Source organism: Ictalurus punctatus, chromosome 10 (assembly GCF_001660625.3).
Source record: "Ictalurus punctatus breed USDA103 chromosome 10, Coco_2.0, whole genome shotgun sequence".
Taxonomy (NCBI): Eukaryota; Metazoa; Chordata; class Actinopteri; order Siluriformes; family Ictaluridae; genus Ictalurus; species Ictalurus punctatus.
In genome coordinates this window covers 24,820,016-25,082,500 of record NC_030425.2, presented here as the reverse complement: position 1 = coordinate 25,082,500, position 262,485 = coordinate 24,820,016, and the positions used below count along the sequence as shown (strand labels likewise).

At 39.7% G+C, this 262,485-nt stretch overlaps 7 protein-coding genes and 1 long non-coding RNA gene across 24 annotated transcripts in view; 4 read left to right on the top strand and 4 right to left on the bottom strand.

Annotated features, from left to right (window-relative positions):
• Positions 1-57,375, top strand: part of neo1a (neogenin 1a) — a 147,235-nt gene extending 89,860 nt beyond the window's left edge. The window contains exons 4-29 of one of the 8 annotated variants that reach the window (XM_017478191.3): positions 2,524-2,674; positions 14,612-14,748; positions 21,015-21,169; positions 21,304-21,424; positions 29,936-30,176; positions 30,427-30,581; positions 33,194-33,342; positions 33,618-33,756; positions 34,879-34,928; positions 35,948-36,092; positions 38,208-38,318; positions 38,408-38,602; positions 39,047-39,142; positions 44,180-44,355; positions 46,143-46,281; positions 46,449-46,556; positions 46,688-46,882; positions 47,827-47,859; positions 48,226-48,279; positions 49,241-49,376; positions 49,507-49,742; positions 50,099-50,191; positions 50,460-50,618; positions 51,731-51,982; positions 52,853-52,977; positions 54,975-57,375. In XM_017478191.3, coding sequence (XP_017333680.1) covers positions 2,524-2,674; positions 14,612-14,748; positions 21,015-21,169; positions 21,304-21,424; positions 29,936-30,176; positions 30,427-30,581; positions 33,194-33,342; positions 33,618-33,756; positions 34,879-34,928; positions 35,948-36,092; positions 38,208-38,318; positions 38,408-38,602; positions 39,047-39,142; positions 44,180-44,355; positions 46,143-46,281; positions 46,449-46,556; positions 46,688-46,882; positions 47,827-47,859; positions 48,226-48,279; positions 49,241-49,376; positions 49,507-49,742; positions 50,099-50,191; positions 50,460-50,618; positions 51,731-51,982; positions 52,853-52,977; positions 54,975-55,058 — 3,635 coding nt within the window. In that variant the 3' untranslated portion in view covers positions 55,059-57,375. Of the gene's footprint in view, positions 1-2,523; positions 2,675-14,611; positions 14,749-21,014; positions 21,170-21,303; positions 21,425-29,935; positions 30,177-30,426; positions 30,582-33,193; positions 33,343-33,617; positions 33,757-34,878; positions 34,929-35,947; positions 36,093-38,207; positions 38,319-38,407; positions 38,603-39,046; positions 39,143-44,122; positions 44,356-46,142; positions 46,282-46,448; positions 46,557-46,687; positions 46,883-47,826; positions 47,860-48,225; positions 48,280-49,240; positions 49,377-49,506; positions 49,743-50,098; positions 50,192-50,459; positions 50,619-51,730; positions 51,983-52,852; positions 52,978-54,812 lie in introns of all 8 variants that reach the window. The other 7 variants (XM_017478186.3, XM_017478185.3, XM_017478192.3 and 4 more) reach the window with 7 other exon arrangements.
• Positions 57,376-57,973: 598 nt separating this feature from the next.
• On the bottom strand, positions 57,974-63,448 carry rps17 (ribosomal protein S17). 2 transcript variants are annotated; one of them, XM_017478196.3, is made up of 5 exons: positions 63,360-63,448; positions 61,363-61,514; positions 59,878-59,983; positions 59,239-59,304; positions 57,974-58,095 (listed from the first exon to the last, which is right to left on the bottom strand). In XM_017478196.3, the coding sequence occupies exons 1-5, from the start codon at positions 63,360-63,362 to the stop codon at positions 58,021-58,023; spliced, it is 402 nt and encodes a 133-aa protein (XP_017333685.1). In that variant the 5' UTR covers positions 63,363-63,448; the 3' UTR covers positions 57,974-58,020. The 2 variants fall into 2 exon arrangements, with proteins under 2 accessions (XP_017333685.1, XP_017333684.1); XM_017478195.3 differs by lacking the exon at positions 63,360-63,448 and adding an exon at positions 61,625-61,752.
• A 1,327-nt stretch (positions 63,449-64,775) lies between these two features.
• csnk1g1 (casein kinase 1, gamma 1) lies at positions 64,776-107,811 on the bottom strand. 4 transcript variants are annotated; one of them, XM_047157947.2, is made up of 14 exons: positions 107,585-107,811; positions 100,333-100,662; positions 96,046-96,086; positions 95,247-95,316; positions 77,847-77,998; positions 75,464-75,698; positions 75,218-75,303; positions 75,042-75,126; positions 74,768-74,916; positions 73,895-74,002; positions 72,624-72,731; positions 71,323-71,429; positions 70,392-70,415; positions 64,776-69,668 (listed from the first exon to the last, which is right to left on the bottom strand). In XM_047157947.2, exons 2-14 carry the CDS (start codon positions 100,511-100,513, stop codon positions 69,614-69,616), a joined length of 1,401 nt encoding a protein of 466 aa, XP_047013903.1. In that variant the 5' UTR covers positions 100,514-100,662; positions 107,585-107,811; the 3' UTR covers positions 64,776-69,613. The 4 variants fall into 4 exon arrangements, with proteins under 4 accessions (XP_047013903.1, XP_017334065.1, XP_047013904.1 ...); XM_017478576.3 differs by lacking the exon at positions 70,392-70,415; XM_047157948.2 differs by lacking the exon at positions 72,624-72,731.
• A 3,518-nt stretch (positions 107,812-111,329) lies between these two features.
• On the top strand, positions 111,330-144,726 carry pacsin3 (protein kinase C and casein kinase substrate in neurons 3). 4 transcript variants are annotated; one of them, XM_017478262.3, is made up of 11 exons: positions 111,332-111,915; positions 121,253-121,319; positions 132,670-132,770; positions 133,423-133,579; positions 134,344-134,579; positions 134,670-134,825; positions 136,495-136,670; positions 137,447-137,567; positions 138,966-139,093; positions 140,798-140,976; positions 143,515-144,726. In XM_017478262.3, exons 3-11 carry the CDS (start codon positions 132,717-132,719, stop codon positions 143,628-143,630), a joined length of 1,323 nt encoding a protein of 440 aa, XP_017333751.1. In that variant the 5' UTR covers positions 111,332-111,915; positions 121,253-121,319; positions 132,670-132,716; the 3' UTR covers positions 143,631-144,726. The 4 variants fall into 4 exon arrangements, with proteins under 4 accessions (XP_053539130.1, XP_017333751.1, XP_017333752.1 ...); XM_053683155.1 differs by lacking the exon at positions 121,253-121,319 and having other exon boundaries at positions 111,330-111,915; positions 140,798-140,903; XM_017478263.3 differs by lacking the exon at positions 121,253-121,319.
• A 3,243-nt stretch (positions 144,727-147,969) lies between these two features.
• On the bottom strand, positions 147,970-150,801 carry fadd (Fas (tnfrsf6)-associated via death domain). The gene is given in 2 exon segments (NM_001200297.1): positions 147,970-148,250; positions 150,513-150,801. Coding segments are annotated over 2 exon segments (570 nt in total).
• Positions 150,802-154,517: 3,716 nt separating this feature from the next.
• On the bottom strand, positions 154,518-193,526 carry ano1a (anoctamin 1, calcium activated chloride channel a). Of its 3 annotated transcripts, none has more exons than XM_053683154.1 (25): positions 193,347-193,526; positions 186,654-186,826; positions 180,751-181,053; positions 178,268-178,366; positions 178,026-178,177; positions 176,852-176,906; positions 176,625-176,676; positions 175,836-175,891; positions 175,560-175,601; positions 173,612-173,676; positions 172,083-172,217; positions 167,384-167,544; positions 166,779-166,861; positions 166,012-166,092; positions 164,341-164,415; positions 162,995-163,196; positions 162,108-162,219; positions 160,679-160,736; positions 160,411-160,511; positions 159,183-159,325; positions 158,328-158,480; positions 157,840-157,892; positions 157,457-157,641; positions 155,741-155,846; positions 154,518-155,645 (listed from the first exon to the last, which is right to left on the bottom strand). In XM_053683154.1, the coding sequence occupies exons 2-25, from the start codon at positions 186,759-186,761 to the stop codon at positions 155,433-155,435; spliced, it is 2,793 nt and encodes a 930-aa protein (XP_053539129.1). In that variant the 5' UTR covers positions 186,762-186,826; positions 193,347-193,526; the 3' UTR covers positions 154,518-155,432. The 3 variants fall into 3 exon arrangements, with proteins under 3 accessions (XP_053539129.1, XP_053539128.1, XP_047013907.1); XM_053683153.1 differs by having other exon boundaries at positions 193,226-193,350; XM_047157951.2 differs by lacking the exon at positions 193,347-193,526 and adding an exon at positions 191,720-191,839.
• On the top strand, positions 166,062-171,916 carry LOC128633704 (uncharacterized). The gene is made up of 4 exons (XR_008397084.1): positions 166,062-166,199; positions 166,678-166,895; positions 167,376-167,583; positions 167,752-171,916. It is a non-coding gene; the product is annotated as an uncharacterized LOC128633704 (long non-coding RNA).
• An 11,474-nt stretch (positions 193,527-205,000) lies between the features above and the next one.
• zgc:153993 (Bcl-2_like domain-containing protein) lies at positions 205,001-220,672 on the top strand. The gene is made up of 6 exons (XM_017478049.3): positions 205,001-205,391; positions 210,349-210,397; positions 210,493-210,654; positions 215,364-215,496; positions 216,395-216,499; positions 219,614-220,672. Exons 1-6 carry the CDS (start codon positions 205,331-205,333, stop codon positions 219,710-219,712), a joined length of 609 nt encoding a protein of 202 aa, XP_017333538.1. The 5' UTR covers positions 205,001-205,330; the 3' UTR covers positions 219,713-220,672.
• Positions 220,673-262,485: the final 41,813 nt, after the last annotated feature.

Genomic DNA, 262,485 nt, shown 5'->3' with positions numbered 1-262,485 from the left:
GGTCTTTTCTTTTAGGGTTCAGGAGCCTTTTTGTGACCCAGGACTCCACGTCATCCGTCAAGACCAAAGCGTCTGAATTCTAACTACGGTTAAGTCTCAGCCCCGGTCTTAGATGCTCCTCCCACTTGATATCTTTTATACACCTCAGGACACAAGCTTCAAAATCTTTTTTTTTTTTCTTCCTTGTACTTTATTACACTGGTTTCTGACAAGATTTGTAAACATTGCGACTCAGAGAGCTTTTCAGAGCACTAGACACTAGATTGGAAAAAAAGATTGCGACAGAACTTCAGGTTATTCCCGAGTTTTTGTTTGAAACTGTTATTGCCGAGTGAACATGGATGGCCTCTTCCTATTAAAGTGCCATGTTTAGTGATGATGAAGTCTAGCTCATGAGATTCAAGAAGGGGTTCTCAAACTTTTTGTAGTGGAGGAAAAATTCAATGGATCTTCGTCTTCTTCTTCTTGTGTACTATCAAATGTGTACTGTCATATTCACTTATTTATTGGCGCTATGAGAGAAACCAAACCAATGACAGAATTTAAATGTAGATTCGAAACATTTTATATATTAGCTGCAGCTTTAAGTACTGTAGACTTTAATTACTGAAGCAGCTTTAATGAGCTGTAATGGCATGTTTTAAAAGAAATACAGACTCCCAGGCTGTGCATCATGAACCCAACTTGGGGAATCATTGGAGTTGAGGATCTCCTACACATCTACTACACACTAAGATGGGTACTGTAGAACTAAAAATGCATCTTCAGTTTATTTTTTATTTGTATAGCTCTTTTAACATCGGACTTTGTCACGAAGCAGCTTGATAGAAATCCAGATATTAAATTTATCCCTAATGAGCAAGTAACCTCAGGAAAAACTCCCTGAGGCGACAAGAGGAAGCAGCCTTGACAGGAATCAGACTCAAAAGGGATCCTCATCTGGGTGACACCGGATTCTGCGATTATGAGTCATTTTTCTTTTATAATTGTCGAGACCATAAAATCAAGCAGTGCTAGGTGTGTTAAAAGGAACGTGAGTATGAGCATCATTAGTGTTTTAAGTTTCTTGACTCAAACTGAAGTTCTCAACGGTTCAGTGATGGAGACTTGAGTGTAAACTGTTCTTAGTAAAAATCAACGTCCAAGAAAGAACGTCCTCAGCCATCTTTATGGTGTCTTTGTAATACCATGCACAGTAAGCCCATGGTGATCTGTAGGGTATCCGTGTGAGGAAAACTTCAGCAGAAAATATCTATAAATATAAGCGACACTGGGATGTGCAATAAAGCATCTTTCTTACGAACATTGACAAGCTGTGTTTTTTTTTTTTGGTCTTGTTACCTTCAAAAGAGAGAAAAACATTAAGAGGCTGGTGATGGAATGGATGGCGTAATGGCAACACAGTCAGGTCCATAAGTATTTGGACAGTGACGCAATTGTCATAACTTTCGCACACTACTGTAGTGGATTTGAAATGAAGCAATCAAGGTAGGATTGAAGTGTAGACTTTCAGCTTTAATTCAAGGGGTTTAATAAAAAAATATTGTATTAACCGTTTAGGAATTACAGCCATTTGTTTTTACAGAGTCCCTCCATTTTCACAGGGTCAAAAGTTATTGGACAACTGACTTGAGGCAAAAAAATTAAACGTTCTTAAATGTCCAACGACCTCAACCTAATTCAGCAGGCTTCCCACTTACTGAAGACAAAACTGAAGGCAGAAAGATCCACAAACAAGCAGCAACCGAAGGCAGCTGCAGTAAAGGCCTGGCAAAGCATCTCGAGGCAGGAAACTCTGCATTTGATGATGTCCATGGGTTCCAGATTTCAGGCAGTCATTGATTGCAAAGGATTTGCATCCAAGTATAAAAACAATCAGAATATATTATGATTTGTTAGTTTGTCCAATTACTTTTGAGCCTGTGAAACTGGAGGGACTCAATTGGATAAAAATGGCTGTAATTCCTAAACAATTAATGAAATATTTTTAAACCCCTTGAACTAAAGTTGAAAGTCTTCACTTCAATCCTGTCTTTATTGTTTAATTTTAAATCCATTGGGGTGGTGTAGAGGCAAAAAGGACGAAAATAGTGTTGCTGTCCAAATACTTATGGACCGGACTCTGACTTGTTTCATGGACACACCATAACATTAAATGTAGCTATAAACTGGTAAAAATGTATGATGTCATTCTTTAATAAAGCGAAAATTGTTGACAGATTGATCTGGTGTAAGAGCTCTGGTATACTTTGTTGGTTATTTTCCTATAACAGCATGTCCAGAAGTGTGTTATTATTTGTTAATATGCAAAAATGGTGGAACATTTTGAAAAAAAAAACCGCTGGAAAGGACATAAAGGTCATGGGTTCAGTGTGCATGCCCAACTTGTTTTTTTGTCTCAGGAACTTTTGGGAAATCGACTGAATATAGTAATGAGGCCAAAGCGTAAAAACGGTGTTGTTGTGAGCTAACTTTAACCTAGCGTTAACTGATCCTGCTCTGATTTTCTTCTGTCCCTCTCAGAAACATGGGAGGTGCGCAAGCTGGAGTTCCTCAGGCAGCCAGGCTCCGTGTCCAGGGTGGTGGGAGAGAGCGTATTGCTCCCCTGTGTGGTGAGCGGATTCCCTGCAGCCTACGTTCGCTGGATGCAAGACGATAGAGTCATCGATGACAGGTAGGCCCCAGAATGTGTTCACTTGGGTCCATGGTGTTTGGTGTGGGGAAAGATGACATGCAGAATATCTTTCATCTCTTCTAGTTAAGTGACAACTGGTGGTAGTGACAAAGCATCGATTTCTCAGTGTCTGACATGTTCTACACGAGCAGTAAGCTCATCATTCAGTAGCATGCGTTTGAGGATTTTGTGCGCGCGCGCGCGCGTGTGTGTGTGTGTGGTTGGCTGGCTGGCTGCTGTTGACTTGGCACATAGCTGCAGCCTGTCCCAGCTGCTAGAGTAAATAATTAGAGGGATGGCGCCTGCTCTGAGAGGTGTTAGTGCATTTCAGAATGTGTGCGTCACACACAGACACACACACACACGTGAGAACATGTACGTTTCACAGCTACAGTGTTAACCTGTTAACACCGGACAATCGCAGGTCATTAAGAAGTATAGAAGAGCGGAAGAAAATGAAAACCTTAAATGGCGTTTAAAAGTATCTGGAATATGATCCACAGAGGTCTTAAATATTTTCACGGTCTGTTTAATATTGAAACAGAAACACGTGGCTTCTATTGGGAAGTGATGTATCTGCGCAATAACAGTGTGTTTAATGGAACCGTATAATTCTCAGACGTTGACACTGACAGAGACTTTAAAACCCTGCTGGATTTAAGTGCTACCACACAAGAGGGGGGTTATATTGGATATGATGACAGTCGTGATTATCTTGGATGACCAAAAAAAAAATTGTACTGTTAAGATTTGATTGTTTATCAAATCGTTTTGTTCACGGCGGTACGGTGGATTAGTGGTTCGCACGTTTGCCTCGCACCTCAAGGGGTTGGGGGTTCGAATCCCGCCTCCGCCGTGTGTACACAGAGTTTGCATGTTCTCTCCCTGCTTTTTTTTTTTGGGGGGGGTGTTACTCCGGTTTACTCCAAAGACATACATTGTAGGCTGATTGCCATTCCCAAATTGTCCGTAGTGTGTGAATGTGTGTGTGCGATTGTGCCCTGCGATAGGTTGGTATGCCATCCAGGATGACCTTAGCCTTATGCCCCGAGTTCCCTGGGATAATCTCCAGGCTCCCCGCAACCCTGTGTAGGATAAGTGGGATGGAAAATGGATGGCTGTATCCACAAAATTAAATATTGTCAGTACCACATAAACAGAATACTGCAGTAATCATGTAAACAGAAACTTGTCATCATTACGTCAACAAATATCATCATAACCACCTGAACAGAATATAGACAGGATCACCATGACTACGTAAATATAATATCACTATAAGTACGTCAGCAGAACATTGCCATAACCATGTAAACATTATATAGACGATCACCACAATTCCATAAATATATCATCACTATAACTGCTTAAACAGAATATTGCCGTAATTACGTAGTCGTCATATAAACAGAATATCGCTATAAATATGTAAAACATCAATACGTGATCGTCAAATAATTGACTAGATATGCAAAACGTTGTACACCTGACGTATACCCAAAACATAAACCCTGGTACCTCTGTAAGGGGTTGCCAATTGATCCAAATCCAAAAATGTGCATCAATAAGACTAGAATCTCCTCCAACAGGAAAATCATTGGGCAGCTAAAATAAAATAATAAACTAAATATATATATCTCTCTATGCCAATGAAGAGCAGTGACATACAGCTGAAATAAATCTAGCTGAAGAGGAGCCAAGTATCGACGGGGCCTATAATCACTCTCTCAGCTTAAGCCTGAGAAAGTTAACATCCTTGTCCTCCTTGTGAAGAATTCACATTCAGCACGCTGGCCAAGGACAATGAAAAATACCTGGAGTTTGGAAATGTACCACATATCAAAGCTCAGACAATACGTTTATTAAATTTTTTTAACAAAAGGTCATTAACAACAAAAAAAAAAAACACCACCCCACACTGCTCACTGAAACTAAACGGTTGAAGATTGTTGATAATGTCTGTCTGGTCGTCTTGAGCTCAGGGTGTGTGAATGAGATGAGAAAAGCACATTTTTAGCTGAAAAATGGAAATATGGCTGTAAAAGCCGGCTAATTAACACGCATTAACCAAACAAAAACAAACAAGACCCCCATTAGAGGAAGGAGTAGGAAAATGCAAATTTGACAGGTATTCTTTCTGCTTTTATGCTATGTTTTTCTTATTTCCTGATAATAATGAGTCTTTATTGGTCACATATACATATGCACAGTGAAATTATTTTCTTCGCATACCCCAGAATATCTGGAAGCTGGGGTCAGAGCGCAGGGTCAGCACCCCTGGAGCAGAAAGGGTTAAGGGCCTTGCTCAAGGGCCCAACAGTGGCAGCTTGGCAGTGCTGGGGCTTGAACCCCCGACCTTCCGATCAGTAACCCAGAGCCTTAACCGCCACAGCACCATGGTGCTAACCCTAAGACTCAAATTGGCATTAACATGTCTCAGTGTGGCATTATAAAGCATTACATTGAATTGGCTGATACCTGCAGGTATATTGACTAGTCTTGGATAGTTACAGTTTTGAATCTGTATGACGAGTGGTGAAAGGCATCATAGAAACACAGCAGATCTTACAGCATCTACGACCACAAGTTTGCACACAGCACCAGCTCGGTTTCAGAGTCTTGACTGACAGGGTAGGGGATAAATAATAACTCTGCTATTAAGTGTGTCGTGAATAATACCGTAACATATAATTACAGTATTCATTGCCGTGATCATCAGTATCCCCAGGGTGTTTGCATCAACCAGCTTATTCATTAATTCCCAAATGTGCTTGTAGAACAGGAGGCACTGGAGCTAATTTCACCAGCAGACATGCCTGTGGCTTCGCAAAGTTGATTAGAGAAAAGTCTCCCTCGTCCATGCGTGAGGATTATAGAACAATCGAGGTAGGATTTGAAATCGGTGCGAATGGCTCGGGGTAACTGGCAAACGGTTGTTTTCTGATTAATTCCGTGGTATCACTGGTAACAGTTTTAAAAATATTTTTCATTTATTTTTTATATAACCATGACTGCATATTCTTTTATTATTGTGTACAGTATTACTGTGTTTGTTTATAGTACATTTACTAAAAAGTTTGAACTGGAACAACATTTTGGCTACCATGTTTCTCATGGAACTTTTTTCCCAGCAAAGGGAATACTTTTCCCAGTAGGACACATGCACTGATTCAAATTTGTCCAGATTAATGAGGCTGAAAAGACAGCCATGTTTATACTGTCTAACAAATAGGACAGACTTTGTCTTGGGAAAACAATGTTACATAAAAAAATGCTGCTTATTTAACAGGAATTGTTTAGAATCCTGAATTCACCATTGTGGTGATATCTAGGTGTCGCTACTGTAATCGTATTGATTGGACCCATTCACAATACTTTCTCATGAACTCTCATAGTCTGATGATCTCTGATGTGAAAATATTTAATGTAAGAAATACAGTGGATTTCACTTCCTGTATTTAAGCAGCGGTCACACTAGACTTTCAGCATGCAAAATTTCTTAGTGGACTGCTGCGAATCTGGGCAGCAAACGATATGACATCACACGCCGGTGTTAAAATATACCATCTTTTCCTGTATGCTGCGACGCCGCAATCCAAGCAAATTCTCTCATTTTTCTATAACTTCGTTTAATAATTCCATCCATCTTCTATACCGCTTATCCTTTTCAGGGTCACGGGGAACCTGGAGACTATCCCAGGGAGCATCGGGCACAAGGTGGGGTTCACCCTGGACAGGGTGCCAGTCCATTGCAGGGCACAATCACATACACACTCACGCACCCATTCATACACTACGGACACTTTGGACTCGCCAATCAACCTACCATGCATGTCTCTGCAGGGGTTTCCTCTGGGTACTCCGGTTTCCTCCCCCAGTCCAAAGACATGCGTGGTAGGTTGATTGGCGTGTCCAAAGTGTCCGTAGTGTATGAATGGGTGTGTGTATGTGATTGTGCCCTGCGATGGACTGGCACCCTGTCCAGGGTGTACCCCGCCTTATGCCCGATGCACCTTGGGATAGACTCCAGGTTTCCCCGTGACCCTGAAAAGGATAAGCGGTATAGAGGATGGATGGTATGGAAATATTTTTAAAGCAAAAATAACATGTATGTTAATGATACTTATATTTTGGTTATTATCACCTCAGAAATCCTGATGGGACTCGGAAGTGGCACAACTGCAAAGCATTTGCCTCATCATTGGGATGTTAACAGTTTGAATCCTTTCAATATCACTGCCATCTGCGGCCGTTATTCTAGAGAGCAAAATTAGCCATGCTATCTGGGTGGAGCGGGATGGCATGCACTGTCTCCCCTGTCGATCACAGCATCCCTAGCCAACTTCGGGTGTTTATGAGCTCATGAATGGAGAAGAGGGTAGATGGGATTGTCCTCCAAATGTGTTACACTGGACATGAGCAAAAGTTCAAAAAGATGCTGTTGGCTGGCGTAACGTCTCAGAGGAAGCCCGTGTCAGCCTTCACCCTCCCTGGTTGGTAGCTGTCGTACGATAGGGTAGAGTTAGCTAGTAGGTGGGACTTGCAAAAGGCCAAATTGGGGAGAAGATTGGAGGAAGAAAATCCTTGAGAGTTAACCAAAGAATTTTTCAACCCTGTTATGGACACATTGGGAAATCTGCATGCTTGGAATAACAAATCTCCACCAGCTACATTTGCAAAAATACACATTAATAGTCGCTACACTCGCACATGATGTAAGCTACATCAATGACTTTCGAGTAAGAATGCAAATTTGGGTTTCACCATCCTCTCGATGCACTCGGCAAGATAAAAGGGCGCGATGCCCTTCTTCAATAAACAGCATCCTGATGCTGAAACTTTCTGTTGACATTCTGTTTCTGCTTCACACTGATGACAGTCTGCGATTGTGGCAGCTCACGCTGATGTCTGCCTCCGCATCTTTGGAGACGGAAGTGTGATCGAATGTGTTACGGGGATTAGAGGTGCTAAACGGGGGAGTTGGATTCAGAGAGGCAGAGGAGGCAGATGAAAGTATAGGGGAGAAAGATGAAAGTGTACGCCTCCGTGTTGGCTGTAGGTGAGTGAGCGGATCTGAAAATTGCCTTCTGTCTAAAGTGTTACTCTGCCACTTCAGACAGGCTGTTGAGGGATCAGGAAAATGTGTCATCAAGTGCTTATCCTTTCTACTGAGAAAGAAGGGAGGCAGACTTGACATATCTGTTTTGAGTAGCATTTAGCTGCAATTGCAGTTTGTAATTTTCTTTTACCTGTGACTTGCAAGTCATGAGTGACCTGTACGGACATTTGGATACTACGCAATTCGTTTCAATTCAGTTTGAATTTGGTCGTAATTTGAACAACGGGCATGTCACAAAGCAGCTTCACAGAAATCTCGATATAGATTTAAATGAGCAAGACGGGGGCTACGCTGGTAAGGAAGGGAAAAACTCCCAAAGACGACATGAGGAAGAAACCTCGGGAGAAACCAGACTGAAAAGGGAACCCATCTTCTTCTGGGAGACCCTCATGAGTCTCATCTACAGCTGTATACTCTAGAGACATGCAGTGCTATGTGTGCTGAAAGGATCTTAAGTACGAGTATCGGCGTCTCATTTTTGAGATCATTACAGATTTAACTTGAAGTCTGTAGCATCATTTTACGCCCTTATCCAGGGCGACTTACATTTATCTCATCTATACATCTGAGCAGTTGAGGGTTAAGGGTCCAACAGTGGCAGCTTGGCGGTGCTGGGGTTTGAATTCAAGACCTTCCAATTGGTAGACCAACGTCTTAAACAGTCTTAACCATTGAGCTCCGTCTGCCACAAAGTATCAAAGTGAAGTCATCCACTGTTTAATGATGGGTACGTTTTAAGTTAGGCTATCCAAGAAAGAACATCCACAGCCATCTTTAGGGTATCCGTGTGCTACCATCCATAGCAATCTCACAGTGAGCAAGTGGTGCCATCCTCAGCAGTGATTTTCAGGTGATGGAGCCCCAAGCAGAAGTAGTGCATCAGATGGATCGAGCAAGTTTGGAGGGCAGGCATCTCATCAGGCAGCAGGAGTAAAATGTTAAGTTTGTAAAAACGGGGGCGGGGAGACAGATTAATCAGTCCATTAATTGTTTGCACAGAGTGCAAACGGGGACTCAGAGTGTAACTAAAAGAGAGAGCTAGAAGTTCATGCAGCCATGACGTCGTGCTGGGACATAAAGCAGCCAGCCACTCCACCATCAACAAACCTCTATGCCCATGAACCCCCTAGATCTGTACCCTTAGCTAAGAGAAAAGTTATTACCCAAAGGCAACACTCAAACAAATAGGTTTGCAGCCTAGACTTGAAGATTACGACTTGTGTTTGAGTTCTGAACACTAATTGAAACACTTTAAGTGAGCAGTATTTAAAAATAAAAATAAATAAATCGACTTGTACCGTCGCTGTACTAGCGCCTCTGTAAAACCTTCAAACCGACCTTAGATCCTGCTTCTAAATCTATTACCTGTAAACATTCCATGTTTTATTATACGGTGACTTTTAGCAAGAAAACTGAACACAAAATCTGGAAAGTTAAAAAATAAATAAATAAATAAATAAATCCATCTTTAAATTGTTTGGATTTTTTTTTCCCCCCGCAAAGAAAGGGCAAATTGTTCCGAAGTGGCCACTTTCTAAAGTTATTCTACTTGAAGCCTTGCTTGAAAGGGAAATCCTTTAAAGGATTTGTCCACGGGGAATAAAAGTTGAAGAACCATTTTGACGCGCTAGATGTAATGACCCCTGGTGGTGCGGGTAAATAAGAGCGCACGTTTTTCTACAGTACAGTAGAATCATCCTGTTGGTTTGAAGGTGAATGTGGCCTCCATTAACAGTTTATTATTTAGGCACTGCAAAAGAATAAAAAAAAAAAAGAGATTTGATTATGAAGCATTGCATTTCACAGACACTGGCTGCTAAAAGTCTGAGTCACTGATTCAGCCGCAAGGTAGAAAAGCATTTGACTGGGGTTGAATAGAATCATCTGCCTTCAATAAAGCGGATGAATAATGTATGCGCAACAGGGCTGACACTGCATGTAAATCATCCCTCACGCGTCCGATCGTCTTCCCTCTTTCTAGCCTGAGTCCCACGTTGAAACGTCATGATGTTCATTGTGTTGACACAGCTCAGCGAGGATGGTCAGAAGCAGGGCAGTGTTTGTGTAGTTGATGCAGCATAGCTGTGCTCCTTTACCAGTGAGATCTAAAAGACTGGTGTGAGGTTGTTTTTTTTTCTTCTCTCTCTCTCTGTCTTTTCTTTAGTCTTTGTGTTGCAGCGCAGACCTGGTGATGGTTTACGTGAGCTGGCTGTTTGAACCCCATGTCCGCGCACAACATCAGAATACCGATGGCTGCTATCCCTGTCTTTCACTCCATTTTTTTTCGTGACCGCCACTCTTCTCTGCTCGTTCTCTGGAACACCATTTAAAATCCAATTTGGGGTCAATCACCATACACTCGCCGCTGTCCTACACGAAGGAGGGGCCAAATGACTGCCAGAGTGGGATTGAGAGAACTGCTTATCAATGTTAATAGGCTATAATTTCTGCTGCTTTTTTTGTGCAGTGTCGGTATTATTAGAAGATTAACAGCGAGCGTCTGCTGTTCCCGGCTTCTTTCCTTCTGTGTGGATAATTTATGGCTCCGGTATTAGAGTGCAGTGCCTGAAAGTGGAGCCAGAGTGCCCTGCTCTTCTGTAGTGTGTGCTGGGGAAATTTCTATTTTCTAACCCAAACATGTTTTTATTGACCATGGAATCTCTCCAAATGTTCTGAATCCTTCACCATCAGGCAAGCTAAAATGAATTCCAGGGTGACTCTCTGGCTGATACACCACGGAAAATAATGGTAGGCTTGTATTAAATATAGACGGGGATAACTTGTTAGGGGTAAACTGGGATGGTTGGCATAGAACACTGGGTAAGTTTACTTTAATAAACAGGTGGCTGCTTTCTGTTAATGGATAATTCAGTAAATGCCAGTGCATCTCTGAACTTTAACCAAAAAAAAAAAAACATTGTTGAATCTGGCCCATGAGTAAGCAAGCAGATGATGTAAACTGTGTGTGGACCTTTTCTTTTTCTGCATTTTCCCCTTTCGTCCTTCGTATCATCCGGACGCTCGCTGGCCTCTCCATGCACTGAGCAGCTGGTCTACCTCCAGCCTTGTCTACCTCTTTGTCTTGGCTCTCTAATGTCTGGATATTACACAGGTTGTGGCTTTGGGCTGTATCATAATGATCGAATCAAAGTATCGCTTTGCCAGCAGAATTCCTGACAAAACAAATAGTGCGCGGTACACAAATCTACACCGTGCCTTACGGGAGTCATACAGTCAAGCAAAGCAAAAACAGTTACTCCCATTCTTAACATTGGACTTCTCCCTGTTGATTTTTCTACACCTCTCCTATTTCTTCCCAAGAATATATATTATATTATCAAAGGCACTATTTTGTGGGTCCTGCAGGATAAAACGTCGAACTTGACACCCAGAAAGTTGGTGGCCAACTGGCTGAAAATAACCAGTCAGTAACAGTTGCATTTATACAGTGCTTTTATAGACACTTAAAATGCTTTACATAGTATTGGGGGAGGGTCTCGGTCTCCGCAACCACCACTAGCGTGTAGCATCCACACGGATGATGCGACGGCAGCCATACTGCGCCAGAACGCCCACCACACACCAGCTATTAGTGGAGAGGAGAAGGATGTAGCCAATTCAGAGATGGGACTCTAATGGAAAACGGCCAATGGGGGATTTTTTGCCAGGACACCGGGGTATACTTCTTTTTTCTTTTGCAGTAAGTGTCCTGGGGTTTTTAATTACTACAGAGTCAGGACGTCAGGTTAACGTCTCATCCGAAAGACAGTGCTGTTTTTACAGTATTGTGTCTCCATCTCTATATTGGGGCATTAGGCACCACACAGACCACAGGGTGAGCACCTCTTGCTGGCCTCACTAATACCACTTCCAGCAGCAGCCTTAGTTTTCCCAGGAGGTCTCCCATCCAGGTACTGGCCAGGCTTAACCCTGCTTATCTTCAGGTGTGAACTGCAGGGAGATATGGCTCTGGCAACTATTACTTGATAGTGGCTCTTGTCTTTTCAGCTTGAGTTCTAAGGCTGCAATCACAGCTTGTCTCCTCCAGGGCCAGCTGGATCAATCCCAGTGGATATGATGGTATCTGGTAGTCTACTGTTCATCAGCAGCTCAACCATGTTTGTTCTGGATTATTTAAGGCTACTTGAGGTAAAGATGTTGGTAGTTCTCCAAGAACCAAGACCAAGATTTGACAGAAGAATAGCATTCTTACGAGTCCTCATTGTCTATAGAAGAATTTTATTTGTCATCAGTGTTAACTTATCACCAGAGCTCCCCTCGTCCCAAGCCTGTTACTGTGGCTGAGTGGGAGATAAGTGACGCTGAAAATTTGCAACTAATTAAAAGGTCTTTATCGGGGAACAAGCTTTGTGTAATGCATTTTTAATTGATTCATGTTCCCCTGCGTCAAACACCAACACTACCTCTGGTAAATGTGCCAGTACTTCATCTGATGATTACAATATCAACAATCTTTTGTTTGAACCAAACAGAATACAGTTTGAGTTTATACAGCGATAAATATCTCAAAACCATGGAGCCCCTCAGACTGTGTAGACAAACATAATTTTCATGAGCATTGTGCTGCATCTTGTGACTACAGAAACCTCATGCATGCAGGCTCTGATGCTCTGAGGCTTTTGCTTCTTTCTGTAAATAATTACATCACTTCCTAAAAAATTATGACCAGAGGATACAAAGGAATGTTCTGTGGTCTTGTGCTAGGCAGTATGGCTTGTGTGTTTGGTTTGGCCCAAACCAGGAGGACAAAGACCCCCTTTATGAGAGGCTCTCTCCTGTGGGTTTGTGAGTGCGTGCCAGAGCTGCCCAGTAGCTCTCTTGGGGAGGTAGTGTTTGAGCTGCTCTTTTCCTAAAGAACATAGTGCAGTGTTAGATATGTCAGAGCCAAACTTTACTATGCTTCAAGGCAGAATTTTGGAGTATGTCCCACACAGTCATTATTCTGGACATTTTGCCTCATGGTACCTCTTCCTGCTTTTTGAAAGAACTGCTAGGTGCTATCTGGAAGCATGTTGATGTCTTTAGCGACAGTCGATCAAGGAGGAGAACCTGGTGCACCGGTGTGTGTTCCTGTCTGTGTAATCAGAACCCCAGAGTGAGCATTGGATTCACAAACCCTGGACGCAGCAATTGATCCAGGTCAGAGCGAGATGTGTGGATGGTGAGGATGTGCTCTGTGCATACTAGGAGAATGGTAGTATTAGTGGCCTTGGGATTTGAATCAATAGCTGGTGGATCAGGTTAAGCAAAGGAACTGCTGGCTCTGCATCCCCATGCTAACACTGCAAGAGGCCAGCCTTCTCTCTCTCTCTCTCTCTCTCTCTCTCTCTTTCTATTTCTATTTGTGTCTGTCTCTTCCCGTTTCTTCCCTCCAGACTGTCTCTCACTGTTACTCTTTCCAGCTCATCCTGTCGCACACATTCTGGCTATCTCATCAGCTGTTCTCCTTCGGCCTATCGATTTCTTCTCCACCTCAGTGTGCTCTTCAGGCAGTGCATTCAACCCCCCCCTATGCAGAGGAGGCTAAAAGACAAAGCAAAGACGTGAAAGCGTCATTGGTGTACCAAAGCCTGGGCAGTGTTTCTAATGTAAATAACCGATGCTATGATCCTTTCACATCCTTTCCCAGTCTCCTGCATATCCATTTTCGGCCTCCAGTTTTGTTATGGACAACTTGTGGAGCTTTTCTTGCATAACAGGTCTCCCACTGTTCACTGTTCAATTCAACGCCATGCTCAGGACAAATACCTCCAAGGTAGAGCCGTGCTTGTAAAATCCTATGCTTCAACAGACACATTTGACCACACCTGCCTACTCCCGCAGGTTCTCTGACCGTGGACACTGATACTTTACCACACACACACACAGGTTCTCACTTCTACAGATATTTTGCCCACACCCTCCTGCTTCTGCAGTTGCTCTGACCACACCCACCCACTCCTGCTCCTCGCAGATTCTTTGACAGCACCCAACTATTTCCATGTCCACAGATACATTTGTATATATATGTATGTATGTATATGTGTATATATAATATTATGGTACAAACAGAAATAACTACTTGATCGGTTGGGCGTGGTTCATGTATCTGCAGGAGAGGTAGGGCGGGGTCAAAAATGTCTATCTATATATATATATATATATATATATATATATATATATATATATATATATATATATATATATATATATATATATATATAAAATACGCCAAATCTTGAGGGGGTGGGCTACAGTAACAGTAAATGAAACAAAGGCAATATTTGGTGTGATGAACCTTAAGAAAAATAAGTAGTGTCAGGTAGAATTAGTGCAGTTATATAAGGAAATGACCTGTAAGTTTTATTGAGCATCTTGCAGAACCAGCCACGGTTCTTCTGGAGACTTTTATTTAACAACCTCAGTCCCCAAAATGCAAAAAGTAAGTTTATTCCAACACTGTTTTTAAATGCTTTTAAGAGTGTTTTTCTTTTTAGCAAATGCAAGAAACAAATCAATCGATTTCCATTGCGACCTTTCGGCTACTCCGCCTGATTGGCCAGTAAAAATAGGGTATAGGGAGGCAGGAATGTAAAGAAAGAAATTTGCTTCTGGTAGCGTTCAATTTAGCATCATGCTAGGTTTGTCTATATTCATCCTGATGCACACCCCTGTGCTGTATTTAATAGCATTAACCTGAGTGAAGCTGGAGTGATAGGGTTAGGGTTCTTTTACTGTACCCAGCAAGCTCCTGTTGCTGTAATTGTTTCAGTAGGAGTATTGACCAGCTTCTTTCCTCTCTCGTTTCCTCTGTGCAGTGACGGCCGCTTTGAGCTGCTCGGCGGGGGCAGTCTACAGATCTTTAACCTGACGGAAGAGGATGGTGGGATATACAGTTGCCTGGCGGATAATGCAAACGACTCCATTGAAGCTCGGGCTGAGCTCACGATTCAAGGTAACACCAAAGCTGCATGTAGTCTAACCCTTAAATACTGCTGCGTGTAATGTAATGTAATGTACATGGTCATTAAAGTGCTAATCTGTTGATTGGTTGTTCAGCAGAGTCACACATGGTTTGAGGTGGTGACTCGAATGGATCGAGACAGATTAATTGCTCGGCTGCTCTGTCGCAGCACCGCTCCTTATATGATCCACATTGTATTGGCAAATGTCTCAGGGGATTCCCAAAAGCTACCTGCAAATGAGTATTGATGGCTTTTGGCTCTGTGCGTCTGCTGAAATGATGTCATCATTTTCTGATCATTTGAGTGTAGATGAGCTACATTTGTATGGATACTGATTTGCAATAATACTTTCCAGTTAACCTCATCATATCATACTTTAGTCCAAACAGAACCAAGTTATTACGCATTATCTATTCTCGTGGACATGATCGAAGCTATATGACGTACGCACGTAAATCAGCTTTAATTGTGCTTTCACATGGTAATGTAGTGTAACACTGGAACATTACAAAAGGTCGTAAACTGAATAGATTTTTGAATTGTTTAAAGGATAACCAGAGCATTAAATCATGCATGTGGTAATAAAACTGTCCCAAAGCCTGCAAATCCCCCATCAGAGATAATACTGCATATTCTGATCACCATTTAAAACTGGCAACCAACAACGCGAGATGAATTCTTTCCTGCTCATAACTTTATAAAGAATCAATACTGGCTATTAAGTTGAACGCAATTTAAGAAAATAAAAACGGTTGTCTTGTTGAGTGAACGGTTGTCTGCAGAGCGTTCAGCCGCTCTACCCTAAGCCCGTGTGTGCTTTCTAAATGACATTGTTCTGTAATTGGATTGTATGCTTGCAGCATGCTTTAGCCATGTTTACATAAACAGGTATAGAACCGAGATTAATAGCTTGAATCGCCATGACATGGGAATGAGAATGACACAAAGGAAGCCGTCTGTAAAGCCCACGAATACACTGTGTGAAGGATGAAGGGTGCACAAGGAAGCACAAGGCGAGTGTGAAATCGGGGAAATGGCGTAGGACCCAGATCTCCTTCCTGCGCTTCACACTTCACGCAAATACACAGTGCGATCCTGGGTGTGACGAGTGGATAAAAGAGATGGTGAGCTCAGGGGCTGTGTGGGTGGGAAAGTCATTGTGTGGATGCATCAGTGCAAGGGCCCTGCTCACAATTCCCAACATGGCAGACTGGTGCAGTGCCAAGGCTTCATCTTTTCTGTCCACCTTTCCTTTTTTTTTTTTTTTTTTTTTTTTTTTTAAGTCGCCATTTTACTTGGCGTTCCCTCTCCAGAGCCCCGGAGATGAGCTTTTCTCATGAGCTTTCTTTCAAAAGCGTTGGAACCAATGCAAGGTTCTTCCATCAGACCGAGCAGTCCCCCAAAAAAACGCCTTTGTGGTAATGAAGTCTTCTAGCCAGCTGCGTAGGGGGATTGACGGCATTCTGTGTGTCTTTACGGACGAAACAGAAAGGCGCTTTCAAAACAGCTTTTTCCCACATGATGTCCGGCTGATTTTCTTTGAGTGCGCTTTGGTGTGCTCCGTGCGCCTTGTTTCATTTCAGCGTTTGTGCTGTCACGAGGAATTTCCATTTCGATCAGTTAATTTACTTTACATGAGTTGAAAGCTGACCCTGTGGCTTTTGTTTTTTTTTTTTTTGTTTTTTTTTTAAAAGAAGTTTGTCCTATTGCCCCCCCAAAAAAAAAACACACACACACAAAAAAAAACTTTAATTGAAACAAATTGTAATTCTTACTAATTAGCTAAACCCAGCATATGTTTTTCCTTCTCTCCTAAAAAAACAAAAAAACAACAACAAACAAACAAAGAACAACAGAGTTGTTTTGGATCTTGCAGTTCGTGACAGCTGCCATATGTACAGTTTGTACGTAGAGCCGAAAATCTTCCTGGCTCGTTATTTAGTGGCTCGGAGAGTGTCTGATGGATGCTTTAATCATTAAGTGTATGCGTTTTCTTGCCAGCGCCGCTGAGGCCGAGGTTAAAGACGAGAGCAACAGCTTGAGGCCTCAGTGAAAGGGGAGAGAGCTCCAGTGTGACTGCACTGCCTCTCACTTTATTGGAGTTGGCAAGACAATAAATTGGGCCAGAGGACACAGTAGGTTTTAATTACGGAGCTGTATGATTGGTGCGCGGTGGAGCTTGGAGTCTTTTTATTTCCAAGCTCCGTGGTTGCACTAATGGGACTGTGTGTGTGTGACCTATAAGCAGTAATAAAGCCACATATGTTGGCCAGAATACGCTTGAGTGTGTTCTAACATGCGTGGGAATGCATGTAGGTGTTCGCATGCTATGTAATACGAGCGTGTGTGTGTGTTTTTCAGGGTTCATGTGTTACAAGTCTGGTGTCTTATTAAACTTTCATCACCTGCCTCCGAGTTAGCATGCTGCACATGATTGGTCGCTACCTCCAGTTCACTGTTTGATGTCGGCAGAGCTGATGTCAGGAGCTTGAGGTCCGGCACAAGCGATGAGGCTACAGGAATGGGAGCTTCTATGGCTATTTGAGACTGTTTGCTTTTTGTCACGTAGGAAATGAGGTACATGTGATTATGAAACAATTCCGCATTCATTTGGATTTTGCGTTCCTGTCGTCGGACCGGGTCACATCCCAATACGTTTTTCTGACATGTATATTATGCATTCATCTGTCTTGTCTCATCATGGGCTTTCGTCATTAATTTAACCGCGACCTGATGGTACGCTTGTGTCATGTGAACACAACCTGCTTTTTGTGTCTGAGAGTGTGTGCGTGCAGGAAGTGCTGAGCCTTTTTCGTCTGTATTTTTCCCACCCCCGTATTGCTGTGGATGAAGAAGCGTCAGATGTCAGAGATTTGAGTGGTGCTCATGTTAGACAGACCATCTGTCCGGCGGTAGCAGTATTGAACCAGCAGTGTGTGACAAGTGTTGTTCAGCAGGTTGGGTGTGCAGACCTCGTCAGCCTACGTGAGAGCTGTTCGTCAGTTTAGCCTGGTCATGTCGCCACTTCTCAGATTAGAAAATCTTCAGTGAAGGGACCAACAAGGGATTTGTTTGTGTCATGATGAGATCCTTACGAGACTTAGAGGTGCTAACATCTCTCGTAGCAAACCTAGCACGTGTTGGTGGACGAGATGGATGCGGTTTTATTTTGAATTCACTGATAAAACAATAAGGAAATGGTGAGGCAAAAAAAAAATCTGTTGTGACCACTATTTAGAGAGCTGCTTTAGCTGAAAAGGCAGGAAAGTGTCGGTTTCAGGTGTCTTCCGTTATTGACGTGCTATCTTAGCATGAATATGACCAACAAATTACATTTCACTGTAGTAGAGAGAATGGATAGAAAAGCAAATGACTGAATGGTATCGAAAAGATTTAGGACAAAGCCAGTCAAATTCATTCTTTAGCAAGAGGCTAATGAAGTTCTAATTAGCATACATGTTTCTTTTGTTCTGTTCCTTGACTACTCATACCAATCCAGTCAAACCTCCTTGTCTCTCTAACCCTGATTCATTCCATGTCATTTTTGCTCCAGTTCAGAGCGTTTATATAACGAGTATTTGAAAGAATGTGAAGTCGGGCCGTACCTGCCGATAACCGATTAATCAACCGATAGTTTCTCAAATTCATACAATTGATAAGGAAAACATAACATTCAAAGTAAAATATTGCTGAACTGTATTACAAAAATAAACAGTACTGACAGTACCCTGAAAATGTACTGCACTATTTAAAAGGAAAGAAATATCTTATATATAAATAACATTAATATATACATCCATCTTCAACCGCTTACTCCTTACTCCTTCAGGGTCGCAGGGGAACCTGGTGCCTATCCCAGGAGGCATCGGGCACAAGGTGGGGTACACCCTGGACAGGGTGCCAGTTAATATATACATATAAACTTTTAATAAATATTCAAATAAATAAAAGATATACATCCAAACTGAACCAAAAAGTAACACTCAGCTTAACAAATAAAAATAGAGACATTCAAAAATGAATAATAATAAAATAAAAAAAACACTTCGAATAACACAACAAAATTGGTCATTGATGGTTTTTATTTCGCCTCTAGAGGCCACTCTCGTACTGTATAATGACAACGGATACAACCGGGAAAACCGATCAATCGGTTGATCTCTAATTTTGCGTAGATTCATGTTCTATAATTGCAGTTAAGTCCATTTCAGTTCCAAGTTGTAACTTTGTAATGTGGAAAAGTTCAACGGGGGCGAATATTTATGCGTACCGCTGTATCAGAGGGGGTGTCCCACTGATGTAAATGAATTCCTTTGCTGCCACGTTTTTCCTTCATGATAAGTAGTGCGCGGTTATTAATCGCCGTATTTACGCTTTCCTCACACTGTGCTTACTGTCATTTAAGCTCACGGTGCTCGGTGTGGTCCGCTTGCTGCATTAGAGTTCAGACTCCTGCAGCAGTGTGAAGCTGCTCTCAGGCACAGTACGCAGTGTGTGTGTGTGTGTGTGTGTGTGTGTGTACACTCTATTCGGGCTAAATGGCGCGTGGCAGTGGAGGGAGTGCTGCAAGGATTACTCCCTCTAACAGATAACGAATGATGCAGGAACTCAGGCTCACTCAGCAGTCCCTCATCGCCACGCACACAGAGCCGCATCCCAGCTGTGGAAGCGAACTCGACTCCCTGTGCGTACAGTATACATCTTAAATCATCTTCAGCAGGGGTACCCGACAATATTTAGTTATTTTTCCTAATCGTATGTACACCTGAGCTAAATACATCGAACAACCCGTTATTATCATCAAAGTTGTTCTATTTATTATCACGTAATACTAATTATTACTCTTGAATTAAATTGTAGTCTAATAAACCTTCAACTACAGATAATGTGAAGTGAGCATCCTGGCTACGCGTAAACCCTTGAAACCCTGCTGTAAAAATAAAACAACAGCAATAGAAACCATCACAGAAATTATAATGGTTTCTACTACAAATACAGTTACAAAACATACGCTTACCATTATTGGTCCTTAATGGTATCCACTAATAGAAAGCAGATTACCAGTAGAGACCCACAGGGGCCATTACAGTTTCATTAAAACCAATGCGATTCCCATTATAACCATTAAAACCATCAAATTCTATGAAGGGTTTTTTTTTCAGCAGGGAAGGCTGCTAATGTTTTCTCATCGCTAAGTTATTAATGTTTACAATTTAAAAAAATGCACACAGAGCACATCAAATTGTTTCATGCATTGGTTAAATTTTTATATATATATATATCTCCATCCATCCATCCATCTTCGACTGCTTACTCCTTTTCAGGGTCACAGGGAACCTGGAGCCTATCCCAGGAAGCATCGGGCACAAGGCGGGGTACACCCTGGACAGGGTGCCAATCCATCGCAGGGCACAATCACACACACACTCACACACCCACACACCCATTCATACACTACGGACACTTTGGACATGCCAGTCAGCCTACCATGCATGTCTTTGGTCTGGGGGAGGAAACCGGAGTACCCGGAGGAAACCCCCGCAGCACGGGGAGAACATGCAAACTCCACACACACACACGGCCCTAGTGGGAATCGAACCCAGGACCCTGGAGGTGGAGGTTACAGTTGCTAGCGCAGTATTTTAACTGACGTATCACAAATCATTTAGCTCGCTTGCAATTAAGTAGGACATTAGAACGCCCAGAGGTACTCGAGGACCAAGGCTGGTAACCGATTAACTTCAGAATCCTCACCTCAACCAAATTATCAAGCAAAATTAGGGCTCTCTTCTGAGCTCGTGATGCAGTCATGGCAGATTTTGGTGGAAAACAGAGACGTAAGGGTGGCAGGCAGGTTGAGGTGAGCGAGGCTGATTTCAGAACAGCATCCACAATTACGATCTGTGTGGGGCAGCGCTCCACGACCCTGACTCGCAGTGCTCTGTATGACCTTTTAGCAGACAAGACATGAACGCTGCTATCTTTAGAGAGATCAGTCTTGGATATTGGATGTTTTTTCTCTTTCTTTGCCTATCAGGAGGTACTGAGCTGTAATCTCTCAAGCCAGACTTCTAGCTTTTGCTGGAGATTCAGATACTTTGCCACTACACGCATGTACAAGCACGTACTTTCACAGCAAGTTGCTGTTCGATGCGCAGACAACCAGCTGCGAATTTTTCCCGTAACGTCCCTGCAAGCGTCCGGGAGTTTCTCATTTACTAGCCAATGGTTCGCTAATAACGTTTTGTCTTTGCAGTTCCTCCACAGTTTCTGAAGAGACCGAGCAACACTTACGCTCACGAGGCTACGGACATATTGTTTGAATGCGAGGCGACTGGATCCCCTGCCCCCACCATCAAATGGGTTAAAAACGGGGACGCCGTGGTTCCCAGCGACTATTTCAGAATCCTGGTAAGTCTTCAGTTCCTTTCTGTTTGTGTCAGAGATTCCATAAAGGCATTAAAATGACAACTGTGCAGCTATCTCTGTGCCTGCGATGATTATAAATCAATGATTGCTGACGAGTTTGTGTTTTATGTGTGCAGAAAGAGCAGAATCTGCAGGTGCAGGGCCTGGTGAAGACCGATGAGGGGTTTTATCAATGTCTAGCCGAGAACGAAGTGGGCAACATACAGGCCAGCGCTCAACTCCTCATTCTAGACCAAGGTACGGATCTGTCATGTGTCCCATTTTGTAATGTCTCACCAGTAGCGTACCATCAAAATTTGTTCCGAGCGACAGATTTACGAAATTGACCAAGGATTCGTATTATTATTATTATTATTATTACGATTTTGACCTTGCATCCATAATTTGCATTATGTAATTTTGAACAAAAAAATGAACAACTTCATATAGCGTACATGGTTTTATATGTTGTGGATATGTAAATATCTGCCCTGTCTTATACGCTCTCTACCACATTTCTTTAGTAGGACAGATAAGTTATGAGTGGTTTGTGTTTTAGTCTGATAGAATTTTAGCTCCATGCCACGAGGAATAGAAATAATTCTTCACGTTACTAACTTTTATACTCCAATATATTATACGATAGTTTTCATCGGCTTTTACTGATTAACGCAGCTTTCACATTTGGAGTATTTTCCTCAAACGCCAGAACATGTTTTACATGTGATTCGTATGTAATTCCACATGTGATGTGGAGTAAGTGCAAGTCAAGAGGAATGTGGTTTAAAAAAACCAACAAAAAAACACAACATACAAAAGCGATGTCAAGCTTTTTTTTGTGTGCTTTAAAAAAAATAAAAAATAAATAAATAATTTTAAAAAAATCTCAGACCAATCCCACTTCAATACTGACATGCAGCCTGTTGCCATCTTCCACTGGGTTCTACGGCTTGTGTGATTGATATGTATTCATCATTGCATCATTGCAACATGTATCATTTCTCTCTATTGTACTTGAGCTTTAAGCTGCTTAGTGCAGTCTTGCGTATTGCTCCCCACAATGCACCGACAGCAGCTGCAGGCCAGAGATCACATGCTAATAAAACAGTATCAATCTAAGTCTCTTTAGAACGGCTGGGAATTAGGATTAGTGAATCAAGTCTTTCAGCACTGATGGTAATGGTGTAAATGAAGTGTACGGTGATATTTGCCTCTGCTCCCTTACTGTCAGAGTATTCACACCCGGTCGATGTGTTCATGCGCGCTTACATCTATGTCGTGGCTGAGAAACCTCACCCTCATGGCTGCCTTGGTTGGTCTTGGTGGTCATGTGTCATTCGCTAGTGGAGACAACATTATATTTCTGGAATATTCCCCTTGAAATGTGGCCATCTGGTAAAACTAGTTGTCAGATTTGTGCCCAATATTACGACGTCGCTTCTCAACCTTACGTGTTTTGCCTAGAAACCGCGCGTTTTAACGTCGGAATACGCTCGTACAGTGGTTCTCGAAGCGGGGTCCGTGAAGTACGGCTGGACGATGAACCGTGTTGAAATTGCGTTTTGAAAAGAGTGCAGTTTTCAGATCACAAGAGCTGTGATTTGAATTAGCCAATAGTGTCGTCATTATTGTTGAGTGTCCTCTTATATGGCCCGTAGATGTCCAGTCTTAAGCTGGCAATCATCATGAGTGCTGTGCGTGACAACAAAGCAGATCTATTAATTGAACACGCGCTGAATGTTCCTCTGAGCTAGTGAGTAAGCTCCAGGGTGAAGTGGACATGTTGGTACCCAAAAGAAACAGCACGCCACATGTGTCGGAGTATTTCGGTTTAAAAGAAAACCCCGAAACAGGTACTGTGCAAACATGTCGAGCACTGATACTAACTTATAAAGCTAAATCAGTATAAAAACATCTTGGCCGAAGTGTCACATCATATGACAGAAGCTTGCGAAGATACCGTGAGATAACCGAGGATGGTGAATGAATGTTGCAGCTGCTGTTGCTCTCTCCTGATTTTCCCCTTGAAAGCCCCTCGGTAAATTCATCCATCCTTTTATCCATCCTTCTATACTTCCTTCCTTCCTACTGCTTATGAGGCTCATGAGGCGGGGGACACTGTGGACGGGGTGCAAATCCATCGCATGGAACAATTGCACACACTACAGACAATATGGAAATCCCAATCAGCCTACGGTGCATGTCTTTTGGACTGAGGGAGGAAACCGGAGTACCTATCGGAAACCCCTGAAACACCGGGAGAGCACGCAAACTCCACACACCCGGGGGGGACACGGGATTCGAACCCCCAACCCTGGAGGTACGAGGCAAACGTGCTAACCAGTAGTACATGTTTGATTTAGCTAACGTTAAACAAGTAAGCCCAACAATTTCATCCACTGAATGAAGCAATAGGTGGATGAACAGTGTAAATGTAAGCTGTGTGGAGCCGTTTAACTGCTTCTACGAGGGACATTAGACGAGCGAGTTGTAAAATGACTATATCGGAAAAGGTAGTGTGTTGTGATGTGGGTCTTTTATTTTATTTTTATAAACACACTGTTTATTTATTTATTTTTTTACTCTTAACATCCTACCCCCTTTGGGACTACTGATTCATCATCAGGGTTAGCAGCTCTGCCTAAGCGGAAGATACGGAAGACGGGGAAGAAAAGAAAGGCACTAGTGCTTTAATAAGATTTTTTTTTTCTCAGAAGGCCCGTGATGTTCCCAGCATGCACTACACTAAATTGCCTGTAAATACTCCATTCTGCCAATACTATTCAGCTTGTTGCTATTAAAGCAGCTTGCCAGGTGTAGTGGAAGGCATTTGTTGAAGCCCTGGGCCTCACTACCATCTGGATTGGCACATGCTGAACTGGTAAGCTTGTTCATTAAAGCATGCATGTTTATTTAAATACGTTCTATCGCTCGCTCAGTAAGCACGGGGAAGAAATCGCTTTGTTGTTTGTTTTTCTCACTCAACGTTTTCTATCACTGGCCTATTTTTCTCCCATACACAGAGCCTTCAATTTTTTTTTTCCGCCCGAGTTGTTTTGTTTTTCTCTCATGCTCCGACAGGCTATTATTACCTTAAAGCTCAACTCTGCTATTGCTAAGGTTTGTGTTGATTTTTTTTCTCCCAGACAACAGAGGGATAGTTGTGTTTTTGTAAGACGAGGAAAAAAGAAACTAGAGGCAGTGAATAGAAATGTGGGCTAGGTTATCATTTTTTCCATATCTCATAATAAGTTTTTTAGCTCATTGGACTGGATTGGATTTCAGCTTTTGGATCGGGGATTAGTGTTTTCTCACGCAAGGTGTCTTTTAGCCATATTTTTACTCGTACAAATTGGTGTGGCACTGTTTGTCGGTGGACTCTTTGTCCTTTGGTTCAATCCTGTTTATTTGCCTCACTTGAATTCAAATGATTTCATATTTGCATTTGAATGCTTATTTTCCTTCACTCCGCTTTTAGTTGTGGCTCCTAGACGCTTCTTTATTTTGTCCCAATTTTTTTTTTTTTTTAATCATTTCCTTTTCACTTTATTTTCCTCCTTGAGGCCTCATATAACACCAGCATCCCATGAAAGCGATTTACCAGTGTTTGTTTGATCCTCCCATAGTGTTCTTTACTCAGACTTAATCTCCAGGTTTGTGGTGCTTGGGTGCGGTTGGTGGAGTGTGAGGAATTTTCCACATGGGGCGAGCCGAGCGATGTGTTGCTCTGCAACTCCCTGCTTGAAGGAGGAGAAAATAAAACCCACAAGATGCCTCTGACTCACAACAGCCTTTTTCAGCAGATCTGCCCATAATGGCTGCTTGTCTACTGCATGGAGAGCCTGGTCAGGCTACGTGGCGCAGGACGCACCCCCACACCATCGCACCCTGGTGCCCTTGTTTTCAAATCCCAGCAGATTTTCCCACGGTCGATCCCCTGACTTGCTCCAGTTGCAGCTCTACTGGTCGGGTATCTGTCTGTGGGATGCATCAGGGGTAAAATGGGGGGTGCCAAGGTACACCACGGCTGAATTGGACAGTACTGGTGATTATTTTGCTTGTTTCGTGTGATGCTCTAGGATTGCAAGGCTATAAAACATGAGCAGAATGCCTCCACAGAGAGGTCTTGGTTTTCCGTTGACACTTAAATTAGGCCTGTGTGGCGAACACCAACTAATAGAAGAGCACACATGTTTGTTATTTATAGCACCGCAAAAGCCCCCAGACTGACTTTTCACATTCTTTCGTTGTTTACAAGGCTTACTGGTTAATATCCAGGGGTCTAACATGGTTTTAGGACGGGAGCAGTGTAATGGAAGTGCTGTGATCAAATGAAGAAGAATAATACCAGCTGACCCCACACAATTGGTACCATAACACGAGATGCTCAGTTCAAACAAGATGTTGTGCTGTTTGCCTTGCCACATAAAAGCTTTTGTGAATGACTTTTTTTTTTTTTTTTTTGTGGAACTGCTTATTTTCTGCCTTTTATTGTGAAGCCATTTCTCCTCTGCTGGAAGCCACAGGAACCCCAGAAACAAAGTCTGCAATCGGATAGCGATGGACCGACTGTTTGCTAACATGTACGATAAAAACTGAAGCTCTGACAGCATGGATGGCAGAATCATAAAAAATCTTGCATCGTTGCATCCACTACCAGCAAATTAGGCAGTGTTTGAAGGTCACCATGTCTAGCAGTTGCAGAAAGCTCACTGGGCAACTGATCTAAGCCTGAGAGGAGAATCTCAGTGAAGCATTAAATGAGTGTCCTCAGCCATCAGCTCCAGGTGCCACCTTGCAGTGCTTTTTTTTGTTTTGTTTCAAAAAGCTCTTCGAAAGAGAGCCCAGCTGACTGTTGACACAAAGTGCCTCGGAAGGTGCCACCCTGCCCAAGTGCCCGTACCACTGACCACAAGCCAGCCTTTTACAAGTCTGTGTTAATGGACCTGCCTCCATTTCCCACTCCTTTGCATGCTAATATCGCTTCTCTACTGAACAGCATGGCTCGGAAACAATTGCCAGCCCCGGACTATCCGCATCCTGGCTGAGGCATTTTAGTTTCCCCATCACGACACCATGAAGGTAGAAGGAACTGTTTTTCGTTGTCGTTGTTGTTGTTGTTTTTTCCAAAATATTTTTTTTGAGAAAGAAATCAAGCTTCCTGTCACAGAGCAACAATACCATTCTCATTTTTTGGTTATACTTACATATACACACACACACATACATACATAGTGTAGAAAAGAACAACAAAATTAAAGAGTACAATCAACTAAACAACCCACCCCACCCCGGTTAACCAATATCTATATCTGGTTATGTTTATATTGTAAAATCCAACAACGGGCACAAAAATTCAAGTGGGAAGTGTCTGTAACTCCATAAAATATTAAATAAAGGGTTGCCATTTATTAAAAAACAAAAAAAACCCAACTTTTTTTTGTCAGGGGTTGTCAGTACAACCCCTCATCGTATGCTTTATTTTCTCGAATTTAAAAAAAAAAAAAACACCATCACGTCCTTTAGCCACTGGGAGATGGATGAATATTTAGCAGACTTCCAATGCAATGTAGAAGGAACTGTTATCCTGAAGGAAACGTAATTACCCTGTCTTCATTTCCATGTGAAAGACATTAAAGGTGAAGAAGGTAAGGGTACCACTACAGCAGCAATTAAAATACACTTCAGTATCCTTTCTCCTAAGAGTGTAGGTCTCTGAGCATCATGCAGAAGCTGAAATTAGACTGTGGAGCTCGATGGAACCGATGTCTGGATCTGGACCATGATGGGAGTCCATGCCTCCTTCCACCTCGTCTGGATGGGAGTCCTTCCACCTCGTCTGAAACCCGGTTGTTACCCGCAAGGACTATGCAGAGATCCGTAATCCAACACTCTTGTGCTAGGCAGTGTATCCTGCTCTGTAAAGCAACAGCCTTGGCAGATACTCCTCACTGAACCCACTTTTATCTCCTGGATATATCTCAGGAAGGTGGCGAAGTCTGAGAGGAGGCTAAGTCATTCCCCATCGCCTGAGAGAGTAGCTTTAATGCATTTAATCTCAATAAGGGTGTCTTGCTTTAATCCATCATCCTCCCATTTTCTTGACATTCTCTGTGCTGCTTTGGCAGAGTGCTGACACTGCAGCGTTTTGTGCAGACTCTGAGGCGAATGCGAAACCAAACCACTGCAAGACCGATCAAGTTTCATTTATAAGATGTCACGCTGACCAGGCAACGCTTTCTAGTGCAAATTGCGCAATTCTTTATCTTGAAGATGCGGCTTATAAATTTGTTGTATAACGGTGTTTTGCGACTCGAGGTGGAATGTAGTAATGTGTCGCCGGGATTCATCCCCCTGCGGTCAGGAAGATTTGTTCAGGAGCCTGGCCTGAACAAGTAAAACAAACAACAAATAAAAGATGTATGATTTTGATTTTCTTAACTTCCTTCCTAAAAGCATTGTCCCCTTGTGTATCAAGCATTTAGCCTTTGTCTGCAGATCAGCAGCTCACCCACATGTCACCAGCTGTCAGAATGGGTCTTGCCTGCTGTTATCATTAGAGACTCTGAGAAAGAACGTGGAGCGTACAGAGAAAGAATAAGGCCTTGAACATGTGCCATAATATTAAGAATCAATATTTTTAAGCTTGACCTGTAGATATCAATAATGCCCTGGTGAATGTAAACCCATCACACTTGCATCTGGTTCAGGAGGATTACATGAATGAAACAGCCATTACATCCATTGGGTCATACTTGGTCCTCTGTATTTTCGAAGCTCAAATCAATATCTGTGTAATTAGTCATTAGCAATGTGCTGTATCTCAAGCACATTGGCTCACATTGCTAATAGTTGAAGGCTTGGAGTCGGTTTTTGCACATCGTTATCGCTTGAAACTTCTCTTGTTGCAGGTGGTTAACTGGCTCTCTTCTGTTTGTTTCTATGGAGAGAAATGGTCCGAAAGTCCTTGCAACTTTCCTCCTAATAGTTTTCTTTTTCATACGGCCCGGTGACCTTTTCCACCAAGCCGTAATGTCTGCCATTAATAAGGCACTGTTGCCATCTGTTCCGACGACACCAGCAATTGCTCTTTGCTATGAATAGAACAAACACGAGTCTTTCGCTGTTAGCCACCGTGTGTTGCTGCGAGTGCGCTTGTTGGGTTTTGGACAGAAAATGAGAGGGATCGAAAACACAGCGGAGGCAGATGGATAGTTAAACCTGCACATGGCTTCAGTGCGATTTTCACTCAGTACAATCACCCTTCCCTTCACCTTTTCCCGGCCTCCGACCCTGATTCATCTGAAGTCAAGCCTTTGCTGTTTACCGAAGCTCAGCCTCGAAACGAGGTCAATCCTGGAGCAGATTTCTGAAAGCTTATTTTGGCACAGTGTGTACGAGCAAGACCGAGGCGATTCAACTGCTAGCACATGGACAACGAAGATGCAGAGCTGAAACACACACACTTGTAGACAAAACAAAAGCTAAATGCAGAACATGAAACTTGTTGGCTGAACGTTCATGGCTCCTTGTTTCTCTTTTTGGATCCGATAATTGTTGCAGCTAATGTTTAATTTGCTCTCTAGCTAATGGGTCATATCCTTTGACTAATGCTATAGACTAATGGGTCTTACCATTAATGAGTGTTTTACAGATGGGTGTCATTAGCCTCTGTAGTTTTCTGAATGGAGCATTATGGGTCAGCTGCAGATAGAGCTTTAGTGTGTACAAAAATGGATTTGCAGCAGAGAAGCAGCAATGGTAGTGTAATTATGGCCAATGTTGTGCCTGGAAAACCGCTCGTATTTCTCCGAATAAAATGATCGATCATCATAACGATCGAATGATAATGGAGTGCCAGCTTTAATTGCAATGAATAAAACCACACTCTGGCCACGTTATGTACCTGGAATGTTTGTTTTCATGTTCGCTTCACCATGCTAATACAGCATTGCTTTCAGAGAGGTTTCAAATAATATTTCAGTTTCTTGGCTGGTACATGGGTTCAGGCGAATATCGGCGCCCGTCTTCGTATTTTCGGATTAAATTAACCTCACCGTAGACCTACGTTTATGACCGTGATTGATTTTTACTGTCAGGCAGAGAAAGGGGTTATGATTGTGTTCATATTGTGCATACTTGGAATAGTTCAGTTTAGAGAGGATATAATTCGCAAGAACAATAGGCGATGGCTTTTTAAAGAAAATATTTTCTCAAGTTTCACCCTGTCAGTGGAAAACAAGAGTAAGATATGCTGAAGGCCAACCACAGTTTGTTCCAGTGGTCTGGATTTGAAATATTTCACATATCTGTGTGAAGAATGTCAAAGCCATAGTGGGAGGCTGTGCCAGCTTTGTAAAATGTGCTAGTTATTAAGATGGATGGGTCTCAGGGTCTCTCCAGGGTCTTTAGCTGAAACTGATCTCAGTTCAGTGCTGTAGTGCATTCCTGGCATTGAGTCTTTATCATTTCTTTGCATTTCACCCCTCCTTCTGATTTTTTTTTTTTGTCTGTTTGGGCCTTCTTTTTTGCTCCAGCATTTTGCTCATTGTTTTTTTGCGTTTGTGATTATTCCACTGTAATTCCATTGTTTTTATTAGTCTTCTGTAGAACTCCATCATGGATGCCTTTTTTGTTATGTTTTTCCCTCCCTCCCTGTCCTTTTCATTTGCTGTTTCCTTTCCTTCTTGCACCCTTCATTTTCAACACTTCAATCTCACCTCACTCTCACTTCACTCATCCACAACGTGCTTCCAATCAATGATGTAGCCACCCCCTCTCCCTCACCCACACTGATCCGTGCCACTGCTGACCGTGTAACACCAGGCTCAGGAGGAAGCTCCGGCTCCGACCCCGCTCCCGTCCCTGGTCCCGTGCCCTCGGCCCCCCGTGACGTAGTGGCGTCCCTGGTGTCCACCCGCTTCATCAAGCTGACCTGGCGCCTGCCGCTCGAGCCACACGGCGACGACATCACTTACTCCGTCTACTACGGTCTGGAGAGCACCAAAAGGTAGGACGTAAACTTTAACTCGGCTCCACACGGATTAGTATCTGAAAATTTCCGCATTGTGTTTTGGCATGCCTTTGTCGGGTTTTGAATATGTGGTTCCTCCCAACGGTATTAAGCGCCATGACAAAGCGACAGCACTTGAATAGACGTCTTGGCAGTCACGCAGGTTGTTTTTTTTTTAATTATTAAAGGCGTTGAGTCGGCGCTGAGCTCGTGTTACAGTCTGATCGTATCGTCTCTCATTCTACAGGGAGAGGACGGTGAACACCAGCCGGCCGGGCGAAATGCAGGTCACCATTCAGAACCTCAAGCCAGACACCAAGTACACCTTTCGAGTGGTGGCGTACAATAAGCACGGCCGTGGAGAGAGCTCAGTGCCCCTGAAGGTCGCCACCCAGCCAGAAGGTAGGAGCTTAAAAAGAAAGATAATGTCACAGAGATTTGCTCTTTTGTTTTTTTGTTTTGTTTTGTTTTTTTTTAAAGAGCCCAGCACCTCTCAGTACTTTTGGGAAACGGCCCATGTGGCAGGAAGAATTACTATCACATGTTCCTCCAGGGCTGTTGTTCCTCCTACACTTCTCTCCGAAGCACCTTGTTAACGTTGCAAAATCACAAACGCAAACACGTGCACTAGGAAAACACTGGAACGTTCTGCTCCTGAAGGCTGATCTCACGTTTGTTTGAAACTTTATCAGCTCATGCACAGCCTAGGAGAGAGAGCGAGAGCGAGAGAGAGAGAGAGAGAGAGAGAGAGAGAGAGAGAGCAGCTTTCTGGGTCGGCGCTGACCCTGTGTGTCCTTGGCGCAGGTTGGCATAAGCACTTCATAATGAGTGCTAGTGGGATCCTGGCACCCTGCGGAGGCTGCGCTAGCCAATCAGCCTCCACTTCATGTTATGAATGAGGTCTCAACTGTTGACCTGCTTCCAGAGGCAGGACCTCCAACAGAGTCTGTCGCTTTTCCCGTGTGTATGCAGCACACACACATCACACACAGACGTACTCGGTGAACTGCATAATCTGCGTCTTGTATTCCAGACAGTCCTCTGGGATAACCCGGGGAAGCGCACGTAAGCACACGTAACTAATATAAGAACGAGCCTGTATAACCGAGATAAACGACTCTGATTCTTCACTCAATCCTTTAAATTTGCTGATCAAAGTTTTCTTAATGGATCACGTGTAATAGTTAGATCCCAGACCTTCTCGCACGACAGATGTGATCAGTGGGTAATGATCTCTGAATCACGGTTATGAAGCATAACATCTTATATTACATGGATTTATTAAAGACCAGATGGGCGAATCTATATTTACACTCTAATCGTGTGATGGTTTCTTTAGATTTAAAAGCCTCAAATGCATTACGCTCAGCTGTCAGAGCCGTTCATTGTGATCTTTTCGGAATCTTTCATGACAGCGATGAGTAGATGCTAAACGGCCCGGATCGCTGTTTTCGTTCTCTTACCTCCGCTAAACTAACACGATTAAATAAACATCACAGAAAGGGCTGGCGCTGTTCGACTCCGTAGCGCAGGAGCTGATGGAGTCACTTGTCGTCCCGTCACTGTCATATTCCGAGCTGAGGGGAACGCTTTTACTGAGTGGCTTTGTCAGGATTTCTGTTTGAAGTGCATGCGCGAGTTGGAACATTCTGACATTAAAGGCATATTCACAGCGAACATGTGACGACCGTGCGAATATATTTAAACAAGTGTGTTTTTTGTCACGTTGCTTTTTTTCCCCTTTTCACTTTCACCTAATATGGAGGGGATTGTTGATGTGTTTGTCTTCCTTCTCCTAGGTCGGAAAGTAAATATGGAAATACTAGATTCATTAGATAATGAGAATGTACGTAACGAGTCAGGACGGCGTCGAGTCGTGTCCGGATCGAATGTTTGTACAGAATGCTGCCTTCTGAGATTCTCTAATGTGCCTGATTTATTGACAAAAAAAAAAAATTTCAAGGCAGCTTCTATCCATCCATCACTGTCCAGATATCCCACAATCCTCATTGTGTCAACTAAGGTGCAGGAGACAGTCTTCAAACAACTAACGTAGAAGAACCGTGCACGGTGGAACGAGAGCAGTTTGTGTAAGATTTCATGTCTGTTGATAAGTAGCCGGTGTAGTCATGGAATATTCGTTAATGGTTTCCCAGAGGTATTATTATTCAGTCTAGTCTAACAGAATTCTTAGCGTATGTTGGCCATGTTGTGATGCATTGCTGCCTTCAAAGGGTGTCGCAAAACACTTCGTTACAGAGAACTTTGATATTGAGGCACTGTATCAAACTGTTAGGGTTACATTTACATTTATGGCATTTGGCAGACGCTCTTATCCATTTATCTCATTTATACAACCGGGCAATTGAGGGTTAAGAGCCCAACAGTGGAAGCTTGGCAGTGCTGGGACTTGAACTCCTGACCTTCTGATCAGTAACCCTTTAACCTCTGAGCCTCCACTGCCCCAGCTAGGATTCAGCTAGGCTTAACTGAAGCATTGACGAACCCTAAACCTGTTTGAAATGATGAGAATCCGTAACATAAAACACATTCAAAAAAAAAAAAAAGAAGAAGAAATTGTTAATTTTTTTTACAACAAGCAAAAAGTGCTGCTATTGAAAGATTTATCTGATTGGTTGAGCATTTTTCTGTTCTGATTGGTCAGAAGTGGGCCTTCATGAACAGTTGCACAGTTTGCTTGGCTGATGCAGACATAGTTTTAAAAAAAAAACAAACACAAATTCGTGGATTGATTTGTACAGTCTGTGTGAGAAATGTTTCCGAAATCCACATTTCATACACACACACCGTGTCGCGTAGATGAATCCCAGGTTTTGCGTGTTCCAAAATTATGTGTGAGCTAATTTTTTTTATTTTTTTTATTGAGAAGCAAATTCTTTGTGAGTACTATTTGTATTTGTGGAACAAAAACACCCCCATAAACAGTAGGTGGAAACCTGCGACATGAAACGTCGTTTAACTCGGTGTTCTTTGCTGTTTCCCTCGTCTCTCAGTTCAAGTACCAGGACCCGCTCCCAACTTCCAAGCCGTGGTCCAGACCTCCTCTTCAGTCAGCCTGAGCTGGGACAAACCACTGACTGGCAACGGCGACATCCAGAACTATAAAGTATACTACATGGAGAAAAGCCTGGGCAATGAGAAGGTAGTTCTTCACAGAGATTGCGGTCACTGAATGTCTCTCTTTAAATCTGTAAATGGAGTGTTATAGTGGATGGAGAGTCTTCCAGGACTGCAGTTTAACATCTCTGCTTTTCCTGCCTCCTCGGATATCTCTGATTGAGATATATATATATATATATATATATATATATCTCTGATTGAGATATATATATATATATATATATATATATACACATATATACACATATATATGCATGCTGTGATATGATATCATGTGTCTCTACTGCTCTCCTCTAGGACATTGAGGTTAGTGGACTGTCCTACACCATGTCTGGGCTGAAGAAGTTCACAGAGTACAACTTCCGAGTCGTGGCCCACAACAAGCACGGACCTGGAGTCTCTACAGAAGATGTGTCAGTGCGGACTTACTCAGATGGTAAGAAGAACTTTTTTTTTTCTTCGTTAAACGGTTTATGTAGCCATAAAACAAGTTGACAATGCTCGCAGCTTGATTAATCCAGGTCATATTTAGAAGCATAATCAAATAGAAATAAGAAAAATAAAAAAGCGAGTGTGGTTTATCCGAGTACAGCTTTATATAATTTATTGTATTTGCATCCCTTAATAATACTTAATGCAAGATGTAGGGAATGTATTTGTGACATTAGCTGGCTAGCTAATTTATTCATTTAGTAAGGGATAATCCACGGCTAGGTGTGCATGATACGATCGTAATGCACGGCGTGGAGGAAGAGAACTTCCGGTTGCCTCCGTGGAGTCTAGTGAGATAGATTGTGCATGTGGGAATTACCTGCGTCTGTGCCGCATCTCTTACTAATAATGAAGCTGTGAGTTTAACTGTACGTTACTATGGTTACCAGTGTTTATAGGCAGTGCATTAATTTAGGATAAAGGATAAAAATAACAAAGGTCTGGGGTAACCGCAACGTAATTATTAGAAATAAGAGACCACAATCCACACTCCTGTTTACTGTTGTCTCACAAGTCCGTGATTGCTCAGCTCACCTAGATGAACTCTGCGCGAAGCAAAATGAAACGTTTCTAGAAGCGAATGCGTCTTTCTGGCTTTTTTCATCAGACATCATGCCACTGGATGGCCTTTTTCTTGGTTTTTTTTGCTGTTACAGGAAATGAATTAAGGGCGAGGTGGTGCGATGCTAAAGGGTTTTTTTTTTTCTTCATGGCTTTGTTTACACTTCTCGTGTGTTAAATACTCTAATACGTCACTGCACATTTTTTTTGAAGCCATAGATACAGATCTGGCCTAGAATACACTAAATTGACTTGCTTTCATTTATTTTTGCAGTCCATGTAGACCACAAGTTTCCACCCCTGAGTGTTACAACCTTTTAAAGATCATACCTCCAGTTCTGGACAGATTTTACCGTTTGAGAAACATTACAAAACTACTCTTTCATGTATTTATTGTAAAACTCATGCTCATCCCTGCTACACTGACATGTTGCTTGATATAGACTTTCAAATCTATGCGTTTGTTGGAAATTTAACCCCCTACCCTTTTTTGTTTTCCTTCCAGTCCCCAGTGCAGCACCCCAGAACATGACTGTGGAGGTGCTAAACTCAAAGGTAAGCAGGTCCCAGCTGGCTAAAAATCGTGAGCTGAATAACGCCTCGCGGGCTAAACATGCGCTGGGTGAAGCGCACACTGCGTCCGTTCCTGCCTCTCATCTGTTAGTGCGTTCTAACTGCATCGAGCAGCACATCTGCGCTCGACTACAGGGCTGTCACAACGCCTTAGTCTCTCAATCACTCTTCCTCCGTTCTCCGCTCCTCCTCCCCGCAAGCTGTTTATACGGACAATTGATATTTTCTTAGCGTGCATGGAGAATCGGTCCCTTCCTGTCCCTTCCGGAGTAGTTTAAAAGTCTGTTTGAGATTCGGCTTGCGTACGGACGAGTCGCCGGAGTATCTCTCCAAGCCATGAAGTCTGTTCACTTATTTGAAGTCTGTTTGCGGACACATGCATTCGCATGGGTGAGGAAGTAACGCTGCGTTTTTCACCGCAAACGCCCAGTGAAGCACCGCTCTCTGCTCTTCCCTCTGCTACTTTACAAGTTAATTAATTCAAACTAGTTTTGTAGAGCGAAAAAGGAAGAAGAAAAAATGCAGTGAGTTAAATTGAAACATGTAGAAAATGAGAATAAGGTAATTGCACGCTTAGTGGAAATTTAATTTGGATTATTCCTCCGGACTGTGAACACAAGGCCGTGGGCGCGTACCATTAATTAACTCCCCTCCCATGCTGGGTTTCCCATCTTCCCTACCTCGAGTTTACCCAGCATGCAATGCTGGAAGCAGCCTGTCTCCATCACCGGGCAGCAGAGCTCTCTTCTCTCTGTTGCCTGCTCCTCCTGGCTCTGTATATTATTCATGGACTCGGTGTGAGCCAGCCTCCACTTCCCCTCTAATGCCCTTTGTGATGAAACTTTCAGGAAATAAACATGCAGAGAAAGTGCACACTGTTTAACGGCCACCTCAGGGGCATACTGGCTTAGGTATTAGCTCACGCTCAGAGTATAATATACAGTGATATACTGGAGATTTATGTGATGATTTTTTTTTAAAAAACGAATGTGAATGTGCAGAGCCTCATGGTGCGATGGCAGCCCCCTCCAGCTGACGCTCAGAACGGAGAGATCATAGACTACAAGATTCGCTACAAGAAAGGCACGAGGAAGAGTGAACCTTTGGAGATCACCACAGGAAACCAGCTCAGCAAGCTCATAGATGGTAAACGCTTTCACTCATGCCGTGTCCCGGTCTTTTGATTTTGATCACCAGTGCGTTTGATCTCCTTGGTTTGGTTCGTCTAAGGCAGTCTTTGTCTGCCATCCCTTGTGAGAACACATTTCCAGCCTGATTCAGTTCAACTGCGCGAGGTGAATCAAACATGGAAGCTAAGCTGACACGAGTGATGCCGAAACGAGTCCCACGGGAGAACGTTTGCAGTCAGAAACGCAAAAACGTCCTAAAAATGGACACGGTGTCCTAAAACTATCGAATTCTTCATTCCGATTGGTCAGAAAGTGCGATTATGACAGGAGTCCAGCTGTAATTTAAAGCACAGGTGTTTATATTAATGTACTTTACTGTTCAATTCAATTCAGATGTATTTGTATAGCGCTTTTAACAGTGGACATTATAACAAAGCCACACTGCAGTTGTATATCTGTAATATTCTGTGTCTCAGATGTTAACGCCCATACTCTCTAGGAGTTCTACTTTTGCTAATTGAATCCTGCTGATTGTCCCTAATTGATAATCTACTAAGAAAAGGGTGAATGTTTGTTGCGATGTGAGCACTGAAGGAGTCATCGTGCTGAAACGTCTGCTCGTGCTGGTCTTTGCACCATGTAGTTTATAAAATAAATACAATTTTTGCTAGACTTTTTAATTTTATTTATTTATTTATTTTTAAAGTCTTCTCACTGAGACCACTGTACATAAGTGTGCGAGATAACTCTTAAAGCTCCGCTTCTGCCCTTGCGTTTGAGTGGAGGTAGATTCTACTTCGGGAATCCTCCTTGGGGCAGGAAATTTAAATACAAGCACATACATGTGATAATAATAATGTTTCAAACAAACAAACGATGGCATTAAATTCATACGCATGCATATGTTTACGCATCATGCAGCGACCGGCAACAAGCAAAATATACGCTTACCGTGCATTCCCGATCATGTTCGGGCCAAAGATGATGGCATGTTTGTCAGTTCAAAGCGAGCCGCAGAGCCTCAGGTGGAGGACGTTCTCCTTCAGCGGCTGCCGGAAGTGCTCCGGGGAGAGCAACAGCTCTTCGGCATTTAGTGTTCAAACGCTGCCGAAGCAGACGCTTATTAACATTTAAAAGCAATTACAAGCGCTACGCGTTATTTAAAGACCGCATGCGGGCCGCCGTGCCTTTTTAATTCCAAAACAGACCCAAGGCACAAACCAGATTGCTGATATTTCTGAGATTATAGACAGCTGAAGTGCTTTTCCTCTTTACGTCGCTGTTCGAGTGATATGTGTAGGCAGTATAACCTGCCAAGTTGTGTTTCTGTGCAGCACAGCGCCAGCTGAGGATTAGATTTATCCATATTTTTAAGGGACATTGAGCCTCATTTATCAACCTATATATGAACAAATGTATTCGTAAGTACTTTACAGGAGCGTTAGCATAATTAGCCAAATGTTCCATAATTCCACAAGTAAGTCTAGCCGATCAATTCAGACAAAAGTAATGGCGGTCTATAAAAGGAGGACGTGTCAGACGAGCTGCAGTGGCTGAGTGCGTTAGTGGAGGATTTAGTACACTCCTTATTACTTTCATGATTGACTCGTTGCTTTGAATAACTCGTTATGAGTTGTGCCTTTTATGGAGTTTTGTGGGCATCACTAAATGTCCATTCGCTGTGCCGTAAACACGCTCGGTAATTTACCGATTGTAGGCATTGATCAACATCCACACGTGAATACGTAAAACGTCAGTGTTGGAGAAACTACAGTTTTGCCTGCGAAAACCTTTATGGACAAAATAAACTGATAAATCAGCTCCATTGAGAATATCAGGATGCTCTTAGCAGGTGGACGTATTGATCTTGTCTAGGTTAATATTGTCCAGGTGAAGTATGGAGGTGATTTTGGTTGTTTTACCCAGAGGCTTGTGCCCTAAATTATTTCAGGAATAACAGCCTAGGCTCATTCATCTTAGCCCTCAGACAACATGCCTGAAGGGTTTTCCCCTCCCTTTTTATAAACCCCCAAAAGGCAATCTGTGCTTTTGTTTCCTGGCTTGATTTACAGCCGTAACTTCAGCTCAGACATGCTACAGTATACGTGATCATTTTTCCGGTGCTTTTCAGGGTTGCAGCGTGGCACAGAGTACTCTGTGCGCGTGTCAGCCATAACTGTGAACGGCTCAGGCCCCGCGACAGACTGGACCACCGCTGAGACCTTCGAGAGCGATTTGGACGGTAAAAACTGTAACTACACTGTTGCCATGCTCTTGCTACCAAAAACTCAAGCGTTTCATTTCTTAATGCGCTCCATGTGTGATATTTAGAGACCCGGGTCCCCGATGTGCCTGGTTCTTTACATGTCCGGCCGCTGGTGAACAGCATCGTGGTGAGCTGGTCTCCACCAGAGAACCAGGACATTGTGGTTAGAGGTTACATCATAGGCTATGGAATCGGGAACCCTCATAGCCAAACGATCAAAGTTGACTACAAACAAAGATATTACAACATCGAGAACCTTGGTGAGCCAATATTCTAGTCATTATTATGTTCAAATTATTTTGTGTTCCTTTCCTGCAGAAACACATTAAAGTATGTTTATTTTGCCCATTATTCTCATTAACATGAGCAACTAAGTGACTGATTACATCTGAAAGCGTGTTACAGTCAATGTAATTTATGCTAGAAGCAGAGAAACATGGGACGGATGTTGGGAAGTGGGAGATCTCCCAGTAACCGAGGCCGTGCCTCGCTGTAATTAAATTTACTGGGGGGGAAGAAGAAAAAAAATCACACAAAGAAATTATGCATAATTGAAGCTCTCATAATTCACCTAATTACATGAGAAAGGGAATCAATAATAGTGTTTAAATATGCGCCCCCGCTACTTTGATGAATATGAGCGAGGGTCCCAGAGGAGCCGCTGGCTTGATTAGCTAAATGATTTCTCTCTCTGTGTTCGCCAGATCCCAGCTCGCACTACGTGATCACGCTGAAGGCTTACAACAACGTAGGTGAGGGCATCCCGGTGTACGAGAGTGCCCTCACGCGACCCCAGACAGGTAGACCAACACCAGCACCATCACTCTGACTCACATTGCTAATGTAGCTCTGAGCACACACATTTCAGTCCTGGTGCTGCTCCATGACTGATTTATTGCCTGATAATAGTGTTTTTGTTTTGTTGTTGATTTGTGGCAGTATGATTTATCATGTGATGACTGCAAAGCCAAACTAAGATGGACGCATCTCCACTATCTTTTAAAGTGTTTTTCTATCTAATTTATAACCACAGACAAGAATTTCAAGGTTTCCATGTACTGAGAGAAAAACAAGCCCTACAAAACACTACTATATAATACAAATTCAAAAGTACAGCTGTCTAACAATATGGCGTTGACATGAGATGGATATTTAAAAAAAAAAAAAAAAACACAAAAAAAACAACAACATTTGATGAAGTTTTATTCAGCATCACAATACTGAAATGATACAGTTTAAAAAAAAAAAAAAAAAAAAAAGTAACTAGAGTTGCATTTCTTGGAGTGGGCACTGAGTAGTTGCAATCGCCTGAAATAAAAAAAGAAAAGGAAAAAAAGAAAAGGAAATGCAAAGGACAGATAGGGGGAAACAGGAAGGGGAATGTAAAGAGGAAGATTGAAAGGAAATATAAGGAGGAAGAGGAAATGGGAATGTAAGGATGAAGCGAGAAAGTAAATCTAGGTAAGGAGGAAATGAAAGGGAGAGCAGTAAAGGAAGTGTAGAGCGAAAGAGGGAGAGGAAATGTAAGGATGGAGAGAGTAAGGAAATGAAAGGGAGAAGCAGGAAAGGAAATGTATGGAGAAAGATTGAAAAGAAATGTAAGGATGGAGAGAGAAAGGAAATGTAGAGAAGAAGATGGAAAGGAAATGTAAGGATGGAGAGAGAAAGGAAATGTAAGGATGATGAGGGAAAGGATAAGTAGGCAGAAAGAAAAGGAGAAAGAGGAAACTAGGAACAAGTGTAAACAGGGAGGGGAATTACTAAAAGGGAAGAAAAGAAAATGCACAAAGTAAGAAAAAGAAAGACAAATATTCCCTAAATCTTGCCGAAAAAACCTTCAAAGCAGAGTTTAAATAGTGTCTGCACATTAAGCTCCTGAATTAATTCTAGAAACGTGTTAGGGGAATAAAACATAGAAGGAAAAGACATCTAAAGAATAACAGTAGTTGCCTTGAAAACACTAATTCTGTTAATTATTAATAATTATAATAATAATAATTCTTCAACGTTTTGTGGCGTCGGTGCACCATAAGGCAGAAACTAAGAGATGTCCGTGTATACTCCGAGCGATGTCCGTGTATACTCCGAGCGATGTCCGTGTATACTCCGAGCGATGTCCGTGTATACTCCGAGCGATGTCCGTGTATACTCCGAGCGATGTCCGTGTATACTCCGAGCGATGTCCGTGTATACTCCGAGCGATGTCCGTGTATACTCCGAGCGATGTCCGAGTATATTCCGAGCGATGTCCGTGTATACTCCGAGCGATGTCCGTGTATACTCCGAGCGATGTCCGTGTATACTCCGAGCGATGTCCGTGTATACGCCGAGCGATGTCCGTGTATACTCCGAGCGATGTCCGAGTATACTCCGAGCGATGTGGGCCACTGGCTACACTTTGGGTAAAAAGTAGTGCTTCATTTACAAGGACCTTTAACTAATAAATTAATGGAAGTGTTTTTAAAAAAAAAATGTATTTCATATAAATATTTATCGAGTTCAACAGAAGTAAACCGGTTTCCCATTTCTTGTGCATAGAAACGTCATAATTCTGGTCACATACGCAACAGATGTGGGGAAAGCCGCTTAAGTATTTCTTTTAAAAAGGCTTTACTCTCACTGGCGTCTCATTAAAAAGCAGTAAAAGGATGAATTCAAAACATCAGCTCGATCATAATTCTTTTAACGTTTCTGCTACTTGCCAGCGTTCTCATTCTGACAATCCCGTGATTATGAGCTGCCAACCAAACCATTAGCACTTCAGGGACGGCTTTAAGCAGCTCTGTGTAATAAGAGTGTGTGCGCGAGGCAGAGGCAGAGCTTTGATTAACCACTTACTAATCCAATATGCAAGCTAGTCATAACTTTGTTGATTATTCATGATAGCAATATGCTTTGCGAGTAAAGGATGGCCGGGAAATGAGTAGCTGTTGTTCTGTCAGTGCTTCTGTTTTAGTATCGTGTGGGTCTGAGAAAAAGGTTCTTTTATTTTATTTCAGCAGTGTCTAGACAGGATTTACAGGACAGCGGGAAGCATTTCAGATTAAGAGGCAAGGTTTTTATCTCTGAGCACAGTGTCTGGATATGTCCTCGTGCTAAATATGTAAATGGCAGATATATTTAGCGAGCATTCAGACCCAAAACAAGAAAGGAAAACAGATTGGACGGCTGAGATTGAGAAGACACCCATGGTTTTCGCTCCCGGTCCACGCCTCTTCTTTCCCAGCATGCCGTGCTGTGCTGGGTCTGAGTCATGCCTTCGTTTCTCACTGAAACACGACGAGTTGCAGGGCGCTTCCAGGACCACCCGCTGTTCCCACTCTCACAGTCTTTCTTATCAGATACGATTTCTCTTCATGTTTTAGCGTCTGGGGATAGTTCAGATTTGAAGAGCAGCGTATGGAGATAATGAATCAGGCACAAGTTAAATGCACTAAGTAGCATTTATTTATTCATTTATTCATTTTAAAGGACCCCAGAATTAAAAGAAATAGATTTAAATAGCTCTCTAGCATCTATTGGGTGGCTGATTTTGACTATATACATTGTTTGGGTCAGATTTATGAACCCACTGGAAAAGTGACTTTTTATTTCATTGTTTTTATTATTTATGTTGAGACATTCAGAACGTGAGCTAAAATGTGCTAAAATAGCTTATTGGCTGAACCTGGCATGATACAGTATGCAAGATGATGGTACAGTATGGTACCTGGAAACTTTAAGACAAGCCTTGAACCTGTGTATCAGACTAGCTAGATAATGTTAGCTGTTTTGGTAGCACTCAAATCCCTTCGAGTATGATGCTGACTGTAATCCTGTGTGCCCTTCTGCACTGTTGGAATATTCACGATGAAATATTCTTTTTCTTTTTTTCACATCTTATATTAGTTTTCTAACCAGACTTTCACAGACATCTTTAGTTTTTCTCATTTGCTCCCCCGTCTCAGCTTGTCTTTTGATTAGGGTTAGCTAACCGTCTTGCTAACTTGGCTAGTGGTAGTGATAAACTACATTGTGATTGTTATGATCCATGTTGTTAAATAATATAAGTATGACAAATGTGAGCTGGATATTAGCTGGATAGGTACTTTGTTAATGAAAATGATGATTAAAAACAAGCAGAAATTGTGCTTGCAAGCTTTAAATTGATTCTACATCCTTGTTTTTATTATTATTATTATTATTGTTATTATTATTATTATTATTATTATTATTATTATTATTATTATTCAGATTTCTCAACAGTATATTTTTGCTAGGGTTTTAAAGCAACAACAAAACAGTGCCAAAAATGCTGACTCATCTGCTAACTGAAAAACTTTAGCAAGCTGTTTTCTAAGGTGTATAAAACTTAACAAAGCTAACTTGGCTAAAGTTGGTGATAAAACAGAGTCTTACAATTGTTAAGTTTTATATTTCTAACAGCAGTTTTGGCTGAGAGATCATGATAGACTCTAATACAAAACCCCCACTGTAACAAATTAAAGCTAGTTTACTAGCACTTAACTAGCTGGCTAGCTGATTTAGCGATTGGTATTGATTCTATCGTTAAACCGAAATTGCATATTTATAGAGCCTGGTGTTTATAGAGATGGCTGTAAGCTGTTTTAGTCGTTTTTAAGCATTAATCATTGATTATTTGTGGTTTAAAATGACATCATCTGGGGTACTCGTACAATTCCTGTCAGGTAGCTACCTCCTGCTAACACAGTGAGCTTTACAAATTAGTGTGCTCCATTACTGCAGAACTGTGTAAAGCAGCTCCACTGTTTTTCTCTCTGAGAATATTTATGCCATGAAGGACTCGAGCCAGCGACTTGTTTTTGTTTTTCCCTATCTTCATCGGGCAGCAATGTTTCCCCCCCTCCTACTAACCCAAGGAATGTTTGGCACCTGTGCTTTGGAAAACAGGTGGTTTACAGTGCGTTTTATTGTCAGGTGAGCGGCCACTGATTTAATAGCGTCAGATTTTTAACACGATCGTATTGTCCTGCTGTTGTTCGACCCTGTGTGTCTGTGACCTAGCAACAAGATTTGGAAAGATATAGTTAGATATATGGCGTGTGTGTATACGTATTACACTCCAGTGTGCTTGTTCCAGCTCTCAAGAGGCCTCTAAACTGCGTGTGCGTCACTGTGTGTGCTCCGTTTTCCTCCGTGGAAAAAGGTTCTTTATTGTGCAGTTGCACAATAAAGTGAAACCTTGAGCAGGACAAGGCCAGTGTTTTCATAGTTTAGGAGGATGTTGAGATACAGTGGTGTGATGTTTCTTATGTCTGTACAATATGAACGACATGTCAGCTCAGATTGCTTTGACTGAATGAAGAATGATTTTTTTTTTAAAAATGGCTGTGAATGGTGGTTATTGAATATCTAGCACTGCATTTGCTCATACATGTCTTTCTAAAGAGCGTTTTAAGAGTCATCCTGATGGTTCTCCTTCTACTTTTATTAATATAACTGCTAGTGAACTAAACTATTCTCCTCAACAGACCAGACCTTGGTCTTATAGAAATAGATGTACCCTTATGATTTGTGACGTCTCTCCTGATATCCTGTTCTAACAGAATGTTCTCTCTCTTTCTCCCTCCCAATCCTGCCTCCATGTTGGCTTCCCACACCCCCATTTTAACTCATTAACATGGTCCTGCCCCTTCATTGTGAACCCCTTCATTTGCCCCAATCTCCACTTTTCTTCTGTTCTTATTGTTCTTGGATTTCATTTTTATCCCTCCTATTTTTTTTTTTTTGCCATGGGACATTGTGTTAACGGCTTGCAGACCCCATAGACCCTGATGTTGATTTGTACGAACTTTTCCATCCTCCATACACTCCAGTACCAGACCCCATTCCCATGATGCCTCCCGTGGGTGTTCAGGCTTCGGTTCTGAGCCACGACACCATCAAAGTCACGTGGGCTGACAACTCGCTGCCCAAGAATCAGAAAATCACAGATGCACGCTACTACACAGTGCGCTGGAAGACCAACATACCAGCAAACACCAAGTTTAAGGTACAGTCCATCTAAATCAAAGGGTTTTGTGTAAGACTGCCAAAAATCTTTGTTTGAAAATGACCTAAACTGACAGTATAAAAGGCTTGGTTTTCGGTTTTGAATTTTAGTTTTGGCCAAGAATAGTCATGTGGAAAAAAATAAGTACACCCCATGGAATTATTTATTTATTTATTTTTATTTATTTATTTTTACATATTTGGACATGCTAACGTTTGATCCTCTGTGAAACAGTGCCTATTAATCAAGTTGATATGCTATAAAATGACAAAATTTACATTTTGTAGTAATTTTCACAATTTAAATTAACACACACAAAAAAAAACCCAGATAAGTCACATGGAAAAAGTAAGTACACCCCTACATTTATCACACCTTCAAATCCATAAAATTTGAATCAAGTGTTGAAGAATGGGTGTCAGGGATTAGAACCTGTTTAGGGAGTGAAGGTGGAACCGGTCTTATTATACCCCTCTCATATCTAGTGTCTGGTGATTCCTTTGTTATTGAGGTGTGTGGTGTCGTCAGGCCAAGAGTTCTGAAGAGTTAGTTCAGAAAAAAAGGTTGTGGATGTCTATGAGTCTGTCAAGGGATTTAAAAAGATCTCCAAATTATTTGAAATACATCATTCCACTGTACGGAAAATAATCTGAAAATGTAGCAGATTTCAAACGACTGGCAGTTTGTCCAGGACTGGCCGTCCCGGCAAATTCAGCCCAAGTGCAAACCGTCTGATGCAAAAAGAAGTCTCCAAGAATCACAAAATTTCATCACAGGATCACAGTGTCAAAGTGCATGCTTCTACAATCAGATAGAGATTGCACAAATTTGACCTGCATGGGAGGCGTGCAAGGAAAAAGCCTTTGCAAGATTACAGTTTGTCAATGAGCGCATAGGCAAAGACAAGGCCTTTTGGAATAATGCGTTCTGGACAGAAGAATCAAAGATAGAGTTGTTTGGCCACAGTAACAACAGACATGTTTGGTGCAGACCACTGACGGCTTTTCAGGAGAAGCACCTCATACCAACTGTGAAGCACGTGGGGGAAATGTTATGTTTGGGGTTGCTTCACTGTCTCAGGGACTGGACATCTTGCATTCATTGATTCAACTATGAATTCTGCATCGTATCAAAGAGTGCTTGATAATGTGAGGCCATCTGTCTGAAAGTTGAAGTTGAACCGAAATGTAACCTTTTATCTTTTGCATCTTAAGCACACGAGCAAATCCACTAAGGAATGGCTCAAAAATAAGAAATGGAGGGTTATGGAATGGCCTAGTCATAGCCCGGATTTAAATCCCATTGAAATGTTGTGGGGGGATTTGAAACTGGCAGAACATGGAAGAAAACCCTCAAACATCTTGCAGCTGAAAAAATATTGCATGGAAGAGCGGCCAAAAATTCCAGCAAGCCGATGACCGAGACCGGTGGACAATTATGCAAAACGCCTACAGGAAGTTATTTGTACTAAAGGGGGTAATACTAGCTTCTGAGGCCAAGGGTGTACTTACATCACATCTATTTGATATTTCTGTTGAATAAATGATTGAAAAAGCCAATGTTTCCTTGTGGTTTTGTTGAAGTATATCAACTTTATTAATAGGCCCTGTTTTAAATATGATACAAAGATGTCAAAAAAGCATGTGGTGTGCTTATTATTATTATTATTATTATTATTATTATTATTATTATTTTGTATTTGCTTTTAGGTAAAGTGACTGCAAAATTTCAGAATTCTTTTTTTTTCCTCTCTGGCATCTTTACTCATCTCTTGGACTTGTTTTTAGACGGCCAACACTACCAACCTGAGTCACATGGTGACGGGTCTGAAGCCCAACACTCTGTACGAGTTCTCCGTCATGGTCACTAAAGGCAGGAAAACTAGCACGTGGAGCATGACGGCTCATGGGACGACGTTAGAAGCCAGTAAGCCAGTCAGGCACATGCACGTTTCATCCATTTACCACCGATGTTAACTGCACAAATGACTCTCAGATTAGCACTAGATCTCTACATGCGATGGAACGCTGTTTGAACTCTTATTTTCATTCACTCTTGATTCAGAATCATTGATTATAATATTTTCCCCTCAGCGCCGAGTTCTGCCCCCAAAGACGTGACTGTGGTGAGTAAGGAGGGTCGTCCACGCACCATCATAGTCAACTGGCAGCCTCCTTCCGAAGCCAACGGCAAAATTACAGGTGCTAAAGCAAACCAATAATAACAGACCTCTCTCTTCATGCAACTAATCTGTAATCAGCGTAATCTGTAAACACGCCTCTCTGTTTCATTTCTATTTTTTCCCCCGCCTCTTTTACATTATCTACGATAGGCTACATCATCTACTACAGCACTGACGTCAATGCTGAGGTACACGACTGGGTGATTGAGCCGGTGGTGGGGAACCGACTCACCCATCAGATCCAGGAGTTGACCCTTGACACAACATACTACTTTAAAATCCAGGCTCGCAACTCCAAGGGCATGGGGCCCATGTCCGACGCAGTCCAGTTCCGCACGCTTAAAGGTATACGTATGAAGAAGAATGCCTTTAGAAGCAGACATAGTGTATTTACACATCATCGTACAGGACATACTATGAACAGTAGCAAGAATTCTTTAGAGATGTAGAAGAATTCATTGAACAAATGAAATACAAATAAGCATAAATAAATATATTCTCCTTTGTTCCATATGAAGCTATTTTAAACAGACACGAAAATCCAAATTGAAATGTAAATAATTAGCATAATTCATTCTTTGTAAAAAGCATCAGCTATTTTTGCATACTATTTAGAACAGTAGTATGCAAATGTCAGACAGTCCTAGTGGAACAAAACATCATTTTGAATTTCATATATATCGATATGAGGTGCCAACATTTACGCTTTAGCCGTAGCGTTTACGATCGTTTAACCTCTTGGAAAGTAATAACTTTGACTTCAGACGGTTAAAACACCTCGGGTATAAAAGTTTTATCTAAGTTTAGACATTTTTCTTGAAAGTAGACGCACAAAAGCCCTTCATACACTTCTAGATCTTCCAGATCTGGATCTGAGAGTATGTTCACAGGTGGGAATGTAAAATCAAACACAACTGTTTTAAATATAAATGTGAGAACGTACTAAAATAATCACCTCAAATTCATTAATTCTTAATGACATGAATGGAAAAAGTGTTTTTTTTTTTTTTTTTTTTTTTTTTAAAGCTTTATTTGGACCTGAATTAGAGCACAATGGTTTTCGGACTTCTTCGATTTTGATTAAAAAGCATGAATGCTGGATTATTAACCGATCGAACAGATAATTGCTTTTGGGCAGCATTTTTTTCCCCCTCTTATCTACAACTTCTCTTTGCTTGTCTCTCTTCCTCTGTGATAACGCACGCACACACACGGCCCGGCCCGTCTCTTATTTCACGGCACTTCCTCTAACCTTTCTGCTCTGTGTTCTCTCTCCTCTGGCCTGCTAGCTGAATCATCTGACAAAATGGCTAATGACCAAGGTAATTGCTCTTTCCTTCCTTATCTCTCCAACCGCTCGTTGATTCAGCCCTTTGTTTCTCCTCTCACGAGCTTTAAGGCATAGAATCAGATGCTGATGCTTATGTAGAAACCGGCCGATTAGCTCACCTAACGACCCTTAAAGTTTTCCTTCGCTGGTTTTATCCGGCAAGTGACACACATGCAAAGAACTCGATTTTTTTTCCGATCTTGTACAGATTTATGTGATTTGAGACGTGGAAAGGAAATGAGAGTTGTGGGGACTGAGAAGGATATCATGAGCTGGTCATGCTGATTAGTAGCTAGAGATTTGTTGGAAACCATGTGTGGAAACTTCTCACCTGTTTTTCCTCCGGTTTTTCGTTCAGCTTCTGGGATCCCCGGGAAACCAGGCCGAACAGCTACACTAGACCCTGGTATTGGTAAAGTCTCTTTATTTCCTTTTTAATCTGAGAGAAAGTATATGGTAGCCAATGATGCGGTTCATTATGAAGTGATAGACCTGTGCAAGGTAATATTAAAGGGGAAACACCACACTAAAGGGGTAGCCATTTGTATTGTCTAAGGCACAGAATCCTGGTCCAGGAGAACCCCTGGGTAACGATGGGCAAGGAGGAGGCGGGAACCGGCTGAACATAAATGTAAAGTTTAACAATAAACAGAACGTAAACTTAACACAAACGTAACTCGACAAAGCACGCATGCGGGCCTCTCTCTCTCTCCCGCTGATTAGACACCTCTGCGCCAGGCGTGCATCCACCCACCCACCCACCTACGTGGCCCCTCCCTCCTCCTCATCACACCCTGTCTTGCACATTTTAATGTTTTCCCTGGTCTAACACAGGTGTGTGAGGAGAGGGGAAAACCTAAAATATGCAGGACAGGGGGTTCTCCAGGACCAGGCATGAGAACCTGTGTAGGCATTATTGCAGGAACCAACTGTTTCTCCCAAGATTCTTTGTGCTGGTTTTCCTCTGGGGAAAAAAACAGCAGTGACGGTGATCTGTCTGGTGTAGGTTCCATTCTTTTATTGTGTATTCGTATGCTAGGACGGGAAAATCTGTGGAAGATCTCTAATGACACTCCGCTGATTTAAGCTGTTCTTTAGCCGATTTTCAACTGAAGCCTAGCTTCAGGTTTGAAACATGATGTGAAATTCCGCTCCAAACGGCTCTTACTTTACACCCCTACACTGTAAATGGTGTACTCTTCCGAGGCAATAGGGCAGTTATGTTCACGTCAGAGTGGACCGTATCCGCAGCCATAACTCAAGAAATGAATTCTTTTGTTTTCTTTCTAGTTTTTTTTAGTACACATGTTGATGTATAAAGTCTATATGAAAGATTACAGTGTGTTAACAGCAGTACTTGCGATGTATTTAAGGGAAATCAGGGATGCCTGGTAGCGAAAACCACATCCTGGTGATCGTCATCATCGTGTCCGTGGGAGGCTTCATCATCATCGCGTTGGTCGTGGGAGCCTTACTGTGCTCGCGCCGCTCCAACTCCCAGCAGAAAAAGTAAGTACAAGACTCATGGCAATCTGCAAGGGTGTATGTTAGGTCCTGGTTCATTCCACAGCTCCACAGTCTGGGCTGCAGGAAGCACATTTCATGCCCTTGACCGCTAAACGTTTTATTTCCGCTTCAGGAAACGGGCAGCCTGCAAGTCCACCAACGGCTCACACAAGTACAAAGGCAACTCTAAAGACCTCAAACCACCTGATCTTTGGATCCACCACGAACGCTTGGAGCTCAAACCTATCGATAAGTCACCTGAGCCCAATCCGGTCATGACGGACACCCCGATCCCACGTTCCTCCCAGGACATCACTCCTGTAGATACCACCATGGACCCGATCCTCCAGAGACGGAATTCGTACCGTGGTGAGACCTTCGTTCTGGCCCGTCTCCAGCCATGTGATGCTGCTTCATTCACTGCTTCTATCATTTTGGTTTTCTATCTCTGAAAACCTGCCTAAATGTGCTTAATAGCTTTTTATGTGTTGCCAGTGAGTTCTTTTTTGTTTTGTATCTTTTGATTTTTTTTTTCTTTCCCTGCAAAAATGCCCTTCGGCCAGTTTCAGGGTCTACCTTTAAAGTTCTTCTGTAAATGGTAATGTAGTGCCCCCTAGTGGAGGAAAGCAGCTTGCTTAAGCTGGGGAATTAGCAAACAGGCTGTGGTGATGCCTGGACAAGCCTGGCTCTCTGTCTCAAAGGCTTGGTCACTCTCTGGTTTGCAGGCCATGAGTCAGAGGACAGCATGTCTACACTGGCAGGTCGTCGGGGAATGAGGCCTAAAATGATGATGCCCTTTGATGCTCAGCCCCCTCAGCGTAAGTGCTCCTGGTCCTTCCTCCTTGGGACCCCTTTTTAAAATGTAGTTTTAGTTTTTAATCACACTATATTTCGAAGGGCTTTCGATTATGTACAATCGTCCTCATCTTGATTTTGCATAAGCTAAAACGTGTCTTTTTTTTGGTCAGTGTGGTTCTGTTTGCATGTGCTGTGTATCATTTATAAATAGTGCCACCCATGCTTTCATGGCTGTGTGTGTGTCAGTGTAAAAAACGTGGCCTCTCTGTTATTTGTGTCCATCCGCAGCCGTGATTAGTGCTCACCCCATCCATTCCCTTGATAACCATCACCACCATTATCACCTGGGCAGCCTGGCCTCCCCGACCCACAACTATCTGCAACACGCGAGCAGCCCGCGACCCCTCACCACCTCCATCTCTTATCTAGACAGGGCCGAGTCGCCAGGTGAGCCAGCAGCCCCCCCAGAGCGTATAGAAAAGACGCTACATCCACGAAGGAGCAGCTTGTGACGTCTTTTCTTACACTCTGGTGCTTTCGACTGGGTTCAGGAGAAAAAAAAAAGTAGGAGATCTCAATGCAGTTATGCTGTATATGTTTGGCGGGTGAGACGCACTGAGCTTTAAGGCCGGGCAAAATGACTATATGATATTGATTACGTGACAAATCATGTCACAGTACGACTTTCTGTGATCTCGTACATATTGTGACATCTTTTATAACTTTTTTTTTTATAACAAATGCAAACAAACTGGAATCAGTTGAATTGATGTTAAAATTATTTGTTTTACAAAATGTTAAATATATATATATATATATCTCCATTTAAAAAACGCTTTCTCTTTTTAAATAGTGAATAATTTATTTTGGTATACATTAAATGAAAGCAGATTTTGTATTACTAAAAATGTAACCTTGCTGGTCGTTTCTTATATTGTAATATATATTATATTCTGTAGAAAAGTCTTCAAGTACCGCCATATTTGTGTCATTTTGCCCACTTGTTAAAAGCCATATTTTCATACCGGTTGTATTATTTGACGTTGTAGTTTCATGAATGCTGAACAAGAATCTCTGAACTCATACTGGCCCTTGTTGGCACTTCATTAGCAAAACCTGTGCACAATTCTACCTTGTACTGTGGAGATGTTTTGTGGAATTGTGATGTGATATATCTTTGCCATATCTCCCATGCCTAATGCTTACACGTCCGGAATTGCATTTAAACACTAAATATTAGCATCACGGATATTGGTAAAGGAAATGGGTTGGTCATCCATTTGTAGAAGCAAAGCAGCAACTTTTGCCTGCACAGCTCTGCTTTGGTTAGATGTGTACTGAATTTGATTTGCAGTGTCACTGCGTTAAGAGCATTTTTTTTTTCCCTTGAACCCTGAGTATATCTTGCTTTCTTATAGACTCTTGCTCCATTCCATATATGGCAACATTTCTGTCAAATTCCATCCGTGTTGTCACATATAATAACAGGCTCTTTCCTAGCAGATGTACAGTGTGTATTAAGGGTGAGTGTGTGTGGTGTGATGTGATTGTGATTACAGAATCGGTGAGAAACACTCCCACTACAGACCTGCTGCCTGCTTCAGCTCAGCCCTCCTGCTCCATCGATCACTCGGAGACCGACGTCAGTTATCACGGCTCGGCTACCGAGGACGAGCCCAGCTACAACCCCCCAACAGCACACGTACGCCCCACACACCCTCTCAAGAGCTTCGCCGTGCCCTCGGTGCCCGCCCACGGCTCCGCCTACGAGGGAGTTGCTCTGCCCAGCACACCCCTGCTCTCTCAGACAGGTATGAGTGATTCTTCGGGATTAATGATGCCGAACGAAGCGACGTTCTCATCAAGTGGAACAAGATTCTGGGTTATATAAGTCCAAAAAATTATTTTTAAAAAATAGAGCACAGCCACCACGATCCTGATTTAGAGCAAATCATTGGAATGAAATACAGTCGGGTCCGAAAGTATTTGGACAGCGGCACGGTATCTGTAATTTTTGCCTTTGTACACCACCACAATGGATTTGAAATGAAGCAGTCAAGATGTGATTGAAGTGTAGACTTTCCGCTTAAGTTCAAAGGGTTTGACAAAAATATTGCATTAACCGTTAAGGAATTATATTAATTTATTACAGAGTTCCTCCATTTTCACAGGCTCAAAAGTAATTGGACAATTGACTGATGAGCAGTTTCGTGGCCAGGTGTGGAGATGGCCAGGAGATAAGAGTATGGAGAAGGAAAGGAAGGGCTCATCATCCAAAGCATGCCACATCATCTGTCAGACATGGTGGAGGGAGTGTTATGGCATGGGCATGTACGGCTGAAAATGGAACTGGGTCACTGGTGTTTATTGATGTGACCGCTGATAGACATAGCAGGATGAATTCTGAAGTGCGTAGAGCAGTTTATAATATCTGCTCAGATTCAGTCAAATGCTGCAAAACAGATAGGACGGCGCCTTGTAGATTTGAAAATGGTAGTCATGATATTGGACTTGAAAAGTGAAAGTTTGAGTCTGATTGGCCATTTTGGATGATTTTGTTGAATATCTGGCAACTCTGATGAACCGATAGGTGTCGTAACTGTCATATAACAAAAGTCAGCTTGTCATCATACCATGAAGGTTCAAGACCTTCACTGGAACATATCTGGTGATGTTTTCAGGTCCTCACTCGGTCAAGACCGCTTCCATCGGGACGCTGGGTAGGACGAGGACGCCGATGCCAGTAATCGTACCCAACGCACCGGACGTCCCAGACAGCAGCAGAATGCTGGAGGAATGCGAGAGCGTGAGTATCACTGCCTGTCTCACACACCCTCTATATCAGCTCGGTAAACATGAGTTTGATGTTTAGATTCTACCATCTGCAACCCAGATTAAATATTGCAACAAGATGAAAAGTTTTAAAAGAACCAAAAGCAAGATTTGGTCTCCAGATGTTGGATGTTGGTCTCTAGACCTGATATGAAAGAAGAGTTCGAACAGAGATGTTCGAGACTTAAGGAATTCATAAAGGAATTTGCAGAAAAACTATTCGTTTTTTTTTTTTTTTTTTTTTTTTTTTTTTTATCACAACACTGTGGAATTCTCGCATCTCCGGAGCGGTTTTAACACGTTAGCGCTTTTATAGTAACAGCTCATTCGTAGAGACTTGTATAGCAGACGCTCCATATAATCGAAAAAGTTTAGGTCTGTGCTTTGTTCCGAAACGGGGACTTAAATTGATACAATGTTGCACTTTCTCTTTGGTTCGGTTCGCTTTCACATGGCAGTGCTTCAGTGAGTGCCAAAATTTGTTTATGCAAGTCACGTGTGAGTAAACTGTCCTCTCATTGGTCGGAGCACGTCTGTCTATGCTCCGGGGTTCCGCTCATAGCGTTCGTCCATCAAGATGGACATACAGCCGCTCAGCAAGCTTTTCTTTTCTTTTTTTTTTAGCTGTAGTTATTATACTTTATCTAATTTATATCTTCCACAGAGCGATTATAGGTCATCTCCTTGAGACGCTCGCCAAAACACCTTGTAAACCTCCGAGTTTTTGAAAATTGTTCAGAAATATTGGGGCAGTGGTGGCTTGGTGGTTAAGGCTCTGGGTTACTGATCGAAAGTTCGGGGTTCAAGCCCCAGAACTGCCAAGCTGCCACTGTTGGGCCCTTGAGCAAGGCCCTTAACCCTCTCTACTCCAGGGGCGCTGTATCATGGCTCACCCTGCGCTCTGACCCCAGCTTCCTGACAGGCTGGGGTATGCGAAGAAAACAATTTCACTGTGCTGTAATGTATATGTGATATGTTATCATATGTTCGTCAGACCAAATTTCAGCGAGGCGTTTTACATCATCTTCGGTCCAAGTTAAACCATGAATCATGTTGCGAGCCGTTAGCTAAACAAACACGCTTTTTACATAACGCAGTTCGCATCATGTCTTGCTACACAGGTTGGTTCGTCGGGTCGCTTTCTCACCACGAGCGAACCGCTCCAGAGTTCATCTGCAATCAGAGCGGATTGTTTTGGTGCGGATCCGAGCATGATCTGAGCATGTTTTGAGCCAGGTGTGAAAATGCCCCGAGTCTAATAATAATAATCAGATTTTTATTTTATTTATTTATTTTTTAAAACGTGTTATTTACCGTATAATAGTCGATGTGGTGAAGTTTCTATAAGGACACCTATTTAACTTTCACTGAAGGAGTCTCCAGTGTTAGCGCTTTGTGACAGTCAGTCATTTTGTTATTGGTGATGACGAAGGAAGGTCTGTGAAACCTAACTCACCGAAGGCTTCCTAAAAGACATTTGACCGAAGGTTTATTTGATCTAAACGTTTTCACTGTGCTGTAGCTAGATACGGAAATGTTTTAGCGTTTAAAATGGAATTTTAATCTGCTCGATCTTTTCTCTCTCACGTCTCTGCTCTCTGCCCTCCCTTTTAACTACGAAACTTTCTTTTTTTGGCTGCTTGTTAAATTGACCTTATTGCATCCTTTTACAATTTGATTTGAAACCTGTTCCGTTTGTCTCTGTTTGCACCGCATCCATGACCAAATCAAATCCTGTTTATGTTCGCGAATGCTCGTGCTTGTGAACGTTTTATCTTTGTATCTTTGGGTGATGCTTCTGTTCTACAGCTCCACTGCCTGTCTCCTTTATAACTCTCAAATTTCCCAAAATTCCATTCCTAAGCTTCCCCTCCCCTCCTACCCCCACCCCCACAAAACAAAAAACATTAACCTCCTCAAAGCCCGTTCTCTTTCCCTCCCTCCTGCATTAACCCTCTCCCTCTTTCTCAGAAGTACGAGACGGACGAGCTGTCGGAGGAGATGGCCCACCTGGAGGGCTTAATGAAGGACCTAAACGCCATCACGACGGCCTGAGCACAATGCCTACACCCTAACACACACACACACACAATCATATATACACACACACACACACGCACGCACGCACTCTCTTACAAACACACGCTTACTTTTATCCACAGCCTGCCACGGCATGGACACGAGTCCTCAGTCCTTTACAGAACCGAATGAGAGAAATTGAACATTTTGGCTTGCCTTGCTAACTCTCAGGAAGGAAATGGCCGTCGGTTAAAGGAGTGAAAGACATTTTAGGTACCGATTCCTTCAGGAACGTTTCGCGTTTTTTTTGTGCTTCGGAGACGCTGTTTGTTACGAATTTAAAAAAAAAGAAAAGGAAAAAAAAACAAAACAAAGGAAGATTACAATATGCTGGTGTTCGTGCTGGTGCTCAAGGCACAATTTACAGTGTTTCATTTGTGCGTTTTTGTATCTCTCGATCTCCCTCTGTCTCTCTCTCTCTCTATCTATATATATTTCCAGCCGTTCCAGTGAGGTGAATATTGGACACTGTTCCTTTTATTTTCATAAGAAGTCATTTTTGTATTACGCGTTTTGATTGAATGACATTGTTCCTTTTTGTACGTCATCTATCGTGCCATGTCGTTATTATTTCCTGTTTTTTTTTTTGTATTATTTTATATACATATACGCTTATAGATATGTATATAAAGTCAAAACTGCCTCATACTACTTTTCAAAAAATAGCAATGTTTTCAGAGGAGAGTGCGTCAGCCTTACGGGTCTCCTGTCACCGAGACCCGGCGCTCGGTTTCCTCTGGAGGTCGGACGGCGTGACGTCGGATTGTCCTCGGTACGAAACGATTTTTCCGAAATGGGAGCTCCTTTCAGAATATTGCCTTACACTTCTGTCTGCACGGACACTCATGCTTCAAGGAGGGAAGCGAAAATCCACCGCTTGTGTGTCACCGGTCACTGTGATATACAGACTTGCTTTTGTTTGGAGCTGCGAGATCATGGGTGCGCTGGCTGCTAGACTACGGCTTACATCCTGTTTACTGTCAGGTGCTCTACAGTTTTTTTTTTTTTTAAGCATTAACTCGACTTCATACGGACTGAAACTTTGAAACGGATGTTACACAGGAAAATGCAGTATACACGTTCTCAGTATAAGTCCAGGACTGTTTGAATTTTATGAATTCTCTGTAGAAACATACACGGCACTTCGGGATGTCACGTGCAAACCTTCCGAACAGGACTCCCAACAGTCGTTCTTTTTTTTTTTTTTTTCTTTTCTTTTCCTTTTTGTTCCTCTCATGTAGTCATTTTATATGAAGAATTTCAATGTGAATGAAAAATGTGGTGGTCTGGGAAAACCCGTAGAATGTCGGTGTGGCTGAAATTCTAGCAAAGAAACAAAATCTGGAATTTTGTGGGGAGAAAAATCTCATTTTATCCTGGCTAAAACACGTGCCGACACCTCAGTTTTAAGAAACCATGAATATATTTCAACAAAAAAAAAAATGTCGGAATGATTATTATTTACGTTTGAACCCTACACAGATTGTTTGCGTCTGTCGAAAGATGTCGAAAACCTCGCTAGCTAGCTAAGTGCGATTTTTCTCACATAGACTTTGATTGAGTTCCTGGACATCGAAATGGACATTAGACGATTCAGATATCGTCTCTCTAAATGCAAATTTCTCCCTTTTCACTTCTAAAGAGATCCCCAAAAAAATACCAGAGGTTAAGATACACGCAAGAGAGAAAACTATAGTAGATAAATATTACAATTTCACCATCTGAAGGGTTTTCCAGGCCGCCCAACGCGAGTGTTCTCCTGCTGGAAATCATTTTCCTTCTCCCCTTCCCTTTTACCCAAAGAACAGCATCACTGCAATCGTATCATTCGCTCGACTTTGATTACTCTAGTGTCATATCTTCCATCCTCTTGAATGACGGTATGCCTGTAAGGAATCGCCGGGTTACAGGAACACGTCCAGTTCGAAGAGACAATTTATTTGGGATAAAATATGTTGTTAGACAGTAAACCTTTTTTGCACTTTTTTCAACAGGTTCTGAAAAAAAAAAAAAAAACATTTCTTACATATCCTGTGTTTTCAATATAAAGCTATATTTGTGTAATGTAGTGTCATAGCTTAGCAGTAGGCAGCTGGTCTTGTTCATATTTTTTTTTTTTTTTGCATCTTAAATGGTATTTGAGCGACAGGTTTTACTGTGTTGCAAATGAGGAATTTTATTGTTGCTTATTTCTGTACAAAGATCTTTTTGCTGTCTGTAGAATAATCTGTGGCTTTTTAAAAAAAAACAAAAAAAACAAACAAACAAAAAAAAAACAAGTTCTAAAATATGATCGCGGATGATGTCTTATTTTCCAACACGATTTTTTTTTCTTCTAGGTCTTCGAACAAATATTTGTATATCGTGTAATTTGAATCATTACTATGCGCTGATCGAAATGTCACCATGTGACCAAGTATCAAGTACATGGAGAGTGACCTCACTGTCTTGGTCCTGACTACTTAAACTTGTGGAAATATACATATATAAGTAGACGTCTCATCAGGTAAGTAACTCTATTGTCAGAACCGTCATGCTTTTATTTTGGGTCATTTGTTGTAAAAATGTTGCCTCACAGCTGCAGCATCCAGGGGTCAGTCCTTAGCTCAGGTTATTGTCCTACTCTACGCTAAACTACCCGTAGATGTGGAGGAGATCTCCTCCGCTGCTCAGTTCTGTGCTCTGAATGCATGTGGAAGTGCTTTTTTAACAATAAACAAGCACCACACAAAGTTAATTACTTTATGGTTAGTGTTGGAGTCGGTATAGCTTCAGCACCGTGTTAAACCGGCAGACTGAAGTCAGGAGCGATGATCATCACCATGGACAGTTCTCAACCAGACAGAGGGTGAGCTATTTAAAAGAAATTAATAAAAACAAATCACTGCATGTGTTTTGAAAATTCACTTGTCTTTATTTCTTCGTTAGCTGGATGTAATTAGACTCTGGGGGTTCTGAAGTTCATTCCAACGGCTGGCTGAGTAACCTGCAGTGTGGAGAGGCCACCAAAGTCCTGTCGAATAAAACACAAGTTATCAGTTCCCTGTTTCCACAGATGTTAATCAAGTGATCTTACGCCAGTGTAAAACACAAAGGAAATGGTTATTGTTGCCATTAGAACCAAAAAAAAGTTAAAAATGTGATGCTTCTATTTTTAAATATGATTGTAATGATGATGTCACAGGTTTCCCTGTAACCCTGATATGAATAAAGCGGTATAGAAGATGGATGGATTTAGTTCAGTTGGAGAACGTTCAGCAGACGCTATGAACTGAAACAGTCTGCTCCATTCAGCGTGAGCTGCAGAGTCATAACAATAATAAACCCACTTTTCAAGATTGCGAATATGGTAAATTTAGTCCTGTTGCCTAAGTGACATGCAAACGTGACGAGCTGGAGACGCATGTTGTTGAGAGAGAGGGGGAGGATGTTACAGTAAGTAATATACAGTGGGTGTCACTACATTTGTGGATGTAAAAACTGTCATTTTTTTAAAATTTCATAATGTTCAAATTTTCTTTTAAAGGTTCTTTGGAGTCATCTCTACAACAAAATGGGAACTTTTAGTGGAATTATTTCTATAAATGCAAAAAAATAATACACAGTCTGTTTACAATGTCTACTAGGGTGATAAGAATGTGTAGTTAAATTAGCTCTTTGGTGGTTTATCCCCCACCTTTTTTTATTTTAGCCCCTAAGAGAATCTCTGCACATTCCTGTACCCTATAAAAATAATCCAGGAAGTAACGGGACAGAAGCCAGTCAAACGACACACAAACTAAGCTTACGTTAAGCCTTTAGACTTAGAAGCTAGTTAGTTAGTCACATTTCCGATATCATGTGAAGTGGACGTCTAAATTGCGAGTAAAAAAAAAAATAAAGTAAGAATTGCGGAGATGTAAACTCATAACTACAAGAAATGAACTCGGTTCTGAAGAACTGCGACTTTAAATCTCAGTCGCAATTACCTTTTATTATTATGATTATTTATTTATTTTTCTCTATGGCAGAAACGGGCTTCCATAAAATGTCCTCAAAACTACTAAAATGCTTGCTATGTATGTGAATTGGACAGAGTCTCTCCCCATCAGTGTTCCTGCTTGATAGAGAATCACAGCGAAAAACGCTGCGACATCTATTATCTGTAATGACTTACCAGCATCTTCAGCATGTCTCTGGTGTCAGGATCGACCTCAATGACCTCCTGATCCAGAGCAGAGACCTGAAAAAGCCAGCAGGACGTCATTTCATAAACGCGGTTCGACCTTTCACGAAAATTCATCAGCAGTTAATATGGAGGAAATAAACCGTAACTGCAGTGTGATGCAATGCAATATTCTAAAAATAAAAACATAATCCATTAAAAAGCATCATGACGGAAATAATTACATTCTGGAAATGAAACCAAAAGTCTTAAGTACAACACTGTTTTGAGCTCTCTATCGACCTATCGGTCCGCTCGGATAGTCCACATGGACGACGGATACTTTCTGGATTGTATTCTACTTTACCTGACTGATTTAAGATGCACAAATTTAAGAAGGGGGAGGGGGGAATGTTGGTAGGATGGTAGATGTTTCGTTAAAATACTTTTCACAGATACAAAGGAGGATATTAAGAGACGCTGGCTGAAGGCTTATGCTCCTGAACATCTCGATGGATGCGGGTTGTTTTACTCTGCGCTCACCGGCCTAAATGAACCGCACCAGGGATTGGCCGAGATGGGACTAAATGCTGTGTATGTGAAAGTATCCTAACAGCAAGTGCCTTACTAATCCAGCTGCAATCCACTGACCTCAGGGACGTAGTTGTCTCTCCTTTCTCTCTCCTCTTCCTGGAGTTTGAGCGAGATGCCTCTGACTGGACCCCTCTGGATCCTCTTCATCAAACGTGTCACATATCTGTACACAGACCAATAAAGGCGAGTCAATAATTGAAATATTAATATATTAATTTGCAATTTTCCACAAACGCATCTAATCATGCTGTACTGCATGAATGATTACATTTACCTCAAAAAATGTTTTCATGGATCTTTATTACTTGAATTCGTAAGTTGTAGCCAAACTTGTGGCCATATGGCAATGCCATGCAGTAAAGGCTTAAGATTTAATTTGGAACCATGAGGTTAACAAGTAATGGAAATCTATCAAATAGACAATCTTTTATTAATATATGCCCATCTTTAAAGAAATGATTTATACCACAACACGATTGATTGTTTGGTTAGAAGCTATCGAGTAATTTTCCATAACAATAATTCTGGCTGAAATTAAAGTCACAGGTTTACAGGTTTATTAATGCGCTCATTCGAATACATTATCGTTCCTATAGTAACGGCTGACGTGCTGTTGTATGGCGGACGCTCCACATAAACTGATTGAGTTTTAAGTTTCTCCAGTGTCAGCACTGGGTAACAGTTAGAAGTAATGCTGTTCCTCAATGTTTTCCATACCGTGACAATCTGGGGGGGGGGGGGTGTTTTCTTTTTTTTGGTTTGTCTTAATCACACGAGGGAGAAAGAGAGAGGTTGGTGAGTGATCGCCGATTTATAACTGCTATAATGTAAGTAACTTGTCTCGTGGATGTTTCACAACTTTAAATGTAACTATAAACGGATATAAAATATGTCTTCTTCATTCAATAAATCAAAAACTGGTAGTGTTGCCATATGGTTAGCGGTTGTGTAAAAGGAATAAAAGAATAAAACACTGAAGGTCATTCTCTGAGTGGAAAACAATAAACTTAGGGACGGTAACCTTAACTTCATATTAAGCCCTGTTGTCGATTATTATGCTTCAGGAGCTTACATAATTAATATTTAACCATAATACTTAGTTACATTTCACCTCATCTTAATATCATTGCCAATTCTTTTATGTTAGTGTATTGAGAAAGTTCCTGTCGATTAAGAGGAGTAATGTCCTAAAGGAACAAGTGACATTGGTTGTCCAAAATGGCTGCCTGATAACGTTCTAGTCTTTAGCTGCATGGTGAAGTTTGGTTCATGTTTATAGATGACAGTAAGTCTCTGTGACACAACTGGGGAAACAAACAGTTACAAATGTTTATGGGGAAAAAGAACTGGGTGAGATAGACTTCCCAAAACTAATGTTAGACACCAGCCTGTCTGACTGATGCCTACTACTTTAACAGCTAATCCCCTTCCTGTGCAAACAGGTGACGGTAAACAGGGTTCGACTCTAGCGCCATAAATCTATCTGACTGATAACAGTGCCTTTAAAGTTCTAATTACTGTAAACATGAGTTCTGTGCTCACCCTGCTATTTTGTTGCGTAGAGGCTTGCTGGGGATGATGGCGATCTCTTCACACACCTTCTTGTTGACATGGAAGTCGTTGCCCAGTCGGGTGTAGTACTTCTCAATGATGAGTCGAGAAGCCTTCTTCACTGTCTTTGTCCTTACACGGCCCTGAATGGTTAAAAAAAATAAATAAAATGAATAAATCCCACAGAGCCTCATTAATACAATTACTGGTTATGCAATGGGCCACACAGTGGGTTAGTGGTTAGCACGTTCACCTCACACATCCAGGGTTAGGGGTTCGATTCCCTGGACGGAGTTTGCATATTCTCCCCGTGCTGCAAGGTTCCTCCGGGTACTCGGGTTTGGTCCCCAAGTCCAAAGACATACATGGTAGGCTGATTGGCATGTCCAAAGTGTCTGTAGTGTGTGAATGTGTATGTGATTGTGCCCTGCGATGGATTGGCGCCACACCTTGTGCCCGATGCGCCCTGGGATAGGCTCCAGGTTCCCCGTGACTCTGTATGATAAGCGGTACAGAAAATGGATGTAGGGATGTGTAAGAAATGTCGTGTCAATATCCGAAAAGTGACGACATAAAACGTGTTATTCATGAGTTCCCTTTTATATTTTCAATTAACAAGATTTATCTTCAGGGTCACGATGGATCCGGATGCCTATCCTGGTGTGAATACAAGCCAGACAGGACGCCAGTCCATCGCAGAGCATCATGCACACTCATTTACACATAGGGTCAGTTTAGCCTGGTCAATCAACCTAGCGGCATGTTCATGAGAGGTGGGAGGAAACCGAAGAACCCGAAGGAAACCCATACGGACACAAGAACATGCAAAACTCTACACACAGTAACCTGAGCTCAGGACCTTGGAGTCAACATATGCACTCATAACTTTATAAATAATTCTGTATGGCCCCAAAGAAATTGTTACTATAATTAATAACATAACATACCTAGGGGCAGTCTCCCTAACCAGTCGAGCTATTTGGTTGAGTTTTACCTTGCTTCTTTTCAGCCAGGGTTACTCTAGCAATCTAATCTTAATGGCGACATATCTAACTGAGCAGAGTGTAAAATTAACATTGAGACGGATGGATGGACACCTTAACGAGATCGATCTCAGGCAAACACTCATCTATTGATTCATATGTGGTTCTTGCTAACATAATTCATCACTGTAGCGTTAAATCTCTTCTGTATTAATAACTATACTATATATTAATACAGCATTACCATGACGTAGCTGGAAAAATAAGATATTCTGTTCTTAACATGTCCTATAATTAATTATTTGGTACAACCCTAAAGGGTGGTCTTGCCCATCCTTCGCCATCCCATGTCTAAAGACCTGGACACGCCCCTGATGAGAAATGCAGCCAATTCATCTAACATATTTGATTGTAATTATTTACCGGGTTTTTTATTTTATTTTATTTAAATAAATAAATAAATAAATAAACAGTGACTGTACTAATTTTTGGCGGTATTTCGGCATAGAAAAGTGAAGAGCAACTCATAAATGTACTCCAAAAAGGTTTAGTTACAAGTTAGAAACCAGCTTGTGTATCTGCAGGGCGTTAGTCAAGGTTTCTGTAAGCTAAGCTAGCTGGGTTGACGCAGCTCGCGCTAAAGTCTACGCGCTAGTTTGTATGATTGTAGCCTAGCAACGGGTACTACGGTACTTTGTGTTTATTACCGCGATCAAAAAACTAGATTTTCTGACTAAATTAACATTTAGTCATCTTCCAGCAATATATTTTGAACTAAATTAGCTTCGTAAACGTTTGCTGTTAACTTTAGGCATTTTTTAAAAGGTAAATCCGCTCATCCATCTTTAAAAAAAAAAAAAAAAAATTTTAAAAGTGAAACACGACGCCATTCACACTGCTTATCTTCCCTAATCATGTTAAGAAATGATATTTGGTGATTCAGACACTGAAAATCAGGGAAACTACAAAGATTACAACGGATTCTGTCGAACGTAACCAACCCACCATATTGACTCGGGTCTCTGAAAAGGACCTAACTAAGAGCAGGGCGGAAGTTTATAGCTTGTAGCGGAAGTATAATAAAAGTCCCAAAGAAGCCGAATCCTAAATGACTAAATTTATTATAATGGAGACGCGACGATTCAGACAATTTAATAATAATAATTATAATTAATAAAACCATTAATACTAAATGACAGTGCAAGTACACTATAGTATTGTATTTCTTTCTGTTTCATTTCTCTTGCCGAGTTTGCCCACTCCAAGCTACTGCACTGTACTTGGTCAAACCCTGTAAGGTTTCAATAAGAATCATTTCTTTTTTCCGTGTATGCTGAAATAATTTATTACGTAAGATAGTTCACTAAGTTCTGGAAATATGGAACTTCTTCCATATGACAGTCATCCTTCAGCATCGTGATCTTAAGTGCAGGAGAATAAAATTTGTTAACAACAAACCAATCATATCTACACTTGACTACAGAATTACTAAATCATGAAAATGAACACCGATCTCGGTGTGGATAATATCACACCGATCTCGGTGTGGCCACGTAGTGGATAATATTTCGAGTCGGGGTGCTGCATTATATATATATACACACACACACATATATACACATACACATATATACACACAGACACAGACACAGACACACACACACATAATATATAAATTATATATATATATATATATATATATATATATATATATATATATATATATATATATATATATATATATATATATATATATATATATATATATATATATATATATATATATATATATACACACACACACACATATACACATATACATATACACATATACATATACACATATATATACACATATATATATACATATATATACATACATATATACACATATACATATATATACATATACATACACACACACACACATATATATTTTTTTTTATATGAATTGTTCTTGGACTGGAGGTAGCTCAACCATCTTTGACGGAAACAAAATGATTCAATAAATGTAAACGGAGCAGCACCTCGTTGACACTGAAGACTCATTCAATATAAACACTAAATAAACCTCTCCTCAGAGAACTTCGCCATATCACCACTTCTTAAATCCATTTATATGGAGCTGCCTGTGAATTAGCTGTTAATATAGAAACAATAACATTAAAAAGATAAAGAAAGCTAATCAATAGCTTCCGACCAATCAGAATCTATTGTTTTTCGGTGTAAAGGTAAATTGACTCAATTAAGATCTAAAAATGGTAACAAAATACTGTTAACGCTCTAAAAACATTTTTTAAAAAATTATAAATAATCTGGGTAATAATAATATAAAAATTTAAAAACCTCATCTGATGAGATGGAATCCTAAAAGACGTAACAAAACGGAGCAAACGCCTGAAGGGGACACGGACACACAAGTTGAGACAATTTCCTTTATTTTACATAAAAAAGGGTGCAAACTTGAGTTTCCCTTTAAGAGTGGAGGGAATAAAAATTGTATTTGAAAGGTTAAATGTGGTACTTCATATGACTCCTCAGGAAAAAAAAAAAAAGCCTTTAAGACGTTTATCTTTCTGCAAAAAAGAAAAGGAAACACACAACTGGAAAAACAAGGATGGGTCCCTTCCAATCGAAAGCCCTTGACTAAACGAAACCATTCAAATGCATTAACATTCAGATTTCAGCACAGACTTATGACTTCAGAGTCAATGCATGAGAGGAATTCTTTTTTGTGTGTTTTTTTTGTTTTGTTTTGTTTTTTTTAATATGACCAGAACCAGAAAGGGAATTACAGTACTGTACAAGTCAATTTTTCATCACTTGGAAAGAAAAAGAAAATCATCGTGGTGCACAGAATTTTTTACGAAACACTGAGAGGAAAAAATATAATAAAAGTAGTGATAAAATATGGACGATAACTGGAATATCGTAGCGCTGTTCAATCTGAACTTTGTTAAACGATGTGCCGTTGAGTCAAGCAGATCGATGAATGTGTTCACATTACATTTTCACACTGATTTAAACCAATGATGACTGATAGCAATGGTAATAGAAAAGAAAAGGACGCCGAGCTAGAAAATACTTGCTGAGCTTAGATGTTAAAAACTGAAAGCCGCATTTACAGAAGCTGTACGATTGCGACTGAACACAAAGTGTAGAAAGATCATGCCCAGACTGTACATCAAATAAAGTTCCATCTTGATGTATTTCCCATTGCGGTCTTATTCGTAAGCCATGCGTTGTATAAACTGCAGAAACCCTTTACCTAATGATGCTACTTTACGTCTTTAAAATCTGTCGTTTGAACCTTTTAAGAGATGTTTCCTCTACAGTGATGAAAACGGAACGGTTATTAAGACGTCCGTTGAGCATGGGGTATTTGACTATTCTGAGGAGAAATGAATTTTATTCACCACCTTATCTTGGAGAGAATGATAAATATGAAAACAGGCTGCTTTACAAACTTGAAAAAGACGATGTTTTGAAATCGACTAGTGGTTTCTTACGCCGGCGTCAACTAAGAGTCCAGTAAAAAGGAACAAAAAAAAAAGTCAATAACACACAAAATGTCAAGGAGTTCAGTGTTTAAAGAAAGAGTGATCCCTTTTTAGTGAAACTGGTCAGTAGATGGCTCCCTTTGCCTACTCCAAAACATTTTCCAAGCGGCCCTGCCTCGATTCCAACCATCTTGATTTTTTTTTTTTGGGGGGGGTGTCAACCAACAACAACAACAAAAAAAAGATCACTTCAGAAACTAAGCTTAAAATTTGCTCATCTGGATCTTTTACCCAAATCTGAACCTTAAATTTAATAACACTGATCCCGAAATCTGAGCAGAACTAGTGATGATCTGCAGCATACAGACGTGTTACTACCTTAAACTCTGACACCTGGCAAAGGGGAATGGAAGAGCGTGGGATAGAAGGAGAATAACTGTACAGACTTGTCTTCTCATACAAGTTGTTGGTTCTCCCTTAAGCGAGTGCACAGGCACACCCGAAAGCAGCAAGCAGCACCCGTCCAAAAAATACTAAACTCCCACCAAACAGTTGTGTGGAGGCACATAATATGCAAATCCCCAAAAAAAAAGAAGAAGAAAAAAAGGAACCAACAGTCTAACGTTTAAAAAAAAAAAAAAAAAAAAAAAAGAAGAAGAAAATGCTAGAAAGAAGCCTCTCCTTAGACACCACTGGGACAGGAGAGATTCAGCAACTGGAGTTCCAACAGCGTGAGAAGGATTCAAGTACTTTCCACAGAATAATTTACGACGAGAGGGACGAGTGCGAGATAAAAAAAAAAAAATAAAAAAAAAAATAAAAATAAAAAAACCCTCTAGATAAGCAAAGCATCTGAAATATTGCTCACAATGCATGTTGCATACACACTGGTTCACCGGCAAGCCGCCCGTCCTTGATACTCTGCTCCCACAAACACCGAGTGACATCCGTTTCTCAGCTGCAAGGACGTCGGCTTCGTCCAGCAGTTATTTCACTCAGAAAGTGTTATTCAAGAAACTAGAAGACAATGAATGCTTTTGTATTAATGATTTCTGAAATATGGATAAATCATGAGACGTCAAATCGGACAATCTAGTTCAAGATCACCCGTGTTCTTTTGGTCCAATCTGTACGTTTGGCTCTTTTAAAAAATAAAAAAAGAAAGATTCACACAAGTTCAGTTTCACTTATAGTTCACTTATAGGCTTCTCTGTATTTCTGGTGAATTATTATTCTGCTACTTGACCAGAACTTTCTAGAAATATAAGTAGTCAGATCGAAGCTCATAACTCACACCCCCCCCCCCACAATTTCTCATGCTGGCTAAACAGAAAGACATTAAAACGGCAACAGTTTTACAGAAGAGGACACACGACTGAAGGTAGTGAAGGTGTAGTGCAGTCAAAATTTTCCATGCTCTCTCCATCTCTCTCCGAATTCCATATGGCCAGGTAGTGAAAAAACAAAAACAAAAAATATAGACGTTATATAATTTCTTATACTTTTCAATTCACATTTACTATACATTTAAAAATCACAAATCCAGGGAATTATCCTGTTGGGGGGGGGGGGGGGGGGGGATAATGAAGGAACTGTAATTTCTTGAAAGCCACTTTCTGGGGGGAACCCCCCCCCCCCAAAAAAAACAACCACACCATAGGTACATTTAATCAATGAAAGGATTGTCTAACTCCATTTCTGGAGCACCACACTGTTTTACAAGCCTGATTCGGATTAAAAAAACGACAAACTTTTCACTTGTTCAAATCAGGTGTGTTAAAGTTCTCCAGAACTGAAGCTAGATACTAAAATCATGATTTTTTTTAATGGATGGACCTCGTGGGCTCTAACGGTGGCCTCATCCTATATCCAAGAGATCACGGGCCTACCTGTGACGGAGCCACTTAGGACTGCTTCATGAGCAAACGAGACGCAGGAGACGTGACACCGAGCAGTTTACAGTAGGCTCTAAATAAAATATCGATCGGGTTCTGTTTTGGAGTCGGTTTAATTCAGATCTGGCTGTTTAGGGATCATTATTGAAAAAAGACAGAGTTCTACAGTAACAAAAGGCAAGAGAAACATTTCTGTAGTGTCGTAACGCAGAACCACGTGAAACGGTCCTGCTGTGTAGTGTTAGTTAAGGCATTAAGATGAGATATTTAGCAGTGGCAGTTTGAGAGTCTCTCTAAAACAGCACTTGAGTTACTGTCATCCGTTTGCATGTTCCCTTCAAAGGAAGAAGAGAGAGGGGGATAAAAAAAAAAGAAAAGAAAAATCCGGATCGGACACTGATCACGAATACCCACTGAAACGGCTACGAGGCAAGGAAACACTTCATAAACAGCCATTATTACACGTTACGAATGTTAGCAAGCTTTCCTATTAACCGTTACACCGTTCTGACGCTCTGTTCATATAGACTTATAAAAACACGCGGTGTGAAGAAAATACATATTATAGGGACGTCAAAGAATGTTCAGTCACCCACAGACTGACTGGATTCCACCCTGGCACATTAAATAATCATTCTCTTCGGCAAGTGTTTCCATTTATATGGCATAATAATAATAATAATAATAATAATAATAATAATAATAGTAAAAAAAACAAAAACAAAAAAAACCATACAAGAAACGCCACATTCAAACCAGGGACTGGGTTCTGAAAAATAAGATGATTACGAGCGGGGAAGAAAAAAAAAAAAAGAAATGCAGTGAAAATGTTTGATACAAAGAGAACCACGGAGTGTCTTACTGGCGAGTTCAGCTCTGAATCCCAGACTAATAGAAAAGTCAGTTTCACGTTAAAGCGATACTATATCACAAGAGGAGAAAGCAGCATGGCTGGCTGGCAGGTCGGAGTGGGTGGAGTGCTTTAGAACAAGCAGCTTAAATAGCATTCAGTAGAACTGGGGAATGTGCTGAGGCTCTCGATCGTGGACCGAGCATCGGATCTCGACGCTCTACTCGTCCCTCCAGAGCCGGGCGGCGTATCGCGTCAGCACGAGGATCGAAGGCCATGAATACAACGCTGTCACTTTACACTTGGCTGCTTATTTCACACATTTACAGAGTCCACAAGGAAAAGCCTGTTAGCTTCGTTACGTTAAGACAGTTAGCTTGGTTTTTTTTTTTTTTTTTTGTTCTTTTTTGTGTGTGTGTTTTGTTTTTACGCTGACTCGGTCCAATAGATACACGAACTCTGCTAGCGAAACTTCTAAGGCTCTGAGGAGGAGCAGAAAACACAAAGGACAGAAGAGAAAGCTAGCAGGCGGTGCAAAGGATCAATATATGAACTCCAGTGTGGATGAAGCTCCTCTGTTTGAGTGAAACTCCCTCCAAAACCCCGTCTCGAGCTGCTGGGTCTGTCACAAAGGCAGAACACACAGGAGGGCTCCCTCACAGAGCCGTCTCTCTCACCACAGACGAATGGAGAGGGAGGAAAAAACAAAACAAAACAACAAAACAAAAAACAAGAAGCATGAAGGAGTGCAATGCTGTTCCAGTGCTTAGAGATCCAAATGAGTGTGTGTGTGTGTGTGTGTGTGTGTAAGAGAGTGTGTGTGTGTGTATATTCCGATACAAGTAAACCGTCCATGAGCCCTGCATCCCCGCTGCACGATATGTGCATGTCTCCATTCTCTCTCACAGGCAGGTCCCTTTGAGGCAATTCATTTTGAGGGCATTGTTGTCTTCTTTTGAATAAAATTTCTTTATTGAACGTTCTTAAAACGGGCTGGGTGGAGCGGGTGACGGATCATTTGTGCCGAGCGGTGTTCTTTTTCCTCTTCCTTTTGAAGAAGCAGCAGCACCTGAGGACACAGAGATAGATTACAGTCAGGACGACCCCTCCCGCCGTCTGATCGATGCAAATGAAGCAAAATTTAGGCATCGCGGACTGGGAACGTTAAAATCGGTATGTACGGCAGCAGGCTTTAATGCAAAACACCTTCTGTTACTCTACACAAATCTCTTCAAGCTGGTGGATTACGTTGTTTTTAAAAAGATAAAGAAAGCACACGGCCAGCATTATTCACAAAAATACGTGTAAACACAAACACAGACACGCTTATGCTTAGTGTTGTTAGGAGAGCTGAGACAGCAACGACACGACAGGATGAACCCATGGGAATGACTGGAGGAGCATGCAGAGGAAAGAGAACAGCTCCAGACTGACACATAGAAAAGTGATGCAGTTCACTACAGCCGTAGTGGCGTCCCTGCATGGCCCATCCGCTTTCAAATCTGCCATTATGAGGTATTAGGTATAAACTACTCGGTAATCCCAAATGCAATTTTCTTTTCAAATCTGTACAACTTTTCAGGCCATGTCAAATCCTTCCCACAATTTAAACCCCATAATGGTGAGTAAGAGGCCTCCCTCGGTTAAACTGTGACTAATCATCGAATAGTTCCAGAAAGCCTGCAACTGTTTCGGGCTTTGCATTTTTCATGTAATCTAGGCCTATTCGCCCACAGTCTAGGCTGGTCCACTCCCCTTGGGTTTTCGATGTGGACTGGAGAGAGGGACTCACCACAAGTTGAGCATTTTCACGCAGCTACAAAAAAAAAAACAAAAAAAAAAACAAAAAACAAAAAAAAGAGTGTGAAAAGAGAAAAGACAGAGAGATTATTACACAGCGGTGAGACGATGAGACAAACCTCATGCCAGGCACATAAGAGGAACAAGGGGACACAGAGGACAAAAAAAAAATTAACAAAATAAATAATAAAAAGGCTCAGAGAAGGAGAAAGAGACTCAGGAGGGGGTCGGGGTGGGGTGGGGTAGTCAGAATATCGATCTGAACATATCTGCTGTGATCAGGTGTCCCGTTTAAACAAGGAGAAAACAGAGGACGTGGGTCACTAGTCGGGTTCCACTGCTTTTGTAAAAAGGGAGCGTGCAAAACAGGGAAGTAATCGTTCGATGGATAATGTGGAGTGAGAATTTAAAAAAGAAAAAAAGAAAAAAAAAAAAACAAGAAAAAAAGAAAAAAGGAAGATAAGCGTAAAGTTAAGATCCAATAAATTAAAGGGAAGGAAAGTGAGAGGTTCAAAGAGAATGGCTCACAGGAAAAGGGTTTTAATGAGGCTAAATACTGTGACAACCATTGAAACCCTGGCATGTTTATTTCAGGCTTTTAATTGGACACAGCCTGCGTTGTTGCTTACTTTCAAGTCTGCATCAGTAATCAAAGATGGGCATCTATTTAAGACATCAAAGCACTGACAGAAAAGAAAAGTGTCCATATTTATATCACAGGAAAAGACTCTAATTCTACACACAGACCTAAACAAAGCCCGATTTAAGGGTGCATTCAAATAATACTGATAAACTTCATTCATAATTGACTCGGAGCAATAGTTAGCTTCGTCCAACCCATCTTGTACAATGAAAGACAAACCTGTCTTAACTACTAAGCTAATACACAGAGGAACACTGTAAAACCCTGCTCGGTCACGTACTTGGCCTCGTCCACCACTTCCACCTCCGCCTGCACTGTGATTGGAGCGTTGGAGTGGGCCGCCAGCGGGTCGTCTGTGTTCAGTTCGCCGTTAGTTGAGCTGACCACCTGTAGCACAAGGGTCGAAGAGTCAGAATGTAAGCTATGTTCATCATTCAGGCTGCCACGTAAATGAATACTCAAGCATTTCTAAAAGCTAAACCTTAATATCTATCCCTTCTGCTTGTGAAAAGAATAGACAAGTTTCCCTGTACAGAGAGCGTTTAAAAAAAAAAAAAAATAAAAATAAAATTTCACTTACAAAGGTCTACAACCAGTTTGTTGAGGCAGTCAATCATTTTTGCAGAAAATCTATGATGAATTCTTCAAAAGTTATATAAATCTGTAGACTTCATGTCAGAGGTCGTTTCTATTAATTTGTGAAGTCTAATGGCGATTAGTTGCACCAAAACAAATTTAGCTCCACAGAATCAGTTGCACATCTTTTGCGTTTTTCTCCCCACCCCCCGAGATTTGTAAATAATTTTGCAAACTACACTCATGTCTCCCTAAACTTCGACATTTGTGTAGATAATCCCAATTAAGTCTATTTCTGTTCCACCAAAGCTTGGGGACTAGTAACCAGAAAACTTTATTCTATCAATGCTGAAAAATCAGCTCGTACAGCTCAACTTTCAGATGAAAATCTTAACTGCTTAAACAAATCACAAGTGCCAATTCTTCTGCTTCTTCCTTCCGGGTTGGAGCTCACTACATATGCAGGTTCCACTACTCACTTTTTGAAGTAGTCCTCGCTACAGAACCAAAACTCCAGGGAGCGGAGCTAGAACACTAACCTTTAACTCTAACCCATGGTCTAATGACCTGATCTAACAACACTTATCTAGCCTGAAACACACCAACATATCTCCACCCCCTGGACTTTTGGTTCCACTCCACCCAGATAGGAGGAACTGGATCAGTTCAAACTACACCCCGTGGACTTTTGGTTCTGTAGCATGGGGTACTTGCTGTTTTTCGACATCAAAAGCCAGGTGTTAATACTACGCAATTCAGAGCCCTAAAGACTCATCATCTCACTACACTGCTCTCTAACTGCAGACCTCTCTTCCTTTCCAATGCAGAGAAAGGGGAATACATGATGAAAGCAGGTAACCCTGGACCCTTTTACCAGCTTGGGGATCCTGATGAAGAACAGTTTCCTGCTGGTCCACGTTGAAAGATCACGCTGGTTTGGCACAAAATGATTACAAAGGGAGAGTGGGACTGGGAAATTGAGGGATGGAGGAGGTGGAGCGATACCTGCACTGAGCCTCCATGCCTGTCCGACGCCAGGTGGGAGGTCAGGTAGGAGTTGGCCTGCCGGTTGGGCTGCACCTCCCATGCTCCTCTGCGGTCGGAGGAGGCCGTCTGGTCGGCCCGGAGGAGGCGCAGGAGCGAGGGGAAGAGGCGTGGAGGAGGCGAGCGAGCGTGAGCAGGTTGCATGCAGGGCAATGGAAACCAACGGGGAACCAAAATAAAAAAAAAAGAGCCAAGGCAAAGCCACAAATCAGCGTTAGATACAAAAGTGTGCATTCAGTTTGCCCAACACAGGCAAAAAATAAATATATCCCCTTATGTGTGGATATTTCTGCGAGCAGGGAGTCATGTTATTCTTGAAAATTAAGATTTACTTGTTAAATAACCCCAGCTTTCTCTCTCACTTTACTCAAGCTGTACTTCGTCATAGTCTGCACATGATAAATAAAAAGACTGATGACTAGCTACTGATAAATTAATGAGAAACAAACATCGTTGGCAAATTTAAAAAAAAAAAAAAAAAAAAAAAAAAAAGACTAACAAATGAAAAAGTATAAACAGAAATAAAATACAGACAAATGTTTAAAAAAAGAAAAAGAAAATCAGTTTAAGATTCATGTGCGATGCCTGATCAGAAGTTAATAAAACACTAACTGATAACAGAGTAATGACAAAGCATGTGTATAAAAGTGCTGAGGGAAGTGACATCATCTTTGGTTATGAGTCTTCTAGGATTAAACTCTAAATAAATAAATAAATAAATAAATAAATAAATAAATAAATAAATAAATAAATAAATAAGGGTGATTTTATCTGGTGTCCCATCTGTGAGACAAAACGAAATATGGCCTTGTTGGGTCAGAACAAGCAAAGCTGCTTTATACTTAAAAACAGAGCAACCGAAATGGGCAAAAAAAAAAAAAAAGCTAATAAATTATGTATGCGTATAACAAGCATACTTAACTCGTCTATGCCCCGCATGCATTCTAAAGCATAGGATGTGCTCTGAGTGTGCTCTGCATCTCGCTGAACCACTTCAGCTCTGGTACGCAGTGTGCTGAGCGGTTTCAGAGTGGGGGAGTCCACATTCGGTTTCAACTCTCTACATTACATTAATCATGCATAATTACTATTGGTGGATTGCGCCAACTTTTGCACACACCCAGGCTGAGCTCATTGTGGTTTGGGGAAAATGCTCAAGTCTTCACTGGAATGCGGAGCTGTGCCAAAGCTGCAAGCTGATCTCCGTTTAGTGAAGCAAGGGCAAATCTTACCTGGTTCCTTAGAGGTTGGTGCTGAGATGGTCGGTCTCTGTGTGTGTGGCTCTCACGTGTCACGGCTGACGCTCCGGAGTCCACGTGCACGGACCCGACCGGTGTGGGCTTCGCAAGCAACGCGGTGAAAAACAAAAAAAAACCCCCCGAAAAAAACCCAACAAAACAATGCATCATTTTAGAACAATGCATAATTCTAATGTTAGGAATAAAACATGACAGGGTGTAATGCGGTTATAGGAAAATAAACAACAACAAAGCTGATTATTTTCCTCTGGGTTCACCTTGTACCTGTTATACCACAGCAATATTGTAAAGGTACGATATTGTACCTTTAAACATCTCTAGTTGCATTTAAAGTTGGAGAACGTCCATTAAACAAGTTAGTTGCTGTTGTCACTTATGATAAACGAGCTATTAATAGTCATCCCTTCAATTTTTCCCCCCTCTATCGAAGGTACTAAAACAATAAATAAATAAATAAATAAATAAATAAATAAATAAATGCAGCTTGGCATGTTTCTAAGTAATGGCAGCATACAAAGCGGTCCGTTCTGAACAATGTCCATGGTGGAAAACTTACTGACTGTTTACATGCGCTGACACTGGAGACTCCTTCCATAAATATTAAGTAAACATCTCCTTACAGAAAGTTTCACCACATCAGTAATTCTATGTGGTTCCTTGTTAAAGAAAACATTTCACCTGTTTATGATCAGTCTTAAGACTATGTAACACGTCCTCCATACAACAAGCGCGTTAATACAATCCTGTGATTTGCCTTGGAGCCCACACTACTATCAGTTCAACAGTGCCGTGCTACAAAACATTGTGTGTGTGTTACAGGACAAATATTAGATAGATATGACTTACGATTTGCCTGCCGACCCAGTCGTATGTGTAATCAAACGTGTATCCCTTGCGTTCAAAGAGCTCAGTGAACAAGGTCCTCAAGTACTCATAGTCAGGCTTTTCGAAGAAATCCAACCGCCGAACGTAGCGCAGATACGTAGCCATCTCCTCTGGAAGAGCGGCGCACAAGAGCAAAGTTAAATGCTTCATTGTGACCCTTTAATCCGAGCGATATCAAATTCTATGAAACAATCGTTTGATTGGGAGTGCAATAAAGGAAATAACAACAACTTGCCTGGAAAGTTCTCACAGAGAACTTCAATAGGAGTGTTCCGTTTTGTGTCTCCGATTTTTTGATATCTCTCTTTTAATGTGTCAGCCTGAAAAGTGAATTCAAACAGTATTGTGTTCGTGGAGCAGAATAAATATTTTAACACTCTGCCGAAATGAAGCACGGTTTGAGTGACGCACCTTTAGTCCCTGCCATGGAAGGCTGCCTCGGAGGAAGTACATGAACATGTGACCTAAGGCTTCGAGGTCATCTCGTCGACTTTGCTCTGCAACAAACACGACAACTTGTAGAACCCGAATATGCAGAGCCAACAAGGTCCAACCAATAACACACCACGGCCAATTAAATACTGTATTTTCCAGCTTATTGACTGTATGTGCAACACTGATTAAAGGTGTAGAAATGAAGGATCACTGTGATCTCACCCTTCCCCAAGTGCGTATTTATGGACATGTATCGTGCTGTGCCAGTGAGGCTCTTGTGCTCCCGGTAAGGAATGTGTTTTTTGGTTTCAGGATCGATGTATTCTTTGGCTAAGCCAAAGTCTATGATGTGAATGATGTGTTCCTTTTTGTTCCCTTGCCGTCCGATGAGAAAGTTCTCTGGCTTCACATCCCTGTAGATGAGGTTCTTGGAGTGCACGTACTCCATGCGGGAGATCTGCCCAAAAAAAAAAAGAAAAAAAAAAAAAAAAAAAGAATGTGGCACAGGACTTGATCAACAATAAAGACAAATCATGCACTGATGCCAAAAAACCCTTCAGGAAAAGTAAAAGTAACTGGTGTAGCCTTTTACAGCATGTAGAGTTCAAAAGCCAGATAAAATAACTTCGAACAACTTCAATAAGACTCTCCAGTCGGTCTCATCCTGAAACTTTTAATGTCAGAGGGTATTGATTGTAGTTTTGAAGTTGCGTTATACACTGGTATATTTAAAAACATATTCCAACTGAATTTAGTTTGACAGGAATCTTTCAGTAAACAGTAGTGTTGCATTAAAAAAAAAAAACCCTGTGAAAACCGACATTAATCATGGTTTTATTTAACGGCAACAAAATAAATGAAAACACAGGTAGATCTTGCTTACGATGAATACTTAAGATAGAAATGCGGTAGATAGATATTAGCTATAAACATGTTCAAATGTTCTTTTAAGTTCCTATGCTTTGCTGATGCATTTTAATACTGTGAAATATTCATGCTCACAATAGTGTTTTTAGTGCCATTAAAAAAGACAAAAGGAACCCCCCCCATGTTTTATTGTGTCCTCTATAAGGCCATTAAGTTCCACACAGAAGTTAGGTAGCTGAAAGGGTTGTAACAATACACTGTGATGAAAAAAAAAAAAATCACTTGTATTGTGGAAACATGGGATTCAAATTGTGGAAATCAGCATTCTATTCATTCTGCATCGAATCTGCACAACCCACAGAGTTCAAATGTATAGTGTGCATGCTGGTCACATGATCGCATCCTTTTGTGGAGTTAAAACAGTGCCAATTCCGGAAATCATCTGCACTTGTGAAGTGACCGCTAGCTCTAGAACGCAGCAACCGACACGTATTACAGGTTGTACGATTACAGATTCATGTTGTAACATTTAAAAGGAGTTCTTCAGTAGCTTTCGAACGACACCAGCCCCGTGTTGCTGTGATCTACAGTACCTGAGAACAAGGCCAGGGAAGTCGGGCGTTTTAGCCGACTTTGGAGCTCTGTTTCAGGTTAAAATGGTGCTTTAGGCACTGCTACAGAGCTTATGATGTTCCAATCAATCATTATCCCTGGGGCAGAGACTTTTATTTTTTGTTTATTCAATCAATTTCTGGGGGGAGAAATTATACATGTACAATGTATTTATTTTTAAGATATGGTGAACATGTCTCATTTTGTCTACGATATTAAACCTCATGTTCATAGCAATTTTTTATTTATTTAGTTTTGTACAGAAAAAAGCACATTGATTTGCATTGTTTATGATTCAGAAGAAAAAAAAAAAAAAAGGAGGAGTCTTTTCCATAATCATTTTACTTAATTCAAATTTTGTTCAAAATATTCTGAGAATCGAACTGAATTTGAATCGTGAAGTCGATATGGAGAATTGAACCCTGACCGGAGTGTATTGTTACACCCTCTTGTAGCGGATGTAAGCAGGCAGCCTTGTGTGCACATAGCCCTGTCGACAGGGAAGAAGAGAATATGAGCCACTGCAGACAAAGATTTTAACAGACGCCCAGCAAAGCAATGTGTACACGGTTCTTCCTACAGCATGTAATTTATTCTCAGACTGATCTGAGGCAGACGCATCCCTCCAACAAAGCTTGCTAATGCAAAGTAAACAAAGCATGGGCACGATGAAAAGCTTCTTTTTCTTTTCATCATCTTATTAAATGCTGTCTTGCTAAATCTTGTAAGTAAATTAACTTGGAACTGTGTTACGAGACAAGACATCGCGTATAACATTTGATCATTCTGGTTATATTTGTGATGATTAGTTCACTTTAGTACTATTCTTACTCTGCATCAACATGGGATTTTATTCATTACAAATATCTTTGTTTACTGAGATGGTGTGAAAAATACAGCACAATTTTTTTCTACAGAATAGTTCTTACTTTTTCATGACTGGCAGCTTAAAAAAAAAAAAATCATTACTCAATGTTTTGCAAAGAGTGGCTCAACACTGGTATTACATGACACAAAAGCAAGGCTAAATTATTATTAGAAAACCCACAAGCAACAAACTGTCTCTCAAAAGTCCTCTACATAAAGGGTGTATTGAAACGAGGCCACGGCAACGAAGTGAACTCACCAGCTGAATGGCAATCATTAAGACTGTCTTGAGGGAGAAGGTGCGGTCACAGAGGTCAAAGAGGTCCTCCAGACTGGGGCCGAGCAGCTCCAGCACCATGGCATTGTATTTCCCGCATGGCCCAAAATAGTACACCTGGGGCAGGCCTTCCGCTGTAGGGAAGCACGAAAACATTTAATAACACAAAGCAGCGCTGCCTTAATCACACACACATACACACACACACACACACACACACACACACACACACACACACATTCTGCACATACATGGCGTTTTTAAATAAAAGCTTTCATAAATATTCATAATTTCAATGGATGAAAAGGTATTTCAAAGTTTTAGAGCAATTCAAATGAGTGGTCATATATTTAAAAGCAAAACACTAAAATGCTGTAAAAGGCTCTCTCATGAAATTCTAATATTTATCCTTCAGAAGATTTCAAAATTCAGTCGATTTTCGCAGCAATATTATTGAACATGCAACTAAGCAACCAAGTCTCAGTCAACCCAAGCAATTTAAAACTAGAAATATATATAATGTATTCTCCTTTCAATATACATGTTTACGAATAGCAGCAATGTTATCTGTATTTTTTCCCCCCTAGGGTGAGGTCAGGAAAATGTGGATGGGTGGGTCTATAAAGAGGAAAAATGTTCTTTGGATGTGGGTCTTTTTTTATCAATAAAATGACAAATCTGAACAGGGTGAAATTTCAGCATTTAAAGTGTAAGCAGCATTATATTTTTAATCACAAGAAACCCACTGGCAGAACTGCTCCACAGTTGTGGTGCTTAACAAAAAGCGTTCCATTAAGATTGTACGGTATACAGTGCTGTGAAAAAGTATTTGCCGCATCCTAATTTCTGTTTTTGTGTATCTCTCAATAGTTTTAGATCTTCAAACGAAATACAACATAAAACAAAGGCGACCTGAGTAAACACACAATACAGGTTTTTTTTTTAATGAAGCAAAAAAAGTTATCAAACACCTATCACCAATGTGAAAAACTAACTGCCCCCTTAAAACTTAAAATCTGGTTGTGCCACCTTAAGCAGCAATAACCGCAACCACATACTTCTGATAACTGGAGATCAGTCTTTCACTTATTTCTAGCACTAGGATTTACTCCTATGCTTTGGATTATTGTCTTGCTGCATAATCCAGTTGAGTTCAACTAACAGACTGAAGACTGGACATTCTCAGCATTTGCTGGTAGAGAGCAGAATTCATGTTTCCCCTCAATTACTGTAAGTTGCACAGGCCCTGAAGCAGTAAAGCATCCCCACACCGTCACACTACCACCACCATACTTGACCATAGGCATGATGTCCTTTTTGTCGGAATTCTGTGTTTGGTTTACCCCAGAAGTAACGGGACATCTGTCTTCCAAACAGTTTAACTTTCGACTCATTCCACAGAACATTCTCTCAAAAGGTTTGAGGATCATCAAGGTGTGTTTTGGCAAAATTCAGACGAGCGTTAATGTTCTTCGGGGCTAGCAGTGGCTTTCACCTTGCCACTCTTCCATGCATGCCATTTGTGCCCAGTGTCTTTCTGATAGAGGAGTCATTAACAGTGACCTTTATTGATGTAAGAGAAGCCTGTATGTCCTTTGATGTTGTCCTCTGCTCTTTTGTGACATCCTGGACGTGCTGTGCTTGTGGAGGAATTTTGGCAGGTCGGCCACTTCCGACAAGGTTCACTGCAGTGCTGAGTTTTTCCATTGGAGTCCCAGAGCCTTTGAAATAGCTTTCCAACACTTCCCAGACTGATGTATTTCGATCACCTTCTTTCTCATCATTTATGGAATTTCTTTCAACTTTGGCATAGTGTGTTATCAGGTAAGACCTTTTAACCAACTTCATGCTGTTGAAAAAGTTCTATTTAAGTTTTTAATTGATTGAACAGGGTTTGCAGTAATCAGGCCTGGTTGCGTCTAGTCCAGCTGAACCCCATTATGAATGCAGTTTCATAGATTTGGGGAATTAATAACTATGGGGCAAATACATTTTTCACACAGGCCCAGTTGGTATTCGCTAACATTTTTGCTTCAATAAGTTACCTCATTAAAAAACTATATTTTGTGTTTACTCAGGTTGCCTTTGTATTATCTTATCTTAGATTTTATTTTAATTTCTGAAACAATTTCGTATGAGATATACACAAAAACAGAAGAAATCAGGATGCGGGCAAATACTTATATATACACAAATATATATATATATATATATATATATATATATATATATATATATATATATATATATATATATATATATACACACACACATACGGCACCGTACACAGCATTTTTTTATTTGGCAAAGGTACGTTGAACAACGTGGCTTTACATGTCATTCTAACTGACCTCACTCACACCTGCAAAAACGATGACTCAGCATTGTAATGTCTTTTCCTACAAAGGCACAACAAAATCCAACCACCACAAAATCACTACACACACCAACATGCTTTTTACCTGCCAAACATTAAAAAAAAAAATGTTTGGGCCACAAAATAAATAAAAGATTCACCCTACGACTCCACAAAATAGACATTAGGACTTATTAGCTAGCTGCGAACAAACCAAGAACTTTTGGTGCCACTTTCTCTAATAGCCAGTGCAAGAAAACATTGACATTGTAGTTTCTCCACATTTGCATTTTGCTTATTTGGCTGATACTTCCATCCAAATCAACTTACAACTGAGCATTTGTGAATAAACGGTCTTTGTCAAGAATGCAACAGTGACAGCTGAGATTTGAACTCACAACCTTCTAACCAGTAGCTCAAATCCTTAACCAGTTAGCCCCCACTTCCCCCCGGTTCTCAAAACTGGGTTGTATTGGTAGATGTAAAGATATTTTGTGACTCAATACAATGCGATACAAAAAATGTGACTGTGCATCGTGGAAATTTGCGATTCACATCGTACTGTGTATTGCAACAAGCATTCCGTATTATATGTTATACAGTTACACACCATGTTATAAAGGTTAAAAAGCACTCTTCAGTAGCTTTCAAACAACATTAAAGGCCGTGGAAATCGGCATTTTAGACGACTTTGGAGCTCTATTTCTGCTACAGAATGTTTCTTCATTCAAATTTTGTTCTGAGAATATTCTGAGAATCGAATTGAAATTGTTAAACCAGCATCATGAATAGAATCGAATAATGATTGGACTGTATTAATACACCCAACAAGTCTGGTCCTTATTATTACTCATTTGCATGCCTTAAAATATACTTCAAACAGGAAGGAAGCTATTGAAGAAAAAACATTTCATACAATCGACCTTGCTGTGACCTTGAGTGGAGCAAATCTAAAATCTAATTAGCTCATCTGCTGGTCACAATGATAATTCCATATAAATCCTACAAATGTTCAGCACTTGTTCTTGACATATCAAACTATTGATTATCTTTGATGGCCAGACGGCACAAATCGTGGACAGAAAATGGGCTTCAAGTTTGTGAATATGAAAACCACATAGAGGTGGAGGAAATCAAACGAGCATGTTGCACCTATTTTGGCATGGCTACTGGCTACGGCGTCAATCAGAATAGCTTTTATTTTTCATTGTTGTAGACCACGGTTTCTCCATCTTGGTCCTGGAGTACCACCGTCCTACACATCCTTCACACTCACCTGATTCAGTCAAATAAAATAGCGAAAGGGAAACCTCAGGAAGAGGGAGAGTGGAAAGATTGAGAAACACTGTTCTTACTGGTGTAGATCAAGAAAGAACATTGATATATCCTAAAAGCTTTCAATACATGCTTTCGACACTGCCAGCATTGTCATTACAGACAAAAATAGCAGTGCTGTAAAGCTACTCAGTACTACTCATCACTGATGGAAAACAAACAAGGTTATAAAAGCTGTGAATTCTTGCGCTCCAGTCAAAGCCAACCAATTAACTATTCATCTCGCTACTAGGTGACAGAACAGCGAGGAAGCCGCTCGGGAGGTCGGGAAGGCTACTTTAAAAAAAGTGTATTCTGTTACAGTTACAAATTACTTCATAAAAAATGTCATCAGTAACGTAATCCAAGTATCACAATATGAAAGAAATGTAATCTGATTGTTTTTGGATTACTTCAAGGTCGCATATGTAAATAAAGTCAAGAGAAAAGCAATATGATATAAAATACTTTTATTTAGGGCTTATTTGTTGTTTGCTGCTGTATTTAGAAACAAAAGCAATTGTGTTTCTTATGAGAGCGGTCACTGGAATGGGGTTATAACATGTAACTGTATATAAATGTAAGAAGTGTCATACATTACAGAATAAAGTCACGTTACTTTGTTCAGATGAGAGAATGTGTGTGTTACTGCAGAACATTCAACTTCTTACACCAGTTAACACTTAGTTTGCGTTTGTTTTTCTTTTTTAGCATTTTTAATATAGTGATTTAACGTCTTTAAAGCTTGTGGACAATCAGTTTAGTTTTTTTTGTTTTCAAAATATAATGTTTATATATATATATATATATATATATATATATATATATATATATATATTTTAATCCTTTGCACAGTGTATAATATAGCCCACACAGATACATATAATAACTTTTTCATAGCCTTTAATTTGCACAATGTTTGAAGGACGACATCGGACATGTTTGGTTTTAAAAAATACAGAAAATAAAAACTGGTCTTTTAATCCAACTAATCGAATAATCGAAATAATTGACGGATTAAGCGATTATCTAAATAATCATTAGTTGCAGCCCTAAAATGAATAAATAAAAAGATCACTGTCCCTGATGCGGGTAACATTACATCACAAAAATCAAGGTGACCATATTGAGGTTTTCCAAAAAGTGCATTAAAAATATTTTCAGGTGTACTTTGTTGTCTGTCCACTCCAGAGCAAGAAAATGCAAATATTGTCCTTTTTGTGTGTTTATTTATTGAGAACTAGAAGAGCGAATCTCGAATCTGCGACTGTCCAATATAAAACCAATTTTACCTCGGTGTAATTTTGCCTTTATTCTTAAAATATTATAACTTTCTTCTCCTAATTTTGACTTTATTCTCAAAGTATTTAGACTTTATTTGCGTAATCTTAATTTATCTGAGTCTCAGCAACATGTGTATAATACCACCTAAAGTGACATTCAGCCTGGAAGTGGCAGTGGGACATCAAGAACCATCATGAACAAAGGGCTACGTGACCGTAATTAGCATTCAGAAAGACATTTGTCTCGATCATCACCTCACCATTTGGGGTCACACCTGTAACAACATCCGTACTGTGAGAACGGAAAGTGATCGCATCAAATGCTATCCTTAATTCACATTTAGAATGAAACCTCATTTACATTACATACAGAAAACCTGGTTTGAAGCACAGTATAAAATGTCTGTGCTGATCTTGTTCGGGGTTCACCCAAAGTGCTTCATGTACTTTGTCACTACCATGCTGTAATAAAGTTATTCTTCTTCGCGATCCTCGACTGCTCTTCATTTTTTCTTACAACAGTGTTACTGTGAATGGGGATTTTAAGACCCTGAAAGAGACACACTATTAGTGCCGAGAGTAGGCTAACGTTTGAGAGGCAGGAATTTGGCCAATAGTTGCTGCAAGCCTTTTATAATCGACGAACTGGTGTGTGAGAAGGCGGGAATTACAGAGAGGGGTTAAAGCAGTGCGAACATGCACACACGATGCAGTATCAGACCATAAGCACATCATAATGAAACTACAGCCGAATCCAGGACATTTTCTCAAAATTAGAAATCCCGTCCGGACGCTTTTTTAATGCCTGGAAAAGAGGAAGTACGGTCACCCTAACAAAAGCATTTCAGAGAACAATGTGTGTTCATTTCTACTAGTTTAACTTTGTGCTAAATTTGTTTGCACATGCACCAGGAGGTTGCTCACTGGCACAAGAGAACCGGAACTATACTCAAGCAGCTGTCTATTTTGTGTTATGTCAAAAGATTCATTTCTTTGATTTTAAATGAAAAATATGTCATCCTGATAGTATTCCCATTTTTTTACAAAATGCACCTGACTACGTAACGCCGTTCCATGTATTCCGTTACTGCACAAGCCTGGAGAAAGCGTGCGCGCACACACACACACACACACACACACACACACACACCCACCCTGGTACGATCCGAGCTGCTACGCCATGCTACCAGCACCTGCTACTTTGTGCATGACTATACCTGTGAGAATCGCACACACAACGCCATGCCTCCGTCTCCATTTTTAAAATATAACGAGCGTCACACACGAGGGCGTCACTGCAGGTATTTCATACATCTCTATATTGCATGAAACCCATCACCGAGCTAGCGCTGAAGCTGGGATCGTATAATTATCATCGTCTCAGTGAATCGAGCAAGGCTGCAGTGGGTAGCTGTGGCATGGGCCTACTCAGAGCATTGTGTGGTTATGTTTGTAACACCCCTGAGAATGGAGCGCACGCTGGCCTGACGATGACTCATCCGTGTTCAGGCTGCACATAGCACGTTCTCAGCAGAGTGTCTCCACGGTGATTAACACTTTCGCTAGCTGCTCTCTGATTACACCCGCTGGTACATGCTGAACCGACACGCTAGAGGAATAGAAACGTAGCAGAAAAGAAAAAAAACACGCCAGATTAAAACCGCTCTGAAAATGGATGCCGTCCGTTCACCAATGACCGAGACATACAGAAGATTCCTTATGACCCTCTAGATTAGAATTTACTTTTAAAAACGATGAGATTACTAAAGTCTTTTTGACAACAGTGCTGTTGCATAAATAAAAATAAAAAAGAGTCTTTTTTTCCCCCATTATACTTTGGTATATGTTAAGTGTCTGTCACATTTCAGGAATATCATCATTGATCCTAACAAATGGAGTTATGATGAGAGGATCCCACCACATCTTATTTTGCACACGTACAGTTTTGCCAATTATTTTTGTATAATTAAATAAAATATCAATTTCAATTCTACTTTCTATTCAATTTAGTAAATAATTGTAATTATTTTTCTTACAGTAATTGTAATTTTCAGGGATGCACCAAAATGGGCATTTTCGGTCTTTGGCCAAAAGAGAAAAAAAGCCGAAAATATATGCCGCCACGGCTCGCCCCTCAATACTCAGATTTCACTCTCGATCTAGCCAATGGTTATCGCTGTATTGCAACATTACTAGAGCCGTGATTTAAAGAACATGGAGAAAAAGCAGCGTGCACGGGAAATGAAACAGGCGGAGCTGGAGGTGAGGAATGCATTTTCGGTTTCGGCCCAGAATTTTCCTTTCGGTGAATCACTAGTAATTTTACCATATTATAATTATCATTTGTTTTACGTTCTAAATTGTACATTTTTCTATTCATATACTGTAGTTTTATTCTCCATTTTACTATAGTCTTTATTATATTTTTATCGTTACTATATTTTATTCTACTCTCTTTTATATATCTGTGTGGTCGTAAAAAGCATTTCACTGTGTGACATACTATGTATGTGACAAATAATTCGATTTGATTTTTACATAAATTTGTGTAATTACGGTGTAATACATGTTTCACTGGACTACTTAAAAAAACAAAAACAAAAAAAAACAAACAAAAAAAAAAACCCACAACACTGCAAATAACCACCGCACAAAATGCAGTCAACAGTGTAGCATCTGTTTAAAATGTAAAGTCTCTGAAAAATACCGTTCCTTAAAATTATGCTAGACAGTAACTTTTGGTATAATTAAATAACCAATTCAAATAACATAAGATGAAATGAAAACAAACTAATAAAAACCTGCTGTTTGTATTTTATGATTTTTTCCCAGCTCATTAAAAAAAAAAATAAAGAAAAAATTACTAAATTTGCCATGTTGAGTCACTTTTAATCCATCTAAAGTACTCAAAGTTATATTCTATAGTTAAAAGCAGCTAGACATATAAAGAGTTGTCGGTATTTGCATTACAAAGCTGAAGTAACATTATTTATAAGTTTATTTGAATATCGGCGGTACAAAAAACATGAGCCCAGCCAAAAGCTGGAAAATATGTATTTCGCATAGAGAGTAAAGCATGAGCTAATTTGCATCTCGACTATGACCATAAACTGTAATGTGATGTCGCAATTCATAAGCAGTGAATTCATATAATGTACATGTTCAGAAACAAGACCCCTGGTCTGTACGTCCCACTTCCAGTCAGCTCCACTCAGCCTCTCTGCTCCAACAATGCACCAACTGCTAGCAGGCCCGATACAGGCCACCCACCTACGCCTGCTGAATCAGAGATACATGACTGGAACACAGCACCATGTGATCCTCGATCCTCTAGTTTATATACAGCACATCAGACTACCCTGAGTCCACACCATCATACCAACACACACGCGCACACACACACACACTCACAAATCTTAAAGAACGGCTAGGCCTTGGCTGCTCTGGTGTGTGAAGATGGTTGATCGGTGGCCAAGCTAAAGCCCGGCCAGAAGCACTCTGTAAAGTCCCAATGCCAGCGCTTCTAGCCAGGAGGAGTATCAGAGTTCAGCACAATACTAGCTACACATTAACCAGAAACAAAAGAAGAACTGTACTGGGCCTCGGGGATGGGCTTTCTTCCTGGAGGAGTAGGCACGGTGCGAGTGGGGGATTTTCACATGGCTGGGCTTCAGCATGCACTAAGCACTTGGCCAGAACGACACATGGATTGGATATGTCGGTTGGATAGGTGGCTAATTATCGCCTCAATAGAAATGTAATGATTGCTTATTCATGAAGTAAAGTAAACCAGTCACATGTCCCATCGGAGACAGTTGGACGGTATAACTACATTCTTATATAATAATAATAATAATAATAATAATAATAATAATACGATTACTTTCCTAAATATTGCATCATGGTGTTCACATTGTAAATCTACAGTGATCTTAAAAAAAAAAAAATGACATCCAACCAACTATAAAAACGAATTACTGGAGTCTTACAAACTTAAACACATACTGAATTTTGTAATGAAACTAACCAAAAAAACAAAAATTATCTATACTGCTTTGCCACCGTCCAAATCCTATTTTTAGTTAATGTTAATAATGTACCACTTCTGCAGTTTTGTAGACTTCAAATCAGTGGCCATGATAATCACCATGTGCCTTAAAACCAGCTTCAGTTTTTAACCGTTACTGTTTGCACAAGGATAAAAAATAAATTACAATCCTAAGATGCTTGATGAATACAGACCTTGACCGGATGGTTACTGGAATGCTGACGCTACATGGACAGTGTCATAAATAAACATGGCCTCGCTCCCAGAGAACAGGCAACGTCAGCAAGCGACAGAAATACTGTGCTATGTACCCAAGTGAAGCCAGGCCCTCTCAAAACTTTTCCAAACAAATTCTGGTCAAAAACCTAGACCGTGGTGTGTATGGTACTGATTAGTGATCAAAAGCGAGACAGACAGACAGACGATGAACGCTGGTTGCATAAGCACTGAGAGACTGAGAAAACAGCCACCTCCCACCAGCTACCCATGGCTTTACTGAGTAACAGTTGCACTCCTACGCTGCAAACTCCATGGTCAGAGCAGTGGGATTATCTAGCTGCCCACTTCACTGGGAGTAGCGATATCAGGCTACTGTGGATTGGAGTCACGTGAGACCTCCAGACCAATGCTAAGCAAACAAAAGAAGGCAAGGGAAGGAGTGGAGGGAGAAAGTTCCTGCTGGTGAACAGACGCAGTCAGTCAATTTCCATTATTGGTGGATTAGCTGTGTGAGTGTGTTGTCCATACTGAACTCCCTACTAAGAGGACCAACAGTTTCTATTCGATCACTCAACTAGTGATGTAACCAAATGCATTATTCAGAAAAAACAGATACGTAAAAAAAGACAAAAAAAAAAGCTTGCCACGGTTCACAGGGGCATTTGGTTGAGACTAGGGGAGTGCATCAAAGCTGGGATCCTGTGAGACGCAAAAAAAAAAAAAAAAAAAAAAAAAAGACTCACAAGCAGGAGGCCTGGGGTGCAGTCAACCTTCCGGTTCATCCCAAAGGTGTTCGGCAGGGTTGAGGTCAGGGCTCTGTGCAGGACACTCGAGTTCTCCTTGACAAACCATGTCTTCACAGAGCTCACTTTGTGCAGAGGCACTGTCATGCTGGAACAGGTTTGGGTCCCTTACTTCCAGTGAAAGGAAAATTGTAACGCTACAGCACACAAAAGACATCCAATACAATTGTGTGCTTCCAACTTTGTGGAAACAGTTTGGGGAAGGACGACATAGGAGGGTGACGGTCAAATGTCCACATACTTTTGTCATATAGTGTAGACAGGGACTGTGTGTTACACCCTTACACACTAATCTGGTTTAATCTCTCTCTCTCTCTCTCTCTCTCTCTCTCTCTCCCTCCCTCCCTCCCTCCCCCCTCCATCTTGTATTCTAAACGGGGAAATTCCGAACCATGACATTCAACTGGTCTCTTTACGTCTTTATTTTTTTAAAGTGTAAATATTGCAAAAACACGTGATCATAACAATGGTTTAATCTGGGTCAGCATGTGGAGTTTCCATTACACGAGTAGCTTGTCCCTCCCCTTGTGTTGATAAGAGCAAGCGTGTACTGAGAGAGAGAGAGAGAGAGAGAGAGAGAGAGAGAGAGAGAGAGAGAGAGAGAGAGAGAGAGAGAGAGAGGAAAAATAGTGATCACACCATCTCCCTACAGTGAGTGGTTGCAGGGGAAGATGACTAATCATCAATAACAGGCCTGCTCGTAGGCCGTCCTGCGTGCTTACATTAGCGCACAGCAGATAACAGCTTCCACTTTACCTTAATATGAAAGGGATGTTTTCTGAAAGCTCCATCAGACCTTTAAAAGCTATATGTATAGTACAGGCTGGACGTTTTCTTTTCACATTCCCTCCTCGCAAGGCTGATAAAAGGCTATTTTCTATCTCCAAACACAGGACAATGCAGTCCCACACAATGTCTCCTAAACAGACCGCGATCTTCTACAGCAGATTTATGCTACAGCCATGAAGAGAAGTGAACGAAGCCGCAGAGAGAAAGCTGTGCTCGTGTCTGGACATGTTAGCTCGCTAGTGTTCAGCAAAGCCATTACCACACTCAGGCAAACCCCAGGAAAGCATCTAGGGATTAGGACTGAAATTAGAAACACGGTCCACACTTTGGCTATTGGGAAGTGATCCCGAGTAAGAGCTTGCTCAGTTGAAGAATGAGGACGTGCTTCTATTCAAATACGTTGCAAATGTAAGGGAATGAAGAAAAAAAAAAAATTATGCGAATAAATTTGTTTCCATGAACAGCGCTTAGGTTGGTGTCCTGAAACATGTCTAACAACTGGCAATTAAAGGAGTGCTACACAGTTTACACCCAAAAGAGCATGCTAGCAAACAGCAGACTCATGTTGATACCACGATGAATTTACATTTACACTTACGGCATTTGGCAGATGATATTATCCAGAAGCGACTCCATTAAAAACATCCCCATGTTTGTACATGTGGTCTATAAAGCTTAAAAAAATAAAAATAAATAAATAAATAATTTTTAAAAAACCCAACTGTTATCCCTAACAGACTTGGTACAGTTCGATTCGAGTTTTTCTTTAATAACCCAAACTCGATACTATATTTAATAATTTTTTTATCAGTAAGTTGAACCCATGCATTGATAATTCCTTGGTTGTTCAATTCAATTTTATTTGTATAGCGCTTTTTACAATAGACATTGTCTCAAAGCAGCTTTACAGAAATATCAACACGGTATACAGATATTAAAAGGTGTGAATTTATCCCAACTGAGCAAGCCACTGAGTGGCGACGGTGGCAAGGAAAAACTCCCTAAGATGTTTTAAGAGGAAGAAACCTTGAGAGGAACCAGACTCAGAAGGGAACCAGTCCTCATCTGGGTAACAACAGATAATCTGAAAGGTTATGATATGAAAGGTTTTGCAGTCTATTCGAACCCACTGCTAGAATTTTACATAGAGGAAGTACCAATATAACGCTTATAGCTGGCAGTAAGTGCAAAGGGGGAGTAAATTTGGGAAGCACCAAAAAAAAAAAAAAAAAAAAAAGAGAACACTTGTGCAATTATGAAATGTAAACAAATAAATCTTGATCATGATTAAAATCCCCATGAATTGTGCAGCCCTACTGAAATGCATACTCCAGCAAAAAAAAAAAAAACTTTTCCATCTTTTCTTTATTAACAAGACAACTTATGTTGAATTAGTTTTGCAAAGCCAGACTTCAAGCATTCACTAGAGTGAAGAATGTTTTGTTAATAAACCTGGCCAATAACAGAGTGACATGACATATGACCACCAACCACAAACGCTTTCTCCTAGCCATTCGTCAAATGTGCAAGCTTAGCTCTTTTACATTAATGGCTTGAATAACCTTTTAGTCCAAGGACTATATCTCGCTCTGAAGTTCTCGATGTGTCCGGGTGATCAATAAGTCTGTTTTTACTGCTGGAAACAGGTCAGATGGTCTGCAAACTTGAAGATCACGACGTTTGTGACCAGAAAAGTGTTCAAAAGATCCCAGACAATCTGTGGCCTGAGAGGAGAGTGTCTGGGGCCGTGACACATCCCTTGTGGTCACTAGTGGTCTAGTAAGAGATGTTACAACTCTTATTTGAGGAGCAGAACTTTGTGATGTTGTGATGCATTAAATCTAGGTATATAAACTCAACACCGCAAGAAATCTGAACAACACGGAGAACCGAAAACCTTCACAGACACAACGGCCAACTACACAGCAGATGTTGTGATCCGTCAAACTTTTTGTTCTACAAGTGCTGAGTAATGAAGAAAACATGGGGAAGTCCACAGAGATGGGGATCAAGCTTTCCTTGACCCATCCCCCATCTTCATCCATAACGCATGAGCAGGGAGTCCCAGTGGCAGCCCCAGAAAAAGCCTTCAACAAATTCTCACAGCAGTGATCCAACCTCCCTTCACACACATTGTGTCCTTCTGGGCAGAACCCCTGAACTTCCAACTTCTGCATTATCAACTAGATCCAACTTTTCGAGGCGCAGTCTGTAGGATCCATGTGAAACTGCTCAAATTTCCACGCTCAGCTCAGCAGAGGATGACAAAAAGAAGGAGCACTTCCTTTAGCTGGGTTTAACACCAGAAGTCCAGTCTGGGGGAAGGGTGGACTCGAGGATCAGCGCTACAGCTGGAGACGACGTCACGGGAAGTACATCCTGTGGACCCCAGGATCACAATCGCATCTCCTACACCTGTCCCAGAGCTACTCTTCCTCGACTGCAAGATGGCTTTGGGTGGACGGGGAGCGCTACAGTTTTCATCAAAAACAATGACTTCACAGGGCTGGTTTATACTTCTGTGTGAGACGGAATATAATCGGTTCTTGAAGTGCAACAGTAAGCAAACATACTTCAGGGGTCTTCAAGTACTGTTCAGTAATCTGAAGCTGCTGTTTAAACACCAGGCAATGTTTTTCAAATCTTCAAATGTCCAGTTTATGTGAACCAATGCGGACTGTAGTCTTGGATTCCCGTTCTTGGCTGACAGGAGTGCAACCTGATATGGTATTTGACAAGAAAATTACTATAGCCTTCCTGTTAGCTTGAACCAGTCTATTCTCCTCTGACCACTCTCACCAACAAGGCGTTTCTGTCTGGATGTTTTTTGTGTTTCGCACCATTCTTTGTAAACTCTAGCGCCCTGTTCCTGGAGACAGCTTTACATAAAAATCCCAGGAATTCAGCAGTTTCTAAAACAGTCAAATCTAGAGATCCAATAATTACATTACCCCAACTCCCCACGTGAAACTAACTCGATCTGGATAGACCTTTAGCTGTGTTTTAGATTAAGTCACTACTCATCTAGATCATGAAGTGTTTTTTATTCTTAAATAATGAAAAACTGCACGCTTGCCATCTCGCACACCAAAGATGTGCTTGTAGACTGTAAAGACTGCTCTTCCTTCCGATATACTTGTTTAATATGACTGCAAAACAGGTGCTATAAAGGGCACAAAGCATCTGCAGAACAGCTCTGATAAGAGGTGAAAAAAATCAGTCTAATTATAGATGTCGATTCCTTTGAACTTCTAACAGTGTTTTGATAGAGAAGCACTTCCGACACTTACCTTAGGTTTTCCAATTATACATTTGGTGTGTGACTTGTGTGTTTATATCACTAGAAGTTTACATGGAATTCACAAATGGATTATTTATAGGACTTTTAAAGGAGATTTAATTACACAGTGGCAGAATGGTCGTTCCAAAGTCCATACATCCATTTTCCATACCGCTTATCCTAAACAGAGTCACGGGGAGCCTGGAGCCTACCCCAGGGAACTCCGAGCACAAGTTGGGGGACACCCTGAACAGGGGGGCAGCCCATTGCAGGGCACAATCTCGCACACACATTCACACGCTACAGCCTACAACGCATGTCTTTGGACTGGGGGAGGAAACCGGAGTACCCCCCCATCAACCCTGGAGGTGCAAGGCAAACACGCTGACTGCTAAATAATCAGCATTTTCCTCGTGCCTTCAGTCAATCCACAGTCACAACATGATCAAGAGAATGAATATTAAGCTTAATCTTACAGTGGCAAGGCTTAGGGAGCAGACAGACTGCTGCTCTGTCCTGCCTGCAACATGATGAATTCAGCAGTAATCTAATTCGTATTTATGATCTCAGCTTATCTGTTAAAGCTTTCATCCTGTTCCCAGGCTATGGAAATGAGAAAAGGACGTCTAATGATGTCTAATGAGCTAACAAACGTAGTTTGTTCTCTTAACGGAAGTAACAAAGGCGTGATAAAATGTACACTTCCAACTAATCAGAATAAAAATACAGGGAACCCTATGATTTTTCTTCTCTCTCTTTTTTTTTTGCCTCTACATGAAACAGATTTGTGAGACCTTACTGCATGCCCTTTTTTTCATCATGCAGAACAATTGCAGTTCTCAAAAGTTATTACATTTTTTTATATGATAAACCAGATGACCTCAAACATAATAATAATAATAATAATAATAATAATAATAATAATAATAGTAATAAAAACTTTAGGCAGTTTGTCAGCAGCAGTGCTGCTGAATTCTCAAAAAAATTAAATAAAAAATAGGTCAGAAAGTATTCATTAATAAAGTGTTCAAAAATAGACAACTTATACAGGTACTTGTATAAGCCTTCAGCATTTCTGGAAGGAGTCTCCAGTGTCAATGTTTTGTAAAACAAAATCACAAATAATAATAGCACCCTGCACCACTGCTCTGATATGGCATTACTTCATTTGAGCCTCGTGGCCGGGAAGAACACGTCACTTTGTGATAGTAATCAACTTTGCTCCCTAGCCCCTCCTACTGCGATCTAGAAAAGCACCGAGAGGCAGGAGTCGGTTGCATCCCGTCTAGGATTATATCACCTTTCGCAGTGGTGGTGTTCTCATCTCTATAGCGTTTTCACTCGTGTTAAGATATCAAGCCATCCTGATACAATCGGATAGTCCGCTATACACGTGGTGAGGGTGTTGTCAGCGTTTCTTACTTACTTCCATCATTAAGCACTCAATAAGAGATTTACAGTCTAAGCAAGGGCAAAAATAAAAGACCGTAATGCAAGATTGGCATGAAAACAAGAATTCAAAACCAAAAGGAGTTGTTACAAAGGAAATAAGCCTCAACAGAATAACAAAACCGTCCGAATAGCACACACCCATAAAACGTATTATTTTTTTAAAACATTTCCAAGCTCTAGTTTAGTGAATTGATTCTTTCCCATGACTACAGTTCTGAGCGGGCATCCAGGAATCGCTCTTGGCAAGAATGCCACCTTTCCAGAAGTGCTGATTCATCACGAACACAGATCCTCTGGCCGGGCTTAAAAGGCCCGCTGTAAGGCAGCCATGCAGAAATGCGAACAAGATAACGCGCATCACCACAAGGGAACAAATTCAGGCATGAATTGGATTTCATGTGTTTCAACAGCCTGGAAACCTGCATACTGCTAGAAAATAGACACCTAAATTTTATTTTTATATATATATATATATATATATATATATATATATATATATATATATATATATATATATATATATATATATATACACACACACACACACATATACATACACACACGCTACAAATAACTTCACATTTGCAGTTTTCGTACAATATAAAATGTAACGCTGTATTTGGGCCAGAATCTTAAAAGGCTGGCTGAGTGAACCAACGACAGACTTCAGGGTGGTGCATAAACAGTGCTCTGTGCTCTGAATTATTGATGAGATGCTGCTCAGATTGATGCTGCTACCCTGTAGCTCTGTACTCTCCCCTAAAGAAGCCAGCAATGCCTGCCCTAGGTGTTATCTACATTCCAAACCGCACCGTATGTCTAACATGCTCATTTCTGACATTTTAACCTCCCATGGGAGCGCCGTTCTGCAACGAGTACCAGTGAGAAAAGGAAGTCGAGACAAACTAAAACACGTCACATCCCTTTTCCCTTTCCTGGATTTATTTAAAAAAAAAAAAAAAAAAAACGGCAAAATTCTATACTATTGCACAATAGTGTAAACTCAAGGGGGCAGTACAGTGAACGCGCTCAAACCGTAGCGCTCCAAAAGTAGCGAGAGCATTTGCATCACGTCACCATGGAAACAGTGTCACCGAGTTGAGCTGTGACGCCCGAGCTGCTTCTTCCTGGATTAGAGTACGGCGTGAAAGGATCGAGCCTGGCTGAAGTTCGCAGAGAAAACAAAAGGCCCATCCGTCACACGACGGCCACTTATCAGGCTTGACAACGCACTGAGAAAATCCCATCAGAGCTAGTGCAGGAGGCCAATCTGGCCATCTTATCAGCGCTCTCAGGAAGGAAATGCATCACTGCACCTGCCTCCAAATTGGGTGAGAAATCACAGGAGTGGCTGACAGCATCCCAGCAAACCCCCCACATATCCCCACACCGTTTTATGGCCTACTGTTCTTACCGCAGTGCAGCACATGACCTAACGCCCGTGTTCGCTGATGACTAAGGCATCTGAATATTTCTCAGATCCTCCTCGTGTCGTCGGTGTGTTTGTGGATTTCGTCTCTGCCCATCTTTTTGTTCGTTCTCAAACAACTAGCAGGTCAGCGCAACAGAAACCAGTTGAGCCAGTTCAAACCACAAAACTAACAATACTGTAGTATTCTTTAGTGCTTTGCTGAACCCATGACCCAAGCAAATCCTACTACGTGTATTGGCCTATAGATTTAAAAAAACCCACCCTGTGACAAAACGAAGCCAAACAGTCTAAAACGGTCCCCCTTTCACCTAAACTAAAGGACGCGACGGGCGTCCGCCAAAACACCGAATGCCTACCGGACACGTGACGAGGAATCAGAGGAAATGAAAAAGCATTAAAACCTTACCTGTGCTCCCTAATGTTTTGTAAAACCGGTATTCCAAATGGAGCTGTGGGGCTCTGGATTTCACAGGTTCCTTTACGGGTGGAGATGGAAAAATGATTAGAAGGTGTTCATACAGTCCTAATTCAGCAGTTACAACCACACCATAGAGATTTCCTTACTGGGAATTTAGTCGGCCAAGGTCAGGGTTGGCACATTCATGCCAGCATTTCCACCAGCTATTGTTTAACTTCGAGGATTTTATCCTTGCATTCACAAACGCCTAACATAATTCACTACTTTAATATTACTATATGTGAACTATCATCATGACCGTCTCTGACTTTCTTTCATTATTACGGCATGCATATATATATATATATAATTTTTGTGTGTGTGTGTGTGTGTGTGTGTGTGTGTGTGTGTGTGTGTGTGTGCACGTATATATTCAATCATAAACAAATCATCCAATCATCCCAGCATTACAGTTACTGTGTACTCGTAAAAGAAGTATTCATTTCTGGCGTGAGTTAGAATATAAAAATGTAGTGCTGCAGTAGTGGATTTTGTGAGCCAGAAGCAGAGTTCACCACCGTGCCCTGGATTTTGGCTGGAAACAGAAGGAAACAGCATCCAGTGGTTTAATTCGACACAGCTGGGCAGAGCTTTCTACGCTTTGTTCTCAGAAACGACTTGCTTGTTCTCATGGCCACACAGTCACACCGTACATACTTCAGCTCAATTTATCAAAAGCACCTTCTTTTTTCTCTTTTTTGAGAACTTCGATTCAACATGGGGAAGTTAGGAATTGAAATATACGTACCAATTTGATAGCAACATACTCGTTTGTGTAGAGGTTCTTTCCTGAAACATAAAAAGAAAGAAAAACCCTGTTACGATATTGTTATTGTGGGTACTGTAATACCATCACCAGTGCTGGATTGCAGGGAAACACTGGTACACCAAAAGCCTGTTTCATAAGGAAGGGAACATAAGAACTGGTACGATATTTGCTGTTCTGACATGAGGTCATATTTGTGTGTCAAAAGGTGAAAAATGGATTTGCTGAATTCCCAAATCTGACTGGTCCAAAGGTGTTGATTATCTGTTGTTATTGACAGTAGTTCTGACAGGACATCCTGTATCAACGGTTTTATTACTACAGTATATATATTCTCTCAGATGTTTAACATTTTTGGAAGGAGTCTCCAGTGTCAACGCTTAGTAACATCAAGTTTTCCACCACGGGAAAGTCATCAGGACCAAATGTTTTGTCTTATTAACATCAAGAAAAAGGAAACATGAGGCTGCTGAGGGAGCAACTGTGAACAGTTCCCATAAACATAAATGCAACTAGAAATGGTTAAAAAGTACACATGCCTAGTAGTAAGCATCCGATCGGGGTTTTTTCCACCACTTTACAGTTAAAAATGCTCAACCAAAACACGTTTGCTTTAAACCGGACCTGTATGACGTCGAGCTAACTTGGGACAAAATGTCCAAATGTCAAAAACACACACGAAAAAATATTTACCCTGAGAAAGCACCCTGACACTGATGTAATCCATACAGACATTTAGGCAGCGGCTGGGACTCTGTTATCCTCCATAATAGTAATAATCACCAAGCTATGAAACCCTGTTAATGGCCCTTTACTCCAGCTGAACAATTTCCATGTCGAATAATATATTCGTCTCCGATTCCCAATTCCTCCATTGTATCTCACTTCCATTTAACTTGTGCCAGAGTTCCATTATACATGACTACATGGACGCAGCATCATCTCCGATTTTCAACGGAGCATCTTAGCTTCACGACTACAGAGTCATTTGAACTGTTTAACTAAACTATAAATGATGAATGCAATGACAGGAACAAACACTAGAAGAAATTGTTTTTGTGCTCCAGAGAATGCTGGACTGAATTCTTCAATATGTTTCGTGTTACTTTTCCATTAAAGTAATCAAACCAGCAGGCAGTTTATAACTGTCCAAAAGTGCAGACTATGAAATGCACCTAATGTTTTACACCATATAAAACACTATCAGAGAGAAAATAAAATAAATAATGCAAATTAAAAAACAACAGATGAACGATTTTGCACAGAGGACCTTCATAATCGTCTCTATTATGTTCTCATGGTAACAGTTTTCATTGCTCATCCCATCCCCCCCAAAGCAAATACTGCGTCGCTTTAAATTCTCTAATGCATCGGAAATGTTTCAGCAGAGTTTCTGTGTCTCGATAAATGCTGGAATGAATAAACGAAACATTGAAGTTACAGGAAATGGTAACAGTGTGTGAAATTTTTTGGAGCGACTTCATTTGTGTAGAAAATCTGGAAAATGTATAGTAGTATCTCTGTTGTTTATGTACATACTGCGACAATTGCACTGTTCAGAAGTCATATTTACTACGTTTACATGGAGAACAGTAATCTAATTATTGACCTTATTCTGAATAAGACAATATTGTGATTAAGGCGTTTACATGAGTGGCTTTTAGAATATTCCTTTCATGTTCCTGTTTTACATGTCATAGAACATAGATCGATTAATGGCACACGTCATTACATCCCCACGCCACGCCGTCCGACGTTCCCCTCCAGAATTTCACGTATCAACATACAGTTCGTGTTCGTTATGGAACCGTGTACAGTTTTGGGTGTTTCATTTTTAATTTTACGAAAGCTTCAAGTGCAGTTAGTTATTTGTCATGCTGTACGTGCAAATGGACAACTGCTTGAAGTCATGGGTCGCGTCCCAAACCACGTACTTACCTAGTATATAGAGAGACGTGTATTTCTCCTACTATATTGTAGGTAAGTACGCGGTTTTGGATGCAGCAGTGCTCTCTTGTTTGCCGTGAAACGGTTGAGCACTGCCGTGTGTGTACGTGTCATGTTGCTAAATGAGGTGAAAACTCTCACACGACGTTAATAGTGTGATTAAGGTGTGTACATGTCTATAATAGACTTCCATAATGCGACTAAAACATGAATCCTCCACACATCTTAATTCGATTTGTGCTTACTTCGAGTATGACTTTAGTCGGGTTAAGGTCATCAGAAATCACTGTTTACATACTAGTTTCTTAATCAGAGTATCGTCTTAATATCAGATTATTGCTGTCCATGTAAACGTACCAATTGTTGCTAAAAAGAAAAGGGCGGTGTAACACATTCAGAGGAAAGCTCTCACCGCCTCCCCCCACATGCATTATTAACTCACAGATGCCCATGACACGTTAGTGTAGCTGTGATTGACACGAGAGGGAGTACACCAGCCGTCCCACCCAGAGAGCATGGCCAATTTTGCTCTCTTGAACTCTCGGCCATGGATAGCTGTGGGATCATCAGAATTTGAATTTGCAATCTCCGGACGCTATAAGGGCGAGAGAACGTTTCTGTTTCTGTTTCTGTCACTCGGGAGCTCCGCAACAGCAAACTTTTACTACAGCATGACTGCCTGTAATCACCTGCATTTCAATTGATAAGGAAACTAGCCTGGGTTTCCTAAAGCATACCTTTCCGCAGATTACGCTTAAATGTCAATTTTCAGGTATCTCTCATATTGCCGTAGAAGGCGGGTCAGAAATTTTAAATGCTACAGCTAATTCGGAAATAATGGCACCTCTGGTTTACACCACTCTGTTGTGCAAGTCCACAACATTTGAGTTTTGTCTGAAATTACAGACTCCTGATTAGTGGTGGGGAATACGACCAATATATCATACTGATGACACATCAATGATACACAATATATACCAGGATACATTAACTTCTGCATTTAAAAAAAAAAAAAAAAAAAAAAACACATGGAAAAACTGGGCACAAACAATAAATCTAGTGATAATAACGTATACTAGTAATAATCAATAAAAACATTTACATATTAAGAATTTAAAATGATTATTTTTTGACATGAAAATGGCATCATAGTACCTGCGATATCTCAGCAAAGTGTATCGTTATATTATATTTCACGACATCGATACCATCAGCTGTTCAGAAGTAATCTGATCAGATTTCGGCCATCGGATTGGATCTAGTCTGGAAAGCGCTTGTTCAAAAGGGAAAAAAAGGATTCTGAAATCAGATTTGATCATGTAATCCAAATCTTGCTTTTTGATCTGGATCAAACTTTCGGTATGTGTTGTTCAAAACGTTTTAGTAGGATTTGGATACCCTGTTACATAAAAAAAAAAAAAAATTCTGGATTATCCTGATCCCAGCAGAAGGGTGGATTCAGGGAGGATTTCAGGAACTAAAAGTAATAAAACTTTACAACCGGTCAAATAATACACCGCTTGTATCGTGTAGTATATACATTTATTTATATTCTGAACTTGATTTGTTTAACTGTTACAGTGAGAAAGGAGATAAAGTATACATAAGGCTACCAATTAAGCCTTTCAGTACAGTAAAGTAAAAAAAGAAAAAAAAAAAGATTTGGGCCGAGACGTGTCATGTAACGTCTTCGCAACGTGCATTCAGCCAAAGCCCTCTTCGAGTCACTTGCGGCAAACAGGACCACTGCTAAAAGGTCTCATTTACCAACAAATATCCCTGCGAAAGACCGTGCAAAACAATTTCACCAATTCAAGTCGTTTTCCGCATTTAAAACCACAAAAAACTCTTTTGCAGCAAATTCATGCATTTTTGGCCACAACAATAACAAAAAGCTCACAAAATCCTGCAGGGAGTGAATCTTAAATGAGATGAGCGTGGATAAGAATGACTGCATCGCCCTACACAGTACATGTTCGGATTAGACAAGGGCCATTGCTTTTTCCTGATCAGCTGACCCACATCCTACACATTTCATTCAATGTAAGTGTGTAAATATGGTAGCCTAATAATGTTTGTTTCTATAATTTACTGAAATCAGAGAATTTTGTTTTTAAAGTCAGCACCTTCCGAAAAAAGTAAAAAGTAAAGTATGTGTGTAAACACAAAACTGAACAGAAAAGGCTAAAATAATGGAAGCTATTTAGACATAGCAACATGGCGGCTACAATTCAAGAATGCTTGATTAAAGTGTCAATCAGCAAAAGAATGCACTCTGGGTAATTTCCCAAGTCAGATCGTTTCGCTGTTCCACCCTCTTACCGAGTTTTAGCTCCCCGAAATTTCCACAGCCGATCTTCTTGCCCACGCGGAAGTTCGGCCCCACCATGAGGACACCGGAGGACGCTGAGGAGCTGGAAGGCCGCGAGTGTCCGCTGCGTCCCTGGGCCACTTTGCTGCTCCTCGCCGGCCTCTCGCCTTCTTTATCTCTGGGGTGATCCATCACTGCAGTGCTGAACACACACTGATCCAGAGAAAAACAGGCCTGGGCCCACAGCGCTCACGTCAGGCTGACACAAAGCTCATGGGACGACTGCCCCCGTGCCCGTCACTACTACCAGGCTGAAAAGAAGGCACCTGTAGACAACCACACTTAAAAAACAAAAAAAACAAAAAGAAAAGAAAACAAAAAAACACACACACACACACACACACACACACACACACACACACACACACACACACACACACAAAGAAATACGGTAAAAACCTAGTGGAGTCATTTCAGTTCAAAATGTAAGCCGTTATCTAATTATTGACATAAGAACAAACAAATCAAGAAGAAAGAGTAATGTATATAAAATAATAATAATAAATCTTCATTCTGTGATTAACTGTCTGAGCAGCCATGCAATGCGAGTGATATGATGATAGTGAAGGCTACATGGTGAAGACACTAAATTCCATCGCTTGCACAAATCTCTGCATCAGACAGTCTGTTACTCTGGAGGGCAGCGTTACGGATTAGCTCTGGCTAAATAAAACCCGATGCGTAGGTAGGGATGTCACGATACCAAAAATCTAGCAGTCGGTACCGACAGCACCAAAAGTACACGATACTCGATACCAAAGTCAATACCACAGTGTGGTTTAAAAATCAAATAAAAAATTCTCTTGGAGGACATCCTCCTCTGGCTGATACTGGCAAACAGAGAGAGAGAGAGAGAGAGAGAGAGAGGGGGGGAGGGATATTTGTTATCAAACACTGTCTGACAATGACTAATAAAACAGTGGAGGCTACAAGTGCTAAGGTGCACTCCTAAACGCACGCCCATCAGTTCTGGAAGAATTACACCCTCAGTACCTTCATTACCAACGGTACCTACACTACTGCAGAAAAACAAGTGCGGTCGCGTTTTAAGGATGTCACGAGAACCGATACGTCAGGACCAAGTTGGTACCACCATTCTGGTGCTGGAGTTTGTCCGGAGAACCAGCACTATCGTTTACATTTACAGTAGCACGAAAGCTTGTATACGACCGTTTTCTAAAAGTACGGCATGAGGGAAAACAACAAGCGCAGAACCATTAACCTAGTGTGTGTGTTTTAGGGCTGCAACTAAGGTTTATTTGCATAATCGATTAGTTGTCTGATTATTTTTTCGATTAATCGGACGGGGGCGAGGCAAACTTTCAGTACACTTTTTTTTGGTTGATTTACAATAATATCCACAAACTGAGCGTTACAAATATAAACTTCAGACTAAAACTTTACACAACTGTTTGTCCAAAACAGAAAAGAACCCAATACACACACCAGAATATATATTATTAATTTAGGACTGTAGCTTAATTTGGTGCTTTTTGTTCATCCATAAAAAGTAATGCATAAATACTTATGTACAATATAAACTAGAATAAATGAATATTTTATATATATATATATGTTACTCGCTACCTTTAGACATTATTTTACTTGTGTTTACTTTTGATCATAATGTTTTAATTAGACATTACAGATCACTTCCGTTATAATAAACGACAGAATTTACACCGCAAGCGTGCAAATACAGCATATAATCACAATAAACTTAAATTAAACTTAAGCAGCTCGCACCAGTTTCCCCTGCCCCTTACACACAGTGGAGCATTTTGGATATAAACATAAGTTTGTGCTCATGCAGCACTATTTGATCTCTGCTGTGTTTAATATAAAATGCTCCCTGCCTTAGAGGAACTTCTTACTCAGTCACGTGATGATTTCTCCTCCGTCTGATGGAGACTGAGGTTATGTTGGGAATAAAAGTTAACACTGACAGAAATAAACTGAAGAAAGCCATTGTCCATGAATCTAGGTGTCTGCTAATGCTAGTGTGCGTATGATGTCACGCGCCGTCGCCTGGAAGCGGATTATACTTCTGGTTAGTAAAAGAAAACCGCTAGTGATATATTTGAGATGATATTACCTTTCTAAATACCACACACTAGACAGTAGAGTACACAGTGCATAGTGTAAGTGTACAGTACTTCATTTGGGACACAACTTGAGCACACCGTCACAAAACTCCTCCTCCTCCCTTGCGCAAGGAGTTGTGGGTAATAATCGCTGAAAAACCGTCCACGGGTCCACAGGTCACAAATCTACCGGAAATAGCAGGCCATCCGGGCACCTTTGGGACACTTGTTTCAGCGTACTACGATTCGGGGTACGCTAATCCTAATCTCGGATACTATTTAAGATGGACAGGAGGCGAGCTGGGAGGCAGGAAGTTTTACAGTTACAATATAGATCAAATTTAGTTTCCTGGTACTGGGAGTGAAACGATGATTCGTTCTCTGACGATGTCAACATTTAAATTTTTTTTAAAAATCCAGTCCCATTTGCATTTTAAGCAAAACTTAAATCGTTTGATTTACTGGCATAGTGATCACGACACCGCCCGCAAGCACGAAACGTTTCTTGTTTCTAGAGGAGTCCGATTTTGCTGGTGGAACCGAGCCGATTTTCCAGCTCTACCGGGTCAGAACGGCTACAGAATTCCTGGCGCAAATAAGATTAAAAATCCTGTTTAAAAGCTTAACAGTGTTGGCTTGTCCGTTCTGAGATTTTAACCGGTTTGACATACAGCCAATGAAACAAAAGAAGCTACTAACATTCAAACGAGTCACGTGGCACGTTGTCCGATAAAAAAAAATCAAATGCCGGTATATACAAAATAAACTCGTTTGTTTACTGTTGATGCTGCGAGCAGCCATTTTGGTTCAACGTCACTTGCTGAACTCATGGTAGAGACGGTCCTGAGAGCTGGAAAACTCCACGCACTATGGAGAAACAGTAACGCTGACTAGCATTAACAAAGTCGTAAACAAAGACGAACTGTATTGTAAAAGCGGTTCCCGTTAATTAAATTAAACGTGTTGCCCATTTTTAGACTTCTAATTAAAAGGCAACAATAATGGTCTTAAAGCCAGTGCGCGAAGCTTGCATTGCTAAAATGCCAAACTTAAATTGAACTAATACAGTCGTCAACTTGCTTGCACTTTGCATCAGCAGGAAACTTAAAATTTTGCAGAATTTAATGCAGACATTAAAATATGAGCTACCATTAACATTCAAGACATGCATTCACCGCATAAGGGTGTGTGTGTGTTGGGGGGGGGGGGGGGGGGGGGGATGTGACTCGGCTGTTCGTTAGAAGTGTAATTAGATAGGGAATAAATAAAACACGACGTGCCGTTATAACAATATAATCAACGGTGTGACACAGCCAGACATGACGCAAAGAGTTCATTCTTTTCATATAAACAACAGGTTATAGTGTATAGTGCTTTATTACTTTTACACTACAGCAACTTGCAACAGATAGACAGATATATATATATTCAAACGCATCATACTTTTTTTTTATGCATTTCATTTTGTGGAACCTCCACAAAGCAAGACAAACCACAAAATCTCTGTCCTGAAGACTTTCCTGTGTCTTCCTCAAAGATACAAATCGCTGACGCTGGAGACTCCTTCCGTAAATGTCAAACAAACATCTCTTTACAGAAAACTTCACCACATCAGTGATTTAACATTCGTTAAACAACTAAGGGTGCATCTCAATCAGCTCCCTAGTTCACTAGCCAGGGCAGTGACCAGGAAGTCGGCCATTTTAAGGGATGTCTCAATCACACAATCCTTCCAGCAAACTGGAACGTTCGCTCCCTAAAACATCCCACAATGCACCGCAAAATCCAGGCAGCATGAGCACACGCTATGTTCCCTTACTGGAAACGACGTCACGTTTTCTGAGGCCTCTCAGTTCGAAAACGGCGAACGAATTCTCAGCCGACTTCGTCGACAAATGTACGCAGCTTGTTATCGTTGTTGTGGCTCAAATTATTACTTACATTACCGATTTTTAACTTTATTTGACGTTCTGTATATACGCTTTGTTTGAGTCTGACGATGTTTAAAGTGCACCTATTACAGTTTTTCAGATATTACCTTTCATGTAGTGTGTTACATATGTCACTGTTTGTCAATGTAAAAAGTCTGCAAAGTTTAAAAAATGAAAGCGCATGACAAACGGAGTTAACTAAAAGCCCCACCTCTGGTCTTCATCGGCTGCTCGCTGACAGACGGAGCTGAAACTCGTTATGATAGCGGGTGTTTCCTTTTCCGACACACACAGACAGCGGTAGACCAATCACAACAGACTGGGACATCTGACCAATCTGAGCAGAGTATGCTCTCTGAAAGGAGGAGTTTAGAATGAATCATTTAGAACGGATCACTGAACGAGTCGTTTGTGACACTGGGGGGAAAAAAGATAATGCTGCAGTTTAAAATATGAGCACGTTGAAGGGTTTTTTGACCTTGGATGCATGTAAATCTATTGTATGAGACCTTTAAAACAAAATTTGGCACGTTTCAAAACCATAATAGGTGCACTTTAAAGCACATTAGTAACAAAAGTGACCCATGCAAAGCAATAAATGAGATGACAAGAAAATGACGGATGATTTGACCACTGCGCTGTTTAATTCACGATTCTGACCATTTATATTAATGTGCACAGTGTAATACATTATCATTTCTATAGTAGCAGCAAGTTTTATAGGGACTTGTATGGTGGACACTCGTTGTAATTTATGACTAATAACGAGTGGATTGTTAGGGTGTGTCTCAATCAGCTCCCTAGGTGGTGAATCAGTGTATACACACACACGAGTTTGGGCACTGGTACGGACCCTGACTCACTATACGTTGGGACACTGACGACTCAATTTTCCCATGATATGGAATTGTAAAACATCACCACTGCCATTTATCAACAACAGGCAAGACTGAGATCTTTCTGACAATTATAGGTCATATAAATTTGTTGGCTTAATCACAGGCGTTTCTGTCATGGTACTTCAGCAGGATCACAAGATAACTAGTGGATTTTTAAAAAAAAAAGAAAAAAAAAAAGAGATCACTTAAAGTGCACCTATTATAGTTTTGAAACATGCCTAACTTTGTTTTAAAGGTCTCATACAATAGATTTACATGCAGACAAGGTCAAAAAACACTTTAACGTGCTCATAATTTAAACTGCAGCATTATCCTTTTTCCTCCCCAGTGTGACAAACGACTCGTTCAATGATCCGTTCTAAATGATTCATTCTAAATTCCTCCTTTCAGAGAGCATACTCTGCTCTGATAGGTCAGTTCTCCCAGTCTGTTGTGATCGGTCTACCGTTGTCAGTGTGTGTCGTAAAGGAAACGCCCACTACCATAACGGGTTTCAGCTCCGTCTGTCAGCGAGCAGCCGATGAAGACCAGAGGCGGGGCTTTTTGTTACAAACCTACATAGGTTAGTACAGGAAGTAAAGTCTGGAATCACTAATGACTCGTTTCAGCTGTTCAGAATCGATTCCTTCTTTTGGACGTCAATAACTCCATTTGTCGTGCACTTTGATTTTTGAAACTTTGCACACTTTTTTACATTCACAAACAGTGACATATAACACACTACATGAAAGGTAGTATTTAAAAAACCATAATATATGCACTTTAAAAGCATGACTCTTATTTAAATTCCAATGTGCTGATCTTCTACAGGAGAATCTTTTGTACTGATCATTAAAACAAATTCATTTCAATCCTGAGTTTTTCCTATCGCTGGAGGATATCCGAATGCCCAAGCCATTATTGGGTGGAACGTTCAGAAGAAAAAATAACCCACAGTTGCTGGCCCGGTGCTTCTCTACGTGCCTTCTGATGATGAAAACAACAAGAAGCAGAGTTTGTCTGGTTGGTTAATTGGTTACTATATAAAACCTCGACTTCATACGAGACGTCACACATCATCACTGTATCACTAGCAGTGAAGAACAGCTCCAGCACGAGTACGTCATTAATACCAAATGTGCTGACTCATGAAATCTGAGAGCCGGTTTGGGCAAGAGTGCCTTTTCCCACGTTTACTGAGCAAACATCTCAGAAGAAGCAATAAACAGGTTTTACCGATCACAGAAGATATCTGTAACTGACAAGGGATAATGATGACAGAACGAGGGAAGGATTCTAGAATGCCAAAAAAAACAAAAAAAAAACACCAGACTTCCTGATCCATGTGAGAGAAATTCCTGAGCTCCTCGCCGCAGTCGTTAAAATGCTGACCTGAAGCCATTAACCTTTACAAGAGAGATTATCTCAGGAGGAAGCCCGGCATCACGGATGGATTCCTACAGAGACCCCCTCTGCAAGGAAGATCTGCCATGATGAAGGCTGATTTAACATTTAACACACCTCAAATTATATTCACATCAAGGCCTGATGATAAAGATGATGATGATGGCTTGCAGCCTGTCAAATTCACTCATCACTTGCCTTCTATAGAAACTCATTAATAGCCATGTAATCAGATAACAAGGTGTTAAACTGACAATATCTCACTATCATGATCGAGTGAGCTAACGTTAGCAACCTCTGGGTCTTTTTTTTTTCTTTCTCCCAGTGAGGACAAAAGCCCTTATGAATGGCGATACGAGCTGTTGTACGAGCAGCTCACAGGCCGAATCCCGAACCGCTACGTGCTGAAGACAGAGTGCACTACATAGGGCGTACAATCCATTATCCTACACTCTTTGTAGTGCACTTGTGTAGGGAGCAATGGTGCAATTTGGAACTCTATACGGTTTGTACAAGCGGAAAGAAACGCACTAGCCGGGAGATATTTATCTTTCCACCAATATTACTTGGATAAAGACAAGTCACAATAATAATAATAATAATAAATTATTAAGACTATATACTTCAACAAAAATAAATTAGCTTCCTGCTAACAAGCTACCGAAGTGTAACGAAACGTATCAGCGGAAACGTTAACGTTAGCTGACATCTTATTTGTCCCGTCAGGTCCAGTACAGAAGCTAACGAGCAGCTAGCTAGCAGATGATTCACACTTCTTCCCCGCTGATAAATACAAGCTTGTCACTCAGGAGATGTTTAGCTAGCTAACCAGTGCTAGCCGACTAACAGACCCCATTATTAGCTTGCTAGCTAGCAACGTCAGTTAGCGGCGCTCTAATGACTTACTTCCACGGCCGCTGTATTAGAGCTGTTGATGTCGGACGGATAAACTTGCTGTTTTAACTGCCTTCTTGGGTTTCGGCGTTTTATTGACGTGGAATATCCGTAATTAAAAAAAAAAACAAAAACAAACAACAACCCGTGTCCTCCTAGGTAGCAGCTGCTTTTCCTCTTTTTCTTTAGTGTTCTTCCAAGTAACGTGAACCAGCGCTAACCAGACCGACTTCCGGTCAGCGAGCCTCACCGGAATTCAAAATAAAAGTCTCAAGCGGTAATAATACGAACGCTTATATAATAATATAACGTGCTTCATCTTTAGCGACTGAAATATTCATTTATAACGACATAATTTACATCAGATAAATAATTAAGTATATAGCAAGGCTCTAACTGCGTATGCTAATTGCATATATGCTGTTGCTGACAACAACAATAACGACAATAATAAAATAATAGTTTATTCATAATTATCATCATCCATAATAATAATAATCATAATGTTAAAAGATAAAGATAAACTTTATTGATCCCACACTGGGGAAATTCCCTCGTTACAGCAGCTCAATTACACACAACAGATAAGAAAATAGATATTAAATAGGAATAGAATATATATATATATATATATATATATATATATATATATATATATATATATATATATATATATATATATATATATATATATATATACACACATACATATAATAGGAATAAAAATAAGAATAAGTAATAATAGTATCTCATTATATGTACAGATGAATAAGAATATGAATATATACAGATGTTACTATTAATTATATTTTAATTACTAGTATTATTTTATTCATTATATTTTCATCACTGTCATTATTCTTATTATTATTATTATCAACAACAACAACAATAATAATTTACTCACTTTCTATTTAGTTTTTTTATAACCAAAATATATAACTATTAATTATAGAACTATTCATTTTTTCTATATACTGACTTTTTTAATGACTGTTTTGTTTAAGTGTTTTTTTTTTTTATCAGCAGCGCCCTCTGCTGGAGTCAACATGTCAATCCTCTGGCGTGTGTATAATTTTTTCTCCGTGACATATTACGAAATTTGAATATTCAAATCTTAAGCTAAATATATTATATTAATTTCTGAGTAGGGTGCTGGAGTAAACAGTGCACCTTGTTTGTCTTTATTACACCAGTTACTGTCCAGTTTAATTGAGTCTGTGCTCATGATAGCCTCAGATTCCTGTTATGGACTGACGGGAGTGGAAACTGATGTGGTCTTCAGCTGCTGTGGCTCATCCACCTCAAGCTCTGATGTATGTTGTGCTTTCTGAGATGCTTTTCTGCTCACCATGGTTGTATAGAGTGATTATACAAGTTACTATATCCTTCCTGGCAGCTTAAAACAATCTGGGCATTTTCCTCAGACCTCTGACAAGGCTTTTCCACCCACAGAACTATCACTCAGTCAGTGTTTGTGTGTGTATGTGTGTGTGTTTCACACATTTCTGTGTAAACTCCAGAGACCGTTCTGTGTGAAAATCCCACTCGATCAGCAGTTTCTGAAATATTCAATCCGGTCCAACTGACACCACCAACCATGCCACGGTTAAAGTCACAGAGATCAAACTTTTCCCCCATTCTGATGTTTGATGTGAACATGTGACCTGAAGCTCTTGACCTGTATTTGCATGATTTTATTCATTGTGCTCCTGTCACATGATTGAAATGATTGATTAGATCAGTGGTTCAAAACAAAGGGGGAGGGAGGTGTTGGGGAGATCAGAAGGAGGGTGCAAATTTTTTTCAAGAAGAAGAAAAAACACAGATAGGGCATCATTTGGGTGCACTGTGTATTTTATTTCTTTTCAAATAGAGTGTGCATTAAAGAAAAACCCCACGTTCCCACTACTTCTGTATTTTCTCTTTGCTGGGGAGAGGTGAAGCTTAGTCTGCCTTTTATCTAGCTGTCAATGCGGACCAGTGTTGCCAGCTTAGCAACTTTTCGACCCCTTTATCAACCTTTTTTTGGGGAAAAAAAGCACCTAGAAACAAATCTAAGGACTTTTTGGACAAACCTTAGCAACTTTCCAAATGTGGCCAGTACTGTCCTGCAAGTGCGAGGTCTTGCTTTCCCGCTGCACTCTCACCTATCTCTGCGTCTGCTCTGTTCAGTGAGAGGCTGAGAGCCGGAGATTTAACAGTGTCATGGATAACGAGACATGCCCTTCGTCCCAATTTACATCATTCGTGTGTGAATGTTTTTAGAATGCAAGACGAATGTAATGCAACATGTTTTACTTGTAAAATAGTCCACGTTATTACAGCCTAGTTCTCTTGTTCAAAGTAGTTATAGTGTTCAGAAACATTTTATATCGTTTATGTTCCATACCTGTCCATTATATAGTTATAATTATATAGTTATAATATAGTTATATATATATAAAAGTCATAAAAGTTATTTTTAAAAAAGTTATGAAAAGTAATTAAAGAAAAGTACAAAAACACAAAAGCAAAAAAAAAAAATCTATCTATCTATCAAAAACAGATTATAGATTAAGTTATATATAGATAGACTTTATGTAGAATAGATCTTCATTATACCTGGCCTCCTCCAATATGGGGGGGGGGGGTACATGATAGGGGAGGCTTGGGGGGCTTTAGTTACAAAAGGTTGAGATGCTCTGGATTAGATAACTAGATGTTCCTATTAAAGTGGACGGTGAGAGTAAGTACAAAACAAACATTAAGGAGATGAAAAGTACACAAATATGTATATTTTGAAAAAAAATTAAATGAAATATATAAAATTGTTTAAATAAAAAAAATACAAATAATTTTACAATATTAAAGCGCACCTATTATGGTTTTGAAACGTGCCAAATTTTGTTTTAAAGGTCTCATACGATAGCTTTACACGGATCCAAGGTCAAAAAACACTTTAACGTGCTCATAATTTAAACTGCAGCATTATCTTTTTTCCCCCAGTGTCACAAACGACTCGTTCAATGATCCGTTCTAAATGATTCATTCTAAACTCCTCCTTTCAGAGAGCATACTCTGCTCTAATTGGTCAGATGTCCCAGTCTTTTGTGATTGGTCTACCGCTGTCGGCGTGTGTCGGGAAAAGGAAACACCCACTACCATAACGAGTTTCAGCTCCCGAGCAGCCGATGAGAACCAGAGGCGGGGCTTTTTGTTACAAACCTAAGTAGGTTAGTACAGGAAGTAAAGTCTGGAATCACTAACGACTCGTTTCAGCTGTTCAGAATCGATTCCTTCTTTTGGGAGTCGATAACCCCGTTTGTCGTGCACTTTGATGTTTGAAACTTTGCAGACTTTTTTACATTCACAAACAGCGACATATATAACACACTACATGAAAGGTCATATTTGAAGAAGAAAAAAAAAAACATAAAAGAAAAATAAAGCAAAACAATTAGGACCAAAATACAGGAAGTCTTAAATGTCAAAATTATGATTATTATTTTAAGTATAACGGCGTGATTTTAGATTAAAGGATTCCAAAGTCGCGTGACACGAAACGGAAGAATCGAATCAGTGAATCGAGTCATGACTTCAAACATCCCAGTGTGCGCACGCGGTTCTTTGTTTATTTTCCCCCACCACCACCACCGTTGACCTCCAGAGGACGCTGTTTACACTTTAATGCTGTTGGAGGGGGGTTGCCTGTTGCTAATGAGCAGTCCGGAATATTCTGTATTTTGATTGTTTGTCTAAGATCTGTAACTCCTCCTGCTGATTCACTCCTGGCTTGCTGATAGTGGAGAGGGAAAACAAAGCTCGCGCCTGACCGGATAGCTGCAGCACCGTATCTCGGCTTGTTTTATTTCCACATAAAAAAACAAAACAAACAAACTCCCAGTGGTTAATTCCTGTAATTGGATCAATGGGCATAATGCTGAGCCACGTCGTCTAATTACATCGCAGTCGAGACCGCTATGGTGAAGGCTGCCCGTCAGGTCTGATCAACCTCTACACGTTTCTTTCTTTTTGCGTCTCGCGCGTCTAAATTGCAGGTCTGGATGATCCTGTCTCCTGCTTGCTGTGATCCTGGATATCATTTCCCGTTTAGTTTCGTTACCATGGCAGAAAGGCAAGGCCCCTGAACGCTTTAATAACCCGCATTGGGGATTTTTCCCACCTCGTTTGAAGATTGTGATCTTTGTTTTTACTTCTAAACGGATTGATATTTTTGTATCGCTTTGCTACAGACTGTCATCATAATAAACCTCCCCACCCCTCCAAATCCGCGTTTTCCTCCCATCCTGCTCCATTTCACAACTCGTGGAGCTCAGCGTTTCCCGGCTGGGAACTTACAAGTAAGTCTGTTTGAATTCAAATTCCATACTGGAGTCCCAGACATTAGATCAGTGATTGTTTATAGAATAACTGCAGGTTTATCCCCATAATCTGATCTGCAATGTCGCAGTTTCATGCACACTTCACGTTAATGGCGCAGCTTATGTTTGCACCAGAATGGAGATCTCTCTCTCTCTCTCTCTCTCTCTCTCTCTCTCTCTCTCTCGTGTTATATTTCCTGATATATTCTGCATTTTCAATTCCTCATGAACCAGGCTACACGTGTTAACCCTTATCCATTGCTGCATAAAGAGATAAAGAGTAACCTCGTTTAAAGGGTTGCGCAACCTAGCGTCTGATAACCGATATTGCGATACTGACCTTTTGAAAATTGAAAACCGATATCGCACAATGCTGCACTGCCCAAACGCCTGCTACACAAATCACCAAACATTTATCTGTGTACTGCAACCATGCTGAACAATCCTATCCTGTGCAGATGTGTGCATTTGGGTGTTAAATTAAAAAAAAAAAAAAAATAATGTTGTTGAAATTACAGGGTGTTTCAAAAGTCTCCATACGTAGGGGATTATGTACAGTTTGCCAGCACCATGTGGTTCGTGCCTTCATCAGTGGATGTCAGCGGACGTCCGCTTCTCGGTTGGTCTGCGAAACTTCCAGTCTTTTTGAATTTGTTAATTTCTTAAAGGCTATCTGAAGGAATAGATCCATTTATAAAACATTTTGGTAAAAAGTAAAATTTTCCCCTACTTTATGTTTGGAGACTTTTGGGACACCCTGTATTGAAGCATGATGCTTCAATGTGCAAATACGAGCGCTGTGGTAATATGAAGCAATGCATGTGCAATATGATATACCCGTTGTGCAATGCTATTCTAGTCTTATTTGATCTGGCGGGGGTGGAGATGCAATAACTCAGATTCTTGAGTCGATATTTATCTCGACGTCGTACAAATTCTGACCCGGTTTTGCTGTCGCAGACAAAAGGCACACACTGTAAAATTGAATTCATTGGTCACAGATTCATTGGGAAGTTGTGGCTCAGCGGTTAAGACGTTGGACTTCTGATTGGAAGGTTGTAAGCTGCCACTGTTGGGCCCTTGGACAAGGCCCTTAGCCCTCAATTGCTCACTTATATAAATGAGATAATTGTAAGCCGCTCTGGATAAGGGCGTCTGCCGAATGCTGTAATGTAATGTCATGAGTTGAGGTTGGGGGGGATTGGGGGATGGGAGGGACATCGTCAGTGTGACCAAAGCTACTTATTACATGGCCTACGACTAAGTTCTGGCAGTGTCAGAAATTTGTTAGCGCTGCTACGATTCGTGTCTAAAATCCACCAATAGGATGGCAGGAAACAGCTACAAATACAGTAGTTGTAGTGGCGCAACCTAAATGAAACATGCTAATTGAGAGAAAAAAAATATCCTGACATCATCTCAAGCTCACTCAGTGTTTTTGTTTTATGCATGGGGCTGGTTCACGCTGATTGAGGACTCTAATTTCAGGTCCGTCATTATATAATCATATAATATGATCTGGAGAACATGCAGTATAGAATTCAGTCAATATTTTCTAGAGATCATTTAGTACAGTGGGCCTCATTTATCAGTCCCTCCAGGATTGCTGCAATATTCCTAGGAGCTTGCAATTTTTCAAAATTACCGCAGATTTTCCACAGATTTCGCATCACGTGACATCATCAAAACGCGCGTTCAACTAAAGCCTTCTTCGATTCACGTGTCAAACGTGAGTACAGCTAAAAGGGCTCGTTTACCAACAAATATCGCTGAGAAAGACCGTGCAAAACAATTTCGCGCAGTTGCACAAAAAACTCCGCAAGATGCATCACATATTTTGAAAAAAGGCGCAACGAGATCAAGCATTCTTGGCCGCGACAATCACGAGAAAAAGAAACTTTGCAAAACCCTGTATGGACTGATTTATCAATCTTTTAGTAAATTTCTATGTAAATGTTTCCTTAAACCAAACCGAACTAAAGTTTTCTTCTGGATTTCCAAAAGATTTGGGAAACGCTGCGTATTCTTTCTACATGCGTACGTATGTTGTTAAAGCACAAAGTGTTTTCCCGACAGTGCCCAGACAGCTGGGAGCACGAAATCGGTATAAAGCCTGAAAAACAGAAGTAGGCGTTATTTTGTCTCGAGATGAATGATGAGGACTGAAGTGGGTGTTATTTTGACTCACTTCTATGCCAATCAAAATATTTAATAATATGTAAAAAGAGGAAGAAGACGCACGCACAGTTTCCGTCTTATGTACTTTCTTTATACGAAAGCGTCTCTTTTGTTTGTCTTAATTCATGGGTTTGTGTTGGCTCGCTTTCTTTTAAGTTTTACATTCTTTAATTCATTCCAAGAATAGAAAATTTCTACCCAAAATGTTTTCGATGGTACTCATAGTCTCTGTCCTCGTGAACTAGCATGAGGAAGTGTTTTTGATAGAGACCCCAAAGCAATTCTCTAAGTCTCACTGGATAAGGACGTCTGCCAAATGCTGTAAACATAATACAAATAAGCAATTTAAAACTCGGCAGTATGTTCCGTGTATAAAAGTGTAGTAATCCACGGAGTACGAGTAGTATACGAACGTTTTTCCGACTTTACAGGATTTTCATGAATACAGAGTTTCTCGTTTAAACGCTCATATGAGTGATTTTATGAATAAATCCCTTTATATTCAGCTTGTTAAATGAGGCCCGGTGTAACAAGCAATGCATCATACAGTGGCCATTATTCAGTTCCCGTTTCACCAAGGTTTGAAAATGAGATAAACAGGTAACTGAGGCAAGAACACACCTAAACCTGCGTTTAGGTCTTACGTTCTCATACGTTATATACCTTGGCGCTGTTGAATTCTTGATCCTGATAGATCAAGCTGTTGGACAAATCACAGACTTGTTGAACTTGTCCTAACACCTTCTTGTTTCTATCGTAATGGCTAATTCACAGGTCCGATGCTCCACATAATCTAAAACGTGATGATGTTTAACAATGAAAAAATAATATAATCATTGATATGGTGAAGCTTTCTGTATGGAGATGTTTATTTATGGAAGGAGTCTCCAGTGTCAACACTTTGTAACAGGATTAAGATGTTCCTCCATGGGAAAGTCTTCAAGATGGACGACTTCTCAGTAACGAGTCATATTAGCTTCAACAGAAATCGAAGGGAATGACTACTTAACTCTGCTGTAACGTAAGTGAGAGCAGGAACTTGTTTCATGAATGTTCCACAACATTAAATATAACTATAAATGGATTAAAAAGTATGACATGGTGTTCTTTAGTCAATGAAAAAATTGCAATCATTGTCAAATTGTTGTTTATAAATGGAATCGAACACTTTGGGATGTGCTATTATAGGACAGTAATCAATTTCAGGGTGATTATTTTCCTATAACGGCACTCCCTTTCAGGTTTTTATTCGTTACTTAGGATCCAAGTGCCGTTGTTGTTGTCATGCCTCAGACTCATTTGTTCAAAACTCGTCTTCCATGGAAACAGGTTCTTTTCAAAACATGTACAGGGAAATCCGTCACAATCGCCTGAGTAATCCAAACCTCCTGAGGTAAAAGAAGTTTATTGAAACCCTGAAAACTGTTCGAAGTATCATTGAAACTGGATAATCTAGTTGAATAGGACCCAAATGAAACATTTAGTTATACGTACCATAGACGTCTTTGATATCAGCTTTTTCTATATGGACTTTATTGAAGGGACTGACTGGTGGAATCTTTGCTCCCAGGAGTCTGTGGTGTTATAATGTGGGTGGAACCTGGTGATTTTCTGGTTTCACCTGTAAAGTAGGTTGAGTTCAAGTACAATTCTTTCTTAATGACCGATACATTCAATAATAATAGGTTGAATCGAGTAACAGGAAATTCCACTCAGCTTTTCTAGCTTGTATTTGGCTCCTTTTAATGTAGCAAGCACAACACATCCAACATTTACTGAAGCACAAGCATGCACATCATAAGATTATGCTGTAGACTGAAGTCATTTGGGTTTGAGATCAAAAGATAAATATGAGAAGAGAGTTTCAAATTTCAGCTTTTATTTCCTGGTGTTTATAAGCGACAGAGAACATGGCTCAATTTGTATCAGACTATCCAATCCAGCAAGACAATGACCCCCCCAAAAAAATAACACACTGCCAACTCAATCAGGCGAGGAAAAAGTGGAAGGTTTTAGACTGGCCAAGTCAATTACCAGAACTTAACCCAATTGAGCAGCAGTTCACCTCCTGAAGAGGAGACTGAAGGGGGAAACCCCCCGAAACAAAAAAAAAAAACTGAGAGAGGCGTCAGTAAAAGCCTGGAAAAACATCACAAAAGAAAAAACCAACACTTTGGTGATGTCAGTGAATCACAGGCTTGATGCAGTTATTGCATGCAAAGAATAAGTACCCAAATATTAAGTTTTTATTTACTTCAATGTACTTCAAATCTTATCTGTTCCTATACTTTTGCTTGCCTAAAAATGGAGTGCCCCGATAGAAATTTTTGTATGTTTTATGTTGTTTAACACATCTAGATGTAAATATCAGGAAATAAAAGCTGAAATCCTAAACTCTCGTCTCATATCCATGTTTTGATCTCAAACCCAAATGTCTTTGGTGTATAGCACAACCAAATGAATTGGCCTTGCCGTCGGTCCAATAGTTTCGGAGGGGACTGTATGTCTATGTATGTGAAAATAAAGTGGTGATCTGGAATTCTTAAGCATTTAAGAATGAAGTTCAGGTTTATTACACTTTTTTTTCTAGTGTAACCTTTCTTCAAGGCAAAACAAACCCTGACCTTGGGCTGTACCTCGCTCCTTACTACTGTTGTTCTTCTGGTTGATGCATTCCATGTATGCTTTAAGTTGTTTCCTAGAACAGCAATTTAAGAAATTCTTAAGAGTTTTATTATCGTAATATAGATTAAGACGTAACCTTATAAGTGTCCTCCGTCAGCCCATATATCAGGTTTGTTGGTCATGTTCTTTACATCAGGACATTTCTTTTGTTATAAAATTATAGCAGCTATCAATCTTCCAGTAGACTTTAAAAGGTTAGGTTTTCTATTATAGCTCACGTCAACATTTGTCCAGGAATGCGAAGGGTGTGGAACTGATTCGGATTATTCAGTGTAGAGCTAAAGCATTCAGGTACAAGATGACTGACATGGAGCAGATAATGTTCCACTAAATAGAGATGAAGATTTGCACAAAGTGAAGCAATAATTCTCAGAAGACCATGTAAACCTGTGGGACAACTTTTTGTTTAATTCAAGTTAATCGTAGCTGCTTATGGGTTGGGCGATATGACAGAAATGTCATATGTATGTATATGTGTGAATATATATGAATATATATATATATATATATATATATATATATATATATATATATATATATATATATATATATATATATATATGTATGTGTGAGAACTGAAGACATTTCTGTGAGACATGAGATGGATCAAAATATTTAGCCAGCAAACAGTGGTGTTGCATTTGAAGGAAAAAAAAAAAACTTTAATTATTACTTTATTTAATAATAATCTGCACAAGTAAGTTTTATAAAACAGTTTCGGTTCTAAAAGCTGAGCCATGTTCAAAGCCGTTGTAAAATCTTCACTATAAGCACACCTGTGAGCGCATCTACATTGCAAATATTACTGATAATAATATTCATTTATTTCCTGAATACTAGATTTTATAAAATTGTTTTTATTTATGCCAATTCTGTAAAACTGCCACGCCTAACGACACCGTCACCCTTCATAAAAATCTCTCTAACACGCCCACTTGGTTTTATTTTAACATTGAAAAGGAGGGAAAAGTTTAGAAAATATCTCTGCAAGATTACAATATTTGATCATTTTAAAGATCAAAATCCTAACATCAAGTCTGCTGCTTTCATTCAGACTTTAATATGAAAAAACAGAATTTATCAATATTATATCAGTATATTGCCCAACCCTTGCTGCTCTTCCCTAAAGTATTCGATGTGCATTCCATGGAGTGACTGTGACTCATCTGTTGTGCAACTCGTAGACATTAGAGTTTGCTCCTGCATTCTCCATACCCACTATTTTTTCAGTATCTACTGGTTGTCCATGGAGCAGCCACAGATGTCAAAGAGCTCAGTGTTTGGCCTCTGGAACCGCTTGGTATACCCTTCTCTCGAAAGCTCAGTGGCCTTTGAGTCCCCTTTTAGGCATGTCAAAAACAAAGGGGCTTTTGTTCCACGCCCAGTATCCTGCCATCAGCGCAGTGTACACCAGAGACACGAGCATGAGCGCTCTGGGTTCTGCTAAAAAAACTGCTATGAAATGGAGATATGACCACATAACATCAGTATCCTGATAAATGACATCACAATACACATTTCTGAGAATCAAAAAGTAGTAGCTGATTGAATGTCAAAATATGAGTTCTCGATTCTGATTGGTCAGACGGTGAATAATGTTTTTTTTTTTATACCAGCAGTTCTGACAGTAGTTCGAACTACAAGGCAAATCACAGGTTTATATTAATGCTCTTGTTATATTGCTATCGTTGCTATAGTAACATTTCATTGACAATGACGCGTATGGCTTAGATTATTCATATAATCTAAGCCTAATCATAATCTGATATAAAAACACATTGGTATTTAACAAAAAAAAACAAAAACAACATATTTTGTGAAGCTTCCTGTAAGGAGATGTTTATACCATTTATGGAAGGAGTCTCCAGTGTCCGTGCATTGTAAAAGTCAAGAGGTAGTGCTGTGACTGAGTTTTCTTCTGTGGTAGTCTTCAGGATGGAGGACTTTATTATGAAGGAAGAGGAAAAAACAGCGACTGGTGAGGGAATGACTGTTTATAGCTGTTGTAATGTAAATGGACAACATTAAATGTAACTATAAATGGATCAAAAGTATGACGTGTCAGCCTTTAATAAGTAAAAGATTGCAATCATTGCTGTTGTATAACAGGAAGAAAACACTACAGGGTGTGCTGTTAGTGTTATCAGAAAATAAAACAACTTTGGGGTGGTAACAGTAACTCTGCTTAGCCTCAGGCCACGTCACACCACTCCGTTGTTATTTTCATATAACAGGATGACTAAATGCATCTGCCAGGGAAAAGAACCAACAGCTGATGACAGAAACATTGCGAGAGCTGTGAAGAAAAACCCAAAAACGACAGTCAGTGACATCACCAACAACCTCCACAGAGCAGGGTTGAAGGTATCACAATCCACTGCTCGAAGAAGACTTTGAGAGCAGAAATATAGAGGCCACACCACACGATGCAAACCACTCATCAACGGTAAGAATCGGAAAGCCAGATTGGAATTCGCAAAGAAATACAGAGATGAGCCACAAACATTCTCATCAAGATGAACCTCTACCAAAGTGATGGAAAGGCCAAAGTGTGAGGAAGAAAGGATCTGCTCATGATCCAAAACATACAAGCTTATCTGTGATGGTGGAGGTGGTGTTATGGCTTGGGCTTGCATGGCTGCTTCTGGAACATTCTCACTAATCTTTATTGATAATAGAACTCATGATGGTAGCAGCAGAATGAATGCAGACATTTACACAGAAATGCCAATTTACAGAAAAATGCATCCAAATGAATTGATTCAGGAGGGGGGGGGGTGAAAGGTTTTAGACTGGCCAATCAATCACCCGACCTTAACCCAATTGAGCAGCATTTCACCTCTTGAAGAGAAGACTGAAGGGAGAATTCAGCTTTTGATCTCAATCCCAAATGTCTATAGTGTACAAATGAATCGGCCTTGTCGTTCCAATAGTTTCGGAGTGGACTGTATCTACTCAACCACTACACGTACACTACTCGTGCAAGCGAATAATCGTACAAACTATATTCTAAATTCAAATCCGCTAAGGAGAAACAAGCTGCTGCTCTGACAAACTGAGGGCCTATGTGCTCTGAGACTAATGAGAGACGCATGTTTGAACCTGACAGACCAGGAATGTGGGAAATGCCGTGAATGATGTCACATGACCTAGTGTTCAATGGGTGTTAAAAGTGTTTTATGTTGCTCTTAAAGTTTGAGAGCATTTTCCTTTTCGTCTGTTTTTATATATGTATATATTTAATGCCATCATAATATTGAGACAGTGCATATATATGTTATAACCCTTACAAATAGTAGTTACAAAGCTGTTGTTTTGATGATAGGGCGTTGTCTAATTTTGTTTTGTTTTGTTTCTAATATACTTCCTTGTATAATATTTGCATTCAGCAGTTCTTTAAGCGGGTTGGTAGTACTATGATGTCTATGTTTTGCTTTTTTTTAAGTACCTTTGCATAAGATCTTTGCATAAACTTTACCATGTGTAACACTATCAGATCAACTCTCTTGCTGCTGCTGATGTTGATGATGATAATGATGATGGGGGGGGGACAAATAGTGCAGTGTAACACAAGACCTCGCATTGTACACACCTTTATCAGTGCTGCAACGAATGTTAGTAAAAACTAGTTATTTTAAACATTTGAATCATTGCTACATTACCCGTGTTAACCTAGTTTCAGAAACCAGCCGGGTGTAGGGCTGGGCAATATGAGGGTTATAATGTAGCTATCATGATAAATTATGTCACAGTCCACTTTTCTGAGATAACGAGTAGCTGAATCGATGTTAAAATCTTGTATTTAATATTTAAATCAAATTTGAAAAGAATTTCTGTTTTAAATGAAAAACATCATCAAAGCCTTTTATTCATTTAATTATTTTTATGTAAAAACAAACAAACTGGCATTGCCTTAGAATGAGAGTCAAACACTCAGACTGGTTGTACTTTAATGAAAAATGATTTGATATTTTAATAACTGTTTATTGTAAATGTTAATGTGCGTTTTATTCATTCTGTTTCCTTTAGTACATTAATATACAACATGTTCTAAACATCAGTAGTTTAGTTATAGTGTAATGATGGTCTTGTTAAGTCTTAAATTCTCATTTATTGCTACAAAATGACCTAATGGGTCTCCAAAAACATGCTAAAATGAGGAGTACCAGCACTTATTTTCCACTTCAAGCCGTGTCATGGCATTAACCTTAAGCGTAATATTGAATGGGTCTAGCAGAGTAGTAAGTGTGTGTTATGGTGTGTAGTTTTCCACTGCGCTATGATTGCTTCTCTAACCTTTCTATGTGCGGCATTTGACTCTCCGACTTGGAATGTGCCACCTTTGGGTGTCAGGACTTATATTAACTTGCGACCTCATTTAACGCAGCATGACGAGCTCCTGCCTCTCCTGTTCGCTCTCTCTAACACCTCACTCGTTTCCCGTCTCTTGCAGGGCCACTGTACAGGCAGCATACCTGGACAGAGGCATTACTAACCGCTAACATTTCATCACATATTGGGTAAGTTTCTAATGCTTGGTGAGTGATGATTTGCAGTGCTCTAATATTCTCTGTATAGCTTCACGTCTCTTGATTAAGGAGCTGACGAATCACACAAGCTGGACACTTCTGGTATTGATTTTGTAGTTTGTCTTTTTTCCAGCTGACATTTTGTGTGCTGTGCTGTGCAGGATCAGGCTTCTGTATTGCAGCTGTTGCAGACTGTTGAAGGCAGGGTGTTAATATTCAGCAGTTGTCTGAGATAGGTGGCTACGGTCATAAACGGGAATGCATCAGTACCAATACTGGTATCGGGTATCCTTATGATATCGTGCTCATTTTACCCGTTCTCATAATAAATGATCCGATATCAACATCCGATAGAAATCGAAGCAAAGCAGGCTGCAAACTGTGCTCTGTGAAAATATCAAGAGGATATTTCCTCTCTACAGCAATTTCCGACAATATAAGTAACCTGATTAAACATCTAACACGTAAAACTCAGCACAATGAGTTCCTTGCTTTCAGAAAATGCTGGCTAGGTAAGGGAAAAATGTCTCAAGAATGCTAGGCGAGTGAAAATAACAGCTCTTACCCAGTATGTTCTTGACAATCGGCTGTTCTCAGTGATCCACAGCGAGGGTTTCTAACACTACAAAAACAATACAACGTACTTTTTATTTATTGCTGTTCAGAAATGCTTTTCTTAACTGAAATAAAACCCATTCTTCTCTGTAGAATTAAATTTATGCCAAAAGTATTGAACGTAACTTTTCAAGAAATGAACAAATGTATACAGCGAGAGAAGAAAAGCTCACTGAAAACAGTGAACTCGGGGGCAAAAATTTAACCTGGTCTTCAAATAAAAAGCATTCTTTGTTAACAGTTTTCTAAGCTTGGTTTATGAATGCGCTGCCAGAGTTTTAGTTTACGCTCCACAAGTTTACGTTCGCCATTCTGGCACAAACCTCTCCTGTGGGCGGGGCTTAAAAGCGATTTACTCTCATTGGCTAGTGAGATTTGGATCGACAGCTCGAGTGTCCACCTGAGCAGGACGACGATGCTGCTCTGTGCCGCTCCCGAGAGCTCATCTAAAAAAATAAATAAATAAAGACTACTGTCTGAGACTACCCAGACCTCAAATAATAGCTACAAACTAATATACTGACTAAATAATTAAGTAATTTCTATTACAAAGTACAAACACTGTAATTACACAGAGAACCGCATCCAGAACGCTCTCCAAAATTTGTGACACTGAAAGTCTCTACTCCCTGGTCAGGGAGCAGTCGATCCAAGTCTCACTATAGCTGCGTTTACATGGACAACAACGATCCACTCTTAACCCGATTAAGACCATACTTTGATTTAAGAAACTACCACGTAAACAGCAATTTTTACTTACCTTTATCTAATTAAGGTCATACTCGAATTAAGCTCTAATCGAATTAAGACAGGTGGAGTACTCCAGTTTTAGTCGCATTATGGACGTGTATTACAGACATGTAAACACCTTCATCACATTATGAACGTCGTGTGAGAGTTTACACCGCATTTTGCGACAGGACACGTACACACACGGCAGTTCTCAACATTTTACGGCGAACAAGAGAGCAGGCTGCGTCCCAAACCGCGTACTTGCCTACTATAGGCCTGTAGTGGGGAAAAATACATGTATCTCGGCTACTATATAGACTGTAAGTACGCGGTTTGAGACGCAGCCCACGGCTTCAAGCAGTTGTCTATTAGCACGTACAGCATTACAAATAATTAACTGCACTTAAAGTGTTCGTAAAAAAATTAAATAAAAACACCCAAAACTGTATACGGTACCATAACGAAGACGAACTGTATGTTGACACGTGAAATTCTGGAGGGACGGCGTGACACGGTGACGTAATGACGCGGGCTGTTAATCTAATTATGTTCTATAACATGTAAAACGGGAACATGACAGGAGTATTCTAAAAGCGACTCATGTAAACACCTTAATCACAATATTGTCTTAATCAGAGTAAGCTCAATAATTAGATTACTGCTCTCCATGTAAACGTAGTGTATGTGTGAACACTCTGGCAGCGCATTCATATAACACGATTAGCGAAAAACCAAGCTTAGAAAACTGTTAACAAAGAATGCAAAGAGTTTTTCTTCGTTCTCATCGTATATATTTTTGTTCGTTCAATACTTTTGGCACAAATTTAATTCCATACTAATCTGCTGCAACTACTTGATCCAAAGTAACTAACATCCCACTAATGTTGTAAAAACTGAGCCCATTAATGTAAGTATGTGGACATCCACAACGTCCCAGATTGATTAATACCGAGTTACTCATTTTGGTATTTGTATTGATGGATAGTATTGATGCATCCCTAGTCCTAAACAAGCTTGTGTACAGATTTAGAGTGCAGATTTGACCATTATTGTACTTGTATATCTGTGAAAAGGCATTGCTAGGTATTGGATGGATAAGTTTAATCAGTAGGTTCATATCTTCTTGTTTATTTCCACAAGTGGAAAAAAAAAAAAAAGATGGAAAGCCGCTCGTTGAAAAGTTCCCGTGTTTTATTAATGGCAGGCTTTCGTAACAATAACCGCTGCAGCACTCCGTCACCTTGTATACATTAATCAGATTAATGACTACAAGTTTCCAGCAGGGCTTATGTGAATATTTCACCCCTCCCTCCCTGTGGCCTCGTTATGTTGAAATGGAAGCCATTGTTCTCATTGTTTGGCGAATGCATGGACAAGAGTACTTCCGTGTGTGAGTGTTACGGATATACTGTGTTATTCTACGCACTGGGATTAAAGTTTGCTTCATGTATACTGAAGTTCAATCAGGATTTAATCAGTACATTTGTCCGTGTTTGAGGATGAGAGTGTATGTGTGTATGAAAGAGAGAGAGAGAGAAAGGGCCATGCAAACAAGTACCACATGCCACAAGTCATGTACTCAAAGCCACATCTGACAACTAGGCTAATGGGTTCTGAATGTGCTGCCATTAGATATCCAGTTTCATCCAGGCACCTACTGCACACCTTTCCTGTGCTTTTAAAATGAGCTCTCTCTCTCTCGAGAAAGTAATGCTGTACAAAGTTAGATAGGAGATATATATATTAGCTTGTAACGTTCACTTTCTATACACACGATTCTTTTAATTTTTACTTTTTTTTTTTCTTTTGCCAAGGAAAAAAACAAAAACGCCAGCAAATGCTCCTCTGATATAACCAGACAGCTTTGTGTACTGATTTGGCATGAAGGCCCGAACAGAGTCAATGACCAGTGCAGTGTAAACATCCTCCAGCAGCAGGGATGTGGCCCCCGGTTCGCTTCTAGGAGGCCCTTTTAACAACGCGTGTTGCAGATTGTGGAAGTTATGGGAGTGTTTGGTATCTCTTAAGGTCACAGTGCTGATGCCTTGACTGTAAGTTGAAATGAATTGTGAAATGAATCCAGGACAATGAAACCAGATGATTTGAAATGAAGGCAGGGACAGCTCTTAGGAAAAACCTAATGTTCTCTACAAAGCAAACGTGCAAACTTTTACAATTGAACTTTTTGGGGTTTTTTTTTGCACAAGAACTCAGCATTTTAACCCCCCCCCCCCCCCCCCCCCCCCAATTTAATGGAATTTCCGATATAAATTGACACCCTCAAAGCCCCGCCTCTTTCCGTCTCGTACAATGAACACTTGTCTCCTCTCGATTTTCTTGAAAGGTGTGCAGACGCTGCATCCTCGTTTCTGTCAAGGTAAATGGAGACTGTTTTGACTTTATTAATGTAAAATGTGATCCATCATTATATGTTCAAATTAGCTAACATTAGGCAAGTATATTGTTAAAATCGGTTAGCTATATTTATTATTGGATGCCACCGAAAATGACATTAAAATAAATAAATAAATTTAAAAAAGTACTTTTTTCCCCGTCCAGTATTTTCAACGGAAATTGATATTTAACAATGTATTAATCCTTTTCAGGGTTATCATGTCTGTTCGTGGAATCCAAGATTTATTTTGTAATTCAATTCTGAATATTTTTTTCATTGACATCTTGGACTATTTTTGATTTCTTTGGCCGTGTTGGTTAATGCTTTCCTACATTACCCACAGTACTGTTCAACTGCCAGCTACTAGTGGTGCCAGCTGGCCTTAACCCTCTACTTAACGAGAGCGAAGCAGCGGCGCTTTAATCCTTTAGTCTGTCCAGATCTCTCATTTCCGCATCAGTACACTCTGCTCAAACAGATCAGCATTCTAATACAACTCTCAACACTCTTCAGATGCAATCTGCTTTGAGTCCAACATATGGAAATAAACATCTCTACTACTTCTACCCAGGTTTTCGTAAATATATTCTGTTGAACGTTGCTGAGTGAGAAAACAAGCTATTTTATCTTCATTTTTAATAGCTAATATCCCACATGATTGAGACTGTTAAGGCTTTTTAAGTTTTCTTCCCCTAAACACTACTGTAACTTTTCTAGCAATAACAACGTCCCTGGTGATGTCAGCACGGCACACAACCACTAACATGTCACTGGAATAACGTAATACAGCACCAACCAACAAATTGGCACTAGAATCCCTAAGTACACCATCAATTCATCCATTTTCTGTACCGCTTATTCTACACAAGGTTGTGGGGAGCCTGGAGTCTATCCCGGGAAACGGGGGACAAGGGACACCCTGTATGGGGTGCCAACCCATTGTAGGGCACAATCGCACACACACTCGCACACTATGGACCATTTGGAAATGCATGTCTTTGGACTGGGGGAAGAAACTGGAGTACCTGGAGGAAACCCCTGAAGCACAGGGAGAACAGCCAAACTTCGTGCACATAAGGCAGAGGCGGAAATCTAATCCCCAACCCTGGAGCTGCGAGGCAAACATGCGTCATTTAATGTGTCATTTAAAACATTTAATGTGTTCCAGGCTGGAGTTTGCTGGAGATTATTGTTCTTCAGGTCCCTGTTTCCAGTAGCTTAACGCAAATTCCAAGCAGCCGTGTTTTTAAGCATTTTTCAACACAACCTTTACGCTTCCACAATTCACACTGACTCCATCAGATGCACGCATACGCGACTCAACACATCCTGTCTCTCTCTCTCTCTTTTTTTTTTTTTTTTTAAACTTGCATGCTTAAATTGAAGCACAAATTAAAATGTCAAACCTCTACGTTCTACACACTGTCCATTTCTGCAACGTCGTGAAGTTTACGTAACCTGTAGTCACGTATAAAGTGTTTGTACAGTTATGGATAACCAGAAAAAAAACGTACAATGTTTGTTTACTGTCTTGCTGTCTGTCACATTTTCATTAACTTGCGTTATGTAATTACAGCTGACCCAGCCTCGTCTGTCCCCATCCCCCATGTTTCATTGACACTGTTGTATATAATGTATATAATATAATATATACAAAAATGAAGCGTACCGTATATAATACAGCATGTCTGGTGTAGATTTGGGGTTACTGCCAATGAGAGTGTGTGTTTCTGGTCATGTGACCTTTCAGGGCAGTGCAGTTCAACAGAAGTAAGATACACTTGTATGTATTACCTGCAGAAAACATTCAAATGGAAGCTAAAGCAAAAGGGTTCTTAGTTATTAGTTTTTAGCTTCTAGTTTGGAATCTATATAGCACAACCAAGATACAGTGTCCTCCACTAATATTGGCACCCTTGGTAAATATGAGCAAAGAAGGCTGTGAAAAATTGCCTTTATTGTTTAACCTTTTGATTTATTTATTTATTTTCAAAAATTCACAAAAATACTCCGCTCTCATGGATATCAGACAATTGCAATCAAAACACAGGTTTATCAAAAAAAAAAAGAAGCTTTGTTAAATATAGGTGTGCAACAATTATTGGCATCCTTTTAGTCAATACTTTGTGCTCACTTTGCCAAGATAACAGCTCTGAGTCTTCTCCTATAATGCTTGATGAGGTTGGAGAATACATGGTAATGGATCTGAGACCGTTCCTTCATACAGAATCTCTCCAGATCCTTCAAAATTTGAGGTCCAATTCTCCAGCTATGATCCTTGGTGATTTTTTAGCCACTCGAACCATCCTCTTCACAGTACGTTGAGATAATATAGACACGAGTCCAATTCCAGGTTGATTCATAACATTTCCAGTTGACTGGAACTTATTTATTGTCCTGATGGTGGAAATGGGCATTTTCAGTGCTTGTGCTATTTTCTTATAGCCACTTCCCATTTTGTGAAGCTCAACAACCTTTTGCTGCACATCATAGTTATATTCATTGGTCTTGCCCATTGTTATGAATGCCTAAAGGAATTTGGCCTATGTGTTACCTCATATTTATACCCATGTGAAACAGGAAGTCATGGTTGAACAATTTCCTGTTCCTAGTCACCCAGGTGTACTAAAAATATCAATGGGAATATACTTCAAATATATTTTTCTCATAGGAATGCCAATAAATGTGGCACAAAAATGATTCTTTTTTTGATAATCCTGTGTTGTGTTTGCAATTGTTTGATATCCATGAGAGCAGAGTATTTTTGTGATTTTTTTTTTTTTAACAAAATATCAAACGGTTAAAAAATAAAAAAGATTAGTGTACTTAATGGTTGTACCATTGTCCCATATAACATATTGTGATTTAACAGCAATACAAATGTCACCCATTTTATCTTTTATCACCATTATAGACAACATACACAGTACAATCTATATATTGATGGAAATGTTTAGGGCTCACCCTTGGTGTTCTTTTCTTTAGTCATTTAGTCCTAAAATATTGCTCAGTTTTTAGTAAGATATTGGAGTATTATTATATAAATATAGACTTAAGAGACAGTTTTTCCCATGCTGATAGTTTTTTTCTATGGTAAACCTGACATTTGCATGGAATTGCCCAGTTGCATTAATCAAAAGTAGTGTAACCTTCACCCAACATTTGAGATAGACCTCACAGTACATTAACCAGCTGATGGATTAAGCCAATATATTGGATTTCACCAATGATGACGGTTAATTATGGGGCCAGTCTTATGGATACATATTTGGACTGATGTTATTTACGCCTATATGCTAGCATAGTTGATCTAGCTATTAGTTTTAGTGGTTTTAGAGTATGGTTGGTATCTCCCTAGTGTCTGCTGAGAATGTTGTAAGAAAACCAAAACTTTTAAACCAACTAATCTGATTACCTACCTCAAAACTTGACATGGCAAGGAATATGAAAAGTTTGTTAAAGGTAAAGCAGAGGCTGCTTCAGCTAAAATGGGACAATCTTCATCAGCAAAGGCTTTAAACAAAGGCTAAACCCGGGTGCACACCGTGCGATTTTTAATAGCTCTTTGCGACTGTTGCTTGTCAGACTGTACGAACATGATCCCCGCTGTAAGCCATGATCACACTGTAGGATCTCGGTTATCATTAATGTCAGACTGTACGACAGTCAAGACGTGAAAAACGGACGCACGCAAGAAGACTCGTACGGAGCAGGAGAAGCCACACTACAGGACTGTCCCTCAAATCTTCTGACACTGCCAGAATTTAATCAGAGGAAAAATTTGATCGCCACGGACGTTAATCGGCTGTCGGAGAACACGTCAAACTAGCTATCAAAGACTACAGATTTTGGCCTGGGATTATAGGAATTGTTTAGGATTCTCAAATGGAAAACATGTAGATAAAGAGAGAATAAAGTTATTTACATTTCTTTCAAAGTTGTGTAATTTAATGATCAGTCATTTGAAACCATCATCGGTATTGGCAGATGTCATTCTTAAATAATCGGCTATCGGTATCAGCACAGAAAAATGTGTGTTGGTGTATCCCTAGTAAAATCTTAATCTGTAAGTCACTGGGTTGACGGACGTATACTGTACATGGGACGTGTTTTCTGAACTAAATGTAGGTTTTATATTTTTAGTGTTCTCATTTTTTACAATTCAGTACAGGCTAAATATTGGAAAATCCTCAAACACCTATTTCGATCAAGTCACAAATTTTAATGTGTGAATTTTATGTAGCTGTTGCCTATATGTCCTTCAAGCTTTGATAGCATGTGACGTACACACAGAATACAGATTACGTTCCTAATGTGCTGCATCTGAGATGAAGGACTGTTGCTAAAATGTCTTCATTGTTTTTAAATGTTCTTCAGCAATTAATTACAATAGCCTGCGGAAGACGTTTAGCAAAGCATTGAGATAACGCCTTCTACTGTCAGCTTGTAAGTAGGAATTCGACAGTTAACATGCGGTTTAATTTAGAGTCGAGTCTAAAATGCCTATAACCTTTTGTTTTGTTTGGTGTCTATGCTTTCATTTGGTCAGAAGGCTGCATGAAAGCTCTTGCACAGCCATGTAATTACTGACCTTTCCCCTAGACATTTTATCGTGTCGAGATCAATTGGAAGAAGGCCGTGATGTGTGAAATACATCAATGCTTCCTTCTTAGATTTCGTTTTACTCATCTTGAATTTCCACATTCATGCCCATCAGGTCACCTTAGGACTGCATGATAGGACTCACATTTTTTGCTCCGAATTGAGTCAAGGATTCTCTCATTCAGTTGCTTGACCAATTTTCTAAGCAATAATATGTATATTCATTACACTCCTACGTTACTCTATCAGAGTGTGGTGTCTCCATTTTCCTAAAGGATTGTTTGAGAATGACGGCCTGTCTGCATTTTCAATTACTGCCGGAGATGTAAATCCTGAGCAAAAATAACTGTTATTTAGTACACACTGTTAATCGTGTCAGGGTGCCAAGAGTGCTGCATGTCCTCTCAAAGTTAAAAGGAAAGCAGCAATATTAATGGTTCGATAATCTGCGTTTGTGTTTTTTCTGTTTTTCTGCCAAGATCCACTCATAACCCACTCATGGGTGAAAACCGTTCTTGATAAACATGCTCTATGCATGATGTGTCATTGATGAGATTTGAGCGAGATGGCACATAAAGCCATGATTCACTCGCTCCATTCATTCATTTAGTCATCGTTTGTTCAGTAATTAGGAATTTATCATTCAGGATATAATATTAAACATTTGTCGAGGACCAATTTTTAACCCTCTCAGTTTAGGTCAATTTAAAATTCACTCGGATTATCTGACGTTGATTCTCCCATTTTTCTTCTGTAGATTTACTGTACTGTATGACTTTTTTTGTGTGTGTGTAACCTTGTCACCTGGTCGGTTGCCAAATCCTCTGCTTTTAGAAAGAACCCATCAGTATCCTTGCAGATCTGTTATTCCCTAGGATTACCATGAGAACCAGAGATTTATGTCTCTGTACCCCTCTGGACTTTGTTCAGCATGTCTCTCAAAGAAGTCATTCAATGCTTCTACATACAATGGTGTATTTTCCTGATACGTATATAGAATAACTCTCAAAATTTTTTTTTTGTATTCCAGAGCACCACATACATTAAGGTTTTTCCATCGAGTTCATTGAGGTTCTTCACTTGCACCCATCTGCACGCAGCTGTTTAAATCAGTTGCAAATATCTAAAGGAGATTAAGCTGATAATGGTGTGTGCTGTACTCTCTTGCCAGTTCTGCTGGATCTCAGGGGCTTCGGTTATTTCCGGAGTCCAGCATGACACAGCTGCTGCCCTCAGTATTCACAGCCTGTTAGAGATGCTCCATGTGCGTGGGTGGGACCATTTCGTCCAAGTCCCTGAAAATGGAGGCACTCTTTCATAACCTGTGCCGCATAGATGTTGTGTGTTTTCGAACCAGTGGTCCTTCTTGGTGTTCACCATCCTCAAGCCTGGTTTGCAGCACGGTCAACCTTGTGATATTTAAGTTTTCAATTATCATGCATGGCTCAAGTGAGACTCTCATGCATGCTCCTTTTTCAGCATGTCTGTGGGAAATGCCTCCATTAGGAGTGGCCTTTCCATTGCTCCCCCCCCAGTACTGCCCTCGTGTGCGCAGGACGTTTCTGGGAAGTAATCTGAACTCCTTTTCTCCTTAAGAAAACAACCTGCAGTTTTCTTGCTCCATCACACATTATCAGTAATGTTATCCTCCTCGGAGGACTCGGACTGAGATCGTTTTCAGAGGTGCAAAAAAACCAAACAGGTGTGGTGGTATTGGGCTGCAGCTTGTAATGTCTGTTGCAGGAGGTCATGTCTTTTTCAAGAAACCTTTCAGAATCGTTCATTAGTTACGTCTTAATGAAGGCAGCTCGTTTAGCTTTCAAGTTTATGGATGTGTGTGACTGGTTTGGAATAAGAAATGACAAAAGTTTGGTAGTGTATCTGTATTATGCAAGTTTGACAGAGAACTGCTTCTTGCAATTCCACAGCAAACTCTTTTAAAGACTCTTGGTTAGGTCACTGAACCCCTCGAGGGTACAAATTTTCCATTAGCACTGTTTGTGTTTGGCACTGATTGGAAGCAGATGCTCTTAATGAATCTTTGCCCTTTTTTTTCTTGCTTGCTGTGTCTGTCTAAGGAAGCAAGCCAGAATGACCTTGGCTTTAACAATAGGAACAGCTAGCGATCCCAGGCCTGGCCCTGCGCTACTGTAAATACAAGGATTTACCGGAAAGAGTCATCGGGTTTAACTTTTCTGTTCTGTTTTCGGAAGCAAACCTCAGTTTGCTCACAACCCAGAACTATTTTATTGACAAATGGAGTCTGAGGCGCTCTTGCCAACAGTTGGTGTTTTAATAATAACACAGGTTATTTCAGGCGCATGAGTGATGTTACAGACGGGAGTTTCCTTTGGCTTCATGAGTGATGGGAGTATGTCAGATGAGGATATGAACTGGTATTACAGTTCGCATGACTGCAGTGTTGAGCAGTAGAACTTGCGGGGTGGGGGTGGGGGGGACCAACTGGTAGAAAGGGTACCGTTATCTTTAGCCACACTGTCGCGCCCAAGCTGAGGTAGAGCTTCGTTCACATTAGGACAAGACAAAGTTCTGCTTATTGGTGAGTCTACTCTATTATCTATTCTCTGTTTTTCTTTATTGCAAATCTTGCTACGTTGTCAGTTCCTTAAAGTGACCTATGGAGTATTAAGTCATGAATGATGGTAGGATTGGGGAAATGTTGGCGTAATTTAGACGCGTTTAATAATCCATTGGTTGGAATAAAAACCTCGCATCCACGCTGGACTTTTGCGTTTGGAAGATTGGGAAACTCTGGCGTAATACATCACGATTGTAGAGACCACTGAACCTTCTGTCTGTGCTGTTGCAAGTGGTGTGGGGCAGTGTGCCAAGGCAGTCGCTGGTTGAACTAGTTTTTGCGGCAAAATAAACATTATTTTAAACTTCACTTCATCTGCCTTCCTCGTGTTTAGCAGGTGTGGCATGTGATATTATTGCTGCTGTGTTATAGTTTCATGCTTCGCTATCTCTCCTCAGTTTGACAGAAAGCTGCAATCATTCCGTGCTGCAAGGGTGACCCTAAAATGTCTTCCAACGGGGACCTGCAAGACGTTGGGAGCTATGATAGCTTTTGGGAGGTGAGAAGTTCCAGATCTCTCTCTCTCTCTCACACACACACACACACACACACACACACACACACACACATATATACCAGAGAAAGAAGTGGATTTAGAGCTAACATACTGCACTGAGGGTTTCCTGTCTGTTTTGACAGTTTGATGGGTGGGACTGTGAGAGACTCGAAAATGTAATTCATGGCCTCCCTAAGAGGTGATCTGCTTCCCTGCCCCTCCTCCACCTCCTGTGTAAGAACACTCCAAACAAGTGGAGTCAAGTCTGCACTAGCCTGGAAGAGAGTTAGCAACTGCCATCGAGGCTTAGCTCTGTAAAGCGAATGCATAGCAGAGGTGGCTGCTGCCAAGTGCTTGTGGGGATGGGAATGAAAAACAATTCTGTATCTTGTTGGGAAACCCATCAAAATAATGGATCGAGGAGATTTTATATGAGGAATAAGGAGCTTAGTTACTGTCAGTATAACTGTCTGCACAAGTTGTTTGGCTTGGCTCAGTGCAAAAAGATCCACTATCAAGTTGGTCAATAGTGACAAACACTGCTAATATAACTCTGAGAAGTTTAGAATTAGCCTTGCTACTATAAATTATAAAGTGTGAATCCTCAGTATCCCAATACTGTGTAAACCTGTCTTATCTCGTATCTGTTGCTCAGCCGGGGAACTACAAGAGGACAGTGAAGCGGGTCGATGACGGCTACAAACTCTGCAATGAGCTGGTCAGCTGCTTCCAGGAGCGTGCCAAGATCGAGAAGGCCTATTCCCAGCAGCTGAATGACTGGGCCAAAAAATGGAGGGGTGTTGTGGAGAAAGGTGATCAGGACGTTGTGATTTATTCAGAGGCCACAGGGGCTCTCCCTGCCCTCTTAAAATAACCTGTTACCCAAACAGATTTCTGTTGGTTGTCTGTTTCACTTGTTGATTACCAGATTTAGTTACCAAGCATGCAGATGCATCATGCAAGTCTTTCTTTAGCAATGTTAAGAATTTCATAATTACGTTAATGTGGCATTTATAGTGGCATTTAGTTTGTGCAGTGCATTAAGGGTGCTATTGTGGAGGTGAGAGAGAGAGAGAGAGAGAGCGTAAGACAGGATTTACCTGCCTGTGCAGGCCTCAGCACACTAATTTCGCCCATGTGGCCTATTTAAAGGAGCAAGGAACCATATCTAGAACTCTCATCTAGGACCATACCCATACTGCTCCAATTCTGGAGCGCTTCTCTGACTCATATTCGTTTTTTAAATGGATAATGCCACATTCTAGACACATTTGGCTTGAGATTTGAATGTAGTGTTGGAGGAGTGCGCAGTACTTAAGAGAACTTTGCATGCTATAAGATGTACTACTATGTTCTGCAAGTACTTTAATTAAACACCACAAATCGTATCATGGTGGAATTATGGAGCCGTCTCTTCTAGATCTTCTCACTGAATTGATATGTACAGAAATTGTTATTCAGAATCAGATAACGGTTTCAGATAGCCATCATCGGGGGACTGGCTCTTTTTTTTTTTCTTCCAATGTTTTAGTAAAAAAAAAAAAGAAAAAAAAAGAACAAGAATTTCCTCTTCTAGGCCCACAGTATGGCACCCTGGAGAAGGCTTGGCATGCGTTTATGAATGCAGCAGACAAGCTGAGTGAGATCCACATGGAGCTGAAGGAAAAGCTGGTTACGCAGGACAGTGAGAAGATCCGCATGTGGCAGAAGGACGCTTATCACAAGCAGATGATTGGAGGCTTCAAGGAGACCAAAGATGCGGATGAGGGATTCCGAAAGGCCCAAAAACCCTGGACCCGCAAACTTAAGGACGTGAGTTATAGCTTCTTAAATCGCAGCTCAGAAACGGTTTACAGCTCAGAGATTAAATGAGCTGATGAGTGTTCTGCTACATTTTGGTAGGTAGAGGCCACTAAAAAGAGTTACCACCAGGCCCGTAAGGAGGAGCGCACAGCAATGACGCGTGAGACACACGCCAGGGCGGACACCACCAAGTCCCCGGAGGAGGTGCGCAAGTTCACGGATCGGGTGGAGAAATGCACCCAGGAGGCAGAGAAGGTAACAGAACCAAGCTCCTTAATTTCTATGTTTATCTATGACTCCTATAGGGATCACAAAAGCTCTTGAGAGCTCATCACACTCATGCCACCGCATGAAATCAATTTAGAGTTTAGACTATTCATTCTTACTGTTCATGCTGCTTCCAGTATGATAACGCTATAATTGGATGAAGTGAAGAATGCTCCGTCGCGGTAGTCATAGTGTATCTTTATGGTGTGATGAATGACTGTGTTCTTGGGAACCGCAATGGGTGGAGATCAAAATGCCAGTTTCTGTTTAGCTGAAACAAGACAGGCGTGTTTAGGTGCCATTTTCAGTAACTGCACTGTACATTTATGGACACGAGTCCGGTAATAACGTGTCCGTGCTTTTCATTTTGGATAAACAGACAATGTGTAGGATGTCTTTACAAGCTTTTTAAGAGGACTTCTCACACTCCTTTTACATATGCTCGTGCTTCACTTGAATTCCTTGCTCTTATGTGTTTCAGTCAAACGATCATTATTATAGGTTAAGACAGAAATGTCCAGCCACTCGGCATGTTTTGTAAGTAAAATATATTTCAACCATTTATTCTAAGGGACATGGTTGGAGTTAGAGGAAGCTAAATTATAGCCCATTTTGGGGGAATTGTGGAGTTGTATTAAAGCTACATTATTGCTTACACACAACGTAAGACCATTCCATTTTCAATGCGGTATATTAAAAATAGCTGTTCGAATCAAGAGTCAGCTTATTTTAGGCAGCAAGTGGAACTGCCCTATGATGCTGCAATCTCCCAGCACACAAACAAATCAAACCAGAACTCAAACCAACACCCTCGTATTTCCTGGAAGCAAAGACACACCTGTAAAGAGACATGACATCATTAATGCTCTCTTATGCAGAGGTTCTAAACCCCATTCATGAAGTCCAGTTTATCCCTTCACTGAAACATATCACAGGCCTCAGTACTTGGTGAGAGTTTGTTCACGTGCTAGCGTGAAATTCAGCAAGAAACACTCTGTTCTTGGACCCAAGCCAAGCAGAATCCAGATTCTTAAAAGGGAAAGAAAATTAAGTCTTGACAAAACAACAAACGGCAGCTGCTGGCGGAGTAATAAGTTCTCAGAAATTCAGTGCCAACTATAAAAAAAAAAAAAAAAAAAAAAAAAAACATTTTTTTCTCATAGGATATTAGTACATTCCTGAAAGCATATATTAACATGCATACCTTTAGCAAAAGGAGAACTAACTTCTTCAGAACTTCAGAAACCGTACCCCCCCACCCCCCGCAAAGCAAAATCGTAAACATCTGGTTTTTCAGAAATGTATAATATGTACCTTTTTGTTATATCTTTCTCATGGATGGGACCTCATGAGAGATATGAGCTCTAGGCAGGTTTCCTGCTTTGTTTTTTTGTGCAGCAGCCAAACCTTTGAGGCTGTTATGGAAATGTTGACAAGACCTAACTTCACAAAACAGAACATCCACAAACAAATGTTTATATTCATGTCATCACTCTGACATGTTGAAAACACAAGTCTTCGTTTACTTTGCTTCAGTACAATTATATTTAAAGGTGAGCATAAGCTATGCTTTTTGTTTTTGTCACATGGTCCTGAGAATGGAAGAATGTTTTTTTTTTTTTTTTAATTAAAGGCTGCTTTGTGTGTCATGCCTCAGGCAAAGGAGCGCTATGAGAAAGCTCTGGATGAACTGAACCGCTGTAACCCACGGTACATGGAAGATATGGAGCAGATGTTCGAGATAACCCAAGATGCTGAGAAGAAGCGGCTGTGCTTCTTTAAGGAGGTGATGCTGGACATTCATCAGCATTTGGACCTCTCCAGCAGTGAAGGGTGAGTGTGTGCGGTGTTGCTGAAAGTTAAAAGTCATTTGTGGTTAAAGTTTAGTTCATTTAGGATTCTGGAGATTTGTGTTCAATATTTAACCACGTTACCTAGAAGGATGGAATATCCCTGCACTAAGAGCCATAAAAATTCACACCCGCCTTTCGCAATGCTGACTTGTTTAGTCAGGGTTTAGAACGCTCAAGGCTGTTTAATGGTTCAGTCATGTATTTGCAAATGCATCAAAATGTTAAGTATTAGTTCTAGTTTTCTTTGACTATGAACTCCGTTATCGCTGTTTACCCTAGAAAGAATGTTCAACATCGTGTTGTCCATTAACCAGAGTCTTTCCGAACAAAGGTTGAGGCAAGGCTAACATTTGAAACTCTGCTTGCTTTTAGCTGTTATTTGCCTGTGTTGTATTGCATCGTTCCTGAAGGTTGTTAGAGACAAAAACGTCCACAAATCCTGCCGTTGCTTTTTAAAACAATGGCATTGTTTTCCCTCATGTTCCCCCTGTAATTATCTGGCTGCTCCCAAGATGTTAGTCCTGTGTAATTTGTGTGCAGGAATCTCCACTCTGATCCAGGGTGTTTGGTTAAGGTGTGTTGGCTTCACTCCACCAAATTTACATGCCGTCTCAGGCACCATGTATGCATATGCCCTAATAATAAACTCCTAGGAATGAGGGATAAAGCTAGTGTATATATATTGCCTGTTCGTTGTTTTAACTGATTGGTTTGTTTAAAAAAAAAAAAATAATACTGTGGAAATTATTCACTCAGGTTTAAGGCCTTGTTCCGAGACCTGAGCCAGACCATTAATGCAGCCAGTGACACGGAGGACCTGCGGTGGTGGAGGAACACGCATGGACCTGGAATGAGCATGAACTGGCCACAGTTTGAGGTAAAGTATCGAACTGACCCAAGGTTGCATTAAACGAACCACATTTTGAAATACAGTATTAAGCTGGCCCCAGTTAGAGGTACAACAGTCAACTTGTCCCAGTCTGAGGTACAGTTTTGAACCGGCCTCAGCCTGAGGTACAACAGTGAATTTGGCCAATTTTGAGGTACAACAATCAACTGGCCACAGATTTAAGTACAAAGGTGAATTGGCCTCAGTCTGAGGTACAGTTTTGAACTGGCCCCAATCTGAGGTATAACAATTATCCCCAGTTTGAGGTATAGTGTTGACGTGGCCCCAGTTGGAAGTACAACGTTCAACTGGCCCCAGTTTGAAGTACGGTTTTGAAGTGGGCCTAGTTTGAGGTACAACAGTCAACTACCTCAAGTTGACATACAGTATAGAAATAGTTTGATATAAATGGTGAACCTGGCACCAGTTTTACAATACAGTATGGAAATAACCCCAGTTTGATGTCAGTTCTGCAGTGTCTCCAGTCTGATGTACAAGACTGAACTCTTCCCACAATTTTACGTATACTAATGAACCGGCACCAGTTTGAGAAAGAGTGGCAACTGGAACCAGTTGGAGTTACAATAATGAACCAACTTTAGTTTAGAGTCTCCACTCTGTAAAGGACATTTGATTTTATCCTGTTTATCGACTATCAATGTCAGCACACTATTTTTTTCAGCTACAAACTAAAGAATTCTAACATTTGCTTAGCCAAGAGATATGACGTTTCCAGTAGAAGCTCAAACACTGCATCTGTATGCTGAAGTTGTCATTCGTTTAGCCATCCTAACCATGAGCTCTAGGCTTACTGAATCCTAATGGGCTAATGGTGAATGCTCTGTTGTTTCCATGGCCCACGGATGGCTTGTGGAATGTGGGATCCTTCTCTCTGTGCCAGAACTCCCTTTTCTATGCTCCATTCCAACTTTAATTTCTCCTCAGATCCCCCCCCAGCATATATTTATCCTTCCATCAACACCACAGTTTAAGGTATATTTTTGTACAACTGAAGTTAGACTTAAATATTATCATTTGCCTAATGCTTAATCCAGCATTCTGGGCTTTTTTTTTTTTTAACAGACAGCAAGCATAGGGCAACCTCCAGGTTAAGTTACGTAGACTCTCACTTCATCCTCATTTCTTTCCCTGAACACTGAAGCTCTTTGTGCAGCTCCAGAGTGGCCTAGCATGTGCCACACCAGGAAGTCAGACATATTGTTTGCCATGTATCATGTTAGGATTGATTCTACTTTCATGCTTTTGTGTTGGTTTAATGGACTGAAACCGTCTGGACCTGGTGTTTATGTTTGTGGAATTATGAATGTTTGGGGGCTGAAATATTCACAGTTATTCTTTTTGTGTGTTTTGCACGCACTTTATCAGGAATGGTCTCCAGAAGCCAACCGCACCATCAGCCGCAAAGAGAGGAACAGCCGAATTGATGATGTCACTTTGACCAACATTGTCTCTGCTGCTGATGAAGCGCATCAGACTCCGCAAGATACCATCCGGTAACACGCGCACACCTACACGCAATTTCTACTTTGTTTGTCTTGATACAACCCTTTTCCTGGAAGATCATCTCAGAAGGTTTTACTACGTATTTGGTAATAGGAATGCTTGTTCGGAGAGCTCTGGGATTACAGATAGAAAGAAAATATGGCTTGTTATTTGAGCTGCTTGTTCTCATGGGAAAATAGATGCTTGTATCAAATGTTCCTCATTTTCCTCTATTAATTTACTGCAGGTTTTGAGAGACACAAAATCGACCTGTTGTACTCATGAAAGTTTTTTTTCATGTCCTAGAGCTCTTTACTATGAACTAACCTTTCAACTAGAGTGGCGTTGGCTCTTTTTGCTATCCGTTTTCTTATCTTTGTAGCAGTGGTTTCCTCTGGAGGCTTTCTCCTGCTGGTAGTTGTATGCAAGATAATTACTGCTCTAGCATTATGGGCTTGTTCAGCACAATATCTGGGTGATATATTGATTCAGTCCAAAGCTGACATACAAGGAATGAACTATTCTCTGTATGAAGTCGAGCTGGTTGTAAATATCTGTAGCACTACAAGCATCAGAGTCCAACATATATCAGCATGTCCTTGTTGCCCATCTGTTTATCTGGGGGCAACAGAACAGATGCCTTTGCAACAGCATTTAACACTGCACATTCTAGTACTTGATGTAATGGCATTAAAACATCAGTTACATTCTACAACTGGCTTTTACCAAAGGGAAACATATGTGCTATAATACTCAATTATTTAGCATCTAGTTATTATCGAAAAGCTTTAGAAGAATGTGACCGCGTTATAAGTAAGGAATGAGATGCTTTGGAACATGGTGTTATTGGTAAATGATCAACTATGGGCTGGTGTGGTGGTGTTACTTTCCTAAAGTTCATTATTTTTCTAGAGCAGCACATCACAAAGTGTTGTACTTTTTATCCATTTATAGTTACATTTAATGTTGTGGAACAGCCAGGAAACAAGTTAATTCCTGATATCACTTCCATTGTAACAGCTTTAAACGGTCATTCTGCTTTTTTCTTTCGTCTTCTGAAGTTAAATAGACAAAAAGTGCTCTGTTCTGAGGACTCTCCAATGGTGGAAAACTCATTGACACTGGATACTCTTTCCATAAATGTTAAATAAATATCTCCTTGCAAAAAGTTTAACCATATCGCTAATTATACGTTTTTCTTTATTAAATAAAAACACAATTTTGAACCTCTTTTATTACTTGGCTTATCCACCACATGTCTCCCTGTGAATGTGTTGTTACTATAGAAATGAGAACGTATTAGGATGATCATATTAATATTAACCTTTGATCTGCCTCATAGCAGGCACTATTGTCAGAACTGCTGTTGTAGAAAAGTAATCAGCAGCTTCTAACCAATCAGAATGGAGATTTCAACAGTGCTGGGGTGAAAATATCATAACTATTCCGAGATTAGCCTTCTGTCCTCCTAAAGCTTATCTACTGTGATAGTTTTCTGCTGCTCCACAAACTCTTCTTGATCTTTGACTCTGTTAGTTTCTAGTTTGAAAAATCAATATGTTGATCACTGATCCCTTGAACACGTTTCTTCTTTGGTTTTGTTTTTCTATCTTATCTTTGTTATTTAAAAAAAACGTCCAATAATCACCATTTAGTCTTTTGTTTGATATTAAAGTCACATCTGTAACCGCTGTTTTGTCACCTGGCTAACACAGAGCTGCCAAAGACTACTCCTCGGATTGGTCTGATGAAGAGAGCCCTAAGAAGTACATCGCAGCGAATGGAGTTGAGCTTGAACAGGAGGAGGAGGAAGAGGAGAAGGTAGTGGGTGTGCGCGTTAGAGCACTGTATGATTACACTGGCCAAGAATCTGATGAGCTGAGCTTTAAAGCAGGTATTAATCCCTACTAATGCTTAATAATGGCACACACATGTACAAACACACATACACCATGTTGGCCCGTAGTACACTGTGTTTGAGCATGATTATGGCGTGTGGAGTGGTGAGATTCGTCTAAAAGCTTTGCCTTCACGTTAGTCCTTCTCTCAGACCAGACGATCGACAGTGAACAATAAACAGCTACTGTTTGTAATCAGTTGATCGTTCTGACTGATGACCGACACGTTGAACAGAGCCGGACAAATCTGAGCATGACTGCTTTGTTGTGATTCTAGACCTAAATGATCTAAAAGGATATTTCATTCAGGTTTTTCCTACGGCTAATCAATCTCCAAGCATCTGTGATTGGTCAGATTCCCAAGATTGATAAAACCAGGAAATGCTTGTGTGTCCTTTTATTGTCTCACCATTGGCTGATCACACTGATACACAGCACAACTCTGTTTTTATGCATGGTTTCATTTTGAATGTATTGGTTTTCATAATGGATTGACGACTACCAATGAAAGTAGCATGTCAAATTTCTCACACTAGCTCATACAACCCATTATGTATTGGGGCTTCATATTTAATGTGGTACTTGGTTTACAAATTTGGGAATGTAAACTTTTAAGCCTGGTGTACAGTAAATAGGATGTGTTTATCAGAGATGACGTATGACGAACAAACCTGAAACACTGGTTACCTTTTGATTTTAGATAGATAAGTAAGGCTTTACAGTATCGTTATGACGGTCAACAAGAGAAAGGTTTCCTGTTATATTTTTCCAGAAAGTACACCGCTTTCACGTGTAACATTACAGCTTGCAGGGAAAATGGAACGTTATGAAATCTTTATCTGGTCTATTGACTAGATTAATGGAGGATGAAACAGTTGTATACTATCAATCTGGTTTATAATATATTATCATGGTTCATCTTTTGATAATGGGGACCATAACAGGGACTTCCTAAGCTTTTAACATATTTTGATTGGCTTGAAGTGTCATTCATATTCTACAGAGGATCCGGTGTAGTCATGACCCCTTTTAGCCACGTCATTGCAGTGTCATGATTCACAATATAATTAACAAGCAAGCACCTCTATTCTGAAGTCATCTCTGCCATCTGCTGGTGGCTTTACAGTCTTACTGGATTCCACCCAGCTAGTATTCAAATAATAATACCTGGTTCATTACAAAGATTAATATCTAGAGCCTGTTCAACCTTGCAGTAGCAGCTCAGATGTTAAGTACTAGTGTTCAAATCCTGGTATTTCCAAAGAGCCATTACGAGGCTCTAAACTCTCAACTGCTCAGCTATGTTTGTAAACCCACTCCTGTACGCTTCCATGGAAAGTTTGTCCAATCCAGCCCACTACCACAGTATTTTTGTTTGTACCAGTCTATTATTCCAATGAACTCAATTCGTTCCCTTTCCCAAAGTATACACCACAATTACCCTGAACAGGATTAAACAGTTACTCTAGAGCAGTGGTCACGAACCCTCTTCCATGAGATCTCCCTTCCTGCAGGTTTCATCTCCAACCAGAATCTAACATACCTGTTTGAGTTGATCAAGAACTTGTTAATGCAATGATCTGATGCTTAGGTGGGCATGATTATGGTTGGAGAAAAAGTCTTCAGGAAGGTAGATTTCCAGGAACAGGGTTGGTGACCACTGCTCTAGAGGAACGAATATGCATATTAAACTCATCCAACACACTCCAATATTTCTCAACATGGCCTGTCTGCTTCTGCAACCTTTTTGTTGGGTCCTAGTGTGTGGGATTCTGGTATTCCAGTCGCAGTGAACCTCTAGTTAACAATTTCAGTTGTTGGGATCCACTGCCTTGTCTCCCAACACACTGGCTGTGGTCCACTCTGAGGCTCTCTGAACACAAAACCCGTTAGTATGAACCACTGCAAACCTTCTGCCGGTCAGAAGTGGGCCACATCGGTAAAAAGTTTGAACCTGTTAGCCTTACAGAGTGTTGTAACAGGGATGAAAATAACTAGCATTTGGAATACACTGCAGTGTTATTTTTCCAAGCCACAGTTGGTATTGGAAACTTTTGGAAAAAGGAACTAATATCAATTGAATACTGAACAGATGGCCTAAGCAGTGAAAAGTCCCCTACTCTGCCATAAAATTCATTTCATAGCACTTAATCTATCTTAATAGCACTTAATCACGCTGTTTGCTTAATGTCATTTTGTAAATTTGCTGACGCAAACAAATATAAATGCATATACAGAAGCTCTGCACAAGTTCCCAATGGTGCAACAGTAAAGTGCTCGGCCTATGGCCTGGAGATTGTGAGTTCATATCCAGACGATGTCACAGCCATCTGTGGCCAGTGGTCCAAGAGAGCCAAATTGGAGGTGTGAACTAGTATGTAACAAACTTTAGTTGAATACCACTTAAAGTGGACCTGGATAAACTTTGGGTCTGTCAGCTTTTCCATGGCATCCAGGTTGAGTAGTCTAGAGTAGGTCTAATAGTTTCAATGTTAAAACTAATGCAGGAGCTTAATGCAGTCTGTGATTGGCAGGTGAAGAGTTGATGAAGTTGGGAGAGGAGGACGAGCAGGGCTGGTGCAAAGGGCAGCTGGACAGCGGTGAAGTGGGCCTCTACCCTGCTAACTACGTCCAGGCCATTGGCTCCTGATGTCCCACCAAGACCCATCACCTTCCTCGAGAAGGCCATACCATCACTGAACTGATCACACTGAACTGTGCCAGCGGGGCCCGCCCGACGCTCTAGAGGCCCTGCCAGCCATCGCTACATTTACACAGGAACCACCGAAAAAAGCTCACATCTTGTATACTTGGGTTGACAGACTAGAGGATTTAGGATCATGATGCCATGGCCTTAACTCATGGCTTTGTGAGAGACTTTACAGGTACAGTGCCTTTTCTGGAAGATTCAAGGAACAGAATAAGCAGAGCTGAAGAGTTACAGTACCGCCACCATACTCGCCATGCTCATTACAGACTTTCCGCATTTCTAAAGGGATAAATATATTTACTTTTCCGAGGTATCGTGGGGCTGCATCTACATTATGGGAAGTTGCGGGAGATCGGTTTACTCTGACACGTCTGTCCTGCACTTGTGAAATTCAGATATATGAGAAATCAATTCAAGTATTTATTTCAACCAGATCAAGCTGACTTTTTCTCACAAATGTATGTTGCCGTGTACATGTATTATATATGTTTTCTTTAACAGGTTTAGTACTTGAGGTCAACTGGGCTGAACTCTTGCTGCACATAGCTATAAATGGCTGTAAGATTCCTGAAAGCATTGGCAGTTTACTAATCTTTCTTTTAAGCATGAATGCTTAGTTTTGCTTAGTTTTGTAGAATAATCTGGATTTGTACCATGTAAGAAATTTAAGGGTCAAAATGGGCTCTATAAGACCAGTTTAATTCTGACATGTCCTAAAGGAATTTATATTTTGGAAGCGGAGGATGCTTAAATCGAATAGTGCTTTTAGTTATGTTTTTAATTTTCTTTTCCGTTTTTAATTAAAAGCGACATTAAAGACTCAGACCAATGACTTCGATGAGGTTATCTGAGCAGCGCATGTGTTTGTGTGTGCATATTTGTTTGCTTGTCTGTACAGACCGTGTGAGTGTCAGAAGATATAAGACTTATTCTGGTTTCCACATCCATGACTGACACAACTGTAAATCTTCAACTACTGTATCAACCTTTACTAATCAGTGTAACAAAATCCAAATAAACACAGATGAGCTGGTTATTCAGGTTGTGTGTGTATTTATATTGTCGCTGTGCATGGTTTCATTTCGTTCCCACCACTAGATATTTTTATGCTATTTGGACCCAAAGCTTTCTCCATTCAAGGTGCATTCATATTGGTGATGGATTTATAGGTCAGTAGGATGCATCACTAGATATTATCATTATTATTATTATTAAATACATACTGTTTAGCCTCAACATAATATTCCCTATCTATATAGCTACCTACCTACAAGCATTAATAAAGCCACTGCATGTGGGTACAATTGTTAATTAAGTTATAAACCACTTGGGGGAGTGCTGTTAGAGGAAAATAATCAACAATGGGATGGGGTGATGTGGCCCAACGTGACTCAGAGTAACTGTTACCATCCCAGAATTGATTATTTTCCTATAACAGCATTTCCTGAAATGATTTATTCCTCTTATACCACAGCAATTTGCCAACGATTACAATTTTTAATTTATTAATGAACAATGCATACTGTTTATAGTTGCATTTAATGCTGTGGCATGTCTGTGAGGCGAGCTAATTCCTGTTATCACTTATTTTATGTTATAGTGTAGCAGCTGTAAGCACTCATTCCCTCACTAGCCTCTCTTTTTTCTCTCTTGGAATAAGAGAGGGGGAAAAACAGCTAGTCATGTTACTGATAAATTGCAAAATGTAAAGTTCTCTGTCCTGAAGACTTCCTGTGTCTGAAAAAAACTTGCTGACTTTGACAAATCTTTGACACTGGAGACTCCTTCCATAAATGTTAAATAATGGTATCCATGCATCACCATATCGACACTTCTATGTTTTTATTTGAATGAGTGCATTAATATAGTCCTGTGATTTGCCTTGTAGCTGGAACTCCTGTCTGAGCTGCTGTTACAAAAGATTAAGCAACACATTCTGACGAATCAGAATCAAGAATTCAACAGTGTAACAGTATAAGGAAAACTTAATACACTGCTCCAGCCACATATCTGTTCATGAAATTCTGATTGGGTAAATTTTAGAAATCAGAACCTTCCGACATTATTGTATGACTTCTTGGCTTGTCGATCTCCCTACTTAGATGAACCATGAACTACACTATAGTAGTAGGCCAATAGTTTTTGGACACCTGACCTTCACACCCATATGTGGTTCTTCCCCAAACTGTTGCCACAAAGTATTGCTACAAAAACTTGTAATGAATGAACAGAAATCCCCACAGCCACGCTCCAAAATCTAGTGGAAAGCCTTCCCAGAATAATGGAGGTTATTATAACTGCAAAGGGGAACAAATGCTCAAGAAGCACATATGGGTGTGAGGGTCAGGTGTCCACAAACTTTTGGACGTATAGCTTTTATACCGTCTTACTGGTGATAAAACACCAGAATTTTTTTTTTTACCTGATATTTGTTAAAACTCGAATGGAAGCAACTAAACGCAGTTTATTACCTTGTTGAATTACCAACCTCACTCCAGTGTTTACTTCGTGAAACGCGCTGTTCAATGTTGTGGTAACCTGAGGACATGAATTAGTTGTTCGTGTTTTTCCTGCATGATCCTTCAGAGATTCCGTAGATCTCGCAGGTGAAGTACTTCGCCCCCTAGTGTCGGTGAAACAAAGTGCAATTCGACGACAACTTTCAGTCCAACAAATTGTACTTGAATTCAATTTAGCCTTGTTTTACTATTTGTAGGTTTTGTGCTATATATTAAAATGTCAATGTTGTAATCATATTTATAATTAATGTATTAATAATAAAGTTGCTGTTAACTCAAATGGATCAGTCAAAAACACTAATGCTATATTGACTAAAATCATATTAACTGTACGTTAGCATACCTTCAGTTCCTTTTAATGGCCATAATAGAGAGAGAGAGAGAAATATGATTGTTTAATTTTATTTCCAGAAAATAAGTTTTACTGAAATATTCAAAGTATACAGACTCACTCATAGTTAGAGATCAGTGGCTGATTTATCCGTCCATCCATTTTCCGTGCCGCTATCGCAGTGGACTCATGGCACACGGTGAGGGACACCCTGCATGGGGTGCCAACCCCAATTGTACTGACAATTTGGAAACGCCAATAAACCTACAATGCATGACTTTGGACTGGGGGAGGAAACCGGAATACCCGGAGGAAACCCCTGGAGCACGGGGAGAGCAGGGGAGCGCCACTCTCTTAGAGCCGAGGCGGGATTCAAACCCCCAACCTCGGATGTGTGAGGCAAACGTGCTAACCACTACGTGCAGAATGTAACTAATGTTCAGACTGAAATTGCCACCCAAGTGCATAAAAATCCTAAATTTGCTTGGAATTTCACCTATACAGGTAGGCAAAATGTTTACCAAGAAGTTCCTTATAAAGTAAAGGTAAAAGTGAACGTTTTAGTTGATGACAGATGCTTTATTCTGGTCAGAGTTGAGGTGGCTCCCAGGAACACATGAAGTGGGAATAAACCCTGGATGGGACTCCAGTCCATCACAGGACACTATGCACAAGTACATTCACATTTACAGTAGCCAATCCATCTACCTGTATGTTTTTTGGAGGTAGGAGGAAACCTGAGAACCCTTTCTAAAACCACACAGGGGGTATAGATCAAACCGGAAATCCCGGAAGTTTAAATATGCAAAAATTTTAGAGAAACAAACCTTACTTTCATTTCATTTGTGTTTTCCATAAGGTGATAACCATTCTAGAAATTCCCAAATTTTCCAGGATGCACGGACCAGAGTATTATTGTCCCAGGCTTCAGACAACGGCTAATGAAAATATTCCCTTTATTTACATCCAAATGCAATACATAAAAATAATTTCAATTCTTTTGGAACAATGGATATTGATTCTAAAATAACAGCAATCAAAAGTTCCATGTCATAGAGTGAGGCTTTTTTAACATTTAGAAATGATTCATCTTTGGAGTGTTTGATTATATTATAATTATATACTACATTTGAATCTCCGCATACTTTATAATATTCCAGTGGGAAAAAAAAGTACCTTTTTTAAAAAAAAAAAAAAAAAAAAAAAAAACAGCACGGATTCACATTTTACCCTCCAGCAAAAGAAAGCTTCAAGACTGTAATCCCAAAGAATAGCAAAAGTATATATATATGAAGCACCTTAAATGTAAATTTAAGGTTAACGTCCTTTTAGCATTATATTTGGCACAAAGACCTGCAAGACAAATGCAATAAAATCTCGCTAACACATGTACAGCAGCTATGAATGAGAAAAAAGATGGAATGCATTTTCAAGATACATTAGCCTTCTGGAGATTCATCTGCACAACATCAGCCGTGTAGTTCAGGTCGCAGTCGCGTAGTGCCCTGATGAGCTCGTCCACTTTGGCCTCCGCTTTGTGCATCTTCATCCACTCTTTGAACAATTCCCTCACTTGTTCCTCCAGATTGCGAGGGTGTTTCTCTTGTATGCCTTCGAGCTTGGTCTCAGCGATTTTCAGTTTCCGTCCATATTTAATCCACTTCCTTCCCAGTTGCTCACTGATCACTTCTATTGCACAGTTGATTTTTTCTGGAACAAAGACATATAATCCATAAAAGTGTGAGAAACAGAATTAAATGACATTATCTTGATGTAAGCAAAACCACACACCACCAATTCACACACCACAGACAATTTGGAAATGCCAATCAGCCTACAACGCATGTCTTTGGACTGGGGGAGGAAACTGGAGTACCTGAAGGAAACCCCCAAAGGACAGGGAGAACATGCAGGCTCCGTCACACGGGGCAGAAGTGGGATTTGAACCCCCAACCCTGGAGGTGAGTTTTGTGTTGGGTTAAGTCATGATCCAGACAACGGAAATACAAATCCACCCTGAATGATTTGCATATCATTATTTATAATCAATATGTGATTCTTTCATCAACGGTTTCCTACATTACCCACAATGCCCTTGGACTACCCTGATTAGAGTGGCACCACTGAGAATACATACCTACCCAAAAGAGACAGTGACATCACAGTGCTTTAGTCCTTTAGTCTCTGTTGAGCTTTGTTACCTCCTCATCTATACACTCTACTCAAACAGATCAGCTTCCAAAGCTTCAACTGTCATGCTAATACCTGCGTCAACGTAATTGGGCTCGCCACCTCATAAATTGCTAACTAGATACGCTGAGTCTCTGCTGTAACTCAGTGCAATCGTGCTGTGTAGCTGCCTCCCATTCTGGAACTTTGAGCACAGAAAAGGACAGAAGAGTTACACTTTCCAGTTTCTCAGTACATTGGCAGGCTGCATTTTTTTTTGAGAGAGAGATAACTTAAGTTAGTATTTAATATTAACTTAATATTAAAAACTTAATAAGTTTGGCAGCAGTGTGGTGTGTGATGTGCCTGCCATGTTTCCTGTTAAAGTTCATCGCAACTTTGCTACAGCATCCCGATCCAGCCATGAGAATGACACCAAAATATTCTTCTTGTCATTTTTAAAGGCTATTAGAATTTTTAAAAATTATATATATATATATATATATATATATATATATATATATATATATATATATAAATAAACCTTTAATATGTGTGACGTGTCATTCATTAATAAATTAAACATCACAATCATTGGCAAATCATTGTGGTATAAGTGGAATAACACACTCCAGACAGTGCTGTTAGATGAAAATAATAAGCACACGCACTGTTGTGTGTTATTCCTTACTTGTAGCTAGCGATGTCCCACGCTGATGTCAGTGCAGCATGCAACCATCACTTCTCACAGAAGTGACAGAAAAACAACACCAGTCAACAAATTAGCACCAGAATTGCTAAAGCCATCAAAAATATTTCAGTATAGATATATTTTATGTGTTTCAGGGTGGAGTTTTCCTTTAAGTTCTGATCTGTGGACTTTTTCTTTAGAAGAAGAAGCCTTTGTCACATATACATTATAGTACAGCTTGTTAGGAAGCTGGGGTCAGAGCGCAAGATCAGCCATGATACAGTGCCTCTGGAGAACAAAGGGTCAAGGGCCTTGCTCAAGGGCCCAACATATGGTGGTGCTGGGGCTTGAACTCCCAACCTTCTGATCAGTGATTAAAAGCTTTAAAGTCCCAGTGAAGTGCTTTGAAATGCACAGTGTTATTTGATGTGTTGATGTAATTTCCACTGAAACAGGAAGTCAGACGGGACATATTGAGTGTCTCCTCCCCCTTTTTAAATAGCCGATAGCGTTTCGCTTACTTCACAACCTCGGCCGTACTAAGCCGTACTTGACAGTTAGTACCCTGGATATTTAGTGTTGGGGGACACTTCATATACTAGAGAGCATTTGATTGGACAGAAAACTCTGATGAGTCTCTGAAGTGCAGAATGATGTCATCAAAATTGCTGATCCGTATCGGTGGTAGACAGAGACTTTAATGCCTTTGGAATGCATATGTCTTCTAAATGCAAATTTTGTCATTGTCTTGGAGCAAACTAGCTTATAGATAACCATAAGGCTAACAGTCAGAATTCATAAAAACCACAAAACAAAAATGTCGATTTCATGTGGACTTGTGATCCTTGGGCATTTTTCGTCGCCTTCCTGTTTTACAATCACAGGAAAAGGAAAAAACAAAAACAAAAACAAAACAGATTTACTTTCAGGACAAGGAGAAAGTAAGTAATTACACACAGCACATTACACATGTTATGACCTGAATTAAGTGAATCCACTCGAAATAAACCTCAGGTCTGTGGGCTGTTCTGATCTGATAGTGGTGCTGCTATGAAAGAATGGTGTTCCCCAGAAAAGGCACCGTGTAGCTATAAAGTGGCGAGTCTACAAACCTAGTTCCGTTTCATTCGGCAAATCGGTGGGGATCGGTTGTTCTTGTTCGTAGTTGTCGATTAATTGCAGTAAAGCTTCTTGTTCACTGAGAAGCTTCCGTAAATATGCTGTATCATAAGGCCCGATCAGTGCTCTCTCGATCAGATACTCAAACAGCTGAATGCCGCTGGTGATCTCTTCCCTTTTCTTCTTTCCAATATCCTCCCCACACAGAAATTTCATCGTCGATAAGTTTTCAGAGCTCAGCTGTTTAGATATTTCCAACAGCATAAATTTGAATCTATCCATGTTTTTGTGTCGGCAGTTTAAGATGATAATGCAACTTCTTACAGACACACACCAGACATTTCCGGTTTCGTTTTAAGAGCTAGTGGACTGGGCTGGTCAAACCATGAGTTAGGACGGCAAACTCCTTTCTTCTTCTTCTTTTTTTGAAGCTTAGTAAGGACAATGTTGATAGTTTATCTTGTTTGGTAGTGTCCAAACCTCGTCGACTGACTAAAAAGTCCTCAGGTTGCCAAACCTACGCTAGAGGGCAAGGGTAAGTTTCCGGTTCGGTGCTCCACCTCACTTCAGGAGAACCTTAAAGAGACAGGCTTCATTGTTGTTCATTTTATTTTTATACAAAACAGTTGCTAGGAAAGTGGCTCAGTGTTTTTAAACAGCACACAAATCTAGAATAGAAATTCTCAAGCTTTGGGCAGGTGTTTAAACTGTGAAGTAAACTCTATGAGCCACCTCAGCACCAGTGCTACCCACTTTTTTAAGTTGAATGTAGCTAATTTACTGTATGCTCCTGAAGTCATTGCCGGATGACGTCATGTGTAATTTGCATATTCATAGCTGAACATGATTTTTATATATATATATATATATATATATATATATATATATATATATATATATATAAATTAATTCAAAAAGTGGAACTTTCATATATTCTAGATTCATTACACATAAAGTGAAATATTTCAAGCCTTTTTTGTTTTAATCTTGATGATTATGGCTTACAGCTCATGGAAATTTAAAAAATCCAGTATCTCAAAATATTAGAATAAAGAATATATAATACAGAAATGTCGAGCTAATTAACTCAAAACACCTGCAAAGGTTTCCTGAGCCTTTAATCTCTCAGTCTGGTTCATTTCAGACAACCACAATCACGGGGAAGATGAAAGTAAATGTTGCATTTCATTTGGAAATCAAGGTCCCAGAGTCTGGAGGAAGAGTGGAGAGGAACAGAATCCAAGTTGCCTGAAGTCCAGTGTGAAGTTTCCGCAGTCAGTGATGATTTGGGTTGCCAAGTCATCTGCCAGTGTTGGTCCACTGTGTTTTCTCAAATGGAGAGTCGATGCTGCGTCTACCAGGAGATTTTAGAGAACTTCATGCTTCCGTCTGCTGACGAGCTTTATGGAGATGCTGATTTCCTTTTCCAGCAGGACTCTACACCTGCCCACAGTGCCAAAACTACTAGTAACTGGGTTGCTGACCATGGTATTACTGTGCTTGATTGTCCAGCCAACTCATCTGACCTGAACCCCATAGACCTGGGGTGGGAAAGTCATTTGGGGTACGGGGCCACATTGGCTAAAATATCACCGTAGACAGGCTGAGAACCATCAGAACAGTTACAATTGAACTTGACCCTTATTTATCACCCAAAATGGAATTCTGAGGTAAATTTTCATATAACAGCCATAATAGGCAGGATTAGGCTAACACACAACATGAAGGATACAACTGATATAAGACCAGACCTATAATTTCACCACTTTACACTGAATTTTTAAAAAAATTATTTCACAAAAGAAATATTCTGTTGTCCATTTTTCTTGGCATCTACGGTATTCAGAATCTACCTTTCGTTTCTTTGAAAGAGACATTTTTTACATACTGACGTTTTCACGTTACATTGGAAATACCCAAATATTACAAGTAACCATTAGCAACAGTAAACATGTATAGCCTAAGGACGCCGACAGGAGGACCTCTAGTGGATATATAAGTAAATACATATGTGTGTGGATAATTCTTCACATTTCCGTTACATAGCGTTACTTGGCCTACTACCTCATCAGGCTATGTATGCTTTTAGACAAAAAATAATGCACCCCTTTTGACTAATCATATTTGAGAATTTAACTGTTCTGTGGTAAGGAATAAGTAAGGAATAAACCAACAAAAAAAACCCTGCTGTTATAGGCATACAAAAATAATCCACGCTGGGAAGGTGTGATATGGGCCCAAGTGAAGTGGATTATTTTTGTATAATGGCACGGCCCGAAGCGTGTTATTCCACAGCAATTTGCCAATTATCCATCCATCTTCTATACCGCTTATCCTTTTCAGGGTCACAGGGAACCTGGAGCCTATCCCAGGGAGCAATTTGCCAATTATAATTTTTTTTTAATTTAATTAACGAACGAACAAAAAATGCTCTATTTAACTAGTCATGTTAGGGAATATCCACATGACTAGTTAATTCCTTTTAGTTCATATTGTCATGTTATTTAGAAATCAGATAATGTAAACTCCTCTATCCTGAAATCAGATAATGTAAACTCCTCCACCCTGAAGACTCTCTCATTTTATGAAACGTACTGATTGTTACAACGTGCTGACACTGGAGATTGCTTCCTAAAGTCTCCTAACAGAAACTTCACCACATCAATGATCACATGTTTTTCTTTGTGACACAAAACACATATTTTGAAATCCAATCATTAGACATCGATTATGTGGATCGTCCACCATACAAGTCCCTGTTTAAGTTGTTACTATAGAAATGATCACATGTTCGAGCAAGCACATTAATATAAACCTGTTCTTTATGTTTTAGCTGGATCTACTGTAAGAGCTGAACTCTTACAAGTAATACATTAATAATCTTCTGAGTTAAGAGTTCAATAGAGTGGTACAATAGAGTAAATTATGATTTATTTCTAATAGGAAGGAATCGTCTTTAGTGAAGTAATTCTGTTTTGTTGCCATTTTATTTTGTAAGAGATTAATTACCAAATGCAGACCAGGGTCACGTCATAACCTTTTTTATTTTTTGAGCAAAATTCAAAAACACAAAATACAATTCCGAGTGCTTATAGCAAGTTTATTTGAAAGTTGACAGATTTGCACTGTTGCCTCGATCATTTTTGAAGAAGCCAAGTTCTAAATATTAAATGAGTTTTATAGACATCAATAAGTCCTTTCTTTGTAAAGTAACAGTCCTTAAAATGTTATATAGTTTATATATTTTGTCAGTCAATGAGAAACCCAGGAGAAATTAAAAAAAAAAAGATGTGTTGAGCAAGAGTTCAGCCTTTTGGAGTAATTCATTATTGTTCTTTCAATTTTGAGAAGAATTAGAATATGCTAATTTTATTGACAGAAAAATGTATACAAGTGTATTTCTGCAAGTTTTACAAGACATAGTAATGTACATGCAGTATTAACAGTCAAGACAGGAGATGAGACTAAACAGATATATATATATATCTATATATATCTATCTATCTATATCTATCTATCTATCTATCTATCTATCTATCTATCTATCTATATATATATATATATATATATATATATATATATATATATATACACACACATACATACACACACATATATACACACATATATACACACACACACATATATATATATATATATATATATATATATATATATATATATATATAGTGTGTGTGTGCGTGTGTGTGTGTGTGTGTGTTTAAATATATATTTATAAAATAAAATAAAATATACACACCTACATACCTCTGAATCAAACCACTTATGATTTGATCCCACCCAGACAGACAAATGAAGTAAAAATTGGAATAATTATAAAGCAACATACATTTCGCATTGTTAAGGCCTCTTGAGCTGCAGTTATTGTGTCCACTATGTTCTAACACAAAAAAATGTCATAGTTATACATAATATATGTATTAAAAGACAGCAGACATATTTTCAGAAGTACAAAAAACATTCATGCACGTAAAGAAAGCACCTAATTATTTGTTTTAATGCCATCTAGTCTATTATACCCTTTGAATGAGATTACAGATGCTTCTACTGAAATGTATTTAAAAAAAAAAAGACCAAGAAGAAAATATACATTTTCTCTTACTTTACTAACTATTAATGCACTGCAGCCATTTATATTATATTTCAAGTTTGCTATCAAAAGAATCTATTCCTGTTAGTCAGAATCAGTCAGTTATGTTAAGGGGCCAGAATTCTTTATTTCTTAGCATTATACAATAACACTATAATTTGCTAGCAAAAAGAAAAAAAGCTGCAGGTTTACTTACCATTCAATTTACAGACCTGTGGCTTTATGAGGCATGACCTTGCACATAATGGTGTTAGATTTTATGACACATTTATTACGGACAACTTTGAATGGCATAATTAGGACATGCGATTTTAAAAACAAACACAAAAAAACCCCCCAAAACGACAACTTGGATATTTGTTGAGGTATGGTTTAAATAAAATCGATATAAAAGCGAGTGAGCTTTTCTACAACTGAGACAAACAAACAATGACTACATAGAAAACTTTCATATGACACACAAACAGTAAATACGTAAAAACCTTAATTTGCATATTGATTAAAAATAACAAACAACAACAAATGTCTGTGCATTTCGTTTACATGTTTACAAAGTAACCTAGACAAAAAGAAAAGCTAAGCTGCAAGGTATATGGTAGTCTTGGGACATCTCTTGTGATCACAACCAGACAGTCTCAGTGCCTGCGTCTGCCTCCAGTCAGCGAGCTGCACTTCCAATGTAACATTTCACCTTAAACCATTGTAACCTTCACACTTTCAGACAAGCCGGCTCATCTCGTTTCGTACAAACTTCTGATGTGCTTTAAGGATAGATGTATTCTTCCCACCTTGGGCACACGGACTAGTGGTTGTTGATTTGCACATGCAATGGCGTTCGAGAGCGTGACTGCGGACTGGGGTTGCTCTTTCGCTTGCTCATTTGCCTCTTTCCCTGTTCCTCCTTCATAAAGAGCTCCACGACCAGGTTCTTCTCCTTGTGCATTTGCAAACTGATATCTTTGGGGATGTCTGGGATTAGCCAGTCCACAAAGTCACTCATTAGCATCACCATGTTCTGCAAAGACAACGAGTTCAGAAATCAGCTGCTGATGAAAAGCACGTTATTGACATTTTCTTTGGAACAAGTCGAGTCGAACCCTTTTCAGTCACCTGAAAGACGATGACAAACGCCAGCCGTGCTGCCAGAATATTCCAGAATTCTCTCGACAGTTCATATGGGGTATCCGACCATGGGGAATCTCTGTAATCCTTAAACCTAAGGACAGTATTTGCATTATTACGAACAGAATAAACTTTGCCGTGTGTCAGCAATTAGATTATATAATACTCTATATTGCGAATGCCCGTCATTATGCTCTCAGACTGTACAGATGGCCGCACAGCTGCTGTGTAATATGATGTGCATGGAGTGCCGTCATGGGCAATGGCCTTGCGCCTGCACTGCCCATTTGCCCCAGGAATAAAGCCAATGAGGTAAGCCAGCACAGGTCCCAAGAGCGTCACTGATTTTTGGTGACCCATTTTGGTGTAGTACTGTTGTAGTGGTCACTCTTTACTGAAGGATCCTTGAGGACCCCATCTGTGTTAACGGCATCGAGATAGCCAGCTATCATGGTTATGCAAGTAATGGTATCTATATGCATACCACTAGCTTACCTTAAGTAATAACAGTTGTGGCCATAAGTTTACATACGCCTTACAGAATCTGCAACATGTTAATAATAAATAAATAAATAAATTTTTAAAAGTGGGATCATAAAAATTGCATTTTGTTTTTTTATTTAGTACTGCCCCGAATAAGCTATTTCACATAACAGATGTTTACACCGATCATCCTGTTCAAAAGTTTACACCCCCCTGGGTCTTCTTGAGCATCAGTGAACGGTTGCACCTTTTGTAATAGTTGTGTACGAGTTCCTCAGTGGTCCTGAGGAAAAGATGGATCTCAAGATCATATAGCCGCTGTTGGAAAGGGGTCAAATATGTAGAAGATGCTGGAAAAGTAAAGAATGTGCCGGACCTGGAGGATTTTTATGAAGCACAGTGGGCAGTCTAACTGCTCAGGACAATCAAGAGACTCATGAAGAACCATCACAAAACATAAACACAGTCGCTGATCGTCCTGGTAACGACACACAGTGTTAAGAATCAAGTAAATTTTTGAACGGGTTCATTTGTGTAAATTCAGTTATTGTTATTGCGTCTTGTGGACTAGATATAAACATCTGCTATGTGAAAAACCTTATTCAGGGCATTACTAAATAAAAAACAATGCAATTTTTATGATCCTCATTTAAAAAAAAAAAGACATTTTGCAGATTCTGCAAGGCATAAACTTATGACCTTATGTACTTATGTTAACTTATGACCTTGACTGTACTTGATTCAATTTAAAAATTTTGTTCATTTTTTAAATTTAGATTGACAGTAGCAAACTACCAAGCTACTCGTCAAAACTTTCTCAACTATTTGAAACATGGCACAATATTACTGAATATTAATATTCACCATTTCCACAACTATCCATTTATTTTTGTTAAATAAAAGCACTTTGTATATTAAAATTTAAGCCTAATAAAAAATGGTATTTAGAGAGTCGGTCATACAAGTCCCTGTGTTCTTGTATGTAATGAAACAGCATAAACACATATCTAATATATAGCTGTGATTTGAATAACAGCCAGAAGTATTGTCAGAGCTGCTGTTATAGGAAATAAATCAACACCTTCTGACCAATCAGAATCATGAACTCATTAGCAGTGTAGTATAAATAAGAATATCATGAACTGTTATTGTGGTAGAAAAATGGTCATAAACACAGCAACAAAGGTTGTCCTTGTTGGACTAAATGATTTCTGTCAGCACCTGCAAACTTCCACTTTGTAGCCCAGGAACATCGGCTCGACCGGGTCTGTGTTCGGCTGAAAGTCCGTGACGTTGAAATAGGAGAGGGAGTGGTTGACGAAGCCGTGCAACGTTCCGTCAGGACTGTACACGTACTGATAAACCAGTCGGGGGATGAAATCAGATGTGAAGGAGATCACAAACGCCTGAGGAGAAACAAACCATTATGAAAAACAACAACATTTTGTGATATTTTCAGTTTCAGTCCTGATTAGAAACCACAGAGATTTGGCAACTGGCCAAATTTAGCAACCGCTAGATTTGACACTTTAATAACAGAAACTTGTTTTTGAATCGAAGATCGTGAGAGTTTAGTAACAGAAAATCCAACCTTAAGAACTTACGTTCACTATGACTGCCACTTTGCTCAGTCCTCTCAGAAGGGTGTACCAGATGCCTAGACAAGAGAGTGGTGTAACATAAGGTGGCTTGCAGCAAAAATTCTGAAGAGATCATTCATTTCATTTTAGCTATTTAGTACACATTACAAATGTCACATTACTATCAAAGTATCACCACAAGGTGGCGTTCAATTATAGCCACGGATGTTTCGAGAATGTACAGATTTTCAAACTCGAAACACAAGTCGGTTTGCATTATATGATTTATGATACATCACTATGGACAGACAAGTTAAGGCTTTATCTTAGACCCAGAATAAAGACTATCGTGCAACAATCATGCACCATGCTCTTCCATCTGTGACATTTCACCCACCATCTTATGTTGATACTCTTAACTATATTCTTCAGCCCATATTTACAGTAATTAAATCCTACCTCTGCTGTAAAAGAAAGGACAAACGGAGCAATGGCAGCATACAGATACTAACCGATATCTTTAGCCTTAGCAGCAATGGGCCGTCTGTACTCCGAGACAAATTTCTTGGCGTCGAGGCGGATCTCAATAACGTTGTTCAGGAGCGCAAACAGAGGAGCCAGAGGGAAGGAGGCTACAAACAAGGTCACCATTCCAAACTGGATCACTAGGATGATGAGGACAAAACATTTTGTGTTATGAAGCTTTATAAAGAACTTCCAGTGAATAAAAAGCTCACAAAAATAGCTTGGGGATCCAATCCAGAATATACGCTACATCAAGTGCAGTTCATCAGAAGATTGGGGCAAGAGCTCAAAATGGTACAAGGTCAGGTCAACAGATTCCCACAACATTTCTGAAATCTGCTGGAAGCAACATTCTTTTAGCTCGCCTGAGTGGTTTCTACAACTAAAGCTTGCAACCTCACACTGCTCTCCAGGACCCACAATGCCACTCTCTTAGCAGAAGGCCAGCCCACGCTGCAGCAGAGAGAGATGAGCGAGAAAGCTGCTCGGATTTTTACAACCTCGCTTTTACAGAGCTAGTAGTAAGCAGACGGCATTTTCTGTCTGGGTTAGATAACATCATCCAAATCCACTCAAATGTAAAGGACAACTGAGGACAGACTGAACAGATAAAATGTACTGTATAGTCACTGACTGATTCATTACAGCCTGTGTTTACTAATAATAATCAATATAAAAATCCACACGGAAACGTTTTACACCGATAACCAAGGCAGATCTGATCTGAGAAGGAAGGAAGGAACAATGAGGTTTTAGGAAAATCTCTAGAAATGCAGTTGTCCATATTGCAGTTGTTTCTTGTCTCTGCATACATATGTGTGTGTGGGTGTGTAGTGACTCACTCATCTCCATATACTCTGGATTAAGGCCAACATAGGGGTCGAGGAAGTGGTCTTTCTCATGTCGGGCCAGGGTTTTGAAAAACTCCTCTTCTTGTTTAGCGTCTCTCTTTGACTTACGACGGCGAAGAAGTTTCTTTATTTTACTGCAACATGGGAATATGGTTAGTCTAAATGGTTATATACATTTCCACTTCATTTTGTAAGGAATAAAAAAACAAACAAAAAAAACATGGAGTGCTCCATCCATCCATTCATCTTCTATACCACTTATCCTTTTCAGGGTCACGGGGAACCTGGAGCCTATCCCAGGGGGCACAAGGCGGGGTACATCCTGGACAGGGTTCCAGTCCAGCAGGGCACAATCACATACACATTCACACACTACGGACACTTTGGACATGCCAATCAGCCTACCATGCATGTCTTTGGACTGGGGGAGGAAACCAGAGTACTCAGAGGAAACCCCCGCAGCACGGGGAGAACATGCAAACTCCGCACACACAGGGCCACGGTGGGAATCAAACCCCCGACCCTGGAGGTGTGAGGCGAATGTGCTAACACTAAGCCACCGTGCGACCCAACATGGAGTGCTGTTATGGAAAAATAATAAGCGAATGGGGTAGTGATTATTTTCCTGTAACTGCAAGTCCCAAATGGTTTTATTCCTTGTGTGACACAGCAACTTATCAATGATTACAATTTTGAAATTTTTTAACGAACGACACGTCATACTTTTAATCACTTACACTTAATGTTGCGCGATGCCCCCGACAAAATTTAGTTCCTGTTATCGCGTACGTTATAGCAGCTATAAACAGTTGCTTGCTCACTAACCTCTTTTTTTCTCTCTGTCTTGGTCATCTTACTGAAATACTGAAAAGCCGGCCGTGAACACTCTCCCGAGGTATGATAAATAAATTTTCACTACATCAACGATTATACATTTTTCTTTGTTTAATAACAACACTTGATTATGTGGAGTGTCCACCATAGATGTGTCCGTCATGAGTTTTTACTATAAATATGAAAACATATTGGAACGATTTGTCTTGCTACCAAAACCACCAACACAGCTACCGATATAGAAAATGAGTACATTTTAATCAATTTTCAATTCAATTCACTCACTCGCTTTCCATTCACTATTCTCAAGGCATACTGACTAATGCGAAATGAACACTGTGGTGGTGGGCTGAGAGCGTACATGCACATGGGTGTGTATACTCACGGAATGCCAAGCTCAAACAGATTGTTCTGGATAAGCTGCTTGCCAAGCATGGTGATGCACAGCTGAATACACAGCTCCATCAGGCAGCCAGCGTGAGCACACTACAGCAGGTACAAAACAGACAAACCACAGTCGCTTATGTAACACTACCACTATACTTATTTTAAAAGCTTCGATATGAAATTACGCCCGTGTTCCGGTGCATTTTTCTGCTACAAATGCCAAAAGCTTGTAATAGTTGAATGAATAAGCTTAAATATAGACCCACCTCCTCCATTCGGTAATTCCCGACAACGTACAAATAGTTGCCTGGCCGGCCAATGAGCCTGAAGGTATTGCACACAAAGTTAATGTAAGAAATGTTTACCAGCCATGACACTAATGCAGGCCCACCAACTTCGAAGAGGAATAATGCGTAGTCCTGCTGTACGTTTTCGATATTGTCCTTCCACAAACCACTTGTATAAAGTAGACTCCGGCATGTACGTATATACGAGGGTTTTGTCCGTAACCACCAGGCGCTTGTGTGTGTGGGGGGACGACGACGACGACAAAAGCTGTCGCTCATGTGTTTTAGCTAAGATGAAGAAACGTGAAAAGGAAAGTGTGCATGTAGACTTTTCTTTTGTCTACATCTTAAATAAAACAGCTATTTTATTATTTTTTTAATTTTAAAATTATGGCTGTTAGTGAAAAACCATGTTTAATCGCATATTAATTTCTATAGTGATGGTCTATACAGTCCTCTTTTTTGTTCAGTCAGTATCTTAGACTCTCCATCCATCCATCTTCTATACTACTTATCCTTTTCAGGGTCGCGGGGAAACCTGGAGCCTATCCCAGGCTGCATCGGGCACAAGGCGGGGTACACCCTGGACAGGGTGCCAATCCATCGCAGGGCACAATCACACACACACTCATTTTGGACATGCCAGTCAGCCTAGCATGCATGTCTTTGGACTGGGGGTGGAAACCGGAGTACCCGGAGGAAACCCCCGCAGCATGGGGAGAACATGCAAACTCCACACACACACAGGGCCACGGTGGGACTCGAACCCCCGAACCTGGAGGTGTGAGATGAACATGCTAACCACTAAGCCACTGTGCGATCTTAGACTCTGTTAGCAAAAAACTGTTAACTGATGTTAGCTATAGAAGCTACTTTGTCTAAATGTTAACTAACATTAGCGAACGTACACCGATAGATTTGCTTTCACAATAACGAGGTAAAATCATTCTGCATTTACCTGGACAGAAAGAAAGGGAACAACTTTCAAGTGAGAAAATCGAGTTGAGATGAAAAGAACCAGCCAAAACATGTTCAGGCATTCTGAGGTCGTTCAAAGTGCCTACACAGTCGGCATTCGTTCCATATTCGTGCGTGATTGGCTCATCTATCGTTTTTATTTGGGGGAAAAACAAAAGACTCAAAGTCAAAGGCATAGTTTTAGAGATAATTCATAGCGACGTACACTGACGTTAAAATGCAGCAGATTGACGCAAAATGCATGAAGGTTGGCAGGTCTGCACATATATACACACACAAACCTACTGTATATGGTTGTACAGCTTAACAGCACAATGTATGGAGGCTATATGGAGAAAAACATGTTCTTGTAATTAGTTTTCTCAAGACCCGTACTTCTGGTTATAACTATGTGTTGGGCTACCAGAAAAATATAAGGGAATACTCTGACCTGCCTCTGAAGAAAGCCAGGTAGACGATTGGAGTGAAGGCGTTGGCAAACTTCAGGATGAAAGTCTTGAAAATCAGCCTCTCCTCAAAGCTTTTGTCTGTTTTTGGCACCTCTGATGAATTTCAAATGAGAGAAAATGTCAAGAATGACTTCAAACAGAAGCCAAAGTCATCCTCACTTTCAAGTCATGTCTAAATCTCAAAAGTTCAAGTCATCTTCCTAGTCATTAAAACGGTGACTTAAAATGTATACTCAGCAAGTTTGGTGGAAGTTAACCAAAGCTATAGTCTCACAAGCCAAACTTCTAGCTGTAGCTTGTGAGTCTGGTCCTTTTATAGTTTTTTTTTTTACCCGATATAACTTTGAAAGATTTAAAAAAAAAAAAAAAAAGATTGAACTTTTTTTTTCCATCCAGTAATTAACCTGCGATAGATATAAAAAAGTCAACACACTCCTGTTAAAATGGCAGGTTTTTGTGAAGTAAAAAATGAAACAAAAACAAACAAACAAACAAAATAGACCGAAACCTCTCATTGTGACATTACAATGTATATTATAACAACATTATTATATTGTACTAAGAGAAAATCAGAAACATTTTTTAGGAAAATAAAAAAAGTTACAATAACTTGGTTGCATAAGTTTGCACTATTATTTAGTACATTTAATAATTTCTAGGTTTCTACTTAAAGTTGAGAGAAGGATTTGAAGCTTCTACTAGATTTATTTAGGTGAGTAACTGAGCTTTTACTTGAGTGAAGAATTTGCTTTTAATGCCATGCTACAGAGACTGGAGGGTTTGTTTTTTTTTTCCTGGATGAAATTTGAGAATCTAGTACTCGAGTACTATATCACTGCAGCTCCCAAAGAAGACACCTCAAACTCACCCAGAGAAGTGAGCCAACGTGCCACCATTCCATAGATCTCGTCCATGATGATGATGATGATGAGGTTGATGACAGCTGCCGTGGTTTTCACCGTGGCCCGAATGTTTGAACGAAAGGGGGAGGAGGAGCTCATGTGTAGAGCTGTCTTGATAGAAATCCTGTAGAGGATCACTCCAAACACGATGGTGAAGGTCACGCAAACCTGTACAGAGCACCAAATCGATGGATATAAAATCACCACTTATATATATACTGGATATATTATATAAATATATTATATATATATATATATATATATATATATATATATTATATATTATATATTTTATATATATATATATATATATATATATATATATATATATATATATATATATATATATTATATAATATTATATATATTATATTATATATATAATATATTTATATAATATATTTAAGTTATAACTATTGAAAAGCATCACAGCATAAAGATTACTGTTAAATTATAGATTTTGGGTCAAACTATTTAAATAAATCAATAATAATTATAACATTTTATATTGTATATTTATATTATATTGTACATTATATATATATATAAATATAATTATAATTATTGAAAAGTATCGCAGCATAAAGATCACTGTTAAATAATACATTTTGTCTCAAAATATTTAAATAAATCAATAATAAAAAAATATTTTTTTATATTGTAAATTATATTTATAGTATATTATACGGCACTGTACATTGTACAGTACACTGTACAAAATTTAACAATTATTGAAAAGCACTGCAGCATAAAGATCATCATCAAAGCTGTGCAAACATCAGAACTCTCTCTGTCTCTCTCTCTTTCTCACGCTGTCTGTCTCTCTCTTTCTCTGTCTCACTCTCTCTCTTTCTTAGTCTGTCTCTCTCTCCCTCTCTCTCCCTCCCCCTCTCTCTCTCTCGCTCTGTCTCTCTCCCTCTCTCTCTGTCTCTCTCTCTCTCTCCCTCTTGCTCTGTCTCTCTCCCTCTCTCTCTGTCTCGCTCTCTCCCTTGCTTGCTCTCTCTGTCTCACTCGCTTTAAAAATGAAAAACTCGTGTTAAAAATGAACTGTCTTTATGAATACAGATATGAAAAAGTGATTTTGTTTGCCATCACATTCCCTTCATCTCTATTCACACTCCCATCTGTGTACTAACACCAACCAGGGAAAATCACAACCAGGTGGAGGCCTTTTGTGTGTCTGTTTTTAAAAACAAATTATATTGTTTTCAACTGAGATGAATGAGATACATACATTGCAATGTTCAGTGCTAATTACAGAACAGAATATAAGGTTTAAGCACGTTTAGACCGACAGGAAGGGTTAACATACCAAGAAGAGCATCATGATAAGGATGGTCATGTAAGCTGGCAGCCTGTCTTTGCATGTCAGCTTGTGTTTTCCATGCTAGAACAAAACAAAAAAAAGTGTGAGCTATCATCAGTTATAGTAAGCTCTCAAGCTCGCTCTCTCTCTCTCTCTCTCTCTCTCACACACACACACACACACACACACACACACACACACACACACACACACACACACACACACACACACACACACACACACACACACACAGTTCACTAGACTAAGTGAACTCTGTCCTGTCCGGCAGATCAAACAGAAGCTTTCCGGATGTGACTCATCACACAGCCACATCTCATTTCAGCATAAAAACAAGTAAGGTCAACATTATCTGAGTGCACATGACACAATGAAACAGCAGTCTTTCTGACCACAAAAGAGTGGTCAGTCAATAAAAAGTGAGGGATGTGCTATTGGATATGCCAATCAGTTTATCATATGGTTCAATGTGAAGATAATGGATGCAGAGAGGGAGAAGGTAAGCCAAAGCTCATAAAAAATTTTGGACACAATGATGATTCAGTGACCAATGAACTCTGCACTAACAGATGAAAGGATGTCATTTAAAATCCAAGCACTGTCAGGGAACCACTGTTGGGCCGTTAAGTCAAGCCCTTATTCTTCACATGCTCTAGAGTCAGTTAACCTTGTGTTTTCACCAGGGGAGGAAGAGCTCAACTTTTTTTTTTAATGGATGCCAACACAATACAGTTTAATTGATATGGTATAATATTTATTTTTCAGTCCGAAGGGCTTAATTCAGAATTCCTCAGTTGGTTTTGGCATCAAAAGCCCTTAGATACATGATAGAGTTAATCCTTAGAAACAGCGAAATGAACGCATTTTGCTTTAAATAGTTAAATGTATTTACACAGGTGCCTTGGTGAAAGAAAAATTTCACACATTTGACATAAAAATATTTCTCTATAAAACAATGTGAAACTTTATTACTATTATTGTTGTTGTTGTTATTATTTAATACAGCCTGACACTGTGTAAAATTGTTTGATCAATAAACAAACAAACAGCAACAACAAGGCCAGCACCTTTGGTTTCCATATAAAATAATAAATAAATTGCTTTTTTATATGTAAATATATAAATATCATTTATTATCATAATACATAATAAAAATGCAGTTTTGCACTGTTTTGAAGTCATATAAAATACATTATTATTATTATTATTATTATTTCCTGTAACATTCTAACATTGTTTTATAGAGAAATAAACAAATAAATACATACATAAACAAACAACATCCACATGGCCAGCATACGGGATGTCCAGCACCTTTGGTATATATATATATATATATATATATATATATATATATATATATATATATATATATATATATATATATATATATATAAATAATAAATAATTAGCTATTTTATATATAAATATACAAATAAATTATTTTATAATAAATGAATTAAAATGTAGTTTTGCACTGTTTTGAATATATAAGCACATACAATATATTTTACATGCTTATATATTTATTAATATAATAATTATCATTCTTATAATTCTTCTTCCTCTTATTATTATTATTATTATTAACCACCATTCACAAAGGTGCTAGAGCTCCACCAAGTTTCCAATACCCACCGTACATTTGTGAAAGCTCACCTTTAGACCTTCATCGCTACTTTTCTCTTTCTTCAGCCTCTTCTGCCTGACATGGAACTCATACTCTGGTCGCGGTTGGCTCTGGAGACGACAGCACAATTCAGAACGTGCATGAGGCTTTGACGCCCAGCTCATCCAAAGGAGTGATTGGTGAAAGAGTCAAGTGCATGATGACAAAGTTGAAGGAGGTATTCTGCCAAAAGCGTCGTGTTAGCATTTAGTGAGCATGACACTAACATTAATGCATCCACTATACACATTCAGTGCAGTTATTCTGGGTGGCATTCTCTGTGTGTTTTAAACGGTAATGGTGCAGTGCTCTCAGTGACAGATGATGGTAAGTGAGCAGCTTTTGACCACGGCCCCAGGACAATAGGAGCTTCCAAACCGCCACACAGTGATTTGGATTAGGAGTGTGAGGGTTTTGTGCAACCTATTCCCTGAACAAATGAACGTTAAAGGCCACAGCAAAAAGTAAAAATAAAATAAATAAATAAAAATGACAATATGGTGACTGGACGTGAAAACACAAGAGAGTAAGTGTCCGAGCTACTATGCAATGGCTAAGAGCGGTGTTAGAATTCAATATCATCAATCCAAACCTTATTTTCTTCCTGCATAAGACACAAACAAAATTAAGCATTATCAGATGCTTTCATTCCTCAGACAAGACATCACTTCAGGATTCAATCAAATGACTGGCGAAAAACACGGAATTGATTCTCCGATCGGGATTTTGAATTTCCGTGTCAGAATGCACAACAAACCTCCTCCTCGTCAAAGCCCGTCATGTCCCAGATGTAATTAAGCCTCATCTGTCTCCTCTTCCAATGCTCCATGAACATTGTGGCTGCAGAACACAAAGACGCCAAATTCAATTTGAGGTACTGTCCAATCTAGTCCTTTTAGCGCATTTTAATATTGATCTCAACACAAAGTAGATGTTTATGGATCATTAACATGATTAATATGCTACAAATGAATGCAAAAATTGCACAGTGTGTCTAGATGGTATTAAAGTCTGACTACTGGGGGCATTAGCAAAACCAGGGAAATAGCTGCATTTGTCTTTTATAGCATGGAGCTAGAGATGAAAACAAAGTAGCCACTTTTCAAGCTTCTGACAAGTGACATTTTTGTGGGGTGGAAAAAAGAATAGAAAAATCTCCAAGGAAGCGTTAAGCCATGGATTTGACAGTAAAAAAGTCTGAGATATTTTAAAGTCAAAGAGACTTCAAAAACATGATCGAGCGAGAGACAGACTATTGATAAGAAAGTAAAAGAAGTGACAGACTGCACAACTAAGATGCTTTCAAAATACTCCATAACCATTAAAACTGTAAATAATGTCAAATCTGAAAAAGGCACCTACCCCAGAGCGCCATAAAGATGGAGAAGAAGACGGTGGCCATGTTGTCGAACAGGTGGCTGGCCCTGGCAGTGCCGCAAGCCTCGACGAGCTTCCAGTAGCTGCATGCGCGATCGCACAGCGGACACATGGTGATGTTGTTCCTTTCATCACAGATCTCCATACTGAAGCATGTAGGAAATGGGACAGGAGATCAGCAGCATGTAATATCTTTCCTGAAAACTACTATTCCATTAGCTATTGGTTTAAATAGGGAAAACATACATAAAATAGCAGGTGCATTTCAACAGATTTACACTGTGATTTATTTTAAGACATGCAATATAATCATCATGGACATTTCATCTATCCATCCTGCTTATCCTACACAGGGTTGCGGGGAGCCTGGAGCCTATTCCATGTAACTCGGGGCACGAGGTGGGGGACACCGTGGACGGGGTGCCAGCCCATCACAGGGCACAATCGCACACCCATTCACACACTATGGACAATTTGGAAATGCCAAGCAGCCTCCAACACATGTCTTTGGACTGGGGGAGGAAACCAGAGTACCTTGAGGAAACCCCTCAAACACGGGGGAGAACATGCAAACTCAGTGCACACCGGACAGGGACTGGAATCAAACCCCCAACCCTGGAGGTGTGAAGCAAACTTGCTAACCACTAAGCCACCGTGGCCCCCTGGACATTTTGTTAGTTTGAAATAACAAGAACAGCCACACACAGCCAGCACAATTTGTTCATTTTATTTAAAGTTGTTACTTTTATCCTAACTAGGCATACACTAAGTAGAGTTCTTGAATATAAGAATTGTTTGCAGTATTCAATATTAAAAACAGACACAGCAGAGCATACATATAGCACTTGACATTGCATCAGCATTCACAAAGGATTAACGCACAGCATGCTGCTCGAAATACAAAATGCCAATTGTTAAAATGTCAAAAGATGTTGGCTGTAGGCCTAGGATTGTAGGTGGGATTGAGCTTTCTTTAAAATGTCACTGTAGACCTCTTTCCACTCATCGTCAAAGAAAAGACCTACTTGTTAATATGTCAAGTTTTAATACCTTTCTCAACTCAATCATTTGACTAGACATTTTTATTTCAAATCTATTAATACATAATTAAGACTGCAAGCTCTTCTTCAGCATTTCAACATTTCAAGCTTTTAGTCATAAACGCAAGATTCATATTGTTAGCTGTGGTGAGAACACTGTTATATAATTTCTATGGAAACCACTGCAGTTCATAGTATTGTTATATACAATCCCAATTCCAAAATAAATTGGGATGCTGTGTGAAATGCAAATAAATGTAAATAAAAACAGAATGCAATGATTTGCAAATCTCATAAAACCATGTGTTATTCACAATAGAACATATTAAATGTTTAAACTGAGTAAATATACCATTTTAAGAAAAAAATTAGGTCATTTTGAATTTGATGGTTGCAACACGTCTAAAAAAAAAAAAAAGTTGGGACGGGGTAGCAAAAGGCTGGGAATGTAAGTGTTTCTAAAAAGAAACAGCTGAAGGTTAATTGGCAACAGGTCAGTAAGATGATTGGGAATAAAAAAGAGTATCTTAGAGAGGCAGAGTCCTTCAGAAGTCAATATGGGCAGAGGTTCACCAATCTGTGAAAAACTGAGTCTAGAATTTGTAGAACAATTTCAGAATAATGTTCCTCAATGTAAAATTGCGAAGACTATGAATTTCTCATCATCTAAAGTACATAAGAGAATCTGGAGAGATCTCTGTGCACAAGGGACAAGGGTGAAAATCAATATCACATGCCTGTGATCTTCGGGCCCTCAGGCAGCGCTGCGTTATAAACAGGCATGATTCTGTAAAGGAAATCACTGCATGGGCTCAGAAACACAGTTCACCGTGCCATCCACAAATGCTGGTTAAAGCTCTATTATGCAAAGAAGAAACCATATGTGAACATGATACAGAAACGCCGCCATCTTCTCCGGGTCAAAGCTCATTTAAAATGGACTGAGGCAAAATGGAAAACTGTTCTGTGGTCAGACGAATCAAAATTTGAAATTCTTTTTGGAAACCATGGACGCCGCATCCTCTAAACTAAAGAGGACTAAAGAGGAGAGGGACCATCCAGCTTTTTCATACGGCTCAGTTCAAAAGCCTGCATCTCTGATGGTATGGGAGCGCATTAGTGACTATGGAAAGGCAGCATCAATGCTGAAAAGTATATACAGGTTTTACAGCAACATATGCGTTTATCCAGATTCCAAACCCATCTTTAATTCTGAAAGACTCTGCCTCTCTAAGATACTCTTTTTTAAATACCCAATCATGTTACTCACCTGTTGCCAATTAACCTAATTGGTTGCAAAATGTTCCTCCAGCTGTTTCTTTTTAGTAACACTTATTTTTACAGCCCTTTTGTTGCCCCTGTCCCAACGTTTTTGAAACCATGAAATTCAAAATCACCTTATTTTTTTCCTTACAATTTCCTCAGTTTAAACATTTGATATGTTTTCTAATGCTCTATTGTGAATAACATATGGGTTTATGAGATATGCAAATCACTGCATTCGGTTTTTATTTACATTGGACATTTTTTGGAATTGGGCTTGTACTGTAGGTGAGGTCATTTTAATAATGCGTTCATCCTATTCATCATGCGAGGATAAATCGTGTGAGTGTGTTGTACATTTTGGATATAGTTAGGAGCATTTTAGTTACTTTTTCTAAACTTCTGTAATTAAGGATATCCGTTTTTCTATTTTTGGGGACTTCAACCTTCCTACAGTATGAAAACAGTTTTGCTCTACAAAGCCACTGAGGTGACATGGTGATTATTTTAAATACAGTGTGGATATTGTGGCCATGAGTTAATATTTCGAAGCTACACATCAGGTCTCTAATAGCCATGAATTATGCCGTGGCCATGAGATACCAAAGTCGAGACGACAAAGTTGATATAAATGGCCATGAATTGTGTATCTTGAGGCCACAACTTAATATGTAATGGGAACGCCATATTTAACATGTGGTCTCCTCACTTAAGGTGAAGAGTTTTCCATGGCCACACATTGTTTAGTTCAACTGATTTCTCTGTGTATTAGTGTTTCTCACCACAATTGAACTTTTTATGGCCACAAAAGTAGATTTTGAGAAAATCTGTAACGGCTCAGGAATATCCCCAACACTTCTCTACACTTTTTGTTTTTTTGCGCTTAATTATTGCTTCGAGTTACATTTGAATAGCACTGTAATACTTTACTACACATGACAGTCACAAAACTCACATTCTTTTCCTGAATGTAGATTCGAAGTCCTAATTCGAATAAATCAAGGTATATCTTTAATATATTCTTCAGTTTTGAGTCAAAATGTAGTTGTGAACTACCTAGATCAAGTCTGACAATTTACTGTGTCTACACAGCCTTCCACAGAGCATAAAAAATGCAAAGAAGAAACAAATGCAAGAGAAAAACAATGACCCGAGTCCAATGTTATGAAGTTTTCCCTTATAAGGAAATGTACTGATATACTGCAAAATACTATGTATTATATTTATTAATATATGTATTTTTTGATATATTATGATATATCTAATAAGGCCACATTTTGCCTCCAGGCTTGTCTTTGATAATCAACATGCATGTGTGTAAGATGAATATAAAATCCTGCATAATCAGGGGCATACAGTCATTTCATACAGTGTTTTATATATAGAGATGTTATACAATTATACCTTATGTATCACACAATATATGTGAAATGTGTTAACCTTCTCCTCACTAGGATTGATATGTTTCTCCATATAGCTTATGAAGATTTGTAATAATCTTTATATAGCGTGTTAAATTACATTTATATTTTGCTGTCTTAGGGTCCGTTACTATGCTTTTCTGTTCCCATTGCCACGTTCCTTTTATTGGCCGAAGAACAAAACAGAAAGAAAGGCCTGATAGAAAACAATTAATCACATAAGATGTTAGTGCAGTAGGTCTCAGTATTCTCCAGAGCTACTCAATATTCCTGCACAATAACGCATTACTGTTACAGTAAAAAGTATTCAGAGCAGCTGTGAAAGCTTCAGACGATAAAAGGATGCCAGCAGTCGGCATCCATTCACATGTAGTTAATCTGTGCCTTAAGTGCAGCTCAAGAGTGCTGTGAATTCAGCGCGTATGCTTAAGAACTGTCATTACAGACTACATTAGCGCCCATTATGACTGCAGACAACTGTATAACAACTTTTCTCCATCTAATTACGACGTGTTTGGAAATCCATCAGGAGGCAAGCTGAGTAACCGACTGTTAGAAAAGTTTTACCTGCATAACTGCTTCCTTAATTACTTTTATTTTCGAGTTCTCCACTTGCTTTATCCGAGTAAGCCTTAGGGCACTTGGCAGTTCTGTAGTAAACGTTACTGGGCATGGTTTCTTACTGACTCAGACATGTACTCAGCCATCAACGCTCAGGTGAGTCCGTGTCTCCGCATCGTGTGAGAACACAGACACAACCTGTTCAGCTGGATCATTAAAATGGTATCAACCAAATACTAGCGCCTGCCTTATCATGCTGCTCTATAGGCGTGACACAGGAGTGTAAGTTGAGCGCAATTCTGAGAAATCCTTAATAATAACAATGTGGCATTGTGGTGACAAGTATGTAAGTTCCCTCAGATGAACTCATGTGACAGGTTTCTGGCTGAAACAACTGACCTGGGAATGTCAGAATCCACAGTGATACAGCCATACAAGAAGACAATGACACCGATGACTGAGGCTGGGATCAGCATTTGAGTGTACACACCTAACCAGGCAAAGTACAAGCCGATTTTTTCTCCAAAATACTTCCTGTTTGAGTAGAAAGAGAGAGAGAGAGAGAGAGAGAGAGAGAGAGAGAGAGAGAGAGAGAGAGAGAGAGAGAGAGAGTGAGTGAGGCATATAGTAGGCATACACCTACAAGGGTGAGTATTCTTAATTACAGTATTCATTGCACAATCGAAACAGCTAATCCGTCCTCCACCTTTGGCTTATTTTTTTTTCCTGTAGACCTTTTGTACATAAATTATTTGAAATTAGAAAAAAAAAAAAATGGCATGAAAATTTAAATATATTTTGACTTTAAAAAAAATCCCCCCACAAACACTTTTATTAAAACCTGAAGTAATCAACCATCAAAGAAATTAGAAAAATGTAGAAAATGTTACTGATACCGACAGGTGACGTGAATAACATTGATTATCTCATCACAATGGGACTTGTCAATGGGTGAGATATATTAGTCAGCAAGTGAACAGTCAGTTCCCGAGGTCAATGTGTTGGAAGAAAAACGGACACGCATAAGCGTAAGTTATATATATATTAATCAAATGTAGTAATTATGCAGTTTAGTTCTTAAAATGTATAACAATTATATAATAGCATTTTTGTGTGTGTAGATCAAGATTATATTATTGGTGTGTCAATAAACACCATCATATTCTCAGTGATTCGTTTAATAATTGGCAAGCCTGACAAAAAAAAAGAAGTAATTATGACATCATTATCCTCTGATTATTTGCATATAAAATGGAATAGGATATCATTATTTTGTGGCAACTTGAGCATGTTTCCTGAATCAATTTATTTGAACAAAAATCTGAAAATGTCTCTTTTAAATAATAATAATAATAATAATAATAATAATAATAATAATAATAATAATAATAATAATAAAGGTTATAAATTGGGATGGAAATACAATTTCTATCAGTTTTTATTTATTTATTTATTTTTTAAAAAGAGTTACCCAGTTAAAGTTTGGATCCTGACTGTCCTATAGCCTGTAATCAGAAAACTACAGATTACAGATGACTATCCCTATCTTTAAGTCCTAGAGCACATTAATTAGCACTACTGTCTGGCAGGGAGAGCTTGCATTACTCACTCCCCTGTCAACTGTGGGCATCTATGAGCTCATTTTTGCGGAGGAGCACAGTTAGTGCTTTCTTCTGGAGTGTTCGATTATCCTGTGACGTAGCATGAGCAGCAGTTCGAAGAAGAAAAAAAAGAAGATACAGTGGTTTCACTTGTCTCAGAGGATGCATTTCTTCGTAGCCTTCATTCTCTCTGAGTGGTATCTTGAGAGCTAGCTTTTGGGTGATTATTAGGCAATGGCCAACTTAGGGGGGAAAAAACAGGGACTTTCTGGTTTGTCCAGGAAGAAAGCGAATGAAACACCTGTCTCTGTTTCGAATAGCTCTTACCTGATCAGTCCGGTGGGCTGGTACATATAGAAGAGGCTGAATCTCGCCCACTGCTCGTATAACACCTGCAGAGAAAGTGAATGGATTTCAGTGGGCTTATGATCAATCAAGTGCAATTATGCCACTTGTCAGGAAAGTAGGCGTGCAGTGATTAAACTCCCCCACATAATGGGAATTGGGAAACGAAAACTAAATTAACAGTAATGGATTCATAACAACAACAACAGAAAAACATTTCATGCGGAATTTAGTCTCTAATTGGCGCCACGCTCTGAGCCTCTACATCATGATGTATAGAATGAAATAAACAAGGAAGGTTCATTGTGGAGCCACTCAGCTGTGATGAGAGTGCAGTGTTTCACGCACACAGAGTCACATAAGTGTATCAACAACCCATTTAGATGCAAGTCTCGGGCAAAACCCGAGCCAAAAAAACAAAAAAAACAAAACAAGGAAATGACATAGTAGAGAGCAACATAAATCTCTATGAGTTTGTCTGTATTGCATGTCCCTCTGAGCATGTTTACAGGATTTACTCTTGGCAATATATTGCCTCACCGCCAACACGCCTGTTGACGCACAGCTCACAGATGGTGAAGTGGGAAATTATACTGTTGCCATGGTGACACGCACACACTGATAATTATGCCTTGTTGAAGGCAGAGATCTCGTCCAACGGCACACTGGGATACCCCTGACAAGGCCTTGGGCTTCGCACGATCACGTTTATATTTTGGTCAGTATAAATTAAATTAAAATCATCGGCAGGTCAGAGTAGTTTAACAGCTCTTGTTATACTCAATATGTTAACAGATATACTAATTTAACACACCTCATAATAAGTATTTAACATTTATCATCTTTGAAAATCTTAAGTGGGTAAATGGAAGAACATTGGACTTGGATTGGTCAGGATTTATCTAGATGGAAGAACTTTGGATTTTTTTTTTTTTTTTTTTAAACAATGAACTAAATAAACGCTTTACCATTCACACCTTCAAAGTCAATAACATCACGCCCATTTTTGGGCGTGGTTTCCATCTCATGAGCAATTATTTCAAACACTGCTCAGTTTCAGGAGCAAATCAATGAAACTATTAATATCAAGCAAATCACCAATTTCCCTGTCCATCCACTGAATATATTCGCTGCTGTTAGTGTCCTCTGTTGTTTTGCCATGCTACATCGCCACCAAATGACGATGACGACATTTGTGATATGCGCATTATAGTGTGTTGGGAAAATGCCACACAAATTCCGATCTGCCCTCAGTGATTCATGTCTCATGACCACATGATGGATATGTACTTTATCTGGTCTAGGACCATATATGAAAGTGGCCCAGGTCTGATTTGAAAAGATCTCATTTTCACTAGTGGTCTCAGACCCCACTTTTGCACCCCACAGTATGTCACATTGTGTCACTTCAAGCTGTTATGTGAACATAGCCCAAAGATGTTGAAAACCTTGCTAGTTAAGTGGGATTTCCTCTCACAGCGAGCACGTTTTGAGCAAGTTCTTGGCTATTTTGCAGGTCGATTTTAAAATGCTAGAACTTTAATTGTGGTTGAGATACGTGCAAAAATAAACAAACACTTACATTACATTTAAAAGCATTTGGCAGACACCCTTATCCAGAGTGACTTACGTTTTATCCAATTTATACAACTGAGCAGTTGAAGGTTTAGGGCCTTGCTCAGGGGCCCAACAGTGGCAGGTAGGCAGTGTTGGAATTTGACCTTCCGATCAGCTATGCGTTGCCTTAACTACTGAGCTACCACTGCTCAGACCCCACCTGAAGGCATTCCTGAACTAAAATAAACACATTTCAGTTCAGGAATGCCTGTAGTTTTTAGATGGATATATAAATAAAAGTATATAACTCTAGTAATAAGTGCCACACATATTACTAGAGTTACATTCAGATATTGTAATTCAATTTCCTTACCTTTCTATCGTTTGGTTCAGCATCAACTCCCTCAATGTCTCCCTGTAATAGGGATAGTATATTAATACAAATATATTCACTCAAATATTGTCATCATTCATATACATAGGTGTACAGTATAATAAAATGTTGTTTAGCTAGTCTCAGGTGTAAACATATAGTAAGTGTTAGTGCAAATAACATGACACACGAGACAAAGGACATTAAGTGAGTAGCAGCATTAGTAAATATTTTGTAACATTTTGAATATATATATATATTTTTGCCATTACTTACATCATGTAGAGTGTAGGCTGATGTGTAAACTCCATGAGCAATGAGCGTGTTAATGCCTACAGACATGACATTTCAATAACACACACCGAATTCTTACTACAAATACAATAAAAAAAAAAAATAAATCTTACAGAACAAAATGTTATTGGCCTTTTGTTTTTATTAAAAGATTGCAATGGCGTAGATGGCTGTATTTGATATTAGATGGAAAGTTGAAACTTTGGAAGCTGGTCCATTTGAGCAGAGGGTACAGATGAGGAGGTTATACTGTAGAGCTGGACAGAATAAAGAACTAAAGCTGCTGCTGTGACACTGAATTTAGCGGAGAATCCCACTGCTTCGCTATTATAGCAGGTAGTCAAACGGCATTGTGGCTAACATAGGAACACTTTAATAAACGTACAAATAAAGCAAAATATCAATGAAAGAATAAAAACCCTCAGCGTTTATTTAGAAAATAAATCATGGATGCTATTGAAAAACATGTTAATTATAAAGTATGCAAGTCGTTTGGGGTGGATGTTTCCTTTAAGGTTTAGCACACGCTATATGGGCTTTGGTGCTTTGTAGCATCAGTAAGTGCACAAGCAGAGGATTTTAGGAAGTGTCTATGACTTTACGTCATTTTTTTGGCTCCCATATTGCCTTGATTCTCGCTCTTGTGCTATTAATCAGTCAGTGAGGTGATAGAATAGTACTCTTAGCAGACTGTGCTGTCTCCTGAAACTTTACTTCTGAAATGGGTAGGAGATGGATATTTGCTTTTCAAAATGAGGTTATAGCACTTACCCATGATATCCTTCACTCCTATGCACTTTATTCGTTTTATGATCTCGCATACCTGAAACGGGAGAATGTGCACAAGAGACAGAAAGAACCGTCAGTACACTCCTCAAATAATTCTGTCCAACGCTCGTATTGGATTTTTTCGTACAGTGTGTGTGGTACAGTCATGATGCTGTTCTTTTAATGGCACTCCAGTAAGAAGGCACAGAAATGGTTGGACTGATACTCACGATTGAGGCACGAATTTTACTGTCGAAGAAGGAATCTCTATCTGAAAGATCAAACCTGTTAAGAGAGATGGAATATTAATGGAAACGCTTTATTCAGATTGCAATCTTGCATTTCATGTTAAACCAATTAAAGGCAGATTACTATAATTGCATCATTCTACATCTGCAACGAAGACCATCTAAGGCAGCAGCGGATCTTGACCATAGTTTTTGGTGAGGCAGGAGGACATTAATAATGACATAGCCTCAAACAAAACAAAGTCATACAACACACCACAGACTAGCAGCTCGTTTTAAGCGTACATTTGATCACTTGTGTTAAATACAATAGGTGTGTTTCCTGAAGAGCTAATATTATCAACTGGAGTTAAAAGTTTCCAGCCGAACTACATCCCAAAAAGCAAATAAAAGACCTGAGATAAGCCCAAAATTTTGGCCACTGAAGTACATTTTTGCCCCTCAGCCTTTGTGTAGGGAAACAAGGTCACCGTGGTGCGTACGCATTTCTGATGTACAGACATTATCCACACCATAATCCTCCTTTCACTCTCCTAATCTTTCAATATATCTTACTAAGGAAATTGACATCATACATAGACATGCTGTCTGCAATTACACTTTACTTTGTTTGTGTATAAAATTTCATTCTGATTATTTGATAGTAATCAAGGTCTTTAGGGCCACTGAGTATTTTTAAAACCAGCCCAATGTGGTATTAAAAAAATATGACTCTGGCAACTTGAAATTGTTTATTGAGCGAGCATGGGGCAGCATGATTCCTGCCCCAGTGGGTGTCTATTAGAAACTTGTTGCAGTTCCCGTTGTGACCACTAGGTGAAATAATACCTCTATGAAGCTAAATTGACAGTTTCCCCCAGGACTTTGCAACATGTGAACAAATCAATGGAACACTGGCATATATCTGTCAAAAGAGATAATTAGTATTTAAACAGAATTGAAAATGTATGGAGTTGTGAATGAGGACTAATTCTAAAGATTAATATTTGTTGAAAAGCTCATATATTTGGTGTGGCTCTGCTCCACCTGCCCCTATGGATGAGCATCCACAGCTTTGAGAGAATAATTTACATTTTGATTGCTCAGCAAGTTAGAAATCTTACTTGGCTACAAACTCACTGCCTCATCATCATTTGAGTTATAGTGGTTTACTCACAAGTGCTGTTTTTCCCTGGAGAATGGATAACATATGTGCTTCTCACTCTGGGGGGACTTCTCCTCGACTTTGGGAGTCAGTGGTGCAGACAGTCTTTGGATAAATGCGTTCACTGCTCGTATACCATTACTTCCTTGACTGACCTGATATTTCTAAAAAAAATAGCAGAAAAGGACGTTGGTTGGAATATGCTGTGTAACCATTGCTGTCTAATTCTTGTCAATGGGGGAAAATGCGCATACTTTTTTGGTGGGCATCTTGAGCTTCATGAACTCTGCTTCTCGACAGAGAACGTGCCAAGGTGCATGGATCTTCAGGAAGCCCACTTCTGGAATTTTAGCCTGAAAGAACAACACAGCAAAAACAAAGTGGACCTTTGCGTTATTTCTATTGCCCTCCTGTGGCCTGTGTGGGAGAACAATTAGGACAATAGCCTTAAACGCGAGATTGGTTCATTTGTGTCTGATGATCTATCAGCACAAGGAAAAAAAGCAAACGAGGACAACTTCTGCAGTGTGTATGAAGGAGAATGGGTTTAGTTATCATTTAGTTATCTCCTGCTGGAGGGTGTGTTATGTAAGATTATCTTCATGCCCCAGTCTTGTTATAACTGCCAGCCCACACATCATGTCTGACCCTGTCTGTACAAACGCAACACTGCATTCTGGCATCTAAAGCATGAGTACCCAACATTTTTGCAGCCAGGAATCCTTAACTGTAAATAAATTTCACACACACACACACACACACACACACACACACACACACCCTTCTGAATATAATTCAATTATTGGAATATTATTCAAAATTCAAGATTTTTCATTTGTCACCTACACATGTATGTACAGTATATAACTTCCAGTGAATTGAAAACCTGGCCTACTCCTCTTTAGACTTTTAAATACATTTAAATACTAAATTAGAAAATAAATGAATAAGAAATAAATATACATTAGGCTCATTATTTACGTGTGTAAAATAATATTATGGATATTTTTTTGTTCTAACCATGAAAGTGTTTTATACCTGAAATTTCAGCTGACAGAACACCTTTGGTGCAAGTTAACATTATTTATAACATGTTGTACACGTTGCACTTTTGATCCATTCATAGATACATTTAATATGGTGGAATGTCGGCAAAACAAGTTAGCACGTATAAACAGAGGTTCTCTCTTTAGGTTAACAAGCACAGCTTCTCATGTTACTGAGGATCCACAAAGTGCTCCAGACCCACACTGAGAACCAACAGTATAAGACAGTATTCTTACCGACCTGCAGTTAATTAATTTAAATAATCTGAACTGTTTTTATTTACAATAATCCTGAAACGAATTCCCTTTTCAGATATAGATAACAACAGACATGAAAGAATAGAGAGAGAGAGAGAGAGAGAGAGAGAGAGAGAGAGAGAGAGAGAGAGAGAGAGAGAGAGAGAGAGAGAAGCAGTATTATAATCATTCTGCATATCAAGTTTGGGCATTAGCTTCAACGTGTACTTAGTCTACAAACTAATCATGTTACATAGTCAATTATATTGTACGTTAACTGTTCACAATTTATCCGGCGCTGTCATTCCTGGATAATTGCTAGCATTAATGGAGGCTAATTTAGTGTCATCTGAAGCTTGTTTGTGCTGTATAAACAAGCATGACATATCAAGTAAAAATACAGGCAATGGTAATAAAGCTCAAGTGAAACGCAAATCTGAATTCTTTTCGAAAGGTCACCTTAGTGGTTAAGAAAATAAGATGAGCAAGTTTGACTGGAAAGAGGCATAATGTACTAATTTAATGAACTTTAGAGCGATCATCTGTGGCAGTTGGATTTATAGCCTTTGCTACACAGTATCCTGCATGAGAGGCTACTGTGAGAGAAACTAGTGGAAACTAATATTACACTCTTAGAAACAATAAGATTCTTCAAGGGCTTTTAGCTGCCAGGAAAACACTCCTGTGGTGTCCCACATGTCACAACCTTTAAAGTTTCCCCCAGAAGGGCAAGCCAATAAACCTTGCAGTTACAGGAAAATAATCAATGACAGCATCATGTGACATCATATTTTTTATCCAAAAACAAGACATCCCGAAAGTGTTTTGTACCTCATTTCTTGCAGCGCGCATTTAAATTTATTATTATTATTTTTTTAAAGAATCACACTTTTTATCCATATATTTCCATCTGATGTTGTGGATTGTTAGTGAAACGTGACAGTTTTTTAAGACAAAGAGAATGGAGAAATCATATATTGTAAAAAAAATCATGAAGAGTCTCCATTCAGGAGATTTTTATATGCTTGAAAACTTGATATTACAGCTTCATCTCCAACGTTTACAAAGCTCTGACACTGGAGAGTCCTTCAAAAAGGGTAAATAATCATCTCATGGTAGAAAACGTCACTATATCAACAATTACACATTTTAAAATCGTTTTTATGTAGAGCATCGACCATACAAGTCATCGTGCAAGATGCTATTATAGAAGTGATACTTCATTAGAATATGTACATTAATATAAACCTTGGAGCCGGACCTACTACCAGAACTGCTGTTATAGAAAATTCATCAACAGCCTCTAGCTAATCAGAACTGAGCATTCAACAGTGCTGTGATATTAGAGGAACAATGTTAAACAATGAATACTTTCTACCATAGCATCATGTCTAAATAGTAGGAGTTCCAAGTTAAGGGGAAAAAATCTTGAGCAGAATATAACGTATACTCACATCTTCCTCCTTCTCCAGCTCAAGTCCCATGTCCATAAGCTTCTGTTCAAACTCCTCTCTGTGGATGTGCGCATTACTGGCGCTCTCGAGGTCGTGCTTGATGGATTCGGCCCTTTTCTGTTTCCCCATGCAGCACAGGCCATTTTTCAAGCCCTTGAAGGTGCTAGAGGAGTGGTGGCGGGTGCGCTGGAAGCTTTCTGCATTGTAGGTTAGGATGTAATCGATGCGCCTCTGGCCGTCCTGGAAATACGGCCCTAGGTTGGAGTGCTGAGGCACCTTGTTCGAACTTTGACTGTTCAGAAGCTGTGGGCAGAAAGAAAGAAAACGAGGCTGGGTGAGGGAGCACGCGTCAGATATTTTCCAATATGGACATGCCCTGGTCAAATTAAAAGGAGTCGTTTGTGATATTCACAAATGCAATGAAAACATTGGCAAAACTTTACCTTTCCCAAACTTACCCCTCCCATTCTGTTAAATCTACTGTATGTGTACCTTTTGAGGTTGCTTTTTAAGGAAAAGTGGCAAAACTAAACAGCTCCCTTCCAAATGGGTGCGAAAGTCATTTCTGAGCTGTGAAAATAGGAACAGAAGCCTGAAATGCGAATAAACCACTAGTTAACGTTCACCACTACATGACGAAAAAAAACAATAAATGTCATGAATGAGAGCTAACAACTTGGGTTACTTTCACATGCTTCCTCCAAGACACGTGAAGACAACCGTTACATCTTTTCGAACTGCTGCTCATGCTACATCAGGGGGCAGCTTAACACACTCAGAGAAATGCGCTATCAGCCATCTTCTGCATACATGAGCTGACAGACACACACAGTTGGCTAGTGTCACTGTGATTCAATACGTTTACATGGACAACAATAATCCAATATTAAACCGATTAAGACGATACTCTGATTAAGAAACTAGCATGTAAACAGCGCTTATTGATGACCTTAATCCGACTAAAGTCATACTCGAAGTAAACACAAATCGAATTAAGACACGTGGAGTATTCCTGTTTTAGTCGCATTATCGACGTGCATTATAAACATTTAAACAGCTTAATCACACTATTAACGTCGTGTGGGAGTTTTCATTTAGCGACAAGACACGTACACACACGGCAGTGCTCGTCCGTTTGACGGCAAACAAGAGCACGGCTGCGTCCCAAACCATGTACTTACCTACTATATAGTAGTACAAATACACGTATTTTCTTAAATATGCGGTTTGGAACACAGCCCATGGCTTCAAGCAGTCATCTATTAGCACATATAGCATGACAAACAATTAACTGCACTTGAAACTTTCGTAAAATTAAAAATGAAAACACCCAGAACTGTATACGATTCCATAACGAAGACGAACTGTATGTCGATACGTGAAATTCTGGATGGAACGTCGGACGGCGTGGCGTGGGGACGTAATGACGATCTATGTTCTATAACATGTAAAACGGGAACATGAAAGGAATATTCTAAAAGCCACTCATGTAAACACCTTAATCACAATATTGTCTTATTCAGAATAAGGTCAATAATTAGATTACTGCTGTCCATGTAAACGTAGTCATTGACAGGAGAGAGAGTAACACCATCCCTTCCTGACAGAGCGCATGGGCAAGATTATTCTCTTGGACTCCTGGCCATAAAACCATAATCTGGGATTTGTCCCTGCTACTTCTTTTAGCAAATGTTCATTTAAAGTATATATTTATATGTAAATATTTGATCTTCAAACAAGATAACGCCCTGACTAGAAGTAAACCTATAAAACTCGCGGTCACAGCCAAACACACATTTGAATATGAAACGCTTGACTTGGCCTGTAGCTTCAAAAACAATAAAGCTTTTTTTACATTGCATTCACTTCATATACTGTATTTACTTCTCTCAATAAAGAGTTTGTTTTTTGTCTCAATGATGTGTTCCATGAAGAGTATATGAGCAAACACTGCTCCAGGCTTGTTGGTTTAAGAGATAAAGACTCCATAGAACAAACCAGACGTTTACTTTCTAAATTGACTGTTTGTTCATCAGGGCTTATTATGGCTCTCATTCATTTAACCACAAACATACAAACCTACAGCGGATCTAAAAATTCTACACACCCTTGTTAAAATGCCAGGTTTTTGTGAAGTAAAAGAATGAAAATAAGAAAAAAATTATAGCTCATCACCTTTAATGTGAAATTGCAGAATACACAAAGTGAAAAACAATAAAAAAAAATAAATAAAAAACTTACAATTACCTAGTCGCATAAGTATGCACACTAGAGATGCACCGATGTATCGTCCAATAAACGGTATTGGCCGATAAAGGCGATTTTTGTTTAAAAACATCCGATGATCAGGGCCGATTATATCCTTTCAGTAAAAAGAGGGCGGGAAAACACATCGATGTTGTGCTAAAGAAAATGTCTCTTGTGTAAAAAGTGAGTTTGTAAGCTCTGTACTGCTACAATTTTACACCGGAAGTGAGTGGCAGTGAAGCGGGAGTTTTCGTGTCTAATTTTATTTTTGCTGAGCTGCTCGAGTTGCTCGCGCTGAATTAAAGGGCCAGTACACTGATGAAAGATTTAATTGAAGAGGGGTTGACAAAAAAGTAGTATATATATATATTGCACAGAAAAATATATTTGTAGAGTAGTAAATTTCATATCCAGTTAATGTTAATATATAAAAAGTGTATATTATATATGACCAGTGTGATGTTCAGTGATGAAGTAGAAATGCTTGTGTTTGTGGAGAGTGAATGTGAGACTAACAGGAGGGTTTTTATAATTCAGTCAATGTTAATATGAATGAATAACATTCAATAAGTTAATAATCTTACTTTAATCTTCAGAATTGAGTTCATGTGTTCATGTTCATTAGAGTAATGTGTGTTCTGTTGATGAGACCAGTTACTGTCAAACAACTTGTTGAAATGGAGAGAATAAAGTTTTTATTTGCATTTCTTTCAGAATTGTGATATTAATTATTATTCATTTAAAAGAGGGCATAAAAGGCAGAACTATCGGTATCGGTGCATCTCTAATGCACACCCCTAAACTAATACTTTGTTGAAACACCTTTTGATTTTATTACACCACTCAGTGTTTTTGGGTAAGGTTCTATCAGCTTAGCACATCTAGACTTGGCAATATTTTCCCACTCTTTCATGCAAAAACATTCTAGATCTGTTCTAGATCTAGACCACAAATTGATTGTGTGCACCACCCACTTCAGGTCACCCCACAGGTTTTTAGTTGGATTCAGGTCTGGAGTCTGACTAGGTCCTTCAAAAATTGCTCTTCTTTTGGTTAAGCCATTCCTTTGTTGATTTGGTTGTATGCTTTGGGTCATTGTCGTGCTGAAAGGTGAAATTCCTTTTCATCTTCAGCTTACTAGGAGACACCTAAGTTTTTGCACTAAAATCGACTGGTATTTGTAGCAATTCATGGTTCCTTCTACCTTGATAAAAGCCCCAGTGCACTTTTTTTCTCCACTTGTTGATGAGGGCCTTCATGCTGTTCCGTGGTTTATCCAATGTTTTGGAAATTCTTCTATACTACTCTCCTGCTCGATACCGTACATGCTTTGTAAGCTCTCTGCGGACCATGGCTTCGGCAGTCGGATAAAACCAAGAAGATGTGAAGAAAATCCTACAGAAACAGCTGGTCTTTATTTGGGGTTAATCAGAATCATTTCATTGACGACAGCTGTATGCTAATTACTTTCGAACATGAGATTGAATGCGATTGGCTCATTCCGAACACAGCCACACACCCAATTATAAAAGGGTGCACACACTTAATGCAACCAGGTTATTGTAACTTTTTCCCCCTAAAATATTCCTGATTGTGTTTCAGGTAATTTTTATATGTTGTAATTTCACATTGAGGGTGGAAAAGGTTCGGACATGATTTATCCTGGGTGAATTTTTTTTGCGTGCCACAAAAACCTGCCATTTTAACAAGGGTGTGTAAACATTTATATCCACTGTATGTAAAAAGGGATAAGGAATATCTTGAATCTACAATAGTTATTTTACAAAAGAGAACCTGTGCACACACAAACCTGTCATTAAAAAAATAATAGGTGTATGCTGATGGGTACACGTCCAAGTCAATATTTGTCTCTAACTAGAACGTTGTCTCACGACAGCCGAGATCTGTGAAAATGTCACCACATCCAACGGAAGAGAGCTACTCAATGTCCTCTCTCTTCTCCAGATCAGAAGTGTTAGAAAGAAATCACACCACATTATGCGGCAGGTGGAAAAAAAAAAGCATACGTGGGCAGGAATATAATCAATTGTGGTGTTTAAAAGGCACTTTTTTGCACACGTGCTTTACTTCGACTCCAAACACATTACAGGAAATTGAATTGTATGATTCATCGATGTGCCGTGTTTGTAGGAAGTGTAGAAAGAAGGTGTTAAAAATGCACAAGGTGGCTTGATTTCAGGATTTCAGTAGCTAAAAATCAAGAAATACAAATCTATTCTGGCAAATCTTTCGGGGAGACAAATATTCAATATCTTAAAAGTGTGAATTGTAAAATATAGATGAAAAACAAAAGCTTTCAAATGAAAATTCGTTTCAAATGAAATATTTAGTCAGTGTGTTTAAAATCCTTTACTTATAGGGAACATGTGGAGATGCATCACCACTCCAGTGATTTAAAAAATAATAATAATAAATTTGCACAAACATGTGCTTTTTCACATTTGCATACATATCTTTTCACTTTTTCATAATAACTTTGCACACTCAGAGGCTGCGCTCCAAACCAACAAACTTTTACCCATCATACTGCACTGCACTGAAGATAATAAGTCAAGTAACAGTAATAATTACTTTCAGAATGTAAAATCATCTAAAAAAAAAAATACATAAAAATACACCTGTCGTATATAATTTAATTTTGAACTTCAGCCTAAAATTTAATTCTGGTTTATAGTAACCTACTTCAGCAAAGGAAAGTGGCCAGGTCAACAGAGAGCGATACAAAACAAAACAAAACAAAACAAAATTCGAATGCAAATCCAAAAGGTGTGCCAACTAATATGCAAAAGATGGTGGAAAAAAGAAAATACAAAATGGTGCAACCGAGGACATGTTTGCATACATTACATTACCCAATGAACATGATAGTGCTGCAAAGATTAAACCTACTGACCAGGTGAACCTCTTAAACCTCTTCTTTATGAGCCTTATATCTCCCTTCAGGCAGGACTAGGACGACCAGGTTAAAAAACAGCTTCTTTCCAGAAGCTGTTAGACTATTAAACTCTGCCACACACCAGAACTGATAAACTGAACGTTTGTTTTCATGTCTTTTCCTATACTGCTAATTTCTCAGGTTTTAATGTATATATATGTGTGTATGATTGGGGATTTGTGTTTATTTATTTATGAGTTAGCTAGCCGTTATTACTTGTGAGTTGTTTTAGCCGGACCTTTGGTACTTAATTTCGTTCCAGCTCATGTACATGTGTTGGAATGACAATAAAAATCCTTGAATCCTTATATCAAAGACAAAACATTTGTTCTTTCATCGTCATTAATGGAGCCTATAATGGAATACTGGACGTGAGGTTTGAATACACCTTGTATCACTCAATCACACCTAGGGGCAATTTATCATAGCAAGTCCACCTACTAGCATGTTTTAGGGAGGTGGGAGGAAACCGGAGACCCTGAAGGAAACCCACGCGGACGGAACATGCACAGAATCTCTATAGACAGCTCAAAGCTGGCAGCAGAACTTATGAAAATCCAAAGAAATAAATAATCGTTCTGCATTAGTTTGCATTGCAAATGGATTGGACGTTCAGCATTCAAAGCAGTGGCCGCACTAAAAAAATGGCAGTTTTCAAAACGAGCAGAGAGCGATTTTACCACCACGAGATTTCACTTACTATAGAATCATCTTCAGCATATCCAATGTCCCCGGTGCTTTTGGAACCCCGTACATTGAATTCTTTGTCCTTCGACGCGACAGAATCGTACGTGTCGTTCCGCCACATTTCGGCCTCCTCTCCCAGCTCAGAGAGCTGTTCCTCTGTGCTGCTCTGAACCAAGCACGTTTCACCTGACAAGAGAAGAAGCGAACACACTAATTAATTAACTAGTATGAGATGTTCCACTAAACCGACATGAAGAGTGCTAATCAGAGACACTGCTGAAGTCATACCAACCTACCAGGCAACGCTTCAATAGAGAAATTGCATGTTCATAGACATTACACTGTGTTGAGACACAAATAATACGTCTTCTCTATATTTATGGCAAACATGAGACGACACAAGACCTGAACGTGAATTTCAGAGATTATTTACGAAAGACAAGTTTAAGATGATTGATCACATGCACATGAAAGGATAATAAGTTTTAAAAAAAACAAACAACATTTGGTACATACTGACTTTGACCTTTTTTGTGTAAAGTTATTGTCAAACTGTAGTTCTGCAGGACATGTAAAATTATATACTACATTCTTACTAACGTCTAAGGCTACAAATTACACAATCTCTGCACATATACTTATTCTAAACCGAACTGATAATGGTTTTCTTGCGAGGATTTGCATTTATACCTCAAACCAAGGCTTAATTGGAAATAATGAGCCTGAATGCTTATTGTTTATTATTTAATTACTATTATTAAGTAAAGAATGCAACTCTTTGTGGTGTGCTGTTATATGAAGATGTCCCAAAGCATTTTACTCCCCTTTTACCACAGCAATTTGCCAGTGATTAGTTATATTTTTTTTACATTTAATAAACAATACGTCATAGTTTTTATCCATTTATACTTACATTTAACCCTTGTGTGTCAATTAAAAAAAAGTTACACATAGGTCCATAGAGGACAAAAATGTCCATGTCCAAAAACTGTCATAATAATATTATATATTAAAAAAAATTTCCACTTTCACTGACTTTTTGATTTATTTATTTATTTATTTATTTTTTAATTTTTAAATTTTTTTACCAGCATCAACATTCCTTCATTTTCTGAATTGTAACCCTTTAAATGCTGGTTTGTTTACATAGTGCCACAGATGTTTGGGTTTGTTTTTTTTAATGAAAAAAGAAAAATAGTAATTATTTCCATATACTAAATGCTAAGCAGAATTTTTTTTCTTTGATCATTACAGTCTTTGATATGTCAGTGATTAACAACAACAGTAATTTTGATGCGTTCGTATTTTTTATGTAGTGTCAGATGAAAAAAACCAAAAAAACAAACTACCACTCAGGTCGATAAACGACAAAAATGTCCATGTAACAACAACAAAAAAAAAGTGTCATAAAAAACCTTTTTTTTTTTTTTTTTACCAGCATCAGTTCTGATCATAATTACCAAGCATTCATTCATTTTCAGAATTTTAACCCTTTAAACACCGGTTTCTTTACATAATGCAAAAATCTTCAAAGCTCGGTGACCTTCTTTGACTCGTATACATGGGGAGAGATTTGCGATTTCCATTACGATATCATTTCTTTCTTTCAAACTGTTCACGCACATAAAATGTCCAGTAAACTCATACAAACCACAACTCTGACATCCATACAAAACACACCCACACAGTTATAGCTGCATCATTTATTCAGTCGGTCTGCAGTGCTCTATAATACAGCAGAATCAAAAAAAGGAAAAACATGAGAAATGAGAAGAAAAAAAAATGCAATGTTTTGAAACCTTGTCAACAATATAAAAGCCTGTTAACACAGAATGCATGATTTTATGCTTAAACATCATGGGGATTAAATATTGCAGATTGAATGGGTTTCATTGGGGACATTTTTGGCAAGGTCTTGAGTGTAACTATTTTGTGTATCTAGTTTAAAATAGATTTATGAACACAAATGAGGGTGAAATATTAAAATTCCAATAAAAATAAACACCTTTAGCAAAATTGATGCTGTTTGCATTAACGCAGACAAAATTATTAAAAAAATAATAATAATAATAATGAAAAAGACAAAAATTTCCATGAGGATGCACAAGGGTTAATATTGTAGAATGTCCATGAAACAAGTTAACTCCTAACTGCTATAAAACCATTATTCCACCACTAGCCTCTCCTTTTCTCTCTCTTGAAGTTAATAAGATGCAAAACGTAGCAGCAGTCTATCATCTAAGCTACTGAAGGTAATGCTGCCGAGATCAGTAAAGAACTAGAACATAGCACATACTTATTACAAACAAACACAGTATACAATTACTGATTATTCATACGTTTATTCATTCATTCATCTTCAGTAAGCGCTTTATCCTGGTCCTGATCCTGAATTTCTCCCGGGAGCACAGAGTGTGAGGCAGGAATACATCCTAAACGGGTTGCCAGTCCATCTCAGAGGCACCATGCACACACACACACATTCACACACTTCTTCTTATTTACCGTAGCCAGTCCACCTACCAGCTTGTTTTATAAGGTGGAGGAAACTGGAGAACCTGTAAAAACCCCACATGGACACTGGGAGAACATGAGAAACTAATGTACAGTGCACAGACTGTAATCCAAGCTCAGGATCAAACCAAGCCACTATGCCGGGAACACTACCTGCTGCACCACTGCCTCCACGGTTCTGATGAATCCTTTTTAAAAGGATGCGAGTGGCTTAAATTACTAAGAGGGTTTCTTTAAAATTATGATGTTGTCGTCTTAACGTTTCCAAATGTGATCCGAGTGGACTTCTAATCTCCAGTAATGTGCCAGAGTTAAAAGCGCTGCCTTTGGCTAGATCAATGTAAACTAGTAATTCACTCTACTCTCTCAAATTTACAGCTGGAATTAGAAAATCCATTTACAATTGATTTTTGTACTTTGAAATGTGTTTCAATGCTATAGTCATTCTTCAGTGCCACAGTACAGTTTTACTTTCTGAAGGAACAAAAGAGCAACCAACAACCAAGCTCTGTCAAATGTCAAGCCAAGCCAAGCCAAGTCAAGTGGGTTTTTATTATGTCATGGAGAGAGTAAATAATACTATAGACACCTTAGTATAGAGAAATGATTGACCACTGGATGATCCAGCCATGGCAAAGCAATGATTCAGCTCAGTTTGATGGAATGTATTGTTTTGATCTTACTACATATGGCTACAAATTTGATTCACTATTACTGTGGAAGGCCCATGTCAAACAAATATGATATATTTACCCAGGACAATGATCTAGCAACAATAAACAGAAATATAAAAACACACACAAAATGCTTGTAGACTTATTAAAGCTGATGTTTGTAGTTTGGAACCTAAAGGTCCACACCAATGGGAAATATAAACAAATGTGTGTGTGTGTGTGTGTGTGTGTGTGTGTGTGTGTGTGTGTGTGTGTGTGTGTGTGTGTGTGTGGTTTATTTAGTAGGTAAATCAAATAACGGGCACAATTAACACAATTAATACGAAAGCAAAACTTAATCTGAAAAAAAGCCCTAAGGTCTATTAATGTATTATTCATTATTGAATTACTATTATTATGTAAGAAATAAAACACGACTGGGTGTGCCGTTATAGGAAATTTAACAACAATGACATGGTGTGATCCATCCTGATGTCTAATGTGTTTTACTCACATAATACCACAGCAATTTGTCAATTACTTTTTTTTAAATTGATTGATGAATAACACCTGGTACACTTTAACAATTTATAATTACATTTAATATTATGGAATGTTATAGCTTCACCTGCCTCTGTGTTTTCTCTCTTGAATTTAATAAGACAAAAACAACAACAACAACAACAACAACAACAACAAAAACAACAACAACACAGCTTGTCATGAAGTCTTTTTGCATGGCAGAAAAATGTTACTGTCTGTTACAACGTAACACTGGAGTGATATTGGAGACTCCTTCCATGAATGCTAAACAAATATCTAAAAATATTTTACTTCAAAATAAAGCATCTAAAACAATGACTCCAAGAGTATATTTGTTTTTGTTATTATTATTTTCTTCTATATTAAATTCTAGGGGTTTTAGGCCACTGTGTAATAATTTCAATGAGGTACACCACTTCAGACCATTAACCAGCAACAGGGGATCAGATGGGCTTTTCATTTCTTCACTATTTGATCTGGATATCCCTGTAATGATTACCATTCAGGGTTGAAGTGGAGAACCCAACAGCGCTCGGAGCGCACATAAAGCACAGTACGCCTATGATGGGAAAGGTTGCCAGATTATCTGATTTTAAACCATTTCGACCTCCACTGTAACTAGTACAACCGAGGACTTGTCTTTTAAACGTCTATTTTTTGAAGGTTTGAAGCTTACATACAAAGTATTATTATTTATTATTAGGCCTGTTTTACAAAACTAAGCCTATTACTCCTACCCTGCCCTGGTCAGAAAAGGTAGCCTACAAACACGCTTAAAAATTAAAAAAGGTTCCAATTATATCTAAAAAATCCAATCTGGCAACACTGGTAACGAGGGAATCCCTCAAACTACTGTCAATCGCCTACGCAAACACTGTGAGGATTTGTGCGCTCTTTGCAGTCACGCGTTGTTCTTTACGCATAGTCCGTGACTCGACCAAAAATGCGCCTTTAAATAAAACTAACAAAAGACCCTGAGCTAATCTCATAACAGTGCTCTGAATGATTATGGCAGCAGCTGATTACACTATCAAGACATTATCACGCACTTACTGAACGTACACGCAACAAAAAGCCCCAGTGTTGAATGAATGCTTGGAATGATGAACTAAGACTTGTTTACGCACGAGCACTGTTGGAGAAACTACACCGTAGTTCAACGCTGTGTATGCACACAATTCAGCATTCCTGTCCATGCTTCAGAAAGCGCTGAAAGCCAACATGAATGCATGCACAGATTGCTTAGGTCATGTGCCCTGGGGCGACAACTTCAAACGTGGGTAGGTTATATCCTCCAAAAAAAAACAAAACAAAAGAAAAAAAAAATACAAATGAAGAGCAGAAACGGCGTGCACTGCGTTGAACTCACCCGAGTGAGCATCTCCACTCTCTCTGGCAGAATTTGCATCACCTTCAGCCTCCATCCAAGCGCACTAGTCAAATATTTCTATTAAAATGAATACAGCGCGTGCTTTTTCGGACTTAACGGAGAGAGCGAGTGAGTGCTTGAGTGAGTGTGTGCCCAATCCTTTGCCAGTCTGCACCATCTGCCACTATCTGAGTGTCACAGGATGCTCACACACGCGTCTCACACACACCGAGGCGGTGGGGAATGGGAATGGATGAGCAAAGCATTGGTCGAGTCTATCCACCCACTAGTGTGGTTTTACACAACAGAAAAACATCACTTTGGACCACAATGAGCACTCACGAGCGTGAGGATGAAAAGAAAAATCAATACAAAGCACCTCTCTCTCTCTCTCTCTCTCTCACACACACACACACATACACACACACACACACACAACTCGACCTGAAGTAAATCCTACAGCAAGATCTTTCTTTTCTTTTGTGTGGAGATTATTGCTCGCTCGGTTGCATTGAGCCTGTCACAAAGCATCAATCCGAATCTGAAATCTGCAAAACAATGCATGCAATAAATATACGCATCCTATATTCAGAAATGACCGACACTCCATTGATGCACAGACATCTAAACCACAAATGCGTCTGCGTATGGTCAAACACCAATAATCTGTGATTCTTTCAAATGGTTATGTAAGCTGCTTAGTCAGACTGTGTAGTGTGTTGTGTAATGTCTTGGTTTTTTTTTTTTTCTTTTTTTTTTTTTTTTGCACTGTGCATTGCATTGCACATCTTATGCACATCTACGATTTGCATTCTGCATTTGTTGTATCGTGCACGCTCAACGTTGCAGCTTTGGATCCCAAATTTCTCCTTGGATCTCAAGTTCAAGCAAGGTATGTTTGAGTTTATTAATATAATTGGCCATAATTTATATAGGCTACATTTTTTTTTTTGCATTGTTGCATGTTTGTTTCACCCAAATTTCCCAAAGGGAGCCTCTCTGAGCTTCTTTCTAAAGCAGTGTCTTGTACATTTCAAACATTTTTACACATATTTCAATGCATTATATATATATATATATATATATATATATATATATATATATATATATATATATATATATATATATATATATATTCATGCATCTCAGAAATGCCACATTCCACAAGAGGGAGCTGTACACGAAATTACCCTTGCTTTTTAAATGCCCCAAACTGGAGAGGTATTTCACCGTCATTTCATTTCAACACCTTTGCTTTTATGTGCAGTTAAATCCCATTTACGTGTTGATTGCTTTGCAGCTCGTGCCATTACAGTTCTGAGCACTCCAGTATTAAACCTGGGCTACACCATCACACTGTAACTCTTTACAGTTAGTCTATAGCATACTTGTCTGGTCAAATACACACCTGCGTAAACCTGATGATGAATTAAATGTACAGAATGTCAGAAAAAAGCATACATGAGCAAGAAAAAGTGTAATGCAGAATAAGGGGATTTTTCTTACGTGGAGGTTAAAAGGAGGAAAAGGAAGTTTTCGACAGGAATCTCCTGGTGTATCCGCGTCGTGTGTCGTGTAACTCTTGAGTATCAGGTGTGTGGGGAAAAAAGAAAAAGAGAAAGCCTACCTGTTGTACAGGTCGCTTAAAACACGCCCTCCTGTTTATTAACGGAAATGCAAAACTGCACCCTGACACCAAACAAGGCTGAATTGTGCACCAGATGTTCAAACGCGCCAGATGTAATGGCTACTTTTGCTTAAAAAAAAAAAATGACTCAACGTGAACACACGAAATGAAACCCGAAAAGAAACACCAGACATACTTTACAACTTTCAAATCATGTAGAGACTCGTTTAGCCTGCTTAGTGCATACCTCTGGCAGGCTGTGGCTGTGAAGTCCTATCCCTGTTTTAGCAACGTGAAAACCTATGAAAAGATCATGCTGATCCAGACTGAGCATAGAAGCAAGCACAGAAAATGGGTTTGAATTATACATTATTATTATTATTATTATTATTATTATTATTATTATTATTATTATTATTATATCTCTCCACCTCCAATTGATTCGAAAGAATATTTTAAAAATATGACCATATTGGTTGAATGTATTGGGATCATGGTTCTAGTTGATTTAAAAAATAGTTTTAAATAATTGTAATCAAATATTTGCAGGGATGGAAATAAGCCTCATAATCATTTCCTTAATAAATAGTCTGCATATGGTAGAACTATTCGGTACAAATTTCCCCATAGTCCACCAAAAATGCAGGTTCACTTGGAATGTGAATCTCCCTACAATAATTTCATCATCCAGCTATAAACAAAAAAAAAAAAAATATTATTATTACTTTTTTAAAAAGAGTGTTGGTGACGGACAAAGTAATAATAATTTCCAGGATATATAACTTATGTAGGATAGGAATGTTGCGTAATTTAAGAAATAAAAAGAGTTTGATTTGTAACAATTTTCTATGTATCTGCATGAATATGACCAAAAACAGTCCTAAAAGTCCTAGAAGATGGTAGAGAAAATGGTTGTCTCTAATTTTCCGAAAAGTTAAACACAGCTAAGTTATATCATCGAGTACTTGCATCAGTTTGAGGATGACAAAAAACACAGTGACACTTCTTCAAATCCCACCAGAGATTTTCTGTGGGGTTCCACTCGGGTGACTGTGATGGCCCTGTAGAATCTTCCAGGAATTCTTCTGCAACCAAGCCTTGGTGGAATTTGAGGTATACTTGGAATCATTGTCCTGTTGGAACGTCCAGTGATTCCCAAGCTCCAGCTTCCTCACAGACAGCATGACGTTTTCTCCTAGGATTTCATGATACTTCAATGAGTCCATCTTGCCTTCCACACGCTGCAGGTTTCCAGTGCCAGAGGATGCAAAGCAGCCCCAGAACATCACCGAGCCGCCACCATGCTTAACTATGGACATACCGCTGAGTCATCGTGCCGAAAAGTTCCAGTTTTGTTTCATCGCTCCGCAGAATAGAATCCCCAAACCTCTGTGGCTTATTTATATGATTTTTAGCTGAAGTTTCTCGTGCCTTTGAGTCAGTAGTGGTGTATGTCTTGGAGTTCTGGCATGGAAACCTTCTATGTTTAGTATGCGCCATACTGTGTTCACTGAAACCTCAGTACTTGTTGCCACTAAGTCTTTCTGCAGATATTTTGCAGTCCCTCAAGGGTTTTTCACAACCTGCCTTTTCAGAAATCTGGTTGCAGCTGTTGATAGCTTCCTTTTTCCACCCCATTCAGGTATTTCATACATTTTCTACCCCTAGCCAGTTCAGATATTTCATGTGTTCCAGCTCAAGTACACCTGGTACAACTAATGAAGCCCTTGATTAGTTGCATCAGGTGTGCTTGAAACAACACCGGTTTTGCATATTTGTGCTGTTGTGATTCTATTCAGGGGGTTGAATAATTTTGAAACTGGAGAAACCATTGCATTTTCAGTTGAATTTGGGGAATCCACTTGAAGCATTTGTTGTGTTGAACTATTTAAATTGCTTTTGTTTGATTTGTTCATTGCAAACAGCTGAAAGTCTGTAAATTGACAATGAACCTGATTTGCAATGGGGATTGAATAATTCTGATTGCAACTGTAAATATACACATACATCTATACTCTTTTCCAGCCTTTTGTTGCCCTGTCCCACCTTTTTTGAGATATGTTACAACCATCAAATTAAAATTACCTTATTTATTTTTTTTATTAAAATGGTACACTTACTCAGTTTAAACATTTGATATGTTTTCTATGTTCTATTATGAGTAACATATTGGTTTATGAGATTTGCAAATCATTGCATTCTGTTTTTATTTACATTTTACACAGTGTCCCAACTTTTTTGGAATTTGGGTTGTACACACACAAAAACAAACAAACAAATACATAAATATATAAATAAATAAAAAGACAGCACCACCCATCCACCCATATTTCTTTCACCTGCCACACATAAGGCCATAGATTTCACTGGAATTCAAATGCAGCAACATCACACATCACATGTGCTTTGGGTTGCCAGTGCCAGCTTGAGTAATTCTGGTCATGGACTCTCAGATCCCAACTGACTATAAACGTCGTCATTTTTACTAAGGTATTGATTGTGTAGGGACAGATCCCAAACCTGTGCAGGTATGTGTGACACATTAGTGACATGCCTTATCTGGCACATAATACAGACTTTATTAATTACCCAAAGGTTGATTATTCACATACCATAAGGCACTGTGACGCAACATCCTCATTCCCTGTATGCTTGTGGACAGTTGCTAAGATGTGGCCACGCCCCCTGACAACGTGTCATTTGAGAACTTACAGTGTCGTGGAATGTTTTGGGTATTGGATATCTTGTATTTTCATTTATGTTTTTTAGCAGTGCATAAATGTTTCCCATAAAATGGCTAATTATACGCCTGCTTTCATTTTCATACACAGAATATGGGACTCTAAAGCCAGTTTCATGCTATGCGATTTCAGCTTTTTAAGATTACTTGTCCACTGTATGAAATGTTCCAAGTAAAGTCTTGGCCAAATTCTATAGCAGACTGTCTAATAACATGTTCTCCATATGATAAAGATCCTCTAATGATAGAGTTAATAAACAGAAATATGTTTCAAAGTCAGACTGAGATAATTAGGATTTTTTTTTCTGTCCATTAATATGATTCGTTTACATCTTGTCATTTTCATTAGCATATTAGTAGCTACCTTGCGAGTTTCATCCTCGTATCCTATGCCATCCTCCTATTCATGGATTTTACATGAGCGTCATAGGAGTAGTCACACACTGAGATTTTAAACAAAACTTTCTGACACTCCCAGAACTCACAGTTACACTGCACTGGGTGCTGGTGAACATATCATGCATTCCAAGACTGCCAATCTTAACACATGGTCATGTCTGTGAGCAGGCTGAAACATTCTTGGCTCCATTTAACTTGCCTTCAACCCTGACCAGTTTCCTAGTCCCTACTGAACAAAAGCATCGCCACAACATTATGCTGCCAGCACCATGCTTCACTGTGTGGATTAATGTTCTTAAAATGATTGGCAGTTTGGTTTGGTTTCTGCCAAACTTATTGCTTTGTGACAAAGCCAGTCTTTTAAATCTAAATCAGACCATAAAACCTTTTCTACATGTTTGCAGAGTCTCCAATATGCATTTTTAGCATACTCCAAATGCGATTTCATATGACTGACCTCTTTTTATACTACATTCTACTGGTGCAACTGGCTGCTGGTGTATAGTCAGAACATGACACTGCTCACAATGCACAACTTCTGACAGGACCTTCAACAGTTTGAACGACTGCATTTATTGGGCATCGTTTCCTATTTCACATCGTGTGATGCACAAGAAACTTACCATCCAATATACATGACATTTACATGAACAACAAACTCAGGCCAAAATCATACATTCTGGCTTACGACCTCTGTATGCATACTGTATGCATGAAGTTTACTCTTCTCCAATTTTGGATATGTTGCTTTAAATTTCCTAAGAATTTGATGTGGCAAATATTCAAACCAATGCCAGACTGTAGAAGGGGGTGGGGCTTCAACTGGTAGTTCTGTATTGCCTTGCAAAATGAATGTAATGCGTAATAAAATGACAGTGGTTTTTGGATTTAACTAGAATATTTGAAAAGATCCTTTCACTTGAGTAGATAAGCTAGAAAGTAGAATAAAAAGTCAAAAGTCTGCTTAGGTTTACAAAAAGGACCACGCTCATCAAACATTTCAAGTCGATTTTATTCAGCTCTTAAATACACCAGCAGTGTCATTTGAGGAAGACTAGCATTAACACATCATCCCACTTCCTACTGATCTTTTTGTATTTAAAACAATAGGGTTCCTCAGTTTTTAACAACTCTTTAAAACATTGACAGTTATTGAACAGGTTTTTGTGTATCTATTCATAACTTCATCCACAATTATTCATCTTAAGAGCTTATGGGGGGGGCTGTCTTTTTTCCCCCTCCCTAAGAAATCTAAAACTATAGAAGACACATTACATAATCGACACATCCAACAATACTGTCTAAAAATGGCTGATATAGCAAAATGTTAATATGTGCGTTCACTGGTGTGGACTTAAAGAATTTGCTCCAAGCTCATCTATCAGTAGCTTTATTTGAAAGGCAAATTCACTGCAGGAAGTAGAGTAGATATAATATGCGGTGGATAAAGTCTGTAGTGTAGTAGTATTTTAGGTAAAGATTTTTGAAAAGGCTAACAAGCTACATGTGAATGCATAAGTAACACAACGAGGATATCTCGAATGATTTGTGTGTACTAAGTACACAAGCAGAGATTTGTTTGCTATTTATTTGCATTGTGCCTAGGGAGCTCTGACATTGGCCACACCTAGCACACAGGTTTCATGACCTACAAGACGAGACCACTGAAGCAGCACTCCTCAAGGTCTTTGAGGACAAACCAGATGTTCAGTTTCAACACACAAAACAGCGTGTTAATAAAGCACACCATACATTATGATCTCTATGCGAAAATGAAATTTAGTTCAAAGTAATGTGATAATGTGATTTAGACAGTTTACAAAGGGCAAACTGTTGTATTGTTTCTTTGAAATAGACATTTTTGCTGAAGCCATCTGAGGTTATGGTCTGCTTAAGGAACATATACATCATATACAGGTTCTACACCATACAGTAGAAGTTGTCCTTCTGTACAAAACACCAACGTTTAGCACAGGAACACAAGTTAGACAAACTTCAGAAGGGTCAATTAAGTCCTAAATTTGTATAGTGCAATAAAAAGCTAATTATGTTTTTACAAGAAGCATGTGTTCATTTTCTAATTTGGCCTTAGAAAGTAATTATATAGGTCGAGGTTTCAAACTGGTGGAATTTCTCTCTTAGCGTTAGATTGATGCTACATATTCATTTATGTTTATAAACCTTCAATAATAATGTGGGTTGGTCTATTTGCCTTGCAGATGACAGAGCACCGGAACCCTTTTGACTAATTAACAGTGCATAATTGTTTGAATATTTTATTGTTTCAATAGTAACAACTCCATCCATCCATCTTCCAAATCACTAATGGTGATACACTTGGTCGTAGGAGCACCTGGAGCCTATCCCAGGGAACAAGGTAGGGGGCACCCTGTATGGTGTGCCAACCCGTCGTAGGGTACAATCACACAAACGTTCACACACTATGGACAATTTGGAAATGCCAGTCAGCCTACAGTGCATGTCTTTGGACAGAGGAAACCCTCTGGGTACGGGGAGAACATACAAGCTCTGTGCACACAGGGCGGAGGAAGGATTCGAACCCCCAACCCCAGCGGTGCAAGGCAAACGTGCTAACCACTGAAGGATACTTAATATTTAACATTTATATAAGGAGTCTTCAGTGTCAGTGCTTTGTAACCGTTAGTAAGTTTTCCACTACAGCCAGAAAAGTTTTCCAGTTTCTTGATAATGAGACTTAGTGTGTTTTTTTTATTTCATGTATTTTTTTTTCTTTTTACTTATTCAAAAATAAAAGCCTGGTAAGCCAATGACTGTTTATAGCAGTTATAAACTAAGTGCTCACTTTAACCAACTTGTCTTGAGGAGGTTCCATAACATTAAACGCAACAGTAAATGGTTATGAAATGCAAGGAGCTATTCATTGACAAATAGCTGTTAGAGAAGAGAAACAAAACATTTTGGACATGTTTTTACTATTGGAAAATAACCGTCTTGGGCTGGTACCTGTAACTCCTCTTCATATCTGACCAGACCATCCCACCATGTCGTCTATGATTTAACTATAACAGCCCAGTCATGTTTTATTCTTGACATACATGGAACCAGATGTACCTGCTGAACTGCTGACCCAAGGAGTGGCTGTGGCTCAGGTGGTAGAGCGCGTTGTCCACTAATTGTAAGGTTAGGGGTTCGATTCCTGGCCCACGTGACTCCACATACCGAAGTGTCCTTGGGCAAGACACTGAACCCCAAGTTGCTCCTGATGGCAAGTTAGCGCCTTGCTACCATTTGTGTGTGAGTGTATGGGTGAATGAGACACAGTGTAAAGCACTTTGGATAAAAGTGCTATATAACTGCAGACCATTTACCCAAAACTACCATGGTTCAACATTCCATCATAAGCCAATGCTCATCATTTGAGACACTTTTTCTGTGTCGATGTAAACTTTGTCACTATTGCTGTCATATAACAGACCTTTTGTGTTTCCTTGTGCTAGCTTGTGATAAACTACTAATAACAATCAAGTCTAACAGTCAGAAATTCAGTTCTGCAGCAGAATGTCAAAGTCAGCACACACATTTTAGATATGATCAGCTGTGTACTGTTGGAAAAACCCAAAGAACTACCTGGTGAAACAGTCAAAGAATGGTCATCAGATGCCATCTCCTGTCATAGCATCTATCTTTTGTTTTCTAATACAAACAAACACCTAGTTTTTTCCACTCTTACATGTAATAGATACTAGTTACACACTCCTGTTGCTGCTGACGAAAGGAGAAGTCCTTTACTCATTCAGTAAATATTACACTCCTGAGATACCTGAGCAAAGGCGTGAGCAGTAATTAAGCAAACATATAAGACTAAACCTGCATGTCTGTGGCATTCAGTGACTGGAAGCAGGGTGGGAATTCATTTGCTGATGGCTTGTTCTGAAACAGGAGTGAATCTTCAGTCAAAAATGTCAACGAGAGTGTTAAGTATATTTGGATTATAATGGATTTGGATTGTAATGAAGGTAGAATTAGATAGCAGTTCTATTTTTGCTCTATTAGTTACACAATGACTGATTTTTTCAGTCTGGTATAGCGTTTAAAGATGAGATAGAGTTACTTAATTTTCAATGTTTGTTATTTACGTCACTTAGATTGACTTAATTTTCAATTGTTATTGTTTGAGCTAAACGCAATATAGCAATGCAGTGTGATAGCAGGATCTGACTTTTTGTAATTAAAAAAAAAAAAAAAAAAAAAAAAAAAAAAAAAATTGCAATTAGGTATGTTACAAAAGAGGCAACATTTGTCTCTCCAGGAAACTTATTGATAATTCTCTTATCCTTATCAACCAATTTCCAGGCAATCACTCTAAGATGGTTCTCGGTGCAGATGGACAGTAGCAACATTAATCTAGAGACTTTCAGGAGCAAGTGATTTGTTTTCGAGATGGCCAGAGGAATATCAGGTGATTCTGAAGACACAGTTTGCAGACGGAGCATAAAAGGAGACACCAAAACTCATGAGCATCCTCAATAAAGACAATTCTCCTTAGTAAAGATAATTAATGAGGATAAGTACCAGGCGTCCATGGTACTGCCAGTGGTGAGATCTCTTGGAGCTCAAGAACTTCCTGTATGTGGGCCAGGGAGTGCTTAGTGGATGTTAGAGAAAATGAATACCGGGAGATCATATATCATATCATCAAGGATCTACTTGCCCATTTGTTTTATTTACTTATTCATGCTTATTTATACATATTCCTATTTTCTGTGAGCAACCATACTTTCAAACAATAATATAAGAATACAATCACAAACTAGTTTTGTACTTGTGGATATGGAATGTTTACGAATAAATAAAACCTGTTTTAATTAAGAAGATTAACCTGTTGAATGCTTGGCCATATCCCAGGTGCCAAGGATTGGTGATTTGGGTGTTTCTTAAACAGCATCAAGTCTGGACCAGTTTACAGATGCCGTAATTTTGGCTTCTGCACAAGCTATACCATAAATAATACAACATACAGTTCAGTTTAGTTCAATTCAGTTCAATCCCTCATGTAGGACATGTATATGCTATAGTCAGTGATAAAGAATGGCATTTTCTCACTGTGAAAATTTCAGATTTAATGACACGTGACTATACAAAACAAACAGAAATGTACATCAGCAATCCTCACAAAATCCCAAAATGTACTAGATTAAAAAAAAACAAACACAAAACACTTAGGCACTTGCTGTTATAGGAAAATTATCAATGACTGGTTGGTGTGATGCATCCTGTTGTGAAGCACAATTACTGTCACCACTCTAAAGTTGATTATTTTCCTATAACAGCACATCAACATGTTTTAATCCTCTTAGACCACAAAAACAATGCGTCAACGATTACAATTCTTTATTAATTAAAGAATGACACCTCATACTGTTTAATCCATTTATAATTACAGTTAACAGCATCACTTATCGCTTACGTTACAACAGCTATGAGCTGTCGTTCACTCGCCAGCCTCTCTTTCTTCGCTCTCTTGAAGGTGGTCATGTTACAGTGAAACCGTGACACTCGCATTCCTGAAGACATGTCCCTGTGCAAGTTGTTACTATAAAAATGATAATAGATTATCATTAACGGGTGCATTAGTATAAACCTTGCAGCTGTATCTAGTGTCAGAGCTGCTATTATAGAAACAACTTCTGGCCAATCAGAATCAAGTATTCAACAATGCTGCAGTATTGAAAATATTTAATTTGTTACATCCTAGAGTATGTCACAAATTTGGCATACATGGTTTTTGTACTCAGTAATGCATTTTCTAATTTGTGGCTTGAAGCTGTGCAGTGGGTCGAAATATATTAATCGGTATGCAACTATAAACAGTTGAATGAATTAATTATTAACTAACCAGTTGGAATGGAAATAGCCTCTTAATTCTCTTAACTTCAAATAATAAAATTTAATTTAAAGCCATCTCTTTGTAAGAGATGTAGATCACGGCACTGTCTATGAAAAAGGCTATACAATAGGATTTCTTTCTGTATTTTCTAATTAAAATGATTTTTTATACGTTTGGCAGGCTCTTGGTGTTAAATTCTGCATTGCTGAGTCTAGGACTTGACTTAAAGGTGTTGTAATATGACTTAAAGGTTGTAATATGTAACGCTAGGATTCAATACAGGTGTCTTAAAATGATCATTACAACTTTGACACTAAATGGATAAACATTGTAAAAATAGTTTTTGGACACCCTGTATGTTGTGTCATCTTATGTAGTATTTTGTTAGACGTTGACAAATTTGTCTGCGTTTTTTGCCCATTAATGGCCTGACACTACAAAACTCAGCACACACTATGAAAATATGCTTGTGGTGAAAAGCCTCAGGTTAATATAGAATTAACCCAACCTAACCCTAATCACAATGTGGTTACTGAAGATGAATGAATGAAAGAACAAACACACGCCCTAAAGCGACAAGAAGTGGCTGCAGTCCTTCAAAATTTGCTTCCACCTCCAAGACGTCTCATCAGGAAGGAGCTTACCCTGTATTCCAACAGGGCAAATCTCCCTCTAAGGGAAAAATCTCCCTCTTAAACATGAGAAATTGAGTTTCAGATTGCTCTTCTGCAATTCAGTTGGTATGACAAAGATTCTAAATAATGGCAGTCCAATTCATTTTGCCTTTCAACTTCAAATGTCTCTCGATACCTGGACTACCTGTGGCCTAGATATTTTGGTGTATATACCAACACATCTAATCTACATGGGTGTTATCAAGCAGAGGGAAAAAACGAATTGAAAAACTATAACATGCGAAGCAAGGGTACTCTTCAACCAGGAACCAGTGAAAATGTACTGAACTGCTCAATATATCTAACTGTTATCATTTGATGTCAATGGTAGCCATGTGTACACTACCAGTACCTGTGTCTGTGTGTGTGTGTGTGGTCGGTCATGGGCTTGGCTGTGTCCTGACAACCTGTTCAGCAGGTTGTTTAAAGAAAAAAAAAAAAAGAGTATTATATACAGATCAGACTGACAAAACAATGTGTTGTGCAGTATCACTATACCTCGTGTGTGTATGCACAAGTGTGTGAACAAACAAGCAAAGTTCATTGCTTTGTTTTTTGACACAAAGATTCAAACCATAGTATTGTATGGAAGATAAACATCACAAATATCATCGATGTAGTCGATGAAACACTTGCCTGAACACAGACTAGAACGGTCTGTCGATTGAATCCATAGCTTTTTGATGACTTTTCCAAAACAGGACTTTATCTTGTGAATACTAATGACACTGGAGTTATGACTCCTTACATGGCGAGTTTTTGAAGTGAGACAACAGCGACATCTATTGGCGTCGCGTGGAATGGAAAATGTAAATTGGTTGACTTCATTATCTATCTATCTATCCATCCATATATATATATATATATATATATATATATATATATATATATATATATATATATATATATATATATATATATATATACACACACAGTACTATATTACCAAAAGTTTGTGGACACCTGAGCATCACACCCATATGTGCTTGTTGAACATCTTATTGCAGATTTATTCCCCCTTTGCTGTTACAATAAGCTCCACTCTTCTGGGAAGGCCTTCCACTAGATTTTGGAACGTGACTGTGGGGATTTGTGATCATTCAGCCAGAAGAGAATTAGTAAGGTCAGGCACTGATGTCAGTGGACGAGGCCTGGGGTGCAGTCAGTGTTCCAGTTCATCCCAAAGGTGTTCAGTAGGTCAGGGCTCTGTGCAGGACACTCAAGTTCTTCCAATCTAACCTTAACAAACCATGTCTTCATGGAGCTCACATTGTGTAGAGGGACACTGTCATGCTGAAACATGTTTGGGTCCCTTGATTCCAGGGAAGGGAAACTGTAACACTACAGCAGAAGACCACATAAAGTTCTGCTTCTGTCAGACAAGAACAAGAATCTGCAGCTATCATGGGCACAGTCTCACCTAAACTGGACAGTTGAAGACGGGGGGGGGGTGGGGGGGGGGGGGGGGTGACTGTACAGGTATATATATATATATATATATGTGTGTGTGTGTGTGTGTGTGTGTGAGAGAGAGAGAAAATTTATCATAAGCATGATTATTGTTACATTTAATTCAGATATAAGTAATAAATAAATAAATAAATAAATAAATAAATAAATAAATAATACAGAAAGCTTATTAGGTTGTGGTACCTAAGATTGTAACTATTAAATATCAAATATACAAATGGAAGGAATATAATTGTCATACAGTTTAGTTTAAACTGTAGCCAGGAAAGCAGGTACAATATTTGACACTTATAAACATTTGCTAAATTTAAGAAACATGATGAGAAAAATCACAACTTCCATCTTTCTTTAATTAGGAAATCTATCAGCTCCGGGTTTAATCCCAAACGACTAGCTAGTAAACATATAGTATACTACGTAGGGTGCCAAAGCCTGAGTATTTTATCACCCATGTAGTGCACTTGTAAAGGCATTTGGGATTCATCCACAGTGTTAGTCTTTGGCCAGGCCTGTTTCCGCACCACTTCCTTGTTTTTTTTTCATCTTTCACTTGGAGTTGAACTTAATGGTTGTGGAGTTCATGGAGCTTTCCGTGAAGTTTCTGCTTAACTTCCGTGCTTGCTAATGGTGCCTAGAGAACATAAAGAAAGTCGCAAACACTTCTATTTTTGCAGTTTATTTTTCTCCTGAGGTGCCAATACTACAAATCAGACGAAGTCACCCGCCCGAATCACTTCGGCTGGGCGGTTATAGTTAGTTAGCACGTCAGCTAGCTAACTAGCGTAAGAGGCGCTCTACTAAGTCTTTATACGTTTTGCCATTGAACAACACAATGGCAGATTCACATGGCAACGACAGGACGGACGACACTGAAGGTGCAACAGGTGGTGAAGGTAGGACCCAAACTGGGTGAAGAAATGTAGATGTGTATAAATATAAACCGTATGAAATCATCTGTTAACCTTGTGTTTTCCGGATAGCTTTTAGCTCGAGCCCGAGTTTTGACGTCATCGCTCGGTTCTCAGATTTAAATTGTGTCCATTTTAATGAAATATTTTATTTGTTGACCTTCAGATAGGACGAAGATTGAACGAATTTTGGTCAAATGTATAATGTACTAATGAATCAAATGACTAGCACACTTTTGAGGAATTTCCTCTGACGTCATCTATAGAGACTTGTCTGGCTCTACCTGGAAGGGGGCGGGATTAGGTGATAAGGTGGAATAGATGGCTAGAAAGAGAACTATCTGTTTGTGTATATATACATGTTTGTCTGTCTGTCTGTCTGTCTGTCTGTCTATCTATTTATCTATCTGCCTGTTTATATATCTCTGTCTATCTGTATCTATCTATATGTTTGTATCTATCTATCTATCTATCTATCTATCTATCTGTCTGTGTGTATCTACCTGTATCTATCCATCTATTTATTTCTGCATATCTATCTGTAATATGTCTGTATATCTATCTCTGTAGATATTTATCTGTGTGTGTGTATATATCATACATCTGATTCATAGTTTATCTTCAAAACAAAATTTCATAATTGTTTCCTCATAAACAATTTACAATATGACCTACACTTCACAACAGCTGCCATTAATTCATTCTTCAGTAACCGCTTTATCCTGTTCAGGGTCATGGCAGATCTGGAGCCTGTCCAAGGAACACCATAGTCTAAAGGGCAGAATACACTCTGGGTGAAATGCTGTTCTATAGCAGGGCACCATGCACGCACGCACATACATACACACACACACACACACACACACACACACACACACATACACATACATTCATACACTCATTAACACCTGGGGCCGTTTAGGCAGCCTCTCCGCCTGGCATGTTTGTGGGAGGAAATCAGAGGCAACTCACAAAACCATACGGCAAACCTGAGATCAGGATCGACCCGGAGACCTTGTTAGCTGTGAGATGGTATAGCTTCCCAGTGTGCCCACATGCAAACTCTGAAGTTAATTTATTGGAATATGCCTAATTAGTGCCTTAGTAACAGTCAGCATGTCTAATGTCTTACTTAAAGGGAACCCCGACTATGAAGACTTGTATGGCTTATTACATTAACATTTACATTTAGAGTTATTCACTTAGCAGACGCTTTTATCCAAAGCGACTTACAAATGAGAAAATACAAGCACAGTGATATATCAAGCAGAGGACAATACAAGTAATGCTACTATACAAGATCTATTAATGAGTTCTAGAAGAAGCACAATGTGCAGAGTAGCGGTGTAAGTGCTGTCGTGGATGAAAATGGCATGAAATAAACACGAGGGAGACCGAGTATGATTAACATGTAAGTTTATTGAGGTTCACAAAATAAGTATGAACAGCATGTAATTTTATCGAAAATTCACAGGACTGGTGGAAGTGTAATCCTGAGGGGATCGGTAGGGAGAAAACGGGATAAAAGGGGGGGCGTCCCGGGGACGTGGGATAGCCGGCCGAGGTGTAATGAGGAGAGTACTCGGGACTGGCAGGTGAGAAGAGGGAAGAATGGTCAGAGCCCAGATCAGAGAAGGTGACATCATCCTCAGACTGAAAGCTGGAGGGAGGGTCAAGCAGAGGGTCTGTCTGTGTAGAGGCATCAATACACACATTCGCGGGGTCGGGTTCTGTATCTGAGAGGTGGGGGAACCCTGCATTTCCATTTCCAGAGGGGGTGCAAAGAACGTCAAGTAGCACCTTGATGTCAGCAGTGAGATGCGTGAGCTGATATTGAGTGTTCAGATCCAAATCCAGCCACTGCAGTAAACGAGAGAAGGAAAAGTGTCTGGCACCTAGACACACAGAAGCGGTATTAGACAGATATTGATGAATTGGATTCACACTTTAAGATTAACACACTATGGTTTATTAGTCACAGAGAAATATAAGAGCGCTAAGGAAACGCACACACACAGAGGCAGACACTCTCACATAGTCAAGGTCAGGCATGCAGACATAACACACACACATGCCGCCACGCACACACATACAGAAGGAAAGCAGAACATTATAAATTTATAAGAATAATAAAAGGAGTATTAAGATATTATAAGGATAATATAAGGATTAGTAGGATATATAGGATACTATAAGGATAATATAGTGATATTATAAAGTAGGGAGTACAGTAAACCACTTGCAAGCAGTATAACCATATATAAAACAGAAATGTAGAGCAAATAAATTATAAACCAGAAATACAGAAAAATGTGAAAGAAACTTACTCATAATATACTTGGAGGTGGGGAAGAGTCTTGTCTAATGAGGAAAAGTCAGGAGTAATACAGACGAAGGCCTTAAGTTTTAAGAGAAAACCAAGAGGGGCCATTTATAAAGGTAGTTGAGTCACGTTGCACCTGCGAGATAACCGTGAGACCAAGGTCTCTCCGAAATGTGTCTCGTACCTCGTCTAAACCTAATGGTGTTTGGGAAAGGCTCTTTCCAAAACATACTGGTAATTTTGATAAGCCCTTTCTAAAACAGAATGGTATTTTTGATAAGCTCTTTCTAAAAAAATAATGGTATTATTTGTGTAGAACACTGTATAAATAACGGAGCCTCAGCTCCAGGTGTCAGATCACTTCTGAGAATTCTCATCGGTGTGGATCTCGTGTGGTGGAAATAAATCTGGAACCTTGCTTCTTCTCACTCACTGCTGGTGTCTTATTTTTCTCCAACTAGGTTTGCAGATATGAGTATTTACTTCTATGTTGAATCTTAAGTGTCTTTGGGTAATGGGCTAAATTTGAGCCAGCAGTGTAGCGGTGTAAGTGCGCAGAGTAGCGGTGTAAGTGCGCAGAGTAGCGGGGTAAGTGCGCAGAGTAGCGGGGTAAGTGCGCAGAGTAGCGGGGTAAGTGCGCAGAGTAGCGGGGTCAGTGCGCAGAGTAGCGGGGTCAGTGCGCAGAGTAGCGGGGTCAGTGCGCAGAGTAGCGGGGTCAGTGCGCAGAGTAGCGGGGTCAGTGCGCAGAGTAGCGGGGTCAGTGCGCAGAGTAGCGGGGTCAGTGCGCAGAGTAGCGGTGTAAGTGCGCAGAGTAGCGGTGTAAGTGCGCAGAGTAGCGGTGTAAGTGCTTGTATAAATCCGCTATACAAAATCACTCTGTCAGTTTTAAAAAAATAAAATAAATCCTTGCACTCGTAGATTGCCATTGCTGTTTACATCGCATTGCATTCTGGGTAGTGACTTCAGATGGTTGCAACGGTCTTGATTCTCCAGTGACCCTACGATATGTCTTCAGCCTTTTCAGTTTGAACCCGAGCATAACATAAGCGAGGAGGCTAATCTAGAAGACATTACTCAAAAAGTACATCAGAATGAAGACGATCGGAGGTGAAGTGGCGAGAGTGGGGCAAAATCCATGCTGTCTGTGTAGCAACAGCACGACTATGCCAACTGAGAGTGTTTGTTTTTCAAGATAAGCCTATGGATTAAACCAGGGGTGTCCAATCTTATCTGGAAAGGGCCGGTGTGGGTGCGGGTTTTCATTCCAACCAAGCTGAAGAGCAACCATATTTACATCATCGATTCAGAGTGCATTGCGCATGTCGCATAATGGCGGCCGCCGTAGCTTAAAGTATGCATTAAATATTAAGGATTTTTTAAGTAATGAACATATTTCATGTGTTTCGAACAACGTATTTTAGAAGGAGAGGGCAATTACTGCGTGTTAAGGCCAAGAAGTCTTCACAGTCGGGTTTCCTTTTAAGGCATGTAAGGTTCAAACAGAGTAAGACACTGAATAAGGACACCTATTACAATACCGATAATAGAAAACGAGGAACTTTTACAGACTTGGCGAAGGGTATAAAAAGAACGTTTTAATTGATTCTGTTACCAACAGTGTAAATGAGTAAATTCAGAAATGGAGTAAACAAAGACAACAGGGAACTTTAAAAAAAATAATAAAATAAATAAAATAAAGTATATAAATAAATATTGTTATCACAACACATACATTTGTCAAGTCCCCACTTGTTTTAGTTCACTCGAACACACTTTCTGCGCCTCATCGGCTCATTAAGAAGCTTTTCACGGTGTTAAAACGTGTGTTCAATTGTCGCAGCTAAGCTTTTTATTTGTCCTGTATTCTCTCTCATTCATTTTCTATGGAGACGGGTGAAAATCTGCACAGAGGACTATAGGAATGTGAGCGGAGCAAAGCAGGAAATCACAGCAGAATAAAACGATCATTTCTCAATCAATGCAAATGTGAAGCGAAAATTGCTTGCTTGCTACGTGTAAAGCCAGGCCAAGTCGGTGTAATACAAAATGTACAATGCGGTACCAAAAATCCCCTAAAGCCAATCCATGATTACAGCAACAAAAAGGGAAATTACACCCCCCCCTCCCCCCCGAGGGAAATAACTGTCTTCTCAGATTTCTAATTGAAATGCAGTTTTATAAATTTTTATAGGTGTTGGTAAGCAAACCTGTATCTTATGCTATCTTTCTTTTATTCATCAAAGTTCTTTTGTCCTTATATGTATTGTTCATGATTGTGGATTGGTTTAGAATTTGTAATCTTATGTAAAGCACTCAGATTTTGGACTCTTGAAAAGTGCAACATGAATAAGAATTGAATCATATTGAATATGAATTATGATTAAATTAGAAAGGTTTCACCATATGTTATTGTCATATCATCCAACCCTATTTCAAAACGAGTATAATCATTTAGCAAGACAATGGCAATATCTAATTCAGTCTAAATCAGTCTGTGCTGTCCTCACTACAGCTTTAGGGGTTTGGGGGTCTTTGGGGCTCTAACACCAACATGTATCACCTTACTGTTTTTTTTCTTTTTCTTTTCACTTTTAGTTAAATAATTCTTTTATATTTCAGATGTGATTGATGATAGGATCATGGAAGAAGGTGCCCTAGTACTAAGAGGGTACATTAACCCACTTACTGCACATTCACATATTTACATCTTTGACTATAGTTGCCTCACTGCTTATCCTGACTGTGGCTTGTTTTCACCTGAAGATATGTAATCGAGCGGATCACTACAGAGGACCCGGACATGCACGTCAGCGCCGTGGACCTCGGAGGAACAGCTAGTGAAGGAGATGATCCTCATGTTAAAGAAGTTGTAGATCAGCTTCTCAAGATCGCAGATGAGCTGAACCGGAATGCAGAGCTTCAACAGTAAGAAAAATTCTGTATTGTTACTGATGACTACAGTTACTCAGGAATGCAGTGTTACACCACCCCCCACTACAAACAAATGAAGTCGCATCCACCAATAGCAGCACCTGTTTGTGCATATCAGTAGGTTGTGTGCCTGCCATAAAAGTGGATAAAGTTTGTCGGTAGACTTGGAGGTTGCCTTTTGTGTTTCATGACCAGGCAGAACACAATACAGACACTCCCATGCTCCAGGACGAACTGTAGGCTGCACACGGTCAAATCTGTGTGTGACTTGTTCAACGAGTCTGATGGAACTCTGAAACACAGGAGTTGTTTGTGTGTGATTATCTGCATGCAGTCAGTGGAAGATTGGGCTCGAATTCACAGCAACAATCTCAACACCATAGTGGGGTACTATATTGTACAATAAGGCACTCCTGTTGGTGTATGTGACTCATTCTTTGCGCTATTTGAATCTATTTGATCATGAATTGCTCTTGGCCCACTTTGTAAGAGAAGGCACCACCATAACCATCAACAATTTGCATTTTTTCATGTTCTTTTAAAATTGGCACAATCTAAACTCCTTATAAGACCATGGTCATTTGTCACATAGGATAAGGTTAAAAAGTTCACATTTACCACAATGTACTTTGCTCACTTAGGGTACGTTTACACGACAACAATGTACTAAAAACGGAACTAAGAAAAAAAACTTGCGTTTTTGAAAAGTTTCGCATACAGACGACAACATGGGGACAGTGGTGACTTGGGTTGGCTCTGGGATACTGATCAGAAGGTCGGGGGTTCAGGCCCTAGCACTGCCAAGCTGCCACTGTTGGGCCCTTGAGCAAGGCGCTCCAGGGGTGCTGTATCGTGGCTGACCCCAGCTTCCTGACACGCTGGGGTATGCGAAGAAAAGAATTTCACTGTGCTGTAATGTGTATGTGACCAACAAAGACTCTTATCATTAACATTGTCAAAACGATCCCCGTTCACACGGATCCAGGAAACGACTAAAAAACGCTGTATTATGCATGCCAGGCCAGTAGGTGGCGAGGTCACTTTGTAAAGAAACACTACGCGCCTGCGCACATAAACGTTCACGTTGACGTGTCTGCCATATTGATCCAGGAAAGACTGCCGTATAAACAAAAACAAGTGAACGGGGCAGCTGCGGTTTTTCTGGATAAAAAACACAATAACGTTTGTTTCTCAAACCATTTCAACGGTTTATGATCTACGTGGAGTACAAAAAAAGGTCTGTCTAGGTTACTTACAATCTCGATAGTTAGACGTGGAAAATTATTCACTGTCATAAGGAATTGTGAGAACTCGCGCTTGTCAATGCTGAGACGTCCCTAATATAATATAATTTAATGTACATGAAATATGCACAAAGGTTTTTTCATTGTGGAAATGGATTTCTCTGTTTTCAACCCCATCTTTTAGCTTTTCTTGAGCTCCAGGTCAGAATTCTGTTAACACAAAATTTTTAAAAAGTAAGTATTTAAAATATATATATTATATATACAGTATCTCGCAAAAGTGAGTACACCCCTCACATTTTTATAAATATCTGATTATATCTTTTAATGTGACAACACTGAAGAAATGACACTTTGCTACAATGTAAAGTAGTGAGAGTACAGATTGTATAACAGTATAAATTTGCTGTCCCCTCAAAATAACTCAACACAGCCATTAATGTCTAAACCGCTGGCATCAAAAGTGAGTACACCCCTAAGTGAAAATGTCCAAATTGGGCCCAATTAGCCATTTTTCCTCCCCGGTGTCATGTGACTTGTTAGTGTTACAAAGTCTCAGGTGTGAATGGGGAGCAGGTGTGTTTAATTTGGTGTCATCGCTCTCTCACTCCCTCATACTGGTCACTGGAAGTTCAACATGGCACCTCATGGCAAAGAACTCTCTGAGGATCTGAAAAAAAGAATTGTTGCTCTACATAAAGATGGCCTAGACTATAAGAAGATTGCCAAGACCCCGACACTGAGCTGCAGCACGGTGGCCAAGACCATACAGCGGTTTAACAGGACAGGTTCCACTCAGAACAGGCCTCGCCATGGTCGACCAAAGAAGTTGAGTGTACGTGCTCAGCGTCATATCCAGAGGTTGTCTTTGGGAAATAGACGTATGAGTGCTGCCAGCATTGCTGCAGAGGTTGAAGGGGTGGGAGGTCAGCCTGTCAGCGCTCAGACCATACGCCGCACACTGCATCAAATTGGTCTGCATGGCTATCGTCCCAGAAGGAAGACTCTTCTAAAGATGATGCACAAGAAAGCCTGCAAACAGTTCGCTGAAGACAAGCAGACTAAGGACATGGATTACTGGAACCATGTCCTGTGGTCTGATGAGACCAAGATAAACTTATTTGGTTCAGTTGATGTCAAGCGTGTGTGGCAGCAACCAGGTGAGGAGTACAAAGACAAGTGTGTCTTGCCTACAGCCAAGCATGGTGGTGTGAGTGTCATGGTCTGGGGCTGCATGAGTGCTGCCGGCACTGGGGAGCTACAGTTCATTGAGGGAACCATGAATGCCAACATGTACTGTGACATACTAAAGCAGAGCATGATCCCCTCCCTTCAGAGACTGGACCGCAGGGCAGTATTCCAGCATGATAACAACCCCAAACACACCTCCAAGACAACCACTGCCTTGCTAATGAAGCTGAGGGTGAAGGTGATGGACTGGCCGAGCATGTCTTCAGACCTAAACCCTATTGAACATCTGTGGGGCATCCTCAAATAGAACGTGGAGGTGCACAAGGTCTCTAACATCCACCAGCTCTGTGGTGTTGTCATGGAGGAGTGGAAGAGGACTCCAGTAGCAATCTGTGAAGCTCTGGTGAACTCCATGCCCAAGAGGCTTAAGGCAGTGCTGGAAAATAATGGTAGCCACACAAAATATTGACACTTTGGGCCCAATTTGGACATTTTCACTTAGGGGTGTACTCACTTTTGTTGCCAGTGGTTTAGACATTAATGGCTGTGTATTGAGTTATTTTGAGAGGACAGCAAATTTACACTGTTACACAAGCTGTACACTCACTACTTTACATTGTAGCAAAGTGTCATTTCTTCAGTGTTGTCACATGAAAAGATATAATCAAATATTTACAAAAATGTGAGGGGTGTACTCTGTGTGTGTGTGTGTGTGTGTGTGTATAAATATATACACACATACTGAAAAAAATCGAAATAGTGAGTCAGTCTGCTTTCTGTATTTTATTAGCAATAAAAGGATACAGATATGCTCAAACAGACAATTACAAAGATAATTATAAGATTTTAAATACCCTTTGTCTGTGTAGATGTGGGTTAATAATGTGGGGTATGTAACAAATTCGTCTCTGCTGATTGTAGTTGTGATGCAGTAAATCTACACTTTGCTGGAGAAGAGTCAATAAACTCGAAATCTTAAGCAGCACAAACACATGTAGTCATCGCCATCGTATTTTTGAAGTACTCGCGCGCATGAACACGTAATACGCGTGCACATGACGTCATTCACAGATTCCAGTTTTTGTATGTTTACACGGAGACGATAACGGCATCACTTTCAAAAGCTTGCAATTTGAAACCTTTTTGAAAAGTTTGTGTTTTCAGGCTCCAAAGCGCCGTTGTCGTTAGGGCTGGGTATTTCGACCAATTTGGTGATTCGATACTTATTTATATGATTTTGATTTGATTCAATATCGATTAGCTATCGATATTTCATTAAAAATGTTAGTTTTGCAGACATGGAGTCCATATTTTAATATAAATGCTGGTAACTGAATCCCTCCTACTTAGCTATATTAGTGAAATACACATTTACTTTAACAATAGGGCCCACACAATTATGTTTAATAACATTTCACTTTTACTTTGAGTAACATTGTAACAAGAAATCATAAATGTGTATACAATGCACTCAAGGTAAGCACAAACTGCACACACATTATATATATATATATATATATATATATTTATTTATTTATTTATTTATTTAATTAACAGTTTGAAACAACGTTTAAAAATTAAGTTTTCAAAATTGAAAACATGAAAGATGGCGACATCTTCAGGACAAGAGGCAAACTACAGATAATATTCACATCCTCTCAAGCATATTAAGAAACGATTCGGGGATTCCCGAATCAATATCGTTTCCTTCAATTGAATAGGAGAATCGATATTTCTTTACCCATCTCTAGTTGGAAAAAAGTTTTCCGTTTTTAGTTGAAAATATCGTGTGAACGGGCCCTTAAGCCCCAAACTCCTCTTCAGTAACCGATTTACTCTGCAGCTGAACATGGTTGTAGAAGAGCGCTAATTGCCTTTTTCCATGAAATGAGCTCACAGACACCCATGATTGGTTAAAGAGACGACAGCAGGATCAGTTAAAGCTCTCTTAGACCCCCAGCATCACCAGGAATCTCTTTTCCTAACGATAGGGTGAAATATTTTCTGTTGCACTAATCATCTTTGCGAATGTTTAGATATTTTAGTGCTTCTAGTCTCATTGTTTTCCTATTTCAGGTTCATGTATTAAAATTGCCGATGGGTTAAATGTTGTGTTTTGATGTAATTTGAGAGTTTTTCAAAAAATCCAGAATTATGATATTAAAAAAAAAGCAACAAACTGGCTATATTCCTTTTCTGAAATTGTAACAAGATGATCTAAAGTCAGCACAGTATGTTGAACATGACCATATGTTTATCTCTGGACAGCCTCATCAACACTGTGCAGGCGAACTGTGCTCAGGAGGTGTTCACGACTGTGGCCAAGAGCATCTTTTCAGACGGCATTAACTGGGGGCGAATAGTGGCTCTCTTTCATCTGGCCTATCGGCTCATTTACAAGGTAAAACATTCCTGCGTTTTGAAAGTTCTAATAACATGAGGGGAAATACAGTCCGATTGATGTTAAATGGCCAAATTCCTGGTTTGATTTTAATTAAAATGGATGTAAGTCTAGCGACACTGCTGGCTAGGTCGCATGAGAGAGGTGTCCAACATTATTAACAAAAAAATCTTGGTAGACAAAAGAATATTTAACACAAATACCCAATTATACATCAATGGACATGAGTGCCCCCCCCAAGATGTGTGCAAACAACTATAATAAGTATCTCTTTAATTTTTGACAAACCACCATTTCTATTCTATTGGCTAACAAAACCAGGTCGAAGTTCACCTAGATAAAGTTGGGGCGAGGTTTAATGATCTTCTAATATGCACATTCTGCATCCTTCCCTGTTTACTGAATTTGCTTTTCTGACCACTGGTCCACTGATGTATCTGAGAACGCAGAAAAGTATCAGTAGCAAGGGGTCAGAATCATAAATGCTAAAGTTAAATGATCGATGTTGGAACGTCTGATTAAAGTCTTATTTTACTTTTTCAGTGATGTTGAAAAATGATTCCTTTAATTAACAGGAATGATTGTGGTATGGTTGCTATATTTATTTATATATATATATATATATATATATATATATATATATATATATAGCATTTAGTGGGTCAAATGAGTTCTACTTTATATATACACCAAAGGAGAACTAAGGTAAGTTTAAAATGTATGTATTTATTTATTTATTTTAGAGAAATTTGTCCAAATAAGAGCAAGTACCATTGCCTTGAAATAACCCCGTAATTGTTCCCACATGTTTATCGGTGGTAGTGATACAGGAAATTGACTGTGCACAGACTATAGAAGCTACTGGAAAGACTCAGCTCTCTCTTCTCTCCTCCCTCAGGCACTGACTCAAAACCACTTTGAAATCATCAAGAACATCATTAGCTGGGTATTGCAGTTTATCAGGGAACACATTTCCGCCTGGATCAGACAACAAGGAGGATGGGTAAGTGGTTGGTATGCGCGTGTGTGTGTGTGTGTGTGTGTGTGTGTGTGTGCGCGCACAAATGCTTTCTGGCCACCCATACAGAGCCACACAGGTCGACTCAGACACAGGCCACCACACACAGAGGTACGCCCACTAGAGTGTCAGTGAGCATAGAAGCACAAACTCTGACGCATTCCATACACACGCATTCTGTAAAGCACATTACACACACATGTATAGTGTATATAATAAACACATTCTAGCTTTTTACATGAAATGGAAATCAAATGCAAAAGTCACGTGTAAACGGCACGGATTCGTGTGGGGGTCAGCTTGGCAGACGATGATTCAGCACCCTGCAGCCGGCATTATCACTGCAGAGACTAATTACCGCTAATTTACGGTAATGTACACACACACACGCAGTAAGAGGGAGGGTGGTTGTCATCATAACAATTACTACAGACAGACAAAAGTAGTCCGAGGGCGGCCGAATTTGTAGCTTTGCTTTACGTGTTCAGCGTATCTCATTTTGCATCTTGAGTCTTTCGCTCGGATGTTTGTGCGACGGTGTCCAAAGGCCATCATTACAGCACAGTGAGGTGCGGTGAGCATGTGTGGCGCAGAAGCTCCTCCAGACCTGGTAGGAGTCCGCCGGCGAGTTTTTTATAGCTCAGACGTGATCATAAAGGCCGTAGTAAGCGCGGTCCGGGGTTTTTCGACTTCAAACGGCCCGGCGTCATGGAGCATGCTGTGGTTTACACTACTAAAATTAAGGGGCCTCAAGTGAACATGTGACCGTGCTTCAGTATGAGTGTGAGAAAGTACGATGAAGGCGTGCGCAGGTGGAGAAGGACATGGCTACAAACATCGGTGGGTTTTTTTATGGAATGCACTATCTGCTTAAATGAGGGAACGTATAAATGAACCCACATTTCCCGGTAAACTTCATTACATTTATTTAGATTTGGGAAAACAGTTTAAGGGGAACACCACAACATTAATAACCTTGTAACCTTTAAGTTCATAAGGCCAAAAATGTAAGACCTCCATCCTGAAATTTTAATAATAATAATTAAAAAAAGGAATAGATTAACTCTGACTGGTTACAAAGCACTGACATTGGAGACTCCTTCTAAATATGATAAATAAACGTGTCCTCATTGGAAACAATTACATTTTTACAATTTAAATATTTTTTTCCCCTAAGCTGTCCCCTATTATGCGACTGTTACCAACCAGGGAGGGTGAAGGCTAACATGCTTCCTCTGAGACATGTGAAGCGAGCCAGCTGCTCATTCTGCATCATATGGCTGCGCAACAGACTCTGAGGAAAGCGCCATCTGCGTTAATCCTCATACGTGAGCTCACAGATTCTCACAATTGGCTACTGTCACTGTGATTGACGAGAGAGAAAGTATGACAGCATGGCCAATTTTCGTTTCCTTGGGTGGCTGTTGTATGGTCGTGCAGGGATGTTTTAATCCACTTATTTGGCGCATTTGCCTTGTGGCAGGCTCTACTATCTGAGCTGTATCTATAGAAAATTACATTTATTATTAGAATTATCAAAATCTATACGCTACGGTAAATCAGAATCAGGAATTCAACATTGATGCAGTAAAAGTAAGAACTGATGCAGGGTAAAGAACTTAAATGCAGCTGTTCTTTGCTGTGGTTTGTGGTGGAAGGAAAAAGGATGTACAGTGCTGCTTGAAAGGTTGTGAATTTTAGAAATAGAAATTTCTATATTTCTGCATAAATATGGCCTACAACATCAGATTTCATCAAGTCCTACAAGTAGATAAAGATAACTCGGTTAAACAAATAAGACAAATATATACTACTTGGTCATTTATTTATTGAGGAAAATAATCCAATATTTCATATGAGAGTGGCAAAAGTATGTGAACTTTTACTTTCAGTATCTGGTGTGACCGCCTTGTGCAGCAATAACTGCAACTAAACGTTTCCAGTAACTGTTGATCAGTCCTGCACGTCGGCTTGGAGGAATTTTAGCCCGTTCCTCGGTACAGAACAGCTTCAACTCTGGGATGTTGATGGATTTCTTAATTAATTTCTCATTTAAACCAGAAGTTCTGTTTTGTAATCACATAAGGACTAATCACATTTGGACTCATCTGTTCAGAAAATATTGTTCCAATAGACTTCTGGCTTGTCCATGTGCTCTTTAGCAAACTGCAGATGTGCAGCAATGTTCTCTTTGGAGAGCAGTGGCTTTCTCCTTCCCACCCTGCCATGCACACCATTGTTCAGTGTTCTCCTGATGGTGGATTCATGTACGTGAACATTAGCCAATGTGAGAGAGAACTTTAGCTGCTTAGACCTTACCCTGGGTTCCTTTGTGACCTTGTGGACTATTACTCTGACTATTGCCCTTTGAGTGATCTTTGTTGGTCGACCACTCCTGGGGAGGGTAACAATAGCTTTAAATTTCCTAATATCTGTCTGACTGTGGATTGGTGGAGTCTAAACTCTTTAGAGATGGTTTTTTAACCTTTTCCAGCCTCATGAGCTTCAACAACTCTTTTTCTGAGGTCCTCAGAAATTTCCTTTGCTCATGTCATGATACACTTCCACAAACATGTGTTGTAAAGATCAGACTTTGATAGATCCCTGTTCTTTAAATTAAACAGGCCGCTCACTAACGCCTGATTGTCATCCCATTGATTGAAATCACCTGACTGAAATCTCACCTTTAAATTATACTGCTAATCCTAGAGGTTCACATACTTTTTGCCAGTCACAGATATGTAATATTGGATCATTTTCCTCAATAAATAACTGATCAAGTATAATATTTTTTGAGCTCTCTGTCTACTTCTAGGACTCGTGTGAAAATCTGATGATGTTTTAGGTCATTTATGCAGATATATAGAAAATTCTAAAGGGTTCACAAACTTTCAAGCACCACTGTATATGTGTTCAACACTTCTTGTATGAGGTGAGTTGCTTGAACAACAATTAAAGGTAACTGTCCAGGTTGATCTTCCTGTCTTCTTTACCTTACTAAAGTCTCTCCCACTGTGGTCACTGTAAATGACTCAAAAAATATTAGACTTCTTTTGCTCTCAGGAAGACTGCTGATATTTACGTTGTCCTGTTTTGCAGGGTGGTGTTATCCGCAGTGTGTCAAGATGGCGCTCCGTGTCCATCATTGCAGCAGTGGCGTTCATAGCTGCTGCCGTATACTGGAGAAGAACTCGTTGACCGGAGTCACTAATTTGTACATGTGAGGAAATGATCAGAAGCAAATAACTGCTGATGTTTAACAAATGCGGCGAACCAAATGATCATGATGATTGGCACATATCAGATCAATTAGCGAACTATAAAATAGTGAGGAATAAAAGCGTCAACTTCTTTTGAGATTGTTCTCAAATGTTGTGTGTTTATACTGTAATGCAACAAGTCACAACTATTTATGAACAACACTGTGGGATTTTTAAAATTTTATTTTTTGACACTCCACTACATTTGTAGCAATCCATTTGTCCTCAGCAGCTCTTCGCTTTATATTAAGTGCCATATCTTCCACCCCTACCTCCAACTGGTGAAATATCTGACAGCAGTTTATCAAATGATTTTAAATGAGTTTTTATAGTGGACCATGTAGTACTTGCGTTTAAAAAAAAAAAAAAAAAAAAAAAAAAATTAAAAAAAAAAAAAAAACTCTTGTCGTCAGATTTTAAACTGTTTAGAATGTCTTGTTTATAACTCTTGACCTGTCTAGATTGCAGGAATGTTTACACTTATTACTATGCAGGGCAGCCCATGACGAAGAAAATGTAATTTGCCAGCTCAAACATTTAGAGGAGAAAAAATTCTGTGTGATTAAACTTAAAAACAATAAATTAATCACTGCTTTATTGCTTATGTAAAATGTAAAAAAAACTTTTCTGTCAGATTACTGGGACTGAAGTTTTAAAACTGTTTGTAGCTATCAGCTGAAGCTGCTGTATCTATATGCAGCCTGTATGTGACGTTTGAATAAGTAAAAAGTAAATGAATTTGTATATTAAGGTGTGGGTATGGTATGGATGAAAAATTAGAAACAAAGTTATTACTGTATACAAAGTGTTTTTTTATTTTTTCCTCCATCGTGAATTCAGGGAAATTGTACTCAGCCTTTGTTTACATCAAAATAAATGTGATCAGGTGTCATTCTGATTGTGTTATTCTTATTGTGTTCTTTTAAATCGATGATGTTTTCACGGTTAGCACGTTTGCCTCGCACCTCTGAGATTGGGGCTTTGATTCCCGTCTCTACGCAGTGTCTGTGGAGCTTGCAGTGCCTGAGGGTCTTCCCCTGGTTACTTCAGTTTCATCGCCCAGTCCAAAGACATGCATTGTAGACTGATTGGCATCGTTAAATTGTCCGTAGTGTGTTAATGGGTGTGTGATGTGTGTGCGATTGTGCCCTCCGATGGATTGGCATTGAAATTCCAGCTTCGTCAGCATGGTGTGTGAATTCTGGCTCTGATAGTTCTTCAACCTCAGCTACCTCACTCAAGAGACATGCATGGGAATGTTTGTTTGTACCTGGTCATGATATTTTCTGATGAATTTATTTGGTCCTGCTTTCCAACATATAAACTAGTAGCCTAATTAAAACCAGTGACACCCTGATAAGGCGATTACTAAGGATGAACGAATGATGCAGTCTTTCTTTGTTTCATATCTGACTACTCGCTTGTTCCCACATGGAAGTAAAAACATCCTGCTGTTGTGACTTTTTTTTGTAGTGAAATCTGACCTGATGCACACCTCTAGTCTGAACCAGATGCCCTGTTATCCTTTCTGGCAAGCTTTCTAAAAAAATAAAAATAAAAACAGTGTGTGTCCTATTTGTATCTGTATCTGGTTAGAACACAAGGCAAGCTTCACAAAGTAGCTTAATGCCCGATAAATACCATGCGCACCTCAAACCCCCACAACTTTACTCATGCAATTCTCTCGAGCATGGTGTCTGCTTCAAGGCCACTAGTGCCTCTAACACGACAAATCAATTCCAACTAGAAGGAAAGAGAGCAGCGAACAGTGGTGGGTTGCTCACATGTATTGTTTAATCTTTCCCTGTTGTAATTGGAACCACACATATTCAAGTGGGAAAAGGCTCTGCGTCGTGTCCACAGGTCCATTATCCTTGTGGGCCACTAGAAAGAGACTCCATGTGTTTGTGAGAGCGGCAAGGAAGCAGTTTCCTCCTTCCTCCTGTCTCTCCTCAGCTCAGCCACCCCACAGCTCAGCAGCAGTCTCTTAAACCAAAGCATATGGGTCTGAGATTGGGTTTGAGGGAGGTCTATGCGTGCTAAGGGTTTAGTCATGGCACATAGCCCTTAGGCTGCTAATCATTAATAGCCTAAATACAGTCAAATTTAAAATTCTATAGCATGACCTGAAACCTATTATTAAAATGACTGAGCAAGATGGTAATTGTGGTGCCATTAGTGTCACACTGATATATATTTACAAATATGTATGTGAATAAAGGTAAACAGCATTTTTCTTGTCTAAACCCACTATAACTGCAATTGTACTTGAAATATAATAATAATAATTGTTATTATTATACTTTGGAAATCGCATTATTTTTTGCATTAATGTGTGAGGAAACAACTTTTTCCATGAGTCATCATTATAAGTTTTGAAAAATCTACATTTTAGTTCCAGACATGAACACATGAAATATTTTGAAAATTCGACAAGTCACATGGACTGGCACCCTGTCCAGGGTGTACCCCGCCTTGTGCCCGATGCTCCCTGGTATAGGCTCCAGGGTCCCCGTGACCCTGAAAAGGAGTAAGTGGTTGAAGATGGATGGATGGATGGACAAGTCACATGTTCAACAGAACATTACATCGTCCAGATTTCCTGAAGATCATGAGAAGAAAAGTAAGCTCTCATTATTTTCAGTAATATTGATTAATAAGCTTACTGAAAAGTACAGCCGTCTTACCCATATTATAGATTGAAAAGTAAATCCTTAATATCCTGATGGTATTAGCTTGGATGCTAGTTAGCCACATTTTGTGCATGTGCTAAAAAAAAGAAGAAAAAAAAGCAACAACAACAAAAGGAAACTCAAGCCTGTTACTAATTTAAGAACAAAATACAGCCTGTTGGTGAAGAAAACTTGTACTTGAAAAGTGATTGTTACCTGTAATTATATAATTGGTTCAGTTACATAGTTTTAATTGACTAGTACTTAGATGTAGTGATTGTCTTTAACCACAAGATGTCAGGTTCAACACAATAAAATTGTCCACACTTTGTAGGAGTCATGGAGCCATGGAGAAAGCTCTCATTACCTGTTGGGGTCATAGGTCACACACCACTATTGATCTGAAAATGAGTGCGTGCAGTACAGTATTTCTCTGTATTGCCTCATGCCTTTGCATCTGCTCTAAAATAGATATCTTATTAGGCTACAAAGCGAATTGTCCATAGGCATGTGGTCATTAGCCATTTCACAGCTTTCAAAAAGAACAAGCTTGATATTATTATTCTAGAATGAGCAATATCCCCAGAGTTAGTGTCATGAAATTCATCTTTATTCTTGGATTTCTTGAATGAACAGGGTTTAATCTCCGTACAGCTTGGCTCAACCACACTCAAAACCAACCAGAACAGTCAGAAATCTTGGGGTGACTTTCGATGACAGCTTGATGGTTACAGAACACATTTCAACAACTGCACGATCCTGTAGGTTCATTCTGTACAACATCAAGAAAATCAGACCCTATTTCACCGAATAGGTGAACACAGCTACTAGTCCAGGCTCTTGTCATCTCAAAACTGGACTACTGCTATGCACTACTCTCAGGCCTCTCTATCAAACCCCTTTAGATAATTCAGAATGCAGCAGCAAGCCTCATTTTCATCAGTCCAAAAGGTCCCGTATCACACCCCTCTTCATCTCCCTCCACTGGCTTCCTGTAGCCGCCCGTATCAAATTCAAGGCCCTGATGCTCACATACAAGACCTTGTCTGGAACAGCACCCCCCCTACCTCAACACTCTCCTTGAGGTTTACGTTTACCTCGTGCAACCTGTGATCAGTTAACGACCGACGCTTAGTAGTGCCTACTCAGCGTGGCTCAAGGGCCCTTTCCAGAAACTTCACACTGTCTGTACCTCAGTGGTGGAATAAACTTCCAACCGCAATCCGGACAGCAGAATCTGTCAATATCTTAAAAAAAACTTCTAAAGACCCACCTCTTCCGTGAACACTAACCCCTAACTTGCCAACTCCATCCAACCCCAACCCCCCCATTATGAAAAAACTATAAAAATTACTCTGGCTCTTACACCTCTACTCTGCTCACTTTGCTTCTCTAGAAATCAATTATACATCTTTTATGGTAGCACTACTTGTATTGTTCTCCGCTTGATATATCACTTTGCTTGTATTTCCTCATTTGTAAGTCGCCTTGCAAATCTAATGCAAGTATTACCTATTATATCGCACTGATGTTGAATTCTTTATTCTGATTGGTCAGAAGGTATTGATTAATTTCCTATAACAGCAGCTCTGACAGTAGTTGGGGATGCAGGGTTTATATTAAAGCGCTCAATTCTACAATATTGTTGTTTCTATGATTACAATTTACAGGTAATAGTTGATTGGGCGAGGTTTTCAGTAAGGAGCATGTTTTGGGCCATAGGAAAGTCTTCAGGACAGAGCACGTTTTGCTTTTCGGGTTCTCAGGGACATAAAAAGCTGTAACCGCTCTCTTATTAACTTCAAAAGAGAGTATAAAAGGCTGGTGAGTGAATGACTGTTTATAACTCTTATAACATTACACAACAAAACTATAAATGGATAAAAAGTATGAAGTGTCATAATTGAAAAAATAATCATTGTTGGCAAATTGCTATAGTATAAGAAGGATAATAAACTTCGGATGATTTGAAATGATTTGAAGGTGGATTCAGTAATAAGGTTGTACACAACTTTGCCCTCTATGATGTTATTCAATGAGGCTGCTGTGATTCATATAAGTGTTTGTTTATGTGCTAATTTTGTCACAGTGATGCCACTGTGATCTGTTGTGTCTCACGTCCCGTTCTCCCATAGTGCATAAGCTGCATTGGATTAAATATAACGTTCTTACATAATTGAATGACTGGTTTAGTGAGCTCATTTGTTATTGCCAAGGGCTTAAACAAGGCTACATGCAGTGTCTGTTGCTTTTTAGGAGTCAGGTTGATGTCAGTGACAGGGTCAGCGACTCTCAGCAGTGCATGTGTACAACCCCCTGAGGTACATGCACCCTCTTGGGGTCTTTGGTACACAAACTTGTATAGGGTTGACTCATGAAGTCTGGAAGGTCAGCCTAGGTTTCTATTGTATTAGGTGTTTTAAAAAAATGCAATTTAAATGTCTGCACTTTGCTTTCTGAATAACCTCTTCTGTATCCTCTGAGTAGCTTTTGGATCTGCTCAGTTGTTATGTATAGACAGTCCCCCCCATGGGCTTTCACCCATTATTATCTTGACCCTTTGCCTCATGTATCTGTCCATCCATTTTCTGAACCGCTTATTATATACCCGCGTACACTTGTATCCCAGGGAATTCGGGGCCCAAGGTGGGGGCCAGCCTGTACGGGGTGCCAAACCCATTGCAGGGCACAATCATGCACCCATTCACACACTACAGACAATGTAGAGATGCCAATCAGCCTACAATGCATGTCTTTGGACTGGAGGAGAAAACCGGAGTACCCAGAGGAAACTCCCAAAGCACAGGGAGAACATTCAAACCCCCAGCCCAAGGGGTGCGAAGCAAACATGCTAACTAGTAAGCCACCGTGCCCCCTGCCTCATGTATTCATCAATTTTAACCCTATGTGGTTTTCTGCAGTTGTGGCTCATCCAAATCATCCTGGCCATTCTCTTTCGACTTCCTACACCAACATCTGTGCCACAGTCAAATTTTCCCCCATTCTGATGTTTCATGTGAACTTTAACTGAAGCTCTTGACCTGTATCTACATCATTTTATGCATTCCACTGATGCCATGCCTGGATAATTGCATGACTGAGCAGGTGTAAAGGTGTTCCTAATAAAGTGGTAGGTGCATGTACCAACCTTGTTCTGTATTCGCTTGTGTATATTTAGACTATAGCCCCTGTTCGGTGTGTGTTTTAGCAATGTAGCCTTCACAGAAAGCACCAGGTATTAGTTTAATAAGAGATAACAGATATTAGTTTCCTTAATATATGCTAGTGGTAATTGGTCTTTTTTTGTGCATTAAAATTATTTTATAAATGACTTAGTTATGATGTATGATTATATGTTATGTTTGACGCATTTCAGGCTGTGCTGCTAAAAGGAAAAGTAACTGTTCTGTTGTTTTTCTTTTGTGCTGCAATATCCTACCTTGTCAAACTTTAAATAAAGAAAACTAAAACTAATAATGTGACTTAATTAAATCTGAATGATATATAGAATATCCAGCAAGTTCATTAATATTGGGTTTTTGTTTTGTTTTTTTAAAGCTTGGTAGATCTCTTTTTTTTTCTTTTCTTTTTTTTTTGCCAGTTTAGCTAGCTAGCTAGCGTTACTGAGGTAAATTTGGGCTTAACCTGTCATGGTTTCCTTAAAGTTGCTAACTAGGTAATTAAATAAGTAATTAAATGAAAAAATATTGGATCCTTTTACAAGAATATAATTGTTTTTGAGCATTTCCCACTGGTGCACTGAATCAAATTAGCTGGACTGGGTTTTGCTCAGTTAGCTAGCCTTGCTGCTGTAACTAGCAACTGGCCCTGCCCCCACTTCTCCCACTTTGCTAACATTTAACATTGGTTTTACACAGAGTTACAGCAAGATTGCCACAAAAATAAACAGGAAAGGATCCACTGTAACCCTGAGCAAGATAAAATGACTACTGAAGATGAATGAAGGATGGAACTACTATGTCTACTTTGCAAGGTAAAGTGTAGTTATACTGAGATGGGAATGTTTAAATGCTGAAGGACATTTTAGCTTTGTTTAACTTTACTTATATGTGCATTTTATACATATCTGTAAAGGTAATATCAGTGAGACACTAATTTTACCTCAATTGTGGAATCACCTTTCTGCTATAAGAGAGTTCATACTAAAAACCTCTGAGTTTAGTCAGTTTGTTTCTAAGTAAATAAATAATAATAATAATAACAATAAAATGTTGAATATGTAGGAAACTTTGGTGACGTCTCTATATGAACAACAGGGGTGACCAGGGTATTACTCAGCCCGTCCATCCTAAAGCCAGAGGAATGTATGTTTTGTCACGACCCTTTTATAGGTGTTGGTAGACTGGATCGGTTTGCTCCTGAGGGAAGCCATACATCATGTTTCTCTCAGTAGGAGTTTCACAGGCATCATAGATGGCAGGGGTCCTGTTCTGTATGGACGATGTTAAACAGAAAGATGAGTCTCACCGGGGTGCACACTCTTAGTCACTTCTGAGATTAGCCTTAAAACAAGGACTACAGAGTTTCTCCCAAATCATTGAAAGGTTAGGGTTTTAAAGTGGCCATCCTCCACTGTGACCTGAATGTAATGGCTCATGACAACTGCCTTAAGGTGCAAACTTCTTTTTTAAGCTCCAATGACCTGTCTGTACATAGGTCACTGAGGGCAGAATTGCTGACATTTCCAAAACTGTACTTATGTGACTAGTTGGAGCATCTATAATTTAGGTGAATCATTCCTGGTAAGGTGTGAATAATACATTCAGAGTAATACACTTACCATGCACTTTATTAGAAACATCTGTACACTTGCACATTAATGCAATTCTCCAATGAGTCAGTCATGTGGCAGCATAATTATTTGCATAAAATTGCAAAGAATTGGAGAAAAAAGTGTATATATATTTTAAAAACATATACTGATGTAAAAAGTTAAGTGCACTTTGAGTAACACATCGCATGCTTCGTTGATGTAAACCCTCGGGATGTTGATATGAACTGTCGTGTTTATTGGTCTGTAATCAGTGCTCACTTTGCTCAGGTGCAAGGCCCATTTGTACAGCTGTGTGTACAGGAGAACAGCCAGGTCTCTGACTTGACCAGGTTGGCCTCAGCTTCTCAGGTCCATCTGAATCCAAACACACAGTCAATGCCAATGCCATTGAACAGAACATCAATATTTCATTATTGACTGTTTCCAAGAATTTTATCAGCCATTGCTTTTTCATCGGTATGGAATATTACCTAAACTGCAAAGACATTGGTGTTAAATGTTTCAATATATATAAAAAGAGAAAAGTTACACATTGTTTATTGACTTTTGAGTGTTTTCAGATGTGTCTGTCATATTTAGCTCATAAAATGTCCACTGAAGACAAAACTTATATAGAGGCCAGCAATCAGGGGTGAAAAATACCTGAGTAATAGTACTTCATTGCTATATTATTTTGGCATGTTTATACATTATTGAGCATAATTGACATGGAATATGTTTCTTTTACTGAATATTTTTTACAAGAACAAAAAAATTTAGACCTTCAAATTACTCATGACAAATCTCAAATGTCTCTTCTTCTTTCCTCCAGCCCATGACTGTGTGCTATACGTCAACTAAATGGGCTCATATGCATTTTATTTGCATTCCTTTAAATTTGCATTTTATTTACATTTTACGTTAATAACCAAATTGATTGTAGAAAAAAAAATCAAGAATGATTGGCCGAGACCTACTTCGATTTTTTTTTTGTTCGGATACTTCCACTTTAATTAAAAAAAAAAAAGTAATATTTTTATGCATTATCTATACTGCATTTAATCATTTAATCATCACTTCTCTGTATTTTCTTCCCTGCCAGCACTATTGTAGCTGCAGACCTGTAGTGTGCAAGTTTTTGTGCATTTTTAATTTTCATATGTTTATCATTTAAAATACATGTCTGTACTTTGCAGGTCTTACCTTCTCCTCCTTAAAATCACTTAGAACATAAGGAAGGCTCAGTCATTTACTTGGCACTGTGGTGCCTCTTTTTGAGTTCAAGTGCCACTTTTTAACCATAGTAGAACTTCATAGACACAGTGAAGTTCTAGACTCCTTCGAGCTACAGACTCCTAACATATTCTCCAGTACATCCTCTTTGTCCACTGGCACAGATCCTGCTAAACAGCCACCACCCCCTCAGTTTGCAGTTTACAAAGTCCAGCTTTGCAAGTCTACACCTGATCATACAGAAGTTTATAACCGTTTCAAAAGAACATGTGGTGACATTGGTCATGTTCAGGATCGTCACGTTGGGGATCCATTCTCCAAATTTTAAGCAGCTGAGCTAATACTGGCACATGGCTGCTGCAAGGTTGCCAAGTTTAAACGTCATTACAATTACAACATGGAAGTATTGACTGAAAGACCTTAAAACCTTATTGACTTGCTGATGAAGCTCAAGTGCACAGAATTAAATGTGAGCAGTATCCCGTCATTTTTACCTGGAACTGAAAATATAAATTGAGTAATTTGGCATTTAATATGTTTTAAGATTGACACGAAATTTGCATGACTTCAAAGTTCTTAAGATGTCTGACCATTGTCCCTTGTATATTGTTCTTAATATATAACCCTATGGTCTAAGTAAGGAATAAGGACTAAAACACAACAAGGTGTGCTACTATGGTTGAACATTTCTGCTGAACGTTTCTGCCGAACTAAACATTTCTGCTGTACTAAACATTTCTGCTGAACATTTCTGCTGAACATTTCTGCTAGACATTTCTGCTGAACATTTCTGCTAGACATTTCTGCTGGTCTAAACATTTCTGCTGGACATTTCTGCTGGTCTAAACATTTCTGCTGAACTGAACATTTCTGCTGGACATTTCTGCTGAACTAAACATTTCTGCTGAACATTTCTGCTAGACATTTCTGCTGAACATTTCTGCTAGACATTTCTGCTGGTCTAAACATTTCTGCTGGACATTTCTGCTGGTCTAAACATTTCTGCTGAACTGAACATTTCTGCTGGACATTTCTGCTGAACTAAACATTTCTGCTGTACTAAACATTTCTGCTGAACATTTCTGCTGAACATTTCTGCTGAACATTTCTGCTGGACATTTCTGCTGAACTAAACATTTCTGCTGAACTGACCATTTCTGCTGGACATTTCTGCTGGACATTTCTGCTGAACTAAACATTTCTGCTGGACATTTCTGCTGGACATTTCTGCTGAACATTTCTGCTGGACATTTCTGCTGAACTAAACATTTCTGCTGAACTAAACATTTCTGCTGGACATTTCTGTTGAACATTTCTGTTGAACATTTCTGCTGGTCTAAACATTTCTGCTGAACTGAACATTTCTGCTGAACATTTCTGTTGAACATTTCTGTTGAACATTTCTGCTGGTCTAAACATTTCTGCTGAACATTTCTGCTGGACATTTCTGCTGAACATTTCTGTTGAGCATTTCTTTTGAACATTTCTGCTGAACTAAACATTTCTGCTGGACATTTCTGCTGAACTAAACATTTCTGTTGAACATTTCTGCTGAACATTTCTGTTGAACATTTCTGCTGGTCTAAACATTTCTGCTGTACTGAACATTTCTGCTGAACATTTCTGCTGAACTAAACATTTCTTCTGAGCTGAACATTTCTGCTGAACATTTCTGCTGAACATTTCTGCTGAACTAAACATTTCTGCTGAACATTTCTGCTGAACTAAACATTTCTGCTGGACATTTCTGCTGAACTAAACATTTCTGCTGAACATTTCTGCTGGACATTTCTGCTGAACACGTCTACCAAACATGTCTGCTGAACATCACCTTTTTTCTTCTCTCCTCCCCTCCCTTTCCCAAATATTCCATTGAGAAGAAAAAAACAAAAACAAATTGAGCAACACACAGCAGTAAACATTCACAGGTTTTTTTTCCTTTTATACTAACAAAGGAAAACAAAATTAAAAGTAAACCCGCCCCCCGCCCCCCCGGCTCATCATGGCTACCCAGTAACTATCGCTGGTTATATAGATATTGTAAGACCCAACAACAGGCACAAAAATTTAACAATAACAGCATGTCCAGAAAGTGTTTTGATCCTCTATTACCACAGCAATTTGGCAATCATTCCAATAACATATTAATTCATGATCAACACATTATCGAATGATGTACAGTGTGTACACATGCATCTAAAAAAAAATTTGAATATCATGGAAAAGTTGATTTTTTTCCCATAATTTAATTCAAAAAGTGAACCTTTCATATATTCTAGATTCATTACACATAAAGTGAAATATTTCAAGCCTTTTTTTGGATTTAATCTTGATGATTACTGCTTACAGCTCATGGAAATCAAAAATCTAGTAAATTACGGGGAAAAAAAAGGAACTTTTCTGCGATATTCTAATTTTTTTTTTTGAGATGCACCTATATTCCCACCTTACAGCCAGTGTTAATGCGATCCCACCATGAACCTGAGCAGGAGAAACGGTTACTAAAGTTTAATAAATGAAGATGAACTTTTTAATATTGACCATTTATTGTTGTGGAATATCAGAGACATGTTAGTTCCTGTTATCACTTACATTATAGCAGATATAAACAGACCTTCCCCCTTTGTAAACTTCTCATTCCTCTCCCTCATGAAAGTTAATAAGACAGGAAAACACTACTTGTCATGTTACCGAGAAACCGCAAAGCACAAAGTCCTCTGTCTTGAAAACTTTCATGTGGTGGAAAACTTACTGAATTTGATAAATGTAACTTTTATATATATATATATATATATATATATATATATATATATATATATATATATATATATATATATATATATATATATTTTTTTTTTTTTTTTTTTTCTGTAAAGCTACTTTGTGACAATGTTAATTGTAAGCAATTTACAAATGAAATTGGATTGAATTGAATTTTACACAATCCTAACACTGGTGACTCCTACCATAATTGTTAAATAGAACAAATGCATTAATAAAAATCTGTGATGTACCCTGCTGCTGAAACTACTGATATAGATAATTAACTGACACCTTCTGATCAGTCAGAAAACAAAATTCAGCAGCACTATGGTATAAATATAAATAACTCATAAGTGTTTCACGACTTCCTACGAACACATAGCTTGTGTGTGTGTGTGTCCCCCCCCCCCCATTTCATTTATTATTATTATTTCGTTCTGCAAACCATGTCTAAGAAAATGCAAAGTACTTTTATTTCAGTGTTTTGTGACGTACCAGCAAATGGTGACTTCATGAACCACTAGATGTCAGCATGAACTGCAGTCTAAATGCTCTGTATGAACTAGTTAATCATTAGGACAGTAAAATATGGAAAGACCTCACTGGACCTGAGACCAGTGGGAAAGAGTGTAGTTTATTAGGATTTTATCTTGTATATTATTGTATAAATGTGCATGCATGATTTTATTAAACTGCCAAAAAAAAGATGTGGATTTTATGAACAATGCCACTAAAAAAACGAATGATGGATGCATGACTTATCGGCTAGATAAGTTGATTAAGTGCACTTATTTATATGAACGTTCTTTAACTTTTGGTGGTAAAGCTAGGTCCTTTGTCACTCAAATAATTTTAGAGATTGTGTCACTAGAATCTTTTTACAAATGAATTAAGACGTTTGTTAATTATAATTGTATGAACATCTGTAGTGGACATATATTTTGGGCATATAACAATACAAAAATGATTCGAACTGAGACCCTGTGGATGGACGATGGAAACAAATGTGTGCACAATGAATAATGTAATAACGATAGATGAAATCTATGAACATAGCTCTGTCTATACCAAGCAGGAGAGACATTCATAAGCTGGACAACTGTTTTGTGGTCACTCCAAATTCCATTCTGACAGCAAGAGCCCTTTGAGCACACTCGAGTGCTACTTCGCCATAGACCTACAGCAATGTGGGTTTGGCCCAAGGGTTTTCTTTTTCTCTCCACCCCAAGACCCCCCCCCCCCTTTTTTTAAAAGGCAAGCCGTTCATGGCAGTTATTCTAGACAAATTATCGACACTGAGAAATCCTTCAGCTTAGATGTCCTCCAAGAGGAACCTTTAACCCTTAGCATGCCTTTGAGAACCCTTATCCACCCTCCTCCCCACCTTACCAAAAAAAATCTCTCAAGCACTGCAAGTTTACATTGACTCCAGCAGCAGCTTGGTGAGGAAGGACAACATTACTAACAGCATAGCATTAAACAAAATTCGTTTGACAGGATATCACAGTTGACTCATGCTATAGCCTACTAATCTAGTGAATTTTCTAGATTAAACCTGTAATATGCAGTTCAAATTTCAGCATACAGTCAACAGCTCATTTTGAGATACCTTTGTTAAACTGTGTTTGATACAGCAGGTGTGTTTGCCAGGTTTTCGTTAAATTTCCAGCCCAACAAAACCACACAATAGACCTGAAAAACATCAGGCATTAGAAAAGAGAGACACGTTTTTCTTCTTTTTCACACCCTTTGCATGGGAAACAAGGTCACCATGGTGCACGTGCATTTCTGATGTAGAGATATTATCCACCATTATTCACTCCATAATTCACTCCGCCGTTCCTCCTCGCAGTGTTTGCCATATATCTTACAATACTGTAGAAATGATTCTGTACATTACTGACACACTGTCTACAACAAGCCCAAATTCGAATAAAGACCATGACCCTGCCATTAACTGTCCTCTCCGCGGCTTCTGCCCTGAGCATAGGACAGCGTGATTCTTGCCCCAGTGAGCATCTTCATTTGTGTCATAAGTTTACATATGAATTGCAGAATCTGCAAAATGTTAATAATTAAAAACATTATACAATGATAACTGAAATGCTTGATTCTTAATACTGTGTGTCGTTACTTGGATGATCAACGACTGTTTTTATGTTTTGTGATAGATGTTCATGAGTCCCTTGTTTGTCCTGAGCAGTTAAACTGCCCACTGTTCTTCAGAAAATTCCTGCAGGTCCTACACATTCTTTGCTTTTCCAGCATCTTCTGCATATTCGACCCCTTTCTTACAGCGGCTATATGATGTTGATCCATCTTTTCACACTGTGGATAATTGAGGGACTCGTACATAACTATTACAAAAGGTTCACACACACTACATTAAGAGCTTTAGGGGAGGGGCGGGCGGGTAAACTTTTGAGCAGGATGATTGCCATAAATTGTTCTTTTGTTTAAAGATTTTTTTTCATTTAGTTCTGCCCTTCACAAGCTACATAAGATATTTACATGTTTCCCAGAAGACAAAATAAAAACAATTTACACTGTTCATCCTGTTCAAAATTTTACACCCCCCTGGCTCTTAATGTATTGTGTTGCCTTCTTGAGAATCAATGCATAAGGTTTGTACCTTCTGTAATAGTTGTGTATGAGTGAATGAAGATTAACATTTGTCGAAAGGCTAATATATATCGGTGGGGCTCTACTCCACCTGCCCCTATGGATGAGCCACCACTGACTAAATCGCTAGATCTTTCAGGCAACATCCCAAAACAGGTGTCGTCTGGAATGATAAAGAGCAAATGTAAAACTTCAGAAGCAAGAGATACTGGTTAGTAAGTTCAGTCCTACAACCTATACTATAAGGCCTAAAATATGTGGACACCTGAACATCACACCCATATGTGCTCTTTGAACATCCCATTCTAGATTTAGTCCCCCTTTCCTGTTATAATAACCTCTGCTCTTCCAGGAAGGCTTTCCGCTAGATTTTGGAGTGTGGCTGTGGGGATTTGTATTCATTCATCCATTTATCCCATAGGTGTTCAATGGGGTTGAGTTCAGGGCTCTGTGCAGAACACTCGAGCACTTCCACACCAACCTTAGCAAACCATGTCTTCATGGAGCTCACTTTGTGCACAGGGGAATCATCATGCTGGAACAGGTTTAGGCCTTTTAGTTCCAGTAAAGGGAAATTGTAAAATTACAGCATACAAAGACATTCAATACAATTGTGCTTCCAACTTTGTGGCAACTTTTTGGGGAAGAACCACATGAGTGTGATCGTGAAGTATTCTCATATTCTCATATTGTTATGCCCCCCCCTTGTTTCCAAACTCTTTTTTTGACACTGGCTGCTTGATGTCATAACATAATCACAAGGTCAACCATGGAAAGATGCTCTATGATCGAGTACATTGCTTGCAATAATCCATAAGTCTGCATTTAACGCAACGTTTTTCTCTCTCACTCTGTAAACAGTATCTGAAAATCTCTGCTGGTTGACAGTTTTTCTCATGTAGAACAACACTTTTACAAGGCATCGTTTGCTCACTGGTGTCTGATAGATGAGCACAGTGATACATTTTGACAGCTTGTCCACTTAAATAAGCTTTGCCCCTAGTTTATAGGGACATCATGGCATGTAAACAAGTTAAATGTCTATGTTTTTTGATAGATAAGCTGATAAGGGAACAGTACATTTGGCTAGAGACTCAGACCTGACAAAAAAGATGAAATACATTTTCAGATGTTTCGGCGAACGTTATTCAATAGTTTCATCAGCGTTGCTCTTTAACATACATTGGCTGACCTATAACTTCTTTCTTTCCTCATTTAGAACTTCTCGCTCTGCTTCTCGATCTTTTCACCCTTTGCTTGCTCGCTCGCTCTCTCTCTCTCGCTCTCGCTCTCTCTCTCTCTCTCTCTCTCTCTCTCTCTCTCTCTGAATGGGGCTTGAGACTGAGTGGTCGGGGGAGTTGTTGCAGGCTGGCTTCAGCTTGCTTTTCAGCCACTGTCTCTGCACTTCTAGCCAGCTGTGAGGGCTAGTGTTTGGGGATTTGGGATAGTTTTTCCTCTCTGTGGCCAGGCCTCCCTCCTGGTGGCTGAGCAGTAACTCCCAAGCTGGAGGAGAATATGGCCCCCTACCACTTTCCAATAGTTCTAGCAGACTGCTGGGGGCCGATATGCTGCATGGTGGTCTTGTCCAAAAAAACCCCTCCACTGCTTTCCCAGGTAATACCTCCAAAAGTCTTTAAATTGAGGTCAGACCCTCTTTCTTTGGTGGATTACAATACTTATGGTCTGCAGGGGAGCACAGTTGCTTGTAATATTTTCTTTTGCGCAATAACAAATACAACTAATCCATCATTTTATACAAGGCTTCGCATGAGGTCTGAAGAATGAAGACAAGTGTCATGCAATCATAAATCTTATGGGGAATTACAAAAATGATTGAAAATGAATGTTCTCCAAAATCTCAGGTCTATGATTGATTAAAAAAAGGAATGGAACCCTTCAGCAGTGGTGACTGTAAGCCACTGTCCTACTTCTGTGTGCTCTACACTCAATAGCCACAAACATAGGGATTCACTCTTTATAGCACTGAGTAAACATTGTTCCAGTGAGGGGTAAATCTGGATTTTCCCATTACTGTGACAAAAGGCCACTCTCCTCATCCTGACAACCCTGTTTGCTTTTTGTCCTCAGAAAGTCCCAAATCAGATGACAAAGTCTGCGCTAAACAAAGAGATTATCACTTCTAATCCTGCTCGGGAACACTGGTGACATGCTGCGTCTTATTGAGTGCATGAGAGTAAGGGACTCTGTGTCCTTCATGAAGTGTAGTGGAAAACAGGTGACATGGACGAATAATCACAGAAAAGGCCTATGATGTTTTCTGGCTTCTCTGGTTGAGTTCTTCTTGGCCTGCATGATTAAACTTCATTGTAACACAAGTACATGTGGTTAAATGGTCTGAACTCATTTCAGCCCAAGGTCATGGCAAGCATAAACAAGGATAACTTCAGTATTCTCCAGTACTAAAATAATAATTATTTTTAGAGCTGTCAGCCTCACAGAGTCAAGCATCGTGCCATGCTGACAGGGCCTTCGAGCTCTGTATGGCATATTTTTAGCCGTGGGGGGCCTGCCTGCATGCTTTTGGGCCTGCCTTGTCACACACTGCCCAGGTTTGCAGAATTATGAGGACTGTCTGAGGGAACGGTTGCAAGTGAGATTGACCTGATGGGCCTCTCTGGCCCAAATAGGCTGGTCCAGATTTAGCATTTACATTTGACTCATTTAGCCAACGCTTTTATCCAAAGTGGCTTACAATTGAGACGTCTGAGAAGTCGAGGGTTTAAGCGGCTTTCTCAAGGACCCGACAGTGGCAGCTTGGGCACTGCTGGGATTTGAACTCAAAACTTTCTGATCAGTAACCACAGAGCCACAACTGCTCACTCCCTGAGGCATTAAAAACCAGAAAGGCATTTGAAATTGGTGAATTTTTATGCCTTTGCTACACTCCATAGTGGTTCTAATTAGAACCCTACAACAGCGTGTTTCCCTGTCAGATCGGTTCCCCTTAATTAAGCTAAGAACCTTTAATTATTCAGTAAAAACACTTTTTAGTTCAACTGTTGCTTGCAATGGCAGGCAGAAATTTTACCATGGGTAGGCATCAGCCGAATATTTACAGTACTTATATTTAGGGTGGCATTTCAGTGGGGGAAAAAATGACCCCCCCCCTGCCCATCACACCCCTCCACCTAAAACCAGCTGAAGTTGGCGGTTTATCACCATGCTTGAATAGTGGATGGTGGCCCTCAGATCTCTATAACAGCCAGTGGCGCTGTTTTCTGTCTCTGTCCATGAGTACACATGTTATTTGTGGTTAGACATAGTTGAAGACATTCTGTATTGATGGAGCCTAATTTTTTTCCCCCAAGTGTCATCATGGACATACTGAGTGGAAATATCTTTAAGTGGTTTATGGTTATATCCCTCAGTCCACCCTCTTTCCCCACCATCCAACAACTTACTTACCTGTGAGTGACACTGGAGCATGGGTCACTGCCATGAGGCCATGATGAACTGGATTATATACACCAGAATTTGTTTGCCTTCCTGCTTTCAAAGTAATGGCAAGTCTAACCATGTAACATTGAAAAAGGTGCAACCATTCTCTCTATGACCACTGATGGGCTCCGTCAGGTCACGACCTTGACAAGATCCAATGAGTGACCCAAAGAACAGTTCACAAGCCTGTCCCTGGCCTAAGAGCGGGCCCTTTTTCCCCTTCCCCCGTCAATCCCCCCTTTCAACAGAACCTCTGCGCTCAACAAAGACGACACAATTGGGAAACAAGAATGCCGAGGGTCAAAAAGATGGCTGGGGGTGGATGGGGGGAGGGGGGGGGGGGGGTCCAAACAAATCACATTTGATCCAATGCTAGTCAATGGCTATTTAACTGGGAGTATGCTTTGAGGAGTATATGGACTGTGACTTTCAGGCCCTGTTTGTACAAAAGTGATGTGCCTTTTGAAAAGGCCCATGAATTGACAGCTTTTTCTCGCTCTGTGTGGTGTGGCTCAGGGCCCCAAGACACTCATATCACTGGGCCGTGACGGCAAGGAGAAGAGTTACACTTTGAAACCACACACTGGGTTCTGTCGGTGCTAGCTTTTGTTTCCTGCTTGCTGGCCACTGTTCCTGCTCGTCGCAAGAAGACAATAAGGGGGCAGCTACTGGATTGGTCGCTGCCGAATCAAATAGCAAATGGCTGCCGATGCAGAACTAATCTGTGAAGAGGTCTTTCCTGTGAGATAACCGCCCCCACCTTTCTGCTGCCCCACCGCCACCTCCCCAAAACCACCAGCCTACTCTTAGATGGGAAATCACACAAAAAAACCCCTCTCTAACCAGCTTTAAGTAATGGTCCATTTTTTTCAGCAGTTAGAAAGCTCCCATTCGGAGTTGCTCCTGCTTATTTGATGTGGCAGCAATTAGCGAGAGACTTTTGTGCTCAGCAAGGATGGAGCGGCCCACTTCAATGATCACATTTATGCTCTGAATGGGATACAAAAAAGCCAAGGAGACAGATAACGTGGGCACATCAAACGGCCACGCTGGTTGCGCTTGTTACTGTTATGGCTCCTTTTCCTCTTTTATGGCGAGTGAAGCAGGAGTGTTACTTTTCCCATGAGAAAGCTCGCTGGGGGCTGAGTGACATCATAGGGTGCCCCCTTTGCACCCATCTCCTCAGACGCTAGGCCGATCTCCCATTTATGCGGGCACCTTGCATTCCATCACCGCCTGACCGCTTTGATTTTTCCTTGCTCTAGTGGCCCCATTGAGCAATAATAACAATTAAGGAGTCCCGTTTGAAGCCTCATACATTCAATCAGTCCCAGACAGGGTGTTTATTCTTAATGACAACGTTTTTTAATACCAAGAGCCAGGAGTCGCCCACCTCGAGCCTCTGTCTCAACACACACGTGCACTCTCTGTAGTCCTCTCTTGCTCTCTACCCTTCACTGTGAACCTCTCTGTCTTTCTTTTTTCCTTCCTTCTCACAAACACTCACACATATAAAGTCTTGCAAGTACAATATGCACTCCCATATCTGGAAAATTGTGCTGGTAATCATTTCTCCGTTGCCACCCATGTGGTATGCCTCTGTGTTCGTTGCTCAGCCCTAATGGGCATACTTTAACCATAACTCATGTCACCATGTCTATTCTCTCTCCGTCTCGTAAAGTATCTGTTGCCTGCGCATGATTACGAGCATGCCATTACTCAACTTACAAGAAAAAGGATTAATGATAGAAGTATTTCTCTCTTATAATCATCCAATCCATTACCAGAATTTCATGCACTGGTCCTAACCAATACAATGTGTGTGTGCCAAAATCTCTATAGAATGAAAAGAAAAAACTTTGACATTAGATTGTGACTTTACTCAATGCTGTTAAATCACACTGATTCCAATGAGGAGCCCCAGAATGAATGAGACAACTCAGTTGAAGAGGGATCAAGGCAAGCCTCTTAATCACATAATGAAAGGTTAAAGTGATTTTTTGGAGAACTAACAATACACAAAACTCATAACCCCCCTGGGTATGTCTTAGCTGCTAAATGTGTGTATTCTCTTGCAAGCCTTTGTGTTAATTGCAAGGCTGACTTGTTTATTGTTCATGTACAATGCAATTGCTAGTGATTGACTGTCTTAAAGGGATGGTGGAACATGAAAATCACACAGTTTGGTCAGAATGAAATGCTTTTCATGATCATGTGGGATCTGGCTGAAGCACACGTTGCTTGAATTGCAAAGGTAGCACTAGTAATATAATTACTGGCTTACTAAGTGTTTTTAAAACATGTTTGAATCTGTCAGATTGTCAGTCCGTACAGGATTTCGCAGAGGTTTTTATGTGATTTTTGCGTGCAAAAATGCTTGATTTTGCTATGGCTTTTTCTCAAAATTTGAGATGTAATTTGCAGAGTTTTTAGGTAGAGGAAAACTACCTAACTTGGCAAAATTACAGTTGCAGGAAATAGTTCTGTACGGTCTTTCGCAGTGATGAAATGAGACCTTTTAGCTGTACTCATGTTCGATGCGCGTGAATCAAAAAGGGCTTTGGCTGAATGTACGTTGTGACATGAAGCGTCACATGAAGCATCTTGGCCCAAATCGGTGAAAAATCTGTGGTAATATTGAAAAATCCCAAGAATTTTGCAGTGTTTGCTTGATTTTGCATTAATTTCTGTGGTCGCAAAATCATGGACGGACCGGTTTTTTGAACCAGATGTACCGATGGCTTTTTTACTGTCTTACTTAATTAAGTAATAAAACACTTGGGGGTGTGCTGTTATAGGAAAATAATAAATAAACGACAGGGTGGTGTAATTTCCAATAACAGCATGCCCTGAAGTGGTATTCATCTTATATCCTACAATATGCCAACGATTACAATGTTTAATTCATTAATGAACAAACATATGTTTTTTTTAATCAATTTATAGTTGTGCTTAATGTTGTGGCGCGTCCACAAAGCAAGTAAGTTCTTGTTATCCTGTCCTTCCAATTTTACTAAGAAACTGCAAAGCCCAAAGCCTTCTGTCCTGAAGACTGTTACAAAGCGCTGACACTGGAGACTCCTTCCATAAATGTTAAATAAGCGTCTCCTTACAGAAAACATATATCATATCATATATCATATATCATCATATCAGTATGTCTTTTTTTGGTGTGTTTTGTTTTTAACCTTTTAATTATTAGCCTTCGGATTAAGTCGAACATCTTACATACAAGTGAATGAGTGGTTACTATAGAAACAATAATGTATTTGAACGAGCGCATTAATATAAACCTGTCGTTTTAATTTACAGCTGGAACTTCTGTCAGAGCTGCTGTTACAGAAAATTCATTAGCACCAGGCATGAGATATATGAGAATTTATCAGTGCGGTGATATAAAGTATTCGATTTGTTTAATTTTCAGGAATTTGCTTACATGCCATTAAAATGTTTACTAAAATAAAATAAAAATTTGTGAAAACACTTGGTTCTAGCATACCAAGAATAATCACAGTTCTTTGAAAATGTAGCCACATGAGGAATTTGGATCAATGTTTGGAGTTGTGTTCTGTGCACAAATTTGTCTCCTAAAAGAAGAGCAACAATCTCTGAGAATCTCAGAGGAAGTGGCGGGTCAGTGAAAAGCTTTCCAGGATAATCAATAAAAAGGATACAGGGCTGTTGTTCTCCATAGGGAGGAACTGAAAGGCTGGCTCAAGCTTGGCCCTCGGGCCAGCCTGTGTCTTTAACGCCATGGACGTGTGAGTGAGGGTCTCAGTGGGATTCCTCTCCGCCTGGCTTTAGAACACAAATTTGCCACCTCATTACCAGCTGCATCCACTGAGGGATGAGCTCCTCTGCTGCCTGTCAGTGCAGACCTTCCTCGTCTCTCTCCCTCTCTCTATCCCTCATGATGGATGACAGGCAGGGAGAGATGATCAGTATGCATAATAATGGCTGTGGGATTAGCCCTGCTGTTACGCTGGCAAAAAGGCTGAAAGCTGCCCTTAGCTGACATGAGCAAGTTAACTTCAGTTTACGCAACAATTTGCAGTGGTGCTCTTGCTGAGTTTGCAATTAATACTCATTTCAGCAAGGACCAAGATAAAAATTTCATCTTATAATGTTTGTTTGTCTTTTTTGTTGTTGTTAATGTTTGGCTCAAGGTTTCTGGGTGTTCTGGAAGCTTTTTATATAAGGTTTATAAACAACATTTAGTTGTAGTTATACAGTAGGAATGTTAACACCAATGTTCTCATAATGTTGAATTCTCAGATCTGATAGGATTGGTGTGTTCTGACACAGGATTATACTGTATTAATGCACATGTTCTGATACGTTATCGCTTCTATGGAAGCAGCTCACTCACAGGGACTTGTACGGTGGACACTCCCACCATTAACATGGATGAAAAAAAAAAAACGTGTTTGTACTTGACACAAAAAATCGTTGATATGGTGAAGCTTTCTGTAAGAGGACATTTATTTATCATCTATGGAAGGAGTCACCAGTGTCAGCGCTTAACAGCCAGACAGTTCATTTTTCCACTATAGGAAAGTTTAATTGAATTAATTTAATTCCTTAGATTTCCTCAAAGCGCCTTACATTGTATGAGTTGTCATTAGTTTACAGCTTCCTGTTTATCTGTAACATGACAAGCTGTGTCTTTTTGTCTTATGTGTCTTTTTGTCTTATTAACTCCAAGAGATTGAGATTGGTGAAGGAATGACTTTTTATAGCTGCTATAATATACCATAAGTGATAACAGGAGCAAACTGACATTACACATAAGTGGTTAAAAATGTACAACGTGTAATTCATTATTTAATGAAAAATTGTATTCTTTGGCAAATCCCTGTGTTATAAAGGGAATAATACACTTCTAGACATGCTGTTATTGGAAAATTAGCAACTTTGGGGTGGTAATCGTAATGTGGTTTGCATTTGGCCCATTACACCACCCCGCTGTTGATTATTTTCCTATGACTGCACGTCCCATCGATGGAAAAACCATGAATAAAGCATGGAATACAAACACATACAGAGACACACACAATCCCAAGTGGCTGCTTTTTATGGGTTTTGGAAAAAAAAACAAGCTTTTTTTTGAGGATCTGAAGAATCTAACTCGAGTCTAGAAGATCTTCTGGAATAGTGGCTGGTGCATGGATCAGTGGCTTTATAACTTCTAACTACACAGACACATCACACATACAGTACAAACAGGTCTGAAATCTAGATCAATTAGGTTATCCCATTCATTTATCTTTTAAGCACCCTCATCTGCTTTATGTAACGTGATGCTCCATGATATACAAGTTCACCTCCAGATTAGACAGAGAGGTCGCTGACCTTTAAATAAACGCTACCTGTGTTCCAGCATGACAGGAAACGCAGACTACCAGCATTATTAATTAGCACCTATTGTCCTCTCAAAGAGTCTGAACTAAAAGAGCCCAACAAATCAATCCCCACATGTGCACCTCTATGTTGCAGCTTCCTAAAACAGTATGCAGAGATGTTTGACAATGCCTCTGAGCAACAAGTGGCCGAGTGCACTCAACATGAAATGACCCAGCTCGTGCCTATAGGGGTGAACTGGTGGCTGTTTACATCAAAGTGTCCCGAGTGCACGCTAAACACACACACACGTGTTATCAGGCCAGCTGATCACCTGCTACATCCTTCCTTGTTTCACCACTTTGCTCGCTTCATTAACACTCTCTGGCCGAACTAGCCGAACGCCAGCAAACTGACCAGGAATACAATCAACATGTTTTCCAAAGAAGAAAACACATGTGGCGTAGTAGTCTGACCGTTTTGTTTGCCTACTGGTATTTTCTACAGCTCAGCTGCTTCAAAGACTGGAAGCAGTTACTCACTTAATTCGTCTGTCCCATTTATTAAGCGACAAATTGACTACAGAACTCATAACTTCCAGCCAATATCTGAAAACATTTCTGATATTTTTTCCCCCACACTTTTGCAAACTGTTGCTGTGAATGTCTATTTATAAAACATAATAGACACAATAGGTATTTATTTCTACTGTAGCTCGCACATTATTAGAAAAAAGAGATAAACAAATGAGATATTATAAATATACAGTGCCTCTGAGGTGACATTTTGTTATACCACAGTGCTCTTGAATTCTCGATTCTGATTGGCCAGAAGGTGTTGATCCATTTTCTATAACAGCAGCTCTGACAGTGTTTCCAGCTGTGGTCGTTGTAATGCATTATCGTTTCTGTAATATCGGCTAACTCACAGGTACTCGTATGACAGACGTTCCACATAACTTAAGCCTAGATGTTGTAAAGAAAAGCATCTAATAGTTGATATTGTGATTTCCATGAAGAGATGTTTATTTGACATCTATGGAAAGAGTCTCCGGTATTAAGAGAGGCTGTTGAAGGAACGACTGTCTGTAGCATATATAACATCAGGCACTAACTTGTCTTACGGACGTTCCACAATATTAAAAGTAACTATAAATGGAAGATAAAAAGAATGAAAGAATTAAACTTTGATTAATAAAAAGTTGTTAGTGTTGGCAAATTGCTTGAGACATGCTGTTATAGGAAATGAATCATTTTTCTTCACGAAGAGGGTGCATTACACCATGCCAGCATGAATTATTCTCCTATAACAGCAAGTCCTGGGATGTTTTATTCCTTACATATCCTATGGTGTTGCCTACATTTGCTATATTGTGGTTACAAATGGTATTGTATTTTAAAATGAATGATGTGAGCAATATTTCACTTCAGTCTTGGACTGATACATAAAGTCACTGGCATAGTGACATAGATACAATTAGCCTGCCTCACTGTAAGTGAATTTTCAAAGTGAATAGACTTTTTTGACCCGTTCCTGCCAAATAATGAACTGTATTAATTATGACGTTCCTATATTGTATTAGGATGTGGCCTGAAGTTACACAATTCATGGTATTTCAGTATGATTTGTATGACATTATTAAGTTATGACCTCAAAATATTCATATTAAAGTGCACCTATTACGGTTTTTCAAATATTATCTTTCATGTAGTGTGTTATAGAGCAAAGTTTAAAAAATCAAAGCGCATGACAAACGGTGTTATTGACTCCCAAAAGAAGAAATCGATTCTGAACAGCTGAAACGAGTCGTTAGTGATTCCAGACTTTACTTCCTGTACTAACCTATGTAGGTTTGTAACAAAAAGCCCCGCCTCCGGTCTTCATCCGCTGCTCGCTGACAGACGGAGCTGAAACTCGTTATGGTAGTGGGCGTTTCCTTTACGACACATGCTGACAGCGGTAGACCAATCACAACAGACTGGGACATCTGACCAATCAGAGCAGAGTATGCTCTCTGACAGGAGGAGTTTAGAATGAATACTTTAGAACGGATCATTGAACGAGTCGTTTTTGACACTGGGAAAAAGGGTAATGCTGCAGTTTAAATTATGAGCACGTTAAAGTGTTTTTTGACCCTGGAAGCACGTAAATCTATTGTATGAGACCTTTAAAATAAACTTAGGCACATTTCAAAACCATAATAGGTGCTCTTTAAAAAAATAACCACCATGTCACTTCAGAAGCCCCATATAAAAAAAGAGTCATGTAACAGGACATTATCATATTCAACCATATAAAAGATTGTTTAATACAACTGATAAGCAGAAGGACATAGCCTGGATCAGCATCTCATAAGCTGCACTAAATGTTTCAGTGAACTGCTTACAAGCGTGACTGCAGAACTGCATAGAACAGTGTGGAGTTCATTAATCAAGCAGTAGCTTAAAGCTGTGACTTCACTGAATGTCAGTTATTGTTCTATAATTTAATGTTCCTTTCGTTTTTGCTCACTGGTTTTAAGATAGCGTTCAGTCTGAGGGTTGTGCAGTAGGTCCTTTTTTGTGCTCTCGACCTGTGAGGAAGTAAAAAAAACAAACAACAAAAAAAAAACAACAAAACTGGCATTAGGTTGCAAGGTGGTCACATTTGAACTCCTTTGATGAATGGTAGGTATAAGGCTACCTTTGAATGCAGATAAAAGGTTAGGGGGCAATGAGATATCTGGCTGGGTGCCAAAGGAGGGGGACACTCATTTCTCTGGTGGCAGTAGTGCATGAAAATAGGAAGCTATGTGAAGAATCCGCCACTTTGTTGTCCTCCTCATTTTGCTGTTCTCCCACTGATGCGGAGAGAGAGAGAGAGAGAGAGAGAGAGAGAGAGAGGGAGATTTTTTTTCCTGTGGGCTGACATAGGCAGTCTCCCATGCCATCACCGGGTGTGAGGCATCTTGTAGGACAAGACTGATGACATGGGGAGGAGGGGGTGGGACTGTCCATTCCATTCAAAGCCACTCGTTACGGTGATCTGCTGATCGATTAGTGGAACAAGAGCAGGAGCGCTGTCTCCGCCAGCAAAGGCCAGTGGATCGCCCAGTCCCTCAAACTGACACACACACACACACACACACACATACACACACACACACACATACACACACACATACACACACACACACACACACACGCATCCAAATGAGGTCAATAAGCTCAAATCATGAGCACCAGATCTAAAGCTGGGCTCAATTATCAGTGCAGATTTCCACTCTATAAACCTGAACCCTGATAAAAAAAAAAGCCACTTTCAGCTGGAGGGGGTAGAAAATATTTATAGCTTGCCACAATATCTTCTTGCACTATGTTTACTGCCTTACTTCCAGTAAGTCAGTGTGTATTATATTGTGCACTGTTTATCACTGGCTTACACTATCTTTAGTGTTGCACTGATGCTATTCTGTCTCTTACTTGCACTTCTTGCACCTCTGTTTGTTACACTGGAGCTCAGAAGCTAATAAAAATATTCGATTATGAATTTTGTATATTTGTATACATGTCACTTCTCCACGCGAATCCTGGTGTAATTTGCAAAAACTTTGTTGAGATTTTTTTGAGATTTGAAGTTTTTATATTTATATTTCAGTGTTTTTTTTTGTTTTTTTGTTTTGTTTTTACAATCTCAGTATCATAACCTGTAATTTCACACTGTTGTCAAATATGTGGCATTGTCTGGAATTGAACTTGCGATTTCCTGGAAATAGGGTGAATACTATTCTGTTGTATCACTCATGCTCCTCCGGGGTTGGGGGTTCATTTCCAGCCTCCGTCCTGTGTGCGTGGAGTTTGCAGGTTCTACCTGTGCTTTCGGGGTTTCCTCTGTGTACTCTGGTTTCCACCCCAGTCCAAAGATATGTACTGTAGGCTGATTGGCATTTTCCAAATTCTCTGTAGTGTATGAATGGGTGTTTGAGTGTGTATGCAATTGTGCCATGCAATGGGTCGGCACCCAGACCATTGTGTACCCCCACCTTGTGCCCCTAGTACCCTGGGATAGGCTCCAGACTCCACTGCACCTCTGTATAGGATAAGCAGTACAGAAAATGGATGGATGGATGGATAGATAGATGGATGCTCCCATTTCACAAAATAATGTGCTTAGAATTAATGTGATCTAGTAAGGCTGGCTGTAAGAGCCATGCTTCTTATTGTTACACTCCTTAAAACATGTCAAAATATTTTCTGCCACTGGTGTAGCTGTTTTTCTGAATTAGAACTGTGACAACAGAAAAAAAAACAGTGAAGTACTGCAAGACCACCATGACTCTTTGGGCACAGGCATGCTGGTGGGAGGATGATGATGACTGGGGCAGTTTTATTTATAAACCTCAGGCACCAGACTTCATGCCATGTGCTCCTGATGCGATCAGATATTAGTCAGGATGAACAGTGACTTCAAACACTTTAATCAAGGGAAGCAGGGGTCATGTCCTGCCTCGATCTGTTTTTAAGCTCGGGCAATTGTCCAAAGTTTTTTTTTTTCTTTTCTTTTTCTGTTGTTGTTGCTCTAGCTTGGCTGCACTGTATTATATAGATCCAGTGTGTGCCTTCTAGGGCTCAGCTGGCTGGCATCGCTTGTTGTTTTGTGCTTCCCCCAACCTGAAGCCTGGTTAACATCAAATGCAGGCTACGATATTAATGCTTAAAGGAAAAACTCCACCTGAAACAAATTAAATATGTTTCTATTGAATTATTTTTGAAGTGCTTAGCGATTCTGGGGCTGATTTGAGAGTTGGCATTTTGGGAAATGTAGGAAATTGTGAAAATAGACCAACATGTCGTGAAGGAAATCTTGGATACTGAAAATATCATTATGAAGAGTAATATACAAGTTGTTCACCAGATCATGTTGCACAATCCTGCCAGATGGGGTGTCATCTGTAAAGTGTTTGGGTTTGGGTCTTTCAGGTGTCACTATTGTATGTACTATTATTTTTTTGGTTGCATACAACACCAGCATAAAAGAAAACAGTCATAAATGGTGTACATGGTGCATGGGAAAAATGACTGAGCACTAATTGCATTCCATCGAAGAGCCTCTCGTACTATTTTGCAACTATGTTTGGGAAGTTTTCCCCTCGTTTTAATTGCATGTGCAGTTGCCAGGCACATTTCTAGATTGTGGAGAATAGCCCAGAGGACGCCGCTGTTTTCAAATTGTCAAGTAGTCTCTCTGGTTTTGGCAGAGGCCCAGCTCAAATGTGGCATAGCGCAGATCTGAGAAGTCAGTGCTGGCCTCTCTTTGGCTCTAGCGAGTAGCTGCATTGTGTTCACAGAACTGGCCCGAAACCCAAAAGCTGATGAAGATGACAAATGGTATTTGGAAAAATAAGAGCTTGTAGGCTTGGGAAATTGTTTTGCATGTTAGCTTAGGGTTAGGTCTTATGTTCGCCTTGTCAATTCACCAAAGTGTCCCTATTGTGTCAGTAAAATACATGAACTTTGGTTTTTGAATGCAAGTAAAAAGAGCAAGTCCATAATTAGAGCAGTAAGGTTAAGCAGTATAACGTTAGCGCTGACCCCATTAGCCAAAACAGTGTGCCTCTTAATAAAGAACATGTTCAACCAAACTGAGCAAGAGCAAAGCAGCTTGAATATAAATAATCCTGCTGAAAGATCCTCCGGCCTTGCAGACTAAGGTCAAATGATGCGAATACCTGTTAACAGCTAACACTTTCCACTGGTGAAGGAATGAATGTCTTATCAGGAGGCCTCTGTCGGCAGTCTTATCATTGAAAAGAGAGAGGAGAGAGAGCGAGAGAGGCGAGAGAGCGGAATAGAGAAAGAGAGCGAGAAAAAAAAGAAGGAGCGCAGTGATGGAGGAATTAAGAGCGTGACGCGCAGAGGTGTCAATGTGTCTTTCTCCTCTTTCTCCTGGATAAGATAACAGTGACCCTTGGTGATGGAGCACTCCTAGCCTCTGCTGCTTTTGTTCTTTTGTGTCTTTGTGTCCACTTATCTGAGGGCATTTATCCAAAGATCCTACAAAGATCCTCGCTTCCCCCTTGCTTTTAAAAGACCCATATGTCTTTGATTTCAGCGGAGTAAATAAATAGGTAAATGAGAGGCATTCTGACTGAAATGTGAAGGGGGGGGGGGGGCTTTTTAGCAAAAGAATGCTTTTGTCTACGTTTGGTCATTGTGGTATAATCATAAAACGATACAGGGAATTCTTAAAGATAGGGAACGTGACAAAAAAGAAAATAGGGTCAGACATACTTACAGATCCAACGGAATTCCCTTAATGTAATATTAAGGGAATTATACAATTATACAATTAATCATCATTCATTCATCTTTAGGGTTGTGGTCGATCTGGAGCCTATCCCAGGAACAACAGAGGTGAGAATACACTCTGGATGGGACACCTGTCCAACACAGGGCACCATACACACACATTTACACACTCATTCACAGCTAGGGCAAATTTAGTGTAAGCAATCCAGCTATTGGCCTGTTTTTGTGAGGCAAGAAGAAACTGGAGAACCTGGAGGAACCCCACATGGACTCTGGGAGGACATGCACAGAAACTCACAGATAATGACCCAAACTCGGGATTGAACTGAGGAACCTGAAACTGTGAAGGGGCAATGCTATGTTGCACCACCGTGCCACTAAGCATGATTCAGCAGTGGGTTATTCCGTGGGTTAAAAATAGCGTAATTTAGCATAAAGATCAATCTGGCTAAATTACAGTGTGGAACTGTGCGTGTGTGTGTGTGCGCGTGTGTGTGTGTGTAATACATGCCTGTTTACATTTGGATGCCGCGATAGAAGCAGGCCTAACTGACTCATCATGGGACAGCACTGTTCCCTTGATTCCTACAACGAAGTGGCGGCTGCTTTCCATGCCACCCGTTCAACCACGGAGAGTCAAAATAATGACACAGAAACAGCATGCAGACAGCAAACATTGATGAGGCCCTGAGAACGAGACACATGGTCTGAGAAATATACGAAAATACGAACCCTAGTGTGTTTACTGTCTAAGCTTTGGATTCAACGCCATCGTCTGGATCCTTCCACCCAGCCCAACTCACTGGTACATTCTCAAGAGAGACAGCTGACAGGGCAAGGGAATTAAATGTGTGTGGTTTAACCGTGTGTGGTGTTGGATGGGGGAATGGGGGGGTGGTTTTGGGGGTTATTTGGTTCAAGGCCTTGTGATTTACAAGAATGGTTGCAGCCAGAGAGACTTCTGAACCTGCTAGACTGGTGCATTCGACCTAAAGTAAAGTGTTGCATTCTACTGATGTTTAAACATGGAGGACACAGTGCCACCCTTTGACCTCCAGCAAACCCTCATGCGGTGACGTTATCTCCTTCCTCAGCATCTTTTTCATTCTTCGTACTTTCCCCTGAGTGTTCCTCTAGGTTTCTTACCTAGAGGCACTGTAATTGGAGATCCTCACTAAAAACAGGCCGCCTACTAATTGCGTAGGACACACGCTCTCGCTCACGTCATTTGGGCCATCACTGCCTTTTGTAGGCAGATGTGACGTCTGCCCCCACAGCACCGAATTTGTACATGCGCTCCGCTGTATTCATCAAGGTTTCATTGCAACAGTAACACTGTGCTTAAGCCACAATAAAACAGCCAAATAAAAACAAGACAATAAATAGGCCCGCCTGCAGTGGCCGTGGCACACATATGGGCACTGACCACACTGATTCCCCACATTCTTGTTGACACTTTGGAAATGCATGCCTAGCAGTGGCATTTTCATGCCAACCACCAAGGAATGGCATCATGAAAGAAAACACTTCACAGTAGCCGTGCCCTAGACATACTGCCGAGGAACGTGATTTACTTTCAAAAGCATAAATAGTGTCGGTAAATACTTATATTGAATGTTTTCCCAAAAGTGTTTAACCAAGGAAACTAAAGTGAGACTTGTTGATTGAACTATTGAGCAAAGTCTGGTGTGCACGGACAACTGGTAGTGTTCCAAAATGAAGCTAGGTGGCACAATGTATGCACAGGGAGAGAGTCACTGTGACAGATGATAATCTCATTTTTTTGTTACATTTTTCTTGGGAAAAACTGGTCGGCGATGTTGACACGCCACCCATGATGGTGTACATTATTCTATTGTTGACATCTAGATCGAGTCCTATAGAGAAGTCTGTACTTTTATGATGACTAAGCTCCAAAAAATGGCTTAACACAGCAAAAGGCTGATTTTCACATGGACGGTAAATATTTCTCGTTGACCATGCTGGTTCAGGGAGCCTGAGCTGAGATGGTAGTGAGCCTTATGGAAAATCCCATCCATTTCATCACAAAATTAACATACGAAAATAAATGAAATGTTAATAAAACCACAAGCCCGACACGTGAAAATTAAATGAACCAAGCGAGAAAATGTGAAAGTCCATAACACGTCTAAAAACGCACACGAAATCGTGATTACTCACATATTTATTTTGTTTCTATAAGGGTAGGGGAAAAGGAACTCCAAAATTAGTGCTTGGAACGTTCCAAAGATGAGGAACAAGATAGACGAGCTTTTCCTCACTCACAAACGCACACTTATCATTGTAGATTGCACCTCATTTAGATGACTGACACTCGATAGATATGTAAAAACGACTGTAAAGATTGATTCGGTGCATCAGTGGCTGACCTCCGTGTTTGCTTATGTCACAGTTAACATACTGGTAGGACCGGTATAGTAATAGCTAAAGTGTATATACACCGAACTGCGTGCTTGAATGTGTTTCCTGTAGCATGCGAATGGCATATCCTCTCCACAGGGTCACCACTGGGTGAAGTGCACGAAAAAAGCTGCCCGCAGTGTTTGCTCTGGTGGAGCACACACACACACACACACACACGCACACACGCACAGGCAGAACTAGCCTTAGATCCTCTGCTGGGTTCAGCTGGATTAGCTACTGCTTTGTATCAAAGTAATCATCGATTGACACGAACACAGAGATCTGATAGCTAACAGGAAATTTAATTTGATGTCATACTGAATGGTTACAACAGTACGTAGAACATTCAATGTAATAAACACACATGGGAGTGTGTATCCAACAATAGCATCTAACCAACCTGTCCTCCAGACTGACTTCACCCTCCCGGGGTATAGTTTAGTCATTCCAAGACAACAAATGTTGAATTTTGATTCATTTAAGGGTTAAGGTATCTCTGCTATTATTCATGTCAGTATTTATTACTAAGAGCTTCATCCTTTCCAATCCTCAACCACCGCTTATGTCTGACCAAAGGGCTAAATAGTAACACCTGCTGGAGGCCACAAAGCTACAGCTCAGGTACAACAAACAAACAAAAGGTAGAGAATGAAGGAGAGGCCGGCTCATGGAGATGAAAGACAACAGCAAGGAGGGCCTTTCTTCTTTTGATGAAAACAAGAATCAGACGATGGAGACCAAAGAGATCTGCCATGTCGTGGCTTCGTTCAAAAGCTACACCTGCTGTTTGCAGTGGCTGTCTCTCCTCTCCCGCCACACCGAGACGAAACAACGCAGCCTAAGAGAGAAAAAAAAAAAGTTCAAAACTTCAAACAGTCGGCTGGTTTCTGCTCATACCGACACACCCAGCTGTAAAAAAAAAACAAAAAAAACTGTTTTTAATGCTTGTGTATAGTAGCGGTGGAAATAAAGACAGGTTGTTATCACTACGCATCAAAACCTGGTTTAACCTGTAGGTGATAAGTCTGGGGAATCTGATAATTCAGTCTAGCTTTGACCAAGCAGCTAATGGGGTCTGTTTGCTAATATACTACATTTCTTTCACATTTCTGTCCTTGTCATTCTATCATTCATTCATGTGAATGTTATCATTCACACTCATATGAACACACGTGTTCATAATTTGTTTTGTAATGTGTAAGCACTGGAAGCACTATATCCAGAGTTGTAACTTACAACTATGTAACTTACAACTAACTTGTTTTAATCTTAATAAATGTTCACACATGTTTTGCACAAAACAAATTTCATATGATATTTTTTTTTTTTCCATGTAGGTCGTGTGGTTTTATTTTTCTCATGTGATTCAATTATTTTCACTTTCAGTTATGTTCATAGTTGAAACTTGTATTGAATATGCTGTGGATGCTCCACTTTTTTATTATTTTTTTTATTTATAAATATATATTTTTAAATATATATTTTCACAGATTTGTTCCCACCACTTTTTGATATTCCCAGATTCCCTTCCATTTTTAAAGAAGAATTCTGGAATTCTGTTAAAAAAAACCCAAACATTTCATATAAGATCATAATAGGAACTGAGCCAAAACATTATTTCTGTAATATGTAAGGATCGCTTGAGGACATCCCGTTATAGAAATTAAAATCAACAGGGTGGTGTGATGTGGCTATAACTGCATATCCCGAACTGTTTTCTTCCTCTTCCACTTATACCATAGCAAATTTTTATTTATAAATGAAAAACACATCATACTTTTGTACTTTGTCTTTCTATACTTGCATTTAATGTTGTAGAATGTCCATGAAGCAAGTTATTTCCTGTTACATACATTATATGACTTACATTATAACAGCTATAAACAGTCACCCCTCACCAGACTCTCTTTTTCTCTCTCTTTTTTTACTGAGAATCTGCAAACTGTAAACTCCTCTGTACTGAAGACTCTCCTATTTGTAATGGAGGAATGTTACAAAGGACTATTAATGGAGGCCCCTACCATAAATGTTAAATTGATTTTTTTTTAAAAAATGTCCTAGCACAAATCTTCACGATTTCAACAATTATATGTTTTGCTTTGTTAAATAACGAGGCATATTTTTTAAATCTGTTTTTAGCCTTAGATTACGTGGAGCTTCTGCCATTCACATGTTCCTGTGAATCTGAAGCCATTACTATAGAAATCATTACACTTGTTAGAACAAACACTTTGCTATAAACTGATCATATAAATTACAAGTGGAACTGCTGTGAGGGCTGGGCTATTATAGAAAATTAATCCACACTTTCAGATTAGAGAATTCTACAACATGGTGAAGACAGCATGTAGGTGATGTAATCGACATAACCTAAATTGTAAAGGATTTCCAAAGAATCCGTCATTCATTAAGTGATGATGTTATGAGTCTAGTGTGGATTTAAAACCTGGTTAAAATGGAAGCGTGCCTTTTCCGTGAGATGTGACTGATACAAACAAAAACATATTAGAAACACGTTGCACTTTCTGACCTAGTTGGTCAGTGATCACAATGCCCAGCCTCATTCTTGCCCCCTGCAGTTTTGGAAAAAAAAACCCCAAAGCTATGCCCATAATTATGTCTAAAGAAGGCATGTTGGAGGCAGAATGTCCTGTTTGTGAGTGTGTGGTGTGGTTCAAGGGAGCTGCTGGCACGTTAGGTACTTCTACATTAATGAGAAGGTGGGGACAACTTTTAGTGGATTATATTGTGCTGGTCAAGACCTATTCCCTTTTGACCTGTGCCTTCACTGGCTTACATGTTAAGTTAACATGATTTACCAGATTCATGCACCTATTTAAACAGAGCTTAGGCATGCTGAAAGGTAAGCATCAGTAGCTCTGGTTGGAACACTGAACGATAAATATTTTGATACAACAATTTTTTTTTTTTTTTGGGGGGGGGGGGGGGTTCAAAAGTAAAAAGAATTGGTCAGAGTGTGGACGTCTACACTGTCTGCATGCAGAAACAGGTCAAGAGCTTCGGTTAATGCTCACATGAAACATCAGAATGTGGACAGTTGTGATCTCAGTGACTTTGACCATGGCATGTTTGTCAGGAGGGATGGTTTGAGTATTTCAGAAACTTCTTATGTCCTGATCTTCAGCTGTCATGTTTTGGTGGACCTGATCTTCTGCTGTTGTAGTCCATCCACCTCCTGGTCCAACAAGTCGTGCTTGCTGAGATGCGTTTCTGCCTATCATGGTTGTAAAGAGTGGTTTTTATTGTGTTAATGTAGCTTTCCTGTCAGCTGGAACCATTCTGGTTTTTCTTCTCTGACCTCTCTCATCAATAAGGCGTTTCTACCCTCAGAAGTGCTGCTCACTGGATGTGGTTTTGTTTATTTTGGCACCGTTCTTTGTAAACTCTAGAGACTGTTGTGCGTGAAAATCCCAGGAGATCACCAGTTTCTGAAATACTCAAGCCAACCCATCTGGCACCAGCATCAAAGTTACTGAGATCAAATTTTTTCCCCATTCTGATGTTTGATGTGAACATTAATTTTAACATTTACCTGTATCTACATGATTTAATGCATTATGCTGCTGCCACATGATTGGCTGATTGGATAATTACATGAATGTACAGGTGTTCCTGATCAAATGGATGGTGAGTGTATATTTGTGTTCTTGCTGTTGTTTCATGTTGTAGACTTTAGAGAACACATGCTCACAGTGGCGGGATGACCACATCAAGAGTAGCTGACTTCAATAATCAACAGAACTATAAAGGAAGCTGGGATCAGTAGGCAACAAGAGACTATAGATCAATAAAACTTTAATGCAAAAGGCCAGGTGATGATATTACAGTAATACTGTGACTTATAATAAAGGCATATATGACAAAAGACGCTAAAGTATGGCTTTCAATGAAACAAGCTAAGCATTACTGAGTTTCGTGTCATTAAAACTTATCGGCAAAAAGTGTTTAGTCCTGAGTCACAATTTCTTTTCTGTGGCATACCATATATTACTAGGGCCAAGATTACTAGATTTGGGTCAGATACTAGAGAAGATCAGTGGGAAAGCACAGATCAGAGATTTGCGATAAGAGGACAAACTCTGACTGGTTCCTCAAAGTTCATACGTCTCCCAGGAATATGATACTATCTGCACAGCCGAGTGTCCTTTGTCACTAAATGACGTGGGACCAGATGCATGAAACATTTCACCATGTGACTGCCACAAAAGCCTGTTGAAGAGCACATTTTTAAATATTGATGTGCTGGTGGATACTGTTATGTTGTCCACAAATCTACACACACTTCCTCTTCTGGCCTGATGGAATTGTTTGTGTGTGTACCCAGCAGGAGAAGGGGTGAGGGGGGGGGGTCCGTTTGCTCACTTTGGTGTTGTGGTGTCTGAAGGGGTTCCGCTTGCTTCCCCTTGCCTTCAGGGAGGGAAATTAATTTGTAGGCTAAATGGGCTCGTGCACACACTTTGAGACTGTAAGTTCCTGGCACTGGGAATATCTGAGGACTACCCAAGTGTAGCTAGGACCCCCAGACAATCAGAACCCAAACGATCAACCTGGTTGGTAGGCTCATATCCAGGAGCCAGTCTGACCCAGCCAAGGGCCAGGGCATGATACCTGCCCAGTTGCCTTTTGTCTGTCTTCTCTGTCTCACACACTCGGTTCTCTCAACCCAGAGCAGACACACACACAAAAAAGAGACCACATTCAGGTTATGTGTTTCAAAATTTCTCACTGCCTCCATTCTGCTAGAGAGCTTTGATTCCTCTTTCCTTCCCCAGCCTCTCTTGTATAGTTTTTTTCTTTTTTGTTCTGCCTCAACCATGTCAGTCATTGATGTCCCACCCAAACTTTTTTGCCCCCCCCCCCCCCCCTTCCCTTTTGATTCCTTTTTGATCCATGGCTACCTGCATGGCGCTGGCTAAAGAGAGGGGACAGAGAGAGGGAGAGGGAGGGGACATGGCGTTGACACATAAAACCTGCGTTTCTCAGTTTTCAAATGTCTCATTGAGTCTCTCGCAGGCTTTGATATTTTAAGTAGGTATCACAACAAAGGGGCAACAAATGGCTGGAAAGGTAATGCAGAATATTAAGGCGGCTAATGGCCCTGGCCCTCTAGAGTGGAGTTGGGCCGAAAGGAAAGCCCTGTCCCACGAGTCCTATTCCATTTCCAAGGGGCGGACCCAACTGCCTGGCTGCTTGCTGCCACTGCCCTCTGCATGACAATCATGTGGACATTTTGGCTCTTTAACCACAAGGGCACAAGTCACCTAACTGCACCACTGTGGCCTCTGCAATCGTTCCCATGCAGAGCAGTGCATACTACATGCCATGGTATTCACTGCAAAGCCTCACTACATAGGACCTGTGATTTTTCAGGCTGTGAGATGGAAGGGAAAAAAGAATGAATAGTCCTTTAATTTGAAACTTGCCCCCTAGGTGTGGTGTCAGTATTTGCTTTTGTTTGATGTGAGAGGTTTTTTTCGGAGCTATGTTTTAATTCAGGATATCAAATTACATTGTCTATCATCTATCATCTCCAATGGCATGGATGCTTGTTCTTCAGTATATCACCTCTATGTCTACATCAACTTTCAGCATATCATAAACCTGCAACTCTGAACATCACATATGTTATAACCACTGATCATGATTAGCTCTTATAGATATTTGTTTTTAGTTTTAAATACCAAAATTCAACATGCAGTCTATCTCAGTAACTTGTTCATAGTTGTGGGACACTGATGGTTATGATCTAAACATTTTCCAGCAGACTAATAGATACTTAAGATGAATAGAAATAAAAGCGGACAATATTATATATCTGGCTGCAAACCTTTGCAGTAAATTGTAGCTTTCATTGTCGTTGTTGTTGTGGTAATACACCCCTGTGTAGTCTGTAGCTGTTGGCTGATATCCAGCTCATTAGTCTTTATTTTGCACATACCACAAGTGAAAAGGTCTGTGAGCCAAATTGGACCTTTAAAGGTCTGGATAGTCTTTTGTACTCTTAGCTTTACAGTACTATCACGCTCACGATCTAAAAATTGCTTGCTTCTAAAGACTGTAATAACCTCTGGACTGCCACTACTGCTGATGGCATCTGCTTGATGATGGCGTCTGCTTGCAAAGGGTTCTTTGGATGGTTCTACTTGGAAAGGAAATCCTCTTTTAGATGGTTCTACACAGAACGGTTCTACCTGAGCGGCAAAGCAAACAACCTTTTAGCGTGGTATATGGAATGTTTTTTTTTTCCCCTAAAGGTGTGGAAGTTCCCCTTTTACAAAGGTGAAGATGCGGCCCCATAGCCAGCATGATATGGGAATAGAGTCTTCAAACAGGATGTCCCAGACTTTATTGGGGCATGCTAAGCATTACAGCATCGCGCTTCCTCACTGGGAGTTTGAGAAAGGGATTAGTAGCATATGGCTCATTGAACAGAGCTCTGCTTTTCATTAACTAGCCCACCACCCAGCAGCATCTTGCCTGGCAACTAATTTCTGTCTCAGAAAAGCATTCCTGATTTGTGTGTGTGTGGTGTGTGGTGTGTATGCACAAGCATGTGAGTCCTGTTGTGGAGTAGTGGGGGAGGTGTCCAAAATGGCACTGACAAAAGGGGAAAAAAATCTGGTTTTGGTTTGCGTTTTCATTCTTTTTCCAAAAGCAAAAGTGTGACACTGCCAACAAGACGGTCCCAGCATTGATGCATGGGGATATTAAATACAACACTGCTGCCATTGTTACAGGACATATCATATGGAAAGTGGTGCCATGTACATTTGGAAGGTCCAAACATGTGGAACTGTCCGAAACAAACTTTTTTACGTGAAAAAAGTTTGAGGACCTGACTTTGTGGCCTCAAGGGTTCAGCTGAAACATGTCCAAAGCCATAAACAAAATTTATTGAAAACTGAAGTGGATTGGTACACAGGTAAGACAAGTTGCTGTAGTTGTGTGGAAGAAGAAAAAACAGAGCATCATCCTGAGAGTATGTGGCAGTCACACGTTATACAGAAGTTCCTTCCCATACTCGATTTTTAGGGTGAACCAACAACACTTAACCCCATCACTTTTGCCGATGTTGACAATGATTCCCTGCCTCCTCTAAGTCACACATAGTGGGCAAAAGCTTTAAGCAAAACACTGCCTTACCCTGAAATGCTGGGAGCCTTGACACTGGAGCGTGACTACACTGACACATTTAATTGGCAGCAAATTCAGGAACCTCCCTGCAAAATATCAGTGAGTTACGAAGTGTTTTTCGGGTACAAAGTATCTGGGGAGGGCTAGCGACGGAAAACATTAGCATTGCTGTGGTTTCCAGCACTTATGCTTAAATATCATCTGCAGGCTTCCACAGATGTATATAAAACTGCTCCTGCTGCGTGGTCTTTTCTGTGAACGCAACAAGTTTCGAAACGTTGATGTTCTCAAGGCAGAATGTGTGCTCATCCTCCTTCTTTTCCTGGCTTAAATTAATCAGTTAAGTCAGACTTTTTTGATTAATCGTCTAGCACAGCTAGTTTTTCTGTCAGCATGTGCTGAAAATGGACATACTGGACATGTATTCTAGGATTACCACCCAGCATGTCAAAAGTATCACAGGACTTCGAGTCCCCCCCTACTCCCTTCTCCCTGAAATCAGAGAGCAAGGCCACTGGCCTCTAGCTTTACAGTCTGCAGCTCCGTAACACCTGTTCTAAGCCTGACTGACAAACAATTGTGTCATTATTCACGGCCCAAAAAGGGAGTCTAACCACATCCCCCAATTCGCTCCTGGTTCAAGTACTCTGCCAGCTCCCAGGGCCTAACCACAACCCGGGATTTAGGCATGATGACACAAGTTTGGTTTACCTATTTTTATTGTCGGATGTAGCTGAGTACAATGTAATATGACAAAAGTGGTTATGGAATTGAGACTTTCATCCTGATATCAACCGTGTGTCCTCCACATGCAAATAACATGTTTCAGTGCATTTTAATTAGACCAGTTTTATCCACACTGCAGCCTTATCATTTTGCTAATTAATTTAAAAAAGTGAATAACTTATTCGTGCCATTATATCACGTGATTTTAGAGGAGTTCAAGTTGAAGGGCTTTGAGAGCATCACAAGTGAAGGAAACAATAATAGACCAAAATCCCCCCCAAAATAGGAGTTTTTCTTTTTACCTTTTGTCACCGAATGGGGTGGGAGAACTGGGACGGCTGGAGGTCTTCTTTTTTCAATTAAGTCAAAGACCACAGCATACTTTTCATCAATGAATTAATGCAACAACATTAGCTATTCTTTTGGTTTTGACAAGTGGCTACGTCTCCTACAAGAGTTCTAGGTCAAGTCTTTGTTAAAATGTGAATTCAATGTTAATCCTAATCCCCTCTTCAAAGCCAACATTCAAGCCAGTGTTGAAGCAAAGCTCTCGGCTCTCGGCTCAGGCTGCAGCCACATGGAAATGCGTGTTAAGGTCTGCAACAAATGATACATTTTTCATTAGGTTCAAACCTTTATTCTAAGCTACATATTTTTGTTCATGTTTGGATGGAATTCATTGCATTTTTACCATATGTTCATCCCATACATTATCATATGACCACCTGGAACATATCACAGTCAGGTAAGAAACAATAAGTGAGTGTGACTGCAAACCAAACCTTATAAAGCTTACAGAAATGCCATGAAGTTCATTCCTGTGTAGAAGAAAACACCTCCCATGGAAAAACACCCCCACCATAAAACATTCTCTGTATATGCTTATGTGCATTTCTCATAGCCTGGACTTCATTAGCAGAGTCTAGCACTACTCCAGCAACATGCCCCACCATTTCTTTATAAACCCGGTTTCAGAGCATGTGGTGAATGATTATTAGTGTCATCTGCTGGAGTCAGGCCAGCACACCAAGACGAGGTCAGTGAATAGACCAGTGCAGTCTCACGATTCGTTGCTCCAATGCTCCAGACCTGCTATTAATCAGAAATTTCCATGCAGACTTCATCGAGGATGACTAAACGTGAATCCCGTGAATTTCATGCTCACTTTTATGGCTATATTGTGCTTATTTTGTAGGATTTCATGATGCTATTATCATCACGAATGTTAGTTTTGTTCTCGCTGATGGCTAGAAACTGGACAAAGCAGTGATTTTGTTACTAATGTGCCAACAGAATTTTGGAAACACATGACCAGAAGCCAGATGTGTTCAACCTCTAGTCAAACACTGGGTTAAACTTTGGACACTGGACAATTAAATGATTAAAGCGTCTTGTTTAAGCCATCCTGAGCTCCATCCTTACTCGTTTGGCAGGGTTGGGGTACTGACCACAATCTTCCGCCTCATTTGTGTCATTAGCTTTGGCCTTGTCATCAAAGCGAACACTTTAACCACAGACTTGTGGCTCAAACACGGGTGCTGGAGCAGCTAACATTAACTTCAGTACTGGGTTCTGGATCTGAAACCACATTACCACTTTACACCATATAAATTGGTACATTTACAGTACAACATCATACCAAAGCAGGTGTAGTAAATCGCACTAAATCGAAATCAGTGTCAAACAGTGGGAAAAATATGCAGGTCCACTGAAGGCATAAATGGAAATGCAAAAGAAAAAAAACTTATTAATTGTACCATGGGTCGCAAATAGATTTTTAGCAACTTTTCTGCAGGCAAAGAACACCTCCATATAAGTTTCAGTATTGAATAAATTTCACGCTTCATATAAATTGGGCATGCTTTGAGTTCAACATGCTCCACTCATCGGTTGCACATCAAACGGGAAGCATTAACATAGCTGGGCCATGTTGGCTTTAAGACCCTTGAAAGACATCACTAAATGGCACCACGGTGATAAGTGCCTCCAAGACAGGCTTCTGTCAGCAGCACAATTTGCCCTCCACAAGATAACTCACACTCTCTTGCAAAGCTCCATGTTCTGGCAAAACTGGCTGGCCACACAGCAGGATCTTGTCCACTAAAGACACCTCAGTGATGAATAATACAAAATGACTAATGTCTAAGAACCACGTTTTTTGACCCGTGAAATGTATGATGTTGTGAGTTGATCCTGGGGGTTACCGGCCATTGTGGGCTCTGTCATCACACCTGCTGGAGGGCTTACTAGTGTCAACACAGCAAGTAGGCCATATTTGTATATACAAATATACAAATATTTGCCATGTACAATCAAGTACATATGCGCATTCTCGGGGTGTACTAAATCTACAAATATATTTGAATGTTATACAATATATTTCCAGTTAGATCAAAATGCTGTACTTTTTCTATAATAGCAGCTCAGACAGTAGTTCTGGATGTAATTCAAATAATAAATTTATATTAATGTACTTGTTCTAATGTGTTATGGTTTCTATAGTAACAACTGATTCAGACAGTCCTGTATGATGGACGTGCCGCATAAATTAAGTCTTATAATAAATGTGTGGGTATTGTACAAAAAACGTTGTATAATCTTTGAAATAGTGAAGCTTTTATGCCAGTAGATGTTTATTGAACATTTATGGAAGGAGTTTCCAGTGTCAGAACTTAAGTGTCAATAGGTTTTCTGCTGTGGGAGAGAATTTAGGACAGAGGACATTGCAATTTCTGGTTTCTCAGTAATATATAATCATTTTATCATTCCAGTATCATTCCAATCATTGTAATCATTGGCAAATCACACCAAGCCTGTCACTGATCATCTTCTTGTAAAAGCACACCCCATCATGTTTTAATCCTTACATACTATATAGATTGTATCAATGCGAATATGCAAATTCTCTGTAAATTCGATATGTATTGGTACATAATACATGTTTGTATGTACATAATTTTTAACTTAAGGTGAAATGTGTTATTGATATCGAAGAGATCTTAATTTTTCAGCACATTTTAGTCATGTGATGATGAGACATGATGAGACAATGACACATGCACCAAGAGAAATGATAAATATATTTTTGTATATACAGTATGTACAAAATATACAAAGATATACACATAACACACTTTAAGAATGAACTTGAGATCTTTTTGTGCATCTTGCACCTGATTGTAATTATACCTACAAAGATAATATTATAATATAATATTACGATCAAGTAGTATTATAATTGAAAGTAAAATACACA

Excerpts from the sequence above, each read along its gene's own strand:
- rps17 (XM_017478195.3), bottom strand. Across the intron at positions 59,984-61,362 it reads CTACGCAACAAAATAGCAGG|ATATGTGACACGTTTGATGA; the intron begins GTGAGCACAGAA and ends GTCTGTGTACAG. Across the intron at positions 59,305-59,877 it reads GAGACAACTACGTCCCTGAG|GTCTCTGCTCTGGATCAGGA; the intron begins GTCAGTGGATTG and ends TGGCTTTTTCAG.
- csnk1g1 (XM_047157947.2), bottom strand. The coding sequence starts at position 100,513 with ATGGATCACCCCAGAGATAAAGAAGGCGAGAGGCCGGCGAGGAGCAGC. Across the intron at positions 96,087-100,332 it reads TTTCGGGGAGCTAAAACTCG|GAAAGAACCTCTACACAAAC; the intron begins GTAAGAGGGTGG and ends TTTATGTTTCAG. Across the intron at positions 69,669-70,391 it reads GTGAAAATGCTCAACTTGTG|GTGCTGCTGCTTCTTCAAAA; the intron begins GTGAGTCCCTCT and ends CTGTGTCCTCAG.
- pacsin3 (XM_017478263.3), top strand. The coding sequence starts at position 132,717 with ATGTCTTCCAACGGGGACCTGCAAGACGTTGGGAGCTATGATAGCTTT. Across the intron at positions 132,771-133,422 it reads GCTATGATAGCTTTTGGGAG|CCGGGGAACTACAAGAGGAC; the intron begins GTGAGAAGTTCC and ends TCTGTTGCTCAG. Across the intron at positions 140,977-143,514 it reads TGAGCTGAGCTTTAAAGCAG|GTGAAGAGTTGATGAAGTTG; the intron begins GTATTAATCCCT and ends TGTGATTGGCAG.
- ano1a (XM_047157951.2), bottom strand. The coding sequence starts at position 191,774 with ATGGAGGCTGAAGGTGATGCAAATTCTGCCAGAGAGAGTGGAGATGCT. Across the intron at positions 173,677-175,559 it reads CTGAACCAAACGATAGAAAG|GTGTTATACGAGCAGTGGGC; the intron begins GTAAGGAAATTG and ends CTTTCTCTGCAG. Across the intron at positions 166,093-166,778 it reads CGGGCTTTGACGAGGAGGAG|AGCCAACCGCGACCAGAGTA; the intron begins GTTTGTTGTGCA and ends TGTCGTCTCCAG.
- zgc:153993 (XM_017478049.3), top strand. The coding sequence starts at position 205,331 with ATGGCAGATTCACATGGCAACGACAGGACGGACGACACTGAAGGTGCA. Across the intron at positions 205,392-210,348 it reads AGGTGCAACAGGTGGTGAAG|ATGTGATTGATGATAGGATC; the intron begins GTAGGACCCAAA and ends TTTATATTTCAG. Across the intron at positions 210,398-210,492 it reads GGTGCCCTAGTACTAAGAGG|ATATGTAATCGAGCGGATCA; the intron begins GTACATTAACCC and ends TTTCACCTGAAG.